At 42.8% G+C, this 288358-nt stretch overlaps 1 protein-coding gene across 6 annotated transcripts; it reads left to right on the top strand.

Moving 5' to 3' along the window:
- Positions 1 to 1385: 1385 nt before the first annotated feature.
- Positions 1386 to 242590, top strand: ETV6 (ETS variant transcription factor 6). Of its 6 annotated transcripts, XM_063786350.1 has the most exons (10): positions 1566 to 1862; positions 104019 to 104148; positions 177226 to 177295; positions 177991 to 179023; positions 190684 to 190848; positions 204662 to 204796; positions 220681 to 221226; positions 235584 to 235726; positions 237066 to 237166; positions 242064 to 242590. In XM_063786350.1, exons 5-10 carry the CDS (start codon positions 190785 to 190787, stop codon positions 242167 to 242169), a joined length of 1095 nt encoding a protein of 364 aa, XP_063642420.1. In that variant the 5' UTR covers positions 1566 to 1862; positions 104019 to 104148; positions 177226 to 177295; positions 177991 to 179023; positions 190684 to 190784; the 3' UTR covers positions 242170 to 242590. The 6 variants fall into 6 exon arrangements, with proteins under 6 accessions (XP_009423140.2, XP_009423141.2, XP_009423142.2 ...); XM_009424865.5 differs by lacking the exons at positions 177226 to 177295; positions 177991 to 179023 and having other exon boundaries at positions 1386 to 1862; XM_009424866.5 differs by lacking the exons at positions 177226 to 177295; positions 177991 to 179023 and having other exon boundaries at positions 1386 to 1862; positions 104022 to 104148.
- Positions 242591 to 288358: the final 45768 nt, after the last annotated feature.

The following is a 288358-nucleotide window of genomic DNA, read 5'->3' on the forward strand; positions in this document are numbered from 1 at the left end:
TTTGATAATGTGAAGAGGTGAAGGAAAGTGGGTAGGAAAAATCTGTAGGGTGGGGAGACTCGGGGAAATGTGTCCTGGTCCAGTGCAGGTAACATATATGGGTATATATGCGTATATACATATTTATACCATATTTAATATATTACTCTATTAAGAAATTATAACAAATTTCCTTTTACATTACACATCCACATATTAAACCCCCAATATGTGCTAACAAGGTTAGAATTTAAGTATAATGATAATGTTCTCAGTTTTTTGTGGTGGACACTTTAAGAGAGTGTAAATAATAATAAAAATAATAGAGTGATCAGATCACTTGTGCTCAGGGCTAGACCCTTCAGCCCCAACGGCCTTAACCCCCCTCAACTGCTTTTCCAACCAAATATTCCTCCCCCTGCAGGATCCCAGGGCCATCTAATCAACCGGCCAATGACGGTTTCAGAGAAGCGGTCCTGGGGAGGGGTATTATCTGCAGGAACACGTCCTGCCAACTTTGTAGTCGAGTCACCTATTTCGGTTGGTAGCGGCCGCTATTTCTTTAAAAGGGCAGTGGATTTCGAAACAGGAGGGGGAGGTCAGGAAAAGGAACTCAGCTGCCTTTGATAACTGCCCTGCAGCCTTCCCTTCCCGGAGCGCGTGCTCGGCTCGGGAAGCGCCCGCGGCCGCCGCATCCCCGAGCGGGCGCGTGGCGCCACCTCTTTCCGGGGCGCCCACCTTCCCCGGGAATCCCCCCGCCCGACGGTCCCCCAGCGTCTGCGGCGCGGCCGCCCCGGCTTTGTCTCCGGCGTCGCGCTCGGGCGCCCGCTCTCCCCACATTTCCCCGTGTGCAGGCTGTAACCCGATCTCCCATTTCCTGGTGGATTCTCTTAAAGAGGCAGCGGTCGAGAAGCAGAACAAAGGCTATTGTTTTATTTCCTCCTTCGGATTCCGCGTCCTAACCGGAATGGCCCTTCATAGATAATTACTTTCGTTGCATCTGCGCTTAGTGAAACGTTTCAAAACCCTTGTGCACATCGATGTATCCAAGAGTCGGAGCCAGGGGAGGTGGGAGGAGTTTAATAAAACCTGTTTTGTGGTGTCTGGGGCCACAGTGTAACGTTTTTTAAAGGTGTCTTCCTTAAGCCCGGAAATTGGCTCGGCCAGCGGGAGGTCTCGCGGCGTGGAGGGCGGGCGCCCGCACCGGGGGCCGGCCTGGGGGGCTGCGCCGCTCGCCCCGCTCGCCGCCGCGGCCCCACGCGGCCCCGCTACCCGGGTTTCCTCCGCCCGCGCCCCCGCGGCCGCCCCTCCCCCGCGCAGCTTTTATTTCCCTGATGCCGGGCTGTAACCCGAGCTTTTATTTCCTGGTGGCTCCTTTAAGAGGCAGAGCTCAGTGCTGGGAATTCACGTCAGTTTCTGCACTGAAACTCTCAAGATCAATGAGCAAAGCGCTTTCTCAGTTCTGCCTTTCAGTTTCTCTCTTCCAGGAAGGAAAACATTCGAGAGAGCGAGGGAGAGCCGCGGGAGGGCGGGGGGCGGGGGCGCCGGCTGCGGGTGGGAGGAGAGACCGGGAGGCCGGCCGGGCTGCGTCCCGGGTCCCCGCGCCGCGACCTGCAGACCCCGCCGCCGCGCTCGGGCCCGGCTCCCACGCCCCCGCCGCCCCGCGCGCCCAACTCCGCCGGCCGCCCCGCCCCGCGCGCTCCAGACCCCCGGGGCGGCTGCCGGGAGAGATGCTGGAAGAAACTTCTTAAATGACCGCGTCTGGCTGGCCGTGGAGCCTTTCTGGGTTGGGGAGAGGAAAGGAAAGTGGAAAAAACCTGAGAACTTCCTGATCTCTCTCGCTGTGAGACATGTCTGAGACTCCTGCTCAGTGTAGCATTAAGGTAAAAATCTTCTCCCCTCCTTCTACGTGGTGGAAACCCTGAGCTGCACCGGCCAGGGCAGTCGTGCTGGGCTCCTCAGAGCGGGCTGTTGCAGTTGCTCTGTTCGCAGGAAATTATTTGGGGCGCGAGGGAAGGAGATGCAGCTCGCGGCGGCTGCTGTACCCTTTAGGGTAACCTTGCTACTCCCCCCTCGCCGAGCCCCTGCCGGCTCCTCGGCCCCCACCCCCTTGCTTTTTGACAATGAAATGCCGGTCACAATTGGTCAGAGCAACCCGGATTGTCTCCAGAACCGTAAAACACCCCCGTAATTAGTGCGCTTAAAAAAAAAAAAAAAAAAAAAAAAAAAAAAACCTGCTCCCTATTCCTACACCCAACATGTGACTGAAATATAACTTTTGTTCCCGAGGGGTGGTCGTCTTAGAAAAAAAGTTCTTCAGTTTCCACTGCGATAGAATCTTTTTATTCTTTTAAAGGACTCTCTGGGTCTGATCAGACAGGATTTTTTTCCCCCTCGTCTGATTGTAATTGCAAGCGCTGTCGGAGAGACAGTCCTGGTGTCAGCTTTTCCTAGGCATTGCACAATGAATTTTTTTTTAAAACCAAGGTGAATAAAGTTGCTGAATAGTTATTTTACTCCGATCCATATGAAAGTTGAGCAATCCCAAAGTAGAAAACTCCTGTGATGGAGGGAGAGGAAGAACTAAGCAACCAGGCAAAATGACCTTCTGTGTTTGACAGTGCAGAGAGGCTATCTAAGCAGCACTCTGTAAATGCAGGGCGGTAGATGTTTGTAAACACACTGCTGGGCTACCCAGTAGTTGTGTGTATGCATGTCTATATATCTGTAAAGACTGTGGTGCTGCGGTTTGTTGCTTCTAAAAAGTTGTTGTAAAGTTTGCCACCATTGGGAGGCAGGATGATTTATCCATCTACCCGTGTTATTTTTCCCATCGCTGCATTTATTGTACACTTTATTCATTTCGCTGTTCCACCAGTACCCAGGTAGAAAGCCTTCCGCTCTTGTGAGAGGCTGAAGCTGCTGAAGTTTGTTTTTGGTTTGGCCTATTTAATGTGTGTTCACTGAATGGACACTACAGCAACAATGAACAAATAACCTGTTTTCTTCGTCTGTGGGGAGTTAGAAAAACCCTTCCTGGTTTAACACTGCCTTTCAATTAGAGTCTGTGTAGGGGAAACGCAGTAGTTCATCATACGTGCTTACTAGGTTTTTTATAATTAGAATCACATTTTGGTGTTTGTTATCAGAAAAGATATTCATGGGTTTGAGGTTAGGCTAATGTGAAATCAAAAGGTGGATTGGGCTTCTTTGTTTTTGCCTCACAAAAATGCCTAATGGAACTTTTAGGCTTTTGTGTTTGTATATAACTGGAGGTAGCAGTATGTCTGTGGGCATGGGGCGTGCCACACTAAAGAACTTAGGGTACTTTGATATTAATACTTCAAAACCAGTTTCTTTTGCGGTATAAATTAGATTCTACACAGAGTTCAGGAAAATCCTGCGGTATAGATAATCTAATTTATTTGACGCTTCATAACATAGAGGTAACTAAATAGTAGGATATTCAATAAATAAATTGTATTTGGCTCAGTGGCAATAAACCCGACATCAGGAAAATCTGGACCAACTACAGATCAGTAACTTTAGGGCAAAAACAACCAAAAACAATGCTTTCTGTGACGTTTCTTGATCCTCTTCTATACTGCATCCCCACCGTTCTGATGGGCTTATGGTGGTGTGCTGGCTGCAGACTGCTACTGAGTGGTTTGTTTCATTGTGCTCCAGTCGGAAAAAGAGTACAACAGTCCCTTGCCTTACTCACATACAGAACCAATCCCAAGCAAAACGCGTTCTTAAATGCAACATGAAAATTGTCTGTAATTTGCATATCATTTTTTTCCTTATTGCTTACAACTCAGTTCTTTCAGGGTGCCTCTTTTCATTACTGTGTACTTCTATGTAATTAAAATAGATTTAATGTTCTTTACCAGAAAGGAAAGAATCACTTTTATTTTGGATTGTTCTTTATGGAACCATTATGTATTTGCTTAGACTGCATGTGTCTAGGTGAACGTATGTGAAGAGTATCTTTCCATGGAGTTTGTTTAATTCAATGTTCCAATAATAAGCACTAGAGATCAAGGACTGGGATTATTCCAGGTCATCTGAAATGTTCTGGTGATGTGTGCTGCGTTTCATTTAGTCCTTGGGATGTGGTACGGTGACTGCATAATAAAAAATGTTTGCTGGTAACCCACAAGCAAGTTGCTTGCTTCTAGAGTCCAGTAAACAATATGCTTTTCTGTGTAGTGAAGAACGAATGTCGGAGGTTTTCAAGGATGAGCTGATGAACCTGATATACCGAACTCCTGTGACACAAAAGGCTCTCACTGTGGAGAGGTTTTTCCCAGTCCTCCTCTCCACTCCTGAAACCGTCCTCACTTGCTTTCATTCCTTACAAGTAGCGGGTCAGCAGGCAGACAGTTCCTCAGCGGCTGGTGAGATGCAGCCACAGAGGGAAGTACTTTGTTTATTTCTGAGCAGTGCCTGCTCTGCTAGAAAAGAGTAGTGTCCGATTTGGGTGGAGTTTCCAAGGTGAAAGTTTCTGAATTGGTCAATCAGTGACGCCTTTGTAAAGATGGTTCATGTGGCCGCTCGCAATGAATGCCTGATAAGGGCTTTTCTGTTTCTTTTGCACTGTATAAGTTTGCTCCCATCACCTGGGGAAGTTAATATCAGACACACACTTTTTACGGTAGAAGAGAGGTTGACTACTCCAAGGGCACTGAAACTCTCACTGAGCCTTATTGTTTCTCTACACGCGACTTGCAGAAAGCAGGAGTGCTCCAGCACTCCTGGGGGGGTCTGTCCCACAACCCTTGAAGGTTGTGGCACTGTTGTCATGGAAGTTCAAATGCTTCATTCCTGACCATTTGGGGTCGTTTAAATGGAAGGAAAGGATCAACTCTCTATAAAAAGTCAAATTATTTTAAAGAGGATTGCATGGCTGACTGTGCTGGTCACAGGAAGAAGGAAGAGGCTGTCTTTTCCATCATCAGCCTTCACCTTCAAGTCACCTCTTCAGTTCTAAGTTTGACCAAGTTGCAGCGGAAGGTGGTTGTGGCCTAGCAGACACGGTCCCTTGTCAGGCTTGGCACAGCTTGTTAGTGGGCCAGGACTAACCAGAATCCAAAAACGAGTCACACAGTGTCTCTAGTCCCCTCCTTCCCTCCTGTCCTTATCAGTCAGCTTTCATAGCAGAAGGAAATCTGGTTTTTAAAATTTTGCTACTAACTGGGAGACTCTTTCGAGCTCCCCTTCTGGACTCTGGGCTCCTTGGGCTTAGTGATGATTATCTTGGTGTCCTAGTAGTTAGCTTGGCAGCTGGCATAGAAATATTTCTCAGTAATGTTTGCTGATGTGAATGAAGTGAGAGGTGGGAGGAGGCCAGCCCCCTTTCCTCTTTCTGTCTGCGTGTAACCTCAGGGTGACGTAACACTTTCATCCACTGGCTTGCTTGCAGAAAGCACTCAATAGGGCCCACTACAGCCGTAAAGAGGGCTAGAGCACTCCTGGGGGGTCTGTCCTCAAATTCTTATTAATAGAATTTTGATACAATAATGTTTTATAATTTTTTTTTGGAGACAGAGTCTCGCTCTGTCGCCAGACCGGAATTCAGTGGTGCGATCTTGGCTCACTGCAACCTCTACCTCCTGGGTTCAAGCAGTTCTCCTGCCTCAGCCTCCCAAGTAGTTGGGATTACAGGCGCCCGCCACCATGCCCGGCTAATTTTTGTGCTTTTGGTAGAGATGGGGGTTTCACCATGTTGGCCAGGCTGGTCTTGAACTCCTGACCTCAAGTGATCTGCCCGCCTCAGCCTCCCAGAGTGCTGAGATTACAGGTGTGAGCCACTGCGTCCAGCGTAATGTTTTATTATTTTGATAAAATTCTCAAAAACTGCTTTTGTGTCAAAAATAACAAAGAAGGAAATGGAGGAAAAGGTACAACAAAGGGGCTTAAGGAATTGCTTTAACAGGTTCAGATTAGCAGGCTTCTAAGTGCCCCCCAGTTTTTCTGACAATAGAATCAGGGAACTTTCAAACATTCAGGGTTGAGAGACCTTAGAGATCCCCTGGGCCAACCTCCTCTATTTTTTACAGGGAGGGGATCCAGAGAGCTAAGGGGTTTGCTTCAACCCATGGGTGAGTGAGCCAGGTTTGGAGGACACAGGCCTACAGGTTCTTAGGCCACTGCATTCTCTGGGTTCATGGTGTGTCCCTATAAAAGGCCAAGGAAACTCGATATAATAGGCTTCACTCTCTCTGGCACTTCCTAGGTTGGTCCATTTTAATCACAAGCCAGCTGGTCTGAGGGCACGGGGGTATGTGCCAAGGAAGATGGTATGTGGGGGTAGAAATGGGCCACTGGGGTCTGGTCAGGTGTGAGAAGAGGAAGTAGTAGGAGGGAGGGGATGAGAGAAGAAGGGCCTGACGGACTTGTATTGGCACCACTATTTGCAGCAATATATATATATATATATATATATATATATTTTTTTTTTTTTTTTTTTTTTACAGTGCACAAAGGCCTGCAAGTTCTGTTTTGGGCTGAAGGCCCCCTATCTGCTGTTAGGACTCCTTTGAGGAATCCTTGGGTGGGCCGTAGGCTCTTTTATCAAGGGTCAGACAATCCTATTTATACTTTAATTTCTGTGTAGTAAGCTCCCTGTTTCAAACAGTCAAAGCTAAAAATGTGGCAGCTGGCCCTAGAGAAGTAGCTATCCTCCTCAGGATAAGTAAGTCAAGGGCAAAAAATACCCCAGATGTGAGCACCAGAGGCAGGTAGAGCTAAGTCACATTCTGCTCCTCTGAGTGCAGCTGTATTTGTGCACACCAGGAAAGAGCTGGGGGCAAGGTGGGGGCACAGGGTTGCTGAGAGGAACTCACACAGCAGTTTCATTTTTTTCACCAATTTTTAAAACTTGCCCTTTGGTGTGGATCTCCCAGCCGAGTGATTCAGTGTCAGATGAAGCCCCGTAGGGTGTGCCATATAGAAATGACATGTTTGTTCTATGTGAATACTACTTTAGAGACAATCCTGGAGCTTGTTTTCAGGTAAGGGTCCACCACTTCCATATTTGTTGTTAGATGTGTGTTGGGAACCAATCTCCGTGTGTATTTGTTGAATAGAATGAGTGTGCATTTACTCAGGGTTCCCACACCAAAAGGGACCCAGCTTAAAGACTGTTCACTGCCAAACCTAGTATGTGGGGACAGAAAGACTGACTAAATTAGTAAAAAGTTAGAATTATAGCCTATTCAAAAACAAACACATTTTTATTGATTTTCCAAACATACAGGAACCAAACTAATAAAAGTGTTGCTTACTGGGGCATCTCAGGGAACGCTCCAATGAATAGGCAAAAATGTGTTCCACATTATCCATTGGGTAGAAACTAGTGCTACCATGTGCTTGGAACTGTTCCTTTAGTGTCAAAATATTACCACACATTTTATTTGCTCTGTTAATTTGTTTGATAACCTTTTCTTCTTAGTAAAAATACAGAGTTCAGCCTGGTCGTTGTCTAAATGATCTGGAATTCCCAGAGTGTGGGCGAGGGGCTTGATTAGAAAAGGTATTGCCCCATGATAAGTGTGGACTCTCAGATGAGCATAACTGCTCACTCAGCCCTATGGATTTCGCTTACAGGAAACTGTAGAATGCTTGCATTTCTGAAACTTTGTAAATTCTCTGTAATTAAAGGTGTTCGTCTGCTGTTTTAGTGGCCGTTGCTCTACAACAACCAGTTGTAGCTTACAGCTATATAGTGATTTATTACAAAACACTTTCTTCTTCTCCTTTTCCTTCTTCCTCCTCCATCATCATCACCGGCATCATTTATTGAATGCTACTGCATGCTGGTCCTTGTGCTGTTTTATATACATTATATACATTATCTCATTTACTCTTCACAGCTCTCTAGGGATGCAGTTTTTCTCTCCATTCTACAAATGAGGAAACTGAAGCCCAGAGAGGTTAAGTGATGTATTGGCCTAAGACCTCGCAGGCTGTAAGTGGCAAAGCTAAGGCCAGAATCTCTACTGTGGGACTCTAATTCCAAAGTATTTTCTATGAGGGCATTCCAAAGTGCAGCCATTTTTGCGAAGAAAATTAGGAAACTTGAAGTGACGGGTGGCTGGTGGATTGTTACATAAGCTGAGATGAGAGGCAGGAATAGAGCTGGCAGAAGTGCTTGCAGAGGTTCTGAATTTCCTCTGCTTCCTGGTCTCTTCTGAAGATGGGTCTTCCTAGCCATTACACAAGTAGCGGGGACAACCAGATGGTCACACAAAGCCACCACCCACTGTGGAATGAACGTCTAAGTTTTCCATATTTACCCCAGTCTCTAATGTCCTCTGGTGAAATTTTGTCTTCTGATGGGTTTCATTTTGGGCCCTTGTTTTTCTCAGATGCCTTTCTTTTCTTTCTGTTTTTCTCTTGCTTCCTCCGGTGCTTAATGGCTTCTTCATGAAGCGGTTGGAAATCTGAGAGATTGTGTCCTCATCCTGCCCGGCCTCGGGCTAGACACCTTCTTTGCCTGCTTTTTACTTCCTGGTCAGTTGCTTCTCCTTATACAACTTTTTTTTTTTTTTCCTTTTAAGGCTTTTCACACAAACCATAAACACAAATTTTTGTTTTTCTTAAACCATCTCTCATGTACATCTTTAATATTATGTGATTTCCAGGAATCTATTTCAGATATTCCCTCATTTTCCCCTATAACAAAAGGAATCATCTTTTTTTGACTCCTATCTCGATGGCTTGACCCAACTCGCCTGTTCTAATTTCCTGGAATGAAGAGAGCATTTCGGCCATCTGACTGTATACATTTCTGATTTTGAACGACTCTAATGAAGAGAGTCTTCAGAGCAAATGTAGGGAAAGAAACAGAGAAAGAGAGAGATGTGTTGTGGAGATAATATGAGGGGATTCAGAGAGCGTTATCCAAATTTGTCATGAAGCAAATGAGGAAACTGAGTCTTGTGGTGTTTAAAGAGCTTGCCTGAGATCACATTCCTAACTGATCAAGCCAGAGTCAGAATCAGCGTTCCATCCTAGGTCCATGTTCCTCTAAGACCATAGCAGAGGAAAAATGAGAAAAAGCAGGCAAGAATTCAGAAAGCATAGCTTCCTTTTGAAGATTCACATGACATATTAGTGTTCATCATTGTGACTTCCAAGTGAAAGACAGAGTTCATGTTATGAGATTTAAGAAGTGAAGAAAGAATGCAATGTATTTTGGAAAGATATCTAACAAAAATGGTTGGCATAAGAATAATGTTAAGTTTTAAAAGGCTAAGCTTCAGTTATGTGGATGAATGATTTATGAAAAGTACTCCCCCATGAAGACACAAAAGAGGTAGCCAATGCATCTGCAAGCTCGTGAGGCCTGATGGCCTCCCTGGGGGTATTTTCCCTTTGTATGTGGGAGTCAGATATACGGAAAACGACTTCATTTCCTGAATGACCCAAAAAGGACGCGTTGCCCTGCTGAGTGCCAGTTGGTGAGTGTGCTCAATGGTGTTAGTGTTGCCACAGTGTAGTCCCAGTCACCACGTCTTTCGATTTTGACTTGCATTTTCTTCTGTCTTATGTTGTTCTTTGGTTCTTACCTGTAAAGCTGACTTCCCTTCAGGAGATTGTAAGGTGCTCAGAAAAGGGCTTTACCTCACTGCCATGCTGTGGATTCTCCTAGGGGAAGAGTACAGACAATGGAGTAGACAGACCCATGAATCCTGGTTCCTGAACTTGAACTTGTTCAAGCTACTTAATCATGAACCTGTTAACTCATCTGAAGTGGTAATAAAAATGTGTCTCTTAGGGTTGTTGGGATATGTACATTGCCCAATGTAGTGCTTTATACTGTTAAAAAGTTAGTTCTCCTCCTCCTTTATACATCCTCCATAACGCATGGATCTGGAAGAGGCTACAGATTTTCTGGTTCTGTGCCCACATTATACAGTTGAGAATACAGAGGCCAGGGGATGGTTTGTTTTTGTTTTTGTTTTTGAGACAGTCTCGCTCTGTCACCCAGGCTGGAGTGCAATGCCGAGATCTCAGCTCACTGCAACCTCTGCCTCCCAGGTTCAAGCAATTCTGCTGCCTCAGCCTCCTGAGTAGCTGGGATTACAGCTGTGCACCACTCACCTGGCTAATTTTTGTATTTTTGGTAGAGACAGGGTTTCACCATGGTGGCCAGGGTGGACTCAAACTCCCAACTTCAATTGATCCTCCCGCCTCGGCCTCTGAAAGTGCTGGGATTACAGGTGTGAGCCACTGTCCCCGGCCCCCGGCCAGGGATGTTAATGGCCTTGCTCAAGCTCGTGTGGCTAGTTGGTGGTGCCATCTGAACTAAAATCTAGGCCTCCCGAGTCAGCTGACTCCCTGCACAGTGCTCTTGTCACTATCCCATTGAGTTGTTCACAGGGCTGGGGTCACTCAGTCAGTGCTCAAAAAAGCTCTTATTTTAACTTTAATTGAATACAAGCCTCAATAATAGGAGAGATGAGCCAAGTGCAATTATATGATAATAGCAAATGCCTTTTGCATCTTACAGCAGAATTTTGAAGGAATAGCTAATGTGGTTCTGAATAAGTTTCCAGAGATGAAAGAAAAGGAAAAAACCTATGTCTGGAAGTAGTGTACAGTGAGTCTAACTAGCATTATTACTCAGCGCTCAAGTATTTGAACCTATTCAGGGATCTGCTCCTTCATACAGTTGCTTATTATTTGTGACTGGGGTGAGACTTGAAAGAGAGCATCAATCCTCCAGTCTGCTTTTGTTTAACAGGCAGTTCCATGTCTGTCTGACCACAGAACAGACACTGTTTGCTGTGGGCTGGTGAATGTTCACTTTCAAGAGCAGGGAGTAGATGGCCCTTCGTGGAAGTTTAATTATACAGAAGAGTTTGAAAAGGCCAAGTTTGTTACTTTGGGGCGTGGGGAAACCTTCCTCTCTAGCAGATGTGAGGGGACCGAAGTGTCTCTTTTCAGCAGTTGTATTCTTCTTGCTGTGGACCTAAATTCGATCCTAAGTCATTCTTTGTATGTACATGGCAAATGGGAAGATGAACTATAGACTGGAAAATAACCCTTTTTTGAGGAATTGTGGAGAAAATGTTACCCACCTGTCCCTCCTACCCCCATGCAATAAGTGTGGGCTACTTAATACTCTTGAAGCAAGAGTTTAGGTTTGGAGAGAAACTGCTCCTCTGATGTCCTCTGGAAACCACAAGTGGAAGTTTGTGATTTTCTTCTCAGCTGCCCTGTCCCCTCTCCCTTGGGTTATGACAGGCCGTGTAACTTTATCTTTCTTAGGACTTATCTCTTTGATGAGGTCAGTAATCCTGCTTCACTTACGTCCCCTATACGTAAGATTGCCATAACCAAAGATGACATGCAGACTCTAAAGCATTTCCTGGAAAAAATGAGCTACAGATAGAAGTAAGGCTCGTAATTTAAAAAATCGAACCCCAGAGAACAGCCTGTCTCTGAAGTTAACCATTCCCCCAATACTTTCTCTTGTTTCCCTGGTGAAAGTGTGAATCTGGGTTGTGGCAGGGGAAGTTCTGGCACTGCTAAGAGGTGAGGAAGGAAGAGGGAGGGCCCAGAGCTGCCCACCTCACTGCAGGTGTGGCCTGGAAGAGTGCCAGGGTCTCTAATGAAGAATCAAGGTCAAGGGATGAAGAGGAGTTGGCGAAGGGGCACAAAAATACAGCTAGATAGAAGGAATGTGTTATAGTATTCATTAGTACAATAGGGAAATTAGAGTTAACAATAATTTATTGTGTATTTCAAAATAACTAGAAGAATTGTACTGTTCCTAACACAAAAGAAAAATGTTTGAGGCAATAGATATGCCAGCTACCCTGATCTGATCATTACCCATCTGCACAGATATCAAAATGTCACATGTACCCCCAAAATATGTACAACTATTATATATCAACAAAAAAAATCAAAGAGACAATTTAGAATAAGTACGGTCTCAAGCCTAGTGACTAATATGTGGACAAGTAGATCTGCACTAGGGTATACAGGAGGAAGTATTATGGAGACTTCATAAAAAGGGAGATGGGGCGGGGCGTGGTGGCTCACGCCTGTAATCCCGGCACTTTGGGAGGCCGAGGCGGGTGAATCACCTGAGGTCAGGAGTTCAAGACCAGCCTGGCCAACATGGTGAAACCCTGTCTCTACTACAAAAATTAGCCGGGTGTGGTGGTAGGTGCCTGTAATCCCAGCTACTCGGGAGGCTGAGGCAGGAGAATCTCTTGAACCTGGAAGGTGGAGGTTGCAGTCGGCTGAGGTTGTGCCACTACACTCCAGCCTGGTCGACAGAGTGAGACTCTGTCTCAAAAAAAAAAAAAAAAAAAAAAAAAAAAGGGAGATGGGGGACATGGTGGGAATTTGCTAAGCTCTTTTGTTAACTGCTTTAAAGAACTCAGACTAGGGAAGGAAACTTCTCTCAAGTTTATTGCTGGTTGTTATTTCCAGACCATTTGTCTTTCCCAAACTGCCCTTGGCCATCAAATCAGACTCCTGCTAGAGTAAGCCTCATGGTAGTGTCTCTTGGCTCACCTCTGTGGTTTTGCTAATTATTTTCATGTATTGACCTGGGATCACAGACCAGGCACCCAAAGGGACAGAGGTGAGTTCTTTTTCTTTGGGCCTCTTTGGATACTCATAACCCAAGTCCCTGTGACAGGTTTTGGAAAAATGGCACATCTGAAGGATTGGATCCGTGGTGCATTTTGTAACTGCTGTATCCTCTTTTCTTTAAGGTCTTGCTGTGTCACCAATGCTGAACTACAGTGGCGTGATCATAGCTCACCGTAACCTCAAAGTCCTGGGCTCAAGTGATCCTCCTGCCTCAGCCTCTGGAGTAGCTAGGACTACAGGTGCACCACCTCACCTGGCTACTTTTTTTAAAAACTTTTTGTGGAGACGAGGTCTTGCTTTGTTGCCCAGGTTGCTCTCAGAACTCCTGGGCTCAAGTGATCCTCCCACCTCGGCCTCCCAAACTGCTAGGATTATAGGCATGAACCACTGCGCCCAGCCATTTTGTCCTCGTTTTGACTTGAGATCTGGGAGATTTTAAAGATCCGTGTCATGAGTTCACTTGACTGGTGCTTTGCACTTTTGAGACCCGTCACTCTCCTGACTAATAGGTCTTGACTGCCACTAATGGCCAGCGATGGCTGGGAACAGCAGGACACTCTCACTTTGCACCTTTTGATCTGGTCTTTATTCAAAGTGGGGTGAACCCAGTGGGAGAGTTGTTGTTTTGGGGATAAAGTCTGGGTGACAGATTCTTCAGGCTGGGTAAGTCTCCTGTTCTCCCCGACTTTGAGACCTGAATGACCTGATTTGGCTGACTACACCTCCAGTCCCCTGGACAGCAGCCAGCTCCTTTGATTTTGTGCCATTTAGTCCTTCCCTTCATCTGCTGACGCTGATACTTTCGGGTGAGGTGGAAGGAGAGAGCATACCTGTTGGTGAGGTAAGAGCGTTTTCCTTCAGAGAACCAAAGAAACAAAGGCTCCCTTTCTGAATTTTGTGTTCTGCCTCTTTGCATCTCTGAGGCTCCTTGCGTCTGGCAGGGCTGTGAGTGAGGAGATGAGGGTGTGCTCCTCTGCAGGCAGAAGTCAGCTGTAGGTCAGATGTGGCTTTGGAACACAATGGAATCCAGGGGGAATGTTGGCGAGCACAGCAAGGCTGGGGTGAAGATCCTCTAATCTTGTGCAGCGTGCTGTAAGAGTATCTTTAACTTTCGCCGAGACAGGCAGGGCAATGAGCAAAAGGACCTCGGTGTTAGGTGACATCTCAAGTAGGGCACCTGGTAGTACACCTGTCTTGCATGTTCCCACCCTTCCCGACGCTTTATCTTTTTGAAGCCACCTACCCTTAGAAAATGAACAAGGAGCCACTGACATAGACAGCAAGTATATTTACTTATCTTTTGGGTGCAAGGCAGTTTGCCCTGCTGGGAGAGATGTGGGATAAGGCCCCAGAGTGGAAAAAACCAAAAAACCTTAAAAATGCAAGAAGGAAGAAAGGTAGGTGAGCCAGCAGGTCCCACTGAAAGGCCTTGTTATTGCAGCAAAGAGGGAAGAGGTGGGCCCAGTGGCACAAGTCACTAACATTCTTCTGAGAGTCACTAGCCAGTTCTTCTGAGAATTTCTGTGTCTTGAAAAACTTGGTAAAATGGCCAAATGGAGCTTCTCCGAACTAGGGGGAATGCCTGTGTGTGCGTTCGTTGTTAGCCATCATGTTGAACAGTCTGATTTAAGGGAAAGTTGGTCTGTGTGCATTTTCATTTCAGCTGTGGTCTTTGAAGGTTCGCCATGGAGGAGGTGTGGGTAGATGAGAATAGAGTCTTCTGCCTCTTGGTTGGCTTATATGTAGGTTATAGGTGAATGTGAGTTCACAACCCCCAGCCTATTTCTTATTTGGGCGCACTTTTGGATGACTTGCAGGGCTGAGTTTGGGAAAACTCAGTTACTCTTCCTTTATGCACATATTTCTGCCAGACTAAATGCCAAATAGATAATTGGAAAGAATTTTCTTCGCAGCCCTGGTCCCCAAATTGGTGTCTGTGATTCTTCCTAGGGTCTCATATTATGAGAGTGCACTCCCTTTAATCTTTTGGGACCTCAAGTGGGGTCTGTGTGGACAAGATTGTGCTTCTTTGAGAAACTTCTTGCTGCACACCGGCCAGGGTAAGGCAAGAGTTAGTCCTGTTGGCTGGGTGGTTCTTGGGCAGTTGAGCATGCTTCGCACTTGAGAGGTTTCTGTTATACCATTTGCCAAAAGGGACATCTCTCAGCTGGTCCTAGTGCCCCAGGGCACAAATGGCAGGCTTTAGGAGAAAATGCACAATTTCAGGTTCAGTCTTTATCTGCATTTGTGTGCATGAATGGACTAATAATTGCAGTGCATTGAACGATTTCTGCATACTCCAACACCTAGAAAGTAGCTTCCTGGGTTAGGGAACGGTTCCTAGGTACAGCTACCAAAGGCTCAAGCTTAAGCACCAACACTGGAGGTTAGAATTAGCACGCTGTAGGGAGGACAGTGAGAGGGTAGCTGACACAATGCCTTTACCGGCTATTTTTAGCTTTAGTCAGACCTATCTGGAGTGGCTTGTGCTTTCTTGGGCACCGTCCTGCATTTATTCCAGGGTTTGTGCTTGTGACTCTGTTTGCATATATGCCACATGTATTGCATGCTCATGGGATGATAAATTGCAGAAATTATGGCATAATCGGTTTTCTAGCCTATAGAGGAAAAGATTACACAAAATCCAGCCTTGTTGTGGCGAAGAAACCTAACATATAGATGTAAAATATATCTCCTTGGAGGCCTGGCTTTGTGATGGGCTATAAACGGATTGTTAAACAGCAATGTGAGGGGCTGTTAACAAGCTGTTTCTAAGAGCATCTCCCTGGTCTGGTCTGAAAAGGTAATGTGTACATATTGTACATTTGAGATAGTTTGCCTGTGGTGTTTATATGTTGGTAGGTTGTGTGTGTGTGTGTGTGTGTGTGTGTGTGTCTTGTCTGTCTTCAGTGGTGAACTGAAAAAATAATTTAAAGTGTTGTTTATGTGCTTCTATGTTAGTGTCTACATTCCAAACTGGGCAATATTTTTTTTTAAGCTGGCTTAAGTGAAGAGGTGTTTGGTCAGCCACAGGGTATGAATCAACCAAACTTCAAAAAGCTTCAGTGTGTTTTTGATAACACTCTTAAGTATTTAATAGCTGCTTTAAGGATTTGTGCCTTAGTGTACTTGGATGAATAGGTAAATCACCTCCCCATCAGCAAACTAGCATTTGGGTTCCCACGTTGGCAAAGCAGGGCTCCTGTTATGTGTCTGGTCGTATTTGAACTCCTTTTCACATTCAGGTGACATAGTTGAACATCAGTCCGTGCCAGTTTCTGCTACTATTGGGTTTTTAATGGAAGAGAACTCTTTCTTGTTACTACGATGCCATGCTTCTGCTGTGTTAGCAGCTGCTGTATTGAAAAACAGGTGTCTCTTATAATCCTCTGACTGGATCAGTTTGCTAGCCTGGCAGAGTCTTATTGTTATTGTTTTTATTTATTTATTTTTGTCCCATATAAGTCAGAAACTGCCAAGAGATGTTGATGAGTGGGATTAATATGAGAGGAGATGGCAGCTTTTCTTGGTGGAGGTTTCTGTTACAAGAATCTAAGAGTCTTATGAAGATAGGGCTAAATAAAACCAGGATACGAATCACAGGGGAGAACCGCCAAAAGAAGGGTAGTAAATGAATGGTTCTCTCAAGTCACCTCTCTGTCATTCTTCTAAGGCCAACTTAAAGCCAGCACTGCCACAAAAGCCATCCAGGACTAAGGTTAGCGAACTGTGACCCCTGTTTGGTCCACGATGCACTAGCAGACTCTTCCACTTGTTGCTTCTTACTGCTACTGGAATGGAAGCTTTGGGAGGGCAGGTGTGCCATCTTTTCCAGCCTGCCAGGCAGTCTGGTGCATACTCGTCTTTCTCCTCCATACCGGCTGTCACTGCCTTCCTTCTGGCCCCAGACCTTTCAGTTGTCTCCTCTCTGATCTTCCTTCCTCCATTTTGTCCCCACCCCCAACACAACTTGGAATGATTCTTTGCAGATAAAAATGTGATCTTGTTACTCTCTGTCTCACACCACAGTACCACAGTGTAGCATGAACCCCAGCTTCTTGTCACCTGCAAGGCCCTTTAGTGCCTACCTTTCTAGTATCATCTCCACCTTATGTTCCAACCACATAATGAACTTTTTTCTCAGGAGGACATGGTCTCGCTCTGTGGCCAAGGCTGGAGTAATCTCAGCTCACTGCAACCTCTGCCTCCTGGGCTCAGGTGATTCTCCCATCTCAGCCTCCCGAGTAGCTGACACCACAGGCACGTACCACCACACTAGGCTAATTTTTGTATTTTCCGTAGAGACAGGGTTTCACCAGGCTGGTCTCAAACTCTTGGGCTCAAGTGATCCGCCCAACTCGGCCTCCCAAAGTGCTGGGATTATAGGCATGAGCCACTATGCCCAGCCCATGTAATGAACATTTATGCCTGGAATCTTCCCTCGATCTTCTTTCTGCCTGGCAGCCAATTTGTCATTGGAAGTCCATTTCTCAAGCCTCCCTGTTGCTGCTGGGCACAGTGTTCCCGTGGCTTATTGAACTTGCTTCTGTTATTGGCAACAATCCAGTTATCCTTGAATTATCATCCACACTGGAGTGAAAGCCCGCTGAGGACAGGAGTCTGATGGGTTCATTTTTATATTTCCAGTGTCCAGCTCAAGGTCTGGCACAGAGGACAGCCAATGGCCATTAATTGAATAGAATTTCTTAATCAGTAGGTATTTATTAAGCTTCTGTTATGGACTTAATTGGTGCCAGGCTCTTTGATATGTAAGATAAAGACCTCACACAGTTGACATCCTGAGCAAATACTCTGTGAGGGTTGAGGAAAGAAGAAAGGTAGAGACCTGTGTTTTGAAACATATCAGGACTCCATGTCAGGGCGAACATACTGCCACCTCCCATACCTAAGGGGCTCCTGTGAGGCGTAAGTACTGATATGTACACACAGGGCACTCACAAATGCTCTCCTTCTCAGTTGCCTACTTTCTAGAGGGGAATATAGACAGCTGGAGAAGAAGCTTGAGAACCTTCAGGCTGGATGTGCCAGAAACAGCAGACACAGCCCAAGATAAATGAATGTATTAACTGATCATCCTTTTTTCTGATGTGGCTCAGGATGCCTCTTGGGTCAGGGAGAGAGAACCAGTGGCTGTTTGTTGTAGCTGTGTGCGGTCTTGGCCATAGCTGGCTGTGGTATCTGGGACCCAGTGGCAGGTCACCACCGTATGGGGCTGCCAGTTGCTCCCCCACCCCATTCCTCTAAGAGCTAGTAGGGAGAGAGAACCCGGAAGAGCAGCACGGCTTGCTGAAACTTCTCTGAGGTCTGTGATTGGCCTTTCCATGTCAAGGGAAGAATCCCTCTCTTACTTGAGTCAGCTCTTTCCAGTCTTCTCTTGTACAGCCCATGTTCTCTCCTACCCTATCTGAGATGAAGATCTCTCTGGAGCTCTCATTTTACTCCTAATAGATTGCCTGGAGGGACTAAACCAGTGAGAATGACTGGGCATACTATGGGACTAGAAAAACAACTCAAAGTTATGCCTTACGGATGGTAGGACAGCCTCAACATTGCTGTTTACAGTGGATAGCCCAGTGACATTTATTTAAAGAGGGCAGTCTTAAGAGAGTGTGTTAGGGTTATGAATCTGATTAAGTGTGATCTGATAAGTGTGAAATGGACCACTTGGGAGAAATCAGGTTACTTTCAGATATAAGCAGACCAAACTGGGCCTTCCACACAAGCCTGAATAGCTCGTTTTCTCCCTATTTCTGTTGCCATTGAGGTACAGCTGGGATTCAGGGCATTAGGATATGTGAAAACTTTTAGCTTCCTGAACCCAACCAGACCCCAGCAAGAGTCCTTTTACAGTTTCCCCGAAACTGTCACAAGTTTTCCTGACCGCCTGCTGGGGGCTTTCTGTTGCAGACCTACACGGCAGCTGCCTGCCAGCCCTGCCAGATTTGACTTCATCTTGGCTGCAGGTGGGTCAGTCTCCACGAGGCTTCTCTTGGCCTGTCTGTCCACTCAGGGCATTTAAGGGTCCTCTTGCTTTGCTCAGATGGGCTCCTCGAGGGCTTGTGCAGTAGGTTGAGAGTTGTTACGGGTGCTGATCTGGACCACTTAGGGAGCAGAAAGCATAGGTCTGTATATGAATGTGAAAATACACATTTAAGAAGCTGCTCAGGTAGGGGCAGCCATGGAAGTTGTGCTCCCTCTTAAACACTCAGCGTACACACCTCATCCTCAGACAATGTGCTGCTTACATTTCCAGTGTCCAGCACGGTGCCTGGCACAGAGGAAGGCCGATGGATAGTAGTTGAACAGAATTTTTTTAATCATCAGGTATTTATTAAGCTTCTATTATGGACTTCAAGTTTCCTCCATGAATGCTACCAGAACCCTTGCTCAATGTCTTCACTGTTGAGGCTGTTGAGTGAGAAGCCATTTCCTTCCCCTTCTACTTCCCCTCCCTTTACAGCCTTACCAGGCCCAGTGTTCAGAGGACACAGGGACCTAGGGCTTGGTGCTCATGAACCTAGGGTTCCTAAGAATTAGTATGTCACAATCTAATCTGGAGACTATCCGCCATTTAGTTCCATGGCAGATTATGGTCTTGGTTCTAGCAACCTGCTGAAGAACAAACCTGGTGGTTTCTTTTCTTTCTTTTTTTTTTTTTAAATGGGGACTTGCCTTGTCTCCCAGGCTTGAGTACGGTGGCATGATCATAGCTCACTGCCTCGACCTCCTGGGCTCCAGCGATCCTCCCACCTCAGCTTCCCAAGTAGCTGAGGCTACAGGTGTGTGCCATGATACCTGGCTAATTTTTTTTTTTTTTTTTTTTTTTGAGATGGAGTCTCACTCGGCCGCCCAGGCTGGAGTATAGTGGCATGGTCTGGGCTTACTGCAGCCTCCGCCTCCCAGGCTCAAGCAGTTCCTTGCCTCAGCCTCCCGTGTAGCTGGGATTACAGGTGCACGCCGCCATGCCCAGCTAAATTTTGTATTTTTAGCAGAGACAGAGTTTCACCATCTTGGCCAGGCTGGTCTTGAACTCCTGACCTCGCGATCCACCCGCTTCGGCCTCCCAAAGTGCTGGGATTACAGCCGTGAGCCACCATGCCCAGCCAATTTTTAAATTTTTTGTGGAGACAAGGTCTCACGATGTTGCCTGGCTGGTCTTGAATTCCTGGACTCAAGTGATCCTCCAGCCTCAGCCTCCCAAATTGCTGGGATCACAGGTGTGAACCGCCACAACCAGCTGAGAACAGACTTTTGAACTACCACAACTATAGGTCTGTTGGACATTGTTTTCAGTTGAAATTGCTTAAAAATTGACCTGCATTGGAGAAAATTTCATGAGCCTTTTCTTAAAGAGTGATTGAAATGCCAATAAGAATGCAATAACAAGTGCCCTGTGTAGATGTGTGGGAGGGACACCCTCCCCTCCCTCCACCCAGCAAAAGCTAACGTACTTTCCAAATTCTAAATTGTGATGTGTGACTTGGTAAAGGACTTTGCACTGTTTTTTTTTAAAAAAATTGATGTGGCAAGCCTTACAAAAGGATATGCCGTTATATTCTAACAAATTATTTCTATCGAAAAGAGTGTCATGTGAGATTAGGGCTGTAGAGGAACAGCCTTTCAACTAGTCTTCCATGTGGCAAAGGTGGCACCCAGTTTCCAAAGACAGCACAGACGCCAAGGGTCTTTTCTGAACATCTTCGATTTTTATGATCCCTGGCTGGGTCGGAGAAGGGCTAGTTAGTATGTTTTTCTTTCTTCTGGATGAAAGTTGCAAGGACACTTAAGCGTTATGCTTCAGGGAGGAATCTGATCGCAAGTTGAGATCAGGAAGAAATTTTCCCCCTGTGGCTTCCTATTGCACAATTGCCCGGCCAGGTGTGCTACCTCTGTTAAACAAAGACACACACAAGTGCACACCTCCTTACTGGCCATCTTCAGAGCAGGACGTTGGACGTTGTGGGCCAGCAGACTGGTTCCTTTGGCACGTCCCTGTGCTCAAAGATGGGAGGCAGCTGCCCGTCTGCTCCTGTACTTGGCTGTCCTCTGGGTGCGCTGTACTGAGCTCAGGGCCACGTCTTCAGATCCCTACAGCTCTTTGCAACTCTTACTTTGTGGGACAATTAAAATTAGGTCTAATTCTGTACACACCCGCGTGCACATGCACACATATCTTTTTAAAAGTTTTCCTTAAACTTGCTTCCCCTTTCCTGGGCTTTGCTTCCCCCTTCCCGGGCTTTACACCACATCAAACCCATATGCATTCCCCAAACATCAAAATACTGTTCACAAATCATAGTAGAACTCTTTAACCATAAGGTGCGCAGTTGCCAATCTCAAGCTTGGATTGTAAGTGACTTCGAAGTCTGATCCAAAAGACTGTGGGAGGAGGGGGAAGGAACATGGATGGACTTCTTTCCTTCCTCCCTCCCTTCCTCCTTTCCTCCCGTCCTCCCGTCCTCCCTTCCTCCTTTCCTTCTTTCCTCCCTTCCTCCCTTCCTTCTTTCCTCCCTTCCTCCTTCCTTTCTTCCTTTCTTCCCTTTCTTTCCTTTCTTTTCTCTCTTTTCTTTCTTTCCTTTCTTCTTTTTGAGGCCCCGGCTGTGCTGCCTCTTGTGCAATAGGATAATTACCAACGATTCCCAGGCTCGCCTGCTTTTCTGCCTTTACATCTCTATCTCCTGTGGCGCAGTACTTCCTTCTGCCTCTATTATTAGCTTACTTAGCTTTACCATTCAGTTCTCCACCTCCTCCCCGGGTCCCTCCCCATCTTCTTCCAGCCTTTCTTTCCCATCACCTCTGTAAAGGTATTTTGGGGAGCTACCATTCATGTTCTATTCATACAGGAACCCTCTTTTCCTTTATTAATATAAAATAATCTTGGTCCTCCCTCATTTTATCATATATTCATTCGTATTCCCAAAATAGAAACTGTCGCCACCAGCACGTAACGTCTGGCCTGTAAACCTTTAAAGCAGGATGTGCCGAAATGAGATCTTCACAAGCAGGTGTGCCTCATCCCCTGACCTGCAGGCCCTTCTTCCCCGGCGGCCATTCACTCATCTTCACACCATCTTCTTGCCCTTCTCTCTGCTTTTTGATGATTCTACCCCAATCACATTCCTTCCCAAAATGACTGTGTTAGTACTTAATTGTTCACCTGGGCTTGTTCATTTTGTAGTTCATCGTTTCCTTTTTTTCTTTAAAATTTTCTTGTTCTTCGGGGATACACTGTATTCTTGCAATTAGAGATTATATCCGTTTTCATGGCCAAAATTTGTCAAGTGGACATAATAGTATTTGGTATCAAGCACGCCTTTCAGGAAGAAGGGAAAAACAGTAGATTTTGGGCAGCTTTTGATTACAATAATTTCAAATTTCTAATAACTAAGAAGTACTTCATGTGATTCTTGTAGAGTAAAAGCTTAAAAATTACCCTTTTCTTTGTAATTGATATGAGTCTTACTTCGTTTGGGTAAGAAACCCAGTTTGAGGCTACCAATTTTTCAAATAGTGGTCTTAGAAACTCATTATTGCTGTAATTTCAATAACTAAGTAGGCATTCCTATTCAAACCTTTACTCAAGTAGTTATATTCTTTAACTATAGTTACTCATTTGTAACATTTTTCACTATAAGGGTAGTGACATCCTGTTTGTAACACACCCTGTCCTGGGACTAAATGGAAGGGATTGAGGAAATTCTGCTGGAGTCTAACCCCACCATAGGGCAGCAGCATTTTAGGAACAAAAGCAGAGAAGCTCACACTCTTCTGAGTATAACTGGGGAGAAGATTTAGGGAGGTGGCTTGTAGGATCAGTTTTAAGACCAGGTCAGACATACATACAAATTCTTTCTTTGTAAATGAGAAGTGGCCTTTAATAGCTTTCATATGGATAGATGGGTAGGTGAAATATTATTCCACCTAAAGCATGACATTTCAGTAAGTACTACACTTTGAAACTTGCCTTGCAGGGTTTTAAAAATATTCTTTTCTGGGTTCTAATCATTTATAATGAAGAGTCACTAGCATTTTATTAAAACTCATATTTTTTGGAGAGGGATATTAAGTGAGCAGGGATTGTGGGTTGTTCTTGCTTTTCCTTAACTGTCCTGCCCCTAAAAAGTGATGGGAATAACCCAAACCTTAAAGGTTCCTGGGGCTTTCTTTTTCCCAAGACAGGGACCTCCTCCTCTCCCCTGCTCTCATCCCACTTGTTCCTGAAAAAGGGTAAGGTTCGGGGGGTGGGGAAGAGAGAAGGAAATTAGGGTTCTAGCTTAAAACTGCTGCTAGAGTGGCTAGTTCTGGGAGCTTTTTGAGAGAGGCCCAAGGTGGCAGCCTTGTCTCTTTTGCCTCTTTCATTAAACCTGGGGTTTGCTGTACAATGCTTTGGGTCTCCTGTCCCAAAAATAAAGGGCTGTGGCAAGTATCATCCTGACATCTATCCAATCAGTTCTGACTGTGAGGCACTTGTAATTCAGAAGATAGTCATTAGATTTGGATAGAAAGAAATGAGATTTGATGTTCAGTAGACCAGTAGGGTGACTATAGTTCATGTTAATCGATTGTACATTTTAAAATTGCTTAAGGAGAATAATTTGAATGTTTCTAGTATAAAGGAAAGAGAAATATTTAAGGCGATGGATATACCAGTTAACTTGATTTGATTATAAATGTATCAAATCATTACATGTACCCTGAAAATATGTACATCTAATATGTATCAATAAAAATAAATAAATTCATTAGAATAACAGAATTTAGACATTTAGAGCTATAGTTTTAAGGAATTTCAGACCAAGGCCCAAAGCTCGGTTAAGTGACCTACTGAAGGTTCCAAGGCTATTATTGCCATATTAGAACTAGAAGTCAGATCTCCTGACTCCCACCAGTGTATATTGACTTTTGACCCAGCAGTTAGTTTTATTTTAGGCTGTATTTTCGAAATAACAGATTGGTTCAAGTCAAAATAATCTTATTCGTGTGAAAAACTCAACCAGGTGAACTGAGTGAATGAACCTACTTTTTAATTGGGCGTTTTTAGGTCATGTGAAAAAAAAAAACAAATCAGAAGGTCCTGTGTGCTTCATGTTTGGATCTGATCCTTTTTTTTTTTTTTTAAGCTGAAAATGAATGAAGGATGGTGGAGTGGGAACTAGGCTGTATGCATAAAACACTTACCTGTCTGCCTTGTCACCTGCACTCCAGTGGGGTGTTTCCAGGGCTCATTGTAAGGTGAGAGGTGACTTCTGGACCCTTGACTACCCTGTTCCTTCTGTCGCAAAATATAATCAGGAGGTTTTTATTTGACAATGTACTCTGAGTATTGGAAGGAACCAACTCCCAACCCAAATCGAATCGCCTCTGAGATCCTATTAAACAGAAAATGCCCTGAACACCAGTATATGAAAATGCTTTGCTAGGATGAGCTCAAAGCATTTCATCCTCCAAATAAAATCTATCTGCTCGCACTTAGATTGTTCAAAGGCAGATGGTAGGCAATTGAAACAGAGAGACAAGCTGGCAAAAGGAAAAATAAAACCACAAATATCTGCACGTGAAGGTGATTTACGCTCTTGCCAGCCCCCCTCCTAACTTCGTTAACACAACGACGTAGCAATTAAGTAGCATGGGAACTCGGGCTCAGATGGCTAATACAGTTGTCCTCCGTTAATGGGGTGAGACAAAGCTTGCGTATAATATACAGTGCTCTTCACCAAAATGCAGAGCTAAAAGAGATTTTAAGAGATAATCAGCAACATAGCCTGTAAATCATGCTGCTCATAACAGACGGCCACCTTACTGAAATCTCACTGACCCCCACCACACGTGTTAACAGCAGGGCCACTGCTATGAAATATTAGCTATTACCGAGTGGCCAAGTCTTAAGAAAGGGACCACTTGGCAGTATTGAACTTCAAAGTGGAAGTAAGATCCCCTCGGGGTGAGGGTAGGAAGGTGGTGAACAGGGTTGATCAGAACGGTGGAAGAGTCCAGAGCAGATGCTTTGTGGGAAACCCTGAATTAGCCAAGAGCAAAAGTTATCGCCATCCTACTGCTCTGGGAAGGCTGCCTGGTGGAGAAAACCCCTGTGTTCCCTTAGCCTTTTCACTGACTGGAGGACTTTCCAGACGAAATCTGGCACTTCTCAGTAACCTTGAACTTGAACATTCAGCGACAGAAGGGAAAGGGAGAGGGTTTCAGCTGCTGGAGCTGGGTAACTGTGCAGGGCTCTCGCAGCGGGCCATTTGTGGCTCTGCTGGTGCCAAGCTGCAGTGTTCTGAGGGTGTGTGAATGAGGGTGTTGATCCTGGCTGCGGAAGGGGCAGCTTTCTGAGCAGGTGGGAGTGGTGAATGAGGAGGGGATTTGGCGGGGCAGGATGTGAGATGAGTTTACTCTGCTGGGAAAGAATTTGGAGATGTCCATGAAGAAGAAAATCTGGATGACTATTGAGGGAGGGCTGATGTTGGAAAGAAGGGCTCATACTACAAACCAGAATAAAATAAAGGATATCTTAGTATCAAGAGGAAAGCACTGTTAAGATACTAAACCTTCTGCTGCCCAAGTATCTGAGGAGAGACCATGGAAGAGTTCTATATGGAACAAATGAAAAAGCAGTAAAGTCAGGTCTAGACCTGGAGTTTTTAGTAATACCAAGTTTACATAGGAAGTGTCTGGGAAGTAGTGATTAGAGGGAAAGTATGTTGGATGAGTGAATCATTCCTTCAGAAATCAATATTTTTTCCTACTAGGCCCTCCGAATGTCATCTTTGTAGTTGCCCAAATACACCAGTTTCTCTCTTATGTAAGAGAGCTTGTCTCATTTTTATTGCTGTAGTCCATTTTCAAGTGTCTTCTTGTGTAATGATCCAGTATTTGATCTTGGCCAGATATTGTCTGTGACTCTTGTTAGAGTGATCCTTTTCCTTTCCCCCGATTTAGTCAAACTGTGTCCGTGGTCTCTAGACTGAGATTTGGCAGTGATTCCATGGCTCTTGTGAGTGGAGTTGACTAACAAAACTCAGGAATGGAATAGCCATATTTTGGAATTTGGTTGAAGCAGGTAAAGTTTTTATTCCTCTACCAATGCAAATCTATCTCAGGGAATTTCTCTTTATTCAGAAAGAATGACCTCCATCCCACCTTTCTCTAAAAGGTACAAATCGTAATGCATATTTGACACATTAGTTGGCTTTTACCTTGGGGACCAGCAGACCACCCCGCAGATACAATGCACGGAATCTAGCAAACAATAAAGAGCAGTGTGCTCGCGTGGCCAGATTGTTCGCTTCCTTCCTTTTTCGCCTTCATTTTTGGGAAGTCCTTGCCTCGTTAGTTCCATAGGCCATGAGACATAGCAATATAAAATGCCAGAGGATGTTCAAATGGGCGTGTGGAAGAAGAGGGAAAGCAGGAATTCTGGGCCAAAGAGCAGATGGCCAGCCAGTGACCTAGGAAGGGAAGCTCAGGCTTTTAAACAATGGCAATGTTTCTTTTATGTGCAGTTTTCATTAAGGAGCACCGAGACTCCAAGTTGGAGGATTCTGAAAGTGGTCATAGAGTCCCTGCCCTCGAGATTTAATATCCAAAGAGGAGACAGTGGTTTTAATATAATGAATATATGCAGAAAACAGCCAGAGACAATAGAAACACTTTGGCACCTTCTGTGGCGCTGCTAAAATGTGCGCTGTAGCTCAAGGCCCATAGGGGTTAATGTAGGGGTTATTTGTGTGTGTGTGTGTGTGTGTGTGTGTGTGTGTGTGTGTGTGTGTGTGTGTTTGGTGTTTTCCCCATCAGGCCCTGGTTGTGCGACCCTGGGTGAGCCAGCTGCTTCCGCTGTTTTCCAGGAAAGCATGAGTGTCCACCACCTAGAGAGATGATGATGTGAGAAGGGGCAGGGAGAGACCTCTCTGGCTGCCACTCTCTCACTGCCCCAGGAGCGGAGGCCCCTGGTGCTCAGGAGGTCTTTGGCTGTGTCCGGATCCACCAATTCCCTGCTTCCCTAAGGATGACAGGGGTAATCTGGTGAGACCCGCTGCCCTCCTAATGTTGGAGGAAAGCTGGAGCCCCTCAGTCAACATTTATGGAAGGCATTTAATGCATCATGGGCTGTGAAGGTACAGCCAGGCCCTCCGTCAGCTCCCTGAGACAGGCCTTGTCTTTTTGCACGCACATATCTGTTAATAGTTGTAGACCTAGCTGTAGCCATGGGGGTAAGCCTAGTCCTCCAGCCCCTGACAGTTTATTACCACAAGGAGTGAGAACACCAGGATGTGTTTTTTTAGATGTTCTTCTGTAACCCCCAAGCACCTGTAGCTCCCAGGTGTTTTTACATTGATCTCAGAATTACCCAGAAAACATTCTTTGAAGACCTTGTAGAGTCTGCCATTTGTACTTCTGCTACAAAGAGCAAAAATAAAGCAAATAAACAAAAAAGCCCCTGGAAATCCTATAGTTATCCTAATACATATTTTAAAGTATTACCTATCACTGAGCAAGTGCATCTATACATTTCAATCCTTTTGGAAAATATACTTTCTCAAACTTCATGTTGTATCCCTCTAAAGTTAGTTAGCACATATTGTACATTCAGAAGAAATGTTCATTTACAGCAAGGCATAGGTTTTTTTTCCTCTAAAAGAAATTTGACCAGGTATGGTGGCTCATGCTTATATTCTCAACATTTTAGGAGGCCAAGGCAGGAGGATCACTTGAAGCCAGGAGTTCTAGACTATCCTGAGCAACAAAGTGAGACCCTGTCTCTATAAAAAAATAAAATAAATTAGCTGGATGTGGTAATGTGTGCCTGTAGTCCCAGTTACCCAGGAGGCTGGGGCAGTAGGATCCCCTGAGTCTAGGAGTTTGAGGCTGCAGTGAGCTATGATCATGCCACTGTACTTCACGCTGGGCAACAGAGTGAGACCTCTGTCTCTAAACAAAAAGGAAGGAAGGAAAGAGGGAAGAAAGGAAGGGAAGAGAGAGAGAAGGAAAGGAAGGGAGAGGGAGAAGGAGGGAAAAGAAAAAGGGAGAGAAATTGATGCAGGAAGAAGAAAGAAAGAAAATAAAAGAAAGGGAAAGAAACTGATGAAGGAGGAACTGGGTACCTTGAAGTGGTTGAATGAAATAATCCTGTAAAGTCATCTAAGGTTCCCATCTCATTCCTTGCCTTTCATTTCTTGCCATCACCTATGGCCACTTCTTGCTTGTTCATGTCACTTTCTTTGTCAGTTTGGAATGGGCCCTGCCTGGCTGATGGCTTTGGAGAGGACAGCAGACAGTCATTAGAGACTAGAAGCTGCCAAGCGAGGCAACGTGACAGAGCACACAGCTTTATGCCTTTTTCTTAGTCTACTCTCAGCTTGGAAATGTAGGAGTTATAGTGACACAGCTCAGTCAGCCTCTTCCTCCCCCGATCCTGGATCATCCGCTCTGCCTCTCCCTCCCCCAGTCCCAGATCATCCTGTTTTCCTAGACCATTCCTTGCCCTGACAAGTTTCTATTACCCTCAGGTTAAAGCCCAACGAACCCTGACCAGGCTGCAAGGCCCTGCGTGATCTGGCCCTGTCCCTTGCTCTTTGTCTTGGACTGCCCTTGCCCACACCAACTCCTTAGCATTCTACAGAGGTGCCATCCTCTTCTCTCCTGGCCTTTGCCCATGCCACTCCCTGGAACACTCCTTCTATCTCTCTTATCCCAGCTGACGGCTCTTTCCTAGGTCTTATCTCCCTGGGGTCTTTTCTTGAACTCCTCAAATCTGGATGAGATGTCCCTCATATGTGCCCTCATGACATCCGTTTTGAAACTTCTATCACATCACCTTGTTTGTATGCATCATTTGTCAATAAGCCCACGAGATCAGAGCCCATCTTGGTTTTGAGCTTATGAACATAGTGTTGGGAGTAGGTTTGGTGCTCCATAAATATCTGTTGATTGAAGGAGTGCGTGGAAAACAGAATTTGGTCTTTGATTTTTTCTGTGTTGGCTCAGTGTCTGATGCTCTCCCGAGCATTCTTATCAGTCCACAGGACTTTGCAGCACTATTAGCAGAGGGTAATGCATATCTGCAATATTGTCAGACATCGCCTGTTGTTAGACGTTTGCTTATGCAGGGAAAACAATAGGGAGTTTTTAATTTTTAGTTGCAAATTCAGAATATTAAGTTACACATAACCTGCAGTGGTTTGGTTTTTAAATTGAGTTTCTGCTTGTTGTTAAACCCAACCCGAATCAACTAAAGGGAGGTCTGTTCTCTCTACAAGGACACTGTGGCTCTCTGGATATTCCTGTAAGACAGGAAAAACGATCACAGATCAATTCTAGTTGCTGCCTCTGAGAAAGAAGAACAAGATAGATGGGTCTGGCTTTGTGAGGAACCTTTCTCTCTCTCCTCCCTCCTCCTGCCTCTCTCTCTGCCAATAATTACAAAGCTGAACTGAACTGCTACTGAGAATCCAAGTTCTTTCCTGGCTCTGACTAAGAGAACATAGATAGCATATGCATCTAGATTCTTTGGCTGTATACGGACATATATACATGCACACACATACACTCTGTCTTTGGCCTGAAATGACGGCACTGCACTAAGACCTGTTGTTTGTTTCTTAAGCAGATGGATGGCTAGATTTTTCTTTATATGAATCTTTCATGATTACTTTTACTAGGACAGAGCTAAAAGAACATGGGATGTGAAGTCCAGTGACTTGGATTGATTGGATGTATGCGTATTGAGCACCTGTTACATGCTGGACATTATCAGAATTATCCGGGTGAAGAAGATGAGGCCTCTGATTGAAGTGGCTTGCTGTGTAATGTGGTTACACTAGTGCCACTTACTCTATAACTTTGGCGGACAAATTACTGGACCTCTTTAAACTTCCCATTGCTTAACCGTAAAATGCGGATAGTAGCACCTACTTTATAGTGTTTCCAAGAGCATCTACCATTATAATGTTTGTAAAATTCACTTGACATACACCTGCTCATCCTTGACATCTCCCAGTGCAGTCACCGGAGCGCCTCCCAGCGTCCTCTGGCACAGGTAGGTGCTTCCCCTCGTGCAGTTCTCTGCTTGGACACTTCACTCCGTGCTGTCAGCACCCTTTGCTTCTGTTCCTGCACTTGTGCCAAACCCTTTGGATGAAGAGCCTCGTTGTGCCCATCTCTGGATTCCTGGTGCCAAGCATGGGGTCCAGCACTTGACACATGGCTGTTGATGAATAAATTAAAGAACAAGGATTATGGATGGCCAGGTACCATGCATATCACATCCTTATTATAAGAACTTTGGGCCAGAAAACAGAACAAAAAGGGAGAGTGCTTTGAGGCCCTGGAGATCAGAGCAAATCTCGGCAATATCACGCTCCAATTTGAAGGCTGTAAATGTGTGCTGCTTTTTAGCATGGATGCTGATCAACTGCCCGAGGTAAAGGAACCTCTTGAGGTCAGGAAGGAGGTCTGTATGTTTAGTCTGGAGGTCAGTCTACATTTTGGTTAGCTACCAAAACTAACAGACCTAGGTGGTTGGCAATTAGAGGTGCATTTTGATTGTTTTATGCCATATACTCTACAACTCACATGGCAGCACTTTCTTCCTCCTGATTTCCTTTCCCTTTGCAGGAAGAAATGTGTTTCTCCTTTTCTTGGAATCTCCTTCTTTTCTGCTCCAATTATATCCCTTTTTTCTACTGTTCATACAATTTCAAGAATTAATATGAGTTATGAGCGTTCTCCAGAGAAGCAGAACCACAAGGAGATAATGTATTTATTTATTATGAGAAATGGGCTCACGTGATTATGGAGACTGAGAAGTCCCATGATCTGCCATCTGCAAGTTGGAGACCCAGGAAAGCCACTGGTGTCATTCAATCAGAGTCCAAAGGCCTGAGAACCAGGGGAATTGATGGTATAAATATATCCCAGTTTGGGGATTGGAGAAGATGAGATGAGATGTCCCAATGTAAGCTGTGAGGCAGGGGAAAAAAAGGGAGTGACTGGTGAATTCTTCCTTCCTCTGCGTCTTGTTCTTGTTCTGTTCAGGCCCATAATGGATTAGATAGTGCCCACCCACATTGGGGAGGGAGACTGCTTTACTGTTCAGGAGCTAATCTCTCCGGAAACACCCTCCTAGACACACCCAGAAATAATGTGTAATCTGGGCACCCCATAATCCGAGTCAAATTGACATATAAAATTAACCATCGCAGATATTAATGTCATTGAGGTTGAAAGGAGAGTGTTCTTGTCCTTAGTGTGTGTTCGTGTAAATACAATTTCTAACACAATCTGAGTGTACAGGAAATAAGGAATAAGCACTTTAGGGGAAAAGATCATGTCTCAAAGGATCATTTTTTTTTTCTTTACCCACCCCTTTGACTTTCAGCATTGAAATCAAAGTAAGGCCCTGAGCAGCTATATAGTAGAAGAAAGAAAGAAAAAAGTAAGACCAGATGGTTGTTTGGAAAGAAACAGCCACTCTTAGCAGTTATGCACAGCATAGGTAGAGTAAGTTCTTAGCGCTCAATAAATGAATCAATGGTTGCATTTTTTAGAAAGACCATTTCTTCTTCGGTAAAGCTTGCTAGTTCTTCTCACAGATTCTCTTTTCATCCGTTCCATAGGTTCTGCAGACTGGTGAAGGGTAGGAACAGAGTGATCTTTTCTTTCCTTCTTGCTGGGTTTGCCACAAAGCATGTTGAATGGTCTTGATGTTTCTCCGGTCTATAAATAAATACTTTTTTAAATGGAGCCATCATGGGATCTGACTCTATTTATTCTTGTCACTCTCTTCTCTCCTCCCACAGGGAAATGGCACATTTAGGAAGAGTTTCCATTATTTGTAACATTTGATGATTTGTGTCTTTCATAGACCATGTATCAGAGGTGGAGAAACAGCTTCTTCACTTTCAGACTTGCTTGTTCTTGACTCCATGAGCCATCTAGGAGAGTTACCCATTTCTGTAGGCATCCATCAGTATTCATCCTCTGTGTTCACACGCTTTCTCATTATATTACTCTTCTCAAGTTTACAAATCTCTTCTCATTGATTTCATTTTAGTTTGGCATCATGGTCTAGTGAGACTAACACTTGGCTGGGAATTGGGACTAGCTGTGTCCTTGGATAAGACTCTTACCATTCTGGGCTTGTAGTTTTTCTCTGTAAAAGTTGAGACATCCAGCTTGATAGTTCTCTGGCTATAAGGGCATTTTGACCTCCGAATACTGAAAGGATGCAGGTAGGGGTTGCAATCTTTCATGCTCTGTACTTTGCAAGAGTAATTTGGTCAGCTATCTGAGGCATTCCCATGAGAACCAAATGGGACTACTCTGGCCCCTTCAGATAGAAACTGTTAGAAATAAAAAGCTTACACTTGTTGGGGGGCAGGCAGTATATTTTACATCTGCTGATGATATGCTAGAACCAAATTGCAAAGTGTACCCATGTATGTTATTTAGTATTTTCATTGTTTACATTTTTCTCATTTCTAAACTATGTTGAATAGTGGAATATTTTGCTTCCTTTGGTTTTGTTTGAGAACCTCTTCTCCCCTTAGTGGTGGTGCTGTAGCTATGTCAGCCCACAAGGTCCATACTACATGTTCAGCTAGGACAAGGACCACATCAGGGCAGGCATCTCATATAATTTGACTCAGCCCTAATACACTGATTTTCTTACAGCCAAGGATTAACTCTCTCCATTAAAGACTCATGTGAGGGGAAGAACAGATAGCAAAGTGTTTGCTAAAGTGATGAACTGTCCCTATTTCACCTTCAGGCAGCAAAATCATCTGCTTCGAAACTAATTAGAGCATTTTCCCCTTGGCGTTGGTGATCTACTTCTACATGTCTATGATCTCTTAGACAGTAGTTGCACCATGTTCAGGAACTGGCCACAAAGCAGCCCTCTCCCTAGCCTGTCTCCCTGTAATAGAAGAAGGCTGAGAGTGGCTCATTCCTTCAGATGAATCTCAGACCTTTTATTTCAGATTCATTTAAGGGCATTTACTTCTCTGCGATGCTCCTTACTTTCTGTTCTTTAAAATCTTCTTTGCTTTTGGATCCCAGGGTAGACAAGGAAAATGTTGCACCATCATATATAGGTAGGTAGGAGACTTTAAGGTGCTCAAAGCCTGGTCGACATTTTCTGGTGGCACAGATGAAGCCATTTTCTATGGAAGCCTCCTAGGCAAGACTCTGTCCTGCATCCCACTGAGTATAGACCTAATTTCTTCCTAATATGGATGGAGGAATAAGCATGGTCATTCATCATGCTGAGGCAGCTGTAAGCCATCTGTATCTGGGTTCCATTGCAATTGGAGCAGTAGCAAATCCATTGGGTTTCTTTGTTTTTCAGGGTAATTTTCTTTCCCTTATAGTGTACTACAGATTTGGGGTCTGTGGTCTTAAGTGAACATTTACATAAAGTTAGCTATTTATGATTTTAAACAAATTTCATGCCCCTTTCTGCTGTGTTGTTGGTATTTTTGGTTTCTATGTATCATAAACCACAGAAGTTCAGTGACTTCCATGGAATGATGCGGAAAATCAGGAAGTAAGACTGAAATTAAGAATGAAAATTTCTGACTATATGTGTCATGCTCATTTTCACCACTGATTAAGGTCTTTCAGACCACAATTTAGTGAATAAATCTATATAGCAAATTTTTTAAATTCTCACATGTTTTATTTATTATTATTATTATTATTTATTATTATACTTTAAGTTCTGGGATACATGTGCAGTATGTGCAGGTTTGTTACATAGGTATACACGTGCCATGGTAGTTTGCTGCACCCATCAGCCTGTCATCTACATTAGGTATTTCTCCTTATGCTATTTCTCTCCTAGCCCCCACCCACTGACAGGCCCCAGTGTGTGATGTTCCCCTCCGTGTCCATGTGTTCTCATGTTCAACTCCCATTTATGAGTGAGAACATGCAGTGTTAGGTTTTCTGTTCCTGTGTTAGTTTGCTGAGAATGATGGTTTCCAGCTTCAACCATGTTCCTGCAAAGGACATGAGCTCATCCTTTTTTATGGCTGCATAGTATTCCGTGGTATATATGTGCCACATTTTCTTTATCCAGTCTATCATTGATGAACATTTGGGTTGGTTCCAAGTCTTTGCTATTGTGAACAGTGTCTCAATAAACATACGTGTGCATGTGTCTTTATAGTAGAATGATTTATTACCCTTTGGGTATATACCTAGTAATGGGATTGCTGGGTCAAATGGTATTTCTGGTTCTAGATCCTTGAGGAATCGCCACACTGTCCACAATGGTTGAACTAATTTACACTCCCACCAACAGTGTAAAAGCGTTCCTATTTCTCCACATCCTCTCCAGCATCTGTTGTTTCCTGACTTTTTAATGATCGCCATTCTAACTGGTGTGAGATGGTATCTCATTGTGGTTTTGATTTGCATTTCTGTAATGACCAGTGACGACCTTTTTTTCGTATGTTTGTTGACTGCATAAATGTCTTCTTTTGAGAAGTGTCTGTTCATATCCTTTGCCTACTTTTAGATGGGGTTGTTTTTTCCTTGTAAATTTGTTTTAAGTTCCTTCTAGATTCTGGATATTAGCCCTTTGTCAGATGGATAGATTGCAAAAATTTTCTCCTGCTCTGTAGGTTGTCTGCTCACTCTAATGATAGTTTCTTTTGCTGAGCAGAAGCTCTTTAGTTTAATTAGATCCCATTTGTCAATTTTGGCTTTTGTTGCCATGCTTTTGGAGTTTTAGTCATAAAGTCTTTGCCCATACCTATGACCTGAATGGTATTGCCTAGGTTTTCTTCAAGGGTTTTTATGGTTTTTATGGACCTAAAACCATAAAAAGTCTTTAATCCATCTTGAGTTAATTTTTGTATAAGGTGTAAGGAAGGGGTTTCAGTTTTCTGCATATGGCTAGCCAGTTTTCCCAACACAACTTATTAAATAGGGAATCCTTTCCCCATTGCTTGTTTTTGTCAGGTTTGTCAAAGATCAGATGGTTCTAGTCGTGTGGTGTTATTTCTGAGGCCTCTGTTCTGTTCATTGTTCTATATATCAGTTTTGGTACCAGTACCATGCTTATACAGCATATTTTTGTTTGCACTTTCATTGTGAATGCTAATTGTTTTTACTTAAAGATTCCGCCTTGAGTAGATTCAATAATTCAAACTGGACATGAACATGTGACTTTTTGAGATGGAATAACTCTCTCGCCCAGGCTTGAATGCAGTGGATTGATCTCTGCTCACTACACCCAGGTTCAAGCAATTCTCTTGCCTCAGCCTCCCAAATAGTGGGGATTACAGGTGCACTCCACCATGCCTGGCTGATTTTTGTATTTTTAGTAGAGATGGGGTTTTGCCATGTTGGCCAGTCTGGTCTTGATCCCCTGACCTCAAGTGATCTGCCAGCCTTGGCCATTCAAAGTGCTGGGGTTACAGGCATGAGCTACTGAGCCAGGCCATGTTTGAATTTTTACAAGGCTAATTGAATTTCACATTTCATAGGTAACACATAGACTTAGCCACATTGTTCATATTGGTGCCTCCATGGTAGATAAGACATTGAAACTATAATGCAACTAAGATCAAATTTTTAAAATGTCAGAAGAACTTTAATAAATAAATTTGCTCATGCTTTTTTGATGGACCCTATGATCAGTTTTTAGCCATGACTGTATCTGCCACTAGACTGTATTATTTTCTCATTTAACATAGCTTCAGGGTACTAGGAATGGAAGGAGGAAAGGGGGCATGAACTTCTCAAGACTGCTTTGTAAGTCTGTTTCTTTCTTTGATTTCCATACCTCAAGGAACTGAGAGCAAACTTTGAGCCTGAGTGTAAAGTTTGTTTTCCTGGAAATGTCACCAGGCTGTAAACTCAGAAACAGATTGCCCCCAAAAAATTCCCTAAAGGGCTCTTTACTTTTTTCTTGTGTTACCTTTTTTTCCTGTGGCATTCTGTCTCATAATATGAACTTCATATAGTTGCCTCCCAAACTTTTCTGTTTAGCTTTTTTTTTTTCCCCAAGAGGAATTTCTTTAAGCACACTATGGAAATGTGCATAAAGATGAAAGCCTGACTTTTCTAAACCCTGTGTTATAAAATTAATTGACAATTAATTCAACAGATGTGTATTGCCACATGGATAGAGGTTAAAGGCAGTCATTTGTCACTGACTTCGACAACTGAGAAAAAAGTGATTCAAGAGAGTTGGCCCTGCATGTAAGGAATTTCAGGAACAATGTGGTCAATTAATTTTACTTAAGACGAATGTAAACATCATGTGTACATGCAGTTCTTTCAATAAATACAAAATAATTGTAAATGATAAAGTGGCAGATAAATCTTAGTGGCAGATAAATCAGTGCCTCTAACAATCCGCTTCTGCCCTGTGGCATTTTTTGAAATGTTACTAATTTGACAGACTAAATGAGCATCCAGTATTATTTAGCTTTTAAAACATATTATTTGTGTTTTTTTCCTTTAATATTTTGCTTAGAAAGTCTTTCTCTACTCTAAGATCAAATAAATGTTCAGTTAAATAGATGGAATATTACCTGTTTCATTTTTACATTCAGGCCTTAAGATTTTATTAGAGAGACTTCCACACATATTCAGAAGTGATGAGAACAGTATAATGAATTATATGTACTCATCACTCGGCTTCAACAGTGATCACTACGTGACTAATCTTGTTTTATCTGTATCCTTACATCCTTCTCACCCTTCCCCTTCTCTATTATTTTGAAGTATAAGTCACTCAGAATTTCTGCTATAAATACTTCAGGTTGTGTCTTTAATAGACTTAAAAACCAAGCAAGCAAAATGTCATTATCACACCTAATAAAGCTAACGGTCATGTTTTCATATTATCTAATTAATACCTAGAGTTCAAATAAAATGCCTAGTATTTTTGGGGCTGAAGATACAACCCATAAAAGTAAAGCCTTGGTGTCATAATACCCAAGAGCCAATATTCTAACCTGAGGAAACAGACAAAATGTAAGTAAAATACGAACAAGATAATTTCTGCTAACAATCAGTGCTCGGAAAGAAACACAGTAGATGACAGAGAGAGTGACGCAGGGCCAGGGGGATCCTATTCCAGGTCGGTGGTCAGGGAAGGCCTAGGAGGTGGCATGAGTGTGAGGACCAGGTGAAGGGCAGGAGCTGGCCCAGGGGACAGTGTCCCAAGTGGAGGGATTTGCCACTGCGTGAAGAGCTTGATGGGCCTGCGGAGTGTCATCTAGCTAGGCACCTTTTTCCCTGTTAATGCTGGCTTTAGTTATAGTCATTTGTAATGTGTAGATTTTCAGTGTCTAACTTTTCAACAGGGTAAATAGGACCATCCAGAGTACACCAATATGGAGCTTTGTGATACCTTTTGGTGGATTTGTTGATCAGTTATGCTTCATTGTCCATGAACATTTCAGAAAAAAAAAAAAAGGAAAAAAAGAAATGGAAAATTCAGGCTACTTAAGTCACGCCTTTGAAACCTAGAAACCCTTAGGGGCACAGACCCTTCTTGTGTAATAACAGAGCTCTATTTTCTGCTGGGAAGTTCCCTATTGAGATTTGGGACACTTCCTAATTTTTTCTGGGTAAAATAAAAGTGACAACTTTTTTTTTGTTATGACTTTTTAATACTTCTTCTTCTCTGAGTAAAAACCAGGAAGTGGGAAGCAAATGTATAAAAACCAGCAATACACACGTGTGTGTGTATTTTCATGTACATATGAATGTGTATGTGGGTGATAGGAAGAAGAGAGGATGCATAGAGAAGATGATCTCGATCAAGTTTGATGTAAATGTAATAGCAAATTAGAGTACATTCTTGTCTTAATCTTTTCTGTAATAAAGATAAAATGGGGCATTATGTTCATATGATTGAACAAAAGTGGATGATTTCAACCTTTTTTCTTCTCAGCCATTAAAAGAAGAATTTGAAAGAAACAGTCTTTGCATACATATACAGAGACTTTGTCAGCCTTTCTTCAAACACAGCCAGCCACAGTCAGGCTAAACATTCGAAGACATTAAATTTAGTCCACAGTGGAAGTATTTGTTGATTCACATATTTTCTTTTTACAAGAAAATCTTCAGGGTTAGTATTCACCCCTGAATTGGACACAAAGTAAAATTCCATTGTGTTATAAGACAGCTTAAAATATCTTTGATTTAATCCAGAAAATTCTATCACTCTTACTCCTGAAAAAGGTGCTGGTATTTTAGGCTTACCAGTCAGCTACATTGAAAGCTGTGGATAGTTTTGCAATTTATGAAATAATTACTCTTCCTCATTTGTCTTCTTGATTTGCCCGACATCAATGCTCTTGTGTTCACCAGGGACTAATGATTGTATTTTTCTTCCCAGTGGGTGGGATAGGATACCAGTAGGTGGGATAGAGAGTTTATGGTAGATTCAGTTTGTCTTTATTTACTCAAGCACTCTTCCAGGGCCTGGAGCTGTCAAAGGTGAAGTAGGAAATTACTGTTTACATCTGTCGGGAATTCACTGTTCTGTCTTTCATGAGCTTTCATGCCCTTTAGAGACCATTTTGCACACCTTGATTGTCAGAAAAGGGTCTGGGATGTTTTTGGAGTGGTACAGAGATGCATACAGCAACTTACACTGTCACGACTTTTTTTTTGAGATGCAGTCTCGTTCTGTTGCCTAGGCTGGAGTGCAGTGGCGTGATCTTGGCTCACTGCAACCTCTGCCTCCCAGGTTCAAGTGATTCTCCTGCCTCAGCCTCCCGAATATATGGGACTACAGGCATGTGCCGCCACACCTGGCTGATTTTTGTATTTTTAGTAGAGATGGGGTTTCACCATGTTGGCCAGGCTGGTCTCGAACCCCTGACCTCAAGTGATTGGCCTCCCACAGTGCTGGTATTAACAGGCGTGAGCCACGGCGCCTGGCCCTGCTATGACTTTCAATGCTCTGTTGTAGTTTTTTCTTAAAATTTAAGTTTGCTTGGCAATACCTTTTTTTTTCTTTCATTTCTATTTTAGACAGAGTCTAACTGTCACCCAGGCTGGAATGCAGTGGCAAAATCTCAGCTTACTACAATCTCCGCCTTCCAGGTTCAAGTGATTCTCCTGCCTCTGCCTCCTGAGTATCTGGGACTACAGGCGCACGCCACTGCACCCAGCTGATTTTTGTATTTTTAGTAGAGACGGGGTTTCACCATGTTGGTGAGGCTGGTCTCAAAACTCCTGACCTCAAATGATCTGCTAGCCTTGGCTTTCCAAAGTGGTAGGATTTAAAGGCATGAGCCACCGCCACCCCACCCCCCGCCCCACCTTTTTTCTGTCTTTTCTGTTCTTTTTTTTTTTTTTTTCCAGCTCACTGCAACCTCCGGCTCCCACCTCCCCACGCCCCCCACCGGGTTCAAACGATTCTCCTGCTTCAGCCTCCCAAGTAGCTGGGATTATGGGCACATGTCACCACGCCCGGCTAATTTTTGTATTTTTAGTAAAGACGAGGTTTCACCATGTTGGCCAGGCTGGTCTCAAAACTCCTGAATTCAGATGATCCACCCACGTCGGCCTCCGCACCCAGCGCCACCCCCCCTTTTTTTCTTAATAAGAAAATGAGTAGACACATCCCTGGGTGCCCATCACTCATTTATCAAGATTGCTGAGTATGAGAAATCAGTAAATTAAGTTAATATGAAGAACTTAAAACACAGTTCTAGCCAAAGTAATGCTTAATAAGTACAGTATTGTGCAATTATTGCTAAATAGCATACATTTATTGTGTTCCTCCATTTAAGACACTTTCAAGCATTGTAGGGAAAGAAAAGCACATAAACTGTAGTCTTTAGCTTTAACGGACTTGTAGCCTAGTTGAGAGAAGCCATATGTGTAAGATGACGAGTAATAGCACAAAGCAGTGTGTGATCAGTGCCAAATGCAAATATGTACTAAAGGGGTTTAAAGCACAGAGAAAGTTTGCTGTGAACTGGAATAATGATAACAATGGTAGCAACAGCAGCCAGCATTTACTGAGTGCTTCCCGTGTGCTAAGTACTGATCAAGTCTCTTACAGGTATTCGCTCATTTAATCTTTATGTCAGCCATATAAGAAAGATGTTTCTATTAGTTTTCCTGCTTTACAGCTCAGAAAACTGAGTGAGGTTAGCTAACAGGCCCAGGGTCCCACACCAGGGAAATGTGGAGTCTGGGCTGCCTGTTAGAGTCTTGGCTGCCTGACTCCAGAGCCCCAATCTTAGGCACGTCAGGGTGGTCTAGGAGAACTGGATCGAAGTAGGTACCTTACGGGCAAAGGAAGCCGACCACCTCGTGGAAGAGTCTGGTGTATACAGGAAAAGAGTGAAAGGTACAATGTTGGGGCATGATTAAAGGGCCTTTAGTCCCCGTTAAAGGCACTTTGACCTGATCCAGAAAGTAGTGGGAGAACCAGCGAATGAACTTAGCAAGAGGAATGTTGGGTGCATTGCAGGGCAGCCACTATGGCTCAAGTTGGGGCTTTCTGATGCTTTCTGCTTCAGTCTCGTGGCTGTCTAGCGGTTTGATTTTCCATTAGCCCTTTCTCCCTTGGCCTTAAGGGATGAATATCTACAAAATCTTAGCTATCAGGCCAAACCTCACTGTCCCACTGGTGATAAGCTGGGCTTCCCAGCACTTCATACGAGGCCTGTGTCCTGCTGTGTAACCTGCCTCAAGACTGCAGAAGGCAGAGTTAGGTGTCCTTCCCCCTCAGGGCCCTCTTTATGCTTCTCTGGATTTGGTGCCAAAGAATCCACAGTTCAGGGCAACCGTAGAAACCCCAGGAGGAGTGTGGTAGCGTGTGGAGACCCTACTAAGATAACCATAGCCTTAGCTGCTCCTTGAGGTCTGGCTCTGGGTCCCAGGGGCTGCTTAGAAGGATCCTTAGTGATCCCCTGGTCAGGACATCATATGTTTAGAGAGCAAGGTTAGAGGAGTTACCACAGTTTTCTTCTACATGCTGATTAATCTAGGATTTAAATACAGGCTCCAAAATAAAGTGTAAGTGGTGGTAGCTCAAGGAAGCAAAGCAAGCTTCACATTAAATGACATGGGCTTCTGAAAATGTGGGAAGGACTAGGAACACAGGCTACTTACTGCATCTGTAACTCTCTTTAGACAAAGAAAATATGTGATTAGGAAATGTTTTGGCAAGATCTCACCAAGATTATTTACTGCAAAGGAGGCCCAGGACTCAGCCTGGCAGGGAAAATGGGGCGGGGGTGTTTGCTGGGAGTATGGAATAGCATTTTAAAGTATGGAAGTAGATTGAACCCCTGTGCTGGGGCTGGGGACAGGGAGTACCATAATACAATTTTATGCTGTTAGGGGATCTCTGCAAAACCTAGAGTAAGTAGAGGAAGGAGTCTGTTTGAAATTAGGAATAGTAGGGTCAGGGTCCAGATGGAGGTGGGGAGGAGTGGGGCTCAGACCTGACCTCTGCTTCTCTAGGCGTCGTTTGAATATTTAAAGACAAAGCACAGTACATTTGCTATTTTATTTTATTTTATTTCATTTCATTTTAAACCATGGCTAACTCTTCTCCAGTCTTCTCCAGGAGAAAAAACTTGATTGTCATCCTGGCACAAAAATGTCCACAGTTAGGCTAACAGGCAAGCTTCCGTGAGCAGATCAAATTTGCTATTCTGGTTCCAACATTTAACTCCCTAGCTTTTTTTAAAAGAAAAAATAAGCTGGCATCAACTGAAATTTCAGGTTAGGGGCTTGGTTTGAGGATGTTTGGAGAAGCGGGAGCTTTCTGCCATGTCTTTTGTGGACATTGGATGTGTTTCCGCGTTCTGGTTGGCCACATTTCCCCCTGGGGCAGATTCTTCAGAATCATTTGTCTCCCACTGGGAGTCTTTTTCCCTCCCCGCCCCCCCCCCACCCCCCTTTGTCTTTTTCTCTGACATCTGCCGCACACTCTCTCCAGGGCATACGGTCCAGACCCTCCTGGGAGAGCTTCATCTGCTTAGTATAACTTCTAGCAGAAGATAGAACTGATGGATTTTCGTGCGCAAATACAGATTCACAAGGGTGTTCGGTGTCACAAGCATGGATTTATGATGCAGTTTGAAAAGGGTCAGAATATTCAGAGATGAGATTAACGCCAGCCCATGAGTGCTTTGTGGTGCTGAGGTAACTGAAGTGCATCTGGTGGTGTCCAGAGCTCAAGTCCCCACTGCAGACGCCAGGAAGAAAGAGGTGGCTCGCAGACTGAGAAGGGGCGTAGGGATGCACCGTTCTTGCCTCCTTCTGCTTGATAATTTAGATAGAGGATGGCAGGTGTAAATCAGTTTGTGGTAGATGCGGTGTGAGCTGTCCTTTCTCCCCCTTCCTCACGTCCTTACAAGACACCTGTCTGCTTTGTATCGATTCCGGCACTGTGTTATGATATTCCTGTAGTTTCATTTTTTTGTTGTTTCTCTTTTGATATTGGACTTTATATGCAAAGAATGGGATTAGTCATAATCTTTACTTCAAAACACATTATCTTCATATTTTTTTGCTGGTTGTGATGGCACACACCTGTAGTCTGAGCTACTCTGGAGACTGAAGTGGGAGAATCACTTGAGCTCAGGAGTTCGAGTCTGCAGTGAGCTATGATTGTACCACCGCACCCTAGCCAGGGCAACGGAACAAGACTCTGTCTCTAAAAAAGATAGAATGGGCTGGGCACGGTGGCTCATGCCTGTAATCCTAGCTCTTTGGGAGTCTGAGGCAGGCAGACCACTTGAGGTGCAGTTCAAGACCAGCCTGGCCAACATGGTGAAACCCCATCTCTACTAAAAATATGAAAATTAGCCGGGTGTGGTGGCAGGCGCCGGTAGTCCCAGCTACTTGGGAGGCTGAGCCAGGAGAATCGCTTGAACCTGGGAGGCAGAGGTTGCAGTAAGCCAAGATTGTGCCACTGCACTCCAGCCTGGGCGACAGAGTGAGACTCTGTCTCTAAATAAATAAATAAATAAAATGATATAAAATAAATAGTGTAATAACCAACTATGTAGTCACTTCAGGCTGCTATAACAAAACACATAAACTGAGCGGCTTATAAACAACAGAATTTGATTCTTTCCGTCTGGAGGCTGGTAATCTGAGGTCAGGGTGCCCAAATGGTCAAATTCTGGTGAGGGCCCTCTCCTGGGTTTCAGGCTGCTGACTTCTCACTGTGTCCTCACATGGCAGAAGGGCGGGGAGCTCTCTAAGGCCTCTTTTATACGGACCTAAATCCCATCCATGAGGGCTCTACCCTCATGACTTAAAACACCTTCTAGAGGCCCCATCTCTAAATACCATCACATTGAGAGTTAGGATTTCAACATACGAATTCTGGGGTAACACAAACCTTGTCTGTAGCAGTGACCATAAACCCATCCCCCCAAACAAATCTAGGACCTGGAGCATAACCTGCATCTGAGCAGATTGCCATCCTTCCCACACCTCCTCTCCCTTCTTTTCTCTACCCAAGGTAACTATTGTCTGAACCCTGTATACATCTGTTTCCTTTTCTGCATACTTTATTTCACTTACATATCGTTCTAAAATGGAACACATAAAAACATAAGACATACACACATAAAAAGTATGTAGCTATATAGATATGTATTTAATTGTTATCACCTTTCAACTTTATAAAAAGGATATCAGACCATATATAATCTTTTGGGACTTACTTTTTTACTTAACGTCTCGACTGCCAGCATTCATGTGTATTGCTATGCATCACGGTAGTTAATTTGCCTTGTCTGCTGTATGATGTTCCATCATGAGCCGATTATACACAGTTTATTCATTCACTCTCTCATTGATGGGCGTTGAAGTTGGTGCTAGGATCTTGGCAATTGCAAACAGGTTTGCCATAAATATATTCATGTATATATAATCAGTTGTCCACGTGCAAAAGAGAGTCGTTTGTGTTCGTGACTCCATTATTTTGAAACCAGCAGTAGTACTGCACACTGCGAGAATGTTTGTGGGAAGCACAATAAAGGTAAGTCCTCAGTACTTTGTATTTCAGTTTGGTGTGAAGAAGTAGCATGCAGACTTCATAGGAGACAAGACACTTCTATGGTTTGAGTATTTGTCTCCTCCAAAATTCATGTTGAAACTTAATGCCTTAGTCCCCGGTATGGCAGTATTGACACATGGGGCCTTTAAGAGGTGGTTGGGTCATGAGGGTTCTGCCCTCATGAATAGATTACCCCATTCATGGGTTAATGGATTAATGGATTAATGGGTTATTATGGGAATGGGACTGGTGGCTTTATAAGAAGAGGAAGAGAGACCTGAGCTAGCATGCTCTGCCCCTTACCTTGTGTTACCCTGCACTGTCCTGGAACTCTGCTGAGTCCCTCCTAGCGTGAAAGCCCTCTCCAGATGGGGCCCCTTGACCTTGGACTCCCTAGCCTCCATAACCGTAAGAAATAAATTTCATTTCTTTGTAAATTACCTAGTTTTAGGGATTTGGTTATAAGCAACAGAAGACAGACTACATATCTTATTTTAATTTTGTTCCTCCCACTAACTTCCCAGCCCCACAGTGCTTGGAGCAACTGTTTCTTCAGTCATGACTTCAGTACAGTTAATGTCTGTTGACTTCATCTTATGTTAAATTCTTTGCAGGTAAAGCCATGTTCCTTATAAGATCAGTCTTTTTTTGTTCCTCTATGTGTCTGATCAGGTCAGTTCTTTGCATTATTTTATTTAGCATCATCTACCAGGAACTAGGCAGGCACTGTCTTAGTAAAGCCTGGTTCTTGCAGTTGGAGAACTTGCTATCTAGTTGGGAGAGGCAGTATGCAAACTAAGATTTAGAATGCGTTATGAGGCCAGGCGCGGTGGTTCACACCTGTAATTGCAGCACTGGGAGACTGAGGCAGATGGATTGCCTGAGCCCAGGAGTTCAAGACCAGCCTGGGCAACATGACGAAGCCATCTCTACAAAAAATTAGCCAGGCATGGTGGCACATGCCTGTGGTCCTAGCTACCCAGGAGGCTAAGGTGGGAGAATCACCTGAGCCCAGGAGGTTGAGGTTGCAGTGAGCTGTGATTGCACCACTGCACTCTAGCCTGGGCGACAGGATGAGACCCTGTTTCAAGAATAGTAATAATAATAAATTTAAAAATAAAATAGAATGCATTATTATATGTACCTTAGAATTTAGGTCTTAGAGAGTGCTTACCTCTCCTTGGGAGAGAAGAACTTATGGTGGTGGGAGACAGTGTTGCATCTGTCAGATAAATTAGGGAAGGCACATGGGGCGGACGATTTCAGAGAAGTTAAAGGCATGGGAGAACATTTGCCACGCAGGCCATGGCAAGTGGTTGGCTTTGACTGTAACATGCAGCGTATGCAGTTCATGGAGGCAGATGAGGGAAGTCATGCAGTACTTGTGTTTCTGTGAGTCTCTTCAGTTTTGGGGTTTGTAGACAGGTCATGTTCACTTACTCCTAACCTGTCTCCCACAATAGTCATCTGGGTCTGTGCTACTTAGTGTCATCCTCTCACTCTTTCCCTTGGTGGCATATCCAGTTGGCTAAGAGGACAGGCCTGACCTTGTGCCCAGAGTAGGGAGAAGATCCCGATCACCTCTGGTCCTTGTCAGGCTGTTTGCTTGGATGGCAGAGTTCACCCAAGTTCGGACTCAGGAATGGCCTGTGGTCATGGAGTAGTTTTTTTCTGTCCAGGGTCTGGACCAAGATAACTCCATCACAGGGGTAGCAACGGTATGTGCTGGGGCAATTCTGCTACCCACTTCTGGTGTCCTTCAGTGCTATCCCTGCACTATCTCTGTCCCCAGCTGCTTCCATCCATTTGCTTTCTAGTGATGAAGCACTGGGGGAAGCTGCAGGGATGGCTGCTGCACCCACATCCATCCCTGCCCATCTGTTCTCAGAGACTCTATGGCTAGCAGAGGGAGTGATGATTTCAGGGAAGAGTACCAGAGAGGGCCAGTGGATAGCAGGAGTCTCTCTTCTTGGAGAAAACAGCTGGTCCTCTGTGACCAATTCTCCCTCAAACTAGAGAGATTATATGGCCACTGCATACACAAACACACATGCTTGCGAAGATAGGATGGAGTTGTACCAAATAAAAAGTTTATTGAAAGGGATGGTGGTAGAGAAACACTGTATCATGCCGTGGCATAACAGGGTATTATATATTGGATGGCTTTTTGGAAATCATTTTAGGCCAACCTTATTAGAGATCTAATTTATTTGTATTCTTGTAGCTACCTAGCACAGTGGTAAGAACACAGACCAACATTTGGTAAACCTTGGTTTGAACTCTACCCCTGCTGCTTCTGACCTCTGTGAGTCTGCATATTATTTAACCCCTGAGGCTCAGTGTCCTCGGTTGAAAAATGGGCCACTAATTTAGTATAAGGGCTATGTAAGATGTAATGCACATGACATGTTTTATAATAGCTTCTTATGGAATTATCTGAATTGGGGACCCATCTGTTGCTTTTATAAAAAGTTCACCCCTTAAGTCAGTCCAATGGCCATGTTTAAACTAAATGTACTGTCTTCTGTAATGCTCAATATATTTTTCATGTCATTGAGTGCAGAGACTAGGTGGGAAGATGATCATATACAGACAGAATGGGCACCACTCTGCCTAAACATGGCTCTCGCTTTCAAAACAGTACTTTAAAATATCTCCTCCCTATTAAACTTTTCCAGTGAAGACTCTTTTTCCACCTGGTTATTGTCTCTGTGTTTGTTACAGCCTTCTCTCTGCTTTCAGATATTCAACTCTGCAAAGTCGTAATCATTTATCCACATGTACTTTTGTGTGTGTTCGTCCCATCTCTCTCTTTAGAAGACATGTTCCTGCTGGTGCTTGGAATAAGATGTTCTTTTCCCTCCCCGTGGAGATGCTATTTTTCCTCTCTTTAAGGAGCTAGGAGAGAATTTGGTTCAACATGTCTTATGTATCAGTTTAGCACTGTGCTTTTCTTCCCTTAGATTGACATGTGATTTAAAAAAACAAAATTTGGAACCGGTCATGTAAAGATGGTGTATGTCACTTAGTATAGGTCATCTCTGTACCCTTTGTATACTGAATTTTGCTGTGACCTGTCAAAGGATACCGAAGACAGGCCCATGCGAAACATTTAATTTCTGGCATTTTCGTGCATGTGAGACTCATCTGATGTGAACTGAAGGTATGTTATCCTTCCTTTTAATGATACCAAATCTGGCCCAAATTCATATGACCCCTTAGAAAATTACTGTGATAGGAACAGATTCTAATGAATTGAAATAGAGATTTCTCTACCTCACATAATTAGGATTTGAGAGTTAAATAAGAAAGTCAGGGATAGGGACAGGGATAGAATGGCATGGAGAAAGTTGGAGCCAAGAACACTGAGGAGAAGAAGGGAGTGACAGCAGCAAGGACCATTGCTGTTAGGAAGGGAATTCTTTCATCAGACACTGGAATTCTCCTGCCAGGCACTGGAGTTTGCCCTAGCTTCTGTCTGCTTTTACTGGATCCTGGGTCCTCCAGCTGAAGTGAGTTGTATTACAATCCCTTCCAGTTTTGCACTTCAGGGAAGTGAAATGGAGCAAATCCTAATGGCACAGGCTGGAGGGAGAAGGACTAGTTTCTTTAATGTGACTCAACACCTGGCAAGGCTGTCTTTTTCTCAACCGGGTTTCATCTGTTAGTTCTGCAACATGCAGAGTCAGATTTTGAGGAGTTTCCAGCTCTCGCCTTCATGGCTGTCCTTGTGTTTGTGTTTGTGTTCTCCAGGCGCCTCCTTCTCATCACTCTTTCTCCAGTGCTGGAGACCCAGGGGTGTGCATCCTGGAGGATTGTGAGGAACCTCAGCTGCTCCCCTCATCCTCTGACCAGGCGGTGGGCTCAGGGAGCTTTGGAGTCTCATGCGGTCAGCAGCACTTAGCATGTTCAGTTGGCTTTTTCCATATCGCCAGTGACATCTTTCTTCTTCCTAATCATCGACTCATGGAATATTAGAATTACCAAGACTCTTGCAGTTCCTGTGGTCTAATTCCTTCATTTTAGAGATGAGGACCCCTAAGGCCTGGGGAGGGGAGATGATAGGTGTAGGGAAAAAAAAAAGAAACTTTTTCCTCTAAATAAGATTAGCAAAACGATAAATTAACAGGAGAAAAATAGAGAGTTTATTAACACGTGCAGCACACATCACACAGGAGAAACCTCAGTGATGAGTAACTCAAAGTTTCAAGGGTTTTTATTTCTTTTTTCTGTATAGCACTTGTCAGTCTCTGATATTGATTTTTACTTGTTTCTTAATGTTTGTTCTCCTTCCACTAGTACGTACACTCCATGGGAACAGTGATTTTCATCTGTTTGTCACTGCTTTATTCCCGGCACATAGAGCTGTGCCTAGAGTGGTAGGCAGATCATTGTTAAAACAATGAATACATGAACTTTGGGCAAGTAACTTAACCATTCTGTACTTCAGTTTTCTTGTGAGTAAAATAGGGATTAAAATAGTGCCTACTTCATGGAGTTGCAATAAAAACTAAGGGAGTTAATCCATCTAAAGTACCAATAACCCACCTGGCCCATAGTAAATGCTCAATAAATAGGTTCCCAGCCAGGCGCAGTGGCTCACACCTGTAATCCCAGCATTTGAGAAGCCGAGGCAAGAGGATCACTTGAGTCAGGAGTTCGATACCAGCCTGGGCAAGTGGTGAAACCCCATCTCAACTAAAGATACAAAAATTAGCTGGGTATGGTAGCAGGGGCCTGTAAACCCAGCTATTCAGGAGGCTGAGGCAGAAGAATTGCTTGAACCCGGGAGATGGAGGTTGCAGTGAGCTGAGATCATGCCACTGCACTTTAGCCTGGGCAACAGAGTAAGACTCTGTCTCAAAAAAAAAATAATAAAAATAAATAAGTTCTCTATTATTATAATTATTAAATATTGTATTTCCTCACTAGAATGCAAACTCCTTGAGGGCAGAGACTATTTCTTACATCATCTTTTTATTTCTAGTAGCAATTTGGCTGACACATGATTGATATTCAGTGTTTGTTGAACAGATAGATAAGTTATAGAAAAATTGTAGGTAATACTTCTGTAAATAATTGTTAAATTTAAATGAATAGATTTCCTTCCTGTCTTTTTCCCTAAGCTGCAATCAGTGAATCTACACGGATTACATAGATTGTGACTACACTGTGCCTTAACTCATCACTTAGGCAGTGGAGTCGATAATTTATTTTGTTGCCATGACTTGGCTGAAATTTCTTGGGGACTGACAGCAATGGCAGAAACTTGATGGGTCCTGAATGTCACCATAGCCTGTAAGCTACACAGGAGCCACCTGAGAACTCCTCCATTCGTGGTTGTAACTTCACAGAAATGCTTCCCAGTCAGAGGAGGTACTTAGCAGAGGCTGCAGGCATCTGAACAGACAGATGCAGGAAAAGTTGAAAGGGAAGGTTAAGGGAGAAACATACTCCTCATCTCCGTTCTCAAGAAACGGCTTAAAGGTTGTAAAAGGATTCTGCTTTTAAGCTTGAGTCACTCATTTGACTTCTGTGGGCCTTGCAATTTCTCTGGTAAAATTAGAGAATATGACCAAGATTATCTCCAAGGACCTGTCTTACTTTTTAAATTTCCTAATTCTGTGAAAAATGCTTAAGAAGGCCTCAGACTGATTAAGAATTTAGGGGTGTAAGTTTAAGTGGGGATACTGATAAAAGGGCAGGGGATGTTACTGTAAGAGCAATGGAAAAGTGTCTGAGTAGCGTAGCATATCCATTTGTGAGAGGAGTAATTAATTAGAAAATGAAGGCAGAATCCACATCTTCACAAAAGTTTCCTATCTCCTGGTTTGGATGAGTATATTTAATGTGAACTAAGTTGCATGTTGGCTGTCTAATCTGGGCATCTGACTTGTGAATCCTTCCCATAACTAAGCCCCGAGAGATTTCCAATCATGCCCATAAGGTAATGCAATTTGGCAAGAGGATTTGGACTTGACGAAATCTCTTGTCCTATTTGGCATCCAGAAAAGGCTGACTTGCCTAATTTGAAAATAAATTGAAAACAAAAAAAATTTAAAAAAACCTCTGGTTGTTCCTTGTTTGATGAAATACCATAGAAAACTATTAATCTTTTTCCATACCTCATTACTATGGAGAATATGTTTTTACCACTGACTCTTCTAAGTATCTGTCCTTAGTTTCCTGTCCTTCCCTGCCACAGGTTCCAGGAAGGCTAAATCACTACAGCATGGTATTAAATCATAGAAATACGTGTGTATTTTGTACCACGTGGGTCTGCTTGCATTCCTAACATCTGCATTAGTATTAGTTTTCTATTGCTGCATAACAAACTGCCACAAATTTAGTGGTTTAAAACAACATTCATTTCTTATCTCAGTTTCTTTGGGTCAAGAATCTGGACACAGTTTACCTGGGTCATCTGCAAAGGGTCTCAGAAGGCTGTAATTAATGTGTTAGGCAGGGCTGTGGTCTGATCTGAGGCTTGACTGAGGAAGAACCCACTTTGTTAGCAGAATTTAGTACCTTGTGGTTGTAGGACAAAGGATTTCAGTTTCTTATTAGCTGTTGGTTGGAGGCTTCCCTCTGTTCCTTACTATGTGGGCCTCCCAACCTAGACACCCACAACATGGCAGCCTGCTCCTTCAACACTAGCAAGGGAGTTTAATGTTTTCCTGTAGCTCATATTTCTTTATAGGTGTGACCTCAATTTTTCCCCGAATACCTTTGTAAGATAGAAGTAGGGAGAACCAAGATAGATCCAAAAAGGCTGAATGAAATGCCTGAGATTGAGCTGGTGGTTGCATTGAACAATATAAATTGATTAATAACAATTTATTAATTGTGCCAGGCGCTGTGCTAAGAGCTTCATGTCAGTACATTCTTGTTTAGTTCTTAGCACAACCCTCTGAGTTAGGTATTACTACTACTAAACTATTTAACAGGTAGGGAAGTTGGGGATTAGAGAGGTTATGTAACCTGCCTAAAGTTCACAGACAGAAAGTGCACAGCCCAGATTTGAACACAGGCAGATTCCAGAACCCACTATCATCGCACTCTGAAGATCTCTCCATTAGAGTACGATGCTGCCATGTTCAGGATTCTTCCTATCTTTTGTTAAATACTTAAGTTCCTGCAATATTGCAAAGGGATAATTGTAATAGGTTGCCCCTTTCAAAGTGCTTTAATAAAATGAAAGGACAACATTCTTTCTTTTCTGCTTGAGCCAGGCTTTCTCATTTTTCTGAAGACATCTAGGATAAATGGAAGGAAACCAGAATTTAGTGGGGTTTGCATGTATTGATAACAGTTTTGCTGAATACACATCCAAGAGCTAAAACATGCAAACTCTTCAAAATTGGTAGAATACAGCTTGCTCATTTTAATTCATTTAAAAATGTTCATTTTAATTAAGCATTGCCCATTTTATTATTCCATAAAACACGAATCATCTGGAAAAGGCAGCATAGGTCTATTTTTTCAGCCTATAAAACTATATGTAGATGGATCTTGATGAGGGATGTACAAGATTTAATTAGAAACTGAAATTTTAGAGTAAAAAAATGCAGGGGTGTGTGTGTTTCTTCTATATTTGTGGAAACCCAGAGAGCTATCCTGCAGGATACTTGAAAATATATATAAATACAGAGGAGAAATAAAGTGCGGAGAAGGTTTGTTGATTATTGAGCTTTTTCATGGGTGATAGAATGGAGCAGCTGTAGGATGGAGGTAAAGAGGATAGGAAAATGCTCTTCTGGGTCAGACCCAGCCCCACATCCCAAAATGTTGTGGCCACCCTCTGTGTTATGTAAAATGTAGGAAGGTCCTCCCAGCTGGAGGACCTTCGAGTATACTGCGTTCCCCCTCCTCATTCACTAGGGAGGATGCAAAGGTGCAAATGGGCCAAGGTCATGCATTGGACTTCCTTCATTAAACTGTTATGAATTTGCCTTCCCTGAGCTCCTGTTGGAAAAATGTCTTGAACTTACTGTTGTCGTTTCTCCTACTGCGTTTGTATTTCTTTTTATAAACCTTAGTCCAAGTCAGCCCAGTGCTGTAGTTATTTGTGTATCTGTGTCATTCTCCCTAGGATGCCCTGGGCCATTTTTAATCAACTTTGATCCCCTTTCAGTGCCTTGCATGAGGCCTGGAACATTGGAGGTACACACTGTGTATTGACTGAATTGAGTGAAAGGTATTTGAATATACAGTTGACTCTTGAGCTACATGGGGCTTAGGTTGCTGACCCCTCACGCAGGAAAAATATCTGTGTATAACTTTTTAAAAAATAAATTTGGGGGTACAAGTGCAGTTTTGTTACATGGATATATTGTGTAGTGGTGAAGTCTGGGCTTTTAGTGTAGCCTTCACCCTCGTAGTGAACATCGTACCCCATAGGTAGTTTTTCAACCTTAACCTGCCTCCTATCTTTTGGAGTCTCCAATATATGTTATTTCCCTCTGTATGTTCCTGTATACCCATTCTTTAGCTCCTGCTTATAAGTGAGAACATGCAATATCTTACTTTCTGTTTCTGAGTTATGTATATAACTTCTGAGTCCCCAAAAACATAACTACTAATAGCCTACTGCTGACTAGAAGCTTTACCGATAACGTAAATGGTTAACACATATTTTGTTTGTTATATGTATTATATACTATATTCTTATAGTACAGTAAGCTAAAGAAAAGAAAATGCTATTAAGAAAATCATAGGAGAAAATATATTTACCGTTCATTAAGTGGAAGTGGAGCATCATAAAGGTCTTCATCTTCATCATCTTCATGTTGAGTAGGCTGAAGAGGGCTTGGTCTTGCTGTCTCAGGGTGGCAGAGGTGGAAGATGCAGAGGAGGCGGGAGGAAAGGCAGGCCACTCAGTGTAAATTTACTGAAAAAAATTCACATATAAGTGGACACATGCAGCTCAAACATGCTGTTCGAGGGTCCACTGTATTTCATCTGTTTGTTTCCTACTGTGGAAGACAGGGCTTCCAGGCTTTAGTTTTAAAACTTCCATTGTAAGGCCTTGAGGAGGATCCTCTCATTCCAGTAATCTGAGAGTTGGTAAACAAATTCAAAGCCACTGTATCACTGTCCTTTATGTCCCTATGTTTTTTTTCTTTTTTACTTTTTTTTGCCATTTCTTTTTTCTTTTGCACTTTAAAAATCGTGGTAATATATACATAATATAAAATTTGCCCTTTTAACCATTTTAAGTATACAATTCAGTAGCATTAGATACATTCACATTGTTGTGCAACCATCAGCGCTCTCCAGAACTTTTACATTGTCCCCAGCTGAAACTCTGTCCCCAGCAAACACTGGCATGCCCTTCTCCCCTCCCCCAGCCCCTGGTAATCAGGGGTCTTCTTCCTGTTTGTGAATTTTGACTACTCCAGGTCTCTCCGTAAGTGGAATCTCATTTGACCTTTTGTGACTGGCTTATTTCACTTAGCATGATGTTAAAAGGTTTATCCATGTTGTAGCATGTGTCAGAATTTCATTCCTTTTTGGCAGCCATTGTCTTAAGACTCAAGAGTTTAAGTGTTTTTAGTCTCTGTAGCCAGAGGTAGATTTTTCTTCCAGCTCTGTGCTTGGGCATTTCCCAAAGCGAAACTTCCAAAGGCACATCCTGTCTTCCTGAGTGGTTTTCTTTGAGGGAGCTGAGTAGCAAAACTGAGGCTATTAATGTTCGCTTAGCAACTGAGCAGCTACTGTGTATCAGGGGCTCTGCCTGTGACCAGGGAGTACACGGTCTTGTAGAAGAGAAAACCGGGTACTCAGCTAACTGTGGTACCATGTGCTAGGTGCCAGAGGAGGAACAGAGGGCCCTGCGTGATCTGCTCAGGACCGCGAGGGAGAGGTAAGAAGAGTTCAAAGGAGAGGTCATATTTCAAACAGACCTTGAAGCTGTTCAAGGCAGAGAAGAAAAGGATGGTGTTCCACGAATGGCCTGAGCTAAGGCAAGTGGAAACCTGAGGTTTGTTGGAAGAATAGCAAGGACAGCCTGATGTTTATAGAAAGTGGAGAGAGTGTGGGGAATGACATTAGGGCATATATGAATGCCATGCTAAGGATTGGGGGACAGGTAACTTGGAGGCCTCATGCAGTTAGACTGACCCCGTTTGATCTGTGGGTTGACAGGGGGGTGTGAATGGATTGGAATGGGAGAGACCACTGTGTGGGGCAAGTGGGAAGGGAGCGTGGTTGCAGCATTTTAGGCCAGAGATGATGAGGGCCTGAAGCAAGGCAGTGAGAGAGAAGAATTTGCTCATGGTCAGGTGCATCAGGCCTGTTGACAGCAGAGTTTGTTGGACTGCTCCCACCTATTGCTTTTTGTCTTCTGAAGTTTTTATAATTTCAATTCCAGTTTAGAGGTCTGTTTTTAGAACATTTCTCCAATCTTATTATACCCATAGTGGCAAGAATGAATTGATTTGTACAAGATAGCTGGACAGGTTCCTACCTTCAGGCTTTCTACCCAATTGGGCACTTGGAAGGATAGTTTTTCATAGTCTTCATGGGCTAAGTGATTGCATGTAATATACAATAGCTGGAGTCTAACTGTAATTAAAACACGTTAGCCAAGCTACAGGAGAAGTATCCCCCCCATCCCTGCCCCCATGGCCCTTCCCCACTGCCTGTAATCTCTTGGTAACAAAAGAAGTCAAACAAAAATTTCATGCAAGGGTATAAACATACTTTGAGTCATCAGAACCTACCTAGTGGTCCATAGAACCTTGGCTCTTCATGAAGGGCTTACCAGGAAGACATAGTCGTTGTTCATATGCAGTTTCTATTCTGAACTGTAAAATGTGAGAGATTACTTTGGAAAATTAGAAGAAAAAATGAATTTAATCAGGATCCTTAAAAGGTTACATTTATCATGCCTGTAATCCCAACAATTTTGGAGGCTGAGCCGGGTAGATCGCTTGAGCCCAGGAGTTTAAGACCAGCCTGGGCAACATGGCAAAACCCTGTCGATACAAAAAATACAAAAATTGGCTGGGCGTGGTGGCACATGCCTGTAGTCCCAGCTACCTGAAAGGCTGAGGTGGGAGGATGACCTGAGTCTGGAGAGGTTGAGGCTGCAGTGAGTCAAGATCGTGCCACTGCACCCCAGCCTGGGTGACAGAGTGAGACCTCCTCTGGAAGAAAACAAAGAAGTGACATTTATAGGAGGGTCCCAAACATACAAATATGGAAAGTGAAAATACTACTTGCTACAGGTACTGAAAGAAAATACTCAGGAGTCATTATTCAACTGAAAGCAGATTGAGGCAAAGGTGCTGAAATATACTAAAAATAATGAGTTTCAAAGAAAATCATCTTTTGTTAACCTTTGCATTAGTCAGTCCTTATTTTTTCGTTTTAGTCACTCCTTTACAACAATGTGTATAAATATAGAAGATGAAGAGAAGTGTGATAAAAATAATTTAAGATTTGGAACATGGGTTTTCAAAGGAAAGGTTAGAGAAATTTGGGGATTAAAATGGACAGACTTTATCATCTTCAATATTAAAAAAAAAAACAGAAGGATATTTACAAGCAAGCCAATGAAATGATATCAAGAAGTTTATAACACATACTCTGCCCTCATGGGGCTTTCGCCTAGCGGCCATGTTTCCATTTTGCAGTTAACTACTCAGTTATTTTTTATTTCCCAAGAGCACTAAGTGAAAGCAAATGCATGTTAAGTCGTGGGGGCTATTCTGAATGATCAATAGAGCCCACCAGAGTCCCTTATAACTAACTACCCATTAGCAGATGTGGAGTTTCCTTCTTGGGGATAGAGGGGACTGAGTCGGGGAGCTTCCTGGATGGGAGTTTGAACCAAATAATCTTAATTATGTAATTCCTTTCAATTTTAAGATTTGAGGGCAACTTTAGAAAGAGATAAGTAATTGACTGACCAACTTTATAAAGAGATCAGTAATTGACCACCCTTGGAGTGTAAGAGTCAACACCTAAATAAATGTATATTTCTAATATTTTGAAAATAGAAGAAAAAGGAAGAAAGGAGGAAAGACAAGTTATCTAGTGGAGACGATGAGTTTTCAGGTCATCCTTCTAGTTTTTATTTTAGACTTGTGTCTTTCGTTGAAATTATTACAACTTGCATGTATTTTGTCTGTTTACTCATTATTTCGTCTGTCTCACCGTTCCAAGGTAAGCACCGTGAAAACGGACTGTGTCTTTTTAGTTCTTTACTGTGTTTCTGCCATCAAGCCCAGTGTTGACACATGGTAGGTACTCAAGACATGCTGGCTGAATGAATCAGTGAGTAGTGAAGGTGGATCATGGGGAGAAGACTGCTGCAAATACCAGAGAGAAGGAGAAGAAGGAAGTGGAGGGGATAGCGGAAGAAGGGGAAGAGGAGTGAGTTTACAAGGCCTTTTTTTCTTTTTTTGACAGAGTCTCACTCTGTTGCCCAGGCTGGAATACAGTGGCGTGATCTCAGCTCACTGCAACCTCTGCCTCCCGGGTTTAAGCGATTCTCCTGTCTCAGCCTCCCGAGCAGCTGGGATTACAGGTGCATGCCACCACAACCGGCTAATTTTTGTATTTTTAGTAGAGATGGGATTTCACCATGTTGGCCAGGCTAGTCTCAAACTCCTAACCTCAAGTGTTCCGCCCACCTTGGCCTCTCCCTTGCTGGGATTACAGGTGTGAGCCACCATGCCCAGCCTCCAAGCCCTTTCTTTTAAAAAATAAATTTTATTGTTTATATTTGAGATTTACAACATGATATTATGGGATACATATAGCTAATAGAATGGGTTGCTATAGTGAGGTAGGCAACCATTCTCACAGGGGTTTGCGTGTGTGTGTGTGTGTGTGTGTGGGACAAGAACAACTAAAATCTACATATTTAACAAAAATTCCTAATAGAATATAGTTTTATTAAGCCTTAAAAAAGGAGATCTTGCCATTTGCTACAACATGGATAGACCTAGAGGACATTATGATAAGTGACATAAGCCAGATACAGAAAGAAACATATTGTATGATCTCACTTTTATCTGAAATATTTATTTTAAAAGCTCAAATACACAGAGACAGAGAATGAAACAGTGGTTAATGCCGGTGGAAATGGGGAGATGTGGGTCAAAGGACACAAAATGGCAAGTGCACAGGATGAGCGTGTCTAGAGACCTAATGTACAACGCAAAGACTAAAGTTAACAAGGCCTTTTGGTTCTGTTGCTGTTGTTGCATTACGTAATAGTGTGCTAAGAACAGGAGACACATAACGTCATCTAAAAAACAGGAGATGAAGTGGGCTGGTGCCCAAACATGCTAGCTCCGGGAAACAATTCAGGATGATTTGCCACTGAGTCAGGTTGGTTAATTTTTTCTACAATAGCCAAAGGCTCTCAAAAAATCAAGGTTTCCTGGTTTATAAATAATCTCTGGAGGGGTGTGTGTGTTTCAGGCATCTGACTCCTTTATTTATATTCTCTGCCCTGGCCTTCAGATGATTTTCGAGCAGCTTTCGATTAGATTATCTGCATTGGGATAATGGAGCAATTTTGCAGCAAACTGCTTTGGACTGTTCGACTCTTCTCGGCCTGAGTAGCCAAAAAATAATAATAACTTGATTTAGTCTGGTCTAGCCTGCTGTAGTCTGACTTAAGGATATAATATCCCAGACCTTAGACACTTGACTTAATACATTAACATATTAACAAAAGGGTAAAACAAAATACTAGAAGAAAACATAATAAAAACAGCACATTATTTTTCGGGCATTTGACTTGAACCACAGGGTGCCCTCATAATGAAAAGAATATTCCAAGGGAAAGATGAGAAGGCACTTGAGACAACCCTAAGCCCCTGTCTGCCCACTCAAACCCTCTGGCCACCACTGTACTCTCTCCACCATGAGAAAGCAGGCCAGGAGTCAGTTCAGCTGCCTGTGTTTAAGTGCTTTTAATATCCATGGAGGCACAGAGAAATGAAAGCAGGAGCCTTGAATCTAGGTTTTTCCAGAATCCTTTTGAGAGACTTATTGTAGCGGCAGGAGCTCCATTTTGGGGGGTCACCCCCTGAACTTTGATGGTTTTCAAATCTTTGGAGGGCCTCGGTCTTAGTGGCTCAGAGGTCCCCTGCCAGGACTTCTTTAGGATGGGGATGATAGGAAGCGAACGTTCCTTCTGTTGAGGTGCATCAGCCTTGCATCTGAGTTCTTGATGTCCTCAGGCCTGGCTTCCCAGTTGGTTAAAGGAATGAAAATAACAACGCCTTTCATTTGCAGTGCAGCTTTAAAAATATTTGCTTTTGCTATCTCATTTTATCCTGATAATAACCGTGTGAGAAAAGCAGGATGGCAGTCTTACTGTCCTTGTACACATGGAGAAATAGATGCACAGAGGTTAAGTTGCCCAGTTTAGTAAAGGGCAGAGCAGGGACTAGACTCCATGTCTCTTCGCTGGAAGAGCCCAACACTATCACATTGCAAGATTGTTTCTTGTAAAACAGTCCTGCATAAAAATAAAAAAGAGTAGAGAGCATGATGTGAATTTCAGCTTTTAGAGGCTGCTGTCTGTTTTTCATAGGTTAAATAGTGAATCAGTGTGCTCTGAGCTTCCATGAGGGGCAGCCCTCCTTACCTGGCAGGTTACTGAGTTTTCTAATGACTTCAGTTTTAGGTGCTAGGAGACAGTAGGGCCATCTGCACTGTTTTGTGAGCAGGACAGATAAGAGGCAAGTGGAGAGGGTGGGAGAGCACTGGCTTGCATCATACACCCCAGCTGCCCTTGCAGGGCCCGACTGTTACAAGCCAGGTATTCTAGGACGATTGCATTCCTAGCCATATCTGTTTTCTTTCAGATGGGGCGTACAATTTACCTTTTGAGTTCTATAAATGGAATCGAGGTGAAATCTTTACTCTGGTGCACATATGACCTGCAGGTTGATGCTGCTTGTTTGGAAAGCCCTCTACTTCACAGCGAACAGTTTGTACTGTCAGGTAGACCTCTCTGCCAGGGGACCAACTCCTGTGTATTTGAAAAGGAAGACAAACCTGTATTTTGTAGAAAGGGTCTATTGTTCCCAGGGGGTGGTTGTGGCCAACTTCTTGGACTCCTTTGGCTGACTCTGAAGAAGGAATTGAAGTCAGAATGCTAATCACTGACTTGCACAGGCCTCAACAATCAAACCTCAGGGAACTCAGAAGAAAGTAAACAAGAGCGCTCAATTGCAGAGTCTTGAAGAAGAGCAGCTGTGTAAAGGAGGCTAGACGTGAAAAAAACGTGTTGGAGAGGAAAAAAAATCACATTCCCTGCTTCTCAAATGGGAAGTCTTAAAAATAATAAAGAATCCTGAGCAGCGGGCTCATTTCCCATGGGCAGGCTTGCTGTGGCAGGCAGGCTCACCTGCTAGAGGTGGTCTCCTGGCTTGGAATGGGAGCACGCCTGTGGGAATCGCAGCGCTTCTCTACCTGAGCTGGATGTAGATTGTTTGAAAATCCTAGTTGTGCACGGCGTTTCCATCGATCCCTTTCATGCTCTCACTTGTTCCCTTTAGTTCCAAATAGCAGGCTGGTGTTGAGAATTCTGTCATCGTGGGGCGTTTTTTTCTAAACGTGAGAAATGTCGGAAGCATGGGTGTTCTCAGATTGCTTTAGCCACTGATGATTTTCCTTTTAGTGTAAGCAAAGAATGATTTTCTTCTCAATTTCTCCCCTCTAACCTCCTGCATGTAGATTTATGGATTCTAATCGGGACCTTTCTTTGATTCAGTGCCAGGTACACAGGCCCCGAGTCGTATGTGGCAAGTGGCCAAGGGGATCGGTCCTGGAGAACGTCATGGCGGACAGGCATTGGCCATGGAGTGGTGATCCCTGGCTCTGGTTCTTCTCTGTCCAGTGACCTGGCATGTCACCTCACAGGGCCATATTTACCTGTTAACTGAGAAACTGAACTAGAACATGGTTATGATAATTTTAATCTCAACTTTCTCTCCTCCTATCTTATGGCAGTAAAGTGACCTTTTAGCAGGATCAATTTATAAGCCGTTTGAAGTCTATCTTTTCTTCCCTTAGCAGTTGTATTTGTGATTTTCTCAGCCTGATTTTAAGTTATTCCGTTATAATTTTGAATGTTCTGTTATGCTTCTCTCCGTGGTGAGCATACATCAAAAGCTGTACATTTCCTTCAGTGTAACCTTTGTTTCCAACAGGAGAGAGCTCTCACTACCACATCCAGCCTTGATCTCTTTAACCTAAATTGGAATAAGCCAGACAGAGCTGGGGTTCATGGGACAGATGGGAGCATCTCAAGTTTAGGGTTGGGGAGTCTCAGTGAGAAAAAAAAAAAGAACAAGAACGTAGACTTGGAATTTGAGAACAGATAAAGCAGTCCTCACTTGTGCTCTGCAAGGGAGTGCTGTTGTCTTCTAAGGTATTGAACAGACTGGGTGGGAAAGCTGCTGAAAGCCTGGAAATTTGGGGACTTAGCAAGAAGTATAATGGTGCCGTAACTGCGTTTTCTTAAGGAAACTTGGAGCTGAGGTGCCACCTCCCTGGGAGGGACTTTTCCACTGGCTTCTTGCAGTCTGGACATCACAGACGGCCCAGACTCCCCCCGTCTTGTGTACATTCCCTTCTACAAGCCTTGCTGTGTTATCACAGGTACCACTTGTAGGCCAGTATAGTGGGGGATGGATATTGTTTCATTCTAGGCACATTCAGGAATCATATATGTACCCTGCCTCGCTTCTGATCTCTCAAGTCAACTTTTGGAGCTGTTAGTGACTTCCAGAAAGCTGACACCCAGTGCCACTCAACCAACCCTGCTTTTCTGCTGGTTTATTTTTGTTATTCCTACCCCCACTCATCTTGCTTTTCAGCCATCAATGAGAATTTATTGAGTTACTCAGACACTCACTCAGACCCTGTGGGAGAGTAGAAAGATGTGTAAGAAACTGTCCCAGAATTTTGAGGGACTTAAAATCCATTTGAAAAGGCAAGGTCTAAGCACATGAAAAGTTACCTAGCAATATCAGCTCATGAATGGAGAGACAGTTGATCAGAGAAAGAGAAATGTCTGTTCAGGAGTGGTCAGGGGAGGCTGCATTGAGGTGATGGACACGCGTGGCCTGAAAGCTTGATTCTTTCCCCACCCCCATTGTATTCTATATGTAATATTTGATATATAAGCAAGAAGCTATGTGAGTTACAAAGCATGATGATACAGTGAACACCTATGAACTCACCACCCAACATAAGAACCAAAATGACTGATATTGATACCCTACCTATATACCTCTACCTTCTTCCTCATTCTACCCCTGCCTTCCTATCCCAGTTAGCCACTGTCTTAAATTTTACAGATTTTATTCCGTTCCTTTTTTTCTTTTTTGAAAGCGTTTGATCTTTTCTTCTCTCCTCTCCTCTCCTCTTCTCTTCTTTCTTTTCAAGATGAGGTCTCGCTATGTTGTGCAGGCTGGTCTGGAACTCCTGAGCTCAAATGATCCTCCCACCTTAACCTCCCAATAGCTGAGAATATAGGCCTGTACCACTGCACCTGGCTAGATCTCATGTTTTCTTTGGAAATCTCGTAATTGTGATATAGGATCTCTGAATGCAGAACACCTAGGGCACAAGTGATGCTTAATTTTATGTGTCAACTTAGATGGGCCACAGTGCTCATATGTGTGATCAGATATTCTTCTGGATGTTTCTGTGAAGGTATTTATGGATGAGACTAACATTTAAATTGGTGGACTTTGAGTAAAGCACATGGCCCTCCATAATGTGGGTAGGCCTCACCCAATCAGTTGAAGGCCTGAATAGAACCGAAGAGGGAATGCCACAGCAGATGGCCTTCAGACTTACACTGCACCACCGGCTCTTCTCTGGGTCTCCAGCCTGCTGGCACATCTTGCAGATTTTGAGCTTGTCTGCCTCTGTAAGCACATAAGCCAGTTCCTTAAAATAAATATCTGTGTGTGTGTATGCATTTATGTATACGCACACCACCCTATTGGTTCACTTTCTCTGGAGAACCCTGACTAATACAGCATATCACACCTCTCTGCATGCCACGTAGGTAGCACTGCAGAATTAATTTGCAGAGTATTCTCACATCGGGAGGTCAGCAGTATATTAGGCACATATCAGAAAGGCATTTGGATGATTCTGGCCTACACCATGGAAGAGAAACCTTGATTTTCTGTAAAAGCAAGGCCAGCTTTTTTTGGAGGACTCTTTTCTCCCTTTTAGTATTCTGTCCCCTCCCAAAGCTCCATGGCTTTCTCTGGTCATTCAGAGACCCTTATTCCCTCCCCAGCACACATGCACACTCATGTCTATGGTTTCCCGTACCTTCTGTGTGGAGCCCTGGTTCTGCCTGTTACAAGGAAAGGCATTTAGTTTCTCTGACCTCCTGTCTCCTCAGATGTCAGTCTGTATTTATTATGTGTCACCATGTACTAGATCCTGATTTAAGTGCTTTGCCTGTTTATTCCATGGTATTTTCACAACAATCCCAGGTGGTAACTACTATCATCTTGTTCATTTTGCAGTGAGAAAATGGCAAGAAAGTCATAGAAATGGGATTTGAGTCCTGGTAGTCCGACTTTAGAGCGCTTGCTTCTGACGCTTCTGAAACACATTATGAACTGGAAATCGCTCTACAAATATACACTACTGTTAGTATCACAATGCTAGTATTATAGTGCGCCTATTGCCTTGGGGCCCTGCGCTCTGCTAGTTGATAGCTAGGGCATTTTTGGAGCTGATGCAGGCTAATGAGGGTCGTTGATAGGAAAGTATTGCTTTTCCTAGAAAGCTCTGGTTCTTTGACAGAAGCCTTCTGGTGGCCACAGTTCCTGAGCCCTAAGAAGAAATCCTGTAGGGTACCTCTAGGACATGATGGTTAGTGGATGTGTAGGGTCATGAGTCTCCTCTCTGGTCATGTCAAGAAAGCTGCCCCCTACTTTGTGTTTAAGCAGATCCTGGAGGCTGCAGGATAGCCCATTGAGACTAAGTGGAGACCAGGCATCAGGTGAGGAAGCCTTAGCTTGGAGGGTCAGAGGCCTCAGCTAGACTTGGTAAATATTTGGCACTTCCTCTCCCTCACAGGACCATAGCAAATGTTAAATAATCACAGCACTCTTTAGTTTGACCACCACTAATTGATTGAGTTGGGCAAATAGCATGGAAGGTCTTTGCCTGTTCTTTGGGAGCTCTGGGTGTCCCCAGAGAATTGAGTCTGTCATTAAGTTTTGCCTCTCCTTTCTCGTTTTCTTTTCCCAGCCATATTTCTCCAGGTTTTCAGCACAAACTCAACCTGTTATTTTTATTTCTTCAGTGTCTTTAACTCTTTCCCTGCCTGTTGAGATGGAGTCTCACTCAGTTGTTTAGTAATGGCAGTACATTGAGAAGACCATCACACAGCAAGAGTTCTAGGAGTTTCTTTGCCTGTGAGGTTAGTTTTCTGTATTTCATTTGTGGAGGGAACAGAAGTAATCCCATTTAAGTGTGGAAACTTTCTTTTGGGAACATTTTCCTTCCTTTTTCTTCGTACATCGTGGTTCCTTCTCTCCTGCACTCTCACATAGACACCAGTATATAGAGATACTGTTTCTAATCCTGAAATTCCTTTTTTGAAGAAAAGAGAACATTGTGTGCCATTGTTTTCTGCGGGAGATCTATGCTGCACTTCTGTTTTCCAAACATTTATCCTTAAAGCATTTTCAGATGTCAGTTAAACAAGGGAACAATGGCCCCTGGGTCCTGTTAGGGACATACTCTTAATGACTGTAAAATGAATAAGGTATAGAGGAATATTCATCTGAAGTCATGATTTGTACGTCATTTCCTTGCTTTCTTCAACATCATTATTTCTGAACCAGAAAGTATTTTGATCAACATTTTGGAGGAAGAATTGTATGGTATTTCCCAACCTTCCCCCCGTGGGTGGAATTGCATCACTGAATCACTTTTCTCTATTTTTTTCCACTTTCTGTCTCCTGTTTTGTCAAGGCTCCAGCAAACTCCAGCCTTTTTTCTGTGTTTTTTAGTCCTAAAATTCTAGCCTGGCATCTGCGATTGTGTTAGTTTCCCATCATTATTTTCTAGCCTAACAAGGAAGCCTCTTGAAAACAAAGCGTTTTGTTTAATCCTCAGGTGGACGTTTGAACCCTCGTAAACATGCTCCCTTCACCCCCCCCATCTTACTTTTTAGCAATCTCAGAGATCAAAAAGACAATCATCTCATCCAGTGTAGACAAAGTGAAGTACATTCCTTTCATTTGCCTTTGCTGTAGTCCCTATTTCATCCATCTAATCCGTTTTAAGGGATAAAATTGCAATTACAAACATTTCATGTGTGGTCAGATTTTTAGTATTTTAATCTGGTCTGAGACGTAAGATGAAACGACAGTTCTAACAGAGGTCCTGTGTGGAAGAAAGGACCTAGGTGCCAGTCTCAGTCCAGTCCCTTCTTAGACGTGTGACTTTGGAAAACCTCTCAGAGACCCATCATCTCGTCGTAGATGGGGATGGTATTACAGGTCGTGCTCATCTGTGTTAATCAGGGTTCTCCAGAGAAACAGAACCAATAGGAGATCCACATCGCTGTTGATATCAATAGATAGATAGGTGTGTATGTAGGGATGGCAGGCTGGAGACCCTGGGAAGAGTTGATGTTGCAGTCAGGAGGCTGAACTTCCTCTTCCTTGGGAGATCCAAGTTTTTTTCTCTTAAGGCCTTCAACTGATTGGTCGAGGCCCACCCATATAATGGAGGGCAATCTGCTTCACTCAGAGTCTACTGACTTAAATGTCCATCTCATCTAAACAGTATCTTCACGGTGTTCAGGCAAATATCGGTGCCACGTCCTAGTCAAGTTGACACCTGAAATCAACCATCCCCCTCCCAGGAGTTTGTGAGCATCAGGTGTGAATGGTCAGGAGCTGCAGGCATGCACGGAGGAGGCCACTGTTATTCATGCTTGAGCCTTTTCTGTCTCTGCCTCGTTTACTTTCCTTCTCTCCCCTCACTGTTACCCTTTTCCTCCTACCTCTGACACCTGCCCTTCACCTCCCACCTGCTATCTGAGATGGGAGCCACACGTGAAGTGAGAAGAAGGGGGAATGACCAGGTGGGTGATGAGTTTAAACTGGAAAGAGAACAGATCCTGATGCCAGTCAGGATAGAGTTGGTCTAGCTCTTATGTGATCATGGGCAAGTGAACATGCCTCAGTGAGCCTCTGATCAGTTTCTGTATGAGGATAATGATATTTGTCCTCTAAAATGAGGATAATTATATTTATCTGATACAGTTCTTCTGCCCTAACACATACGTGTGCATTGCCTTTGCTTTCAAATGTCTGGTAATCACCTTTTTAGATTTAAATCATTACTCAAATTGAACTCTCCTTCAGCCTTTGTGTGTCTAGACTTTCCGTTAAGATTAGATTACTTGTTTTACTATGATTGTAAACCATTGTTTCCATGAAGTCTCATAGCAAATGTTCTTTTGCTTTCCTCTTTTGTTACTAGTCTCTTGTGATTTCTCAAACATATCAAGCGCACTTCTCCCTCAGGGCCTTTGCATGTGCTGTTTCCTCTACATGGAGCTCAGATGACTGCATGTCTTTTTCCTAAACTTCTTTGAGGTGTCTGTTCAAATGTCTTCCACTCAGGGGGGCTTTCCCTGAGCACCTTATAGAAAATAAATAAAATGATATAATATCTGCTCTCACATTCTGTTGCACTTGCCTTGCTTTGTTTTTCTTCATAGTCTTTATCTGGAATATATATTTATTTCTGTCTACATCCTCCCACTAGGACAGTGGTTCTTAACCTTGGATGTTCATTAGAATCACCCTGGGAGTTTTAAAAAATCCTCTCCTGTGTTCTAGAACAATTAAATTCAGTAATGTTAAGGAAGAGACTCAGCATTAGTATTTTGTAAAACTCCCAGGAGATTCCTATGTGCAACCAAGCTTGAGAACCAGTGTTCTAGTCTAGAACCTTACTTCCCAGAGGATGTGGACTGGTGGCATCAGCATCACCTTTATTTGAAAGCTGAGTCCAATTCTTCTCTTTGGCAAGACCCACAGATGATGCATATGACATTAAAGCTTGAGATGCACTGCACTAGAATGCAGGGGCGTCATTTTGCTTGCTGCTGTATCCTTAGTGTCAGAACAGTACTTAGCACATCATAAGCACTCACTAAATATTTATCAAATGAATTAACATTGGAGATGAGAGGAAGGAGGAGGTAATAATGGAAAGAGGACAAAGAAAGAGAGGCAAGGGAAGACAGAAAACAGATTTGGCCTCCCCACATTTTCTGGGCACAGATACAACTGCTCTCTCTTGCTCTTTGCTCCCAATCAAAACTCAACCAGCCTCATGTCCAACATGTCATGGGCTTGCCTCCAGTTCTCTGCACTTTCCAAAGTGATAGCTGACTAATAAAAGATATTGTGATAATGAATTGCCTAACTACGCAGCCTGGCTTCTTCTCTTCTAGCATGTATTTGATTAGGGGCCTGCTGAAACCAATTAAGTAAATAATTCAGTATGACTTTATGAACTACCTGCTACATGCATGGCTTAACACAGGCAGCCTCAAGAGGCTGAGAACCAAAGATGGAAAAAGCACAACTTATAGTCCAGCTATAGAGACAGACTTTTAGGTAAGTAATCATACCTTGAGGTGAAAAAAAAAAAAAAGATCAGTGATGTAAGACACTTACAAACATGTAGACAGGGTGGTGTGGAAGGTCTAGAGTAAGTGACTGTTTCAGATTGAGGGGTGGGAGTAGACTCCTGGTGAGGAGGGCAGGGGCATGTGAGTTGAGTATGTGAGTGGCTGGAACACAAGGTGGGGAGGCATGCTTGTGTGCTTTGGCAATCACAAAGACGGTTAGAAGGCAGTTAAAGGGTTGGAGTATGGTCAGTTCCGTGTTTTGAAGAGATGACTGACAGTCGTGGAAGGTGGATTGGAGAAGGAAGACCATGGGCCCATCACACCCAGTTTGGAGATGATTAAAGATGATACCCACGTTACATGACAAAGCTGTGGCAGGGGCAATAGGATGTAAAATGTGGAGATCGTTTTGAGATTTTTCAAATGTGGAAGACCATGTCTTTTTTGTTTAACCGAAATGAGCAGGGATTCTTGGGGTGACATCAAATTCGATAGTTTTATGAGCATATACACTGAAAACTCTACGATATTATGGAAATATAGGCTATTTCTCTTTCACTGGCCTTTAGATAGACTAGATTAGTGGAGAGTTGAGCATTCGTCTTTTCTTAGAGCCTTGAGTGGAGATGGACCCTAGTGATTATTTATTTTGACTGCTTTATTTTGAAGATGAAGAGAAGGAGGCCAAGGTATGAAATGATTATCAGAACCAGGAATGGAACTTGAGGTCACCATTACTAGATACATAGTGAGTGCCAGGTGGTTTAAATACTCATTATCACCTTCAATCCTCACAACCATTGTATGAAACAGGGATGCTATGTTTATTTTAGGGATGAGAAAACCCAAAACTCAAGGAGGTAACTCACCCAAGGTTTTGCGGCTAGTAAGTGGTACAGCTGGGATCCAAACCCAGGTGTGTCCCAGCTACGCTGTGCCATTTACTCCTCTGCCCTGCTGCTTTCCTAATCAGTACTCCCTGATGCTGCTGATGAAGAGTCGAACTTATAGAGGTCACACATTGTTTTCCTTGTTTTTGGATGCAGTTTTGTTTTCTTTGATAATCATAAATTGAGGATTTATGACAGCCGATTTCTGTTATTTTGGTCACAATTTCACAGTGTGATCTTTGGAAGTAAGGGCTTTGAGTTCCTTAAAATAGCTAAATTGAGAGGATAAAGGAAAACTGACTCAAATCAGAGAATTTGCGTCAGGTTTCTCTAGGTTTCTTATAATAATCAACAAGTATTTAGCAATTCTTTTTTCACATAAATAGAAGAGCCAAGAGAAGAACAGCGTCTTTGACCTGATGGTGTTAAGCCTGCAATCTGGGTAAAAGGGAATTTGCGGAACACTCTGGATCTGATACTGAAAAGTTGAAGAAAGCAACATCTTGCTTATTACCCTTGTGTTTAAGACCATGTGGGGCCAGGCGCGGTGGCTGATGCCTGTAATCCCAACACTTTGGGAGGCCGAGGCGGGCGGATCACGAGGTCGGGAGATCAAGACCATCCTGGCTAACGTGAAAATTAGCCGGGCGTGGTAGTGGGCGCCTGTAGTCCCAGCTACTCGGGAGGCTGAGGCAGGAGAATGGCGTGAATCTGGGAGGCTGAGCTTGCAGTGAGCGGAGATCGTGCCACTGCACTCTAGCCTGGGCGACAGAGCGAGACTCCTTCTCAAAAAAAAAAAAAAAAAAGACCATTCGGAACCAAATATGTGAAGATCAGGGCTGTGATCTGGTGAATTGGGAGTGATTTATGCCACCCAAGTGAGTTGACCTGAACCGCTGGGGTCCATCATCCTGCTTCAGTTTCTGCACTGGCATTTGTGTTAGTATTTGGTGGAAGGTGGTTCACTTTTGGCTGAAGTTGGTGGATGTGGGCAGAGCAGGATTAGTTCCTTTCTTCTGCCCTCTCTTCTAGCAATGCTCCAAGGATGCTTTGGAAGACTCATTATTCAGAGCTGCAGCTGGACTGCCTTAGACATCTGCATTTCTCTATCTCTGAAATAAGGGACTCAAACAAGAGCATCACTCTTTTCCTTTCCAGCTCTAAAATTATATGATTTTTCTTTCACATGGTAAGTGAAATAGTCATCTGAGCTGCTGTAGTAGGTTGAGCTTATTGTACCCCAGATCTGTGTGGTTCAACTCCATGTTCATGCTGCCCAGTTCCAAGAGCACCTCTGTGGCCTTCAAACAGTTGTACACAGTCTGTAAACTGCTCAGCCACTTCTCCCAGTCTTCTAAGCAGGCAAAGACTCCTTATCTCTTAGATCTAAAATCATTAGGTAGATTTTGATTCCAAGGGTCAAAGCACAGCATGGTAGGCAGCAAGCTCTCATCCAAGCCCGTATTTCAGCAGGCAGGCGATGCTGAGGTGCTTTAGGCCTTCAGTGCACACAGATAGATGCTTCCCCTGAGCCTCAGGGAAAGCTTTATTTTGCCCACGTTGTATTCCTTCCTGCATCGTATATGTTAATGTTGCTCTGCCACTCCAAATACAGCAGCGTCTGCTCAGTTCCATTTTCTTCCTTTTGCAAAGAGCAGGCAACCAGCTATGCCTTCCTGAGAGCAGACAAACCTGGAGCCAAGGGGGCCACATTTTCAGCTTCAATGGCAATTGCTGCAGCTCCCTTATTTCATCACCTATTAGGATGCGCAGGTGGCGCTAAGTGACACATAGCCCATAAAACATATCTGCTTCCTGCTGATTTCATGGTTCTGGAGGACAGGCTGTGCACAGGGATTTAGACAGACTGTAGTAACAAGCAGGGGTGCTATGGAATATTCATTTATCCTAAATAAATATCTTTTTGGCAACTGCTTTTCCCCATAGTGTAATACAGTAACGCTGTGGGGCATGTGTACATGTGTGTGCATAAGGAACATCCGTCCATCTCTAGCTGTCATGTCTGAGAACATTAATAAAAGGCTCGACCTCATGCGCCTGCAAGTGATCACAAGACAGTTACTGAAGCATTCAAAGAAGCAATGTCTTTGTCATCTGACTCATTTTGAAAACGCATGAGAATGCTTTCCCAAGGCAATTTCTTACAAAATACACCGTGGGACATTTTTCCTATAGTTTATTGTTGTTGATGATCATCGAGAACTTTGTACCCAGAGACACTCTACACTGTGAGTGTCCCCTGATATTCCCTCCCGCTCGGCCTGATCAGTGGTATCTGACCTCCAACTACTCACTGCAACAACCAGTTCTCTAGCTGAGTGGGCCTGGACTTTGAACAGAGAATTAACAGCCTGGAAGTGGAGTTCTCAATCTCAACAGCCCCTTACCTCGTGCAAATTTATTTTGAGCTGAAAAGAACAAACAAATAGAATGCCACCTTTTAAAACAACCTTCTTCAAAACATGGGGGGAAAGTCAGGTTTTATATAAATCAGAGGGATAGAAATAAGGCCCATAATAAAAACTTGAAATAGATTTGGGAAGTTTCCGAAACTTCCAAAACCTAGTGGTCCAAAGTGGGCAATATTTTTTGTGTGCATTGAGAGGCCCTTCCTGGTTCCTTGGTCCCTGCTGGTGTCTTGCCCTGTTCCAGGAACCGTGGGCTCCCCTGTGCTGAGCAGCCCCCACACCTCAGCCCAAAGCCTCACCCCTTGCCTGACCACACCCCATTTCTTTTGGCACAGCTTCCCAGACTTACAAGATGTCTTGAAGTGACTGAATGGAGTTAGTGTTCGGCAGGACTGGCTATGTAACTACTGGGACTTGGTGCAGAATGTAGATGTAGGGCTCCTTGTTCAAAAATTAGGAAGAATTTCAAGATAGCCACAGCAGAGCATTAAAACAAACCCAGGTTGGCTAGGTGTGGTGGCACACTCCTGAAAGCCTAGCACTTTGGGAGGACGAGGCAGGCGGATCGCTTGAGCTCAGGAGTTTGAGACCAGCCTGCGCAACATGACGAAACCCCATCGCTACTAAAAAAAAAAAAAAAAAAAATTAGTTGGGCATGGTGGTGTGTGCCTGTAGTCCCAGCTACTTGGGAGGCTGAGGTGGGAGGCTTGCTTTTAAGCCTGGGAGGCAGCCTGGGCAACAGAGTGAGACTGTGTCTCAAAAAAATTCTCAGACAAGCACAGGACCTCTGTATGACTACACAGGTCACAGGTCGCACACTCACGAAGCCAGCCCAGTGCGCAATACCGTATTTTAGAATAAGCAGGAATCAGTTTAGGGCTGCCAGACTTGCAGAACAATCACTGTGAGGGCTGATGGCAGATCCCTGATCTGTGATTCAGAAAGAGTCATTCAGAGAGGCATTGCCCAGAGTCGGGGTTCTCTCTCTTCTGAAGTTGTTGAGGCTGTGCAGAATGTATGTGTTTAGTGTTTCATCCAGTCTGTTAGTGTAATCAGTGTGATTTCTCTGGCATCTCCAGGACTGGAAGCAGACCAGATTTAATCAAAGCTGTTGAAGCTGCCCAGGGACTGGCTAAGCTGCCACCCTGTTAGTGAGGCCGCTGGGGAGAGGGAAACTGAAGCCTGCGCCACGGGGAGCCGTATACTGGAGTCTGGAATCCATTTGCTCCACGCAGGAGGCCTGCATCTCAAGTCAGGAGGCACTGCCTGGAAATCTAGCATCATGTTGATACTCTTTGGTGAAGGAAATGTGGTCCTTGCCCCAAGTTATCTCACAGTCTCTTTGGGCAATCTCATGCATATTAAAAATACCGACAAACATAGACCCACGAAAGATCCTGATCTTTTAGGTCTGTCATGCGATAGAGACAGTAAGTGCTCTGTATAGACATCAGGAGATTTTCTTCCCTGAAGGACAAGCTCTTGCAGCATTTTCCTGCACTGAGATGCAGTCACGCTAGCCTGTCTTTCACTCACCAGGGATGGCAAGGAAGGACCAGCTGACACGTAGTAAAGCAAACCAGTTTGTAATTTTACAGGGCTCTGAATAAAGATGCATTTATCTCTGGCCAACACCAAGAGGCCTCGATGTCTGTCACAGGGAGGAACTTGATGGGCTGTGGCGTCTTTTGGGGGTGCTAGGGCAGAGTCAGGCTTGAGTCTGAGAAAGGCAGGTCTGTGCATTAAAATCCAGCACGGGGGTGGGTCTGGGGCAAGGGACAAGAGAGAAGCGGGAATGGAAGGCAGGGATGAGGACTGTTAACAGACCCTCTGCCTGCTTCCTTCCTCTTCCCTCACACTGGCTCTTTCAGCCACTTCCCTCACTGAGATAGGAAGCGGTCCTGTGGTGACGCCAAGGGCACAGGCTTCTGCTGTCTGGGCTCCGGCACAGTCATTGGCTCTGAGTCATCCGGGAAGGAAAGGCATCTTTTACCGCCCCCTCTCCCACCGTGGCCTCAGGCTCCCACCATGCAGGAAATGCCTGGTCTCCCACGAATCAGAAGCTATAAACAGGACTGGTGGCAGTTCATACAGATTTGGCAAAGGACGAGAAGCTGCGGGTTATTGATATCAGTGATTATAGAAGGGGAAAGAGTTGATATCTGAAGATATGAGAAGGGGCTTCTGAGGATGGTGTTAGCATGTTCAGGCACAGCATTAATCCTTAAGAGTCACGAAGAGCCATCAGCACAGTCATCTCCCTAATAAGCCTTGAGAGTGTTGTCAAAGACACTTCTGGATATAAGTAAGAAACCATTGAGACTGAGTTGTATGGTTAAACAGCACAGTTTTTAGGGAGAGGCAAAGGCAACTCTGTGTTCAGCTCTTAGTTCTGACACTTATGAACTCAGATTTAAATTCCCTAAGCCTCAGTTTCCCTGTCTGTAAAATCAGGATAAAAATTTCTTGCTCAAGGCCAACAAAAACAAGCAATGGGGTAAAGGACTCCTTATTCATAAATGGTGCTGGGATAGCTGGCTAGCCATATGCAGAAGAATGAAACCGAACCCTTACCTTTCACCATATACAAAAATTAAGGTGGATTAAATCGAAATCTAAGACCTCAAACTGTAAAAATCCTAGAAGAAAACATAGGAAAAACCCCTCTTGACACTAGCCTTGGCAAAGAATTTTTGGCTAAGTCCCCAAAAGCAATTGCAACAAAAACAAAAAATTGACAAGTGGGAACTAATTAAACTAAAGAGCTTCTGCACGGCAAAAGAATCAACAGAGTAAACAGCAACCTACAGAATGGGAGAAAATATTTGCAAACTGTGCATCCAACAAAGGTCTAATATCCAGAATCTATAAGGAACTTAAATCAAGAGGCAAAAAAACAATAACTCCATTAAAAAATGGGCAAAGGGCATGAACAGACACCTCTTAAAAGAAGACATACAAGCAGCCAACAAACAAGAAAAAATGCTTATTATCACTAATCATCAGAGAAATGCAAATCAAAGCCACGACGAGATACTGTCTCACACCAGTCAGAATGCTATTATCAAAAGTCAAAAAATAACAGATGCTGGTGAGGCTATGGAGAAAAGGGAATGCTTATACACCGGTGGGGGAAATGTAACTTAGTTCAGTCATTGTAGAAAGCAGTTTGGAGATTTCTCAACTTAAAACAGAGCTACCATTCAGCCCATAAATCTCATTACTGGGTGTATATCCAAAGGAAACTAGATCATTATACCAAAAAGACATATACACTTGTGTGTTTACTGCCACGCTATTCACAGTATCAAAGACATGGAATCAACCTAGGTGCACATCAACAGTGGATTTGATTTTGTTTTAATGTGGTACATATACACCATGGAATACTTTGCAGCCATAAAAAGGAATGAAATCATGTCCTTTATAGCAACATGGGTAACCATGTTGGAAGAGCTGGAAACCATAATTCTAAGTGAATGAATGCAGGAACAAAACCAAATACTGCATGTTCTCACTTATAAGTGGGAGCTATACATCGAGCACTCATGAACATAAACATGGGAACAATAAACACTGTGGACTACTAGAGGGAGGAGGGGGAGGGGGTTAATGAGTCAGAAACTACCTCTTGGGTACTGTACTCACTACCTGGATGCAAGATACCCATGTAACAAACCTGCACATGTAAACCTTATGTCTAAAATAAAAGTTGGAAAAGAAAAAATATTTCCTAAATTGTTCTAGAATTAAGCAAGGTAATATTTATAAGACATCCAGCAGAGGGTCTGGCACCCTAGCATATAATAGATGCCTAATGAACATTAGTTTCCTTATTTATGAGAGTAAAATATTAAGATGTACATATTCTGTTAGGTCATAGAAAGTTTGAATGGTGGGAAAAGTCAGCTGTTAAAATGCTGTGGGAATCTCTTTTTGAGCCTTTTCACCTGTGATCAAAGTTGTCCATCACCCTGGCATTTTTGAGAGCCGTAATTTAAGGAAGAAGGTATCATAGGTTACCTCTGTGGAAATTCTAGAATTTGAATATTATGCCCCTGCTTACTTGTAGACTGGGCTGTCACTATAAAGTTAGGCTGACTTGACTGTATCTGATAATTAGGGGCTGGGAGAGCGTGGAAAATTGAAGCCATAGATAATCCCAGTGTCTCGTTTTAGCCAATAATAATTCTTCTCCCACCAAGTCTTTATCAGAACTGCTAACAAGGAGAAAAGTCGACTGGTTTGAGTTTCCTCACCTTTTATTCTCCCCTGGGTATCTTCAGTAGAGGTGCTAATGAACAGTGAAATGGCCAAAAGGTGAGCAGCTCCAGGGAGGAGAAGAAGGAGGCTCAGATAATCCACAAACTGTAATCGCTTTGAATAATTGAGTTAACTCCAGTAAAATGTAGAGATACATTCACCTGCTAGGCATTGTTGGAAGCTAAATTAACACACTGGAAGCAAAGCTTTCTTTTAAGTTTCATTTTTAATCTAATGGTGGACATTTTGGGACACTGCAGCCTATTAAATCTGCTAACTGATGTTCAGACGTTATGAAGGAGTTAAACTATTCTAAGAATATTCAAGGCCTGTTATTCTCTCCTAGGCTTTCTACGTCAAAGAATAAAGTCAGAAAAGCCAAACTGATTTCTCCTAAAATGAAGAGAATTGAAGTTACTCTCCCAAACCCCAGTTGTAGGCCAGGCCCTAAACTGAGAGAAATGGACAACCCAAATATTTTGACCTTTGCCCATTGCCAGGTGAGGCCAGATCCGGGGAGGAAGTGATGTTTTCTTATCTGCCTTAACTTAGCCACTACGTGGAGAAGCACTGTAATATAATTAATGCAGAGGTGCTCAAATTCTGGTGTTCCTCAGAATCACCTCAAGGGCTTTTAGAAACAGTTGCTGGGCCGTTCTCTCAGAGTTTCTGATTTGGTAGGACTGGGGTGGGACAAATAATTTGCAAATCTGAGAAGTTCCCAGTTCCAGGGACCGCACTTTAATAACCACAGGTGAAACCAATGAGAAGCTGAGCTCCGAAGTCAGACTACCTGGGCTTGAATCTCAGATCTCTCACTTGGTAGTTGTGTGACTGGGTAGTTGATAGTTTACAGAATCTCTTTGTACCCTCGTTTTCTCATTTGTAAAATGGGAATCCTAATATCTCATAGGATTGTGAGTATTAAATGAATTAATATGTGATAAGCCCTTGGAACATTCCCTGCTCTATGGCAAGTGTGCATTGTAGGTTAGTATGACACGGTTATAGGCTCTCTGTAACAATGAATATAGTGACTGATATTTTTTGAGCACTTACTATAGGCCAGAGATTGACTCAGTACTTTGCAAGGATTATCACATTTAATACCCACAATGCACTCTCCCTCCTTTCCCATGTCCTGCTTGCCTTCTTTCTTCCACTTTCAGTTATTCCTTTTTCCCTTCCATTCTTTCTTGCTCTTCAAAAGCCATATTGTGACAAAATTAATCCATTCTAAATGAAAAAGAAAATGTACCTTAGTTATAAAGTATGACCTTTATGAGTTTTTTTCAGGACTGTTCACCTGTTCTTTGCCTTTTATTCCAGCGTGGTACCCGGCACATAGTAGGAGTTTGGTGAACATTAATTACTTGAATCTCGTTATCCTTACAAATCAAACAGGGTTTATCTATCAGGGTTCCCTTCTCTTCCTTTGTCCTATCCTGGCCTCTCCTTGACCAACATATTGGTAAATTTGGCCTCTGCTCTTTCTTTTCCCCAACTGCAGGGGCCCACATGTCAAGACAAGGTGGCATCACCAACCATTGAGAAAGCTTTTATTTCACTAGCTTCTACCTGGACCACCCATCAAAAATCTTTAAAACAAGTATTCCTTGGGACAAGGCCGGGTGTCATTGAGAGTCCCCAGGAAGAGCATAGGAGTCCTGGTCTGGGAGGGTCGGACCTACACTCCCAAGGGTGCCCAGAGGAAGAACAGGGCCTTTAAAGTCACCCTATGTTCTCTGACCCAGTGCAATGGCGGCATACTCCCTCCCCCACCCCTGACCTGAGGGTGCTGTGTGTCAGCTCTCCTAACTCTTGGTCTCATTAGGGAAGTTGGTTGTCAAGTACTGCCCAGTTACAGTTGGTTTAAACTCTCAACTAAAGGATCGTAAGCAGGTCAGCTGCCTGAGTCTCCAGTTACTCTTGCAGCTCAGGTTTCCCCTTGACAGGTCCTGATAGGGGCTACTTTTGCACCATTGATGTGGCCAGGGCTTACAGCAAGGTTTAAGGTTTCCATGCGCAGCCTTCTTGGCAGGCAGCTCCCAGAGAAAGGAGTATGGTTTGGGAGAAAGCTGCAAGGCATGTTCGTGGATCCTTAGTATTTTGAGTCGATCACGTGGAGTGGGCCTGTGCCCATCAGTACCAGGAGACTTTATACTTAGGGGAGAATCTGTATGCGATGTGATTTTCAAGGGTCTATTTCCTCATTGTTTCTCTTTGCTTGCCCTATGGCTGAGTATTAAATGAACATTGAGAGTCTACTATATGCCAGTTACTCTGCTAGATACTAGCAGAGATGGAGGGTAGGATACAAAGACAAGTAAGGCCTAGTCTTCAGGAAGCCTTTATTTCTGCTCTGTGTATCAGAAGAGGGTTGAGTTGGTGACAAGAATAAAGAGTTGAGGGGAGTGGGGGACTGAAAAATAATAAGCCTTAGAGAACTAGGAATAAAGTGTTAACTTGGGAAAATTATTGAAACAGTTCCTTAAGATATTTGTAGTAGATATGTCTCTAGATAAGAGGCTTGTCTGGCTGTGAGGTCCTTGCACGAGACCCTTGCAGGTTTCCCAAATCTATTTGGACTGGGTGTCCTGTATGAACATGAAATCGTAGGCAGACCTTGAATAAATCACAACAGAGTTTCGGTTGTGGCTGCTCCAGTGTCCTGGAGTGGTTGCTCCAGACACGTAGGTCTTATCCTCCTGCCCTGAGGTTCTCCAAATTTGCATTTGGGAAGTGTGTAGTTTTATGACTGTTTCTTTTATCGTGAACTTACGGCCACCCCACTTCCCTGCCCACTTCCCCATCAGCTTCACCTTGGGTCGCGGCACATCTGTTCTCCAGAACGTGTTCCCTGCCAGGAATCTGCAGGGAGCTCTTAAGACTTATGTTTCTTTTTAGCTGTTTTTTTTTCTTCCACTCAACTTCTAGGCTAGTGCTGAGTACTTATATGTCATGCTGTGAATATGTGTGTGAATGGATTGGTCAGAATTCCAAATTTTAGTTGTAAGAAAATTCTTTTGTGCAGCGTGCATGGCTCAAAACGAGAGAAAAGACACTGACGAGGACTTGGCAGCCCCGAGCTTTTCCTTGGGATGTTATTTGCTTTAATAAATTTTGACCTATTTTGTAACAGACCAGGTTGGAGTTCCCTTTTTAACCTGCTGTTTCAACAAAGTTAAGTGCATTGAAGGTCTATCTCAAAGGCAATATATATTTTAAAAATTTCAGAATCCTATTCTGAGGCTGAATTATGGCTTTTTCTTTTCCCATAGGATTTACATATACACTCATCTGTATTACTTCAGATGTTGCTGCTGTAGTTTGGATGTTTCTCTCCCCAAACCTCATGTTGAGACCTGATCTCCAGTGTTGGAGGTGGGGCCTAATGCAAGGTGTGTGGGTCATGGAGGTGGATCCCTCTTGAGTAGATTCCTGCCCTCCCTGTGGTGGGGTGAGTGAGTTCTCGCTCTGTTAGTTCTCACAGAAGCAGATTGCTAAAAAGAGCCTGGTACCTCCCCCTGCCTCTTTCTTGCTTCCTCTCTTGCCATGTGATCTCTGCACACGCCGGCTCGCCTCACTTTCCGCCACGAGTGGAAGCAGCCTGAGGTCCTCACCAGAAGCAGATGCTAGGGCCATGCTTCCTGTAGAGCCTGTAGAACTGTAAGCCAAATGAACCTCTTTTCTTTATGAATTCCCCAGCCTCAGATATTCCTTCCTAGCAGTACAACATGACTAAGACAGTTAACTTCCCATCTGACTCCCTCCAGTTGCTTCAAGGGTAGGCAAGAATTGTATATTAGCTATTTCTACATCCAGCTGTGTATCCGCAGTGCCTCTTATATTTGGCCTATAGTACATACTAAAGAAATGTTTATGTACTCTAGAAATGTACTCAAGAAATGACCAAATGAATGGATAACTTAGCTCATGAGAATTCTTAAGGGCATTTGAAATGGCAAGGGGTATGTTTGGAAGAAGGAGTGTGAGGAGCTGAAGGAAAAGAGGGGAGACCAGCTGTGTTCAGAACCCACAGTCATTTCCTCAGGAAACAGTACCAGATATCCTTGGATGTGGGGAAATGATCCACTCTTGCAGTAGCCTAGGCCACAGGTAATTTTGTGTACCCACTGTGCACTTAGCTCATACAGTAGGTTGTAAAAATGAAAATGGCATGATTCCTTCATAATCTAGGTGGGGAGACACTATAAATACACAAATAATTTAAAAGTACAGGGCTGAGCACCGTAGCTCACACCTGTAATCCCAGCACTTTGGGAGGGCAAGGCAGGAGGATCGCTTGCCCCCAGGAGTTCAAGACCAGCCTGGACAACATAGTGAAACCTCATCCCTAGAAAAAACAATTAGCCAGCTGTGGGGCATGCCTAGAGTCCCAGCTACTTGGGAGGCTGAGGTGGGAGGATTGCTTGAGCCCAGGAGTTCAAGGCTGCAGTGAGCCGTGATCACACCACTGCACTCCAGCCTGGGTGACAGAGCCAGACCCTGTCTTAAAAGAAAAGTACAGATTATTTCAGGATTAAGCATATGAGTACTTAGGCTAGAGAGAGGCAGAGAAATGACTCCTGTGTTCCAGCCACTGTCACACTGCAGTGCAAGCCATCGACACACACATACACTTCACTTCATCTGCACAGCCTTTCAAGATAGGTGTTTTTATCTCCAGTTTACAGGTGAGGAAACCGAGCTTTGGGACCAAGTCACTTGTGCAAATCACACAGCTGGGAAATATCATTGCCAGGATTTGAATCTGAGTCTGCAGCAGTTCAGAGAAAGGGCACGCACAGTGGCTTTTGTGTCAGGGAAGAGACATTGTCTGTATTGTGGGGGTAGGTGAACTACGGCTGGAACCCCAGCATGCAGAGGACTTGCCTTTTAGCTCTGAGGAGGTTGCCTGCCCTTGCATATCTTGCATATCTATAAACAACCACCCTGGATTGAGAGCTGTTGAATGGGGAGTTTGTCTGACTCCCAGAAGAGAGCACAGTACAGGAGAAACCTTATATAACGCAGACATGCCCAGCATCCCGCAGGCGGGCGCAAGCCAACCGCACACCTCACAGACCCAGCTTTTGTTGTGTAGGCGCTGTGGTGTAAAAACCATCCTTTAGGGCCCTCTCCCTCGTGGTGGCAGCGTGCCTGGGAGCTTTCTGTTCTATTTGTGGTATCTGTTCCCTTTGATCATTGTGCATTGCTTTGTTCCTCATCTCCCTCTTTGGTGTCACCTGTGAAGTCACTGGAGAGCCATAATCATCCTAAAGAAAGACTCAGAGGAGAAGAAGTAAGACCTAAGAAAACAGACCCTTTAGCCTCCTTGGAGCTGGTTTTCTAGTTAAGAGGCTTGATTAAAAGCGTGGGGGGAATGGATCTGTGACGTACATGGTCATGAAAAGTGAAGCCAGCGTTACAGCACACGTCCGTACAGGCTGCATCACAGGCAGGGAAGAGGCCTAAGGGCCTGGTGGCCCGCAGGTGTGAGCCCCCCCGGTGGCTCCATGACAGGAGGCCCCGCAGAGAAAGTAGCTCCTCTTCCTTTTTAAAATTTTTTTTTATTTTTATTTTTTACTTTGAGACGGAGTCTCGCTTTGTTGCCCAGGCTGGAGTGCAGTGGTGCGATCTCAGCTCACTCCACCCTCCACCTCCCAGGCTCAAGCAGTTCTCCTGCCTCAGCCTCCCGAGTAGCTGGGATTACAGACACGTGCCACCACGCCTGGCTAATTTTTAAAATTTTAGTAGAGACGGGGTTTCACCATGTTGGCCAGGCGGTTCTCGAACTCCTGACCTCAAGTGATCTGCCCGCCTCGGTCTTCCAAAGCGCTGGGATTATAGGCATGAGCCACCGCTCCCCGGCCTCCCCTTCTTATAACACTTGAGGCCTGTGCTTCAGTTCGTGGGCCTTATGTAAAGGCTTCTGTCACCTGTCTACTCCTTCTTCAAGCTGGCTGTTTATTCGGCACAGAGGAGTAAATTACAGGTGGATTATGCAGTGACAAGCACTTTTATACCTCCTGTAAGAACAGTTTATACCAGGGGTCCCCAACCCCCAGACCGCAGACTAGTACTGTCCGTGGCCTTTTAGGAACTGGGCCGCACAGCAGGAGGTGAGTGGCGGGCAAGTGAGCATTACCACCTGAGCTCCGCCTCCTGTCAGATCAGCGGCAGCATTAGATTCTCGTAAGAGCACGAACCCTGTTGTGAATGACACATGTGAGGGATCTAGGTTGTGTGCTTCTTATGAGAATCTAATGATAAATGACATGTGCTTGAATCATCCTGAAAGCATCCCTCTGCCCCCAGTCCGTGGAAAAATGTTCTTCCACCAAACCAGTCCCTGGTGCCAAAAAGGTTGAGGACTGCTTGTCTATGCCTTAAAAAAATTAGGTCCATTTACTTTGCAGTCATAGAGGACGCAGGGCTGGCCTTGAGGAAATCTACCTAGAAATCCCCTTCAGGTTAAGATTTATGACATTAGCTTCACTATTGAATTGGATCATAGACATCTATAATTAAAGGAAACCATTTACACTTTATTGTTCATTAAATGTTTAAACCATCTGAAAAGATTTTTTTCTAATTGAGCCTTTTTGCATAGTTACCAGTTACCCATATCTGACTTCAAGTCTTTAGCCGTATACCTACATGGTTCCATAGTTATCAGTGTTTATTTACAATTTAATATTCTTCTTTAGCATTATTTAATATCAAAATGATAATATGTACTACGGTAGGTTGGGCTTTACAGCTTACAAAAAACACTTTGACATACATTCTCTATTATTTTTGATGGCTCTGTGACATACTGAACTGAAGCAACAGTTTAAGGCTATTTCTAAATTGGGCTCTGCTCAAGTGTGAGAAAGCGTGACAGTCAACATGAACTAGCTTTAGCCTTATCACCGTTTCCTGCTCAGGCAGGTAAGATCTGCTGAAGGAAGGAACCGTTGCCAACTGGCCAGGTGTGCCAGTTCGTGGCCTAGAAGGGGCAGCTGTCAGTTGAACTTTGCCCATGTTTTCAGGATTTTATCTCAACTCCTGAGTAGTCTCATCTGGGTGGGAGCACTAGAATTGAAGGCCTGTTCAAAGGCTTTGTGCCTTTAACTGGAGAATTTTTTGGAAGACCCTTAGAACTGCCAGGCAGCCATGTGGGATCAGGTTGGGGGGATTGGGCTGCTGTGTGGTAGATTTGAGTTCATGTCTCATAAATGGACTCTCCCAGAATCTGAGAGGGGTGCTCCCTAAGTCAACTACTTAATAATTAATGGAAAGGAGATGTGACAGGAATAGCCAATTTCCCTGTCCTGTTTGGTATGACTGTTGGCAATTTGATGATTCCTTCCTTAACCTTGAAGCAATCTCAGTTTGACTGACTCATACTATGGGGAAGATAGTGGCCTTTGAACTCTTGATTCAATACAGTCTTGACCTTGGTTAGATACTACCTTGACCTCTGGATAAAACTGTACAGGGCATTACTATTTTATTGATTGTTCTCTCAACAAAACAACCATATCTGTAAAAAAATTTTTTATCTTACATGTCTGAAGTAGAAGGTCACCTCTTTTGTAGTGAAAAAATAACTATTTTCCCCATGGTGTGCTGAATGCATGGGTTAAAGCAGGTAGACCAGCTGTCCTGGGTTTTATCCCTGTGTGTTTTTTGCTGATTCACAAAGGCATTTAATTTCTCTCTACCACGCTTTCTAGGTCTGCAAAATAGAAAGGGGAGTTCATGACCATCTATGCGTTACTGGGGGATTTTTCTGTGCAAGCGAAAATTATTGATGCAACCAGCGGACTTGCTGCCAGCTTTGAGGGGTGCATTTTACTCCCTCTGTAAAGAGGCTAGCAGTAATGATAGAAACACAGTGCATTTGACTCTGACCTTATATTTGACAACTCTTCCTCTACAATCCTTAAAAAACATACCTCACCATTTAAGAGACCAGCAGCAGGCCTTCAGCAAAGCCCACGGTCTAGGCAGCCTTTGTAGGCCTCTGGGATTGTGGTGAGAAAACCTTATCCCTCTCTTATTTCCTGATAACTTTACATTTTAGAGGTGTCTGGAAAGAAAGGTGGCAGAAAAGCAGCATAACCTGCTTGACAAGTCCTGTACAAACAGAAGTCCAATGAGGCTGCTGCTCTGGGGTTGCCAAGCTCAAGGAAGCCAATTGTAGTGTGCACAAAGGTGTAAGTCACCAAGGCCTCAGAGAGCTCCAAGGAAGCCTGTGCAAAGGCAGGATTTAGAGTTCTAAGGACGGGTTGTCCAGCGCAGCCCAGCAGAGAACCTAGGTCCATAACTGTGGACTCTCCTGTGAGGGAGCCATGTTGCGGGGTGGACATCTGACAGTTGTCCCTGCTCTGTGAACCTGCGACCTCATCCTACAGGTGCAGAGAATGGTTTTGGCAACTCTCTCCACCGCAGAATGTGGGCGGACTTCTGAGCTGGATTTGATTTTCCTCTTTTGCTTTGGAGCGTACAACAATCAACCCTTTAGAGCAGAAGTAGAGGAATGGAAGACTTTCCCATGGCCCAAGACCCCTCAGTGGGTTGCTGTTTGCTCTTCCCTAGAATATTATAATGTTCAATTTATGCAGAAGACCAGAGACACACGTTTCCCAAATGTGGGTACAGGTGGCTTTAAGCTGTTTCTGTGAGTAGAGGCCCAGTGACATGTTCCCCAGTGTAACCCCCTCCTTGGTTTCACATCCCCTCTACCCGATTCTAGGCCAAGCCCCTCCAGTGTAGTTGGTGACCCAGAAAAGGTGAAAGTGAGGCTGCCTTGCGTAGCACTGCTCTTTGTGAATGGGAAGTGCTGCTGGGGAGAAATGATTTTAAGTGTGAGCTTTGCTGTTAGGGGCAGCCCTCTTTCTCCACTGCAATAGGAAGAGTCATGACTAAGTCTAGAAAGGCAGGTTTTGATCTTTAGGATACTGTGATGTATGAAATAAAGGTATGTCCTTCTTATTCGGTGTTGCATTGTCAGCACCTAACACAGTGTTTAATTAAAGCAAAAATTTTTGTATTGAAAATATAACTAGGTGGAGGAGTAAGTCAGTGCTACTTAAGTGTGAGTATTTGTCTTTCCTGATCAGATGGTTTTCTACGTACTCAAAATTTCATGTAGTAAGAATGCAGGATGCTTATGGAGAAAAGTGAGTGTTGTTTGTTTCTCCTTAATATTTATATATAAAAGCAAGAGCTTATTAAACTTTTAGACATCTTTAGAGGTTTGAAATTTCCCACTGTTATTCTTAAGAAGAGAAGAGAGAGAATAATTTTTTTTTTCTGTCTTCTTGGCCTTTAAGGAAAAGCGAATTTCAGAAAAACATGGGACGGTACAGGAAGTGTTTACAGGTTTAGTCATACTTGTTAGGTATGAAAAAGCCCCACTGCCTTCTCATATTGTTTCTTTTATGAACTTAACACTTCCTACTTTGAGAATACCTTCCTCCCCAAGGGCTCAAAGCCCTTCATAGTCATTAATTTGCATCTTGCTAATTTTCTTAAAAAATTAAAATGTTAACTACCATTTAGCTGGTATTCTACCAGCTAAAACTTCCAGCTAAATGCATTTTGTCTGTCTGTATGTATTAGCTCAGTTGAAAATGTGATCCTACTGAAGGCAGTAGGGTAACCGGCTTGTCCCAGTTTCCCTGGGATTTCCGTTTTAGTACTGAAAACCCCACATCCCCGGAACCCCTTCAGTCCCAGCATGGTTGGGTCACCCAAGAAGGCGACCAGTTCAGGTAGCTCTGCATAAAGAGAAGATGTTCCACCCTGCAGTCCTTACCTTAAATCTAGGCAGCTACCTTAAGAATTGACCTAGACAGCAGTGTGTGCATGGCTCAGTGCAAATCTTTAGCATCACCTGGTAGAAGACAACACTGAGCACACAGTCGCAGAACTAGTGCAGTTCGAGGTACGTGGAAATGTCTCTGCAAAGTAATATTTCTGGTTTCTTGTTTTTTTGTCTACCCTTTTTCCCTTTACTGCACTATATGGTGAAAAACGAAAACAAGAACTGCTAACTACCTGATTTCCGAAACAAGAAGTGTGATCTCAAATATTTCTGTTGATCTCAGGTTTTTCATCTGAAAAATGAGGATGCTGGTCTCAATTTCTAAGGCCCCTTCCTGCCCAAACTTACCAGGAGGAAAGAAGCTGGAAGTAGAAAGCAGGAGAGGTTCAAAAAGAAAATGGGATGCATCTCCTTTAGTAAGCTCTACTCTGGAGAAGGACGTTGTCCTTCAAGTACAAACCTTTTCACCGACTTGGGGAGTTTCCCCCCATTGTATCCCACCCCATCTTTTTCTGCCATCGTGCACTGTGTCGTTTGAATGTGCTGCTTTGTCAGGGCTGGGGGCTTCCTTGGTGCTCCAGCTTGGCCACATCCGACACACAGACCACCCCGTCCTCCTTCTGCCTCCAGAGGACCCAGAACAACCCTTGTTCTGAAAGCACCCTGTCCCTGAGCCTGAACACATGACCCTGGATGTCAGAAGATGCTCTTTTCCATTTCAATTGCCCAATTCCAGCTCTGTAATCATTATGTTAAATGATGCAAGTTTCAAAAAATATATATTTCTAATAGACTTTCTATTATCTTCCTTAAATCCACAGTGTCACTTTCATTCTTACTCCTCATTTTGGGGTGAAAGTGTAGAAAGATTGTGGCTTTAGAATCTGACGTACTTTGCTTCAAATTCTAGCACCACTGTGTGACGTTGGGAAGCCCGTTCTTTAACCTCACTCAGACTCTGTTTCTCCATTGATGGAATAGAAACATACAGTATCTTATGTGTCTGGCACATGGAAGGTACTCAGCATATTAATATTAACCACTTTGGGCTGGGCGCAGTGGCTCACGCCTGTAATCGCAGCACTTTGGGAGGCCAAAGCAGGCAGATCATGAGGTCAGGAGATCGAGACTATCCTGGTTAACACGGTGAAACCCTGTCTCTACTAAAAATACAAAAATTTAGCCAGGCATGGTGGCAGGTGCCTGTAGTCCCAGCTGCTCGGGAGGCTGAGACAGGAGAATGGCGTGAATCCGGGAGGCAGAGCTTGCAGTGAGCCCAGATCGCACCACTGCAGTGCAGCCTGGGCGACAGAGCGAGACTCCATCTCAAAAAAAAAAAAAAAAAAAAAAAATTAACCACTTCATTTTTCTTAGCCCTTCAAGCCCCCGCACCGTGTTTTCTGACGTATCATCTTGTTTTCATCCTTTCTCTTCGGTTTAATTCCAGAAGTTACAGAGAAGGTGTAAGTTACAGGTAAAGGAGAGTAAGTGCACTGTGAGTGGGTGCTGATGAAATATCACAACAGGTTCTCATTCTGACAACTCATACTAGGCCATGCTTCCCCGGCATATTTATGGAACTAAGTGGAAAAAAGGATCTTTAGCAAGGATCCAGCAACCTCAATGCAGGGAATGAAATGTGTTTATTATTAGAGCAATCCAGTTTCCATACAGCTACCAATATACACACACCCACATACCCTGTTCAGCCATACTGAAGAGTTTACTTGTAAATCCAGGTGAAGCTGATGCTGACAGGTGGCCCGCTGTACTGATTTTGTAAAACCAGCAGGAAAACCTCTGCTCGGCCGACCACTTGATGTTTTAGTTGTAGCCACTAACATGTTAATCAAAAGAAGCAAATACATGTTTTTCCCTTGAGAAAACATGGATAGTGGTGTAACGGAAATTACCTTGAATTATTCCTCCTCAAGTATCTATCCAATCTAGATAGATGGATTATCTGATTGCACCAGGAGATGCAGATCTGGCAGTGGCTACTTCTATCGCAGCATCTTTAAAGGAATCAGATCTTTGGATTTCCATTTTCCCATTTTTATTCTTATTTTCTCCCTGCTAAAAAAGTTTGCAGAGGCACTTGAAAGTGATATAAACTCCATAGTAGATAATAGTTGTACATGAACATCGTATCTTTTATCATATAGTCACTTATGTAATTAGGTGATAGCTTGAGCCTAGCACAGGTGGAGCTGCTGAGCCATCTCGGAAATGACCACATCTGAACTGGGCACAGTGGTTCATGCCTGTAATCCCCACACTTCGGGAGGCCAAGATGGGTGGATTGCTTGAGCTCAGGAGTTCGAGACCAGCCTGGGCAACATGACGAAACCTCGTCTCTACAAAAAATATAAAAATTAGCTGTGTGTGGTGGTGCTCACCTGTGGTCCCAGCTACCTGGGGGGCTGAGATGAGCAAAAAAAAAAAAAAAAGAAGAAGAAGAAGAAATTACCATATCTGTATGTCTATACATAGGTATGTAGATTTATCACAGTGCTGGTACAAGTACTTTTGTCATTGATGTTTATTAAGCTTTTTATGCTCCAGGCACTATGCTAAATTGTAGTGCATTATCTCCTCTAATCCTCAGAATCTTATGCAGTAGGGCCGGTGTTGCTATTACTCCATTTTATAGATGAGGAAACTTAGGCTTGGGGTGTTTAAGTAACTTCTATGAAGTCACACAATAAGTGCTAGAGCCAAGAGGCAAAGTAAGCCTGGATGCTTCCAAGCCATAGCTCTTAACCACTATGCTATACTGCTCAAAAATATTTTTAGAACTGAATGAAGACATCTAAGGAAAAGGAAAACGTGGTCCCTAATGGTCTTTTGTGATAACAATATGAAACCTTTCGTCTCTAAAATGTCATGGAAGTGAAACTTGAAAGGCTCTGTTCTTCATCTTCTACTTATTAATGGGCAAAATGTCTTGGTAATTTATGGCATGTGTCCCAAAGGTGGCAAGGTGGCCTTTTTTTTTTTCTTTTTTTTTTTTTTTACTAATACTAGGTCCTGCTTCCAAGCCTCCTATTTCTTCACTTCCCTGTGTACCAGGGTTTACCTGCTGCTTAACCCACCCACCCCACTATACGTGTCTGTAGTAGACCCACCAACATTCACATGGCCTCTTCTGCTGAAAGTACCTCCCAGGATAGAACAGGGTCACAGACCCCCAATTGTATAAGCCTTTGGCTTCTTGATGTCTCTGCGAGTTATGGTTATGGGAGTTGGTCTTTGGTGAGATTAGTGGTGAGATCAGTGCGTGGCACCTAGGGTGATTTATTGAATAGTACGAGGTGAGGCTGAAGAGCAAACATCCACGTAAGTGTTGTCTGTTTTGGAGTTTGAAAAGTTGTCACCCTAATAAACAAACTACTTAATTGAACAGCCCTTGCTTGGTGTGATCAAAGAAAAGACCTAGACTTTGCTATCAGTAGGCTCTGGGTTCCAGGCCTGGCTTGTCACTTATGATGATGATGATGATTTTTTTTTTTTTTTGAGATGGAGTTTCACTTTTGTTGCCCAGGCTGGAGTGCAACGGCACAATCTTGGCTCGCCACAACCTCCACCTCCCGGGTTCAAGCGATTCTCGTCTCAGCCTCTTGAGTAGCTGGGATTACAGGCGCCCGCCAGTACGCCTGGCTAATTTTTGGTATTTTTAGTAGAAACGGGGTTTCACCATGTTGCCCAGACTGGTCTCGAACTCCTGACCTCAGGTGATCCACCCGCCTTGGCCTCCCAAAGTGCTGGGGTTACAGGCGTGAACCATCGCGCCCGGCTAGCTCGTCGCTTGTTATGCAAGTTGTATAACATTGCTGAATCCCAAGTTTTTAGTCTTTAAAATGAGAATTTAAATGTTGCCCTTATTTTGATTGCTGGGAAGTTTAAATGAAACAATATATGTGCCTGTCACATAGGAGTTGACAATAAATGATAGTTTCTTTTCCTTTTCCCTTAAGTAAGTTTTTTTTCCCTCTAGCCTGTAAGCTCCTTAAAGAAGATAGAGATTTTCTTTTCTTGCTCATTTCCATATTCTCAGCCCTTAGCAGTGCCAGGCACATATTTGCTGAATGAAAGAAAAATCTTTTACAGAGGTCTTCAGATCATTCATTCACCAGACAATTGTTGAGTATCTGCAGTGTATCAGGCACTGTTCTTGGAGCAGGGCAGTCTTAAAAAACACACACAAACATAGTCTGTGTCCCCTTTTTTAGTCTAACTGGGAGAGAAACATTACATAGATAATTAGAGCAATGAACAACTTTGATCCTTGAGATGGGATTTAAATTTTAAGAGATAGGTGACATTTGGTGTCAAGTCTGTCCAGGTATACTTGATATTGTTTTTGATCAGGTACAAGAAACGGCAATATACTGTTATCTATAACTGGTTCTGAAAGTTCTGAAAGAGGTGTTTCTAAAGTATTTTTGAGGAATGGTGCTGCTTTTGGAATAAGTATAAATACATTGTAAAGTATCTATTTCGAGAGGGAACAGACTTGATGGGATGGGATCATAGTAGGCAAGGTGTTCCAGGAACTTGGAACATACTGGAATAAGGCTTAAACACAAGTCACAGAACTGGGTGATAGGGCGGTGAGCGCATCTACTGGAGAGGAGATGGGGCAGGGCTGGCAGCTTGTAGCAAGATTTTTATGTAGACAGTTAGACTTCAAACTTCATCAGTAAGTCAGTAGATGGCCCTAGGTGGAAACACAGGACAAAAGATGAATTTGTGTTGGCACTAGAAATACTTTGAGCTCATCTAATGAGGCTCATTCATTCATTTGGTAAATACTTCACGAGTGTCCAGTGCAAGCTCTGTTCTAGTCGTAAGGGATATGGCAGTGAACAAGGCAGACAAGGTCCCTGTGCCTGCAGAGTTTTGATGATAACCTTCCCCCCTGGGTGTGTGGGAGGGCCTGGGGCTCCTGTGTGGTTTGGGGGTCTGAGAGGTGGATGAAGGTACAGTAGGCCCACAACCGTGGAAATCAAAGTCCAAGCTCCAGTGAACCATCAACTAAGAAACAAGGTGATTGTGAAGAACAAGACCTAGATCCAGACTCAAGGGAAGGATTTGCTGAGGAGTTCAGGCCAGCATGGGCTGGGGCGACTTGGCCCGGAACTCTCCAACAGGCAGTCCTGAATGGGGCACCTGCAGCTGAGTCCATGGATGGGGAGGGACCTGTGTAAGGCACTGAATTTAGACCCTGCACGCAGTTCTAAGAGGTGTTCTTGACACGTTTGTGCAACTAAAAAGTGTTTATTAACAGTGTTTTGAAACAAGTGGGATTTTTGTTGAGGTTGTAGGATAATTCAGGGTCATATGGAGATTTTTATTCTATCAGTATTTGCCCTGTCATGTAGATGAGACACGTTAGAGGCAAGCCTCTGAAAATTAGATTGATTTATTTTTCTAGTCTGAACCGAGGAAAATAACTACTTGTCTTCTATCTCCCGGTGCTCTAATATATGTAAAATGTTGTCTTACGGTGAGACAATGCATATTAATTTTTTAGGCACTTGATGGAAGGAGTGGATGAGGGAAGCAGCATTGGTCTTTGAACCTGGGTCAGAAAGAAATGGAAGCCATGGCATGAGAATAATGCATCATGGTTTGTATGGCCTTTTTCATGTATTTTAACTCAACTGATTTTCTCAGGGCCTCATCAGTCAGTCAACGCAGTTTTCTCCATCTCATAGCCAAGGAGACTGAGACTCAGATCTGCCCCTGCCCACTTTTTTTGTAGTTTTAGGGGGAAGCATAAATGTGGAGGAAGTAAATGAGTGTGTTTGTTCAGGCTTAGACTTTTGTTATTTTTTAGCCTTGCAGGGAAGGGGAGGAAAGCCAATAACGATGGCTAGAATTGGAGATAGAATGAATGCAAGTTGCATTAAACTGTAAGGTTAGTCTCGGTAAGAGGTTGTTTATATGGTGGTGTCTTGGGTGTATCTTACCATGTAGCATTCTTCTTTTAAGAAGGATTCCTTCCGGTGCAACATCAGTCACAGCATAGAAAGCCTATGCTGCTCTGCTAATTTGCTTGCTTGCTTGCTTTCTCCTTCATTCCTTCCTTCCTTCCTTCCTTCCCTCCCTCCCTCCTTCCCTCCTTCCTTCCTCTCTCTCTCTCTTTCTCTTTCTCTCTCTCTCTGTTTTTTGTTTGTTTTTGCTTTTTTTTTTTTTTTTTAATTTGAGACAGGGTCTTGCTCAGTCAGCCAGGCTGGAGTGCAGTGGCGCAGTCATGGCTCACCAGCCTTGCACTTCTTGGGCTCAAGTGATCCTCCCACCTCAGCCTCCCAAGTAGCTGGAATGTACCACCATGCCCGACTAATTTTTAATTTTTTTTAATGGAGACAGTTTTGCCATGTTGCCCAGACTCATCTCAAACTCCTGGGCTCAAGTGATCCTTCTGCCTCTGCCTCCCAAAGTGCTGAGATTACAAGTGTGACCCACTGCGCCTCTGCCCTGTGCCACTTTTCCACAGCTGCTTTACCTACAGCCTGGGAGTCAGGCCAGCAAATGACGACACCCCAGGCACAGACATGCTCTCAAGGAACTTCGAGTCAGGTATTTCACTTTGTAAAGAACTTCCATTTTAATTCTATTTTCTCCTAGTTAGAGACTCATCTTTCTTCTGAGGGGTGCAAATGATTCTTTGGAGAAGTTTAAACCTGTTTTACGGTTCAAACTCAAGATGGTAGAAACAAGTCATATCCAAAAGAGTGCCCCGAGCTCTAAGAGTTGTGGCTGCGCAACGTTTTTTAGGTGTCTCCGAAGTGTTATGGCCAAGTTCAGGATTGACCCAGATGAGGAGAGGTTGCACTGCATAGTGATGATTTGTGTTGGGGAGGAGAGCTGAAACTTTGCAAAGTGGCATCCTGAACCAACTTGTTTTTCAGCTTCTAGGGAAATTTGTTAGGTAATTTTTAAAAAGAGAGAGAGAGAGAGACAGAGAGAGAAGACTTAATTTGATGGAGCCTAAACTCCACTGTCTTCTTTCTGCTGAGTGCTAAGGGGCTCATGGTCTCTGAGGACAGAGGGCAGGAAAACACCTTCATGCCCTGTGTCCTCTGTAAGGGGCCTCTAGTATGAGGGACTCTGATGACTATTGCTGTTGGGGAAAAGAAGGAAAAGGAACACGGGTCAACTTCTGTCATCATCTCTCCAGAGTTTATGATGTTTCTGAAAGGATGGGGAATAGTGCGTGGCCCCCACTCATCCCTGTGAGGCGCTGCCCAGGTATCCAACCTGCAGTGTACATGCTCGCCACTAGCACTGGGGATGGTGAGTGCAGCAGAGAGATGGGATTCTTAATTTATTCAATTTTAATTAAAAAACACAATTCAGTTGTTAAAAACCTATTTAAGTGTGTTTGGAATAGCTTGGATATGTGAATTTACCTTTTCAACTGTGAATTTTATGAACTCTAAATACAGATCAAGTATTTCCAGCAAAAATTTAGTGTCGGATTTGAAATGTGCTCTAATGGAAACTAGACACCAGATTTCAAAGACTTAGTATGAAAAAAACATAAAATACCTCAGTAATTATCTGTATTGACTGTACACTGAAAGAATATTTTGGCCACATTGAGTTAGGTGTCCTATGTTATTTAGATGCATTTTACCCATCTCTTGTTTTTCATGTAGCTACCAGAAAATGTTAAATTACCTATGGGGCTCCCCTTATATTTCTGTGGGACAGTGCGAGTCTAGACAGTGCCTTACGGGATCCATCAGAAGCATTATTGGACTTTCTAGGGAAAGTTGCTGGACTTCAAAAGTTAGAGTCATAATTTTTCCCGTTGTGTTAACAAGTTGCTTTATATGGATGGGTGTATGACAATTGAGGGTTGGAAAATAGGTTTTAATCAGAGTAAGTTAATTGAGAGGACAGCTTTGCCTCTGTTAATCAGAATGATTTTAAAATGCATTTTCACCCACTCAGAAACCACCGATTCTCATGGGAACAAAAAACTACATTCGTGCGTAGTACGAATTTGTGCCTGCTGGGTCCTTGTACCTTTACACCAGGCAGAAATCTCCGTAATTGTCAGTGTAGATTTCATTTCCTTGTGGCAAGGAATATAAAGTAATACAACCAAAGGGGAATTCCACTGCATGAAAGGAAATATTAGTGCTCGTCTAGCTCCTGTTTCAACCCTATAAGCTCCAAGTGATTTTCAGAGTCCCTCCTTCAACTTTTTTGTTAAACTTTCCAGATTTTCCTATTTATAGATTTCAGTTGTTGGCAGCTACATGTTGGAACCGTTGTTGAAGCCCCTAGTAAGGCTTGATGCTGTAGCACGCTTTCACAGCTTGGTTTGCAAGTTGCTTTCTAAAGATGCAAAGAGAATTACTACCCACTCTAGTAGTTTGAACAACCCAGTGAATTTCAGATATTAAAGCCATATTCATGCCGCTGTTCTCCTAATTCTATCACTGTTTTAGAATTGCATTTTGTCTAAAGGAAGGATAGATAGAATACTAATAATAATATCAAGATGCTCAGAAACTGTTGAGAATTTTTTTTACAGGAAGAACTTAAATTTCCAGAGGCTTTTTAAAAAAATTTTATTAAGGAAGGAGTAAATAAATACGCCAGGTTCTTGAGTAAACTGCTCTTACCCTTCAGAACCACTTTGTACGTAGACTTTATCATGATGGCCAAGAGTTTTTAAAATGCTATAGGCAGAGGGTATACTCTAGAGAAAGAAGACAACATTGGGTTTAGGACTGCTAGCCCCATCCAGAGCAGTTATGTGGTTCATTCAGGGATCTTCTTAGCCCTTCAACCTCAGTTTCTACATCTGTGAAGTAGGTTTTGTGCTAGTTCTGGTGACATGACTCGTGGGTGTATTAGGAGGATATAGCAGCATGTAATTGAAGGGCTTTTATCTTGGAAAAGCCTTAGTAGGCTCAAGGTTTCTAGTTGTTTAGGGTTCTAAGATTTTACTAACAAGTCAGCTGCTTGGAGTTCAAGGCATTTCTTCAGATTATAATGAGTTGATAGTTCAGTGTGCAAAAATAAAGACCGAACCATGGTAAGTAGCAAGGTTACTGCAAGGAAAAAAATGTGTCCCACTGACCACTTTAAAATGGCACAGGTGCATCTCTGTAGCAACCTTGACAGCCATCATGTGGGATCATTCCCCTCACCCAGGGAACAGTGGTTCCCCAATCTCCAATCTCTCCATTCTCCAGCATGAGAAAGTGGTCTGGAGCCTGATCACATGAAGATGGACAGACACAGCCTTTTGGATGCGAGAGAGGGAAGGGAATGCAGGCCAAAAGTGGGGTGGGTTTTCCTTTCCTCTTGCTTGTTTTTTATTAACCTTGTCTTGCTCCTGCCACACACAAGTGCAGCCAGTGCTCAGGACACTGCTCCATGTGGAGCTCCGGAAAGTGAAGCTGAGAAGCCTTCCTTGGGGTGGACATGGGGGGAGCTGCAGAGGCAATAGGGAGAAAATAACAACCATGGCTCAGGCACTGCTTGGAGCAGTTGTTCATATGTAGGTCAGGTAGTCATCATTCAGGAACTTCCTGTATTACACAAATAATCTCTATTTTATGGTTAAAGGTAGGACAGTGATAATTTACTCAGGAGGGAAGGACAATTAGCAAGTTGATTAATAAGGTTTCTAAAACCTATTGTGAAAGAGAATCCTTTAACATATGTCTTGATTTATTCTGCTTATTTATGTCTTGATTTAAGACAGTGATTCGCAACTTTAGCTCTGCATATTGCAATCATCTGGGAGCTTTAACAGCCTTCATGCCTGGCTCCCATCCCTGGAGATTTACTTGGCTATTGGGATTGCGTTTTAAAGTTTCTGCAGGTGATTCTAATACACAGATAATAGCCAGAATGCCTGATTTAAAATGTTTCCTAAATTGTTAGCTGATCTTGAGTGCATATTTTCTATGTACTGTTGCACACTAATAGTTTTAATGAAGGCACAGAATCTTATGTAAAATAAACTGTTGATTGGTCTTAACTACAGGGCTACAAGAGTTTCCTTCTTATTTCAAGCTGCTTAATATTCCGTTAATCACTGTTGTCATGCACACACACTTCTGTATTCCATTCTCATTCATTTACTTTTTAGAATGGTATTAATGCTGATGGCATTTGCAGGGTAGTAGTCACCTTGTCAGTAGAACTTGCTTTAGTAATTAGTTGTCAGAAACAAAACTCCCCAGACTTTCTACCCATGACCACAATGAAGGGAATGATGCCTTTTCTGCGTCCCTATTCCTAAGAATCAGGAAATTTCTATGATATTTGACAAGTATAGGTAGAAATTACTTGCCAAGGTGATTATGACTTCTGGAAAAAAATTTTTTTAAAGGAAACACAGGTGTGTAACACTCCTAATCAGTATATAAGATTGTTTGTGTGTTACTTTTTCGAGTTATAAAAGGAAGAGGATAAATTCTGCCTCCTTCCTCAGTTACTGTCAATCTTCAGTCTTCTTTTGAATTAAGTTAGTTTCCCATTTTACAACATAAAGACAAGTTTAATTCTTAAGGCTTACATAAAAAAGTAATGTTTAATTTGGGATTTCTCAAATTCTTCATCATAATAACACCTTGCATTAGTAGAGAACCTTTGTTGCAAGAAGATCAAAATATTTTGTAAGCTTCATCTCATTTTTCTTTTCTTTCTTTCTTTCTTTTTTTTTTTTTTTTTGGAGACAGCATCTTGCTCTGTCGCCCTGGCTGGAGTGCAGTAGCACAATCACAGCTCACTGTAGCCTCAACCTCCTGGGCTCAAGTGATCCTTCCACCTCAGCCTCCCAAGTAGCTGGAACCACAGGCACATGCCACCATGCCTGGCTAATTTTTCATATTTTTTGTAGAGACGGGGTTTCGCCATGTTGCCCAGGCTGGTCTCGAACTACTGAGCTCGAGGGATCCTCTTGCCCTGGGCCTCCCAAAGTATTGGGATTACAGGTGTGAGCCACCGCGCCAGACCTCTTTTATCTTTGAGATAATACCATGTGACGGCAAAGGCTGGGTATTGTTATCCGACTCTCTCACACAGCAACACTGAGGAGACATTGACTCATTTCTTTTACGTTGCTTTTTAAGTACAGTATTGTTTGGTTTTGTTGAAAATTATTTTGGTAGTAAACATTTTCCAGAGATATAAATCTTTTCCAGACTCATTTGCGCTTGTTACTGTAGGTAGAATTCATGAGGCTTTTCCTATTTCTGTTTATTTCGGAGCCTGAAGTGACCCAGGAATTATGTGATATATGTAGAGCGAGGGAATTTCTTCAGTTTGACTGTGGTCCTGGTTGTAACCCAGCCTTCTTCCTTACAGATGGAGGTGAGGGTTGGGGTATCCCTTAGGGCCTGGTGTGTCCTCATACAAACAACTTTACTGGGGCTGCCTAGAGCCTGGGCCAGCAGTGGGGTAGTATCAAGTACAGGGCATTATTCAGCGGTTCTCCACACTCCCCTCATTTGAATGAGAATATAAATCTTCTCCCCTGGCTCTCATGTCACATCTTTAAAACCTCAAGTTTCTTATTAGGCATGTGTGGTCCATTTAAGCTCTAGACATTTCGAAAAGATAAATCACAGGGCAAAACATCTTTTTAGTTTTGAAGGAGGTCTGAGTTGCAGCTCGCTGGGGTTGTGAGTCTGAGCCGTCGCTTTTCTTTCTCTTCCTTTTACAAGACTTCCAGGATATAGCCGTTAAAGAAGGACACAAAAAAGAGCAAAGCCCTCAGTGATGCTGTGGCACAAAGAAGAAAGCTACTTGAGGAGGAGGTGAAGGGTTTACGAAGAGGCAAAGAATGCAGGTGAAGGGAGGGAGGAGTTAATAGTTAAGGCTCAGGTTCTGAGCCCGTTGGGCTGCCAGTGTCTGCAGGAGCCTGACTTTCATCCTTTCCTTCTGCCCAGATTTTAAGTCTCATGAGTTGCTGGGGAAGCTCCCACCCCAGGTCCACTGTGAGGGACGTACAAGAACAGTCACGTGGCAATAGTACATGCCTGGAAGGTATCTCTCATTTGGGGGGAGATTGAGAAGCGCTGTCTAATGGTGCCCTTGATACAACTAAATAGCAACTCTCTCAGTTCATTACTTGTTAGCCCCAGGCAGGGACAACACAGATTGGCTAATTATAATAGCCAGACCATTAAAGGGAATAGCATTAATGGAGGAGAAAGCAGCTAATAAAGAGCCGAACTTGGCCACTTTGTTGTGCCCAGGATACAAGCTGCTGTTAATTTCAGTACCTGTTTCTTCTGCTGTTAGAACTAGGAAGAAGGGATTTAGTGACCCTCTTTCAAAAGGTGGATCACAAGCTTAGAGGCATTGCTGGATAAATTCAACAGCAAGACTTTATTTCTTCCCCAGAGGTGACGTCTGATGGTTCTGTATAAATAAAGTCACACCACCTTTCTTATGCTGAATTGATGCTGCTGACCTGCTGTTAGTAGGACATGCACTTTTATGGCGTTTCCAGGAGTGGTGATGTGTGTTGCTGAGCTCATCTAATCTCTGCTTTGAGCAAAGGCAATCCTCTATATCATGGCAGGGATTAGAGGTATAGCCTGGGGCTGCAGAATGGTGTGATTTAAATTTTCCCATGCAGGTTCAAAGCTTGTAACTTTGCCTGCATGTACATCCACACTGGGTTCCAGCCACATGAACTGGGCCACCTTCATAGACCTCCCTGGTAACCACAGCCTGACATGACAAGGAATCACAGTTTTACTTTCTGCTTACTATCCATGTTAGAAATATCTAAGGAAATTCAGGAAAAAAAAAAAAAAGAGAGAATTTCATGGCATGTCAAGAGTGGAAAGTATCTTAATTAAAATGTTTTAAAATGGGAACAATAAAGAAGTCGATTTAAGTTTTTTGCTTTGGTGCTTGTCTTAAAGAAATTGTTCCTAATTCTAGAAACTAGTGCTTTTTCTAATTATATTCAGTAGAACCCTAGGATCCTGTGAAGGGGCATAGGGGAGTAATTGATAAAGAAGGGGACTGTGGTGTCCATGTTTTATTTGGAGCCATTCTACCCACACTGTCATTTATAAGCTCTAACTTACCAGGGGAGATAAGATTGTATAGAACCAGCATCTTGCAGTTATAAGGAACCTTTAAGTTCTCCTACTCCAGCTCCTTCCCAGTGCAAGCACCTGTTTTAGAGTAACTGTTCAGCCTCAGCGTTAAGTCAGCTTTAGAAGAACAGTAAATCGCCCATGTATCTGGAGACTTCAGCTGTTTGAAAGGCCTTCCTTCTAGTGCATCGGTATCTGTTGCTGGCTCTGTCCTCTGCTACTACAAGCAAGCCTTGAGTCTCTTTTAGACTTGTCCTTCCTGTATTTGAAGACATCTCCGAGAAGATTTTAAATCTTTTTTCCCCTACAGGCCACATATATCCTTAATGCCTTCATCCATTCCCCTCTTGGGAATGTGCATCTTTGGGCCATTGGAGAGGTCTTGCTTGGACTGCGGCCACTGTGATTTCTGGGGGCAGACTCAGCTCCTTCTTGGTGTAGAGATCTGCCCACTATAGGCACCAAATAGATGTTGGCAGGCTTCTTTCCTCCTTACTGCTTCTATTTATCTCACCTGTACTTTTAGATCTGCTGCTCTTGGGTAAGCAGATAAGAATAAGGGAAATGTCTTCCGTTGTTGTTAAAGACAATGTTAGGATAGAAAGTAATATGTTTGTACTCAAAAATGCCCAGTGAGATTTCTAGCCATGGCCAAGTTATCATTTGCATAAGCAACCTGGAAATGCCCTCTTGGTCCTACTGATTGTGTTCCATGGTTAATGTAGATCCCTGGATAAATTCGAATGGCTACTCCTGCTCAGAGGTCATGCCACGAGAACTTTTCTCATACATCAGATAGAGTCCCCTTCCCTCAGCTGAATGCATTTACCCCTCAGTCTGTGCTACCCATAGGATAAGCAACATGCATAAGAAGGTAGGTGCCTTGGCTTAGGCAGCTCTGTTGAGTCACCCTCAAGAATCCTGCTGGAATTCTGTGAGGAGTGAGGATGCAGAGCAACGAAATATTCGAAGGCTGCTATGATTTTTACAAGCTTGAACCTGTCTCTTGGAATTCCCCATTGTGAAGTCATTGTTGACTGGTTGGCATTATGAAGCAGTTCAGAGAAGTAAAGTTAGATCAGTCTGCACCCAAATACCAGCCACACCATCTCCCGAGCTGGTGACTGGAACTGTGGTTTTCAAGTCAGTTTCCTCATTGCGGAATGGAGATAACGATGCCTTCCTTGCAGGGTCATTGTGAGGCTGAAATAAAATAAAGGCTTCATAGGAACACATACCACGTGCTCACTTAATGCTAGCTCTCTTTCCTGATTGTGGCAGTGACTGTATTTTCCAGCTAAAATTGTGACACGTGTTCTGAGAGGTGTTAAGTATTTATATACAACTACCCATATGTATTTATGGGTAAAAGGACACGGAACTTTAAATATTGAGACCATCCTGGAAATTCTAGGACGTATGATTGCATAATTTGTAATGCCTGCTATAGGCCTAGCCTCATAGTTGACCCTTGATGGTTGCTGAAATATTTCTTAATCATAGGGAGAAAAAAAACTCAATGACCTTTTACAGAGATGTTTGATTGCAGGGCTTATTGCTAATGCTCTCTGTCTCTCTCTCTTTTTTTTTTTTTAATCTCACTATGCAAAGATAATACAGGTCTGGGTAAGAGGAAGACTTAAGATGCTTTGACTTAATTATATCTGTTTGACAGAAGCAATATACTGCCTTCTGATTTTAGGATGTAACCATCCAGAAAGGCAGAAGAAAGGGACAATTTCAGTTCTAAACAGGAATCCGAATATCTCACGTCCTGAACCATCTACATAAACTAGAGAAAGGGCACTCCTTAAGACTGGTGAAGCGGGCTCCTTGGAAGATCCCCACAGCAACATTGAGTTTGGTTTGTCTGGCGCACCCTCTCCCCAAGGGCTGAGTGGGCCATCTGGGTAACCTAGGGAGGAGACTTCAGATGCTAGGAGTATAGTTCCTACCCATCCTCATTTTCACAGGGTACGCTCATTTTTTTTCCCTTGGAAGTACTGATATGTATTCTGCAAGATGAATGTTGAGACCCAAACACCATTTGGCTTGTAAAAATTAATGACTCAGCATCCAGAGGGATGTTGCTTTCAGGGCAGGGGGGACACTGGACACCAAGAAGAAAGCCAGCTTGGGCCCCTATACCATCTTGGATGTCTAAACCGTCTTCTGGTAACTCTCTGGATGAAAAGAAATCATGAACTTCACTTCTGTGATTTGGTGGATGTGGATTTTGCTACATCAAAATTTGTATTTGAGTCTCTGTGGTGTTCTTTCTAGCCGAGATGCTAGGGTATGCTCTTTCTTTCTGGGGAGATTCCAAAAATGTTACTCTCTGTGGCTGTGTGTACAATGTCTATTTAGAAAAGAAGACTGGCATTTGCATCTTCTCTCAAATTCTTTAAGTTTATCTCACTGAATTTTGGAGTGGACAAAATATTCAATAGCTTTTTTCAAGTGAAAAAAATGTCGACTTTCAAGAGTGTATTACTTTAGGTTCTTGTATATATCTGTGCTTTCCTGGTGGCAGAAACCTGGAAAACTCTAGAGCTGAAATTTCAGCGTATTCAATTTTTTGTTAATGTGTCTATAGCTTGTTAATAAAAGCTTACTTAATGAAAGCCAACATCACCACCACTTGAATTATTTTTGCAGCCAGAAGAGTGTACTTAAATAATTGTGTATTCAGACTTCACTTTAATAAATTTCAATAAATAGCTTCCCATAGGAGAGGTTTCTTCTGTTGAATCTGTAGAAGTTGACGACGGTACAAGCATCAGCTTTCTCAGGCAGCTTTTCTAAACACCTGCAGGGTGGAAAAGAGATCCTTCTCTCAAAATACTGAATATTGCTGGCATGACCACTCTTGTCACTGGTGCCTGCTGTTTTCCATCTTATCTGGGTTGCAGGTTTCTTCACAGTGATGGGACACCGAAGTGCAATGGGATGAAAGCATGCCTGTAGCATTTTTACCCTAGCTGTGGGGAAATGACCACCATCCTGTGTCCATGACACTCTTCCTCCTCAGGACTTTCAAACTAGGCTTCAGAAGCCATCACTGGGGGCAGTCCTGGCATTTATAATGGGGATAGGGACAATTTCCAGGAAAAGTTTCTATATCAAGGACATCTCAGTTCTGCAGCAGAGAAATCTTTGAAATTACCTGCAAACCATCTTTTTGCAAGCACAACCAACTTTATTTCTGTTTTAATTAATTCCAAAAATGCTTTATTTCCAGAATGTTAATATTTAGTTAGCAGTAGGCTCTAAGTTTCCCAACCCCTCAGCCTTTTCAGAGGGTATAATAATAAATGTGTAAATGTGCTAGGGGATCCCCGTGATTTATGGAAGCTTTATATTGAATAATTTTGAAGAGGAAAGACCTTTTGGTAATAATATTCATTTTTTGACTCTTCTGTAATATGCAACCTGAGGGTGGGGGTGGGGGAACGTGGAGAAATGCCATTCTCCTACTGAGCACAGACTGTATACGCCTATTTTACAGGGAAGTCACGGGCTCCTAAGCATTCAGTTTAAAAATGAGCAGAATTAGATGGGTACCCTTCATTGGCCCTTCATGGCTAGGGGAGAAATGGGAGAGGGAACGCAGCTCATTTTGGCTTCAGTCCTTGCGCTTTCAAGAGACAACCCTACTCCATACTCCATTATTTTTTTTTAAAGCTTTCTAAAATGGTTGGTGAAATTTACATTTCAACTCTTGCCTACAACAGTTTTCTGCCTTATTTTCTCTTCCCAGCGCTTTGTGCCGCCTCCTTGACAACCTGCTCATAGGTATTACAATTGGCCTCAGAAATTGCAGTGCTTCCCTTTTGTTCAGCTGGTTGGCTTGATAGGTTGTATCTGCAAATTTGAGAGCAGCGTGTTTTATTTTTTACGGCATCTAAACAATAATGTAACCACATCACGGCATTCTGAGTCACATCATTGACCTCCACCAGCAGTTTATCCCCCTACAACACTTGAATACATTAATATCACTGTCTGTAGCATTTTAATTTAATTAGAGCAGCGGTTATAATCCTCTTGGGAAAATCGTTATCCCCCCATACACACACACACACACACACACACACACACACCCCTACTCCCCATAATGTTAAAAGAAAGAAAGCACCTCTGGTTTTCATCTGTCTGACAATTTGCTTTAGAGGTGGGACTCTCACCACCACCCCATCCTTTGTTGGGGTTGCACCAGAGAAGCAGTTGTGAGAGTAAAGAGGTTCCCTTTATTTGGGAAATTAGACGTTAGTGTCCTTAAACTTCTCTGTCTAGATGTCTCCATCTGAGATAGTGGTATTTGCTTAATTTTTCCAATTGCTGATAGTCTGCTGATGTGCCAGGGTAGACGTTAAGTGCGAGGTTATTGCAATAGAGTGAAAAATGAGCACTGCGAGAGTCACCCTAGAGATTCACAAAAAGAGAGACAAAAGGAGTCTCTGTAGTGTGGGATTCCCAAGAGTGTGTTTTGTTCTCCTTGGAACAGAGCCCACTCACTGTACAGCATCCTTTTGGGGTCCCCAAGTGCTCTGCAGCCACCAAGCCCAGAGTTACCTTAGGTGTGCCATGGCTACTAGAAGAGTGCTCGGGGCCCTAGAAGCACATTGTGCATTTGTCCGTCTTGGTCAAGGTAACCTCTCTTGTTGCTGACAAGTCTCTTCATTGAGCCTTTGAAAAAGAGCTTATGGTGTGGAAAACTGTCCTCCAGCTGAGTAGAAACCATCATCAGGAATGTGAGGAGATCAGTGGGCCACAGTCTCTTCATCTCTGGCCTTCCTTTTATAAGTTTTCATCATGAAATAGCAGTTGTCTCCATCTAAAATTGTTTGGACGGGGTTTGCGGGGGATGGCGTCAGATCCCAGAGCAGGTGCAGAAGTGTGGTGTTTCAGCGTAAGGTCCGGGAACCATGTAGAAGTGAAAGCACACCAAGGGGTTACTTTTAAAGAGAGCACAGTTGAAAGGAAGGTCCAAAGCAATGATAATTTAGTAAATTACAGTATATACACTTTCAGGGTAATAGCTAGCCAGACTCTTTTGTCAGCTGGCTGGGGATGGAGTTCCTAAGAAATGAAGTCCAGTCAGCATGGAGGGCTGGGTTTCTCCCAGCTTGCCTTGGTGGAGTTGGGGCAGGCGGGGATGAGGCGGCCTCACTCTCATGGACTAGCCAGAGTGTCTTGTGAGTTTCTCTTTGCTTCAAGGGAAAGAAGAGTCATTGAATTTCGAAATGCTGTCTTGTTTTTTTCTTGCACTCATGAAGCACCATTTGAAGACCCTTTGGCTGCCCGATGTTTTCTTCACCAAGTTTCACTTCTGCAAAAACCCTAACAAAACAGAAAGCTATTTCCGAGAATAAAGTTAACGGTAGATATCTAGACATATAGTGGGATTTGGGGGGTGTCAGACAAGAGTTGAAGAGTATGGAGAATTTGTTAAATTCTAAAAACAGACTGTTTGAAATGCTCAGAAGCCCACCTCACCTTTAAAAACCTCTGAACAGATTTTATGTTTCCTATATGTGTGGGCTTTTTTTTTTTTTTTTTTTTTTTTTTTTTTTTTGCTTTTTTCATCCCAAACCAAACACCAAAAAGTATAACCCATCCTTAAGTTAAAGTTTCTCAAAATACGTGTGATGCCTGCTAAAGTTCAAGAAAAGTGCAGTTGAAAGTTTTGCCTCTGGGTGACTTTTTACAGGACATCTTAATTGACCCAGAAATGAAACCTGGGATATATGTGCCTGCCCTTCATTAAGAAATTCACCAAGAAACCTCAGGATGTATGTTTAAACAGAAATATTCCAACTGCCCTACTTGCTTCTGGTGGGTGCCTTAGGGAAGGTATAGCAATTCCATTCGGAAATTATAACAATATGTATATATTCATTTAAAATCAAAACTTCCTACCACAACTGCCAGACTTTCTAGGCTATGAGCAGAGGAGAAGCTTTAATTTGGTTATAGGCCGAGGACTCCGCCGCTTCCCTTTGCACATTTGATGAGATGTAAAATGTTAAAGAACTATCTTTCCAAAACGTAAACACTGCCTTCCCTTTACTTAAATGTACGATTTTCTTTTGCTCTTGAGTTTTATTTTCATAGTGGCATCTTACTGGTCTTTCCTTTCCACCATATTTTTGGATGTTGTGTGTTCCATTTTACATTGCCCAGTTAAACCACAGACACTCCTGAAGTTATGTTTACATGTGGACTGCAAGTCAACCTAGTTGGCATGTTGATCTAAGCTACAAATTGCACTGCTGTTTTGCCGAACCCAACAGTCGGTTTCTTGCCATTATTTGCGGTATTTTAACTTAAAACTCACGGTAATCCTTCTCACCCCATCTAGTTTGTTTTAATTGATCTAACAAACACTGCTTGTTTGAATTCAAATGGAGGATCCATGGAAGCTCTCCCACCCCACCCTTTGATACTTGATAAGGGGTCAAACAGTACTTCTTTTAAATTCAGATAATTCTTTGAATGAACTATGAAATACTTCAGAGGGAAAGGAAATATCGATTCTGAGATGGAGAGTAAAAGAACAAGGAGATATTCATTACTGTTGCAGATAATTCCTTGCAATGAAGGAAAAAATTAGACATTGGATATTTTTGGTTGTGGTGGTTGTATAGTGAGATAGGTGGACAATAGAAAAATCTTCCTTGTGGATTGAAGTTCTAAATCTAGAACTTATCTTTGAAGCTGTCACTTTACTTGATCAGCTCACTATGGAAGTGAATCTAGAATCATACTTTGATTAGAAGCTGGGGATATTGCTACAGAAGAGAAAACATGGCTTTAATATAGTGATGGCATTAATTATGTGACTTGGGCAAGTCATTTTTTAAAAAGTTGTCTTTAAGCCATTCTCTCGGACATATTTTTTTGTTCCCTTTTGTCCCTCCTTTTTACTTGTACAAACCACAGGGTGTACACCTATTGACATGAGTCCAAAGTAAAGGCTGTTTTCAACGATGGCAGAGTTTTGTTATATAGCCCCAAGGCTAGGCATCTGAAAGACAACTGTATACAGTGTCTCTACGGAGAGAGTAAGCCGGATTGCTTGGGAAGCTGGTACTGCCCATGCCCCGCCTCCCTTTTGCTCCCCACCCCGAGATGGTCTCATACCTCCATTCCAAGCTTTCATTGTCTCTCTCCCCCTCCCCTCTTCCTGCCCTTATTTTTAACAGCAGGAACGAATTTCATATACACCTCCAGAGAGCCCAGTGCCGAGTTACGCTTCCTCGACGCCACTTCATGTTCCAGTGCCTCGAGCGCTCAGGATGGAGGAAGACTCGATCCGCCTGCCTGCGCACCTGCGTGAGTGTTCGTGACCCGAGAGGGACAGAGGATTGATGGCATGGGGCGGGGGTGGCAGGCAGTGGGCTCCAGGCCAGAGAGGGGCAAGCTCTGAGGTGGTTTTCACAGGACTTCGCCACGCTGCTTTGGAATCTTTCACACCCCTCTACCCCCAAATACCTTTGAAAAATTTGAGGTTCCTGTTCCTTGTTTCTCAGTGTATTCATTTCTTCCCTGACTATGACATGTTAAAAAAAAAAACAAGAAACCTGGAAACATGCAGTATATGGCAGAGCCAACTAAATCTCCTAGTAGACAAGATGATTTTTGTGTGTGTGCAAAGTTTATCTGTATTCTCAAATTCACGCTTACTCAACTTTAATATTTTCTTTGGTCCTAAATTTTGCTCAGTTTGTGAGTCAGACTCACTCCTGCTTTGTTTTTAAGCTGTGCGCTCGTCCTTTCTTTCCAGGGCCCTCCCTCCCCTCCCTGTCTGTGCTGGCTACTTTTCTTCCCTTCGTTTTCTAGGCCTGCGTAGGTCCTCTCTCTTGCCTCCTCTTTCCTTCACCTCCACTCTCTCTTGCTTCTCTTGTGCTTGCTTTGCCTCAGCAGCTGCAGTCTGTAGTGGTTCCACCTTTCTCTCCCAAATCATCTCTACCCCTTGGCCTACCACTTCCCCGTCTCAGTCCTCAGCTGCAACTTGGCAGAGGTTTGGGGCCCACACACCTGTGCTGCTGATACTGGCCTCCAAAGCCGTTGACACCTGCTGTGTCCTTTTTGTCTGCCTTTCTCATACTGCCACCCAGCTCAGGTGATAAAACCGGATTGGGGCAGCTGGAGAGACTGAATCACCTGATTCCCACCCTCTTCACAGTGTCCAAGAAAATGCCAGCTTCTCTGCCTTGAATGTTATCCTGAGGGCACAAGACTAGCTTATAGAGGACACTTGAGGTCACCTTGGCCCTTCCAGTGACTTAAATGGTGGCACAGTCTTGTTCACCATCTCTCTCCAGCAGGGTGATGCTCTCCAGTTCTTCTCCTCCTGTTCTACCCTCCTCAGAAGGTTGCTTTCTGAATGCAGAGAACAGGAGACAGAGGATGCAGGTTCTTCCTTTCTCTCTCTGGTAATTCAGGGAATCAGATGACTGTGATATGGGGGCTCCTGGGGGAACACTGCTGGCTTATGCCTTCTGCCCCAGAGGGCAGACGGTTGCTGGGATGTTTGTGAGGAGTTGGGGGCATGAGAATCCTTTCCCTCCTGCAGCTTGCTGCGTCCATCAGTATTTACGAAGTTGCTGCCTGCTATGGTCAAGACATTTCTGCTTCATTTGGGCAGGGAAGTAAAGGACACAGCCCTACTCTACCATCTTTTCCTCTACTTTTAAGGAGGTTCGAACTGTAAAGGTGCCAGGGTCATGGCTGGGAACATCAGTGTTCTTAGGAAACTGGAATGTTACGGCACCATGGGAGCAGACACAACTGGAAAAGAAACAGCAGCCAAGTGATAGGAAATTTTCCTCCAGAAGTCATCCTGTGACCGATATATTCACTTCAGAAATATTCGCCTCAGGATGGAACATACTCATGCCACGCAGGCAGAACACTTCTGCTACCTAATTCATTCATTTATTCATCTCACAAATAGTTATTGATTGCCTCTGCTGTGCCCGGCACTCTTCTGTGTCCTGGGGGTGCAGAAATGAACAAAGCAGAAAAAACTCCCCTGCTCTTGTGGAACTTAAATTCTAGCACAGAGAAAAAAAAAGTATCAAACACTCATCACAAACAGGCTGAGATTTCTTTCATAACGTTTTATTCCTATATATTGCAACATCCCCCAAGGAGGCCCTCGCTCCTGGTTCACTTCTGGATGCCTTGACATATGGAAGCTCCTTAACTATCTTCCACGAGATGTTATCCTGACAAAACGAATAAGAAAGCAAACAAACACACTGAACTGGAGGTCAGGAGATCTTAACTTTTAGCTAGTTCTGCTGTTCGACTATGGGTAATTTAACTCAGTTCTCCTAGCATACAATACTGTGTGTGGACAAGAAAATGTTTAACAGCCTTCCTAACTTTAAAGTACTATGATTCTCATCTGAGGCATCATTCTCCTTGCTTTGAATTGTTTCTTCCATATTAACACTTGAATTTTTTCTTGAGTAGACAGTTTCCTTATTGAGCCGTGTCTGTGCTGCTTACCAGCATTTTGGTAGCGCCTTCTGTGTGCCTAGCACACAACCATAATAGCTAATATTTATCACGGGATTACCCTGTAGCAGGCACTGTGTGAAGTCCTTTACAGGAATTCTTTTAATTCATTCTCACAATACCTGTCAGGTAGGTCTTCTTTCTATCTCCATGTCACACATAAGGGCTTAGACAATTTAAGTAATTTTTCAAGGTCGATCACAGAACCAGTAAGAGATAGAGTCAAGGCTCAAACTCAGTTCTGGCTGACTCCAGAGCCTAGGATCTTATATCCACTATACCACCAAAAAGTGTGTGTTTAGTAAATATTTTTTGGATGGATGGATGGATGGATGAATTCAGGGTTGACACTTAGCCAGTGTTCACTGGTGTGGCCGTAGCATTGGTTTATGGCTGGAATCTATTCTAATTGCTGTTCTGTCTGTTCTATCTGTTGTTGAATGGCTTGCATATCACCCTTCGAAGGATGGATGGGTCCCCACGTAGACAGCTATAAAATATAGAACTGCAGCACATTCCCGGAAACCTTTCCATTTCATCAGTAGTTAGACTATGGATTCAGATTATGGTAATGATTTTGCCTGAATGCCTACTCTATGGCAGTCTAACTTTATATACCTCTCCTTGGTAATCTGCATGAGACCTATTGTGACACCATTGGTTCTGACATCTGTATTGAATCCTCTGGAAGTGGAGGTTCCCAGGCTCTTGCTGTTTGCCCTCAGCTGGGACTTTCCAAATGAGGCTGAGCTTCTGTCCTCCCTCTCCCATTTCAGGGTTCTGCTGCTTGTCATCCTGTTTGAGAGGAGCATATAGCCCCTACGATGACTGAAGCTGTGCCACACACTTAAAGATGCATCCCAGATGAGTTTCCAAACCTAAAAGAAAATAAATATTCTAACCAGGGAATTGGGTTATTGCTGTTTTAATCTGGGATTCCAGACAATTCCCAGTGGAATGCTCATGGAAAGTACGGGGAAGAATCTCAAAGCCAAGACAACAGCGGGACATTTATGGTATTGCTAAGTCCAAGGCACTTGTAGCTGCTTATTTTAAAGAGATACTCATCAGATTGGTATGCCTCAAAGTGGGTTCTTTTCACCATTTTCCATTGATTACCAGATAAATCCTCTCCCTTAATTCTTCCTTTCTCTTCTTTCATTCTTAAATCAACTTATATTCTTGTGGATGGGGGTAAAGAGGAGCAGAGATCATATTATTTAAGGTTCTCATACAGAGAGTTTCTCACCATTTTATTCTGCAAACACAGAGCTATACCCAAACTGAAGACACAGCATGACAAATTAGCAAGTTATTGAGAAGTAGAGAGTGATGCCTTTTCCTTTTATTTGCCAGTGATAAAAGCAAAGTGATAAATGGCGTAAAGTGTTAAGTGCTGATTAGAGAGGACTTGAAAAGGACTGGCAAAGCAGCCTGGGCAGAGTGCAAGAGGAGAGCCCAGGGAAGAAAGGCCAGACCGTGCCATCCTGCTCTGACTCACTGCCCAGATTACCAGGACAGTGCCCTTCAACAGTCCTACAGCAGAACTCCTCTGCTTACCAGGAGAGCAAACACAAGTATGTTTGTTGAGAGGATAGAAAGGGCATCATTTTTTCTCCTTCTTCCTCTTCTTCCATAAAGGGTACTGAACTTTTTTTGAAGCTTGAGGGTAGAAGAGCCGAAGTACAATTACAGTAGACAGGTGGGAAAAACAAAAGTTGCATTCTTTAAAGGAACATAAGCTTTTCATTGTAGCTTGAAAACACTTGAAAGACCAAGGACCCCCAAGGGTGCCCAGGCAAGGTCACTCTTGACTCTACGCAGAGAAGGGCTGTTGCTGGGAGCAAAGGATACCTTTGCCCAGTTCTCACCAGGCGACTTGTAGTCTCGCAAGGGAGGGACGTTTTCTGATTTGTCTACCCAAAGGCCGCCCTTTTTCTAAACTCATGGGGGAGTGGCTGCTGAAGGGGGCAGTTACAGCACCTCACGAGGTGCTGCCAGCCTGCTCATTGGCAGAGGCTTACCTTATGAAACACTGGGCCTCAGACAGTGATGCTCAGGCCCCGCCTTAGGATAACAATATAAGTATAGTTCAGATTGATGGGGCAGAATTTAAATAATTAAATGTCGTTATTTTAAATTTCTTTTAAACATGATCATTTCACATTTAGTTGACATTGCGCCATTTGCCCGCAGACTGTGCATTTTGCAGTGTCCATTTGGCCTTCTAAAATCCCTGTGAATGATATTTAAAAATCGGAACGTAGGACTCATTCATCATATTTAATAGGGTTAGGGTTTATGATGTTGCGGGTTAATAAATAGCCATAATAGCCGCTCGGCGTTTTCTGGAGTCAGAACACCAGAAATAGTCCCTTGGCTCTCTTTCTTTTCCTTGTGAATCTTTCAAAATTCTTACATTACTACTCCTGCTTGTGTGTGTTTAATAATTTAATTTAATGCCTTCCTTTGGAAACGTTACCTCGCTGCTCACCCACTCGGCTGTTTTGCCTTCTCAGCAGAGTAACTGAGTTTAAGACAGCCACGTGACAGGCACAGCTATATTAGAACCAGCATAGTGAGAAGGGATGCAGTGCCTCTCTTTTCTAATTGGGTAGAGCAACAATTTTATATGCTTTCACATTATGTTTGTTCCCAAAAAAAAAAGAGGCAAAATTGGGAGCTGAACGTGATCATCATTATTATTTTATATTTTTATACATAACACTGCGCTCATACTTATTGTCTCACTTAATTGTACAGCAGGCCTTGAAGCAGGTGCTATTGATTCTGTTTGATGAGCTGACCGTGTCTCCGATAGATCAACTGGATTGTCCAGGTTCACACAGCATGTGAAAGGCCGAATGTGATTTCTACTTCTTGAAACCACCTTTCAGCTTTTTTAGGAGAAAACATAATGACATAAAGAGTTTCATGGACTTGAAAGTAGAGGCACTGCTGACCGCTGAAGTCTGGGCAGCCACAGGTGCAGGGACTGGGACCGGTGTGGTTCTAGTGATGCCACCTGATCATGAAGTTGTGCTGAATCCTCAGCAGACTGGCTTCTGCCTCGTAGTAGGATGAGGGAGAGGAATCAGGATAACAGCCTGTCCCTGTGGATAGTTTATTCTGGTTTTGTTCACCAGTCCTGCTGCCTTCCCGTTTGTTCTCTTGCGAGCTCAGGTTAGAGTTGAATTTCTCCCTGCAACCAGAATGCCAGGGCTGGTCCTGTAGGCCCTGATGGGCAAGCTCTGAGAGTGGGCTCAATCCAGTACCCAATTCCCCAGCATTTTGCTAGGGGTGCCCTTCTAGGAGCAAGGTCTCACTGCTTTTGGAAGTCTCCAAATAAAAATCCATGGTAATAGAAAGGGCTTGGGTCTGGATAGACGTGAATGGACTTGAATTTCAGGGTTGGCTCTATTAGAGAGATGATTTAACCTCTCTAAGACTCAAGTTTCTAACGACACCTACTAATGAGGGCTTCTTAGAAGTATCAGAGCTCATTTATGTATAGCACCTGGCATAGTGCCTGGCCTGCAGTGGCCAGGTAGCTCACCAAAGCTCCATTTCTGTTTCCGGTTACGGTGAATAGCCTGTTGAGGAGGTGGCTTCCCCATGCAGGAGCCAAGGGAAGCAGGCATGTCGTTGTCTGTGTGTTTCATTAAAGAAAGGACCTAGGGTTCTGTCTGTGTATTATTGAGACTAATCTTCCTAAGTCACAATGGAAATAAGCTTTGCTTTCAAACGATCCCCTGTGATTTCCGGGGGCTCAGTTTTGCTCTAGGGCACTCCATCCCAGGACCTTTTCCTACCCACATGTCTCTCCCTCAGTCTGGAACTTTCTTCCCGGTCTCGCCTGAATCTGTGAATCTCCTTCTTCAGCCTTCCCCACTCTTCTAATACCTATCAAGTCCTCCCCTGTCCTTTGCTATCACATCAGTGTTCCAAAAATGGCCTCTCCTCACAGCTGCCCGTGACGTGCAGTGATATCACCAGCAGAGTTGAGACAAGGACAAGGAGAAGAGATATAATTCTCTGTCAGTGTCTTACAAAGCAGTAATGACTTCTAACAAAGCCGACCAGCCACTAGCATTTTCTACTTTGTTCCCCCTTAAGCCTTCTTTTGGGTGCCTTCACTTTTTACATCCAAATGCTTGAAGCTTTCTACTTTCCCCGCGGCACATGTGGCTGTACGAAGGCCCTGGTTAGCTGCTTCAAACAGCTTGAAGAGCAAAAACAGCCCACAGCAGAACAGCCAGGATGCTTTGGAAGGGAAATTTCCTTTTTGGGTTTGCTGTCTGAAAGAATTTCCGATGCAGGCAGACGTTAATTCCTAGCTCCATGCTTCCTGATAAGGAAGCAGCTTCAATAAATGCAGCTATTTATAGATGTCTTTTTTTTTTTTAAGAAAAAAAATATATAACCAGAGGTTTACTGACCTTTTCTTTCACTTCACATTTCATGCAGTGAGCTCTGTGTGCATTTAAGGCAGTTCCTCCAGCATCAGCTCTGACAAAGTGGCCCTGGTTTCGCTGTGGGGGATGGGGAGGGGAGGATGAAGATGGCACGGCCCCTCATTAGTGTCACGGGCTCTCCCTTTCCTCAGAGTTCTGAAGTAGACATTTGGAAACTGTTGACAATGGGTTGTCCCTACCTGGTGCTCTGCGTTATTTATGTGAGCCCAGAGGTGCCCAGCTTTATTCTAGACTCAACACTGAAAGGTTATAGCAGACTAAGAGAACCCTTTAAAAAATAAAAGACGATGAGAACCAGTCCATTTTATGAAACTTGAACAGCAACAGGAAATCAGAAACTTTATTTCCATTTCTTCTTTTTTTCTGTCCGTTGCTTCCTCTTGGATTTTCCCAACCCTCAATACGTCTGTGGTCTTTCTCTTGTCTTGATGGATTTCCGCAGATTGAGGAGTTCCTGTCCATGAGCTCCACAGTCACCCTTACATGTATCTACCTAGTACTTTCTGGCAGGTGTGATAAAGGTTCAGTGTGTTGGCTTGAACTGTGCTTCTCTAAGTTACTTCTCACCTCCTCTTATTATCAGAAAGCATTGGTTGAGCTGAGTATATACAAATACAGCAGTTTCCATGCTCAAATAACTGATATTTTCTCCCATTTTGCTTCATGTGTGAGTTACACCACATTAGTAATTCAAACTTTTGGGGTTTCTGGCAGGATGACCTTGACAACTTTATCAGAGGTAAACGTTAGCAGCGATGTTTAGATGTTGCTGCTTTTGCTGTTGCCATGGGTGGATTCTGATTCTCAGTTGCCTGTACCATGTGTGAGTGTTTTGTGGTTCATTTTTCTGATCTCTTCTGAAGGAGGGGTAGAGCAGGACTTGAGAGATTTAAACTGGCCCTGGCTCTGGCCACGTGCTGACTGTAAATTCCCAAGTATAATTAGTCACACTGCCCCAATATTTACTGCCTCCATCTTGGGTGTGTGGACAAAACCCCATTCTTTCAACATTGGTCTCCATTTCTGCTTCCAGCAGATCATGGATACAAGTAGCTCTCAAATGGGGCTGTAAGATTCCAGTAGTAGAAATGCAGATGATGGGTACGGATAATGGATAAAGAACTGTAGATGTGGGGTGGATGACGATTGGATACCTAGAAGGGAAAGTTGACTGCACAGGGCTACGCAGTGAATACCCTATTTTACCAGGTCAGCTGAGGCTAAATTCTCTACTTTTGGGGTGGGGGTACTAACTGAAATGGTTCACTGAGGAGGGTGAAGGTTTGTAAGGGAAGATGTAACAATACTTTTTTAAAAGCACCTAGGACAAGTTTTAGGGTGTCGAATAGCACCATTTAAAAATTATAGGGGTGTCCAGCAATTTATGGAGCTCTGATTGAGAAGTATCATTGTTAGGATTTTATTACCCATTTGTTTTCCAGAAGTAGCTCATCTTTGCAAATGAGCTTTTAGTTTTTTGGTCATTGTACCCTACCTGCCAGCTCACAGGAGCCTGTGTTTCTCCTTAGGAGCCACTCTGAGGTCAACCGTGTTTAAGATCATAAAGCCACTCTAGAGAATCTCTGTGGCATTGTTGTGTGGAAGAAGAAATAATGATCACTACTATTATTATATATATGTATGTGTGTGTGTGTGTGTGTATATATAAAAGTGTGTGTGTGTGTGTATATATGTATATATGTGTGTATATGTATATGCTTCATATATATTATCCTGAATAATAACAAACTCTGCACAGTAGATATTATACCTGAGGCTCAGGTAAACCACTTGCCCGAGGTCACCCAGAGAAAGTGGAGGAGCCCCAATTTGAATCCGTATCTAATTCCAAAACCCAGACTTTTATTTTCCACTTCACCCTATTACTCTTTAAAAGTCTGAGGAGCAAATGAAAGTTGTTTCATTCTATCTATTGGTTAGAAGGAGAACATCCAAGCTAACAGGCTGATTTTTTTTTTCCAATTTTTAAGCATAATATAAATTACTGACAAGAGGGCCCAGATGGATAAAATCAGAGCTATAAACCAAATTATCTTTTGAACTTAAAGGAAGAGAAATTTCCATATCCAATCCTGTATGCACACTGTTATCTGCCAGATAGTCTCAGGTATGTGTATAAATTCTGGAGTGTTAGAAACAAAACTAAATGAAGTAAAAAGAGGTTCCTTGTCTATTATTTTCCATCTTTTTTAAAGAGATGATCTACCTCACAGATGGTTATTAAACAGTAAGAAAGATGCTGTGATTGAATGAAGATTGTGTTACTGAGTTTACACCTTAAAACACTGAACTTCCTGATAATTTGTGTTAAGCCAACACGCTTCAGAAAAATTGCCTGACGTTTGGTGCCTTAGTTTACCCACATGGCATGTGTGCCAGAACACGCTACAACAGGGTAAGAGGGCAGAGAACATGCTTTTGTAGGGGTCAGTTCCTTGAGCTCTGGTTCTACGTGGCTGATTACTTGGGTCATCCCAGCAGTTCATTCCATCTCTCAGGACTGTGGTTTCCACATCTGCAAAGTGAAGTGGCCTGAGTATATGATTCCTAAGTTCTCCCCAACTCAGTCGTCGCATCGTTCTCTTATTCCAGAAGAGAAACACAAGGGGTATCAGCAGTGGAACATTATCTGTAAATGCCAGATTTCATGATCATTCACTTGATTTTTAGGACTCAACATCAAATTTTAGTGCAGATGGTGGTACTTTCATGACACAGGAAATTGTCCTTCGTTTTACCTGTGATTGTTTTGGGAGGAAGCCCTCCTGCAAGGAAATAGGGAAATCCAGCACCCAGCTCTGGTGAGCATTTCCCTACGGTTCCTGTGATTGAAATCGGGTTAATGCTTTTGTGGGATGAGAACTGGTGCCAGCTCCTAGGCCTTGCAGGGCTTCTAAAGACTGTCCCTGCCACTCTTGCCTTATGCTGGTTCCCAGGACCTTACAGCCAGATCACAGGCCTGCTCCCCTGTTCTCATAGCCCCCTTTCTGGCCTGAGAATTGTCTGTGGCTTGGCCCTTTGCCCCATGCAACATGCACAGGTGTGGCTTCTGCTAACTATCTACTTGACCCCAACTGTGTGATTAGCGGGAATCCCCTCTGCAACTCAAGGCGTGTTTGCCTTTTCTGTAACCTGTAAAAAATTTCAGTCTGCGTTTTTCTCCCTCTGGAGATGGTATCCACTGGGTTTTAGGCTTTACAGAGCCAGCTGATCTGCGTGGATGGGCCACACTATCCTCCCTTAGCCGGCTCCGTAGCACATGCACAATTAATACTGCATTAATTAATTATGGGAGAAAAAAAGCACAGTTGGCAAGGGAATGAAGGCTTTCAGCTTCTAAAGTGAAGGCTTTGATGCTGAGCTTGAAAGTACATTTCCATCCGCCTCAGCCAGCAGAGAGAATCTGTGACACTTATACCATCCCCTGGGCATGAAAACTCACACCCAAGGAAAGTATTTCTAAATAGAGGCCCTCAACTAGTTGCTGGAATCATCTACTCATTGCCATGGGCTGTGAAAAGGGGGTGTAAGATTAGGGAGAAAAGACTCGCCCAAAGCAGCAGTGATTCGTGACCAAAGCTGATGAGGGGTTTTATTTTTTCTCCTTAAGTAGCTCTTAAGTCACCAACATCAGGAACTCTTTGTAGAGAAACAAATATGAGTAAGTGATTTGGTGCCAGCCCTCTTGAGGACATAAAATGACTCTTTCTCCTTCCTCCTCCTCCTCGCATGCCTTGCTTCAGGAAGGAACCCTAAGGTGGTGCAGGTTCCCAAACCTGTTATTCGGATGGGTTGGAAGGTTCATCTCTGTTAGGCATGGTTTCCCACTAGATATGAACAAAGTCGGGGAGAAAATGCTTTCCTTTTTCATTCTGATTCCTTCACGCCATTGTTCTTGAACTCCTCAGCTCCCACACTGACTCCTTTCACTTCTCCTATGAGGTGGTAGTGAAGCCACCTCACAAAGTCCCCTCTCTGAACAGACGCAGTTCTCGTTCCCCTATCTACAACTCTGTCAAGCATTTTTCGTGGGGGCTCTTGCTGACCTTAAAATTTGGCCATGATTCAAATATTCACCCAGGTATCTGGGGTTTTATTAAAGGTCTTTTAGGAACACAAAAGTAGGAATTCCCTGAGAGAGGTTTTCTTCACTTGAGACTCATGGGTTATAAACGAAACTACTGGAATGCCCTGACCAAGTGCTGAGAGGAGCTTCAGAGACCCACAAAAACCTAAAAAGATGTGAAATTTGTCTCTGATCAAATAGATTTTGGACCTTATGAAAGAAAATAAGCTTTTCTTTTGATTCTTAGAGAAAAATTTTTGCTTCAGATGAATCCAAGTGTGTGTGCACGCACGTGCTTTCATTGGGATCGTCTCATAGCTGTTATTCCAGATACCTGCTTCACAAAGCTTCTGTGATTATTCCTACTACTGTGACGATTCCTGCCACCCCAGTGATCGGGGAAAAGAACTTGAAATACAACTGGGTATTGTAGCATTGGCACTGTGCAGACGCTGTGTAGCTCTCTCATGTCTGGTACTTCTTTGTTTGCTAAAGGAGTATTGAGATTTAGAAAGTGGCTGCCTTCTAAACCTTTATTGTTCAGATAGCATTACTTTGGACCCAGGACAGAGGGCTTATACTTGACTGTGAACGGGGTGAATGTTATACTTAAGCAGGGAATGTGGTCACCCAGTTGCAATGATTTAGAGTGCTTTGAACATAAATATCTCCCACGATGAATGACCAGGGTGCCTGAAATTCCATTGTTGAGACATTCCTTTTGGATCAGGCATTATTTCCACATAGCTCCACTTTTAAAAGTAAATCATTATGGCAGCAGATAGTTATGGAGAGAGATAATTAATACCTCAAGTCCCTAATATCTTGATGAAAATTAGCTTATCAGATCTCTTGAATCTTTTGAAGTGGAAGGACCGTGGCCAGCACGGAGTGGGTAGAGTTGGAAATAAGCACTATAATTTTGCTTAGGGCTGGCCTTCTCTGTGGATAAGACAGACGGAAAACTAGATGGAAAATCCAGGCCTCCTGATTTAGACAAAACATTGTGAGCCTGGAGCTCTGAGGCCAGGATGAGCAGTCTGCTACTTACTGTGCGTGGCCATTGCTCTCAAGACATTGCCATCATCAGTCTTGGCCAAAGAAGGTCAGGTCTCCTCTAGTACACTGGCGATTTGAGAATGTGCAAGTCATCTGCATTTCTTTGACAGGAGTAGTGAATTTGGGAGTATAAATCTGAATCCTTAAGCCTTTCAACCATTCTCACTAAATGTCTTTACTTCAGGGATGATCATGTTTGATCGTAATGCCAAGATCTTGCAGATGTATAAAGGGCATGGTAATCCAAGTCTTGAGTTGAAGTAAGTGGTCAGGAAAATCTTGACCCTTGGGGAAGGAGCTACCAGAGCTGGGTGGCCTATGTGTGTGTGACAGGGAGGAGGTGTGCAGAATTTGGGGGAAAGATCTTTTGTAGTTCTCCATGTGGAATAATAACTTCCATTTATTGAGTGCTTATGGTAGGCGCTTTTCACATGTATTGTATCATTTAACCCTCTAGGCAGTCCTGTGAACTGGGTTTTATTATCCTCATCTTACTGATGAAGAGTCAAACTTAAAGAGGAAAAGGAACTTGACCAGAGTCACAGAGGTGGTAGGTGGGAGATAGGTCCATCCAATATACACCTTGCCTTCCAACAGAAGCCAAAGCCCTATTGCCTAATCTCTTCACTTTAAGAACATGAAGAATAGTGTTGAGTTCCCCTTTGAGATCTGACTGTGGTTAAAGCTTCACAAATTTCAGAAAAACAGAATAACTCACTAAAATAAAAATTTAAAGCTACCCCACAGAAAACATCTACCACAACCCAAAACTTCAGGGTTTATATATCCAGATTTTAGTGAACTATATGACTCTCCCTAGTCCCTTGCTCTGTCTCCTGGTAAATACTGTCCCTTTCAGAGCCCTGGCACATACATAGTGTAATAAGATCAGACCCCATCCCCCTACCATTCCAATGCAATCTAATTGCAAAGTGAAAATCCAGGGCCGTCTTAGATCCTCATCTATCTACGTCTCTCTTGGTCCCCACCGCTTGATACACAGTCTCAAGTTCAATACCATTCTCTCTTTTTGTGCTTTAGGTCTCTGTATTGTTTCCTTTTCACCACTTTTTTTTTTTTTAATGAAGTGATTTTAAATGGAAAATTAAAAACTTAACTGTGAATCTGGCAGTTTCCTGCTAATGCCTCTTTGCTAAGAAGCTTCATAAAATACTGTATCTTATTCACTTCAGCACAGCTGCTGTGGGCTCTCACCACTTAACCATTCACAATATGTCTGAGAGATTAATTTTTATAAGGCTGTGGCTTGAGATATCTCCCCCTTCCTTGTTTTACTTAAAATCCTCAGTGGGAAAGCGTGCATGGGGAAAAAAAAAACCACCACCACCCTGGATAAAAGGTACTTTGGTAACATACGTGCTTTAGGAACATTAATTTGTCATTTTATTTTCTTGTGCCCTCTTCATTTGAAATGCTGCAGCCTTTCTGCCAGAAGTCTCAAGTTTGTGTATGAGACTGAGGGGGAAACGAGAGTAGGTACCTTGTGCTGAGACTGTCCTGGGACAGTCCCGTGGTGTGTGTGAGCGTCTGTGTGATGCAGGTATGCTTATTTCTTCATGAAAGCCGCAGGTACTGGTTGCCTCTCGCAGGGTTAAAACTCTTGGTGGCTCACAGGAGGTGATGAAGGGCAAGGGCAGGGGAGAATGAAGAAGAAGGAGGAAGGGGTGGGCCAGGGTCGGTTTCGGTGGGGTCCCCACTTGCTGGGTGAAAGCTGAACTGTTTATCCACACATCCCAGCAGCAGCAGAAAGCCAGGGGTGTTTTCAGGACTCAGCTGCCAAAGTTTCTTGAAGCAGCTCTGCTCAAAGGCATATGCTGGGCTCACTTCTGAGGGAAATTTCCTTTTTGGGGAAGTTGAAGCAAAGGAATTTCCTGTGTGGGCAGACAGAGCTTCCTGACTTGAAGGCTTCTTGGAAGGGAAACAGTTTCATAATGAAATGACAAATTAAAGACATACCAGCCGGGTTCACTTCAAAACAGCTATTGAGAGTGCAGGCAAAGCCCTATTATACTCCCTCACAGAACAAAAATAAATCCCATCCTGACAGGTTTCTGTATGCCGGATTATATCCGTCCCCCCACACCTTTCTTCACAGCCTTCTTCATGCTCCCTTCCTCCCACCCCCGCCATTAGCTGCCACCAGCTCCATCTTGAACAGCTCTCGAGAGCAGCCGGCAGCCAGGCCGGGAGCCTGTTTCTTGCTCCCTTGCTTTGTGGCTTTGCCCATCCCTGACCTGCATGGAGGCCTTATAGGTTATGTGACAGCCCTATGCTGCCAAGACACAGAAATGACCTCTTTCCTTCCCCTTTTGACATAAAGCAGTGATTGAAGACGTCTTCAGCAATGGGGTGGGGGCGGGCAGTCAGGGGAGAATGCAGCCATTTCCTCAGGCCGGCCTTTAAAATCTTGAAGGCAATAAATGTAAGTGCTATTCCGGTCTTGGGAGCTGGGTCTGAATTCTTTGCTTTGTTGAAGGAAATAGGGCTCTGTGCTGGGTGGACGATATTCTTGTACCTGAACATGTCATTTTCTTCATTTCCATCAGCCTGCATGTCGTGCTTTGTTTTGTTTCTGAAATTGACATGATGATGCCTTAGGAACTAAATTTTTTTCTTTAATGGAACAGGCTAGGAGAAAGAAGGATGGCGGTATCATTTGGGGCGTGAGAACAGTCATTATTAATTAGGCTTAAGTTAATGAAATAAAAAAGGCACAGGCTTTGAAATCAGTTGTCTAAATTTAAGGGCCAGCTCTAACAATATACAACCAGCAATGTAACCTTGAACAAGTCACTGAACCTCCCAGCCTCAGTTTCCTTATCTCTAAAATGGGTACAGTCATACCTTTTTCACATTGTTGTGAGGAAATTAGATTATGATTTCAGAGGCACTTTGTGAATTCCTATAAGCCTTCATACTTCTTATTAAACCACTATTGGGATCTCTGGAGACTGAAATACAGTATTAGGCTAAGACAGCAGAATTGTAGAATTTGTAGATCAATTTGGCAAATATTTAGTAGAAGTCTTCTATGTGTGCAGCATGGCTCGACTCTGTGGGGGAAAATAAACAAGTGGAAAGTTTCAGGTGGCCACATGGTATAGCAGAAAGAATATTGGACTTGGGGCCAGGAGGCCAGGGTTCAATCCTGGCTGTCAGTCAGTTGCCTGTGACTTGGTATGAACTGTTTAACCTTGATGAGCCTCAGTTGCTCATCTGTAAAACTGGGAGAAATCAAACTCTATGACTTTAATAAACTCTGTCCAACTCTAACATTGTATAATCAGTTTTAAGAGGTTTTTGCCTTTCGCAGCTGTTTATAGGATTTATTCTAAAGAGTAGGGAAGAAATATTCATTGTATAACAGCTTGTCTGATGAAGAAGATTGCATGAAAAAGCTACACTTTTTTAATAAGTATATCTGATGTAAACAGGAAAAATGGGTGCTTGCCAGATATGTCATCTATAGCAACTTGTTTTGAGGGGGCCTCTGAACGCCGACATGAAAATGACTAGGATCATGGGTTGAACATGAGTTTGCTCAAGAGAAGGTTCTCTTGGGGCTTTGGTTTACTTCCTCCCAGCTGCTCCAGGGAACACTCAGGATATTTCCAAATGGCTGCTCACTTAAGCCATTCCCGTTATGGTTCTCCTTGTCCAAATTGGCTTCCATGGTACAGTCCCAGTGTTGACTGGTTCTGCTCATTTGATTTTTTTTTTTTAATGTGCTGATATGTAGTTTTAGGACTGCTGCATTATGGTTCCTCTGTCTTTCCGTTTGTATTAGTAAAGAACTATTAGCAATTTTGCCTCAAACAGTCTTCTAAGCACGCTTTTTGATTGGAGAAAACCAAGGTACCAGAAAACTTAGATACCATGTGGAAAGTCACAGTTTACTGGGTGTGTACTATGTGTTACTAGTGCTTTAATAAATTGCCTCATTAATTTTATTCTCCCAACAAGCCTGGCAGGTAGCTGATAGTATCTTTGCTTTACACATACAGAAACTAGGGCTTAGAGATGGTAAGTAATTGGGTCAAGGCCACAGAACTGGCTGGTAGCAGAGCCGGAATTTGAACTCATGTCTGCCTGCTCCAAAGCCTGTGTTATTTATCCCCTCAGTGCACCCCTACTGTTTTGACTGCTGTTAAATTGACCTTATGCTTAGAACCGAAGTCAAACCCGTACCAGGGCTGCAAAAAGAAACAAAATTAACCTCATAGTCTGCATACTCTCGAAATGGCCAAAAAAAGCCTGCAACTTTCCGTTGTGGAAAATAATATACCCGGGTGATAAACTGAGCCAACATCACCCTTGCCCTTGCCTCTGAAAGAGAGCCTGTTCTAGTTCATCCTGGGGCCAGCTTGGCCTGGAACCCCACTGGCCAGCTCTGTCCACACCTTGCATATTAGGACAGAAATCTGCCTACCACATTCCAGCTACATAAAGAAGGTGGCCAGCACCTGACTGCCTCTTTCTCCTTGTGAAATTCCTTGGAAATATCATTTGTGACTGCTTGGGCTTGTTCTGAAGAAAATTCAAATCTTGTTCTGTTTAACAAGGATTGATTGAAGAACCGGTATGCTCAGTGCTAGTACAAAGATAAGCAAGGAAGGAACTCAGAATAAGAGAGAAGAAACTTGGATAATAATTATCAAAACCAGTATTTATTGAGCACCTACTGTGCCCAGTAGAGTGGTAATTACAGGAGGTAAATATCTAAAACTTACATAGCTCTTCACAGAACATACATCTGTTCTTGCTTCTGTGTTTGATTTTATTAGCTTTCCTCTGTACACATAAGCTTTTAGTGTATGTCCTATTGTTGAAGTCCAGAGTTTTATTATTTTTCACTTATTTGGGCATAGATAGTTCCAGAATTTACTTATCTTCCTTATTCTCATTGTTAATCTCATTTTTCTTCCCTGGAGAATATGGACTTTCAAAACTATTTTTCAATCAAGGCCAAAATATTTCTTAAAATTCACTTCTATTTAAAACACAGATAACATCCAGGAGAAAATCTGAGAAGAAAAAAAAAAACGATTTTGATGGTACCTGATTATAAAAGACTCACAGTACTAAGTTATTCTTTGGCACGTGTAGCAAAATACTATGTAGGTGTCATTTCGAGTTCATAGTAAGGGGAGAAATGGTGTCATTTTTCCTGCAGAGAAATTTAATCTTTCACTTTAATCTTTCATTGGCCTATAGCAGCCAGTGGGGTCTTTTAAAAAATTATTTTCCTTCATATTCCCCGTTTGAGCTTAAGGTACAAAAAAAGAAAATATTCTTGAAATGCTGTGACCAGATCTAGACTGTAACATGCCCCTTCGCTCCTCCGGTGAGGAAGTGCGGGAAGGTGGAAGACATTGAGGGGTTGATTATTTACTTCGTTTGGAAGTAAGAAGGGAGGTAGCTCTTATTTGGAATAAGAGCTGTCTTCAGAACAGGTGTGTGCTCTCCTGAAGCCCAGAGCTGTGACTCCCTGGGTGTGTCTCTTACCTGTGCCCTTGGGTGGCAAGGGAGAAGAATAGGATAAGAGGAGGATGGTACAGACAGAGGAGTCACAGGCTGAACAGGCTGTCACCGGGGCAAGATGACTGACAGGTGGATGGAATTCACCACCCTTTCCTTTCAATCAAAAAAAAAAGTAGAAAGTTGCTCATAAGTAAGTTTGAGTTATATCATCTTCTTCATAGCCTTTGCTCTTCAGACACAGGTGCTGGTAATCAGGAAAATGCAAGGAAACCGCTCTGGGGAAAAGGAACAAGCCTCATTGGCCTTGAGAGCCCCAGTAGACCATCAGGCCTTGCTTTGGATATTGGGAGGTGACAGTGCCTTCTCACATGCCTGACAGTTTCCCTGCACCACCAAGACTCCGTGTGACTGAGGCCGTGGCCTGGGTTTCAGGATGGGCATTCAGAGGAAGGAAGTTCCCCTCCTTCACTTACCTCACGCTTACTAGATGCTGGGTTGCCTATGCCCATGTTAAAGGAAGCCAGATAACTTTCTGTCCCCATGTGATCCAGACCCATCCTGAAGCCTGGGGGTTCTGAACATAAGTATGGCGGTTGCAGCCTTCCTTCTGTGACTTCTGGAATTCCTGACAGAGAGGGTCATATCTAGCCACTGTCAACCGGATGCTAGACTTGTTTTGTTAGGCCCTTCCTCCTTCCCTTCCTCTACTTATCTTCCAATAACCTTAGGATTTGGAGGAAATTAAAATAAACCTTCTTCTGGAAAGGTGTCAGGGACCCATGCACAAATGTAGCCTTTTTGATGCTTGAGAAAGAATGCCTTTTTGACTTCTGTGAATAAAGAATAAGTCATGGCTAATGAGTAAGTAACAGCATGTGCCTGTGGTCCCAGTTATTCAGGAGGCTGAGGCAGGAGGATTGCTTGATCCCATGAGTTCAAGGCTGCAGTGAGCCATGATTGTGCCACTGCCCTCCAGCCTGAACAACAGAGCAAGACCCCATCTCTTAAAAAAAAAAAAGAAAAATGCCTATGCAATGGCTCTGAGGCACCCTCATGGTTGATCCAATGGACTTGCCTAGTGATTTTGACATGCTTTAACTTGTGACCAACATCTAGTCTATTTGTCTCCCATTAGAGACTGGTTGTGACAGCATTGCCATTGACCTGCCATATATAGGAACTCCAGTGTCTGAAAACATAGCAGGACTTTGTAGGTATTAACATTGAGCAGTGCTTCCACATTTTACAGCTTACCGTGATGAGCAAGATATTGTGTAAATAGTGCATTGCAGATATCAGTAAGAGGTAGGGTAGGCAGTGATTTCAGTGGCGTCCCACTCCACACTGTAATTTTGTTTCTTTGGTCAACTAATGTAAGAACTGAGTCTGTAACTCTAACCTAGGGAGCCATTGCTGTGTGTCAACTTTGTTGCTTTAAAATCTTGAGACACCTTTTCAGTATCTCCCACTTTGTCTGAGTAGTCATACTTTTAATGATATTTAAAAGTCAAACTCTAAATACTTTGGAGCTAAATCTCAGCAGAGATAAGCTTCAAACTGGTGGGAGTGGGGGTAGAGAAACCCTTCTGGGAGTCAGAATGAGATACTTGTGTGTCTGGACTGGTGGCAGGTTTGTATGTTACCAGAGTGATCTCCATGGTAACAGATCAACATGGCGCCAATGACAACTCTACACTAAGAGCTTCAGGTTCCCATGAGAAAGTGGATCCTCACAGCAAATAGAGGGGAAGAAATCAAGAAATATGGATCCACACTCCCCTTCCCTGTAGAGTTCTGGCCATGAAGTTTCAGTTCATATAACCAACACCATGTCCTATTTAACCACTTGGGTCCCTCTGAGTAAACCAAGACTCTTCTGAGAATGCAGTGTTCTCTCAGATTTCAACTAAATTCATACAAAGTTTAATCAGACTTGCATAGCAAAGAACTATATTGCAGTGGAGCAAGAATGTAACTTGGAGTCAGGAAGCCTGGCCTCCAGACCCAGCTCTGACACTGTGATATGAGGAAATCACCTCGCAGGTTCTTATTTTCCAGATTCTCAAATTCCCACCAGTGCTGATGGTCAATCATCCAATTATATTGAAAGCCCTTAGTATGATACATTAGCAGTAGGAAAGGTAGATGACCAAATATAATACAGTGTGCCTTTTCCTACACCATCAAAGGTATGATAATGTTGTGATCATGTGTATAAAAACTTTCAGACACCTAAAAAGTAGAAGGTGTGATTCATCTCTATTAAAGATTAATCTCTGAGCATAACAACCAACATCTGGAAGCTAGGCAGCCAACAGAGGGGTTAATTTTTCTGGAACCTTGGTCGCAAAAGGTTATTAGTTTGCAGAAAGACTCAGAGATCACTGTTTATCTTAAACCACAAGAGAATGTTTTTGAATTCAGAAGAACAGTGATATAATTTGGTAATTTCATGAACCTCTTCCCTGGGAAACCTTATGACTCAACAGTCAAAGGTGTCCGAATAGTAAAGATGGTTTTCAGTGATCAGGTCTGTGCCCATGCCTGGCCTTGGATAGACTCTGAAATGAGATTCTTTGTTTGATTGATGGGGTGATGGTTTCTGTTGTGTACATTTAAAGGAAACCAGTTTCCCCACCCAAAATTTCTAAGGAGTTTAATCTTTGGGGTGTAGGGGAGTTAAACCACACTGAGTCAAGGAAGTAATTGATTGCATATTTCCTCTAAAAGTCAGCTATGGACTTGATATTGACTAAAACAAACTAGCAGTTCTCTTCCACCACCAAGTCAGAGCGTCTGTTTACCATTCTGCATGATTAAAAGAACAACTAAGAATGGTAATGCTCCATTTAAACTTTCCTTGTGATTCTCTCTGGTCTACCTTCAATCAACAAAAGCCTAAAATTTTTATTTTAGAATCATGATGTTGGAAGATCTTCAGATTGCTCATACCATAAAGCTGTTTCTAAGATTGGTCTCGGGAAGGTCCAAGATCAGGATTGAAGTATGAAAAATCTTGGCCAGGTGCAGTGGCTCATGCCTGTAATTCCAGCACTTTGGGAGGCCGAGGCAGGTGGATCACAAGGTCAGGAGATCCAGACCATCCTGGCTAACATGGTGAAAGCCCGTCTCTACTAAAAATACAAAAAATTAGCTGGGTGTGGTGGCGGACACCTATAGTCCCAGCTACTCGGGAGGCTGAGGCAGGAGAATGGCGTGAACCCGGGAGGCAGAGCTTGCCGTGAGCCAAGATTGCACCACTACATTCCAGCTTAGTGACAGAGTGAGACTCCATCTCAAAAAAAAAAAAAAAAGAAATCTTGATCTTATTGCCTTGTCACCTTTTTGTCTTAAGTTTACTTTGTTGGTATAAAGAATTTTTTTTAATTCAGCAAGAGCTCAAAGAGCCATATATATATATAAAATTTTTTTTAATTAAAAATCTTTCTGCTCAAGTCTCAACTACACTGAGACTGAATGGAAACTGCAAAAGCTCTTGACATGATGTCGGAATGAACAAGATGGAGAGGTTGAATTTGAGAGCATGGTTTCCTTATTGTGAAATTCCAGTTTCAGAACATTGGCACTGTCTGGTTCAAATATAAATACACATTATTTTATTGTAATCCGCTAGTTTAAATTGTTTATTCTGCTTATAAGGAAGAGATCCATGATAGCTGTGAACCCCTTTGAAGGAGACTTTATCCATGGCTCAGTCCAAGGTGTTTGAAGCACTTTTCTCATGGCCTGGCTGGAAAGACTTTCAGAAATAAGCAGGGTTCTGGTAGGAAAATGAAGGCAGTTGAGGAAAACAGTGCACATATTTGTAAGAGGACTATACTTGGTATCTTGGAAAACATAAACAGACCCTAGACTGTCTACCCCAAGTCTGGGAAGGCAGTCCTCTGAAGCCGAGGTTCTCCTGGAACTCCCTTCCACAGGGCTGCGTTGCAAATGCCATTGTGGAGGCATCACCCGATGTGGTGGACCTGAACATTGGGGAAATGCAGTGCTGCCTGCTGCTGCGCTGGCTGGCATCTGCCCTCCTCCGTCTCCTGGGTGCTGCCACAGAGAAGAGAGAGAGAGTGAAGCGGGCAGAGACTGGCTGTTGCCATCACACAACTGAGGGCGGACCTGGAGCTCAGCCGGCTGAGGGTTTGAGAGACCGTTGGGAGCAAGACCCAACCACAAGGCCCATGGAAGAGGAAGTTGGCAGATCTCAGAAAGGGGAGGAAAAGGAGAGGTGCTTATTTGTTCATCTTGTTTTTGCTTTTAAGGAAAGGAGGAGAGTTAAATGAGAAAGGAGGGTGAGTTGGGAAGGTTCTGAGCAGTTTCAGGTCCACGGTTGAGCAATGTTCTTCCTGGTCAACAAACTGCCTGGATTTCATTTTGGCCTGACAACAGCCCCACCACCTAGGGAACTGCACAGAGATCCTGTGTGTTAACCACGCAAGAGAGTCTGCAGTTAGAATACTGGGGCTTGTGCAGAGAGAAGAATTCAGAAAGTCAAAGGCTGGATGTAGGTGAAGAGACTATGGACTCTGCCTTCATGTCATCAGTTAAAGTGCCCTGCACACCTGCCTGTGCTAGGTCCTGTAGGGATGTGACATAACAAGCATGAGCTGTACCTTAGTGTCTGTGTTCCAAAACTTTGTTGGCACCTGAAGCACCTTTCCCTCCTCCCAAGAGGAATAAACAAATGTAAATAAATGGTGCCCAGGTTTTCATTTGGCTCACAAAAGATTATATAAAACTCATAGTCTGTCTGAAATATATTACCTGTAGACCTGTTTCAGCTAACCACCTTTTCTAGCACAATCAAGCTGGTAAAATACATGCCTGCACGCCAGCCACGGTACTGAGGGCCACATCAAAACTGCTCCTTGAAGGAACTTGGAGAAAATGAACAACCAGCAACTTGTTAACTGGTCTCTGAATGACAGAGGGTACTGCTTTAGGTGCCCCCAGGAATTCTGAGTTTATGCAGCAGAGGACCGTGGCCCCGGGGTCAGGCAGGACAAGGGGATCAGACCTTCCTCTTGCTATGTGTGGATCATTATTCAGCTGAATGTCTCTAGTCAGGAACTCTGGGTATAAAAACACGATCTCTGCAGACTTGTGTGTGGCTAGACGCCCTCTGTGTGCTGTATTTGTAATTCTCTGTCTCTGTATGGTTTCAGCCTTGGAAGAAGCTTTGAACCAGTGATGAGTTTGCTTTCCGCAGTCAAAACTGTGGTTTGAGAATTTCACTGTTAATAATTGGGAGTAAAGGAAAAAGCTGGGCTATTGAAGGGTAAAGCCGATGTCCCTAGGACTGTGGCCTCAGGAAGATGACTGGATGGCGGCAGCAGAACTGATGGCAGAAACCAGGGAAGCTGATGTTGTATTGCAACCTCCCTCACACAGATTCTAATCCTAGAAAGTGGACTGTGGAAAAAAACTTAACTATTCACCACAAACATTTACCAGTCTTATTTAGTGGCAGTCCTTGTGATGAGTGCTGGGGTTAAACCATAAATCAAATACAGACACTGCTGTCTTTATTATTCATTAAAATGTCTTTAGGGTAATTTTGTATTTACATCTTCAGCAAATATTAACTGAGCACCCGTGATCAACCACATAGCTGCTAGGCGCTGTGAATACCGTGGTAGACAAGAACAGACGCTTTTCCTGTTAATTCGTGCAATTTACAATCTAGAGGGGAGACTCCACCTACCCCACCAGATGTGTGCAGAAGGCGTCATCACTGCTTTAGTTTCAGGTCTTTGCTCAGGTCATTGCTCACACTGAGTCCACATTTATAAGTTTTCCTGTCGGGTGAGCTGCCGAAGGGCCAGGGAACATGATAAACCATACAAGCAGCACATCCAAGAAGTGGTTTCTGAGCAGTCACTGAGACAGCGAGGGTTCCCTGCACTGAGCACCAAGTTATTACTATTTTCTATACACGTCAATATGTTATGGATTGCTTCACTGTGCTGATCTGTTTTTGTTTCATGTGGCTCTTTGGGTCTGTCTAACCTGGTATTTTCAGTCTCACCAGCATTTCTAAAGTTCTAGAGACCCATTTCATCCACCTTACACCATGTCTACCACAGCGCCAGGCATCAAGCCTGCTAATTGTGCTTGATGGTGATTATTACCAGCCCCGGATTTGTAAGAGTCACCAGCAGTGGCATTTCAAGATTTAGCCTGGGAGCTCATGGTTATGTGGAAAGAGGGGCTCAAGACTAAGCCCAGGGAGGTTTTGGGGTGATAGAATTGATTCTTTACACTGAACGTGAATCCTCAGTGATGTTTTGATGAGGATGCAGGACAATGTGATATGCTAAAGCCCGTCACAGCAGCATTAAAAATGTCCCAGTATGGCGACCTGACTTACACCTTGGCTCAATCATTAAAATTAAATAACTCACCAAAGAATAAATACCAACAAATACTAGAAATGCTGATTTTTAGAATAATAAAATATCAGTTTTTGTTTTTTGAACTGGCAGGGAATTTTTTTTTTTTTCTTTTTGTAGAGACAGTATCATGCTATGTTTCCCAGGCTGGTCTCCAAGTCCTGGCCTCAAGCCATCCTCCTGCTGTGCCCGCCCAAAGTGCTGGGATAAAAGGCATGAGCCACCACACCCAGCCAGGATTTTTTAAATGTTAATTTTCAATACACATGTAGCTATGAGGAGATGGACACATTCTTTCTATCTGACACACCTGGTCACTCCAAACGTTCAGCACTTCCCATGGGAGGCTACATATGGAAGTGAAATGAAAAATCACCAGCAGCCGCAGAACAAAAATATAATCCAGTGAGCATAACTTTTATGGAAGCACTTCAGCAATATGGGTAAAGGACCTGAAAACACTTTCGCTCTTTGGCTCACTAATTCCTTTTCTAATAACCCATCCCTAGGGAACACTCTCCGATGCTGACAAACCTTCTTACACAGAAGCCACCACCAGCAAGGTTCAATAAATTAAGGCAGGTCATTATGTGGGACTATTATGCACTAATTAAAAATCACATTTTTTAGGCCGGGCGCAGTGGCTCACGCCTGTAATCCCAGCACTTTGGGAGGCCAAGGCGGGTGGATCACAAGGTCAGGAGACTGCGACCATCCTGGCTAACACAGTGAAACCCCGTCTCTGCTAAAAATATTTTAAAAATTAGCCAGGCGTGGTGGCGGGTGCCTGTAGTCCCAGCTACTCGGGAGGCTGAGGCAGGAGAATGGCGTGAACCCGAGAGGCGGAGCGTGCAGTGAGCCGAGATAGCGCCACTGCACTCCAGCCTGGGTGACAGAGTGAGACTGCGTGTCAAAAAAAAAAAAAAAAAAAATCACATTTTTAAAATGCTCTTATAATATAATTGAAAAGGCAGGGTACGAATCTCTCTCTTCAGAGTCATCTCAATTGTTTTTAATCCATAAAAATAAACCAAAAGGCTATGGAGGAAAACAGTTATTGTGGTTATCTCTAGGTAGAAGGATTGTGGGTAGAATTTCTTTCTCTTTACTGTGGAGTTTTTTTGTTTTTTTTTTTCTTCTGGCATTGCCCAGGATTATTTCTGTCCATCAGGGCGTAGTGGGTCACTTCTGTACCCAGCAGCTTGCACCTAGATTTATTGTGTCAAAATGCAAATCTGGGCATGCATTTTCCATTGTCCCCTCCCCACCTGCGCTTAAAACCCCTCCTTGTCTTCCTGCTGTAAGTAGGATAAATGCACCAGCTGTAGTGGGCCTTTCCCATTTCCCATGCTGATCACATTCTCTCGCCTCTTTCTTCTGGCTACAACACACTTCTTCATTCCAAACCCTTCCCCCTGACCCACCTCCACCCCCTACCCTAGCAAGATTAATTCCCTATAATTCTAGTTCATCCTTTTGGCCCCAGTTTAAGCCATTTATTCATGCCAGGCTTTACAGAAGACTCACCAGCACCTCCAATGGGCTTCCAAGGTGCTCTCAACTTTCCTTAACACAGGTTCCCAGTTTATCCTCACCACTGAAGCCCAAGAGCTGGGACTGTGCCAGATTGATCACCAGTGCATTCCCCCAGCACACAGCAGGACTCGGCTCACCCTGGATGGTTCTTAAGCATTTATGAATGGGTGGATCTCACCTACGTGACCTGGAACTTCTCTGTTCTCAGAGCAAGCCATGTCAAATAGCAGAAAATGCACCGGCTTTGGAGCCTACTGCAGGACTAGATGTCTCAGGGTCGCAGTTTCCTCATCCCTAAAAAGGGGAATCACGATGCTTATCTCATGCAGTTATTGTGAGGTTACAAGAGTTACTGCTTATGAAGGGCCCTGTCCAGCATCTGGCACGTGGCAGGTCCTCCGTGAATGACAGCGCCTTCCTGGGCAGCCTGGAGAGCGCACACGCATGTGCGCACACACACACTCCTGTGTTTAATATAGCCCTGTCTGTTGTGAGCCACTTGAGAAGAGGTGTCCCTAGAAGAAACTTTTTTCCCAGAAAATGAGGCCTGGCTGGTGCTCATCCTGAGTTCCTGGAAGGCAGTGTTTTCTTGTAACCATCTTAGATTCCTGGGGCTGGGTATAGTGCCTGATGCTCTCAATATATGTGTGCTGAATCAAACCAGAAGAGGCAGGCTGAGGCACTGAGTGAAAACCTATGTGGATGTCCTGCTGCCTTTTCCTTGTGGGGGGTAGATCATTCCCAACTCTGCCTGAAACTATTTGATGCCTTATTGGAAGAAGAGAAAGATAACTCCCTTGTTGAGCCATAGAGCTCTTAGTTTTTTCTTTCTTAAAAAAAAAAATCACTCTTCTTTCAAACACCATTAAATTAGTCCAGTTATGTACACTGGGCTTGTATTGCATGGTTTATATAAAAGCTAAGTTCTTTCTTTAAGATTGGAGCCCTCCGTGTGAGTGATTTCAGGATAAAAGGCCTTAGAGGATTAGACACATTATTCTTTTATAAAACTGATTGCTCAAGTGATACAGCCCTAGGGCTGCCCCCTTATTGTAGCTTCTTGAACATTGTCAAACTGTCAGACTTGGGTCGGTGGTTATTTTATCTCGCAAACAACCAAAACCAGATTTACATTGTAAGTAGATATTAGTGTGGCTTTTGTCCTTCCTATATCTAGGCCCTGAATACTTCAGAGCCAGATTAAATGCTTTGCTCTATTTTTTCATAGATCTGGGCTTCGACCAAACATACAAGTTGAGCCTATTGACTTCTCTCTTTGTGGATGCACACGTGCGTCTCTGCGTATATTTGTGCATGCTTTCCCGAATAAGTCCTCTTTTAAAACTCAGCCTTTCATCATTTTAGAAATGATTTGCTCTTTTACAGCTTGTACTTTTTATGGTTCTTAGAGGATCACTGCAGCAAATATATTTGGCAGAAATTGAGCACACAAGCCCTTCCCCAGAACTTGGTACTGAATTTGTTCAGTTCCCATCTTAAAAACTTGAAACTCCTTTGACTTTTCCTGTGATGTGCTTATTTCTGATCTGAAACTGTAGTTCAAAGCTAGACTTGGTAATCATTCACATCAAGAAAGGAATGGATTGCTCAAAAAAGAAGTCAGACTCTAAAAATAGCCTCCATACCGAGGCCCACTTTTCTACCTAGGGAATCAAGACAGAAATATTTCCAGGATTGAAATGACATAGTTCAAGTGACGCAACCATTTGGCTGCCTGCTATTTTTCTCTTTTCTGCCAGAAGGAAAATATATAATGTAGAAAAATTCCCCTAGAGTTGTTAAAATAATCACTGAAATAACCTTTGGTGCTTAGTATGATACCCTGGAAAACTTGGATCTCTAGAATGGTTCATTTCAGAGCTTTTCCAGATAGCCAAGTTTTTATTAGAAAATTGGTTGGTATAGACGGTGCTCACTGTGACTGTTCAGTGCATGATGAGAATCCTTCTTTACAGAGATAAAAAGTGTGACGAGAATTGCTGGAAGTAACCATTCATTCCCTTCTGCATTTGCCTAGTGTGCTGTGTAATTAAATGAGCTGATAAAATTTACAAGAAATAAAGCTTTATGCAATTACAAATAGATGACATGACTTTTTAAAAGGTTTTGCCCATATTTTTCACACATGCTCTACCTTTAGCCTTCTCTGCTTTCACACAGATGCTGAAAAACAAAAGAGCTAATTAGAAACCATTCCTTTTCTCTCTTTCTGGTACAGAGAAGGCTTCCACTAAGTATGTGCTGAATAAATGACCCAGTCTGAAAGTTTTAATTTATTACACAGTATATTCATAGAACTGTAACTGTTACAACCTCTAGTTTGATAGATGTAGCTGTTTTTGTTTTTTAAGTTGAGATTATATTAATATCTGTCACTTGGGTTGCCAGCCTTTTAGAAGAAAATTTGGGGTTTATATTAGAATAGGTTTTAGGTTCAGTAGCCTGTATCCTTTTTTACTGCCCTGGGACAACAGCAAATATTCACCTAAATTCATTCTGTGGTGTAACACTTTAGAAGTATACCAGTTCTTCCTTGCAAATAACAACAAAAAGCTCTGAACAACTTAATCACAAAGAAAAAAAAAAGCTTTTATTGGAAGTATATTGGGCAGCTCATTGGCTGATAAGGTAGCAGAAGCAAAAGGATACTTGGCAGCCCGGAGCTTAGCTGAGATGGAGCCATAAGGACAGTTTTATTAGGATGCCACCACAGCTCGGCTGCCAGTGGACACATGAATTCGAGACTAGCACCTCTGCCATAAATAACATCTCACCATCCCTGGGGAATTGGTCACTCCCTTAAGACTCAAAACACTGCGGCAAGTGCATCTAATTGTCTGAGTCCAGGTTATGTTCCAGGGAACAGGGGAGAAAGCTCTGCCAATCTTGGGATTCCCCCAAATGCGGTATGTGGATGCTGAGCAGACAAAAATATAGAAGTCTAGTAGATGATTGTAAGTTACTGTATAGCAGTGTGTTTCATCTTGTTCTTACGTCCTGTGGAAGCTTTCTTCATGGCGAAGTTAAGCAGTTCCACATCTGCATTCCCCCAGATCAGCACACCAAAGGTGAACAGCTTGGGTTTCCCCCTACTTTCAGTTACAGGTACAAGATGTTAGCAAACTATGCAAATCTCAATGAGTTTTGTTTCCTAATTCTGTTTGCATGCTAGGAAACTTGCCTCATGATACAACAGTAAACCCCTGCTTTAAGAAAAGCATGAGGCTGGTTTAATATGTACAGTGTCCAACTCTTAGAAAGTGTTTATTTTTTAATTGCCTTTAATAATTTCTCATAAAGATCGATGAGTCTAAGAATCGTGAAGGACCTCAGAGATGATATATTTCAACTTGTCATCCATGTCACGACTGTCTCTTTAGCATCCCAGAGATAGCAGGACAGTCCTCCCGTGCTTGTGTGTATTCAGTGGGAAGTACGTCCCTGCCCCCTTTTCGTCCCATTCTTGGGTGGCGCTAGATGTGAAAAATAGAGTTGAAATTCACCTCACTGTCACTTTGCTCTTGGTTCTAGTTTTGCCATGTGAAACCAAATAGGGTGTATTCTTTCTACACTAAGTCTAGAGACAGAACTTTGGAATCAGATATGGATTTGATGCTCAGCTTTGCCATTTACCCAAAATGAAACAGTTACTTTATTTTTCAACTAATATGTGCAAACTAATTGCTGAATGGATAGGCAGTTATTTTATTAATGCAACAAAAGGTTATGTTAGCATTTTAATATTTGTATTGTATTCACATTGATCGTTTTTACTTGGACTATAGCCAAAGTCAGAATTCTTCTTTTGTGGATTTTTTAAACTTAAATATATGCCTTTACATTTAACCCTATTACGTTTTATTTAAGTTGGCTGAGGTAATTCTGATCATATGCCTATCATCCCTTCTATAAACTCCTCTTTCCTACTTTATGGCGTCTATATTGGATGAGTACTTTCTCTGTACCTTTATGTTAATTATTTGGAAGGGAAAAAGATTGAATGGGACGGGACCTGTGAAAGATCACTGTGGCATACCGCTAGAGACTACCTTCCAGGTAGGCATAGTTTTAAAACTATAAAGTTAACTTTATAGTTAACAAGTATATTGTGATTATGTTTTCTGGCAAATAAATCTCTTTGCTGCCATATGCCATAAATGACACATTATCATTTTTGCAAATATGCACAATGGTACTACATATCAATTGACTGTCAGCCTAACCCATAAGAAAAAGTCAGGATAGACTGTCAAGTTATTTGCTGAAATCAGATGCACTGCTTGGCTCTCTGTAAAATCTTTACCAAGTACCCTCTTTCACTTTACTCGTCTACTCATGGCGAATCTAAAACCTTCTACTTCAGCTTAGGCAAGACATCTTCTTGGGTCAGTGGTAGATGTGAACAATCTTCGTGGGTCAGTGGTAGTTTAACAGTTTGTTAAACTGTTGTTAATCAATGTATCTACTCTCAGTGATTTTAAGAGAGAAAAGAAGACTTTTTGTTTTTGTCTGAGAGGAGTTTTTAACCTGGAAAGACAGCTGAAACGTTATCTGAAATGTTAAATGTTAAACATTTTGTTATTAAGAGACAGTGTGTTTTTTATTTTACTCACACAGTATGTGTGCATTTGTGTTTTCTGCGATTGGACATTTGTAATAATAGGCTCATATTTTGTTTTTCATTTTAAAATTGGCTTTGTAGGATGTTCACTAATGTGGAAAGACAGAGGGATTGGGGAATCACTGGGAAATGCTTGGAGTCAGTCTGTTATGTAGATGTGCAAGGTATTGACTACAGAGTGAGACACTCTTGCTTGGTTATGTCCTATTTCTCTCTGAATTTTTTAATTCTCAAAAAGTAATTTAGAACTATAACACCTTGGTTTGTATGAGTGTAAAATGATTTATAAGATAACCTCAGGTGTGTTGACAGAAGAAATGCAATTAAATTGTTTCCATGTTTAAGAAAAATATGGGAGGTATATGTATTATAAGTATACACCTATTGACTGGCTAAAGAAGAAAAGATGACTAGGGTATGCCATGCTAAGGAGTTTAGATTTTGTGCTGGAAGTTTAAATAGGGGAGAGAAAGGATGTGTATTCAGAAGGCTTTTGTAGGTAGCAGCTGTAGCAATGATCTAGGTGAGAAAAAAAACCAAGTACAAGCCAAAGCAGTGTCAGAGAGATGGAGTGAAAGAGAAACATTCAAGTGATTAAGCAGATTGATTGGGCAAGGTGAGTGGCAGATCAGATGAGGAGCAAGGGATGGGAAGCAGAAAAGACAAGTCTCCGTGGAGCCCATTATCTAGAGTGGCAAGACAAGAAGGAAGAGCCTATAAGAGGGCTCCCCAGAGAGACAGGAGGGAAATCACAGAGATCAAGGAAGGAGAATTTCAGGAAGGAAAGAGTGATCCTGCCCAATCAGATGCTGCATAGAATTCAGGTAAGATGAGGACTGAAGGTGTCTTTGGCTTTTCCAAGTAGGGAAGTCATCAGTGACCCAGTAAGGACAGTTTCTGTGGTGGGGAGAGGCAGGTGGAAACCTGATTGCTGTGGGTTGAAATGTGGAAGAAAGTGATTATAGATGACTTTCTTACTGGATTGGAATCGAGAGAAAAGATAGGATCTGGAAGGCAACAGCGGGTGAAGGGAGGTTTTTGCTTTTGTTTTGTTTATTTGATGGACGGTATTTAGCCATGTAGAATTGTTGGTAAGAGTCAGAGAGTTGAAAATAAAGGAGAAATATGGGGTGATTTATGGAACAGAGTCCTTGTAGAAGTGAGAAAAAATAAGAGGCAAAGTAAAAATGGAGGTATTATTTCATTTTCAATGGAAAGATGGACACTTGTTACACTGAAATCAGAGGAAAGGTGCATGTGAACATAAGACAGTTGTTTGTATGGGGGCAGGCTTCATAACTTGCGGAAACTCCCACTTCACAGCCTTTTTGTTTGTGGTTGGTTGTTTTTTTGTTTGTTTGTTTTTTTGCCTGAGAAGCCAAAGATACAGGAGGTGGCAGTGAAGGAAATGGGAGAGTGCCTGATTGAGCCAAGCTGGGGTCCCCCCACCGCGTGGCATCGCCTCCCAGTGGGAGGCCTGGAGTTTGTATTGATACTAATTTGTCTGTCTGTGTGGTTTCCCCCTGTGCTGCTCAACATCGTAGTGTAGGAGGGGTGAAAGGAGATGGCGAGACCCATTCTTTCAGGAAATATTAACTGAGCACCTGCTATGTGCCAAGTGTGTTCTATATTATCAAGATACAGGCCAGGCACAGTGGCTCACGCCTGTAATCCCAGCACTTTGGGAGGCCAAGGTGGGCGGATCACTTGAGGTCAGGAGTTCGAGACCAGCCTGGCCAACATGTTGAAACCCCGTCTTCACTAAAAATACAAAATTAGCTGGGCGTGGTGGCACCCGCCTGTAATCCACTACTCAGGAGGCTAAGGCAGGAGAATCACTTGAACCTGGGAGGCTGAGGTGGGAAGATTGCTTGAACCCTGGAGGCGGAGGTTGCAGTGAGCCGAGATCGCGCCACTGCACTCGCGCCTGGGCGACACAGCGAGACTCCGTCTCAAAAAAAAAAAAAAAAAAAAAGATACAGAATTTAACACAGGAGGAGCAAGCCATGTGACTATCTGAGTTCAAAGTATTCCAAGCACAAACAACAATAAAGACCTTGAGGAGGGAAAGCGTTTGATGTATTAAAAGGAACGCGAGGAAGCAAATGTGTCTAAAGTGATTGGCAAGTGAGGAAGAGCGGAGTTCGGAAACAGGAGTGGGGCAAGAGGATTTGGGAGGAGGCTGTAGGCCACTGTAAAGATACTGTGTTTTTTGTCGTTTTCTGAGACAGGGTCTTGCCTCAGCTGGAGTGCAGTGGTGTAATCATAGCTCACTGCAGCCTCAAACTCTTGGGCTCATGATCCTTCCGCCGCAGCCTCCAGAGTATCTGGAACTACAAGTGTGCACCCCGTGCCTTGCTAATTTTTTTTTTTTTTTTTTTTTTTTTTTTTTTTGGTAGAAATGAGGTCTCACTATGTTACCCAGGCTGGTCTCAAACTCCTAGCCTCAAGCAATCCTCCTACCGCAGCCTCCCAAAATGCTAGGGTTACAGGCATGAACCACTGCGCCTGGCCGGGACTTTGGCTTGTATTAATAATTTGCCAATGAGAATTGTAAGCAATGGATTGACATACTCTTTGAATTTTAAGGAATCATTCTAGCTGTTGTGTAGAGGATAGGAAGAGGGAGAGTGGGAGAAAGGAGGGGGAAGTGTGAAAGTAGAGAGGCCTGTTAGGGATCTCTTAATAAGTCTGGCAAGACATGATGGCAGGCCATACCAAGCATGTTCCTACCTCAGGCCTTTGCACTTGCTGACCTCGCTCGCTGGGATGCTCTTCTACCAAATATATACTTGACCCACTCCGTCCCTCCTTCAGAGATACCTGCTGAAATGTGAGGTCTTCATAGTAAACCTCACCCCTTCACTTGTATACCCTTTCCATGACATTTTTTCCTCTATAACATTTATCACCATTTGACACAGTATATATTTTACTTGTTTATTTACTTAGTGCCTGATTTCCTGACTAGGATGTAAGCTCAAGAACAGGGATTTTTCTGTTTCGTTCATTGCTGTGTCCCTGATGCCTAGAACAATGGCTGCAGTGAGGAGGTACTCAATAAGTATTTGTTGAATCAATTAGGGAATGAAGCTCTTCCATCTCCATTATCACCAATACCACCTCTACAGTTATAATTAGTGAGAATTATGGCAGTGCTAATGTTATTTTTTCATTTCCATGTGTGCCTTTTTGGAAAGACTTGCTGCAACAAGCTTCACATATCTTCCTCTGCAGAGTAGAAGTATGTCACTAAGCCATGGAGTTGATTTCTTGGCTCCTTGTATAGCAAGTAGCCTTGCATTTGGTTTGTGTCAGTCTTTGCATCTTTTTTTAGTCATGTTGCTTACACCCTTCACAATCCTCTAGCTTAAACTCTTGAGTAACTCTGGACACTGGCGTTAGCTGGAAACTTGAGAACCAGAGGAATGATACTGCCAATAACATGCCTTATGTGCTTGGCATCTAATTTTGGCACTTGTTTTAGCAGGTTTGATTGCATAATTTAGCCATTGGCTACAAAAAAAATGGCCACATATCCTGGGAGGAAGGGAAGATTTGGAGGTATAAGATGGAATCTGTCCTAGGGATTTGAGGACGGGCTAGGGTTCTTGTTTTTTTTTAAATATTCCTTCATTTTCAATACTCTTGGGATTATTCCAGGCCTTATGCATTGACCATCACTCAATATTACTTCCTTTGGGGAGTATGGTATGATGCCATCATTTCTGGTCTTTTCATATGAAGTCTCCATTTTTATTATATTTTTCTTGCCTGAATCTCATGTTTTGCAATATTTTCTCTATAACAACATCTGTTATCAATTAAGTACAACTTAATTTGGCTTTTTTTTTCACTTTTCCCTAATTAAAGACATATATACGCTAATTCAGAATAAGTATGAAATATAATAACTGGAAATAGGACATGTAATTGACACGATCCCAAAATAAAAACAAATAATTTGTAGATTTAGTCCTCATAGTCTCACTGGATCAATATAGGGTTTCTGATCAAATATGATGCATTTTGAAAACCCTCAGTTCATGTCTAGAGGAGAGTCTTTTATTTTTAATGTATGGGATTTAAGTTGTAAGTGAAGAGGACTGCGTCAAGAGGCAGGATAGTAGTTCTACCCCAAAACAGATGTGTGATGTTGAACAAGTCACTTGGAGAAGGATGCCATGGAGAGTATTGGGCCAGGTGATTTCTAAAGACTCTTCCAGCATTAAAATACATTAATTCTTTGCATACATCCATGCCTTTTGCTTCTTTTGCAGCTTTCAGGGTTAATGAGAGCTGTCAGGAGCAGTATGACCTTAGAGGGAAATGGCTCATATCAAGAGAGCAGATGCCAATCCCTTCTAGTACTCTCCCTGGGCAGATGACCCACTCCCTATTTAAATCCTTGGATTTATTTTTTCTCTGATAAGTGCCTGCATAATTGATACTGTTGCCAGTGATCAAACACTGAAATGACTAAATGATAGAGCTGAAAAAGACCCTAAGGTGTTATCTAGTCCAATTATGCCCCCTAAACCCCAAAGAGTCTGAAAGAGTAATGGGGTCCATGAGCCAAGTTTAGTATTTCAAATGTCTCGTGGTAATTCTATATTTGGAGACAATATTGTAAGGTTAAGCAAGCTGTGGAAGCATGAGGTTGCTCTGCTTATGGCTGGAGTTATAAATGTGAAAATGGATCAGTTATTCCTAGTAACTGCTCTTGAGTAAGCAGAATCTTTCAAAATGTCTATAGCTTTGTTGTCTAATACATAATGGCCACTCACCACATACGGCTTTCAAGCACTTGAATGTGACTGATCCTTACCGAGTTATGCTGTGAGTATAAACCACACATCAGATTTCAAAAACTTAGTATAAAAAAGTGAATATTTCATTAATTTATATTGATTATCTGTTTAAATGATATTTTCAATACATTGGGTTATATAAAATATTTTATTAAAAGTGATGTCGATTGTGTGTTTTTACTTCTCTTTACTGTGGGGACTAAAATATTTTAAATTCCATTATATGGGTAACATTTCTATTGGGAGTACTGCTCTAGAGTAAGAGATTTCTGGGTGTGAAAAGGCTTAGACTCACTCCTCGTTTTGCAGGTGAGTAAAGTGGGTCAGAGAGGTTAGGCCATTTGTTCAAGATCACACAGCAAGTAGGTAGCCAAGTTAGGAGTAGGCCAGCATACTTTCCTTTACCAAAAATGGCCAAAGGGATCATAGTGATTTTTTTACGTGGAGTCTATGACATTGCTGCTTTGGGTCAAAGCCAAAAATATTGTGTAGAATATTAGCAGTTTTCTAAAGCCCTAAGCCCAAGTTGTATCACCCAGTATCAAATCCAATCAAAAATATATTTAAAAGAATACAAGGAAGAAAAGGAAAGAGGAAAAACCTCCCTATAAAAGACCCAGTAAGCAATCTGTTTTCATTCTTGAACAGATTTCTTTCACACCAGTGCCCTGGTATTACTGGAAAAAAGTACATTAATTACGGGAGTAAAGCACAATAAGAAAACATTTACAAGGAGTCCAGCCCTCATCCATCATGCCTTTCCCTCCAACACAGCAAGAATCTCTTTAACAAATACCCATTAAAAGATTAAGCCTAAGAATAAATTGTTTCTTAGTCCCCAGGCAGTTCATTTGACATCATTTCCATAGGATTAGGGACTCCAGCAATATGTGTTTAGCACGGGGCTATATTCACACTACATAGTATTGGTCTAAAACATTCTAAAATATTTTTTTAAATCTTGAACTAATAAGACTTTTATGTGGCTGGTAATTATACTAATATTTCACCCACAAATTGGGCCTTTTTCCCCCTCCACAGTGTGTAACCAAACGCAACAATTCTGCCTTTAAAAAAAACGAACCACCACCTGTTAAAAAGTGGTCTAGGAAGTATAGCAATGTCATGGAGCTCTTGAGGATGTGTATAATTGAATAGAAAGGAAACCTAGCATCTTGCGCACTCAGTTCTCAGTCCCTTTTCCTCTGAGCCATCATTTGTCTTCTGATAACTATATTTGGTTCATATAATTACTGATATTATGATGTGTGGAGTTTAAAGTACCCAACAGTTGTATAAGGCTTGTTACAAACACCTTCAATGTCCCCACTCCCCTCCCTTCACTCTCGATTTCTTTTTGATTTTCAGCTCACCAGGGCAACCACATTCAAATCTTTTAACTGATTCTTTTGTCATTCACCTCCAATTCTTAAATCACGTGCTTGTATTGGTTTTTTTTTTTCATTTCTAAATATTATCTAGCATTATTTCACTGTAGGAAATGACAGTTTGTCCTTTCTTCCCCCTACCCCAACCCCTCCCATAGATGCATCCTCGTAATCATAATTTTGGACAGAACAATTTAGTGTTTACATATTAAGATTATATAAGTGCCATTTGAAGCTGAGTCACCTACTCTCTTATGGTTCTTCTTTTCCAGTCACTTTTCTTTTTCCCTGGAGTTGGTAATGATGCTTTTATAGTATATTTATTGTTTTTGTTATTGTTGCTGCTGTTTTGAGACAGAGTCTCACATTGTCGCCCGGACTGGAGTGCAGTTGTGTGATCTCTGCTCACTGCAACCTCTGCCTCTCAGGTTCAAGCGATTGTCCTGCCTCAGCCTCCCGAGTAGCTGGAATTACAGGCGCCAGCCACCATGCCCAGCTAATTTCTTGTATTTTTAGTAGAGACGGGTTTTCACCATGTTGGCCAGGCTGGTCTCAAACTCCTGACCTCGTGATTCGCCCGCCTCAGCCTCCCAAAGTGCTGGGATTACAGGGGTGAGCCACGGTCGTATTTATTGTTTTAATGTCCTTCTTACTTGGTTTTTTATCTCCTTCACTAATTCATCCGCCCTGCCTCACTCTGCTCTCAGTAGTTCAGATGCCATAGGTGTGATGAGCCTTGAAGCAAGAGCTTCTACCTGCTTCGGTCTGGGCTTCAGCTTGGTGCCCAGCTATGACCTTTCTTCACTTTTCCTCTCCTTCGGGCGTGAGTCCCTTTCCTGAATTCTGGCCTTAATGGAGGACAATTTCCAATAGCTTCCTGAGAAAGGGTAGGGGGGAGGCAAATTTATTGAGACCTTGCGTGTCTGAAGAATGTCTTTCTTCTTTCCTCATACTTGATAGATTATTTGTCTTAGTGTATGATTTTAGACATGGGGTAATTTTCCCCCAGAATTTTGAAGGTAGCACTCCATTGCATTTTTTTTCAGTGCCATTGTTGCGAAGATCATGCCATTCCGATCTTTAATCTTTTGCATAAACCTTTGTTTGTTGACTTATTGTTCTCTAGAAGCATTTTTTATTCCCCAGATTCTGCAGTTTTACAGTAATGTGCCTTAGTCTGGGTCTGTGCTAATCCTGATGCTCTTTCAATCTGGATATTCATTTCCTTTCATTCTGGGAACTGTCCTCCTGTTTTCTTCATTCTTTCTCCAGAACTCCCATTATTAGGATGTAGGTCCAATAATTATCTTTATTTTTCACCTCTTAATATTTTAAGTTCCTCTTGGAGAGATTCCTCAACCTTTTTTGTCAGCACTTCTATTTTTTTTTGTTTCTGATATCATACTTTTAATATTCAAGTACTTTTTTTGTTCGACTTGTTCTTCATTATAGTATCTTGTTTTTGTTTCATAGTTGCAATATCTTATTTCTCTCTGGATGATATTTTTCTTTCCCTGAGTTGTCTGTTTTCCCCACGTTGCCTTTGTCTGGTTTTGGTCTTTGTTTTGCTGTCTGCCTTCTATACTCAAACGTCTGGTGATCCCTGCATGTCTGCCCATTTCTGAGAGTTGATGGACCCCTCAAGCACTGAAGGCAAGTTCTCCGTGCCTGGGTGAACGTGCTCTCTAGGGTGACCTGCCCACACATTTCCTTGGGATGCCATTGGGTAAATATCTCCAGGTCTTTTGTCTTTGGCTGCTTAGATTCCCAAGAGATGGTTGACTCTTCTAGTAGCCATCCTGGAGGGTAGATTCTAGCTGTCAACCTCCTAGGAGCATGGTGGGAGAAGAAGGGGTAGGGGGCACAGTGAGCACAGTGATCAACATATGCATGTTCTTTTAATCTTTCATATATAAACTTTCCGTTAATTCCACCTAGTCATTTTGGTACCAGAGGATAAACTTTTTTTTTTTTTTTTTGAGACAGAGTCTCTGTTGCCCATGCTGGAGGGCAGTAACATAATCTTGGCTCACTGCAACCTTCACCTCCTGGATTCAAGCGATTCTCCTGCCTCAGCCTCCCTAGTAGCTGGGATCACAGGCGCGCGCCACCACACCCGGCTAATTTTTGTATTTTTAGTAGAGACGGGCTTTCACCATGTTGGCCAGCATGTGGGTCTGGAACCCCTGACCTCAAGTGATCTGCCCACCTTGGCCTCCCAAAGTGCTGGGATTGCAGCTGTGAGCCATTGCGCCCGGCCAGAGCTTAAGCTTCTAATCTGCCATGGTAGGGGAGGAGCCGTGACTCGACTGTCCAGATTTTCACATGTAACTAGTGATACCAGTCCCCAATCCTTTCACGGATTCTGCCATGTGAATTTGGTTATATCACATCTTTCCTTACTATGAGTTTAGAATTCCACTTTCTTGGGTTTGCTAAGTAAATTACCACTGGTTCATCTGCTTTCAAGTTTCTGGTTTGTTTTTCTTTCTTTTTCTCCCCTCCCCCCACCCCCTTATCTCTTCTGGTGTCTTTGCCCTTGTAGATTTGTGCCTTCTTAAAAATCTCTTGACTGTTACTTTAGAGGATTTGGGGGAACGAGAACAGAGCTAAAATTAACTTCCTCCTCTGATGAATTTTGACAGTCTTCCTGCCATAGGGATGTTGTCCAAAATACGTGTTCATGTGTATGTCAAACTAGAGCTTCTCAGGAGGAAAGCTCTTTGTCCATTGAAATTGTTGTTACTATTGATGGTCTTTTTACCCTTAGACCAGTACAACTTGAGTCACACGTGTGGCCCATAAAGATTCCTGTAAGGTCCTGCATAAGGGACAAGTAGTTGTAGCTTTGTATTCGTGTCCAATTGATGAAAACAAATTGCTATATCTCCTTTGTTACAAGAAATCTATGGAAGAATCTGGATAGAACCCAGATAGTTATATTTTTGTTTTTACACTGACCCCTTTAATTCAATAAAGACATCAATATGTGAATAATAAACTAGTTAATACATGTCAGGCTCATAGATACGTGACTGACACATACTACTATATAAGTGTTCATTGATATTGTTATTGTTATATGCTGTTTTTTTTTAATAATACTTGTAAATTTTCCAAGAGTTATATCTAATGTTTCTCAAACCCAGCCGCACAACAGATTCACCTGGTGGTCGTTTAAAAAAAAAGATTTCATTTCCCACCTTGGGCCTACTAATCTTCAGGGTGGGTACAGTAACAAAACAGAGCTTCCATTTTCTGGAGAAGAAGTGAGACATTTTGAGAACCCCGTTGGGAGGGTCGTACACATCACTGATGGTCATTTAGAAAGACAGCAAGATGAAGCAAGGAGCCAGCTCTGAGAGCTGCGGCCAAAAGCAAAGCCTATATCCACAGCAAATAGATAAATCAATATACATGTGTAGTATGAATGTATAGAACACCTGGAAACCAAGGCATTATGCCGGGCCCTCCTTCTGTACAGAACACTTAGGCAGTATGTTGCCCCCTTTCTTTATGAAGTTTTGCCCCTTTGTTTCAATCAGATTTTACCTGGATAGGAGGATTAGCAGAAGAGGCTGGTGTGAATGTGCATTTTGTTCCTGCTCTCCCAGTGACAGACACTGAAGTGTTGGCCGGAGCCAGCTAAGAATTTACTTTAGACAAAATCCTGAATAGGACCCACACAACTCTGAGACGGATTACATTTAAAAATTAATCCTCGGCCAGGCGAGGTGGCTCACTCCTGTAATCTCGGCACTTTGGGAGGCCGAGGTGGGCGGATCATGAGGTCAGGAGTTCGAGACCAGTCTGGCCAACATGGTGAAACCCTGTCTCTACTAAAAATACAAAAATTAGCCAGGCGTGGTGGCGCACGCCTGTAATCCCAGGTACTCGGGAGGCTGAGGTGGGAGAATTGCTTGAACCCGGAAGGTGGAGGTTGTAGTGAGCTGAGATTGTGCCACTGCACTCCAGCCTGGGCAACAGAACAAGATTCCATCTCAAAAAAAAAAAAAAAAAAATTAATCCTCTTTCAGCGTCAGGTCCCATTTGCTAATGGGGTTCAATTTTCATTCATCTACTGTAAAACCAAACAATTCTTATTTGCAGCTGAGCTAAGGGGCAGAAAAAGGAGGAAATAAAAAGCATTAAGTTTTATTTCCATGTACGCAACCCAGAAGGTTCTAAATGGTTACTTTATTTGAGCAACTTACTTTATTAATAGCAACTTCTTGTTTAACTAGAACAGTGTTGGAAAAATAATTTAACAGAAATTTTAGGGGGCTACGGGAGAGGTGCGAGATGAAAAACTGAAGAATGACGAAATTCACATCCACTAATGTTTACATTTTTAAAGCTTTAATGTCTGTTTTTAAGGAATAGTTCTTTAATTTAAAAAAAAAAAAACCTTAACATATTCTCTCTATACTCTAGTGTTGGAACAATGGTGACTGATATCAGAGCTTTCAGTTGGTACAGTAATAATAGCTAAAGCTCACCCAGCACTAACTGTGGCAGATATTGTCCTAAGCACTTTACATCTGCTAGCTCATTTTATCCTCACAAGAGCCCTTTGAGAAGTTTCTGTTATTACCTCCAATTTAAGATGAGGAAACTGAGGCACCAACGGCAAGCTTGCTCATGAGTGGTGGAGCTCCCCTGTTCATTTAACCATGTTGCTGTATTGCCTGGTGCTGCTTACCACAGGTGCCTGGCCCGTAGGACTTTATGTCCCGGACTGGGCAAGGTTATAGAAGATGTTTTAGTTATTAGACAAAGAAAGCCATGCTGTTCCTTCCACACACCATCTCATTCAAAACCAATGGTAACTCTGTTTGGGGGCCACTAGGAGAGATGAGGTTCAGAGAACTCCAGTAAATTAAGGTCACAAGGTCACACAGATGAACAGGGGCTACCACCATCAGCTAGGATTCAACCCAGGTCGGACTCTACAGCTGGTGGGATGCCTCCCTTCTCTTAGTATATGTGCTCTGTTTTGCCACTCAGAAGGCAGGAAAGAAAGATCGAGGATGAGTAGGTGCCTGTACTCCTAGTTACCTTGCGTAGTGCTATGTGACTCTTACTTGTATTTCCCAGGCATAAACCTGGCTGCATGGCAAAGAAAGCCAGGAAGGCAGCATTCTCCTTTTTTGTGTAGAAGAAAATAGTCTTGCCTCGGCAGCAGAGAACTGTGTCCACCTACTGTTTATTTTCCTCCCCCTTTTTCTTTTTTCTTCATCAAAAAGATATGAATGCTGAGATCATCCCAGAGAAATCTAGAATAAATACCATGAGAAAATAGTCCCTCTGGAAGGCGTCTTGTACTCCTGCTGTTTGTAAATGTGAAAAGCTCAGCAACCGGGCAGCTGGATGGGTATAAATATAGCCCACAGCACTGACGCCCGCTGAATCCTGCTTTCTTAGAGGCACAATGGGAACCCACGGAAGTCAGAGAAGGAGCAGTAAAGCCCAGTCGATCAATCAGCCTCTCTCTTTCTCTCTCTCCATCCTGGACCTTAGTGTGGGCGTGAGGATAGAAGCAGCTTTAAGAGTGCACTTAAAATAGCTCTTGGAAATGGACATTGGCTAAGCTCAAAGACAAGGAAGATGCTTCCTATGAAACCGACCTCTGCCTGACCCTTACCTGGGGCTATTTTGACCATTCTGGTCCGTGATCTTAGGGCTGTGTTCTTTCTCAGTTCAGCTGCTTGGGCACAAGCAGGTTTTCTAGTGCACGCTCCAGGCGTTTGGCGCCTCTCTGCTGCCTCCGTACTCAGAGATCTTATTCTAACTAGACTCAGCTGTCTGAAGCCTGGGGATTAAAAATAGCCTCGTGGTGCTAGCTGTGGAATCAAGGGAGCGATACTCAGTGAGCAGAGAGGTCAGCTTGACGCAAGACACCTGACTGTCATACCTGTGGGTTTCCTTGCACCTGAGTTTTTTATCTCTTGAGGTATTTTCCTTTTATACTCTATCAGTGCCCATTTTTTATGGCTATGCAAGATAAACCAGTCATTTCAGATTTGTGGGGATTAGGAGAAGTCTGCATTTTGGCAGGAGAAAACCATTATTTTACTTGGTGGTTCCCAGAAATAAAGTCTCTAGTTATCATTCCATGCAGACATCAATGAGATTTGCCATTGAGGCATACATTTATTTGTTTTCTCTTTCTCATTTGGTGGTAAATACTTCAAAGTAAAGAACCATGTCCTCTACTTCCGTTGTAACTGCCCACAAAACTTAATAATTCATCTTACATGTCTTGTTTTGTGACCGTTGAACTGACCGTAACAGCCTTTCTCTGATGTCCATGGCATGCCATTAGTAAGAGGCACAAATACTGTGATACTCGCCTAATCCATTTTTAAAGTCTGTTCAGGGATAGTCTAAGAGTACAAGGCATATGTGCATATTTGCTTTTAGTTGTTTCATTGAATGTAAGCTGGATCTGTGCCTTACTTTTAACTTCTAAGATTGCTTCCTTCAAATTGGACCTCAGCATATAATATTTATAAAAATAAAGAAGGAACTGTTATTCGGTTAAAGCAGAATATACTTAAAATATTAAACTTGGGATAACTTAGAGAAAGCCCTGAAGTTGAAGAGCTTGGGGCTCTGTCAGTCCGCTGGTGGCCGGAGTGCCCCAGCACCGGGCCTTCCTCACAAAACATTCTGCCTCTGATTCCCTATCCTTGGAACTGGTGCCCAGTTAGCAAAGAGCACCAGCTGTTCTGGCCTTGGGGATGATGCATGGAGGAGGGGCACCCTCCAAGGAAACCAGGCCAATAGAGCCAAAGTGAACAATTTCAGTCGTCATTGGGAACCATGATAGATTATGTAGCACTTTAGTGATTGATTTCCTAAAAACCATTCATGCAGTCTTTGGAAGTTCAGCTTGTCACTTACTGGCGTGCCCTCCGGGGCTTCTGTCCACATCGATTTCACCACTGCATCTCCACCCATGGAAGGCATGGGCCAAACCCATTCATATTCCAGAGAACAAGGTGCAGTTTCCGTGGTGTACAGAAAGGTAATATTGTACAGTGGGCAATAACATTCCAGTTCCGGCTCTGCTACTTCCTACTTCTGAGCAACTTGGAAGGTTGCCTAACCTCTCCAAAGACCTAGATAAAATGGGGTTAAGAATAGTGTCCACTTCATAGGGTGGTTCGAAGAAATAAGTGAAAATATAAATGTAAAACACTTAGTACAGTGTCTGTCACACAGCAAGGACTCAGTAAATGTTAGCCAAGAGGGGAGGAAGGAGGCTGCCACCCTTATCTGTTAGCTCAGCTTCAAAAAGCCTAGCAAAATAACATCATGAATTTGATCTGAGTGGTCACAGCAAATCCATTCCCTCACTGATGAAGCTCAAATTACCTTGGCCACATTCCTTAGATTTTTCCCTTTGCCTCTGAATGAAGCATTCACTTGACATAGATAAAATACAGACACCTCAGCCTCCAGTTCAGCCACTGTCCAGTCAAGCAGGAAAGTACATTGTGAGTGAGTCTTAAGTGAAAAAGACTAGTTACGATGCATTTGAGACAAGAAAGTAGATTGAGCTTTAGGCTTTTCCTTTTCTTGCCGGAAAGGAAAAAAACAGCATTGCATTAATCATCATCTGGTCCTCGGCCAAGATTCGTATTTACCTGTTATGTGCCATATTCATACTCACCCTGTAATGTGGCAGCCTCGTGCCATTTATCATTCCAACAGCCCATAACAGATGAGGAGACACAGATGACTTGTCCAGGGTCATCAAGCTTGTCAATGGCAGAGTGAATGTTGGAGCTCAGACCTTCTGACTCTCAACCCAATGAGATACAAATAAAATAGTGGAAACCACCAGCCAGCCCTCCCAAGTGTTTAGGGGCATTAAAGACACTGGCCATCCTAAAGGCACCTCTTACTCTTATACATCATCTACCACTGAAACCAGAGCTCCCGCTGTGCACTGTCCATGCGTGGGGCCGATCAAGGACACCAAGGCTGTGCAATGACAGGTTTCTTCTCTATAAACTTTCCTTGTCTCTTTCTTTTAAGACATTGAATAGCACTAAGGGATAATTTCTTCCTTTTGTGTGTGTGTGTGTGTTTTGATTTTTGACACAGGTTCTCTCTCTGTCACCCAGGCTGGAGTGCAGTGGCATGAACATGGCTCACTGCAGCCTCCACCTCCTGGGCTCAAGCAATCCTCCCACCTGAGCTTCCCATGTATGTGGGACCACAAGCATGCCGCACCATGCTCAGCTAATTTTTAAAATTTTTGTAGACACAAGGTCTCACTATGAGCTACCATGCCTGGCCTAGGGTAATTTCTTAAAGTAGAGCTTTATCTTCTTGTCGAGAGGCATTTAGATGTCCTTTCTTCAATGAAAGATTCTTTTTCTCCTCTAAAGAACCCAGAAATAATTTGTCAGTCCTTTACTATGATGTCCCTAACAGATCTAATCATGCCTCTCCATTTTGAGACCATTCATTCTTTCAAACACCATTATTTTTATTCAGACAGTGTACCTAGCAATAGTCCTGGCACTGGGAACACAGAAATGAAAAGTTACTCTCTTTAAGAAATTCACAGTTCCAAAACCTCGGCTGTACCCACAGAGTCAGGGTCATAGGGAAGTTTCAGTACCAGATAGTGGGAGGAGGGCCAGGGCTGCCAGTCGTTGGTGAATGTGGTAAGGTGGCAGGCTGTTGGCAGTTGAGAGCTGGCATCCAGCATTAACCTTAGAAACAAAGAGCTCAAGGAGCAGAAATCCAGCCACAGAGACTGGGATTCGGTCATAGGACTTCTGTTATTGAGAAGGAGTGGAAGACAGAGCTGGGTAGGAACCAAGATAGGCATCCCATTACAGCAAAGGCTTGTTTTTAGGTGGCAGACAAGGGCACAGAAAAGCCAGCAGGAGTGACTCAATACTGATTCCCTGAACCACTGGTCCCAAGCTTCCTCTTGATAAAGGGTAGGCCTGGTCCCGGAGTCTGGGTGGAGCTGAACTTCAAAGTAAAGGAGGGTTAAGTAAGCCTAACTGGAAAGGTTCTGGGCCGTAGGGGCAGACAGCCAAGCATCTCACTGCAGCTAAAACCCAAGTAAAATAAATAGGACTAATGGTATGCACAAATCTCTCATACCAGAGAAAGTGGACATTCCAAGTTTGTGTGATTTGAAGGAAAAGATTTTAGTTCCGTGGTTCTTGTAGATTGTTACTAGATTGCTAGAATGCTTATAATATAAGATAGTTTTGTGTGATGGGTTTATTTGGGAATGTGATGATAGAAACAAAAGGAAATTCCTTTGTTTTTTATTACCATACAAGGATAAGATTTTGAGATTATCTTTCCAAGGAAAACTTATCAACTATCTATTATGTATCAGGCACAATCCTTTGTACTGGGATTCCAAAGACAAATAAGATAGTTCTTGACCTCAAGGAACTTGTAATTCGTTGGGGAAGACAGATAAGTAACCAACAAATTAGAATGTAGGGTGATTGGAGTGTGTTTCATGTCACTGCGCCACAGAAGAGAAGCAGTTGACTTAGGAGAGGAGAAAGAGTTTAATTTGGGCCATGAAGGAAATTAAAAGTAAAGACCTCCAAATTGGTGGGCAGCCATTGAAGGATTTTAGGAAAGTGATGTGCTGAGGGATGGATTATAAGATCGGGGGCAGAAAGACCAGTTACAAGGGAAAATCATGCTGGTCATGCCCCAGTACTTACATTTTTCTCATACCACCTCTTAGAGCCCCTGGAAGTGTAGACTCCACTATGGAGAAGCAACACAAATGTGAAATACTAGCTTGCGAGCCACGTGGGTAGCTCTTTCCTCTTCAGGAAAGGGGAATGCTAGTGTCTAGAAGTGGGAGAGATTGAAATGATTCTGTAATGAGAAAATAAGTTATGTTAGGGCACATATATAAAGAAACAGCAGAAAAAATGTAAAATCTCAATCACTCTGTAGCCATGACATTTATAAAAATGAAAATTTTACAAGAGTATTTCTAAATGCTTTGAAGTTGGCCCCCAAAAAGCCTGCCTACCTTCACTTTGAGTTACAAATAAAATCCCTAGTGTTGCATAGCTGTGTGAGTGGTATTTACATTCTCACACATTTCAGATCTCTTGAGTCCATTTTGCTAGTATTTGTTTTCCTTGGAGATAGGAGTTAATTCAGTCACACTTTCTTCCCCTGACAATAACTGCATTTTTTTCTCTAAGGTAGCTTTCCCTCCAACCGTTGCTTGTTGTTCTTACCCAAGACCCAGTATCTGCCAAAACAAATGTATGTGAGTGATAAACGCTGAGAGGAATGTCTGTTGGACCACAGGAAATTTCCTGTTCAGGAAGAGATCTTGGGAACTTCCTGTGGAGGAGTGCATTGTGGGACTTTTGGCTGCAGTCCCTTGACCACAGCTGCAATTAACTAAAGGCAGAGGGGGAGGGGAGAGGAAGAAGAGGAGACAGCTACCCACAGACATTCTTATCCATGTAGCCCGAGGAGAGAATGGGCTCATACAGGTTCACAACTTTCCAAGTGAACTAGATGTCTAGTGCAGAACAAGGTCACTGTGCCCAACCTCCTTTACTGCCATCCATCTTTCACAGCCTTCCCGGTGCTTTCCTAGGGCTCCTAAAAACAGTTACTGTCACATTATCCATGTGCATTCCCCAGTCCCTCATAAGCACACATGAAGTATCCATGCCCTCTGTAGCCCCACCAACTGTTTGGAATCTCTTGATTAGCTTCTAGAATCCAGGCATTGGAGTTGGTGATCTTTCTCCATCCCAACTTAAGTATGAAAGAGAGGAGAGGAGAACCCGTGGCTCTTTGACATACCTTCATGTGACCCTAAAAGCATTAGGGAAATGTTATGGAACTGTTATGAAAAAAGAGATTAATAAATCCAATTGATAAGCACAATCAAAACCAACAGGAGAACCATGCATTCTTGTGCTGCAATGCCAGTACGAAATGAAGTCCTCGTTAATACCTCATACTCCCCTTCTTGGTCCCCAAACTGGGCACGTCTACTTTGCATTCAAGTGCCTGATGTGTGTACGTGTGTGTATTTTATTTTTTATTTTTTATTTTTTTGAGACAACCTATTGCCTAGGTTGGAGTACAGTGGCTTGATCACTGCTCACTGCAGCCTCGATGGCCTGGGCTCAAGTGATCCTCCTGCCTTAGCCTCTGGGTCCCTGGGACAGACAGGCGTACCACCATGCCCTGCTAATTTTTAACAATTACTTGTAGAGACAAAGTGTTGCTATGTTGCCCAGGCTCTTGATGTTTCTTTACAGCCTTCACTCAGTGCTTTTATGGAGTCCATCTCTAAAGAGCAGGGCTTATATTTGAGTTTCAAAATCTAAAGTCTCAGCTGCTGGCAATTTACATCTGATAATATATATGACCTTGGAAGTCTCTGGCAGACATAGGAAAGGGGAGTGGACATCCAAGGACTGAAAAATATCCCAGGCCATTTTCTGGGTCATGGAAAAGTAACCTGACCTTCTTATCCCACCTCCTATTCATCATCCATCTCACCTCCCATCCCCATCACATTTTAAATTTTAATTAATTTTCCATTGGCAGATAAAAGTCATATGTTTATGGTATACATACATAAAACATGATATTTTAATGTATGTATACATGTGGACTGGCTAGATCAAGCTAATTAACATAGCCATTAACTCACATACCTGTTTTTTGTGGTGAGAGCATTTAAAATCTACCATCTTCATAATTTTCAAACATACACAGTGTTATTAACCATAATCACCGTGTTATACAACAGATCTCCTGAGCTTATTCCTCCCATCTAACTGACGTTTTGTATCCTTTGACCAACACCTCCCCACCCCCATCCCTTCTTTTACTCTGCTTGAGTTCAACTTTTAGATTCCACATGTAAGCGAGATCATGTAATATATGTCTTTTCATTACTGGCTTATTTCACTTGGCATAATATGCACCAGATTCACCCATGTTGCTGCAGATGGACTTCAAAATGTAAAATATTCTTCATGAGAATGAAGTTACCCCCCAGAAAGGGGGACCAGTTACTCCCCAGAAAGAATTAAAAAGTAGCCAGGCATGGTGGCACACACCTGTAATCCAGCTAATAGGGAGGCTTAGTTGGGGGGATCACTTGAGCCCAGGAGTTTGAGACCAGTCTCACAGTCTCAGCAACATAGCCAGACCCTGTCTCATATTTTTAAAACAAGAATTAAAAAGCAAGAATAGTTTGCAGCAAACATTTTCTGAGAGTTTTCCAGATAATACTAGGTTTAGTCCGCCCTCCAAAGTAGTATAATTACATCATGGTTTTAAAATTAAAAGCAAAAGTATAGGTGAAGCAAAAGTGAGCTTTATTCGTCGAAAATTTGTCCTCACTCATCCCATATGACTTTTTAAAGTGTAATTCTAAGGAGACTCCCAGCATCCGGATGGCAAATACGTGAACAGAGAAACATAAATTAACTGGAAGGGAACAAAATAGACCTCTTAGCTGACCAATTCTTTGTAGCTTTGACATTGGCCTTTAAAAGAACAAGGCAAACTTTTTTAAAGAAAGTTATCTAATTTAATGCAAGAGGTAACTCTCTGGCTATGACTTAGGGTAATTAGGCCTATTTTCTACATTTTGGAAGTGTTTCCTATGGCTGGAATGTAAAAGCTTATTTAATATTGATGTAACCCCAAAATTTAAGTAATTGGAATGCACTATTTCTATCACATTCTATTGAGCTGAAGTATAGGTTGTGCTCTGTTCAATTCAGGTTGTCTTGACAAAGACTGAGAAATAGAATGGCCCTCCAAGGGCATACCTGACTATTCTGCGGATTACACAGTCATGCAGGCATTTGCTATAGTGAAAATACTGTTATGGTTAAGCTAGTGGTATCTTGTATTTACATGATACCTTACGGTTTACCAGTTTTCATGTAATATATTAACCTATCTCATTTAATCATTACAGTGTTCCTTGGTGTACAGATGAGGAATCAAACTCAGATATGAGGAATCAAACTCAGATAGGCTAAGGGTGGAGGTAGACCAGGAGAACCTGCACCCGCATGCATTCTTCTCACTGCAAGTTCAGGCAGGCCAGGAGATGAAAGCCAGCATGAGCCAGTGAATAAGCAATTATCTGACAAACCCAAGGCCAGCAGAAGTAAGATAACATCTTTGTTCCCCTCCATTTCTTCCTATGCCATCCAGCCCTCAACCCCTGCTACCTTCAAGCCCTGTTGATACTCACGCCCTCCTGTCCACATTCCTTCAGTGGGGCACTGAAGTTTTGGTGGAGGGGAGCAGAGCGAGGAACTCTTTGTTTGTGCAGTAAGGACTTCCTTACAGGAAATTTCCTGTGATGGAAACTCTGGGGAAACTTCCTGTTGGTTAGGCCACTGCAGGGGGCTGATAACCTGAACCACTTTAAACCTTCAGGGCTCTGCTGCTGAGAGGATGGGATGGCCCTTCCCTGCTTCTCCAAGTCTGGGAGGGCAAGAAAGTCCAAGCGTACAGAAGCCTCAGGAATCTCCCTGGGGTGGTATTTTCCAGGAGCTAAAAGCTACGGCTCTCATCAGCTGATCTTATTCTAGAAGACCAGCCCTCATGGTTAAATGGACTGCTTAGATTTATAACGAGAGTGGTACCTGCAGCGACATACTAGCTGGATGCATTAATAGGGCTTTGGAAACCATCTCAAAGTTCTGGGTCTGATTCTTCCTACATCATTTTAAAACATATTCCTGTTATATTACTCTCCAATGTTAAGGGTTTATGAGCACTGCAAACATTTATTTTCAGCTCTCACTTATGAACTTGGAATTCTAATTAATCCTTGTCATTGTCAGACATGGTTGACTCTGTATGCTGTGTGGGTCACTTAGCACCAGGTGTAAATCATCTGGGGTATGTCTTGCAGGACGACCAATCTTAAGCCATAGCACAAAATTCTTAAATAGACTTTACAATCATTTCACCTAGTTTGGACTTCTGGTGGATTATTTTGTTCTTTGTCAGCACTCCAGCAAAGATAATTACTCCTAAATCATGCCTTGGATTGAACTCAGCTTTGAATGTCTCCAATGTTGGGAATTCCGTAGGTTCCCATAGCAGCTCTCCTGGCCCAGCTCTTAGTTTGAAAGTTTGGTCTCCTAATTAGCCTGAATTTTCTCTAGTGACCTGTAAGCCCATTATTGTAAGCCCTGTCCTTATTGTGTCATAAAAATAATTGACTCCTTGTCTTCAATCTATTTCATATAGGCAGACAGCTGCCACATCAAGAACGTCTTGTAAGTGCTTGATTTACCAAAGTCCATTTCTCTACAAGTTTCTTAATAGTTGTTTTCCTGGCTTGGGGGTTATTTTAGCCTTCCTTTCTAAAATGACTGGATTTAATGGAGGCCTCTGTCAGTCCCAACTCTCCAAATTTCTGCCCCAGCTCGGTGCTCTTTGCTTTGTTTATAGTAAATAATCATTTCAGCATCAGAATAAATCAGTGAACTGGACATGTCTTTAGGTGGACTTTTGAGATTATATTCCTGGTCCACATTGCAAATTAGGGAAGAATGAAAGAAATTATAATTAACTAGGAAGAAATTTGTCCACTGAGAAGTCTCCCTTGTTAGACTCCTAGAAAATAGAGACCATAATATTTTATAATTTTTTGTCACAGTTTCCATACATATTTGTTGAATGAATCCTAAAAGTCAAAAGGGAGCTGGTTATTGGATTTGAGTTGCTTCTAGAACATGTTAAAAATTATGTGAATTTTCTCAATGTATTTGTAAGAATAAGCTGTCCTCGTGATTGAGTATTGATCTTCAAAATGGAGAATTATCAGTGGCGAGTGATGCTGCATGTAATGTACTTATAAAGGATAGGAAAAATATTTTGTAAAAATGCCTTGGGATAAGCTTTAAATATAAAAATCCAAAATGGTGATTTAGTTTGGGGCACTCAGAGGAAGAATAAGAATAGGGCCTGTTTAAATTTTTTGCAACATGATTACTCCTGGTTTTACATTTGATTTTGTATTATAGAATGAGATTAACTGGAATATGTTATAAATATAGAAAGTCTGTCATTATAAACACTAGTCAGCACCTTTTGTCTACATAAGAATAATTGCTATTTTCAATGCATACTTGCTCTAAAATAGACCATATTGATGTCATAATATGTAGACTGAGCAAAAATATTATTAGTATCATCAACATCATCATCATCTTCTCCTGATCTTCATCAAAGTTGTATTAAAATATTTTGGTATTCTAAATATCATTATCTTTTTTGAAAGCCTACTTAGGGTAATAGAAGGATCAGGAACTTTGGACTCTTTGACCGATTTCTAGTTTTTTCTATTTTTTGCTATTCTGTAAATTCTTTCAAAAGATTTTTATCAGGTGTTTACCGCATACTCTGAGGTGCTGGGATATATCAGTGACCAAAACAGATATGACCCCTGCCTTCATGTTGCTTACAGTTTAATAGGGGAGATAAGTGTCTACCAAGGAATTCACACTAGCCAGAGAGCACATTGCCCACACAGCATCCAGAGTAATTTGTTGTAAGATAAATCAGACTGTCACTTCCCTGTGCCAAAACCTCCACTGGCTTCCAGTTTCATTTGGAAACCTTCTGAGTTCTCAGTATGAACTGCCAGGCCCTGTGTGATCTGAAATTTGTAAATCTCGTCAACCTCTCCACCCTCATCCTCCATCACCTTGTGTTCTGCTAGTTCCTCTTCAGCCACCCTGATCTTTTTGCTATTCTTGGAACACACAAGTTTATGTTCCTACCTCAGGGCATTTGCACTTGCTGCCCTTCTGCCTATGAAACTGTTTCTCCAGATACTCTCATGTTAGAGTCCCTCACCTTATCCAGGCCTCTGCTTAAATATCACCTCCTTAGAGAAGGTTCCCCAACAGCATTATCCAAACGACACCTTCCTTCACTCTCCATCACCTTTATCCTGCACTATTTTTCTTCTTGGCAATTTTCACCACCTGACATGTAATTTTTTAAAAAACTGGATGGTGACCCTTAGGTATTTATTCAAAATGGCCATTCTCGTGCACAGCTGGGGTATGATGCCAGTGGGTCCACCTGTAGGGTAATTGGATGGGCCTGGCTGTCTCATGGGAGACTCCAGAGTCTTTTCTTTGGTGAAGGCAAGTTTGTCCAAAAAGAAATCCTGTGGGCTCCTCCTTAGAAAGAGTCAATATATGATGGCACTTGAGCTTTTACCATGAAGATTTCCACTGAGTTCCCCTATATTCCAGAGCTGCTCACCCTTGCTCCCTCCTGAACTTGGCATTCTCAGATTCTTCCTGATTCCAGCAAGGGAAATGTCCTTTCATCTGCAAGGAGGTGCAGGTTGCTGGGCTGGGGGAGGGTGGAATACAGCCATGCCACAGATGCTTTATTAGTCTTCTCTGTTCCCTGCCTGCCTTCAGAGGCACTTGGAACCCCCAGTTTCTGAGGTTTTATGAAGTTCTGGTAGGAAAACGAGTTTGTTTATTGGTATCTCCCCCTGCAGGCAGATTGAGTTAAACTTTTCTGCTCAGCTGAGTCAGATACCAATTGTCCGTCTTTTCCAGCTCCCAAAATTTCGTGCACCTCCCTCAACTGCCATTGTTTCCTCTCCCATTCTGTTGTCTTGTGGGTTTGTACCTTTTTTATTCCTCTACCTGGTTTAGTGGGACGTCAGACAGGAGCAGGGATAGACAGGATATGTCTCATCAATGTAGTTACACGTGGAGGTAAAAGCATTGATGTAGCAGTACAGGATGCTTTGAAAGCATAAAATACAGAAATCTGGTCTGGTGTGTCGCATACATTTAAGAGGAGACTTGAAAGCTAAGTAGGAGTTAATTGGGCAAAGAAGAAGGTAGGATTATTTCTGGGGAGGGGAACAGAGCCTGTGAAGGCTCTGAGACTGGAAGAGGATTTGTTCTACAGGTAATGGAAAGCCCAGCCCAACTGGCATTCATTGAATTTGCTGTGGAAAAGCAGAGTGACACATTGCTTTGGTGAGGATTGCAGATGGTGAGGTAGAACAAGACAGTCATGTTAAGGATTTTGATCTTTATCCTAAGAGCAACAAGCATCCGTGACTGTGTTACCTCAGTAACCTTGGACCTCGTAAACTCTGGGCTCTTTTATAAACCAGGCACAGTAATATCTACCTCACAGAGCTGTGTGCATTGCATGACATCATATACACACTATATTGACTTAAGACTGTCATATTTGTTTGCTCAACTCACGGATATGAAGGGCAGACTGTATACCTTGTCAGGTACTTTTTTCTTTTTATTGTATCCCATGGGGGAAATGGATGGTAGATTGGTGGAGGTGGCTAGAATTGTAAAGAAAAATATGAAATTCACATGAAGGCTGGAGTTACTCACATGACAACAACAGCTTATGGGGCCCAATTCTATTGCCCTTGCATCTGTCACACAGTTGAGGTTTTGGAATGAACTACATATGCCATCCTTGTTGGACAGTGACAAGTCACTGTAGCCCCCTAGGAGAAGAACAGTATAATCAAGATGTCAGGTTGAGGAATAATCTTTGTGATCAACTGAGTGAAAGGTATAAAGTAAGAAACAATTGAGAGGCATTGCTCTGGGCCCAAAAGTCTAGTAACAGGCAATTAGAGGTTAAAGGATAAGTATTTGATAGTGTTCTAGCTATACTGCAAAATGAATGCTGCATGAAGGCTAACTGAGAAGCTTATCAGTTGGTAGTTGGGAACTAAAGAGGAAGCAGGCACCAAGGAAAGATGGAAAGTTCTACACACCTTTGTTAGTTACACATGGAGGTAAATGCATTGATGATGAATCTGCCATTTTAGGTTTTCATGTTTAAAAAGCTTCCTGACAATGTGTCTAGCAATGTGCTAGACACTGTAGATAATATACAATAAAATATTAAAGAGGCGGCTCGTCCTCAAGGAACTTTCAAGCATTCATACATTTCTGTTTGATTGTAACATATTTATTATTTTAAAGAACTGGCCAGAGAGTTGCATGTTCTGTGTAGGGATAAATAGCAAGTTTCAGGCCCCTGCATTTATTGGCACTTACATACATGGTAGTCATCGCACCTTTGCCGGACAGCACCAAAAATCCTGCGGAGCTCAGCTCTGTGACCTCACCCTTTGAGCCTGGAAATCAGCATGAACTCATGATCTGACAATCCCAAACAAGCTAAGCATTTCTTAAAAGAAAGCAGTGACTTTTAATAGGTCTCACTGATGGTGTTCCACCGATTAAATCAGTCAAACAGAATTGTCACATTGAAGATTATCTTGGGTTTCTAGAATTCATTCTAGGTTTTAAAGATGCAGACAGATTCTGAGGGTCACAAACGTCAGTTTGCCAAGTATGTTTAGGCTGTAAAGTTATCCATGAAAAGACCGTGTGGTTTGCATGAGATTGATTGTGATCGGATGTAACTACATTGCTTTTTACAGCTCAGTAGAAACCACTTTCAATTGCAAATTGTAGCAGAAGCAGGCGTCTACTTAATTTTGATCTTAAAGAATTTCAAAGAGAATAAATGCACACTAAATAGTGGTGGAGTCTGGTAGTATACGCCAACATCACTTTTTATTTAACACATGCAGAAATGTGTACTGGTAGAGAAAATTGGTAGAGTGAATTAAAGTACAGACAGATCCACATTGACTTTAAATGAATACATGCACGGTCAGAAAACGGTAACCCTGGGCAGGAATCTTTTAAGTTTTCAGGGCTCATTAGGCAGTGAGCAGGTGAGGCTCAAGGCTGAGTTTGCAACTGTGCTGTGAAAACTCAAAAATGAAAGTTTTTTTCATTTCTGAGCCTGTTGAAAAGTGGATAAGAAGGGAAAGGGCAGTCTCATAATAAAATACTATGTAAAGGCTAACCAAATAACCCACTTTAGTCTTTACTTACTGGCAGGCAGCAACATATCCTATTTACAGAGGGAGGCTTTACCTAAGTGGTTATATGTAAATGAACCACCTTTTCAATGAAACAGGATGCACCTGTCTAGAGGTGTCTGTTACTAGAGCAATGGATGTTTGATTGGGCTGACAAATTTTATTTCCTTTTTGGAAAAAAGAATGTAGGTGGTATCAAATCACCCTTTCTCCTGGTAACAATAGGAATTACTTCTTGAACTTGAGAAACCAGTAGTTGCTTGACCTATGTTTTTTGCATTTAGCATAGTCTTCTAAAGTAGTAGGAGCACACGTTTTTGTCTTTAATTCCCTGCAGACCCCTTCCCCAATGATCATCAGCAATACATCCACCCATAAATCAATGAAATCATGAAAAAGAAACATAAAATTCACTTGAAAAAGAATACCTACAAGGTATTCCTAGAATTCTCAATGTAAGTCATTTTTTGCCAGCAAAGCTAATTGTTCTCAAATATTTGATAACAAGGATGGCATACGTAGCTCATTCCAAAACCTCAACTGTGTGACAGATGCAAGGGCAATAGAATTGGGCCCCATAAGCTGTTGTTGTCATGTGAGTAACTCCAGCCTTCATGTGAATTTCATATTTTTCTTTACAATTCTAGCCACCTCCACCAATCTACCATCCATTTCCCCCATGGGATACAATAAAAAGAAAAAAGTACCTGACAAGGTATACAGTCTGCCCTTCATATCTGTGAGTTGCACATCCATGATTCATCCAGCCACAGATAGAAAATATTCAGAAAAAAAAAAACAAAAAAACCCCACAAATGCAACAATAAAAAAATACAGACTTTCAGAATAGCGTATAACAACTATTTAGATAGCATTTACATTGTATTCGTTACAAGTAATCTAGAGATGATTTAAAATATACAGGAGGATGTACATAGGTTATATGCAAATATACACCATTTTATATAAGGGATTTGAGGATCCATGGATTTTGGTATCTGGGCGGGGGGTCCTGGAGCCAATCCCTTGTGTATGCAGAGGAATGACTGTACTGGAAAGCAAAGTAAAGCTACACCAAAGAGGGTAATAGCAGGCTATAAAGTACTGAGAGAAACTAAGAGAAGAAAGTGAGGTACCTCTGACAAAGGAGTGCTTGGAAGAGAAAGGATGAATAGAAAAATGGGATTTCAGGGAATTCATTGATGACAGGATGACCTACTTAAAAATGACAAGGGCCACGTGTGGTGGCTCACACCTGTAATCCCAGCACTTTGGGAGGCCAAGGTGGGCAGATCACTTGAGGTCAGGAGTTGGAGACCAGCCTGGCCAACACGGCAAAACCCTATCTCTACAAAAAAATACAAAAATTAGCTGGGTGTGATGGCACGCGCCTGTAGTCCCAGCTTCTTGGGAGGCTTGAGGTGGGAGAGTGACCTGAGCTCAGGAGGTTAAGGCTGTGGTGAGCTGTGATCGTGCCACTGCACTCCAGCCTGGGTGACACAGGGAGACCCTGTGTCAAAAAAAAAAAAAAAAAAGATAGGAAGTGAGCAAAAGAGAGGTCATAGATAATGGCATGATGAAACAGAGGAAAAAAAGGATAAGAAGGAGGAAGAAAAAATGTACAATAAAACAAGAAGCAAGGATGCAAAATGAATATAGGAAAAAGTGAAGAGAGCTGAAGACAAGAGGAAAAAAGGAGATGGTAGAAGGGAGGAATGAAAGTAAGTAAAATAGGAATGAAGTTCAAGATCTGTTTAGCCATAGCTAAAGAAATGTATTATCAACTATTGATTTCCTCTTCTAATAAAGATGAGAATGATATGGATAGTCCAGAATAATGGCTCATTTGCAAAACATTAATGTGTCTTGACTTAAGGTACATGTTTATAATTAGCTCGAACTGTATATTTGTCTTCTTCCATGTGTGGTTTTAAATTATTTTACCAAAATGGGGAAGCCAGGAGATACATACTTGATTCAGTAAAACCAGCTTTTTGTCCGTAGTTTACTTCCTGCTGCATCCTTTTTTCGGCTGAGAGGGATCAATATCTGCAGGTGTCCCTTAATCCATAATTAAACCATATGCACATCTACCCTCCCAGTTTCCCTGCCCACCATAAAACCTTCATCTTGGCTATTGCTTGATTGCTTGGAAATTGGGGAGGGAATAGAGCTTTTGCTTTTTTTTTTTTTTTTTTTTTTTTTTTTTTTTTTTTTTTTTTGGAGAGTCTTGCTCTGTCACCCAGGCTGGAGTGCAGTGGCGTGATCTCAGCTCACTGCAACCTCCGCCTCCCGGGTTCAAGCAATTCTCCTGCCTCAGCCTCCTGAGTAGCTGGGACTACAGGCGCGCACCACCATGCCCAGCTAATTTTTTGTATTTTTAGGAGAGACAGGGTTTCACCATGTTAGCTAGGATGGTCTCAGTCTCCTGACCTCGTGATCTGCCAGCTTCAACCTCCCAAAGTGCTGGGATTACAGGCGTGAGCCACCGCACCTGGCTGGAATGGAGCATTTTACTTGAGACCTCTGTGAGCTGGTCGTGAGTATGAGTAGTGAATTCCAACCCACTTTTCTCCTAATCCCTGTCGTGTCCTAGAGTGAGAATATACAGAGGGGTTGGAAGTGGGTTTATGTTCATGGGCTTTCTAGATGGACTTTCAAGTCCAAGTAGAAGTCCAACTTGAGAGCTCGTGTAGAAGGCCCTTGAATGTAAACCCGTGAAGAAAAGCACTTCCTTATTTCAGAAAGAGCACAAAAGACCAGCAATCCAAAGGCATTTCGAAGACCTTGAAAGAGCTGGGAGTGGCTTAGGTATGGAGGGTGCATGTGTGAGTACAAATGGCCCCTCAGCTCAGAACCAAGCATCTGTGTGCCATGATCCATGGTTCCTAAATATCATGGAGGGCAAAAAGTATAAATGTGAATTAATGCAAGAGAAACCACACTGAAATAAAAAATACCTGTGGTCTCTTGAGATTCGAGTTGGCAAAATCCAATCTAAAAGATGTCTGACTATCACAATTAGTGAAGTCCACAGGTCAGATTTTCCTCTCTGTTCCTGATTAGGATTAACCTGGAAAGGTGGATTGGGTCCATCTTTAATAATAACTACACCTTCTGAAAGATTTGAAACTATTATTATCTCTTTGTTTGCTGCTGCTTTCACAGATTTATGGTAGGACTTGGGGTTAGATGGATGATCCAGGTCACCTATTCCAGCCTCACACTCTGCCTCTATTCCAAATATGACATCACTGAGCGATGGCCACCCACCTTCCCTTGGATACCTCTAACAATGGGAATCTCACTGTTTCACAGGCAGCTCTTTTTTTTTTTAAACACCTCCAATTCCAATTTTTAAACACCTCCAATGTCCAGAAAGTTCTTTAAACTCTTAAATACATGACATTTATTAAAACAAAGCCTCAAACCACTTTCAGAATGGTGGTACAGCAAATAATTGATTCTTTTCAGGGTTTTTCCCCCCTGTGTTTTTTGTCTTCTCTAACTCAAATCATTGCCCGGATATTGCTTATAACAGGAGCTCAGCCTCAACCAGTCTTTCTGCTTTTACCACATGCTCTAGTGGAATCTAGATTACCGGACTCATTTCGAATCTAACTAAAAATGAGAAATGCTCTGTTTATATAAAGCTTGGCAATCAATAGGAAAAGGAAAGGCTGTTTAGCAAAGGCCAGTGATAATTCCAAGAAGCAGTGTCTTTTGGAATATGCTATGGTGACCTGGCCACTGCAGCTATCTGCTTATCTGTCTGGTTTCAGATTTCCAGAAAGGACTCGCTGCCTTCAAAACACTTCCCAGCCCTTCCTTGGGTGCCTGGATTTCTACCATTAGCAGTTTACTCCTTGAGCATGGATTTTTGCAGAAAGACATGTAGACCAGGGAGATGGCTCATTAAGCTCTTGGTGGTCATTTCACCAGAGCATTTAGCATTTTTAAATCCCTTCCTGGATGCTTGTTTTAGTGATGATGGTGGTGGTGAGATGAAGCAGGGATGTGTAGATCATGAAGGGATGGGAAAGGGGATGATTAGGTAGGAACGAAGCAAAATAACATTTCTGAGTGCCTGCTAAGGTCCAGCACTTTTCACACGTAAAATTTTCACAACAATCCCTGTGCGTTGGGATCCAGTTTCTACAGATGAGGAAATGAAGACAGGAGACTAGATGACCTGACCAGGTCCTAGGCCAGTCAGGAACAGAGCTGGGATTTAAACCAGAGCTGCCTGGTCCAAAACCTGTGCTGGTCCTGCTATTTTATGACACCTAGAAGGGAAAAGGGCAGAGAACTGGAAAGCTGAGATGGAATCACCTACTTAAGAATTTTGCAGAAGGCTAACCCTGTCTAAAAGCATCGCTTTGCAATCGAACACATGTGGCAGTAAAAATGTCCCAATGCTAACTCATTTTAAGCCTTGGTTTTAGTCTACCTAAAATTTATAGAACACTGTAAAATATGCTACATGTAATAAGATATTTATTAGGAGTCTTCTTGCACTTGTTCAGAATGCTTTTTATTATGTTTCTGCTCATTATTGTAGATATTCTCCCATTTTGGAGAAATTGACCGCGTGCACACTCTTCACTGAAGTTTTGCACAAATCTTACCAGCAAACTGGTGAACATCAGTCCTGAGGCCCCTTCCGCCTCTAATTCCTTGCAGTATTTTGGCTGTACTATGTGCTGTTACACTAGATCACAATAAGCAGCTGCCAGTTTCCTCACAGGTTCCCTTGGGGAAGGATATGGGAATAATTCTTAGGAACCCCCCACAAATTATAGCAACCAATGCAGTAAAACCCCTTTAGCTCACTCCTCCCCCTGCGCTCACTCACATACTCAAATATATTTAGTGCTTTCCTTCCTCTCACTCCGACACTTTTGGGAGAGCCCTGGGGGTGGTTGGGTACCTTGTCCTTGGGTGGATTTTCTTGTTTTCTGAGACTGGCTGCCATCAGACTTCGGGAGAGGATCTTACCAGAGGCGGGTCTCTTCTTCCCCCCGCTCACCGCCCTCAGTATTCTTTCACAGCCACCACAAAGCCACGCTTTCTCTGCTAAGTACACATTCCTAGGACTATAACAAAAGGCTTCTGTGAGTTTGAAAGCTGCAGGGGAGGCTCCTGCGTGAAGGCCTAAGATTTAAAGGGTTTCATTTCTCCTGTGCTGGGGACTGTATTGAGTGCAGTTTGAAATCTGCTTCACCACCACAAGGGGAAATAGAAATCAGCCCTAAAGCTGCATGGGGACCCCGGCTGGTCTTTATCCTCATAGCTTAGTGATTTCCTGCCACCCAAGAGGCAGTGAGGGGCTCCCTGACATTCCGGAGGCCCCAGGAACCCTGGCTGCGGTGACCCGGTGCTGGGGAGGGAGTGCATGGGGTAGGCTCCTGGTTGTGAGCCTTCAGTTCGCCGGGATGTCTGTGCTGTGCTGTGTGGCTACTTAGCCAAGGCTGTGCATGCCAGCCGGAGCCAACAGCTTCAGCAAACCTGCCCTCCGGGGAGAGTGGATTTCATTGTTTTCGAAGAGATACAGGAAATCAGAATTTTCCATCCTTCCATGGAGAGACTTGGATTGGACTGAGAAGAGAACCAGCATTAAAAAGGAAGTCTCCTTCCCTTTCTTCCCTGCCCCTCCTCACCCCACCCCCAGCCCACCCGCCAGGGGCACACCCTCCCTCTGCCGGCCTTTGGGTGGAAACTTTCCTGCCTGCAGCACAGGCAGTGTGAACTGCGGGGCTGTCTGAGCAACCCAGCTCTTGCCTTTTCAGTAGCAGAGGTAATGTGGCCATGACTCAGAATTATGGGACCCCAGATGCTGAGGAAGTAAACTGACTTCTTTTCAGCTCACAGCAGACGCATAGGCAACAGAGTAAATTTCATGTTCTAATGAAACAGTGTAGAAACTCTGTCCTTGGTGGCTCAGTACTGTGTGGTATGAGCCTCTGCCTCCCTCCCTCCCTCCCTCTTTCCTTCTCTTTTCCTCCCCCACCCCTTCACGGCCTGCCCTTTCCTGATTCTTCAGAACTGACAACTATAAATCCAGCCCAAATTCCTTTAAACAAAGGGTCACCAAGAGCACGACCTTGAAAAGACTTCTTGTGATATGCACTTGCAGAGTTGCATATTGTTCCTTGGATTTAGGACAGGCCAAAGAAATCTTCCACTTTATTTAAGAAGAGCCTGTGTGGTTCGAGGCCAGGGCCGTGGACACGGGATTAACCACAATAATAATACAATGAAGTACACATGCAAAATGAAAACTTAATAATGAAGAACTACTGATTTTTTCCAGGGAGTACCAAGCACTTCCTTGTAAATTCTTACAAGGCATGAATTATTTCCTAGAAATGATTTAGGCTCTTTTGGAAAAATGCATTGATTCTTTTAACATCATAATTCCAGTTACGGTAAAACCTCCATTATCTGATTTTCTGTGAATTGCAAAGCTATTATTAACTGGTACATTTTATATTTTACCAGTACAGTGACAGCTGATATTTATAATGGTGACCCCAAAGTTCTGTAAAATGCTGAATTACCCACTCAGGAATCAAAGAAAGATTAAATTGTGTTCAATAGAGTTTTTCATGTTAAGTGTCTTATTTTATTCAGATCTTGTTTTAGAAAGTCCCAAGTGTACATCCACCATAATTTTCGAGGGCAGTACCAACTTAAAATGTTTTATCTTTTCTTGGCTTTGTAAACAAAACCTTGTAAAAAAAAATTTTTTTTTCAATACTTTGGGTTCAAACTACAGATCATTCGATCTCAAACCTGACAGGTAAACAAATTTTTTTTTCAGAGTAGGTATTGCAGACATGAAAGATCATAAATGTGTTCACCAAAGTGAGTGTGAGACAGATCACCCCAAACACTCTCCACTATTTCTCTATGATCTTAGCCCAGCTGTGTGTGTTGTGAGTCATGCCTGGGTCTGACACCAGCATTCAGAGGCTGGCATAGCTTAGCATCCACATCATAAAGGGCTCAGATCGATGGCTCTCCTTGTCAAGCTCTGCAGCCCTCTCTCAGGCTTTGTGAGATGTGGTTTGCATCATTTTCCTTTAAGGAAATGTTATGCAGAAACATAAATGCAGTATACAACGAGGAGGCTTTCACCAAGAAATTAAAAGGGTACAAATGTCTAGGAATGCAGGGGTTAAGACAAAAATGTACTGCAGGGAAAGAAATGTGAGCAGAATGCCCCTCTTTTCGCCTGCTTCTGCCTTGCATCCAGCCCTTCCCGGGGAGTGTGATGTGAACTGCCATCCAAGGTGGCTGTGGTACAGGGGCAGGGTCTGGGGGCTGCTTCTGCAGCTTCAGCGCAGAAAACCCAGAGCTCAGTCCCAGCAAAAGCCTAAAGGAGAAGGAAACAGAGGCCCTAACACAACAGAAAATGATGCACCCCACTTTCCTGTGGTTCATCAGTTCACATACTTCCCAGGAGAAGTCAAATCACGCCCCAGAATAGGATACCTACTTAGGACTTAGTGATGTTTTATAGTCATGTTGAAGAACCTTCACATCCATGGCCTCATTTGATCTCACAGCAAGATGGGCATGATTAAAAAAAAAGAAGTTACTCCCACTTTCCAGATGAGAAAACAAACTCAAAGACAGTGAGTGCCTTAGCTGAGTCCTATCCAAGCAAGGCAGGGGGCAAAGCCAGGACTAAAGCACGAGGTTCTAATTCCTTCTCCATGATTTCCTGATGCCCATCATACCCTAATAGAATAGGATCACCCTGCAAGGCAACTGGTCCACTTGGAGAGTCCTCTTGGAGGACACCGACCCGTGGTGCCACCTCTGATTTGCAAGTTGGTGCATTAGACAAGCCCTGGAATGACAGCCAGAAGATCTCTATTCTGATCCTGGCCCTCCGTCTACTTGGGCCACTTTGATCAAGCCATTTAGCCCCGTTCCCTTCAGGTGGCTCAGCTGGAAGTAAGAATGATAATGCCCGTGCAGCTGACTCACCTGGTGACTGTGAAGGCCAAATGAGATGATGTGTTTGAAAGCACTTTGCAAACTGTGGAGTATTGCCAGCCATTTCTCCTAATTTGGCTCAGGGCAGAAAGACATCCAGGTGAAGAGCTTGATGTGTGTGATGACTTAGGCTTGGGGATATTTGTGAACAGGACACAACAAATAAATTCATTTGACAGGGGCAGAGGACAGTATGCTGGGTATAGTAGAAACTCTTGGAACCTGCAGTTATTGAAGGGTTTAAAACTCAAAAATGATACAGAAGGCAGTTCTATTACAGTTTCTGCTTTTTTGCTGCTCAACACCTCTGAAGATGGTGCGTTTAATCCTTCCTGGGATGGTAGGTTATGGACGACTTCATGCTGAAAGTGACCCGTAAGGAATATCCGTATATTTTGAAGTGTATGTGGTTCACCAGGCAGAAAACAATCTGCCAAGTCTCTCATCCCAGGCAGAAGGGGTGGCACATGCGAAGGCCAGAGAATGCAGTGCCTCTGAGAACTGTCAGATGTCAGTGTGGCTGGAGCCAGGTCTGCTAGAGGGTGAGGTTGGAAGTTAAGCAGGACTTTAGGAGGCCCTGGGAAGCCTCTGAAAATATTTAAGCAAAAACAGTTAGCTTTATGTTTTTGTTGTTGTTGTTGTTGTTTCAGACGGAGTCTCGCTGTCACCCAGGCTGGAGTGCAATGGTGCCGTCTCGGCTCACTGCAACCTCTGTCTCCCAGGTTCACACCATTCTCCTCCCTCAGCCTCCCAAGTAGCTGGGACTACAGGTGCTCGCCACCACGCCTGGCTAAATTTTTTGTATTTTTGGTAGAGACGGGGGTTTCACCATGTTAGCCAGGATGGTCTCGATCTCCTGACCTCGTGATCCACCCGCCTTGGCCTCCCAAAGTGCTGGGATTACAGGCGTGAGCCACGACGCCCGGCCAGCTTTATGTTTTTAAAAGATCATTGCCTCGTTCTTGGTTCTCAGCTCTCTGATCCTTTTAGTTTTTATTGGATAGAGGAGAGACCTTAACGTATACAGAGACTAAGGAACTTGGAATTGGAAATCTGCCTGGCTCCCTTTCCCTCAACGTGCCTGCAGTCAGCCATCTTTCTCCAGCTAAGCCGAAGGATGGTGGGGGCACCACATAACAGAGAGCTGAGTTAGAAAGGGTGGGAGGGAGGTGGCTGAAGGGTCCCCACTGCAGTTGACAATTTGAAATAAACTCCCACTTTCCTTCAATATTTTCCTATAGCAAATGGAAACTTTGACCAGATACCAGCTTCTTTCCATCCTTCCATTAGACTCACAGCCCAGTTAGGATGTTCACAGTCCCAAGCCAGGGATAGCACATGCCATTACCATAGTGGGGTGGATGGGGGGCAGGAAGCAATGCTTTCCAGCCTTTAGAAGCCTCTGGTGATGTGCTGTCAACATGGTGAGGGAACCCGAACTTTGGAGTCAAACAGGCTGGTCTGCAAACCCCGGTTCCAGCACTCAGCTGGACTCAGGATCTTCCCAAGTTAGTTAACTCCTCTGACCATGTCTGCATTTTCTCATCTGGAAAATGGAAACAGTAATATCCACCCTCCAGAGCTGTTATGAAGATGAAATTGAAAGTGTCTCCAAAGCACCAGGTATATAGTATAATCTCAATTTATGCTTTTGCCCTTAGATGCCAGAAGTTAATATTCTTTCAATACTTATTCTCGTAGAAGCAAAAGAGATCCTGTTTGTGTGATGTTCCTACAGCCTCTGCTGTACTGTATTATGAAAGCTCAAGAAATAGGAGTTAATGATGAGGCACAGCAGGAAGAAAAATGTCTCTAAGATGCCAAACAGGGAAAATTTAGGAAGAAATAAGAACCAAAAAATAAATCATTTGATCAGGGTAAAAAATGTCTTATGCTCTGAACTTATAACTCTATGGAGTAATTTCCACTAATGATCTCAGTGTCTACTTAACTAATCATGTACTTTTCTAGCCAGAAAGACAGTACTTGTAGGGTACGTTCCATTTTAATGCACAAATCATTGTTGCATTTCAAAAAGTCATCTTTTTTTCCCCTGGCCACACACAGCACCCCGAGGCCTGGCCAGCCCCCATGCCAGCTCAAGAGCATGAACTCTTACCGGAATGGGTTCTGTGGGGAGTACAAAGTCAAACATAAGTAGGCTTGCATTCAGAGCTCACTGCCTAGCGGGAAAAAAGACATATGCACTCATAACTCTAATTTAACACGGCGTCCTAGAAATTCCATATCCATCTTCAAAGTTCTCTGGAAGCAAAAAGACAGGAGGAAAGACATTTTTAGAAGGAGGCTTCCTGGAAGGAGTGACTTCAGTTTCAGGCCTTAAAGGAGATGTGGGTTTCCACATGCAAGGAGGGAGGAAAAGCATGTTGCAGACAGACGAAGCAAGTGTGTGAGCAAAGGCCTGCGGGGTGACAGGGAGGGGTGTTGGGAGGTGTGTATCTGGATGAAGGCAGGTATGGAAAGTGCTGGGAAAAAAGGTCTGGGAAAGGGCCTTGGGGGCCAGGTGATAAGGAAGTTGAATGCCTCTTTGAAGAGTGGGGTTTTATTTTATGTGCCTTTGGTGGGGAGTTGTGAAGGTTTTTATTCAAAAGAGCAGCGGGGCTGGGCACAGTGACTCACACCTGTAATCCCAGCACTTTGGGAGGCCAAGGTGAGCAGATCATGTGAGGCCAGGAGTTTAAGACCAGCCTGGCCAACATGGCGAAACCCCATCTCTACTAAAAAATACATAAGTAACAAAAATTAGCTGAGCGTGGTGATGCATGCGTGTAATCCCAGCTATGCAGGAAGTTGAGGCACAACAATCGCTTGAACCTGGGAGGCGGAGGTTGCAATGGCCTGGGATTGTGCCACTGCACCCCAGCCTGGGCGACAGAGCGAGAGAGACTCTGTCTCAAAAAAAAAAAAAAAAAAAGCAATGGGAATGGTTCTTAAGGAAGATTTCTCTGGGCACACTGTATGTTCTCACTGAATATTTGGTGTGGTTTGGGTTTTATACCAGTTATGATATGGGGCTTGGTATCTCCGAGCCTAAAATCTGTGCTTTCCAAGGAGAGTAGAAATGCTAGTGTTCACTTTGCTCGGTACTCTTCCCTCCACTTGGCACTCATGCTGCTTCTCAAGCCTTGGGGTGTCCCTGGTTCTGGAGTCCCTCCTACCCCTGCAGCCCTTTTCTAAGCTATAGTCTCACCCCTCCTCTGCAGGATCCCAGGCAGCCTCACCTCCTCCTGCAGAGGGATCAGCTGTCACCCTGCTCCTCCCTCCTGGCCCTCAGCCTACCCTACCCACATGCATTCACCATCTTACCAGTGGAACAGGCGTCCCTCCCCTGTATACAGAGGTCCCTTCCCCTGAGCTCTTCTGCCTCAGCCTCCCCAGTGGGCTTCTCCCCTCCTTCACAGTCAGCCTCTTTCTCATTTGCACCTAGTTCCATTCCATCTTCAAAGAAGCCCACTTGGATTGCACATCGCTCTTCACTACCACAAATCTGGCTCCTCACAGCCAAGTTCTGGAAAGAGTTCTCCACATGGTGTCCTCCTCACCTCCCATTAGCGCCTCAACCCTCCGTGATCTGGTTTCTACGCCTGCTGCCCCTCTGCCCTGGCTGCAGTCCCCAGATGCCGAATCCATCTGCCATCTGCTGCCCGAAACTCTCCTGGCTTGCAAGATACCACTGTCCTCTGACTTGTCCCCGGACTTGTCCCCTGCTGTTCCCTCCTTTAAGAATACACCTTTTCTAAATTGCCTGCTGCCTAAATGTTTTCCTCTGGAAAACTCACCTACTCCAATGGCTTCAATGATCATCAGTGCGATGGGGACTTCCAAATATTTTTTATCTCTAGCCTGGGCCTTTCTCTTAAATAACAGATGCATGTGTACAACTGCCTACTGGGCCTCTTTACCTAGATGTTGTACAGTTACCTCACATTCAACAAAGCTGAATATATCCCCCGCCAATCCATCCTCTGTGGGATGAGATGGGCGGGCCCCTCTATTCATCTAGTTTCGGGAATCAGGAGCTTGGATTTTGTCATTGACTGCTTCCTCCACATTGAATTAATCTCTTAAGTTCCATCAATTCTACCCCATGGTATCTTCAGCCCATCCTTTCTCCATCCCTTCTGCTTTAGTTCAGGCTAACAATATCTGTCATCTCCATTTCTGCAACAGCCTCTGACTGGCCGCCTTGTACCAGTCTTGCCCTGTTCTAATTCATTCTCTACTCTGCAGCTGGAGTGATCCTTTGAAAACAATATCCGATTATGTTACGCCCTTGTTTAAAATTCTTCAGTGACTCCTTGTAGCCTTAGGATAAAGCCTGAACTCCTTAGTACAGCAGACAAGGCCTTCCAAGGCCTTCCTAATAACAGCTAACACTTAATGAAGTTTGCAATCCATACCCCGCACAGTTCTAAGGTCTTTACACATATGTCGACATACTTAATGCTCATAATTCCTGACGTAGGTCCTGTTACTATCCGAGTTTTACAGTGGAGGAAATTGAGGCACAGAAAGGTAAGGCACCTTGCACCAGGTCACACAGCTAGGAAGTGGGAGAACCAAGATTCAAACCCAGGAAACCTGACTCCAGGCCCACACTCCTTAGCACCATGCTGCACTGTCTCCATCATGTGCCATAGCTTCTCATCCATTCAGAAATATTGAGTACTGAAAATGGGCTAGAAGCTGCTTGAGACACTGGGGATATAGCAGGAAACCAAACAAAGTTCCGTTCACATGCTAGTGAAGAAAATGAGTAAGAAACAGCATGATTAGTAAAATTATTAGGTAGATTAGGGATGAATGCTAAGAGAAAACAAAAATAAGCAAGAAAGAAGACCGGGGGAGTCTGAGAACAGATATGCGATGTTAGAAGGAGTGTCCAGGGAGGACTTGAAGGAAGTGAGGATGTCTAGGAGAAGAATATCAGCTGAAGGAACAGCAAGTCCAAAGGCCCTGAGGTGGGAATAGTTCCTGATAGGTCTGAGGAACAGCAGAGAGGTCAGCGTGGCTGGAGCAGAATGAAGGAGGGAAAGGATGATGGCAGGAAAGGATGGTGGGAGCTGGGTACAGACAGGTCAGGTCATATAGGGCCCAGAAGATCATTGTAAAGACCTTGGCATGAACTGTGAGTGAGAGATAGGAAGCCACTGGGGGATTCTGGGCAGAGTGACATGATGAAACTTACAAACAGAGGAGTGATGTGATTTGAATGAATCTCTGGCAGGTCTGTTGAGGATAGATGCAGGGAAGGAACAGTGGAAGCTGGCAGACCAGTCAGGGACGAGTAACAATGATCCAGGCAAGAGAGGATGGTGGCTGGGACTAATGTAGTGGCAGCAGAGGTGGCAGAAGTGGGCAGAGCTGGATACATTTGGAAGGCAGAGCCAATAACACTTACCAATGGACCAGAAGGGGGTGTAAAAGAAGAAACAAGGGGCTGGGCACGGTGGCTCACGCCTGTAATCCCAGCACTCTGGGAGGCCGAGGTGGGCGGATCACAAAGTCAGGAGAACCAGACCATCCTGGCTAACACGGCGAAACCCCATCTCTACTAAAAATACAAAAAAAAAATTATCTGGGTGTGGTGGTGGGCACCTGTAGTCCCAGCTTCTCGGGAGGCTGAGGCGGGAAAATGGTGTGAACCCGGGAGGCGGAGCTTACAGTGAGCCGAAATGGCGCCACTGCACTCCAGCCTGGGCAACAGAGTGAGACTCAGTCTCAAAAAAATAAAGAAAGAAGAAACAAGGGTGACTGGAAGGTGTGGGGCCTTGGCCACAGAAAGAATGGAGTTTGCCTTCTCTGTGATGGGAAAGATTGGAAACAGCAGATTTAGATGAGTGACATCTGGAGGTTGGTTGGCCTCATTAAGCCTAACGTGCCTATTAAGCATCAAAATGGAGATGTTGACCGGGCACAGTGGCTCATGCCTGTAATCCCAGCACTTTGGGAGTCTGAGGCAGGAGGATTGCTTGAGGCTAGAGTTTGAGACCAGCCTGGGCAACATAGCAAGACCCCATCTCTTAAAAAAAACAAGTTTTTTTGATTAGCCGGGTATGGTGCCTCATTTGTAGTCCTAACCACTTGGAAGGCTGAGGCAAGGGAATCACTTGAAGCCGGGAGTTCGAGGCTGCAGTGAACCATGATCCCACCACCATACAACAACTCTGTTGTCTGGGCAACAGAGGGAGATTCTGTCTCTTAAAAACAAACATGGAGATGCATTGTCACCTCCCACCCTCACCCCCATTTGAACACACACTCACATATATCTCACGTCCTAATCCTACTGAACTACTCAACATTTCCCCAAACTGGTTGTGCTCTTTTCATGTGTCCAGGCCTTGCATCCGCTGTTCCTTTGACTGGAAAGCTGTTAGCCCATCCAGTTGAGAAAGTCTTCCCTGGCCGTGCACGAATGCACTAACTTGTAAATGTCTCTTTACATTCCTTTCTTCCCTTCCAGACCGCAAAATCCAGTCTCATTCACCTTGACATGCCCTGCACCTGATCTGGGACGCGAGGCATAGTGGGCATCTCCTAGGTTAGACGGATGGGTGAGTGGGTGAGTGAACGGAGAGGTGGACAAAATGAGTGCTCAGCAGTTAGACCCAACTGTGTTTTGATGGTAATGATGGGAATTCCCCTGGCACATGGCCAGGTGAGATGATCATTCAGCCTGAAATGAAAGAAACAGCAGATGTCAGGAAGTTTTTGTTAATCCTGCCTTGTGCGTTAGAACTCTCCAGCATACGTCCCCTTTGCCGCACACTCTCTCTACCTTTCTCCCCCATTTCTAGCTCCTGGTCTTATTCATCTGTAGCATCAGTAAACATATACCGTTTACTGTTCACATCCAGGTCTGTAGGGGAAATTTTGGTTATAAAACCGGAAGAGTGTTTAACCTAACGTCCTGCTGCAGGCTTGCTTTCCACGGGCCTCTGGGTCTGCCAAAATGATCAGGCCTCATTATTTAGGAAGCTGCCTCAGCCAGGCATTACTAATTTGGGCATTACTAATTCAGATGCCTATTCAGGCAAATGAGCAATGAATGTAAAGTGCTTTTGTCAGTGAATTGCAAGCGAAGAGAAGAGGGAGTGGGGGAAGTAAAGGGAAAGTGATAGAATGTTTGAGCTTTGCTTCATTTCCAGAAAGGACAGCCATTGCTTCCTGGAAGCTGGGCTTGGCAACAGGCATGGAGGAATGGGAAAGATTTATTTCCCTTTGCCAGAGCTCAATAATTCAGCTTGAGTATTTCAAATCAATACATTTCTTGCAAAGTTTCCAAGGGCTGCATTAAAACAGCCATTTTTAAAAATTATCAGTACATGACAGCATCCTCCGACGAGACTGGCATGTCAGGGATGAGTCGAGTCTTCCAAACAGACAAGACTCCAGTGAGAAAGGAGGCTGCCACAAGCAGGAAAAGCGAAGTTAGAGCTGACAGCAAGACCAACCACACCTGTAGGGCCTCTGGCGTTCACACACCTCATTGGTTTTGTGGGGCTCTTTCTGAGATGAGCAGCTGGATCGCTCCTCCTAAGGGCTTGCATGGGGGAATCTGTGACTATAACTCCGTATTTCCTTGAAGATGCAATTCATCACTGAACTTGGGAAAGACTAACTTGGGGAGGTCTCCACCACGATCTAGGATTGCTAAGATGTCTGACAGGCTGAGTCACTCATACTTTTGTGAACTGTTAAAAATTTCATAGTTCTGACATCTGGACATCTTGACTTTCGGTGATAGGAGATATGGAAAGACAGTAAAAGGCTGTGTCTTTACTGTTGTTTTAATCCCCACTAGAGAGTCCTTTTTTTCCTTTTTTTTTTTTTTTTGAGTTGGAGTCTGGCACTGTCTCCCAGGCTGGAGTGCGGTAGTACGATCTCGGCTCACTGCAACCTCTGCCTCCCAGGTGGAAATGATTCTCTTGCCTCAGCCTTCCAAGTAACTGTGATGACAGGCTCCCATCACTAGGCCAGGCTAATTTTTTGTATTTTCAGTAGAGACGGGGTTTCACTATGTTGGCCAGGCTGGTCTCAGACTCCTGACCTTGTGATCCGCCTGCCTCGGCCTCCCAAAATGCGGGATTACAGGTGTGAGCCACTGCACCCGGCCAGTAATTCCTTCTATTTCGATGTTTCATCTTCACTAGAATCGTTCCTTAGTTCTTTCGGTGGGAGAAGCCATTCAGCCCCCCTTGACTGCCAGTGCCCTTTGAGGCTCTCAGCCATTTGATTCTTCCTGTGTATCCCCTCTGGTTGTTGTCTCTGTTTCTAGAGTGCAGTGGTTCCTGCACTTTGGGCTGTAACCCCCTTTGGTGGGGCCAGAGACCCCTTAGATTAATTATCACATTTCTTTCACTTACTGCCACAAAACCCAGCAGCGATTCACTAGGAGAACCCGAAGACTGGCGCTCTTCTTTATGAGACGCCAAAGGGGCTCTATGTTTCCCAGCATGAAGTCTTCAGTGACAGAGTCTGGGAGGACAGCACAGGCAGCAGCAGTGTAATTCTCAGAATCCCCACGGAAGAGCAGAGCAGCTCAATAGCAAAACCAAAACCCAGTGACGAGACATCCCCAAGTCCCACCTTAATGGGACTTTTGGTAGCCTTTGGAACAGGGAAAACCCAAAAATAGCCAAGAGGTATTCACCAGAAAGCCTGAAAGTGGGAGTGGTTTTGCTCATTCCTATAGTAGTGAGGGCAAGTGGCGTCGAGGAGGTCTGAAAGGTGTAGAGTTCTCTGGTCCCTGTGAACTCTGCCACTAACCAGCCACGCTGATGGCCAGCTTTCAGGATAGCTGTGGAGAAGCTGCTGGGAGTGGAGGCACATTGAAAAGGTTAGGGATGGCCAGGCATGGTGGCTCACGCCTATAATCCCAGTACTTTGGGAGGCCGAAGCAGGTGGATCACCTGAGGTCAGGAGTTCGAGACCAGCCTGGCCAACATGGTGAAACCCTGTCTCTACTAAAAAGACAAAAATTAGCCGGGCGTGGTGATGCATGCCTGTAATCCCAGCTATTCAGGAGACTGAGGCAGGATTGAACCCTGGAGGCGGAAGTTGCTGTGAGCCTAGATCACGCTAATGCACTCCAGCCTGAGCGACAGAGCAAGACTCCATCTCTAAAAAAAAAAAAGAAAAAGAAAAGGATGGGGCAACAGAGACTTAGATGCAAGGTCTCCCAAAGGAAACAGAACCAGGAGATTTCAGAAAGCCAGCCGCCATTTATTTGAATGCTACCTGAAAACAATAGAAGAGAGGGTTTGCTAAGGCTGGAACCTTGCCATTTCATAAAAATTTCGGAAAATTGTCTTCAGATGAAAATGAGCAACAGAAAAGTAGTGAGGTCAAATCCCACACAAAGTTTTTATAAGATAAAGGAACAGAAGGAGCAGAATAGCATCCCTAAAGAAAGCGTGCCAAAACAACATGCCTTTAGAACAATTCAAAACCCTACTTACCTCCAAATGAGCTAAAAGGTGAGAAGAAAAAGATACAAAGCGTAGGGCAAACACAACATCAATCAGAATTAGAAAAACTTCCAAATGAAATGACAGACTCTGGAAAGAATTAAAAGTAAAAGAAAAATCATTTCAGAAATGAAGAGTTAACTAGTAAGAATACAAGATGAATCTTTACAAAAGGTGATTTTTTAAAAGAGAAACACAAGGGGGAAGCAGGAAATTTTTTAAAGAAGAAACAAGAAAGGTTTTAAAAACAACTCAAGAAAAAGTGACAAATATTGAAGAAAGGCAAAGAAATTTCATCACTTGGATAATAGGAGTCTCTGGGAAAAAAACCACAAAGCAAGCTTTCGTCTGCATCGCTCCTGTCTCTGCCCCTGTCTTCACATGGCCATCTCCTCTCCTCTGCGTCTCTCCTCTGTTTCCATATAAGGACACCTGTCATTGAATTTGGGGCCCACCTGCATAATCTTGAGATCCTTAACTTAATGACATCTGCAAAGAGCCATTCTCAAATTAGGTCTTATTCACAGGTTCTGGGGATTAGGACACGGACATTTCTATTTGGCAGCCAGCATTCAGCCCTCTCCAGTCACTGAGCTAGTAAGTGACAAAAACAAGATTTGAATTTCGTTGTTTCATTTTATTATAACGTGGTTAAGAGAGATTTTAAATATTTCCATCAAGATAGCAATTCCTGCCAACAACAGTAGAAAGCATGCCTTTTTTTTTTTTTTTTTTTTTTTTTTTTTAAGTCAGAGCCTCATTCTGTCACCCAGGCTGAAGTGCAGTGGTATAATCATAGCTCACTGCAGCCACTCCTAGGCTGAAGCAATTCTCCCACCTCAACCTTCTGAGTAGCTGGGACTTCAGGCATGCACTACCACACCTGGCTAATTTATTTTGTTTTTCAAGGAGATTGGGGCTCTTGCTATGTTGCCCAGGCTGGTCTCGAACTCCTGGCCTCAAGCAGTCCTCTCACATTGGCTTCCCAAAGTGCTGAGATTACAAGTGTGAGCCACAGGACCTGGCCAACAGCATGCTTTTACAAATAGTAGGGTAGCAGGAGGCCAGCCTGCAGACCACCCAGAGACCTCACCCCATCTTACGCTCTGCCCAATCTCAGGGGAGCATTTTTGCACTTGGTGGATTAGCATTACTTGCTCCATCCATGATGAGCCACTCATGCTCTTCACAGATTTTCCAGACTCCCATGTCAAAGTTAAAAAACAGACATCGGCCTCTTTCCGGAACTCAGAATATTCACATCTATATTGTAACACTCATACCTTTTCCAGCACAGAATGAAAAGCACCTTTGAAGAATCGTAAGCCATGAATGATGACGGGCCGAAGGGAGTGAGGGCTCCTACCTCTTGTCACTCCTACCATCCTGCCTCCAGGACCCCTGCCACCTACTTGGGAGTCTGCCCTTAAAACTCAAGGGTCACCTGACTCATTCCTCCCCACTCATTCATCTGACTGCCCACCAAAGCTAAGTGTGAACAGCCTGTATTGATTTATCATTTTCCTTTTGCCTGCTTCCTCTGGTACAGAGATCTTCATGCTTTCATCCAAACGAATGAATAATGTAAAATCCCAGGTGGGGTGACAGAGCCAAGGAGAAAAGTGTTCTGCAGCAAGGGAGGGCCTCCCAGTATGAGTCTTGGAGTCTCAGATAAGCCCAGGGACAAAGCATGAGACATCCAGTTACATATCTGTGGCCCTGGAAGGGGAGACGGGGTTCGCTTTGTGGTGGTGTTTAGCTTTCCTGACTCCAAGTGACCATCTTAAGCCAGGGGATTAGTAACCTTTACAACTCTAATACTAGGGAATATGTTAATAACTGGTGAGAAAAAAGATTACAGCTTTTTTATTGATAGGTCTATAAAAGCCATTTCCCTATGAATGTCCTCAGAAAGGAGGAATAAGGGGATGAGATAGAATAGAATAGAGAGAAGTCTGTCACACACACACACACACACACACACACACACACGCAACACAATTATCTTTAAATAGAAGTTGCTTCTCCAAGTTTGTTTTTTTTTGTTTGTTTGTTTCATGAGGCGTCAGCAACGCTGTTAAAATGATTTCATCCTGCCTGTGTGTCACAGCAGTCTGCCCCGCGAAATGCTGAATCAGCAGCAGCCCAGACAGCCTTTCGGTGGAGGGTAGATTCGACACCCAAAGGCAACCAACCGGGCCTTTGAAAGCACTTGGAAGCACTCTCCAAAGAGCCAGGGAAGAGGACAAGGAAGAAGGGGGTGCAGTGGAATTCTCCTTAAAAAACAGCATCTTCTAGAAAAGCCATGCTTTGGAGGTGTTGTAGGTCAGATTTGCCTTTGGGGCCCTATGTGTATTTTCTGAGGTCTGTTCATGTAAAAGTTCAACACCTCTTTCGCATTCCCTTCTCCCAGCCCCCGCACCCTGCCCCCACACCTCCTGTCCACCTCCACCTCCTCCTCCTGGAATTCAGTGATTATCAGGACTGTCTCCATCCTGAGAAGAGGCTTTTTAAAATTTCGCAGGAGAATAGAGACACCCGAGAGGGCTGGGAACAGGCACAGCTGAGCCACACAAAGCCAAGCCTCCTCCATGCAAGTGACGGACAGATCAGGTCCCAGTTCAGAATGAGAATGAGTTTTACTCTGGTTACACTTTGCACAGGAATGTTCTGCAGACTGTGCCGGGCACCAGAGATGGTCCGTGTGCGGTTTAAAAGAGCAGGAGGGGAAAGAATTTTCATCCTTCTTTATTCAGGCACCCTCAGGAGAGTATCCATGTTCTGTGAATCATGCAAATCCTGCAGGATCTTTATGTTCTCTTTACCCCATCCATTTCCGCCGAGGATTACAAACATTCTTGCACCAACTTTCCTCCAGCAGTTTCGATTTCTCAATAAATCTGTTTGAGGAACATTTCAACTCTTAATATCTATTTTCCTACTTTTTTTTTCTTCTTAAACTCAGGCTTCTTTGTAAGCATACATATCAGTAAGTTTGATAATAAAAATGACCTTTCTGCCCTGCAGTATAGGAAATGCTGCCTTAATGCCTCTTTGCTTTAGAAACTCATCCTTGTATAGTATCTCTCCTTGCATAGCCAAGTTGCCTCATTGTACATAAATTAAGGTTATTTGCAGTGATTGACCCTAACTACTATGAAGAAAAACTTTCAATATGTTAGCAATGATGTCTATAATAACTGAAGAAGGGACATTCCCTATTTAAGGTCAGGACTGTGCATTTCAAATAAAGAAATGACAGCTCAAACATTTCATTGTACCCCCACTTCTAAGTGAGAAGAGGGCACCCTTCCTGTCTCTCTTTTCTGTTTTTCTCCCTGAAATATCAGGAGAGACATATATCTCTCTTCTCAAACCTGATTTGGTTTTCGCATTACCTCACAGGTACATATTGTCAGAACTATTTGCATACATGAGACTAAAAAAAATACTAAACGGATTCTCCAGGGATCCATGGATAAACTTGAGGTAGTCTATAAGCTTTGAAATCACAAGCAAATATTTGTGTGCATGTGCCTGTGCATTTTGAAGGGGGGTTTATGAACTCTGGCTGAATTCTCAAGGAATCCTGTACCTTCTTCCTAACACTGAGAAGTACTTGCTCTAATCTCTTCCCCACTCCCTTTTTGCTGTCCCCTCCCCATTATCTTTTTTTTTTTTTGATATGGACTTTAATTAAAATGTTGATGCTTACATCACCATACATTTTCTGCATTAATTTTGATTTTTAAAATATTGCATTACATGATCTTGATTACTGAAACTTTTTAAAGGCACCCCTTAAATTTTGCTCCTGGGGCAAATGTCTTACTTGCCTCAGCCTGGCCTGGGGCCTGAGCGGGCACCTCCTTCAGCCTTCTTTCCTCCAACCTCTCCCTGATCCAGGCTGTTTTCCGCAACCCCACCTGAGCCATTTTCCCAGCCTGCACGATGACAATTCAGTCCCCTCCTCGAAGCACTGTACTGGGCCTCATAGCTCCTGCCAGAGCCGTCATGCACCTTCCAAGAATGCTTGCTCCAGCTTCTGCAGCTCCAGGGAGCTGCTGAAAGTATTTTGGTCTTCTGGAGACATGGGACAAAGTACAACTCATCTACTATCCAGTCCTTGTCCTACCCAACCCCCCAAAATGCATTGAGCACTTGCTGTGTACCAGGCACTGTGCAACATCTCTATAGGGATCACCTCATTTCATGCTCACATTTGCCCTAAGAGGTAAGTACTATTCTGGACTCCATCTTACTGCTGGAGAAACAGATTCAGACACGTAACTAACCCAGCGCTAGTAAGTGGTGCGGCCAGTGTTTTAACCCAGGACAATTTGACTCCGAAACCCAAGGTCTGATCTAAAATGCTACATGGCTGTCACCACATTGGGCTTGCTGCCCAGAAGCAAAAATGAGAAGAACTCTTCTAAGTCATGTTTGTGAGGCTGAGCGGCAAGCTCTGGGTCAGTTTTGCTGTCAACAGGTTTTCTGCTAAAAACCCGTTTGTAGCTAAAACTAGATAAAAGTCAGAAAAATCCACAAAATGAAGTTTATAAGAAAAAACATCATTCGAGGCAATTGACTGTGACTTTGGATCTGAACATGAACATAGAGTGTTCTTGTTCTTGGACTTTGGGCTGAAAGACATGAGTATAACTTTCCGACCTCCACTTGGAAACTTAGTGCTGAGATACAGGCTAACCTTGAGGACAGAAGTAGGAAATGTTTTGGAACTTCCAATTCCCTAGTGACAGAATTTGTTTGCAGAAAGCGGCTTTGGTCAGATAGCACATTCAAGGTTAGAGGCAGACCCAGAGGAGTGAGATGTGGAGCTTGTCAGAATGCATCCGAGGCTGGCCTGGGGGTTTTGAGCAGATTTGCAGAGAGCAGGCGGGTGGGGAAGGGAAAAGAGGCAGAAAAGTCTCCGGAAAAGTGCCTCTGGGAAGCAGCTTGAAGGGCTCTGAGGACACTTGGTTTTCTTTTGAAGGGCAGAGTACACAGGGAAGAATTCTAAGTAAACCCTGCCCTCGGCAAGCAGAGGTCAGAAGGTGCTCTGTGGGCACCGAGCAGTATTCGGGATCTGCAGCTAGACCAGGCCTGCCATGAGAAGTTGAGTTTATGGTTTATTATTCCTCATTCCCTTGCATTTTTACAGTGCATTTTAGAGTGCAAGGGGCTTTTACATCCATTATTTCCTTTAACCCAGGGGAAGTTCACTGGGTAATACAGAAAGCCTGGAGCTGGAGTTTTGGTCTTAGGTTCATTGTGACCTTGGGAAAGTCCCTCGATCTCTGAACTTCAGTTTCTTCTGAAAATACAGTTGTGCCAGCTTTAGCTCCCTCGCAGAATAGATGATGGCATGACATGGATGCGGAAGCATCTGGTAATGTTTTGAACTGCACAGAGCTGAGTGTCCTGACCATCAAAACCGGAGCTGGAGTAAGTGATCAGATGTGTCGGGGAGGAGAGGGGTGCCAATCACAGACTGCAGAGCTGGCTCAGATGTGGACTGCCTAGGAATGGAAATCTTTGGCTGTACAGTCTGGCATTACCTGGGGACTGTTATGTGCCAGGCACCGTGTGCAAATCACTGCAAAATCCCCTTCAGCTACATGCATGGACATGTTAACTCTTAACACATGTACCTAACAATTCACAATTTCATCTCCCAGAAGGTGGAAGATGCATTGAGGAGCATTGCTAATTTGCACTCAAATCTGACAAATGAGGAATTGTCTGGAAAAGTAGAAATGATAGCAGAGGGTGAGAATAAAAACATGATTTTAGGATTGGGGAAGGGAAATGAGAGACAAGAACAGATGTGTTTTCTTGACTTAAGGCAAATTTTTAAAATGTAGGGAAAAGTATTTATGATCTCATGATCTGAATGCTGAGACACAACTCAGAGTCATTTGGGCTGCTCTTGAAAATGAAATCCTGACTTATCAACTGCATATGACCCTTATTGGAATAAGAAGGAAGGGAGACAACTAAAGAAACTGATGAGGCGATATTGGGGATATTCTCTGATTAGCTCAATTTTTAAATTGTGTGTGTGTGTGTGTGTGTGTGTGTGTGTTTGTTTTGAAATAGAGTCTCACTCTGTTGCCCAGGCTGGAGTGCAGTGGTGCAATCTCGGCTCACTGCAAACTCCACCTCTTGGGTTCAAGCAATTCTCTTGCCTCAGCTTCCCAAGTAGCTGGCGCCTGCCACCATGCCCAGCTAATTTTTGTATTTTTAGTAGAGACAGTGTTTCACCATGTTGGCCAGGCTGGTCTCAAACTCCTGACCTCAAGCAATCCACCGGCCTTGGCCTCCCAAAGTGCTGGGATTACAGGTGTGAGCCACCACACCCAGCCCTTAAATAGTTTTTTAAATATAAAAGTAAAACATGCTTAATAGAGAATGAGAAATAAGAAAGAAAAAAGGAAAAGGAGACAGGGAATATCACCTACAATTTTACTAAGTGTCAATTCTTTGAATACTGTTATGTTTCATTGTATTTTTCTATGCATTGAGATTATTATATATGTACACATACTATTTTTCAATATGAATACATACTCTTCATCATGTTACTGGCTGCATTAATTTTCTATCATAGATATTGTCAGTAACTATTACTTAACTATTTCCTTATTGCTGTTCCTAGTTTTTCATTATTAAAAATAACACTGCAATAGACATCTTTGTGCATGAAAGATTCTTCCACATACTAAGTTATTTCTTTAAGGTGGATTCTGAGAAGTTAACATTTACAGGGTTCTTAAAATATCACTAAGTTGTTTGCCAGAGAGATGATGCCAATTTATCTTCTCACTGTTTTGTGAGTACCAGTCTAATGAGCTCCGATTTTTAAAAAGATGTATATAATGGATGAAAAAGCAACTTAATGAAAAGAAACATATAAAGGAGAGTTTCTTAGCTCTAGAATTTTAAAACGTAAGTGAGCTGAAAACCATGGAATACACTTAAGAAAACAATAAATGTGGGCAGCAGGATAAGAATAAGCATGATGTCAGCCTGCTGATGGGGTTGGATGGGGTAACATCAGCAAATGGCAAAGAAACCAAAACTGTTCAACTTCTTTCTCTCTTCCATGAAGGAGAATGATTGTCAGACTGAAACAGGTAGTGCAAACATTGACAGAAGGGAATTGAAGCCTGAGATGGGTGAATTGATTGTAAAAGCAAACTAAGTTCTGAATAAATGCAAGGCTCTTGGCCCGGACAAATGACATCACAGGGTTGAGAACTCAGAGGGGTGAAAGATAAGCCACTGGCAGTGATCCTTCAGGGTTGTGGGAAATGGAAGCTGTACTAAAAGAATAGTAACTGTTGGTAACCTGATTTTAGGAAGAGAAGCTGGGGAAAATGTGTGTATGAAATAAAACAGCTAACCTGATGGAACTTCCAGATAAAATTCAGGACAGATTTTCAAACATACATGTTACGAGTGGAAGACATTATCACTTTGGAGCCAGCCATCTGCTCCTCATCCTCTCTCCTCATCTTCTTTAATAAGGTTGCTCTAAGTGTTGTAGTTGCTGTATTTCAGGATATCAGGAAGGCGTTTCATTGAATTTCTGATGTTGCTTTCATGGATGAGCTTGGAAAATGTCCAAAAACCAGAGTATTTAGATGGATTGATCATTGAACAACTCTTCCCAAAAGGAGTCAATAACTTGATCAGTATCCATCTGAAAGGAGGTGACTGGTGTGTCACCAGGGTACTCCCATCTCAGCCCTATACGATCTGCACTTTGTCAGTAACCTGTGGAGGTGACAGATGCTTAGCAAAGCTGCAGATGACGTGAAATTACACAGTATAGATGCTAGAAATCAATGGAAATCTGGAGAGACTGCAGCAGGCTGGGATGATGGTTAAAAATAATAAGATAAAATATAATATCAATTAATATACATTCTTACAGTTGGGTTCCAAGTGCTAGCTATATATGTTCAGGTAGGGTGAGATTATAAAGGTGATTATAATAATAACAGTACAAAAGCAATAGCTAATGTTTATTAAGTGATTGCTCTATGCCAGATATTGGCCTGTGTGTTTCGTATCATCATCATGTGTATAATTTTACTCTACACTAGTTTTATGTCATCTGAAAATTGTATAAGTACATTATCTATGATTCAATGATATTTAATTCACAGGTTGAAAGTTGTCCTCATTTTTCAGTTGACACCAGCAAGACACAGAGAGGTTAAGTAACTTGTACAAGGTCACACAGCTGGGAAATAGAGGTTCCGTGCTTGTGCTCAGTGCCTGCATGCTGAACTACCGTGAAACTTTTTCTTTTTAAAATTTAGTCATAAATTTAATTTGATATCCTGCCAAAACACCAAATAAGCTTAGAGAGTTAGGTAGTTCTTAACGTGGGCTTGGAGCCAGGTCACCTGGATTCAAATGTCAGCTCTTCCATTTCCTGGCTGAGTGACTTTGGGCAAGTCATTTAACTTCCCTGTGTTCTAGTTTTCTCCTCCATAAATGGGGATCATTCCTGTCTTACAGGATTGCTGCAGGGATTAAATGAGTTACATATGCAAAGCATTTAGAATGACTCCTGGCACATAGCAATCACTCGCTTACAAGTAAGTGCATTGCTGTTATTAGGCTACACAAAAAGCACTATGGTGGGGTGTTAAGAGTTGACACTGCAGAGCTAGACCACCTGGATCTCTGTCATGGCACCACCACTTCCATCTCTGTGTGCTACAGTTTTCTCATCTGTAAAAAAAGAATAATAATCATTGCAGTGATAAGATTCAGTGTAAATGTTCAGTAATTGCTAGCTGTTACTATCAATAGAAGTATATTGTCCAGAGAAAGAAAAATGCTAGTCCTGTTCCTACTGCTGCGTTTAGGAATTGAAGCTACATAAGATCTCGGGAGGAGGCAGGCAGATTGGTAAGGGTCTACAAACTGCAGTGGAGGAGTTATCTTTGGACCAATTAAGGACGTTTCATCTGGAGGCAAAATGACTAAGCAAGGACATGATAACTGTCCTCACTGTGTTGAGGGTTACAAAATTGGTGTGGGTCATTGAATCAAGTTATGAGACAACATGGGATGTTGGGAAAAGTCAGGGGATCAGGGGCAGGTTGATCCTGAGTCAGTCTCTTAACTTCCAGGCTTCAGCTTCCATCTTTCACATTTTATGATTCTGTCTCCAGCACGTTAGAACCTAGAGCAAATTCCTGTTTATACAGAAAGTTTGGATAAAGAGTGGTTTTGCTGAATGGCTACTGTAGCAGAAAAGCTTGAACTGAGTGTTGCTCAAATCAATAAAATCACCTGATGACTAAGCCCTGTTTTCTATTAAACTGAAAAGAGAATGCAACAGACTTCACTGGGCTTTTGTGAGAATTACATGAGGTAATATGTATGAAAGCACCTTATCAACTCTGAAGTACTACCCCGATGCAAGCAGTTATGTTGATTATTGCCATAGCTAGATTATAACTTTTCTAAGAATTAGAATATAATGAAACACCCTTAAGCATTAATCTGTCTTCTGTGATTCAGAAGATCCTTCAGGAAGTTACAAAATCTCAGGGTCATGGCCATGGGCATGGAGTAATTCTGTAGAAAAAGATCCTGGCTGTATTTGTATTCTTTGGTTTTTTGGATTCAAATTAAATAGGAGCATATTGACTACATGAAACCCTGAAGGGAATAGAGATCACATACTCTAAGCCCGTCATTGTACAGATGAAGTCACTGAGCCACAGAGAAGCTGAGTGGCCTGCCCAGAATCAAATGTTAATTCATGGCAGATCTGGGAATAAAATCCAGGCTCCTGTCTCCCAACATGTTTGTCATCATTAGTTTAAGAACATCTCAGAAAGTCTGAAACAGGGTCAAAATGTACTGATGAATGTGGCTGCCCATTAAAGCATGGAATTGAAGAAATATTAGAAGTAAGTTTAAGGGCCTGGGTGTGTCACTGAAGGATATGACACAATATACTGGACCTACTCGGGAGAGGGGAGAAGTACAGTAGAATTTTTAGTAACTTTCTTAATCACAGCAGTTCACTTTCTCTGTACAAAATTCTTTTCAAATATTCTCTGAAACTAATTGGCATTAAAAATGCTGATCTTAGTAAATGGCCCTCAAGAGGCACGCTATGTGCACAGGGAATAGTATAATATAGGTGCAGAGTAATGGTCTCTCTCCTTCTCTCCTTTTTTTCCTTTTCCTAATGATCATTAACATCTATATTCTTTGACTTTGTTGAATTAAAGTTGCAAGACATGGCCGTAAATAAAGCAAGTTATGTATGTGCCTCCCTCATTCTGCCCATGCAGCTTCTGTTCCATTTGCAGCTGTGAGCCGTGTAAGACTCTCAAGACCAAGCACCCATGAGTGCCTGGGAGCAAGTAGCCTGTGAAGGGAGGACTTTATTCCTGGTTGCATTAAAAGCAGAGTCCCACCTACACCTCCCTCCTCTTCCCATTTATAAATCTACTTCTCCAGGGATCTACAGATTTTTTGGCTATATTTTTAGTCTGTTGATAATTTGAGAAAGTCTCCAAGGATCTAAGTCTTGGATGGGTAGGAGTCAATTCACTCAGTCTTTTTTGAATCCCTAATGGATGTTCAAAACCAGTCTCAATTCTGGATCTGGATGGGACATGCATGTCGAAGTACAGTGTGATGGATAAGAGCACAGATTCTGGAACCAGATTGCCTGGGTTCAGATCTCCGCTTCTGTCATTACTAGGGTTATGTGACCTTGGGCAAGTCCCTTAAATGCGTTGGGCCTCAGTTTCCTAATCTGAATCCCTATCATAGGGTTGTGTGAGCATGCAGTTGAAGGAGCTAATATCTATTCATATAAAGTGCTTAGAGCAGTACTAGGTGCATAGTAGTGCTTAGTAAATGACTATTAAGTAAATTAAATCAGCCTGATTAGAATTGCCTCCAGGTGCAAGGCTCTATTCCATTTAGACACGCTAACACACAAGGTCTTAAGGGCTTTAGGTTTAAGGAAAAGGGGCTTTTTCCCCCCTCAATTCTACACCACAACCTTTTTATTCTATTGAATTACAAAGGAAATAACAGTGGGACTTGACTTTGAACACCAAAGTTTATCCAGCCTCTTTCCAGCTCGGTGAACGTGTCCACCTACTTCTCTCTTTATGCTAAAGGAAGAGCGGCGACGCTGATAAATGTATTGAGTGGCCTCGAGCAGGTGGCTTGCTCTGTCAGGATCACTTTTGTATGACTGCTGGGATCGCCACAGTCTCCCCTGTAACTTGCTGGGTTCCTCTTGTACATAAGCCCAGGGCATTCGCGTCGGTTCCTGGTGAGGGGGTTTCCACACAGTGGCCCTGGTTGCTTCAGGGGCTGGGCTGTGGGAGACATTAATGGGAAGTGAAAAGAGAAACTGTTGTGCTTAACCGGCAGAGCTGTTTGGAGTGTGACTCTTCTTGTATTTAGGGAAAAGATTACTCATGAGTATTTTCTTCCATAGAATATAAAGAACCTCAAATTACTACTTGCATCCCCCACCCCCTTCTCACCCACCTCCCTCCGTTGCAGCGTGTCCTCTGCAGAAACTTCAGCATTTTACTCTCATTTCCCCTCCCAAGCGGGATTCAGTTCTGTATTTGCTTTGGGGCCCATGTTTCCAATAAACCACCCTGTACTTTTTCCTGTTTCTGCCTGAGCATCTTCTGCTCTCTGGACCTCTCACCTCCAGGCACCTTCCTAGGCCCGAGGAACCAGACCTTCACATGTGTCCCCTAATGGGAACTCCCTGTGTGAAGGAGAGGAAGGTCCATAATAACAAGTCGCAGTGCCATTCTTGTTCAAAGGTGACACCATTGACAGTAAGGAGTTAGGTTTAAGGTTTTTACTGGTTCGAAAACTGAGATTTTGCTGAGTAACCCTCACTGCCACTCCCACCTCCCTGTGATTCTAGATACATGTTTTCAAGGTCATTGGAGAGAGCTGGTACTTCCCATATCCATGGACTGTTTTTAATAGGCATCACTTTCTGGCCAGTCAGGAGTCAAAAACAAAAACCTTTAGTGGCTGTATTTTATTCTAAAGATCATAAAGCAGTAACGCACCATACATCATTATTTGAAATTCTAATTTGTTTCCATGTGAAAAAAAAATTATCCTAAAAACACCAAGAAAAAAACTCTTAAATGCTCATCTCTAATGATTTCTAGTGCCCAGTAGTTCTTTTTTTGGTGCACTACAAAAAAGGGGTTTTGGTTTTGAGGGGACTTCCACAGGTTTAGAGGAAGCCAACTACCATTCCTCAAAACTATACTTTGCAAAGGAGCCACTTGGAAGACAATCATGCCCAGAGGCCCTGGACATTTTCCAGGGCATTTGAGCCGTTTGTTCCCCACTTCAGCAGGTAGGAAGAGCAGCCCCATATAGCAAACCAGATTGTTCTTTGGCATGCCTGGTTTAGGATGAAAGGTAATTTTTTTCAGGATCAAACTGAGGGACACTTTTATAACACACTTGTGAAGTCTTCTTAGCAAGTTTAAGTAACTTATAGTGAGAGACGGAAGGTCCTCTTAGCAACACTGATGCCATTGCTCTGTTTGAACTATTGATTCACACCATGTGATTTTAGAGAATGAAGATCCATTGAACATCTAGCTTCTTCTGACCCAGCAGTTCTTAAATTTGGTCTCATGTCTCCTTTTGATTCTTAAAAATTAATGGAGACCCCAAAGAGCTTTTGCTTATATGGGTTATAGTTATCTGTAGTTACCATATTATTATATAAATTAAACCTGGGTATTTACAAAATATTTATGAATTTAGCAAGTAAAATAGCCAACTCTATATTAATGCAAACATATTTTAAAATATATTTTCCCAAACCAAAATAATTTGTGAGAAGAGTAGCATTGTTACACATTTTTGAAAGTCTCTTAAAATCTGGCTTAATGGAAGATGGCGGGACGCTCATCTCTGTTTCTGCATTCAGTCTGTTGCAAGATCACGTCATATGCCTTCTAGAACATTCCACCTAAGAAAGAATGAGAGCGAAAAAGGCAAATAATTAATATTGTTGTGATAAGATGTTTTACTTCATAGGCACCCTACAAAGGTCTCGGGAACCCTGATGGGTCCCAAGATCACATTTTGAGAACCACTGTTCTAACTTATCAAAGATTTCTCACAGCAGCAAAATAAAATAAAACTATAGACTTACAGTCAGGCTCCCAGAGAGCCAACCTGAGCCAACCTCTCAGGCCCTGCTCTGTAGCCCCCTCCTGCCCACTTGGTTCCTACTCAGAGTTCAAGTACCACCCCACCAGGAAGCTCTAATGTCAGTGAGTAGAATAAAAAGGCAGAAGACCTTTTATCCTTACTTTGCCCTCTTATTGCCAGAGGCCAGCCTGATGGTTTCCCAGAGGCTGAGTGAATTGCTCTTCCTGGAAGAAGTTTCAGGGAACATTTCATTATTTGGCAGCTCTGGAAGGTCAAGCTCAGCTCTGGAACATTCTTTCTTCAGAAGGACGCAGGGCTGCAATCAGATCAGCTCTGAATCTGAGGACCCTCCAACCACACTGACACGTGTCATAGTTCTGAGCCCCTATGGGTGCTGTGGGCACCCTGGAACAGCCCCTGGAACTGGGCAAGGAAGGGCAGGTCTCTAAGACCTACCATCCCTTAAACACATAAAAGATCTTTTTCTCATTTTGCCTCTAAATAAAAAGTTAATCTGACAGCACACCCCAGAGTAGGGTTTGGTGCACAAACTGCTCCCTGGACTCCTCTTGGAGGCTGCTTCTGGGCTTGGAGAAGCCCCCAGTGGGGCGGCTCAAACAAGGGCTGGAGAGGGGACTCAGAGTTGAACATAAGGGCTCTTGAGATGTGGAGACTCATTTTGTTAACTATTCAGAGATCTTCTCCCTTTATTCCAGCTGTCTAACTGACAAGACCTTTCTCTCTTTCTTTCTGCCTCACGCTCTCTCCAACAGGCTTGCAGCCAATTTACTGGAGCAGGGATGACGTAGCCCAGTGGCTCAAGTGGGCTGAAAATGAGTTTTCTTTAAGGCCAATTGACAGCAACACGTTTGAAATGAATGGCAAAGCTCTCCTGCTGCTGACCAAAGAGGACTTCCGCTATCGATCTCCTCATTCAGGTGAGAGTCTGGACTCTTGGCATATGCTCAACTTGGAAAGTCTGTTAGTTAGTGGTTGGTCTTTACCACCCCTCACCCGGCCCAAGAAATCCCAACAGTGAGTCATCACAAGGAAGGGATGACGATGGAAGGAAGTTGAAGGAAGATTATGCTAGCATGAGCCAGTTTGAGGGAAGAAGAGGAAGTGTTTACAGACCAAGGGGGAGAATTTTAAGCTTAGGAGAGGAACCCAGTTTAGTCCTACGTACACTGGAACTTAAGGGCTCTAACTGTGCCACTAAGAAGAAAAAGAAGGCTGGCCATGGTGGCTCCCTCCTATAATCCCAGCACTTTGGGAGGCCGAGGAGGGTGAATTGCTTGAGTCCAGGAGTTTGAGACCAGCCTGGGCAATGTGGCAAAACCTCATCCCTACAGAAATTTTAAAAATGAGCTGAGTGTGGTGGTGTACACCTGTAGTCCCAGCTACTCAAGAGGCTGAGGTGGGAGGATTGCTTGAGCCAAAGAGGTGGAGGCTGCAGTGAGCTGAGATTGCACCACTGCACTCCAGCCCAGGTGACAGAGCGAGAACCTGTCTCAGAAAAAGAAAAAAATGCCATTCTGGCCTTTTGACTCTCTAAAAGAGATAGCTGAGAGTGAATGCAGGCTGTGAACTGCTCAACTGAAAACAAAGAGAGGAAGGAGAAGGACGTAGAAGGGCTAGAAAAGAAAATAGAACTGGGGGAACTGCAGATAAAGACTGGGAAATGGGAGATCCTAGTAGCCAAGGCCAGTTTAGAAAGGCTTCAAGTGGTTTCCCTTAGAAGTAGGACTCGTTTGAGGTAATGCATCTTGTAGCCTGTAGAAATTCTAAAAAATACAAGCAGAGGTCTCCTCGGGCTCATCTGACTCAGAAAGCTTGTCTAATTAAGGGCTCCTGAGAATGCATTAGAAGATTTCAATTCGGTAACAAGCATCTCTACCTGCAGAGTGTATTGCTCATGTGGATAAGGCTTCAAAGATTTGTCTCAGTTTCATTTCCTAAACCCTGTGGATATTTAGAAGGTACCTGTCTGGGAACTACATATGTCAAAGGGGAACTGTGGTCTCAGGTTTATACCTCTTGCGGGATTAATTACTGAAGTACTCAAGGCCCTCCTTTTACTGAATCCCACTGCAGACCTCGACTCTGATATAACTTGACAAAGGGCGAGGATCCTGCAGAAGGTCTTGGCATAGTCCCTAACTACGTTCAACCTTTATTTACTCCTGGAGACCTGCCAGAAGTTAATAAACTAACCGTCATGAGGAAACGTCCCTCATTACAGGAGATGAGATAAAGCCCCAGCACTCGTATCTCCCCTGTTCTTCCCAGTTGCCACAGACCGTTTATATGAAGAAATGCTAAAGAAGTTCCCCAGAAGTAGAGATGTTATTGAAACTTGAAAGTTTATATCTTCAAAATCGAGTAATTTGGAAGGGACACAAACATACCTGAAACATTTTGTCTCATATCATCAATTCTGTATGTAATCTCACAATAAGAAAACTATAAAACAACCATGTAAATAAATCAAACTATCCTAAATAGTTCTTTTGAATTTATTACAAAATACTTCCCTTTTCTATTCCAGTGGAAACTCAGAGATATTATACTCAAAGAGGCAACGTTATATATCTGGAGGAAAAATCCCTACCTCTTTGTGTTCCAATGAAACCATTCATGTAAAGCAAACAAAGGAAAATACAGTGGTGGGTTTTGACTTGATTTGACTTGGACCTTGGGCAAGCTTTCCTCCCAAGTCTCTATAAATTTCCCCTTCATCCTATCTCAGGTGCACCTTTTTATAGCTGGTTTATTTCCCTCCACAGTGACCTCTTAGCATTATTTGTGAAACTGGGTTCTCTCTGCTCAGAGCTATGAACAAAGATACGTGAAAATCTGTCCGCAGTTCCTTGCCACTTTGTCGAGTCTTTGTCGGGTGGGCCATGTGGAAGATGGTGCTGCTCTCAAGGAAGTTACTGTCCAGTTAGAGGCAGGATTGCGTTGATCTAAAGGCCAAAGAAGGCTGGAGGAGGGAGAGAGCAGAGTAGCATGGGTGTCGGGAGAGAAGGAATGGAGTTGGTTTGGACCATGAAGAATGGGTGGGATTGAGTAGGCAGAGGGTAATTGGAACAGCATCACCAAGTATATTTGGGTGATGGTGAGAATGCCCACCTGATGAGTAGAAGAGGCAGAAAAGGCAGGAAGCCCTGATAAGCCTGATGGACTAGAATGGATGTGAGGTGCTATATAGATCAGTTAGGAGGTGGCAATAGAAATTCATTCCATGAGTATTTACCAAGCAACTCTATGCCAGAGGTACACAGGTACAGGCTAAGGGAGTTCAGAGATTAGAGGGGCCATTTCTAGCTGGATTGCCGAACAAACCTCATAGACCTCATAGACAAGGTAATGGAGCCTGACTTTGAAAACTTTGAAAGGCAAACAAGAAGGAGATGAGGAAGCATGTTAAGAAGGAGATATAGGCCGGTGTACATGGAAGAGGAATTCAGAGACAAGACTGCACGTGCTAGACACTCCCTTTGAAACATGGTCGAACATCACTCACCATGCCTCTCCGGCTTGTCTGATTGCCTCCTCACATTTCAAACTGGTGGACTGTCTCCTGGAAGGCTTCTCTTGACTCCCATCCCTACTTCCCTAATTCCATTCCACTTTCCTTTCTCCCATCTTGTTCTACCTCCATCTAGGCTAGGTGCTGTTCCTCCTTTATCTTAGAGCATTCTTTCCCTCTGTCATGGCCCTTGACACAGATACACACACACACACACACACACACACACACACAGTGTTATACATTGTTTGCTGATTGTTTGCTACTCCGGATCCCTCCCCTAGAGTGGAAAGTTCAATGTGGGCAGTGATTGTGTTCTATTAAGCCGCCAAGTCTCCAGTACCTAACACCAGGGCATGGCTTCCAGGTGGCACTCAACAAATGTAGGTTGAATGATGACCCGGTTTGAGAGTACCCAGGTTAAGAAGTTTGGATTTTATTTTACAGGTAATTGGAACCACTGGAAAGTTTTGATCAGGGAAATATGATTGGAGCTCTCTTTTTAAAAAGCAACAGACATTTTCCATCAGTGCGTAGGGTAGATTCATTGGCTTACTTAAAGCAGGAAAGCTAGTTAGAGTGTCCTTGCTGTGATCCTAATGGGAGGCAGTGAAGCCCAGACTGGATCAGTGAGATCAAAATAATACTCAGGCACAAAGTGGCTAGCCAAGATGGGGAGCTGACTTGGAAGTAGTGGTAAGAGTTCATTTTTGAGCAAGCAATGCCAGGATATTCAAGAAGACTTGTCCTGATCTGCAGCTGGACATCTAAAACAACAGGCAGGCCAGGGCTGGGAATAATAGATGTGAGCATCATACATCATCTCCATTATGTAGAATTTTATGAGCTGGGGATAAAGATAAATTTATACTGAAGGTAGTTTAAGTAAGGCACCCGCTAGAAAGCTGTGGACAGAATTTCAAGGTGATGCCTGCCAGCAGGGCCTGTAGGAAAACTTATCACAGAACACAGGAGTATTGCGAATGGGTTTATAAGACAACTAAGTTGGAGTTGAGAAGACCCATATGATGAAGGGGTCACTCAGCAAGAGGAGGAAGGCCACAGGCATTCTCCTTAGGCAGGGGCAAGATCTAGATTGAAAATCCTTTTTATTTTCCAGATGTAACATTTGCCACTGTTTCTTCTGACATGGGCTTTCTCCTTTAGCAGTTTGGTGTAGTGAAAGTCCTCAGGCCTGGCTTCTACACCTGGCCCTTCACAAATCACGTCACTTCCCTTGGCCTTATTTTCCTCATCCACAAAATGCAGTTCTCACCACATGGATCCTAAGCTCCCTTCCATTCTTAACAGTTCAGCCCAACTTCAACACTGAAACAGTGTTAAGTTTCTAGCAAACAATGTGGCTATCTATGCTCTCTATATATGGAAACAACATTCTTTAACACAACTCCTCTCCAGTGTAGAGAGGAGAGCACTGGGCTCAATGAGTTATAATTACCTGGAATACGATTATACCTTAAGTCAAATACAGTAGACTCCCTGAATGCCATATTCTTTGACCAGCTTAACAAATTTATTGCATCGACTTCCAGGACAAGAATCCTCCATTTTCAACCCCTAGGATAAAGCAGGGAACATTTGCAGTGTGCTTTAAATAATTATATGGTCTCTAACCACAAGATTTCAAGGTTGGAGACAAATGGAATATTTTCTTTGGAATAGTCTCCCAGTTGGAGGATATAACAGATGACAAATTTATAACATTTGTAAAGTTAAAGAATAAATGGAAGGGATCCCAATTTTATAAAACGTCACCTGGACAGAATAATTTTACAAAGACCTTGGGCTACTAGATAGTTATCACATTAACTGGTTCTGAAGTGATTTAAATTCAGAGAGGTATTTGATTACCTGACTACTTTGAAACTCTGAGAAAACACATTGACAGGAGGGAACAGACAGGTTGGCATTTATATTAACCCTTACTTAGGGTTATCCATTGCATGACATTCAGGTGGAATGGATTTAGGTACCCATTATTTTCTCCGAACAAGGAAACCCACAAGTTATTATCAATTTAATTCATGTTACACTCACTTGCTATCAATGCTAAAAAAGGGAAAGAAACATATGTTCAGAGTTCCTTCAATTCAGCAAAACTGTATTGGGGATTTGCTAAATATATTGAGGATTTTAGTAGACTAAAATCTGCAGTCTTTTCATATACTAGAGTGTGATTTTGCAAATTGTTTCTTCCCTTTCCAACCCACCAGAACCTTTGTCTTTGGAAATATGCTTTGCTTATATTTTTCAAATATAGTACAATTTTCTTTCAAAGTTAAACTGAAAATACTGGTCTTTACATAGTATTTCTTGAATCAAAATTGGCCTATTAATTTCTATTAAGCAATGGTAGGTTTGCCAGATTGAAGGGCTGTGTCAACTGGCTATTTTAGAATTAAGTCAGAGCATCCAAGGATATAGGTCACAGAAGGGAAATTGCAGCCATGAAATGTGGGAGTTGTAGCAGGCATGACCCTTGTCTGAAGACACCAGAGTTGGCTCTTTCTTTACTGTGTCTTTGAGCAAGCCAAAAAAAAAAAAAAAGTGTATCACACATCAGAGAAATGCTTCGATAGGTCACTTACGTGAAAGTCATTTTATTTCTTTTCTTTTTTTTTTTTAGACAGAGTCTCGCTCTGTCGCCAGGCTGGAGTGCAGTGCCGTGATCTCAGCTCACTGCAACCTCCGCCTCCAGGGTTCAAGCAATTCTCCTGCCTCAGCCTCCTGAGTAGCTGGGACTACAGGCGTGCGCCACAACACCCAGCTAATTTTTGTATTTTAGTAGAGATGAGGTTTCACCATGTTGGCCAGGATGATCTCAATCTCTTGACCTCATGATCTACCCACTTTGGCCTCCCAAAGTGCTAGGATTACAGGCATGAGCTACTGCACCCGGCCATCATTTTATTTCTTAGCTCTTTGCCTGTCCCATTTGTGAAATGGAGGTGGGCACCCACCCTGTTGTCATATACTTGAAAAATGCAAGTTTTAGCAATGTTAGGGTTCTACTTTAAACTTACTAAACTTAAGAAGTTACAAGTTGGAGAGACCTAGGTAGCCTTGCAGATGACGCTAAACATTGGTCATACAAGTTGATGTGATGGTAACGTAGGGAAAACCAACTGCACAGTGCTTCCTTTAAACACATACTTATTTCATAAAGTTCTGTTTTCTCGAGAGCTTATTTTGTTTATCTCACCTTATAGTCCATATCCAGCTGTAATTGTCTTACTGTATCTGTTTTCTAACAGATTTATTCTTGTCTTAAATATGATACTTAAATTTTCCCACAACCTGTTCCTTTTTTCTCAGGGTCTCTGTGTATAAGACATAAATATTAAACCAAATTTCAAATATTTGTTGCTAAGTAAAAGACTAATTTATTTTTGTGGTCACAGAAGGCACTCCAGATTAAATTAAAAGGTTAATTCAATCGGCCTGCAAAAATGCACTGAATGGAATGCTTAGAAACTAGGACCAGGCTGGGTGCAGTGGCTCACACCTGTAATCCCAGCACTTCAGGAGGCCAAGGTGGGCAGATCACGGGGTCAGGAGATCAAGACCATCCTGGCTAATATGGTGAAACCTCATCTCTATCAAAAATGCAAAAAATCAGCCAGGCGTGGTGGCACGCACCTGTATTCCCAGCTACTCAGGAGGCTGAGGCAGGAGAATCGCTTGAACCCAGGAGGCGGAGGTTGCAGTGAGCCGAGATCACGCCATTGCTCTCCAGCCTGGGCAACAGAGTGAGACTCCGTCTCAAAAAAAAAAAAAAAAGAAAAAAGAAACTAGGACCAAGCAGAGTTAGAAAACCAAGCAGTCCCATTACAGGAATGGGCATGTTATGCACTGGTGTTTTCACTGTTGAATTTATTATGTAACTTAAGGGACCGAAGCTTAGGGCTTCATCCTGAACCCATCAAAGGCAGAAAGGGCCCAACAGAGAGAACATTCTGACATATCTAAAAAGTACCTCTCCCACACCAGGCATACTCTTACTTTAAAAAAAAAAAATGGCCAGAGGGAAACTGAAGCCTCTGAATAAAAATCAAAGAGAAGAGAGAGCTGTTTGCAAATTAAAGAATGTGTTACTTAGATAATCTACGTGTAAGGATATGTACATAGCAAATCATCACCTGAAAAATGCAGATTTTAACAATGTTAGGGTTCTACTTTAAACCTGCTGAACTTGAGAAGTTAAAAGTTGCAAAACCCCCTGGGAGAGGCTCTAGGTAGCATTGCAGATGATGCGAAACATTGATTCCAGCCTTCTGAGAACAAGTAGTGTATAATAAGAACTTTTAAACTAATCATACACTTTCACTGATAATTCTATTCCTAAGCAAATAGCCGAAGGAAACCATCCAAGAGTGGGCAAAAAAAAAGATGCCCTTAACAATTCTATTTATAGTAGTTAAAAACTGGAAATTCCCCAACCACCCCCAGTGTGGGACTAGCTAAACAAACTTGGGGAGAGTAAATATCATGGGATACACGGTAGCCTCACAGCCATTCATTCACTCACTCACTGATTATTTTTTCAGTAGATTTTGCAGGGCTCTGCAGGTCATGTTCAGGATTTTACATGTTTGTTTGAAGACAAGTAGAAGCCATTTGTTTTTTGTTGTTTGTTTGTTTTTGTTTGTTTTGTTTTGTTTTGAGATGGAGTCTCGCTCTGTCGCCCAGGCTGGAGTGCAGTGGCGCGATCTCGGCTCACTGCAAGGTCCACCTTCCGGGTTCACGCCATTCTCCTGCCTCAGCCTCCCGAGTAGCTGGGACTACAGGCAGAGGATCGGCATGGCAAGGTGCGGGGGTGAAAAGTGGAGGCGGGGCATCTGTTGGGCTGCAGTCTACGAGCAATAGTTGTGACATTAACTAAGGTGAGGCCCGCTGAGAGACGAGGTGGTTCCAGAAACAGATAAAAGGCAGAGTCTGCAGGTCTTGGTGACCACTTTCATGTGAGATGAGAAGAAGAGAGGACTTAACGATTACTCCCAGGTTTCTGGTCTGATCATCTAAGCATTTGCTGACCTAAGAAACACCATCTCATCTGTAGAGATGTTTGTGTTAGGCACATCAAATGTGTGGTGCCTATATGACCTCCAGGAGGAATTACTTAGGAGATCACGGAATGTGGTTCTGGAGTTCAGAAGAAGTGCCAGGCTGGAGTAGATTTAGCATAGACGAGCCGATTGAAGCCATGGGAGTAGATGAGGTTGCCCAAGAAGAAGGGCTGGTGAGAGACCTGGGGAACCTTACTATTGAAGGGCTGGAGAAGGAGGAAGAGCAGAGAAGTAGGCGGAAAACCAGGATAAGTGGAAATCTCTGAAGACATGGAGTATTCTAAGAGAAGGGAAGTAGAGATTGCTGGTGAGAATGTTGTCGAGAAGTCAGGCAGCTCCCTGAGTACCAACCATTGCCCTTTGGATTTGACAACAGGGAGGTGACCTGAGCAAAAGCAGATTGGAGAAGGGTGGGAGTGGGAACCGGAATGGAAGGTGAGGAAGTGGTAAGAATGGTGTTGGACAGCTCCCCTGGGAAGTTTGGCTGTAAAGGGAGGAGAGAAACAGGAGCAGTACCTAACAGGGAGGATGGGGACAAGGGGCATGTACATGTGGACAGGAAAAAAACTTGAAACTGCTTAAAAGCTAAAGGGAAGAAACCCAATAGAAGAAGTTGGCAATACGACTGCAAATGGGGACTGTAAGAGCTAACTGTAAACTGGAAATGTCTGTATGAAATGATGTCAACTGGGGAAAAAAATTCCATCCATATGAATGTGACTTTGTAAAACTTACGCATGTGCTTTAAATACAAAAGTACTGAAACAAAGAACATTTTTTGCCAGATTTTGTGAGACATGTCTGTTCACGCTTATGACAATTGCAAGAGACACCATCCATTTAGCGTTTATGATGGCAGACGTGGGGCTGGTGCTCTGCACATATCATCTCATTTAATCCTTATAACAGCCCTGCCAAGTCTGTGGCATAGTTCTCATTTTACACACAAAAATATTGAACTAAGCCCTGAACTATGGCTTGGAGAAGAAAAATAGCTTCCCTAAGGGCATACAGCTGACAAACAGAGGAACAAGATTCAAACTTGGGACTCCCTTGCTCCAGAGCCCAAATTCTTTCCTCTAAAATTAAGTAACTTAAATAAATTTAACCCCCCTCAACAGCATCTTGCATGTTCTTGGTCCTCAGACATTAGTAAGATTGATCAGCCAAGTCACAGCAGTATTGTTCACTCGCTGTCTCCTGTCCATTTGGAACACATTACAATACAATAATGGAATTTAGGATTCTCAAAGAACGTGCCTGGCTTTTCATGTAAAGATCACCAATGCAAAACTGTGTTTTGTTTCTGTGTGTGTGTGTGTGTGCGCACGCACGTGCGCATGCACCCAGGAGTATATCTAGATTTTATGGGCCTGAGGCTTACGGTTTGGGCAATATGAATCTTTCTAGAACTCTTCCCAGGGACCTGCGCAAGTGAAGGGCCCCGAAGCTCACTAGCTTCATGGTACATCTGCCTCTGCACATGCGTGTGTTTACATGAACTGTGTATGTATGCGTGAAGATAGATGGAGGAACCAACGAAAACCATGGTTCTTTGACCAGTAGGGCTCAGTTCCATTGAATAGTACAATAGAAATACTAGTTAGTACCAGTCACTGTGTTTCTTTTCTGGGAAGAGAGAGAAGATTTATTAAAAATCAAATGGGTTAAGAATTTTCTGAAAAATGCCCTTTGAATTTCAGCCATTAGCTAAGTTAGATATACAGTGCTGTGGCGCATGCTCTTTATTTTCAGTAGGCAAATAAATATAACATTTTTAAATATATTCTTTATCCCAGAGACTGTTTTGGGGTTGTTTGTTTGTTTGTTTGTTTGAAACAAGGTCTCACTCTCATGCAGGCTGGAGTGCAGTGATGTGATCACAGCTCACTGCAGCCTCGACCTCCTGGGCTCAAGCAATCCTCCCACCTCAGCCTCCCGAGTAGCCGGGACAATAGGCACGCATCACCACGCCCAACTAATTTTTGGTTTTTTTGTAGAGATGGGGATCTCACTATATTACCCAGGCTGGTCTCAAACTCCTGGGCTCAAGTGATCCTCCTGCCTCTGCCTCCCAAAGTGCTGGGATTATAGGTGTGACGCACAGCACCTAGCCAGATTCTTTTGTTAGTAACACCTTTTAGATGTGATCTCCTCCATATATGAAAATTGGAAGAATACATCAAGAGAGCAGGCTGGGTGTCGAGGAATGAAGGGACACTGGAAATGAAAGAAGATGGAGGGCTGTCTTCATTTACTTAGCAACCTGCTATAGACAAGACACATATTCTGTGTTACTTCACAAGCCAAAACTAAGAAGCAAAATACAGGGATTGCAGGGGAAGCCAGATTCCACCTCAGCAGAGAAACTTTCTATCAACTAGAGCTGTCCAAAAATGGTTTGCTTGCGCCGTGACTGGCTGCCCATCACTGGAAGTACCCAGCCAAAGCCACTTCTTTCTGGGAGAAGGGGAGGTGGGAGACTCTTAGTGAGCAAAGTTTGAGTCAATCTAGGAAACCTCTAGAATCCTGTCTAGGTCTAATATTCCAAGTTATTACTGGGACACACTATCGCTGCCAATCATATGCTCACAGTGCATGCACAGCAAGTGGTCCCCGTCCGCATGGTGGTGATGTGTTTTTGCTGAGCCAGCCGCATTCCCTGACCGAGCCCCTAGTTGCTGAGGAAACATGTCTGTGCATGGACTGACTCAGCTAAGGCCACACTCCTGGGTCTTAGAACTAAGTTGTTTCGTGACCCAGTACCCAGGACCTCGGGTCCATGCTCCCACCCGTAGCCGCCTCATGGATAGCATTTAAGATAACTCCCAATACCTTATTAGTCTCCTAATAGGCTTCTGGTCTAGGTAGGAAACTGGCCAAGTTCACTTGACCCGCCCCTCCCCCTGCTTCCTCCTGCACACTCGGGAAGAACCCCTCTGACCCTGCTCCCTTGGCCAGCGTCAGTATGGGAGGCTGAAGCGAGCCCATGCAGAAGCCTGGGAGGTGTGCGGCAGACCACGTGTCAGCCCCCCAGAGGCTTAGCCCACCAGGTCAGGATGAGACGTCCAGAGAACCCAAGACTAGGAGAGTGGCCTCAGTTAACCTTCTTTACCCTTTCTGGAAGGGGAATGTAAAGCTGGCCGTGACCCAGATATTCCTCTATTCTCCATGTGAGACCTCCTTAGAGATCTACACACCTGTCCCAAGCCACTATAATAATATCAGGAATAGTAATGATGGGAGTGTTTGTGGTGGTGGTGGTAGTGGTGGTGGTAGTAAAATCAATGACTAGTGTTTACTGAGCTTTTCCTGTTTGCCTCACGCCATGATGAGCTTGTTACATAGACCATCTTATTGAATCGTTACAACGATCCCACAAGGTAGATGCCATCAACATTGCCATTTTATAGATGAGGAAACTGAGGCCAAGTGACATTAAAGGGCATGCCTGAGGAGGCACCAGTCTGACTCCAGAGCATGGCCTCTTCACCATGCTGCTGTCTTTCCTCAGTTTCTCTCTCATGAAAACACAGAAGGAAAAGTCACCTGCCTGCTCTCCAGCCCTTGTTTGAGCCACCCCACCGGGGGCTTCTCCAAGCCCAGAAGCAGCCACCAAGAGGGGTCCAGGGAGCAGTTTGTGCACCAAACCCTACTCTAGGTGCTTCTTGCCCTTTCCCTCCTTTAACCCTCATAGCAAATCCTGGAGGTCGGTGTTATTATTTGCATTTTGCAGAGAAGTTCAGGGACTTGCTCAAGGTCACCTGGTGTATAGGAGTTGGGACTCCCACCGAGGCAGCCGTGCCCACCTCTGCAGTCAGCACCTCCCACCACCACACCAGCCCGCCTGGTTAAGTGAACCAAGCTGAATACCCTCACAGACACTAAATTTATATTTCCTGGCCTCCCCTTCCAAAATGGATACACTAATTACTGGACCTTTTTTTTTTTAGTAATAGTAATCATCAGGAACACATTTTTCAATGTTTTCATTTTTCTATTCCGCATACTACCAAAAAAACCAGATAAAACCCAGCAAGTGTGAGGCCCTGTAAATTAGCAAAAGTTCAGGAAGTCATTACACGAAACCAAAAGAAACAAAGTGTTGATTAGGGGCTTATTTTTGTATGAGATTAAAATATGAATCATTAAAATAGGACTGTATTTCAGGCTTCTTATCCCCGCCTCATCAGAGACATCACCATGACTACTAGGTTTGGATTCAATGAATTCCGAAGCCGTTCTCAGCTCTCAAATGCAGTCATGTGTGCCATGGTTCTGCCTTATACATAGCAGTTTCAAAAGTCTGGTCCAGGACACCTCTGCATCTTCCTGCTCATCTCCTTTTAATAAAATGCCCAAGTGACATGGTGTCTGCAGCTCTTTGAGGTATTTTGCTTTATTTAGTCATGATGCTAAGTAGTGGCAGAAAGTTATACTAACAGCAACCAAATTTCAAAGGTAGAGGTAGGAACAAAGTCAAGGCAAAAACACAAGGTTCCCTCAGGAATCCCTAAGAATAGGGTATCCGTGGAGCTTTATTTAGTATCAGTGATAGAGGAGCGGGAGTTGGTAGAAAAAAAGAAATTAATATGGAACATTTCTCAGGTCCATGCTGAGCTTGAAAGAAAAAATAATACAGCAATATCTTCAACCCAAAATATGCCTTGAATTTAAGTTGGTAATTAAAATGTTTGTTTAAAAAAAATCTCTAAAATTAGAGACAAAGACCCATTGTTTGTTATTACTGCTGACTGCATATCTGTGTGTGGAGAAGGGTGTGAGGAGACAGTCACAGGCCTGTGATATTGTAAAGATTTATCACCCACCCCCAAAGGGTTTTGAGGCACCCACCTGCATTTTCAGCTTGGATCTAAGTCAAGGGGTGGGACAAGACCATGACAGGTTTTGGGGTTTGTTTGTTTTTTTTTGCTAATTACTCTGTGGACACTTCAAATACCAAATATATCAGAACAGAAAGGCACCCGCTCAACCCAGCCCCTGCCATCCTCTGGCAATGGCCTGACATCTCTAGATGATTTTCTAGAGATTGTGGAGCCTTGGAGCAATGCCTGTGTGCATTTTTAAAGGAGGGAAGCATCCCAGAACATGCCAGTTCCTTATAGAGTATCTTGAATAGTTACCACCTCTAACCGGACTTGTGAATTTTTTTCATGTTTATTCTTTTCCCGTCTAGGATTGAGATTGGTTAAAAAGGCATATTTTTCTCTGTAGGGAAAATTTCTGTGAAGAATCTATGAGTTGTCATTGGAGCATTACAAATGTTCTTAATGACTTCATAATTCTTCGAGTAATCTGAAGTGCAAGCTAAGATAGATGTAAAAAGAACATCCTCACAAAAAATAAGAGCAATAAATTGGAATAGTTTAAATTCCCTGCCATTGTTAGGCAGCTACTGAAGCAGTTCAGTAATGTGGGAAAATGTTCAAAACCTAATGTGGAGGGAAAAGATACTCAACTATTAAAAGCCCGCTTCTAACTATAGAACTATAGATAGTATTAACAGGGCTTCTGTATCTTAGTGATGATGGGATTCTAGGTCATGTTTTGTTTTCTTTCTGATTTTCTGCCTTTTTAAAACATTTTTGGGGCCGCGCACGGTAGCTTACACCTGTAATCCCAGCACTTTGGGTGGCCTAGGCGAGTGGATCACTTGAGCTCAGGAGTTTGAGACCAACCTGAACAGCATGGTGAAACCCTGTCTCTACTGAAAATACAAAAATTAGCTGGGTGTGTTGGTTCGCACCTGTAGTCCCAGCTACTTGGAGGGCTGAGGTGGGAGGATCACTTGAGCCTGGGAGGTGGAGGTTGTAGTGAGCCGAGATCGTGCCTCTGCGCTTCGGCACGGGCAACGGAGCGCAACCCTGTCTCAAAAAAAAAGTATATGATTTTCATAATCAAAAAAGTTTGATTTACAACTTCACATCGCTCTGACCTTTTGAGTTTCAAGTGCTGCATTCTGTGTCCCATGAGCTTGGTGAGGGTAGGAGGTGGCAGGTGCGCTCCAATTGTGTCTTTGGCACCGTGCCAGGCACTTAGCTGCTGCTCCATAGATCGTTGTTGGAAAAACATCTTTCCATTTCTTGATTTCCCTTTCCTTTTTCTTTCCAGGTGATGTGCTCTATGAACTCCTTCAGCATATTCTGAAGCAGAGGAAACCTCGGATTCTTTTTTCACCATTCTTCCACCCTGGAAACTCTATACACACACAGCCGGAGGTCATACTGCATCAGAACCATGAAGAAGGTACTGGAAGAGGTTTCTCTTTTCTTGCCTGAGGTTTAGACAAATCCAAGAAGTTTAATTGTTAACTTGATAAGCTGGTCTTATTCGTGTAAGTTCACTTTTCATTCAGTAGACAATTATTGAGTGCTTACTATGTACAAAATACACTCTTGGTTCCCTGAAGCTCACGATCAAAGCGAAGCAGTGAGATGGATGTACACAGAAGCACAGAAGCGTAACCATATAGTAGGCACTGTAAAGGTGTGGTGGAAGGGTCCATGACAGCCAGGTGCAGGAAGCAGGGTCTGCTCATAAAGGAAGCAACTCTGGAGTATGCCTTAGAGCAGTGCTCCCCACCCTTTTTGGCACCAGGGACCAGTTTTGTGGAAGACAATTTTTCCACCAACAGTGGAGGTGAGGGATGGTTTGGGATGATTCAAGTGCATTACATTTATTCTGCACTTCATTTCTATTATTACATTATAATACATAATGAAATAATTATACAATCCACCATAATGTAGAATCAGTGGGAGCCCTGAGCTTGTTTTCCTGCAACTAGACGTTCCCATCTGGGGGTGATGGGAGACAGTGACGGATCATCAGCCATTAGATTCCCGTAAGGAGTGTGCAACTAGATCCCGCGCATGCACAGTTCATGATAGCGTTTGTGCTTCTATGAGAATCTAATGCCGCTGCTGATCTGACAGGACGTGGGACTCAGGCGGTAATACGAGCAGTGGGGAGCAGCTCTAGATACAGATGAAGCTTCACTCACTTGCCCCCACCGCTCACCTCCTGCTGTGCAGCCCAGTTCCTAACAGGCCATGGACTGGTACCAGTCAGTGACCTGGAGGTTGGGGACCCCGCCTTAGAAATCCAGCAGGATTCTGATAAGCAGGGATGAAGTGAAGAACATTCCAGGCAAAGAAAATGACATAAAGGTGGAGTAAGGCTTTGGAATAGAGAGCAATTAGATGACTTGGATTATAAAGCTTATCTTCTCCCACTCTTTTATTACAAAAAATTTCAAACATACTCCAAATAGAATAAAATACATAAACCCTTCTGAGCCATCACCCTTGCCTTCACAATGATCAGCATTTTGTCATTGCAGAGCTAGTCCAAGGAGCTTAGCTTGGAACCAGAGTATGGAGAACTTTGATTTTTGGAATATGGAGGAAAGAAATGGGAAGTCATTGGAGAGTTTTTTAGCAAGGGGTAATAAAAGTTGGAAGAAGGAAAGAAAAAAAAACCCAAATCTATGAACTCAGTGTTGGGCCAGGGCTTTCTGCATCGGGCACCAAAGGAGGCTGGTTAGAGTGCACTCAGTGGCGGTGTTTATTTCAAGTGTCCCGGTTGTTCTTCTTAATCATTGGTAGAAAGCAAAAGACCAGAATTTAATTTAGGCCCTGGACCTAGTTCCAGAATAGGTGTTGGGACACAGAAATAGAGTATAAAAACCTTACTTGAGGCCAGGCGCGGTGGCTCACGCCTGTAATCCCAGCACTTTGAGAGGCCGAGGCGGGCGGATCACGAGGTCAGGAGATCAAGACCGTCCTGGCTAACATGGTGAAACCCCGTCTCTACTAAAAATACAAAAAAAAAAAAAAAAAATTAGCCGGGCATGGTGGCAGGCGCCTGTAGTCCCAGCTACTTGGGAGGCTGAGGCAAGATAATGGAGTGAACCCGGGAGGTGGAGATTGCAGTGAGCTGAGATCGCGCCACTGCACTCCAGCCTGGGCGACAGAGCGAGACTCTGTCTCAAAAAAACCAAACCAAAGCAAAACGAAACCTTACTTGAGCACCGTTGCATTAAACAGTTGAACAGCTTGAGCACTCAGTGATGGATCGTGCCTCTGAGGGTCATGATCCTCCTGCTAGGATTGGTCAGACCACAGACGTCCAAACGTGCATCAGTTTCTTCATGTGTACTTTTCCTTAGGTGCAGATTACTAGGGACCTCAAACCCTGGTCCCTTGGGGCATTTCCTTAAAATGATTGCTCATCCCCAAGAGCAGGGCTAACAATTTTGTTTTGTTGTTGGCAAACCAAAAAATGAGAAGTTTCTTGTTTTTCCTAATTAACACTTCACAAAAGAGAGCCTGACTCCAGGCGATGACACCACCTCCTTGTGCCAAGCATTTCACAGCAGGGCCCCTCGCTTCCGTGATGGAGAACGAAGAGCATTTCGTGCACGCTCCCTGCCTTCCTCTCATCCTTTCCTCCCCTCACTCTACCCTTGCTAAATTTAGCAGCTGCCCTCCTCCCCCAGTTCAGTTTTTCATTCTTTTGCTCTTCCTGCCATGTGCATTTCCGGCTTGCATAATAGCCACCAGCCACTCCAGAGAAGAGGAGGTGGGTTTACTGAAGCTTGACATTAAGGCAAGAAATATATTACCTAGCCTGCCTTTCAGATACAAAGGGTATGTGATGGGTTTTCTTTCTGTCTCTTAGTCTCTCTTTCTCTCATTATTATTATTTTTTTAATCTCATTTGGAATTTAGCCCCATTTTATTCCTGAGTGTGATTGGAGGCTTATGGTCTCTCCTCCTCACAGATCCTTCCTCTTTTCACCTTGGCCTGATTTGACTCAGCAGTAGGTGTGTTTGTTGTTCTCATTGGCAGGAGCTCAGCAATAGAGAAAGCTGGCTTACTCTGAGAGCTACTCGCAAACCAAGTAAATACAGATGTGCCACCGCATACGCTGTAATGAGCTTTCTCTCAAGTATTATGATGTTGGTGGTTGTGAGCTCGGTAGGTAAGAGGATGGAGCTAATGAGGCCGAGGTCAAGGGTGTCATTGCCCTGCAGACCAGTTAGCTCTGCTTCAGACCCAGCTCTTAAAAGTAGTGCATTTTCAGAGACCATTCCTTAAAGCTGATGGCCAGGAAGCAAGGTCTGAGAGCATGTGTCCCCCTCCTTTGTCTATTCAGACAGGGCGCATGTGCTCCAGTGAACAGGTGCACACAACAAGGAGAGAAGTGTAGGTCTTTATCCGGTGGTATCCAGGGAGAAGAGCTTTCCAAGGCACAGAAGTGATATGAAGAGGTGGCCCTCTCCCTATCCTCCTGCCTTTCAGCTATATGGTGCCCTTGATGACAAAGAGAACAAGTAGAGAGGTGCATGGATCAGTACAAGTTTCCTGCCTCCAGCTACTTCCTCTCTCTTTCCCTTCTCCACTGAAAAGAAAAAAATCCAGCTCAACATAAATTGTTTCCAGAATCAATACTGTTCCATTTAATTATGAAGGATAACAGATGATTGATGTGGGCATATGTTAACATACAGAAAGATCTGGTTCTGAAAAAAAAATCTGTCAAGTGAAATTATACATATCAAATATTACTTCCCCAGTGATTTATTTTACATAACTGGGAATACAGTTCCATATAAAAGTATGTTAACCCAAGATGACACATGTTGCTACCAACTTGGCATAGGTAAGTAGGTAGGTGGGTAGGTAAGTAGGTGGATAGGTGGATAGGAATGACAGAATGGAAAGAGAACAAGGCCCAACTCAGCTGTTAAGCAGCCTGGCACAATGAAGCATGCACGGTCAAGTGCAAACAGAAGGCATCATTCAACCGCCTTGTGATTTCACCTCGTCGTGGCCACAAACTTAACCAGTTCAGACATTCATAATTTCACAATGGGCATTTATATCACAGTACAAATGTGTCTTGCTCAATCTAGCACCAGTTCCCCACATGTATCCTCTATGACTTTCTTACATTGAAATCATGCCTTCGTTAGTAGCCACGTGGCAGTGCTAGAAGCTAGGAAGTTGGTGTTAGCTCAGAGGTTCACCTCCATGCCCTGACAGTACACGAGGATGATCATCATGCTAATTCAAACTCTCTATATGTGAACATTTGTTACCTCTATAATGTACTCCATTCTGAAATCACATCATGGCTTGAGCAAAGCAGTCCTCAGATTACACTTACCTCTAGAAAAACCAGCATTTTCACTCTTTTTCCTTACTTATTGGTTATGGGAAGGGAGGGTGATTTTATATAATTAGGTTAACCTTATAATTTTTCACCCATACCAACACACTTATGACAGTGACACAGGGCTCCATCAATAAGTAAGCCAGGACTACATATCAAATATTCAGGCAAAACCAGAACCAGAACCATCCTCGACAAACAAACTGGGGTGAGTGTGTGGGAGTATGTATGTATATTTTAAAGGATGAGATCTGGAAGCCGGGAAACCAGGTCCTAACCCTTCATTCTGCCAGAACAGATCATAAGGGCTAAGTTTCTCATTTCTCTGGCTCTGTCTCCCCAGTTATAAGAAGGGGGTTAGACTAAATGGTTTCTGCAGTCTCTTACAGCTCTCAAATCCCCACATTACGTCCAAGGAACCTGAGTCTTCCTGGGTGATATGAAGATAAGACATATTCCCTTCCCTCAGGGTCTTGAGCATCTAAAATCTAGAAAATCATAGCAGTGTCCTGCCTGGTGTTGCTGAGAAGTGGGAGAAAATCTCTTCTTTCCTCATTTGTCTCACTTTATTCAGAACTTCAGATAATGTTGCCCCTCTGAGAGTGGCAGCAAGAGTAGCGTCATTCACTTATTTCATCATAAAAAGCTCAGTTTAAGGACATTCTTTTTCCTTGACTGTTGTGACTCATTTTATCTTTGTAATATGAATTAGAATGCAGGTAGGTAGTTATGTAGAAAGGAGGTAAAATAAACAATGATATTACTTCCTTCACAAAAACCAGGAGGCAAAGCATCTTTAGAAATATCAAAGCAGTAAATGACTATAAAATAAATTTATTTTGTCATGTGCAGTTGTGATGATAACTTCTTTTCACACCTTAGGTTCTTTTATTTTGGGTTTTATCCCCTTAAATATATATATATATATTTTTTTAATTGTCATTTGTCCTCTAGTGTTAGAACTACTTGAATATTGGCCCCCAAAAACTCAACGGAAACATAAAATAAGCCTCCCTTCTGGGCTAAAGTCTCTGAATGAGACCAGCTCCGCAGAATCGCCCCATGGGACTGGATATGCAGTCTGTAGGGAGAAGGAGCAAGATCCGGATTTCTCAAACATTCTCATCCCGTCACCCCCTTGGAGCTTGATAATTTCAGCTCTTTAGTTCCATCCTGTCCTCTGCCCCATCAAAGAGATTATGGGGCAGTGATTCTTAATCACTTTAATTTGCAGATATTCACACATGCAGGGCTGAGATTGTTTCTATAGCACTGGATGCAGTTTTAAGGTGGCAGTTCTGCTCTGGGACAGCTCTTTATCACAAGGTAAACATGGAAATCGCAAGTGATGAGGAGAACTTTCAAGCATCGAAGTGCAATTGATCTCAATTTTTCTTACAACTAGCACATGGGAATGGCTCAATAATTGAGAGAAGTCATTTCTTTGTGAAAGATGGAGAGGGTGGCATGTGTTCTGCGATGGCCCACAGAAGTTTTATTTATATGATTGCTTTATTGAAGGGAATCGTACCCCTCCTGCCCCACCACCAAACCCAAGTGCCCAAAGACTGCTTTGGCGGAAGGAAATTGTATACAACTTTAATGAGATAATTAAAGAAGATGAGGTATATGAATCTGCTTCTTTTTTTTTTTTTTTTTTTTTTTTTGAGAAGGAGTCTCGCTCTGTCGCCCAGGCTGGAGTGCAGTGGTGCGATCTCGGTTCACTGCAAGCTCCACCTCCTGGGTTCACTCCATTCTCCTGCCTCAGCCTCCCAAGTAGCTGGGACTACAGGCGCCCGCCACCATGCCTGGCTAATTTTTTGTATTTTTAGTAGAGACGGGGTTTTGCCGTGTTAGCCAGGATGGTCTCGATCTCCTGACCTCATGATCCGCCTGCTCGGCCTCCCAAAGTGCTGAGATTACAAGCATGAGCCACCACACCCGGCCTGAATCTGCTTCTTAATAACAAAATAATAGCTAACATTTATTGGGTCCTTGTTGTGTGCCGGCCCTGTTCTAAGCTCTTGTATCTTTGAATCATTTAATCCTCACCACAACCCTATAAAGAAGGTGATATTATTACCTCCACTTTATAGATGAAGAAATAAAGATAAAGAGCAATAAAGTAACATGCCCCAAAATCAAGTAGCAGCGCTGAGATTTAACCCCAGGTGGGGTTGATGCCAGTGCCTGCATTCAATTCCACTGCGCAGAATGAGGAGACCAAAATACATTTTCGTAAATATTTGTAGTGCAGGCGCCCTGAAAATAGAGCACATGATTGAAAGACGAGTAGCAGTAGTGGAGATGAGAACGCCAAAGCAGTTTTCAGGTCACCTGACTGGGGCTACAGTGTGTGGCAGGTCCTGCTTACGTTACTGCCAAATTTATACTAAAAAATGTCAACGATGACTTCTGGGACTGCAAAGTATGTCTAGTTCATAATATTAAAAACTCATGCTGAGTTGGACCGAATTCACCCTTCTAGGTCATTAACTCCCTTGGGATGGGCCGTCTTAGCATCACGAAAATCTCCCAGCCTGTGAGAACTGTGGGTTCTGAGCCAGGCACCGGCTTCTGAGAGCAGACACACTGGCTGTCACCCACCCCCTGAGGAGCCAGCCCCTCAGTGCAGGTCACGTCTTGAAAGCTGGCCTTTCTCTACAGCGGCTTAGTAGGTAACAGGTAGATGCATTCTTTAGCTGCTCAAGTCACATCCTGTCACTGGTTGTAAACCCACTCGATTCTCTAGTCTTGCTGGAATCGTGTTGATGACTGCAGGGTCAAGGAGGCTGTGGGCTGGGGTTTGACATCTTTGTTACACATATTAACCACGGAATACATGACGGAGCCAGAGAGCATGCCGGCACGTATATGCGTGCACTCTACATCCCCCGACTACCTGGGTTCTAATCCCAGCTCCCCAGTTTACCGGCTGTGTGACTTCAGGCAACTGCCTTGGGTCTCAGGTCTTTCTACCTGTAAAAGAAGGAAAATGACAGGACCTATCTCAAAGGGTTGACGTAAGAAAGAAATGAGGCTCCAGCCTGGGCAACAGAGTGAGACTCTGTCTCAAAAAAAAAAAAAAAAAAAAAAGAAAAAAAAGAAAGAAATGAGTTAATACGGAAAATGCCCTTAGAATAGCCAAGCATTCAGTAAATGTTATTCATTATCATGATTCAATATTTCTGGCTATTATTTGGTTGTTTCCCCCCCACCTCTGTTTGTGTAAATTTTTAATTGGGATAAAATACACAACATTTACAATTTTAACCATTTTTAGGTGTACTTCAGTAGTGGTAAGTCTATTCACAATGTTGTGCAGTTGGTTTTTCCTTCCACTTTTCTTAACCATTCTCAATATCGCTACTGCATGCACTTTGTGCAAACATCAGGTTTGTGCACCTTATACGTAGGGAAGGGCCGTTGCCTCCCTCACTGTTATCCAAGAACACCTTTGAGGATTCATCTGCACTATGATTTCTGTGGGAAAATACATTTAAAGTGCCAGTCTTCATTACTCTCAGAACACGGCCTGTTTGGAAGTAAGCACTGCTTGCATTTTATGTCACCTTGCAGTATCTGGCGAGCGCTGGGTCCTCCGTGACCCCTTTGGAACCTTTGTATTAATCTTCTGGCTGTCTCCTTTAAGAACTACAAGATTAACCTTTTTGCACCCCTTTCTGTTCTGGGATTCTTGAATCTGGCAGCAGGTAACGACAGGTCCCATCAGAAACAGGTCAAGATCTTGACTTCCTGCCCTCCCTGGGAGCAGGGCCCACGAGCACCACTTAACACCTTTTTCCCCTGACCCAGCCTCATTCCAGCCTTCTGCAAGTCCTGCTTTCCTCTCCAGGACCTTTGTTCCTGCTTTGCTTCCTATATTTCAGGGCCTAGGGCAGCATGAACTTTTACCTTCTGACCCTTGCCCCTGCTGCAGCATGTGTTTTGTGACGGAGTGTAGGGACTGGATTGTGCAGAGACCCTCTTTGCATCTGTCTGGGCCCTCGGCCTATTACAGGAGGGACCCCTCACCCTTCCTGCCTGCACCAGGGTCCTCCAACTGGAGGCTGCTTTTAGCCCTAGGGCTAGCGTGCTCTCTTAAGCCAGAAGTTTTAGGGGCAAGAGATCCCTAATATGCATGAATGACTCTCACAAGACAGGCAGGAAGTCTCCAAGAGACTTCCTTTACCCCTAGGGAAATGCCATCTGATCTTTGAGATAAGGGGCTGGGAGCAGTTTGATTTCATCTCCAGAGAAGGAAGCCCTCAGTTAAGGGGTCATCTTGCTCTTTTCCCCACTCCAGGGCCTGTCTGCCTTATCTCTGTGCCGCCTGTGACCCCAGGCCTTATACATGATTGAGAGGATTACCCAAACAGACCTAATTGACTTATTGGAAATCCAATCCTTTGATTTCTTAATTCACTTCTTTTGTGCTGCTTTATGAAGACAAAGGAGACTCCCCTATACTGCCTGTGAAGAGCAAGACAGTCTGCAGCCCCGACTGTGAGGACTGTGAGGCCTCCTGTGTCAGCAGATGTGCATGTACTCTCTGTACTGATCCCCTGGAAAGGTGGCCTGTTTGAAAGCAGTCCTGCCCAGGCCTGCAGTAATGAAGATTAAGCCTCAGAGTACTACAAGTTACCCATTTTGTTTTGTTTAGCCCCTTTCATCAAATGCTTATAAAATTCTAGGAGCTTACCTAGGGTTTATTGTTGATAACCTCAAACATATGTGAATCATCCACTCCAGACTAGGGCAGTTTTCTTCTCAGGCCCTCCAAGGGAGTTCAGTGACATTGGCACATTGTGGGGATGAATAGGCTGAAATGCCAGGTACACAGTTAGTGGAAAGACTCCAAACCAAGCAAAGGTTGAATGTCAGGTAACTGGAGTAGGGGGTGTATTAGTTAGCTAGGGCCGCTGTAACAAAGTACCCCAAACAGGGTGGCTTAAACAACAGATATTTATTATCTCACTTTTCTGGAGGCTACAAGTCCAAGGTCAACGTGTGCCAGAGTTGGTTCCTTCTGAGAGAGCTGTGAGGTAGGATCTGTTCCATGACTCTCTTCTCGTTTCTGGTGGTTTGCTGGCAAGCTTTGGCATTCCTTGCCTTGGAGGTCTCTGCCTTCATCTTCACCTGCATTCTTCCCCTGTGTATGTCTGGAAGTCCAGAGTATACTTTTTATAAAGACACCAGTCATATTGGATGTTTAAAATGACCTCATCCTAACTAATTACATCTGCAAGGACCGTCTTTCCAAATAAGATCACATCCTGAGGGTACTAGGGGTTAGGACTTCAACTTATGAATTTTGGGGGAGAGATAGTCAACCCATAATGGGCATAAGAGACCGGGAGTGGTATATGAAATATAGTTTGAATTCCACCTCAAGACCTTGAGCTTATGACTTCTGTCTAGCTCTGTGTATCATTCATACTTCCCACTAATTTTTAACAAAATGACTGGGAGAGGGAGAAAGTGAAACCCAGTGGACTGAGGCTTGAGTGAGCATTACCTCCTGGGCCTGTTGATTTGCGTCTCCCTGGTGACCTTCTTCTCTGACCAGCATCCGTGGGCTTAGGGAAAGCACAATGGTGGAAATGTGATCCTGGTGTGTGAGATGCAAACTTGATCTTAGCCTTTGCTCTCCCTGGAAACTTACCGGTCAGAACTTTCACTAAAGGCAGTTTTTTGTTTGTTTGTTTAGGTTTACTGGTTATTTATTATTTATAGCATGATTAAATTGGGTCAAATTTTTATGAATTTTAAGTAGAGAAACTTTTCTAATAAGAGGAAAGGATAAGAAATCAGACCTTTTTGTAAAGAAAATTACCCCACTTAAAGTCCTGGTTTATTTTAGGCTGTTTGGCAGTGAGAAGAAGGGATTATTTGTGTCTGACAGAGGTCTACAAGGAAAAAGGTTTGGGATCAGAAAACACTTCCAACCAGAATGACGGTTCCCTGCCAGTCCTTGGTCTTTCTTCCTCCCTTCCTTCTGTGCCCACATGGACTAATTATGTCTGGCTTTCCCTCCCTCTTCCTTGTATATTTCCCTTCCATATCAAGACCTTCAGAATGAGGGCAATGTGGATAATTTCCCAGTTTTCCAGCTGGGCAGCTCACCAAGAACAAACCCAGACATCAAGGCCAGACCAAAAAAATCTTCTTGTTTTAGACAGAAGACTCCTACATCTGGGGGATTTAATGCACCCACTGTCCGCTCAGTGCATTTCCTGTGTCCGGAGCTTCTCTGCCTGCCGGCTCTGGTCTCGTAAGTTTCCATGCCCTGTTGCCAACTTATAATAACAGAGGCGGCAGGCAGCAGGCTGAGAATGTCATAGCCTACTCCATACATGGGCACTGCTTTGCAGACTGAAACAAAGCTTGCAAGGTCTCATTGCAGGCCTCTCAGCCTTGACAGTGGTTGTGCCCAGACCACCAGGAGCCTGGAATTAAATACCCTCGGATCCAGTTCTCTACTGTTAATGTTATCAGCTTCATCAAGTACTTCCTCTTTGAGTGATATCTGTGGAGAAATAAATAAATCAAGCTCCTCCAAGTCCTGTTCCTGCCTGGATCCTGAGTCCAAAGTAAAATCTGAGTTGGATTATCCAAAGCACTATCACCCTCCTGCATTGTTCCCAAGGTCTGGGCAGGAACGGAGAGTGAAATCTCTCCAGGACATTACATCAGTTCCTCCTTTACCCTTGGCATGAAAGTTCTTCCTCTCCTGGTCCTCCCAGACTTCCTAAGGCCTGCCCTGAGTGCACACCCACACACTAAGCCTTGAAGCCCAGGACATCAAAGAAAGCCTGCAGGTAACCAGATTAATGACCAACGCCTGTGACCGTTTTGAAATTTATAAGACGGGAAATGGATTCAGGAAATGGGATTTTTCAATACATGGTCTTCATCATCCTTAAGTATTTTTAAGCCTTAATAAGCTTTTAAGTAAAGAGAGACATTCTGTAAATGGCATTTAGAAGAAAATATAGGAAAGTTCAAACTGGAACTGTCTTCAATAGTTGTTTACAGTGATCATATTCTGTGACAAATGAAAAGTGAACCAGGGACAAAAGATAAATACATTTCTATGGGCAGCAGAATTGACATCCATATTATCTATAAAAGGAAAGTTTGCCTTGTCTACAAAAGATTACAGATCATTTTAGTTGGTGCCCAGTAAGCATTTATATGCATTTGGGTTAAAGTGAGGAAGTTAGTGCTTGTCTTTCCAACCTATATCCTTGCAAGGTTAATTAAGCACTTTAAAAAAAAAGCTTTTTATAACAGGAAATATCAAACCTATACAAAAGTAAAGAGAATTGTGTAATGAATCACCATGTACCCATCACCAGTTTTGATGATCAACTCAAGGCCAGTCATGTCTTCCTCTGTGGTCTACCTCCTCTCTCCTTCACCATCCCAGATTATTTTACAGCAAATCCCAGATATATAATTTCTCTTGTAAATAGTATCAACAGGCTGGGCGCGGTGGCTCATGCCTGTAATGCCAGCACTTTGGGAGGCTGAGGCGGGCGGATCATGAGGTCAGGAGATCGAGACCATCCTGGCTAACATGGTGAAACCCTGTCTTTACTAAAACTACAAAAAATTAGCCAGGCGTGGTGGCGGGCACCTGTAGTCCCAGCTACTCAGGAGGCTGAGGCAGGAGAATGGCGTGAACCCGGGAGGTGGAGCTTGCAGTGAGCAGAGATCATGCCACTGCACTCCAGCCTGGGTGAAAGAGCGAGACTCCGTCTCAAAAAAAAAAAAAAAATAGTGTCAACATAGGTCTCAAAAAAAGACTATAAAATCGTAATAGAACCATCATATCACTTGAAAACTAGTAGTTCCTCAGTATCATCAAATAATCTGCTAGTGTTCACTTTTTGCCAACCATCTCATAAATGTTTTTTACAGTTTGGATCAGAATCCAAACAACATCTATACATTGCAGATGGTTAACGTATCTCTTAAGTTTTTTTCAACCTATAGGTTCCCATCTGCAACCTTCTTGTGTGTGTGTTTGAGCAGTCCCTCTCTTCAGGTTTTTTTAAAGAGGTCAGCCATAATTAGTATATTTGTATATATAATATATTATATATATTAGCGTAGGCTTATATATACTATGTAAGTATATACTTATATAGTATTAGTATATACTATATATCATATATACTATAATCATATATAGTATATATGGTGTGTGTATATATATATATACTATATATCATACTATGCATATATAGTATATTAGTATAATCTCCCCCTGTACATAGTTTCTTTTTTTCCTCTGGTTGCTTTCAAGATTTTCTCTTTATTTTTGGTTTTCAGCAGTTTGACTATGGTGTACCTGGGTGTGGTTTTTATTTTACATATCTTACTTGAGATTCTTGGACCTTCGAATTTACTGTTGTTGATAATGTTGTTACCAAATTTGAGGACAATCTAGCCATTATTTTTTAATTTACTCTACTCTGTTTTTTTCTATATTCTCCTTCTTGGACACCAATTACATGTGTGTTAGACCATGTGATATTGTTCCACAGGTCACTGAGGATTTGTTTTGTTTGGATTTCATTTTTACTGATCTGTCTTCAAATTTTCTAACCCTTTCTTCTCTCATCTCCGTTCTGCTATTAAGTCCATCTAGTCCAGTCTTTCATTTCAGATATTATACTTTTCAGTTATAGAATCTTTATTTTGTCTTTTTTTTAAATTCCATTTCCCTTTTGGCAGCCTGTATGTGTCATCATTTATTACAACCATGATTTTCTTTTAGGGCTTGAACTTATTTATAATAGCTGCTGTAAAGTTTTTCTGTTTGTTTGTGTTAACTCCAACATCTGCGTTATCTCAGGTTCTGTTTCTGTTGATGGCCTTTCCTCCTTATTATGAGTCACATGTTTGTATTTCTTCTCATATCTAGAAAATTGTGACTGGATGCTGAGCACATTGAGACACTGGATTGTGTTCTGTTCCACTGAAGAGTATTGACTTTTGTTCTAGGAGGCAATCAAATTACTGGCCAGTTACTGTGAATCTGTAGAGGCATGGTCCTACGTTTCATTAGGTCCAATCTGTTTCTATTTTGCCTTTTGCCCTTAGCAGATCCCCTTGTCCTAGGGTTTTTACTCCTACATTGTGGCCATTCTGGGGTAACAAACAGCCTGAAGTGTTTACAGAGCCTTTGAACTTGTTGAGACTCAAACTCTGAACTCTGTCTCCACTGCAGTAGCCAGTAGCTGAGATTTCTGCTCATATCTTTTGATTATACAACTGTTGCTTTTCACTGAACTCCAAAGGGTCTCCCTGGCACTTGGGCTATTCGGTAATCAGACAAGAATTTGAGGAAGCTTTTACATGCCAATTTAATCACTCTCCCCTCTGAGGCTCCCACTGTATGGGATTTGTTTCTTCAATTTTCTGCCATTCTGGCAGCTACCTACTCTATCTCAAGCAACTTTCTGTTTATCTTCTAACTGCCCCTGTGCTGCACAGACTGGGGAGGAACATGCAGCATAGGGCAGTTAGGAGATCAACAGAATCAGGGGGAAAGCTGTTTAAATATGGACCTCACTCTGTGCAGTTCCCTTCTTTCAAGAGTGAAATCCTCTCCGGTTTTTGTCTGCCCTTGATACCTTCAAATAGTTTTTTCAATGTATTTAATATGGTTTCTTTCATTTCTATCCGTAAGAAGGTTAGTTTGGTACACGCCACTCTGCTATTGTTGAACTGAAATTGCCCCTTTCCTTGTTTAGATAAGTGGTGGCAGATCATAGATACTTCATCTTGCTTTTCGTATCTAACCATAGATTCTGATGCTAGTCCTTAGCAAAATATCAAGATACTCCTCATTCCTTTTTACTTTTACATAGTACTCCATTTTTTAGAGATATATACTATAATTTATTAAATCAGTCTTCTATTGATAGCTATTCCAATGATGAGGCACTTGAATTTATGGCAGTGGGTTATACAGTAGTCACAAAATAAGCCCTTTGCCTTCAAAGAGATGATCTTTTAATATTGTGAACAATATTTTTGTTCAGTGATCATATGATAGATGAGATCTAGTAGAACTTTCAAAAAAGAAAAAAGTCCGCATTTTCTTCTTAACCCTGTGTAAAACTTAAAACCACGATGTCTGTCTCTGTTTACTGACCCTATCAAATTACTGAATTCACTTTATGTGTTCTTCATATATATATTATCTTAATGGACAAAGGTGATATGTTTGACTTGCTTTACTTAGAACCGTGGACAATTCTTTGACCAGAACAAGGACAGCAAGCATGCACATCCTTTTGGTGAGACTGCCCTGGGAACAGATGTGGCCAGAGAGAGTTCATTGAGTTGGGTGTGGAGTCGTGTAGAAATCCCCATTTTTATGGGCAGATTTCTGTCCTTCTGCACCTTAGCAGGGACTTCTGGAGCCAGGTGTGTGCCGGTCCATTCCCCGACCCAGCCCTCAGAGCTACTTCTCTTGCTGAGCTGTGTACACTTCTGATGTTATCCTCGCTCACATGTCACCAGCTTGCAACTTTGAGTGGGATGAGTTAGAGGTATTGTTAGAGGTGTCCATCCATCCTGTGTCTTCCTTACTTCTGCCTGTCTCTGAGCACTGGTAGGGTCTGTTCACTCAGGAGCAAAGTGCTCCCAAAAATTCTTTCAAGTTCAGTAAGATTGTCATTCTGTAAATTGGGGCCACTGTGCATGCTTAGAGCAGGTTTTGGTGTGACTTTGTGTCATAGTTTCTATGTTGCAGTGACAGATGTTGTCATGAGTAAACAGGTTCTAGAATCTGACTGGAGTCTGGTTCTATAATCTCCTAACTGGCTGTGTGACCTTGGGTAAGTTGTTTAACTTCTTTATGCCTCAGTTTTATCATCTGTAAAATAGGGGTACTAGTGGTATCTCTTGGTTAGGAGTGTCATAAGGTTGGGGTTTTTTTTTCTTTTTTCTTCTTTTTTTTTTTTTGAGACAAAGTTTTGCTCTGTCACCCAGGCTGGAGTGCAATGGTGTGATCTTGGCTCGCTGCAACCTCCACCTCCTGGGTTCAAGTGATTCTCATGTCTCAGCCTCCCGAGTAACTGGGATTACACGCGGGAGCCACCGCACCCAGCCAGGAGTGCTATAAGTTTTAAACAGTGAAATCCAGCATCTAAGATATAGTTATTACTAATAATTATTACTAATATTATTAACATTATCACTAATACTAATAACTCCTAGAGTTAGAGAATATGAAAATTTTAGTTGTGAAAATGTAAGTCAATGAAAGCATCTAGAGAGAAACCCGTAAGAACCCTTCCACCTCTGAAAGCGACGTAGAAGAGTTAAATGATGGCCAAAAGATGGGGCATGGAAGTTTGGCTTTCTTGTGCCTACAGGCCACAGGTAGGTCATTAACGGAGTGCTTGTAGACATCCTTAGGTTGTCTGGCAATAGAAAAATAGTTTCAATATGCACACCTTAAGGCCAGGCGCGGTGGCTCACACCTGTAATCCCAGCACTTTGGGAGGCTGAGGCAGGCAGAGCACGAGGTCAGGAGATCCAGACCATCCTGGCTAACACGGTGAAACCCCATCTCTACTAAAAATAAAAAAAATTAGCCGAGCATGGTGATGGGCGCCTGTAGTCCCAGCTACTCGGGAGGCTGAGGCAGGAGAATGGCGTGAACCCGGGAGGCAGAGCTTGCAGTGAGCCGAGATCGTGCCACTGCACTCCAGCCTGGGCAACAGAGCGAGACTCCATCTCAAACAGAAAAAAAAAATATGCACCCTTCAAATTGTTAAGCAGTGAAAAAGACACTGCATTCTGGGGAGAAAGGTCCTTTACGCATACCTACACGCTCCTCCATTTACCGCCTGTAGAGCCGCAGGGAGTTTCCTGTCCTGCCAACTCACTGGGGTCTGTGATTGTCTTTCCCTCTGCTCGACAGATAACTGTGTCCAGAGGACCCCCAGGCCATCCGTGGATAATGTGCACCATAACCCTCCCACCATTGAACTGTTGCACCGCTCCAGGTCACCTATCACGACAAATCACCGGCCTTCTCCTGACCCCGAGCACCGGCCCCTCCGGTCCCCCCTGGACAACATGATCCGCCGCCTCTCCCCAGCTGAGAGAGCTCAGGGACCCAGGCCGCACCAGGAGAACAACCACCAGGAGTCCTACCCTCTGTCAGTGTCTCCCATGGAGAATAATCACTGCCCAGCGTCCTCCGAGTCCCACCCGAAGCCATCCAGCCCCCGGCAGGAGAGCACACGCGTGATCCAGCTGATGCCCAGCCCCATCATGCACCCTCTGATCCTGAACCCCCGGCACTCCGTGGATTTCAAACAATCCAGGCTCTCCGAGGACGGGCTGCATAGGGAAGGGAAGCCCATCAACCTCTCTCATCGGGAAGACCTGGCTTACATGAACCACATCATGGTCTCTGTCTCCCCGCCTGAAGAGCACGCCATGCCCATTGGGAGAATAGCAGGTGAGTGAGTTCCCCTCTCGCCGCTCCAGCATCATGGAGACCTGACAAAGTCCCACTCTCCCCTGTGATCTTTGCAGCCAGCCTCGCACCATTCCCAATTAGGCGCCCTCCAAGGCTCTGTGAGGGCAAGTGGAGGCTTCTGCTTGGATGAGGCTAAATCCCTAATGGCTTGGTTAATGAGCCGCTGGGATGGAGTAGTTAATGAGCCTCAGAAATGTTAAGAAACAAATGTCCCACGTCCAGCTTACAAGGAGAGTCACATCAGAATCAAGGCTAAGCGAAAACATTTAAAATAAAAGGTTTATGAGCATGCTAATGGCCCTGTCCTGAAGTTTCCAGCAGCTAATTAATGACCAGACACAGCATAAAGAAGCTTTGTCTCAGATTCAGGCCTGTAATTCCATCCTGTGAGCGGTAACACCATGCAGCCTTCACCTTAGGAGCGGGTAGGAGAGGAAAACAGGATTATGGTATTGGAGGCAGGTGTTGCTGGGCCATTTGGACAGAGGAAACCACTCCCAGATTCTCTTTCATTTATTATAAGAGGCCCAAATTTGCTTACTTAAGGGAAGAAACCAGTGGAAACCAGTGGGAAAAATATCTACACGTTGTCTGTTTCCTAGGATGCTCATAATTTACATGAACTCATTCTTCAGAAGCTTAATCCTCTAACCATGTGAAAAGGTTAGCTCTTTTCATAGAGCATTTCTCCATTAGTGAGATATTTGTTGAGCACCTGCTGCGTACAAATAAATGCATTAGGAGTAGGGATACAGAGTTAGTTTAACATGCAATATCTTTTTCCCCAAGGAATTTAGAATATAGTGGGAGAGACAAAGGTGAAAACCACTAAGATATAAGGCAGAATGAAGTAAGCCCCATTTCCCATTCATTTTATGTACCAGCATTCATTGAGCACCTACTGTCTGCCAGAGTAATAAAGCGCTGTAGAAGCAAAGCAGGAGGAAGGTGTGTTTTGACTGGAGGGACCAAGCAAGGTTTTGCAGGGGAGAGAGGCTGATACTGAAGTGACTGTGCTTTCGATAGTGGGAGGGAGGCCTGGAGGCAGGAGAGAATGGACCTGTTCAGGGAAGGGTGAGAAATGCCCCCTCCTCCCTGAGCCCATGACCCGGTGAGAGCTCTAGCTGACCATCAAGGTGCTGCCATGCTGATGGCAATGGAACAACAGGCTCCTACAAGCCTACTTTCCCTCTGCCTTGAGGTACTGTCCCTTTTTTTTTTTTTTTCCACACTCTGTCGCCCAGGCTGGAGTGCAGTGACGGAATCTCGGCTCACTGCAAGCTCCGCCTCCTGGGTTCACGCCATTCTCCTGCCTCAGCCTCCTGAGTAGCTGCGACTACAGGCGCCCGCCACCACGCCCAGCTAATTTTTTTCATATTTTTAGTAGAGACGGGGTTTCACCATGTTAGCCAGGATGGTCTTGATCTCCTGACCTCGTGATCTGCCTGCGTCGGCCTCCTAAAGTGCTAGGATTACAGGCGTGAGCCACCGCGCCTGGCCGGTACTGTCCCTTTTTTATTTAAATCATTTATTTCTAGATTTTTCTCTGGCCCCAAGTGCACCACCGGTGTTGTCTCAGTTTCACTGTTATAAATAATTTACATCAGGGATGTTGAATCCAGAAAATAAAATGGCAAACAAAAATGACTTATATGTTTTAAAAACTATGAAAAAGGAAATGATATGTGTTTGGGATTCCATTCAAAATGATCCTGCAGAGTTAGGGGGTGGGGTGTGGGTGGGGTCTACATAAAACAAGGCTAGCCATCACCAGCTTGTGGTTATATGTCTGGGTGATAGATGCATGGGGGTTAATATTATTGATCTCTCTGCTTTTACCTGTACGTTAGATTGTTTTAATCAGAAAATGAAAAAATAAAACTGGGGAAAAAAAGAATAGTAGATAAAGAAGCAAAGAGCTTGGGCAAAACATGTGAATTTCCCCAAATAATTGGAGAAGGAGGATGAGGTCAGTGTATTGCTGTGAATTCTATAAATGACCCATCTCGTGCTTTCCAGGCAATACCCTTCTTGTCTGTATACCCTCTCGTCTTGTTTCTTGCATGGTGTGTGCAGCAGTACTTGACATTTTGCAGATACCTTGTTTGCTTGTTTATAATTCTCAGGACCGCTCTTTAAGGTAGCTCACGACTGCAGTATTCATCTTATGTGGAAGGGTCATTTGTACAGGGGAAACCACAAAGGAAACTGAGCCCCAGAGAGGCAAAGGCCTTTGCCAAGGTCAGATAGGGGCCCCATGACCGAGGTGTGCAGGACAACCCTTGCTGCCCGTGGCTGCTGTCCATAGTGCTGCCCTCGTGGGCCTGGCTTGCTTCCCAAGATCTCTCCTGTCTACCTCCCAGGTGACACTGCCTTCACCACTTTTTGGGAATCTACCATAAGCCCATGAATCAAGAAAGACACATGGTTTAGACTTGAGGAGTTATTTTTCCCTTATTTAGTAGGTTTGTAAATTTCAAAATATTAGTCTCTTAAAATTATATTACTTTTTTTTTTTTTTTTGAGACAGAGTCTCTGTCACCCAGGCTGGAGTTCAGTGATGCAATCTCAGCTCATTGCAACCTCTGCGTCCTAGGTTCAAGTGATTCTCGTGCCTCAGCCTCCTGAGTAGCAGGGATTACAGGCACACGCCACCATGCCTGGCTAATTTTTTTGTATTTTTAGTAAAGACGGGGTTTCACCGTGTTGGCCAGGCTGGTCTTGAACTCCTGACCTCAAGTGATCTGCCTGCCTTGGCCTCCTAAATTGCTGGGATTACAGGCATAAACCACTGCACCCAGCCTATACTACTATTTTTTTCATCTCATTCCCCAATATCAGTGTTTGATGACGGATGCGGCCTCATCGGTTAGGAAGCTTGGTGGAATACTGCACCCACCAAATGATGAGCCTGGGTGTCTATGGGTGCCCACTCTCTCAAGGGCACACAGAAATAGGCAATATGTGCTTTTCTTGATGGCTCTAGGAAGTCAGAATATTCATGTAAAATAACCCTGGGGCCTAGATCTTTTGGGGGAATGCATTAACTCCTTCAGTATAACACAATGTCCTAAAACTAATTACCAGTGCTATAATGGCATATTCAGAAGTTTTTAAATCTCCCAATATATATTTTAACTAATGCAACCAAATCCAAATTTAACTCATTCCACTGAAAGGCATTGTTTTTCTCCGAAGAAGGTAGGACTGAATCATCCCTAAAGTTCCTTCCAGCTCTGCCAGTCTGTAGTCTGACAGTCTTGATTCTGTAACCGTCCCAAGAAAACACAAGAGTTTTAGGCACCTTTGTTTCTTTGAGGATACCCCTGTGTGTACTCCACTCTTCTGATGTCTTTCTGGACTCCTCGATCCTTGTAAAATTGATTCTGTTTATTGGAGGTGAAATTCATTGGGTGATTCCTGTGTACAATGTAAAAGTTCTGTCATTAACTGAATAGCCATAAAAAGCCTTTAAATCTCCGTAAAGCAGCTGTTAGATGAGAAAACTTAGTTCCTTAAAGCTTTTCAAATGAGCACAGCACAAAAAGAAATGAAGGTGCTGCTGAATGTCAAACTGATGAGTACTATAGCTGGAGGGTATAGATGGAAATAGTACTCATGAATGTGGATCACAAAATGAAGCTAAATTCTTACTATTCAGATGTGATTTGTTCAGGTGCCCTAGAATTTATGCATTTGGACACCTTCTGTGTATAAGGCACTGTTCTGCATTCTTGATGGGGTGGAGACAGCCTCAGAGAGGTATAAGACACAGTCTTTATCATAAAAGAGCTGAGCACAGTTAACTATAAAAGCGAAGCACATGACATGTATCTTAGAAGGGCTCCTGTTAAGTACCACAGGAGGTCAGACTAGGGATGTCAGGGCAAGCTACATGGAGGGCTGGCTTTTAGCTGGGCTTGGATGAATGCTTAGAATGTGGACAAGTGGAGATTAGAGAAAAACAGGTCATTCCAGATGGAGAAAACTTACCAGGAGCAAAGCAAGATAAGGCTCAGTGTATTTTTTCTATTTCAGGTAGAAATGTAAATCTACAAGTTGAGATCTATTGAGGTCATTTAAAAATCTATCATTTTTCAGGCTGGGTACTGTGGCTCACGCCTGTAATCCCAGTACTTTGGAAGGCCAAGGCTGGCAGATCACCTGAGGTCAGGATTTCGAGACCAGCCTGGCCAACATGGTGAAACCCCATCTCTATCAAAAAATACAAAAATTCGTCGGGCATGGTGGTGCACACCTGTAGTCCCAGCTACCTAGGAGGCTGAGTTGGGAGAATCGCTTGAACCTGGGAGGTGGAGGTTGTAATGAGCCAAGATTATGCCACTGCACTCCAGCCTGGGCAACAGAGTGATACTCTGTCTCAAAAAAAAGGAAAAAAAAAGTGTTTATATATATATATATATATATATATATATATATATATATATATATATATGAAATTTTTCATAAATTCTTTTCATTATCTACTATCACTGAAATTCCATCATACCATTAAGATACATGCAGAATTGTTCTCACTCATAGGTGGGAATTGAACAATGAGAACACATGGACACAGAAAGGGGAACATCACACACCGGGGCCTGTTATGGGGTCGGGGGAGGGGGGAGGGATAGCATTAGGAGATATACCTAATGTAAATGACGAGTTAATGGGTGCAGCACACCAACATGGCACATGTATACATATGTAACAAACCTGCACACATGTACCCTAAAACTTAAAGTATAATTAAAAAAAAAAGATACATGCAAATTTATGTCTGTTAGGTATTTACCATATGGAAAAACTAAAATAATCAAGAAAGGAAATTCAGTAGGTGGTTGACAGTTTAAATACAAATCACAAATGACATCTTTTTAAATATAACAAGTAGCTTATTTTTAAAGGTGTCACTTACTTTGCAAAGGATAAGGAGAACTGTTATTAAGAATTTACCAGGTTGGAATGGCTAGTGTTTATGGGAGAGAGTTTAGCACAAGACGGAGTGAGACAAGATTGCTGGGGTCTATTTTGAATCCAGCAGCCAACGCTGTATGGAATAGTGAAAAAGTTTCTTCTTTCTGTGCTTGTTTTCTACTTGGTATCTTTAAGAATGGGCTATTTGGGAGGCTGAGGCAGGAGAATGGCGTGAACCCGGGAGGCGGAGCTTGCAGTGAGCCGAGATCGCGCCACTGCACTCCAGCCTGGGCAACAGAGCGAGACTCCGTCTCAAAAAAAAAAAAAAAAAAAAAAAAAAAAAAAAAAAAAAAAAAGAATGGGCTATTTAGGAGCAAGGAGCCTAGCAGAAAGCATCTGTCAATCTTCTAAAACTTTACCTACAGAAGTTTTACTGGCTTGTGTCCCACCAGTGTGTTTCAAAGCCAGAAAGTATATTGGCCACAAGCACCTGTAGGTGGCTGAGGTGTGACTGTAGTCATCCATGAGTCATGTTTTCAGTATGTATTGAAATTCCTTATTTGGACTTGATTTCAAAGGTAGAAGGGCCTTTTACAGGTGAAGGAACTGAGATTGAGACACATCAAGAGTCTAGCCTCGAGCTTCTGTTCAGTGTTTTTCCCAAAATTATTGTTTCCTTCTGGTCTGGGACTCTAGAGCAAAGATTGAAAACTGTGGCCCAAAGTGTGGCCCAAATCCAGCCACCATGCGTTTTTTTTAATCAAGTTTTCCTGGAAAACAGCCAAACCCATTTATTTGGTATTGCCTATGTCTGCTTCCATGCTGCAGTGGCAGAGTTGAGTAGTTACAACAGAGATTGCATGGCCAGCAACACCTAAAATATTTATTAATTGGCCCTTTACAGAAAACGTTTGATGTTCTCTGCCTTGCAACATTGTGTACGTGGTGGTCAGTGTGCTTGGAATCATAGGTGCAATGTAGGATGCAGACTTAGAAAACAGTGTCCTTGCTCTCAAGGAATTATTTGCACTTTAGATGACAAGGCATGTCTGAGACATGTGAAAGGAACAATAACAAGTTATGTAAGAGAGGAGACAGGTTCTGGACTGCAGGCTATATTTTCAGATCAACCAGAATAGTTACAATAATATCATTAACATAAATAAAATACTAAGTATTTAGCTACGTAAAAGAAACGATTTATTTGCACTTTGGATTATACAGTTCTTCATTCATTGATTCAAAAATTATTGCCAGTCTGCTCATGTGCCAGGCATTGTTCTAGATGATAGGGCACTGCATCTCTAAATGCCAAATTTCGTATCCTTGCTGGTGGAAGGCAATGTCCTCTTGCTTTATGCCATGACACAAACTAAGCTCCTACTTTAACTATAGACAGCTAAATCTTAAACGAACATTTTTCAGTCAATTTAGTTTTCTCTTAAAGTACTTTAATTCCGTTAAAACCTGAGCCACCAGATTTCCTGTCTGCCTGTCTCTTCCTTGGCCTTAATCCAAAACTCTGCTGAGGAAGAAGATTCGTTGGTACACTGACAATTGTTTTATAATCCATTCATTTCATAACCCCTCGTTTGCTACCCAAAAGTGGGGACCTAAATCTGTACAGATTTACGTGTTCAAAGCCCATGGCCTACCCAAATAGAGAATATCTCCTTTCTTGTGTTTCTCTCACAACTTTTGCTGAAGTCTCTCCATCTTTGTGAACATGAACTTCTCGATTTGTGAGGCTATCGCTGGTCAATTCGGTCATTAATCCTACAGCAGGCAAGACACAGAATTTCCTCTCAGCTCAAGATCTCTTCACTCCCAACCCTCTTAGAACACACTTTGCAGCAATCCTTGGAATCTTTAAAGGTAGCCTTTTGTGACTTTAAAAAATACTTTTACTATCTCTCAAGGTTACATCCTTAACAGAAACAAAAAGATTCTAATCAGTGAGACATCAAGTCTCTTGCATTGCTTATTTGTCACCCAACTAAAACAATGTACTTTCTTGATTTGGTTTTATTGACTGGATGAATTATATATACAAAGATTCAATTCGGGAAGCCTCTGAAGTAAGATGAAGAAAAAAGTATGAAACTCCAGAGAAAGCAGTTTGAGGCTTGTCCTCAGGGTCTTCAAGGACTGGGAGAAGTCACTGTATTCCGGCATCTTGCTTCTGTCTCCACTTCCTCCCACAGTGTTTAATGCTGCTGTGAATTTGTTTCAAAGGAAGCCTATAGACTTTTTTTTTTTTTTTTTGTACATGAGCCTCAGGAGCAGCCTTGACAGCTAAAAGACCTCGTAAAAGAGAAGCGTGAAGGGATTGCATGAAAGTGCTGGGGGCAAGTCTCAGCCCTCGGCCTTTGTTGGAAGGTGTGGGGTGTGCAGACACATGTGCACCTTCGCACACATGCATCTGTGCATAAATATCTGTGTTTGCAGGAAAGAAAAGATAGGGTTGTGGGATGTCCCCAGAAGCCACAGGGATTCCAGTGTTTTAGTACCAGGTGAAAGAGCCGCTTCCTCCCACACTGTCTCAGGGGGATGCCCTTCTGTAGACCTCTGTAGCCCAGTACCCTCAAGAGCTCCTGGAGACAGATGGCCCCGAACAGTCCTAGGGAAGCAGTGTGGGCCTGTGGCAAAAGCTTGGATGGCGAAGTCACCATGACTGGAATCCGGTTCTTGACTCCCAAGCAGGTGCATAATGTCCCTGAGCCCTTCTTTCCTTATCTGTAATATTGAGAATAGTAATACCCATTTCTGGGCCCTTTTGACTGTTAATGAGACAACATGTGAATGCATGGCACAAGAAAGTTAATTGCTACGTGTCACTGTCCCCCCCTGCCTCACTGCTGAGCTGCCATCCTGCCCATCTGAGAGGGACTGTGTGGGAGCTGTGGGTACAGCCAGCACGACTGCCTGCAGAGCCACGCAGGGCACTGACAGGGAAGGCCTGTGTGGGGTGCCCTTCAAGGCCACCTCTGTTTTCTTATTTCCTTGGAGATTTACTTTTGTGCTCCTGCTTCCCCTCCCTGAAGCTTTGCCTGCTGTCCATATTTGGAGGGGATGAATAAGATGAGCACTGGGGAGGGGAGGAGCCACCACTCCAGCAGGAATATTCCCAGCGGCTGAGTCACTGCACTTTATTATTTTCAGTGTGAACAACTGAGAAATCAAAGAGCCCTAAAAGAGAAGGAAGTTTCAGGACAATGTTTTTAAAAGATAAAAAACATCAACAGCATGGTGTCTGAATGGACAATAATAGAAGGGGCTTGAGGAGACTGGAAATTCCAGTTTGCGTAAGGGCGCACAGTGCTGTAATACAGAGTCCTACCTCCCTGCAGTCCCTGGATGTGAATTCCCAGGCTGCACCCACACCTGAGCAAAGCGGAGGCTGGGCCTTATTAGGTTCTAACTGCGGGCTGGATCTCAGCTGCAGGGTGTGAGTTTCGCATACCGGTGTTTCCCAGCCTTCTCCACACCTTATGTAATCACAGGTGAAAAGGTCCAGCCTCATTTGCAGCTGTGGTTCTTCTGCCCCAGGAAGCCAGGAAGCCAGGAAGCCAGGAAGCGTAGATTTTTGTATTATTTGCCTCCACTTCTCCCTCCCCCAGCGTGCCACCGTGCACATATGTTTTCTGTTTTCCTAAGCCACGGCAAAGCACAAGCAACTGCCCATTGTAAACACACCTCTGCGTATCAACACACACCTGGCTGCACTGGATTGACCAACTTTCTGCTTCTAGGTAATGGCTGATCTAGAATAGAGGAGGAGGAGGGGGAAAAAAAAAAAAAACAAGCAGCAGATGGCCCCCTGAATGTTGTAAACCGTGTTTCTCTAAGCAGGGTTTCTCAACACTATTGATATTTGGGCCACATAATAATTTGTGGGGTTGCTTAGTATATTGTAAGAGATTGAGCAGCATCACTGGCCTCTACCCACTAGATGCTAGGAGCACCCTGCACCCCAGTGTGACAACCAGAAATGCCTCCAGATATTGCCACATGCCCCCAGTTCAGAACCATATTTGTAAAGCTTAGTAGCAACTTTTTATTTCATATGCTACTTTGCGTGTTTTGTTGCTGAACTGGAAATATATTAATTTTTAGGTAATAAATTTCAAAAAATGTAACAGGGACACTCAGCCTCTCTTCTGGTAATTATGCCCATGGCACTGTCATTTGCAGGCCTTCTTTAAAATTCCACTTGGGCAGTTAAAACAACATAAAATGACTTTCTTAGAAGCTTTCCTGAAATTTAAATTAACCACAATAATTAAACATTCCCTATGTCAATAATTTGACTTTCCTGCTCAAAGTTTTTTAAGGCATCAGTTTTGTCTAGCGTGGTTTTTTTCTTTAGAAACCATGTTGGTTATGTGTGAATTGCCCATCTTTTTACAATCTCTGCTCAATAAGTTTATACAATGAGTCTCTGGTAAGAGACAGACGTGGGAGTGAAAATATTTCTCCTTAACCACAGGAAGGGATTTTTTACAATGCCTTTAGCGGCGGATACCGAGGGTACCTCACCCAGCAGGAAGGAGAGGGAACTGGGCTAAACACTTTCATAAACTACTTCTCATGGAAAAGAAAATCCAAATAGTGGAAATTTCTTTAAAATATCCGTGTGCCTTGAGATAGAAGAAAGCCCTTTCGTTTAAGAAAAATGCACTTAAAATTAATGAATACCTTGTGATCCAAAACCATTTGATACATATACGTTCAAGTGTTGTGAAGTGGAGTGAACGTCTGGTGCGCTTTATTATATAGTATTATGCATTTACATTGATGATCAAAGAACATTGTATCTGTGCAGGCATGGGTTCTGAAAAGGCTGAAAAATTGCAGGTGAGCCGTGGCAACAACCTCTAAAGGATCTAGGAACCTAAAGAGGATCTGCCTTTTATTTAATAGAAATCTTAGAAACAAAAATAACTGACATGACTTGAATGTCAATTGTTTAAAAAAAAAAAGGGGGGTAAAAAATCTATTGTGTGGTCAGGCAGTTATTTTTATCATCTAGGCATAATTTTTACCAAAGAAACAAAACAATCAATAATGTTATAAAAGCCACTTATACTCTGAGCTTGAAACAACTGCTTTATGCCACAAAATTCCTATTGCTGTCTCCGTTAGTGACTAATTCAATATGTCCTGAATGTCAGCATATTTTTATTACTCAGCTAAAGTTGGCTTTGCTGGATTAAATGTCATTTAAAATGATCAATTGGCAGCTTGTTTGGGGTTGTTTTCACATTTATGAAAGGAAAAGTTTGCCGGATACAAATGTTCTTGAAGCTGATAGGGAAACGGTGTTCTCTGGTAAGCCCTGCCCTTCCTTTTGTCATCTGATAAGTAGATAACATTCTAGGTCCTAGTTTGATGCCTCCGAAAAACCAACATGGCAGCCCAGTGCAGGTTAAGCCCTTACATGGAAAAATGGTCTAATGGTCTGGTTCACGTTTCACTGTTTTATGAGAAGTAGAATGTACCATTACAGTAAAAGAGAAGCAACAGAAACATGCAGTGAAAACTCCCATGCTTGTGGTTAGAGAACTGTCCACTTACTTTGTTTTAGCTCTACAGTAGGCTTCTGAGTGGAGTGCCTTCCGCCTAGAGTCAAGAGGGCTGCCATGATGTCACCCACCTTCATATGGGCAAAATGTCTTTATATGAAACTGTAAAAGACAACCAGGTCATTTCTTAATTGCTGAAATTTATTAAAATGAACACACTAGAAAATCACATTCCCAATCCAGAGGAATCCAATGGCGTCGTCAGCCTATTTGCAATGAAAATGATTGTAAACCTATAGGGAGACATAGGAGGGGCTGCACACAAACTGCCTTTGTTCCTCCTGATTTACTGGCTTTTTTTCCCCTACAGATACGGTCTCACTCTGTCACTCTATCACCCAGGCTGAGTGCAGTGGGTTGATCATGGCTCACTGCAGCCCCAAACCCCTGGGCTCAAGCAATTCTCCCACCTCAGCCTCCCAACTAGCTGGGATTACAGGCATGCACCACCACGCCTGGATAATTTTTAAATTTTTTGTAGAGAAGAGGTCTTGTTATGTTGCCTGGGCTGGTCTTGAACTCCCGGACTTTCAAGCAAGTCTACCGCCCCTGCCTCCCAAAACATTGGGATTATAATTATAAGTCACAAACATTGGGATTATAATTATAAGCCACCACACCCAACCCTAATTTACAGGCACTTTATGTGATAATATGTGATTTTGTCAGATGTTTTCCAGTTGGAAGAGATTATGGAAAATTAAAATGTGTCTGCCATTTGATAGTAGGACAAATACTGAAATGTTAAGCCACAGCTGAGTTCTGGCCTTAGTCCTTTTGGGGCTGCTCTGACAAACTGCCGTAGACTGGGTATTTGATACGCAATAGATACGGATTGCTCCACGGTTCTGGGGGCTGGGAAGATCAAGGCCCTGGCAGATGAGGCATCTGGTGAGGGCCCACTTTCTGGTTCATAGACAGCACCTTCTTGCTGTGTCTTCACTTGGTGGAAGGGTGAGGGGTCTCTCTCAGGCCTCTTTTAAAAGGGCACTAATCCCACTCACAAGGGTGGGGCCCCCAAGACCTAATCACCTCCCAAAGGTACCTTGGTAGTTAGTTAGGATTTCAACAGATGAATTTGGGGAGGACATGAAGATTCAGACCACAGCAGGTCTCTATTTTCCCTTTATAGAGAAAGTGACTCAAGACAAGGAGATGCTTACAAGGGAAAAAGACACTTTGCCACTTTTTACTGCTTTGCTTAGAAACTAGAATCATCCTCCTTCAAATGCCTTTAAAATGAGCTAGATTATTCTCAGTCTGCAGTAGGACACTGATTTCTCAAGGTACTTATGATGCTTGGGTTGCTCATCTTCTCCACACCCCCACCTCAGCCCACCCCCTGGCAATACAGAATGCAGCCATGGCAAGACGGGGTGGGCAATAGAAGTGGCTGGACAGCTTCTGTTGTTAGAATGGAGTTCAAACTCCAGGACTATGGTGTCATTGTTTTGGACTATGGTGTCATTCATTGTTTTAAGAAGGAGGCCACTTGTCCTTTTCCAAAACACAATGAGTGACACACCACATTAATGTTTAAACACAGATAATACAGAAGAAAGGATTCTATAAGGGATACTAAGGATTTAGGGCTGCTGTACATTTAATGGTAGTTCCTTGAAAGATTAAGCTTCTGGAAAATGCCACATTTTTCTGCCAGTATCTTCTGCTATTCAAAGAGAATGCTGGAGTTCAGAAAAGATACACTGAGCAGGTGTACTTTGTTCTGGAAAGTCCTGAGATTTTATAAACATACACCCATTAACGAGTTTCTCTGAGACTAGAAATTGCATTGGGAAGTGTGTCATAGCCTGGGTTTTGGGGTCATGCACAGCCAAGAATCCTGTGTGTCATTCATAAGCTGTGTCCTCCTGAGTAAATCATCAAACCCTCTCAGCCCCAGCTTCCTGATCTATAAAATAGGAATAGCAACAGCACCTGCCTCGTAAGGCGGCGTAAGGGTCAGATGTAACCAGGCTTGTCGAAGCCACAGCACAGTACCTACAAATAGCACCCACTAAATACCGTTGTTATTTTTATTACTTTCTCTTCCCTCCCATTATCACTAATATAATAATCCTGTAAAGTAAGTGCTGTTATTCCCACTTCATAAGTGAGGCAACAGAACCTCAGGAAGATTAAGAGGCATGTCCAGGGTGGCCCAGCTGAATTCCCCTTGTAAATATACCCCCAGAGAAGGGTGTATGTTTCTCTGCAATGCGGATGTGTTGGCTGTAATATATTCCAAGTCTCAACTGGACACTCCCCTTTCAAATGTGCCAGGCCCAGGCCTTGCCCAAAGTAAAAAAGGAAGAACATTGTAGTGCAGGAGTCCAGAGTGCAAATCCTTGTGACCTCAGGCAAGTTATTTCAACCTCTCTGAGGATCAGAAATAATACAGGTAAAGTGCCGAGTTCATACTTGTCATTCAGTAGTTGATCTTCCATCACCAGCCATTCTGACAAGTGCCTATAAAAAGTGGGCATTTCCAGAACCATGCAGTGAACACCTGGAAATTGGTGCTGCTCCTCATCTGGAGGCCAGTTAACCTTTAACTCAACCTAGAAGGCACACATCTGTCCCCAGCTACCTCTCCAGGTTCTGCAGGAGGGCAACCACACACCTTCACAGCACACATCCAGAAAGTCATAGAACAAGGGGAAGGTGTACATCATGTCTTCTTCTTCTTTTCTTTTTTTTTTTGAGACTGAGTCTCACTTTGTCACCCAGGCTGGAGGGCAGTGGTGCGATCTCGACTCACTGCAACTTCCACCTCCTGGGTTCAGGTGATTCTCCTGCCTCAGTGTCCTGAGTAGCTGGGATTACAGGCACACGCCACCATGCCTGGCTAAGTTTTTGTATTTTTAGTAGAGACAGGGTTTCGCCATGTTGGTCAGGCTGGTCTCAAACTCCTGGCCTCAAGTGATCCACCTGCCTCAGCTTCCCAAAGTGCTGGGATTACAGGCGTGAGCCACCACGCCCGGCCATGTCTTCTCTTTTAATTTACTAGCCCACAGCCGAAAACCAAGGCCCAACACCATGCCTAGTCCATATTGAATCACTTAACACTTAATAAATATCCATAGCCTGACTAAATGTTCAAACATCAGTTCCGCAAGTGGAGAAAGTGATTTTTGCACTGGGTTCCTTTCTGCCATGATCCACTATATCAAAACATTTTTTAAAGACCTCCAAAATGTGATAGAATGAGAATATCTGTATCTCTTTTTAAAACCATGCTAGCCACAGTTCCCACAGTCAGAGTCACCAAGCCACATAGTTTTTCTTTTCCCACCATTTTTCACTCCTCACTCCTTTTTGCTGTGTTTTAGCCTACCCCAGCCTTCTCATCTTTATCCATCCATCTCCCACCAACACCAGGATAACCTTTTCCCTCCACTATTTTTTACCACACAGCTCTCTCTGTAACCATCAGGACCCTCTTTCCACCCTTTTTTCCTTCCAGCCTGCATTTAACACACATTCAGAGCCCGTTCATTCAGTTAGAACTTGCCTCCCGTCTTTCACATGGGCTCTGCCCAGGTTTAAGTTTGGGTCACGACCGTGGACTTCTGGGTCACTGTATCATCATCTGTGGAGGGAGGCTGTCGCCTGGATCATCTCTGAGGCCTCCAGTGGGTCAAAGGTCACACAACAGGACCTCCCTCCATCTTTCTGGGCCTTCGTTTCTTCCCTGTAAAACAAGGAAGTTAGATAATCAGTCAACCCTAGCTAGGCAGAAGCAGTTGCTGGATTCTTTTTTGATTCTTCTGGTTAGTGCCTCAACAAGAAACATTTTCAAAAGTGTTTTCTTGCCCTTTTCCTCTGTAGACTGTAGACTGCTTTGGGATTACGTCTATCAGTTGCTTTCTGACAGCCGGTACGAAAACTTCATCCGATGGGAGGACAAAGAATCCAAAATATTCCGGATAGTGGATCCCAACGGACTGGCTCGACTGTGGGGAAACCATAAGGTAAAAGGGCAGCAGATATCTGCTCCATAAACTAGTGCCAAAATGAAGTCTTTATCCCTGGATTGGAGGATAATCGTCTGTCTTCTGCTTTTTACGTCTGCCCATACTTATTTAGTTTATTCCTTGCTGGGCAAGCAATTAGGCAGTTGCAAAGGGAAGGAAATAATTAAAGATGCATCTTGCCATTTGTTCCTGAGACCAGGTGCCCATTAACTCACATATCCTGGTTTGCTGGGCTGCATCATGAGTGACTCTTGTTTCCACTCCCCTTGACCTGATCCCGCCACCTCCACTGTTGTTAGGAACTGGGTAAAAGGGAAGTACAGCAAGACTCTCTGACTCACAGGGGACCTTTGGGAAGTGCCACTTCTTTTCTGCTCAGTTAGAAACTCCCATGTTCCCCAAAGCCCATTTCTTTATAGAAAATACTTAGATTCTGACTGTAAAACATCCCCTTTATAAGCAAGCGATGCAAGAAGTTTGCCCCACAATTTTCCAAACTGGGAGGAGGGAATGGAATTGAATAAAGTCTTTTGCAGTAAGGAAGACTGCTCAAGTGTGCAGTTGTAAAAAGCGGGTAACCGTGATCCAGGCCAGTCGATAGGTGGACCTGAAGCAAAGCCTGATGTTGGCATGGTGGCACAACCCCAATCCGCTGAGTGAGTGAAAAGGCAGGGAGGCCCAGCCAGGTGTGCCCAGACCTGCGGCCTTCTAAGAAGGCAGTGGGTAATGCAGACCATGACCAAATATGGCAAGGCCCCACTGACAGACACTTCCATGTGTGAGTCACTGAGAAAAATCCCTCTGCTACTCCCACTGTACCATTGCCTCGGGCCCAGAACCACTGTATTCTTGCTTCCACAACAGGAATTTAAACAAAAGAATTGTCTTCCTTAAAATGACAGACCAGAAACATAAGTTTGAGAAAAGGTCATTGCAACAAAAAAAAAAGAAATGCTGTGTGGGTCAGAAGGTGAAGGGTGACCCAGAGATAGGGGGAACCTGCAGGAAATTCCTCAGGCAGAGCAGAGAGCAGTCTTGGGAAAAGGAAATAAGCGAGGCTGCTATGGGATCTGCTTTATTAGCTAGGGCTCCAGGACTTCGGACAAAGGGTGATTCACCTTAGGAGTAAACCTTGGTGACAGTGAATATAAAAAACTAAAGGGTGGGGACAGATGTGCCTGGAAGGCAGCCGATTAGCAGGTAGCTTCCCAAACTGGCAGGGCCACAGGCAGCAGCTGAAGAGCTTTTATTTTAATAGCTCCCGCAGTGCCTTTTCTGAGGTTCATTTCATTGTGTCTTTGTGCTTTTTTTCTCCCTTCCTCCTTTGAACAAACAGAACAGAACAAACATGACCTATGAGAAAATGTCCAGAGCCCTGCGCCACTACTACAAACTAAACATTATCAGGAAGGAGCCAGGACAAAGGCTTTTGTTCAGGTAGCACTTCCTTTTACTCCTTTCCTTCTTTTGGGAGGATGCTGTTTTCTTTAAATAACGGGGAGTGGGGGGAGACTGTTAAGATCTCTACCTGCCTATCGGATACCCAAAGCCAATCATTGCTACAAACTGGATACCAGGTACTGGTTTGTTAGGATTTAAGGAAAATATTTTTTTAACTTATGTCTGTCCAGTAATAAAGCCAAAACTAAATGAACAGAATCTGACTCACCTTTAAAATAATGCAGTGACCAAATAATATTATGTAGCATTAAAGTCCGGTGTAGTTAAAAGCACAAAGTCAATGGCAAAGCAAGGAATTAAACCTAGACTTCCAGGTTACCATCGCTGTAAGGCAACTTTCTGAACCAGTATTTGTCAAAATGCAGGTAATGACCCACAGTGAGTCATGAAATAGATTGAATGGGTCCATCAGAGCTTTTTTTTTTAATGAAATAAGGATAGGATAGGATAGAGTTGAAAATGCCAGACTGCATCACATGTAGCAAGAATGACAGTTGATTCATGAAAATGTTGTTCCAGGTGTGTATGTACGCGATGAGTCATGATGTAAAATGTATTTCTTATAATGCATCGTAGTCAGAATAAGTCTACAAGCTGCTGCACTAGAACTTTTCTTTCCAGAATTCCTCATAGATAATGAGTTCCAACCAAGTTAGCCTGCCACCACATAGATTGTAATTCCAAGTACTATGCAAGAGAGGAGAAAGAATTGGAAGAAGAAGGAGGGATCTGAAGGACCAATCAGGAGATGTAGAAGTAGACCTCTGGTGCTGGTGGTAGTCATTAGTGGGGTCAACTGCAGGTCAGTAGAAGTGAGATCAACAAACACAACCTTGGGTGATGAGTTTTGGCAGGTGGGACAGAAGAGAGTGGCAGATGGGGCTAGAGATGTAGATTGTGAATTATCTATATACAGGTAGGAAGTGATACCATGTATGAACAGATGAGCTCACTGATATGATTAATTTATTGGAAAGAGCAGAGAATCTGGTCTTTAGCATTGGGAAGGAATGGTAACTTAGGAATAGTAAAAGCAATTAAGATCTTCAAAAGAAACGGGAAAGGCTCTTCAGGAAAGGGAAACAGAATAGAAGGAATAAAAAAAGAACCCTCCATTCTCTGGCTCTACTGATGGCTTTTCTTCATCCTTCAACCTAAACGCAGTCCTTGGCTCCCTTTCTTCCCACTCTATACCTTTTTCGTGGATGAATTGATCCCGACACACAACTTCATTTATCACCTCAGTGGTTAGGCTCTTAAATCTCTATATCCAGCTCTAAAATCTCCCTGAAATTCCAAATTTGAATGCCCAAGAGTTTCCTGTAGGCTGTGTCCCCTTAAATATCACATTTAAGTATTTCAGACATGACATCTTCAAAACAGACACTCGTCTCAGATTAGAAATTCCACCCAGAGGCCGGGCGTGATGGCTCACACCTGTAATCCCAGCACTTTGGGAGGCTGAGGCAGGCGGATCACGAGGTCAAGAGATCAAGACCATCCTGGCCAACATGGTGAAACCCCATCTCTACTAAAAGTACAAAAATTAGCTGAGCGTAGTGGCATGCACCTGTAGTCCCAGCTACTCGGGAGGCTGAAGCAGGAGAATCACTTGAACCCGGGAGGCAGAGGTTGCAGTGAGCCGAGATCGCGCCACTGCACTCCAGCCTGGTGACAGAGCAAGACTCCATCTCAAGAAAAAAAAAAAAAAGAAAAGAAATTCCACCCAGAATTATTGAATTCTTTACTCATCAGGGGCATCACTGCTGTTTGAAGCAACCAACTTTGAAACTAGAGTTCCCTTTGACTCCTCCTGTATCCCGGTCATTGTGCTAGATGGACCATTGGCTCTTCAGCACCATTCCCACTCTATTCTGTGTTGCAGGGGCTAGCAGCCTGGGAACTACATTTCCCAGAAAGGAATGTTGCCAGAAGGTCCCAGGTTGGAGTCTTTCAATGACAAGCAGTTTCATGAGATCTGGGAGACGAGAAAAAAGCAAAGGCTTCCCTGGCAGTGGAAGCTGATGTCTGGACTTCATGATTCACATCAGGATTCGCTCAACAATGTCTTTCTGTCTCTGGTCCACTCTGCTGCCTCCTGAAACCATAATACAAACTGCCAGCTGCCCTACAACACTAATACAGTTCCCTATGCCAGAAATGTATATGACTAAGTTTTGCCTTTTTAATACCTACACCCTCAAGGCTCAACCTCAAATCTATTGCCCTGAATGAGGCCTTCTTCAGCTGCTCCAACACACATAGCTGCCGTCTTCCATCATCACCTGGGTTCCCTGGAGCCCTTAACTACACTACAATTTGCTTTTTCTTTTCTTTTCTTTTTTTTTTTTTTTTTTGAGACAGAGCCTTGTTCTGTCACCCAGGCTACAGTGCAGTGGCACAATCTCGACTCACTGGAACCTCCACCTCCTGAATTTAAGCAATTCTTATAATTATCATGCCTCAGCCTCCCTAGTAGCTGGAATTACAGGTGCCTGCCACCACACCTGACTAATTTTTGTATTTTTAGTGGAGACAGTGTTTCGCCATGTTGGCCACTCTTGTCTCAAACTCCTGGCTTCAAGTGATCTGCCCACCTTGGCCTCCCAAAGTGCTTGAATTACAGATGTGAGCCACTGTGCCTGGCCAACTTGTTTGTTTTTCTAGAGACAGGGTCTCACTCTGTTGCCCAGGCTGGAGTGCAGTGGTGTGGTCATAGCTCACTGAAGCCTCAAACTCTGGGCTCAAGCCATCCTCCTGCCTCAGCCTCCGGAGTAGCTAGAGCGACTACAGGATTTATATTTTGAATACAGGTTGAGTATCCCTCATCTGGAATGCTTGGGACCAGAAGTGTTTCCAGTGTTTGGATTAGGGATGCTCAGCCTGTAGTTTTATGTGTCAAGTCCTTCTCCCCGACAACTAGATTATAAGCTCCTAGAAGGTAGAGGATTCTATTTTTTATCATTCTATATTAAACCTTTCAGTTAATGCTTATTGACAGCCTGGTGTGGAATATCAGAAGCTTAATATGGGAAAGTCATCAAAAGAAGAAAGGGGTGGTTTGGGGGGCCAAGCATAGGACATCTGTGGAGTTGGCTTAGAGGGGCTCTTTATTGACTTCGGATGTGGAGGGAGAAATTTTAGTTAGGGGATAAAAGAGGAGAAAGACTGCAGATGATACAGACATACTGCTGGAGAAGTTTGCCAGTAATGAGCAGGAAAAGCAGTAGTAGCCAGAAGATTGATAGCCTTCCAATAAAAGATTTTCAGTAAGAGAAAGGAATAGTGCTATTAGTGAGGGAGAGATTAGTCCATTTTGAGGAAATGAATGTTAGAAGCCAGACTTGCCACAAAATGAAGGTTTCTTGGTATAAGACCTAGTATGTAATCAAGTGAGGTGTTGAATTGTAGATACTCTTTACAAGATGTTTGAGTGTTGAAGAAGATGGATGTTTAAGTGTTGAAATCATGGACTAGTGCCATTAAGCAGCTCTTTGATGAGGAGACAGAACACAAAGAATGAGTAGGACTCAACTCGTGAGAAGAGTCAGGAGGGCTCCAGATAAGGGAAAAGCTAAAGATACATGGGAGAGCATGCGCCATGATTTATACAAGAGCCAAGACCGCTAGACTGCACTGGGTTCATACTGATGAACAGTGGAAAATAAGAGCTTCCTAGGTAAAGATGGCAGAAAGACCCGATGAGCAGAGCAAAGGATGTACCTTTGACTTGATGAGTGGTCATTTTAGGCTTTTGCATGTGGAGGAATGAGAGAAAATGTAAGTTCTAAGATAGTGGCGCAGGGCAGAGTATATGGGGAGAGAAAGGTGTGCAGGCACAGAAGGGGACTGGAACGGGTGCTCCTACAGTGTAGGCGGAACATCTGCAACCAGGCTGCCTTCCTGAGCCATGTAAATTATGGTCAAAACATGTCATTGATGTCACTTCCAGTTTAACCCATTGAACAGGAAGATGAGGCTTGCTGTACACCCCAGTTGCAAAGGTAGACAGACTAAAGAGGGTTCATTGCTGGCATTTTGGGTGAATCAGTGATAACATTGTAAAAGATTTTTTTTTTTTTTTGCCCTTCCAATTTTCCAGAAGCTCCACTAAGTTGTCCTATTGTCAGCATTTTTCACTTAACATTTAACTATATCCTTTGAAATTTAAGTTTTGAATACCATTCCCTGGGCTCACAGTCTGGAATGGAAGTGGATATACAGCTCTCATGAGTCTGTAAAATCTAATTCTGTAAAAGAAAGAACATATATACATGGTCTGGACCAAGGCCTTCTCGTGTGGTCATGCATTAATGCACCACGTGATCCCAAAGGGTGCTCACTACGTCACAGACATCCTAGACTTTTTTTTTTTTTTTCCAATAATTAGGATTTCACTTTGTCACCCAAGTTAGAGTGCAGTGGCATGATCATAGCTGACTGCAGCCTTAACCTCCTGAGCTTAAGGGATTCTCCCACCTCAGCCTCCCAAGTAGCTAGGACTACAGGTGCACACCACCATACCCAGATTTTTTTTTTTTGGTAGAGGTGGGGTCTCACTATGTTGCCCAAGCTGGTCTCAAACTCCTAGGTTCAAGTTATCTTCCCAACTTGGCCTCCCAAAGCACTAGGATTATATGCATGAGCTACCATGCCTGGCCCTAGTCTTTTTAAATAAGCATTTTGCCACTTTTTAGACAGTCAGAGAAAGGAGTACCTTTTCCTAATTTGCACTAAGCATTAATCTCAGGGTTCAGTAGCTCTCCAGCTGTATAACATGATGAAGTCTTTCTTTATATACAGGCTAGAGTTCAGAGTGAAGACAGCTTTAGGAAAATGGAATCTCTTACCTCCTCCACTTCTTCTTCCAAAGGTTTATGAAAACCCCAGATGAAATCATGAGTGGCCGAACAGACCGTCTGGAGCACCTAGAGTCCCAGGAGCTGGATGAACAAATATACCAAGAAGATGAATGCTGAAGGAACCAACAGTCCACCTCAGCGGGCCAGCAGCCCAGGGAACCCCTGCCCACCAGGATTGCTGGAAGTGTGACAGAGCAGGCGGGCTGAGGAGAGTGGAAAAGGAAGCGACCCAGAAATGGCAGGGACACTTCTCTTGCAGACCAAGAGGGACCCTGGAGCACCTTAGACAAACTACCCAGCACAGGTGGGGCTGGAATTCTGGCGGAGGGCATGAGCCTGGGACTCCATGTCACGTTTCCTTCTGATTTGGAATCTCTCCATCTGTAATTCCTCACCCTCACCCTTCCACCGTTGTTAGTTTCATGGTGTTTTTGTTTTTGTTTTTGTTTTAAGAACCTGCAGTTTGACTCTTCATCGTTCATCTAGGGGAAGACATCTGATGTTGTTTTCCTATGGAAATATATATCTATTATATATATATTTTTTGCAAATCTCACAAAGTGCGGCAAGCCCAGCTGGTCAGGAAAGAGAATACTTGCAGAGGGGTTCAGGTTCCTCTTTTTCCTGCCACGTGGATCAGGTTTGTTCCTGTTACTGTTGGGTCTTGGCTGAAAAAAAAAAAAAATGCTTTTAAAAAAGATAAAATGAAAAGGAGAGCTCTCTTTTTCTCTCTCTTGCTCTGTTCTTCCCTTGGTCCCCTCTGTCCTCTCTCCCTGCCTGCAATTGAGATTCAGATGCCTTCTGACAGAGTTCAGCCTCTTTGGAGAGTCTTGGGGATTGTTGGCACCTAAACAGAATCAGTGACCCGGATGCTTTGTGGCCAGCAGCACAGAATCAAACCCACATCCCAGCATTGGGCCACCCATTTGAGGGAGGCCAAAATCATCACAGATGCTGCTGTGCTGCAGACAGATACATGCTAGTCCAGAGAGCCGCCCCTGAGATGGCTGTGAGAACCATGTGTCTAAGGCGTAAGATAAGGATGGAAGGCTGTCCAAGTTATTTGGAAGGCCTCGGCAGCTTGGGATTAGCTTGGGAGCGCTGCAAAGTGGAAAATATGAAAAGACCACACAGGCCCAGCAGTCCAGAAACTGGGCAAAAATATTCTGCAGTGGGGATTTATTTTTCCAAAGCAGGTAACAGAGGCTAGTGAGAAAAAAAGCTCCTCTCTGCTCCATTCCAAAGGCCATCTTGTGGTCAGTTTCATGCCCTCACCTGATTTTTTTTTTTTTTTTTTTTTTCAATTCCTAACCTTTTTTAAAGTTTCCTGGTCTCCACTGGACACAGAGCTTTGGAGACGGAGGATCCCAGAGGGCAGTCTCAGTTGCAATCAGTGTTTGCCCAGCCTGGGCAGACAGGAAATTCCTCGGATACATTATTTTTTCTTTCTTTCATAGCTGTGTCTCAGAAAGGACCCATTTGTGGCTCTTTTTCACCTCAAAATAAGATCGATGGTATCTTGTAAAATGAGGGTAGTGCCACTTCTTAGTATTTTTGAAAGCTGTTTTAGATTTTTTTTTTTTTTCCTTTTCTAGCCATCTAAATTGACTCTTCCAATATAGGTCTCAGAAATCCAATATTTGGAGTACAATTTCTTTTAATCCAGATTACACCTGCCTTACAAAGCACCCCCTCCTTTTTCCCCTCTGTTTCCTCTACTCAGTTGGGGGAGAAACTCACAGCTCCTCCGGGATACATATGTGCCCTCAGCAGCAGCTCCCAGGTGAAGTTACCAGACCCCTGGGCTTCTCCCCAGCCTTTTCTGAGTTGAGTCAGACATGTAGAGTTTGGGTCACACAGGCAAGAGGAATTTTCCCTCGGCCTTACTGACAAGGACACCAACCTAGGGTGCAAACAGATGGACTATGGTTCAAGGACACTGGAATTGAGGAGCTGATCAAGGCTCTCTTCAGCCTTGCTCTGTCCCTGCCTCTTATCAGAGCACAGGTAGACACACGGGCATAGCCAGCCCACTCCTACTGTCAGTCACAGGCGCCCCACCATTCAACCTTCCGGGAGGTCAGGGACCTTCTATATGAGGCGAGTGGGTCTCAGTCTGCTTGAATGGTGATGAGATTCTGCTGGATCTCAGCACGCTGCAGGTGTCTTTTGAGAGCATTCAGTAGGACATGGTGATCCCTATTTCAGCCTCTAAGATGACTGGTATTCTATCTGAAATGCAGAGATTAAGCCAAATACCTGATGTATTGTGAAAGCCACTGATTTTAAGAATGGAGAGAAACGGATTTTTACTGCATCCCTCTGTATGAATATGAAATCAGAGACCAGGGCATGATGTTGCTAGGATTAGAGCCTCTCAGTCTGGCCTCTTCACCCAAGTGCAAGAACTCAGTCTCTTACTGTTCAAAGAATCTTAACAGTTGAATTATGGAGGGAAATTCCCTTTTGCCCCAAGCATTTCTATATTTAAAGCAATATCCCAGGAGAATATGTTAGACTTAGGATGATACCTTCAGCCGCTTGAAGAAGAAATAGAAGGCGCTCATTCCAATATAGTCTTTATTTCCCATTCAGATACAGGTTGAGCATCCCTAATCTGAACAGTTAAAACCCCCAAATGCCCCAAAATCCAAACCTTCCTGAACGCTATGACACCATGAGTGGAAAATTCCACACCTAACACCTTTGCTTTCTTATGGTTCAATGTACACAAACTGTTTTATATAGAAAATGATTTCAAATATCATAAAATTACCTTCAGGCTATGTGTATAAAGTATATATGAGCCATAAATGAATTTTGTGTTTAGACTTTGTGTCCATCCCCAAGATCTCTCATTATATATATATATATATGTATATACACACATATATATACATATATATATACACATATATATATATACACACATATATATATATACACACATATATATATATATGTGCACATACACAAATATTCCAGGATACAAAAAAAAACATTTAAAACTCCAAGACCCAGAACACTTCTGGTCCCAAGCATTTCAGATAAGGGATATCAATAAGGATTTCGTAATTCCCCTAACTGCAAATGTCCTCTTCATTTGTTCTTTATGAGAAAATCTGGGTAGTGCCAGCACCTGGATACAGTATTTACACCCTGCAGACCCTAAAGATTTCAAATTCAGTTAGCAAACCTTGATGAAGCACCTGCTGGACACTGTGAGGGACCCAAAGCTCAATCAGCCATAATCCCTGCTTTCAGAGTTTATATTGTACCTGCCTAATCCACCCGGCGTGACTCATTTCAACACTAAGTACTAGGGGTGTTGTCAGGAGACAAATCTGAAGTCAGGAGAGGACAATGCAAAGGAGCCCTGCCGTGTGATGGATGTGCATTCTCACTTGGGTCTTGAAGTTCTCATTCCTACATCTCAAGCTAGCCAGGCAGTCTCCTCTGTATCAGAAGAAAGCACTGGTAATTGGCTAGACTGGCTATGTTGAAGGTAACATGAACTCTAAGATCTTGACCCAGGGCGACTTGGTTTTGCTTAAGGTGGCATCACCAATGTTCCAAATCCTTTGGGGAGATGAGGGCATCCCCACAGAAAAAGAGGAATAATAGACCAATGGATTTTCTCCTTTCAACAGTATGTTTGGAACCCTCTGATCCAATGTCTTTTGATACTGATCTCCTGTCCAAATGGGAATGTCGCTTTAGCTGAAATTCAAATGGCTGTGACAATTTACCGAAATGATGAAGTAACCACCATTCCCACCTTTCACTGCCTAGGCTCCAAGTCTGAATACATTTTTGAAATAGGAACTCCCTTTTGCAAAAAAGAAACCTGGGTGTCAGGGAGGTGAAGTGACTTGCCCTAGGAGCAGACAGCATGCCAAGAATGGAATTAGGCTCAGGATCCAGCCTGGGCTCACCCTGTCTGGCTCATTCCCACCCAGGAAACTGAAGATAAAAGATTTGGGAAAACACACCAAGAAAAAGGGGCAGTTTTCTTTGCCCAAGCATTTGGTGCTAGTTAGAGGCTGTTCACTCTCTCCTACTCCTCTTCGGAGTAGAAATAAAGGCTGTGACACAAGGAAGCCAGTGGGGTGGGAGGGAGGCACCATAATCCCTGCCTAAAACCCACAGAAGACTAACCTGATACTCTTTTGACCCAACTGCATCAACACTAAACAGCTGCAGACCCCCTGAATCTTTCACACATGCCAAGTGAACATTCTTGATGATTTCTCTTTGTGACTGCAACCACCTGCAAACCAGAACGAATCTAGAATTTCCTTCCCGCCCCCCCCCCCCCCCTTTTTGTTTAGTTTCTAATCTCTTGTTTATGAGGTGTGGGGTTTATAAGGGACTGAATCAAATGAATGTAACAAAAAAGTAAACAAAAAACAAAAAAAAAATGCCTTTTCTCAGGGCCAGTGAGTTGCAAATAATTTTTAAAGAAAAGCCTATAATTACATCATCTCAATAAATTTTTTATAAAAAAAAACCATGAAGTCCAGAGTCTCTGTTTTTAATAATATGAAATGGAGTCAGACAAGGTGCTCCGATGAGGTAAATCCTGTCTCCACTCAATTATGGTATAAAGGGCAATCATGGTTTTTCTCTGGCAGGAAGTCTCCACTGCAGGGCAGTCTGCAGGCGATCTTTAGACAAGTGGCACCGGAAAGGTCAGAGTGAACCATTCCAAGCTGAGCAGCTGCCACAGGTGTACCAAGAGGAACCGTGATCAGAGATGCTTGGGTCCCATGCTGTGGTGAAGGTTTATTAGCTCACTGAGAACTTAGCAATGCCAGGTCTTCACACAATAGAATTGCCCCTTAAATCTGCTGAGATCAGAGGTCTAAGCCTACCAGGTGATGAAGGCGTAAGGGCTGGGATAGATCCTATTACTAAATACAGGACTGTAATGACCTAGAAGGTCATCACACAGCTCAGAGCCAGCCCACATGCTCAGAATGTCCCAGCCAACCTGACCACCAGAGCCACCCACCAACCAGTGGGCACTTGGGAGTTCAAGATCAAACATTCTGCACTTGACCAGAACTATCTGCCATCAGAAGTGGGTGGAAACAAGGGGAAGAATGGAAAAGGAAGCAAATGCATTGCTGTTGAGCAAATTGGACGTAGGTTCGAAATGTCTAAGAAATCAACAGTCTCAGAAAATGTTGTTAGTTTACTTTTGTCTTTAGGTTAACCCAGTTACTCTGTATCCCCTGAGAATGATTGCTGAAATTTGGCCCTATATTCTGTATGATGAGAGCACAGTATCAAATAAGGGTCTAGATATTTTTTTTGTGGTGCTAAAAATGCATTCGAAGCTACTATTTCTATAATGCAGCATTAGAGAACTGCTAGAAATGCAAATTATCAGTTCCCACCCCATAAACTGAATCAGAAACTTTGGAGCTGGGACCCAGCCGTATGTTTTAACAAGCACTCTGGGTGATTCTGATGCACACAAAAGTTTGAGAGTCACTGCTATCAATTTCTTCATCTTAGTATGAAAGAGCTTGTAGCAATTTAAACAATAAACTCAAAATAATTGATGACAACTAATTTGCATCAATAGTACTCACACACAATAATGCTGCATTTTCCTAATGGTAGATATACTGTGGAATGAGGCTAAGTGGACACAGAATCACATACCAAAGTCATCGTCTTGTTTTCTCCAAACCTTTTAAGCAATCAGTTTGCTGTAAAGATGAGCTGTTTTAAAGGGTAACTCTAACAGCTGACCTGCCCTTGCAAATTAGAGCACAGCAATTTATCCACTTATGCCCACTTATCTGCCTAACCAGCCTGATCTAAAAAGAAAAATAAAAGGATCATTCTCATCTGCTAACTGACCTTGGCTGTCTGTCCCCGGAATTATTAAACAGAGCCTGGATGAGCATTTAGCCAGGGCATTTGCAGAGGACTCTAGAACCACTGGACTAGACCAGTGCTTCTCAAACCTGAAAGTGCTTATGAATCATCAGATCTCAGGGAAAAAAGCAGATTTTGCTTCAGTGGTATCTTGGGAAGTCTGGACAGAAGATCTGTTCTTTTACCCTACTCTCTGGGTGGGGCTTGAGGTGCTGCACTTTTTATTTTATTTTATTTTATTTATTTTTTTTTTTTTTTGAGACACAGTCTCACTCTATCGCGCAGGCTGGAGTGCAGTGGCACGATCTCGGCTCACTGCAAGCTCCGCCTCCCGGGTTCAAGCAATTCTCTGCCTCAGCCTCCCAAGAAGCTGGGATTACAGATGCCTGCCACCACGCCTGGCTAATTTTTTCTATTTTTAGTAGAGACGGGGTTTCACCGTATTAGCCAGGATGGTCTCGATCTCCTGGCCTCGTGATCTGCCCGCCTCAGCCTCCCAAAGTGTTGAGATTACAGGCGTGAGCCACCGCACCTGGCTGAGGTTCTGCACGTCTAAAAAGCTCCAGGTAGTGCTGATGGTGCTGGTCCAGGGACCACACTGAGTAGTGAGAAGACAGTCTCCCTTCAGACCCTGAAATGCTAACTGTAATGCAAAACTGACCGAACCCCTCTCTTTGTTGTTTTCCTCTGCTAATTCCTCACTAGAATGGTCCCTGGGCCCAGTCCTGCTCTGTGAGAAGTTTGCTTGTTCCCTTTCAGGGCAGCATCAAGAGTAAACAACGTGATCAAAAACCTCTTCACCAAGTGAAGGAACAGCTATTCATGTACTGGACCTTCATATAGACATTCATAACCAGATGCCTCATGGTCATCATTCTTATGGGAAGCAATGAAAATTCCAAGCATCACTGCCTCTCAGCCTCTAGAAAGACCAGTCTTGGTCACTGAAAGCAGACAGAACACTAACAATGCCATTCTTGATGTTCTCAATGGCATAGATAGGATGGATGAGCAGATCTCCCATCCAAACAGTCCAAGATGTTGACATTAAAATCAGATAATCCTGTTTTTAGTACTTAACAGATTCACTGTTTTCTTATTTTTTTTAATTAAGGCCTTCAGTCTCTGCCAGATCAAGATGATAGATTTCTGTTAGTAAAAACCACTGAGGAACGTCTGCTTAATCTCTTCTGAGACAATAGAAGACTATTTCCTCTCCCCAAACCCTCTTAGCAGTGGCCTTCTGGAGTCCTCTGAGATGTTCATGCCTTTTCCCTCAACCAGAATTTTGGTCATGAGATCCCATATCAGACCATCCACCTGAGTTGACCTTTGCTTCCTCCAGTGCCTCTGGGAGAGCTAAGTGCTATCTCGGTGCCCCAGCTGCAAGCACTTCTATAAAAGCAACTAAATGCCTCCATGCAGTGAATTGCTCATGTGCCTCTGTCCCCTACTAAAGCTCTCTAAAGGTAGAGTATTTTATGCACATTTTTACTACCAGCCCCTTGCATGGGGCTGGCACAAGGTATATGTTAATAAGTGTTTTAAATGGGAGTGAAGTCAGAGAAACTCTTTGTGACCTTAATTTAGGCAAAGATTTCTTGAATATGACACCAAAAAATCCATAAAAGAAAAAAATGGATAAATTGGACTTCATCAAAATTAGAACTTGCTCCTCAAAACACACCATATTCAGAAAATGAAAAGATAAGTTACAGACTGGGGGAAAATATTTGCAAGTCATTTGATAAAGAACTTGTATCCAGGATAAACTTCCACAACTCAATAAGATGAATAACCTGATTTTAAAATGGTCAAAAGATTTAAACAGACATTTCACCAAAGAATTTATAGAAATGGTTGTTAAGCACACAAAAAGATGCTCAACATTATTAGTCACTAAGGAAAGGTAAATTAAAACCACAGTGAGATAACACAACTCATCCACAAAAGGCTATAATAAAGACTGTCAATACCAAGTGTTGGCTAGGAGGTGGAAAAACTGGAACCCTCATACATTGCTGGTGGGGATGTAAAATGGCACAGCCACTTTGGACAACAGTTTGGCAGCTTCTTAAAAAGTTAAGCATAAATTTGTCTTATCCAAAAAATTTCACTCTGAAGTATCTTCTCAAAGAAATGAAAACACGTCCACACAAAGACTTATACACAAATATTTATAGCAGCATTATTTTACTTTATTTTGAGATAGGGTCTCATTCTGTTGCCCAGGCTGGAATGCACTGATGCAATCACACCTCACTGCAGCCTGAAACTTCTGGGCTCAAGTGATCCTCCCATCTCAGCCCCCTGAGTAGCTGGGACTACAGGTGTGTGCCATGCGCTGGCTAACTTTTTTTTATTTTTTGTAGAAACAGGGTCTCACTATGTTGCCTAGGCTGGTCTTGAACTCCTGGGCTCAAGTGATCCACCTGCCTCAGCTTCCCAAAGTGCTGGGATTACAGGTATGCGCCACTGCACCCGGCCCAGCAGCATTATTCATAATAGATCACTTCTGTAATCCTATCACTTCGAGAGGCTGAGGTGGGATGATCATTTAAGCTTAGGAGTTCAGTGTGGGCAAAATGGTGAAACCCCATCTCTACAAAAAAATTTAAAAATTAGCAGGGTGTGTTGGCACACACCTGTGGTCCCAGCTACTTGGGAAGCTGAGGTGGGAGGATCTCTTGAGCCCAGGAGATTGAGGCTCCAGTGAGAAGTGGTCACACCACTACACTCCAGCCCGGGTGACAGAGGAAGACCCTGTCTCAGGAAAAAAAAAAAAAAAAAGGCCGGGCGTGGTGGCTCACACCTGTAATCCCAGCTACTCGGGAGGCTGAGGCAGGAGAATCACTTGAACAGGGAGATGGAAGTTGCAGTGAGCCAAGATCATGCCACTGCACTCCAGCCTGGGCCACAGAGCGAGACTGTCTCACAAAAAAAAGACAAAAACCAGAAACAATCCACACATCCATCAGCTGGTGAATAGATAAATAAAATGTAGTAGATCCAGGCAATGGAATACTATTTAGCAACAAAAAGGAAACAAACCATTGATACATGCAATAACATGAATGAAACTCAAAAACATATTCAGTTATATAAAATTTCCAGTAAAGGCAAATCCATAAAGACAGGAGGAGATGAGTGTTTACCTGGGGATGGAGGTGGGAGTGGGGATTGAATGGAAACAAGCAAGAGGGAACTTTTGGAGATAATGGAAATGTTCTAAAATTGGATAGTCATGATGGTTGCATAAATCTATACATTTACTAGAACTTATTGAACTGTACCCTTATAAAGAATGTGTTTTAAGGTACATAATTTTACTTCAAAAAAGCTGTTAATACAAAAAAAAAGAAAAAGAAAACAATCTACATAAATTAATTCACACTGGTTGTATGGTAAGTGGGACTGTCTTCAGGAGCTGCACATAGGACTCAAATAAAGGAATTATAGAAAAATATACTAATAATGTAATATACTAATAAAAATGAAACATTAAGAGAAATTATGACAGCAAGAAATCAATTACATTCTGTTCATCAACCAACCTCCCCAGGGCTAGGCCTCTCAACAGTCCAGGAAGTCTGAGTAAACCACGGCTCTCTCAGAAATACTTTAAACTATGGACACCGCAGAAGGAACCCCAGAAACACACAGCCCTTGATGGCCACCCCCTGCCAGCATCAGGTGGCTCCAGGCAGTTGTATAGACAGCGGCCCTAATTTGAACTGGTAGCCTAGGATATTGGAAGACCATTGGATGCTGAGACTCCAAGTCACAGATTCTTAAAGCTACACAGCAACATAAAGGCCATCTGAATCAGCAGGTGTTTGGTTGTGTTATGTGTGGCCCCAGGGCTTCCCAAAGGGGATAAGGAGTAATGGGGGGGAAATGCCTCAAGAATGAATCTGGGAGCCTGAGAAGGACCCAACTGAAATCAGACGATGGGAACACCAAGCAGGGAGATGGTTTAACACACCTGTGGGCTATTATTCTTCAACTATGAAATTAACATCTATTTAGTTGGGGTGAAGAGCAAATTATTTTTCACTCACAAAAATGATGAAACTTTTAGCCAGGTGTGGTGGCTCATGCCTGTAATCCCAGCACATTGGAAGGCCAAGGCAGGTGGATCACAAGTTAGGAGTTTGAGACCAGCCTGGCCAACATGGAGAAACCCCATCTGTCCTAAAAATACAAAAATTAGCTGGACATGGTGGTGCGTGCCTGTAGTCCCAGCTATTTGGGAGGCTGAGGCACGAGAATGGTTTGAACCTGGGAGGCGGAGGTTGCAGTGAGCCGAGATTGCATCACTGCACTTCAGCCTGGGTGACAGAGCAAGACCTTGTCTCAACCACAACAATAAAAAATGATGAGACTTTTATGTACAAAAGAAATGCATTATATGCACTGAAAATATCATTATTTTTACTTAATCTAAAACTATCTCAAAAGATAGTATCTTTCCATTCATAACAGTCATGTATAAAAGATGGAGATATATTCCATGTCTACTATAATGCAAAACATCTTCAAAATGTGTTTTAAAATGATTTCCTCTGTCTGTCATGTTGGTAAAACGTTTTTCACTGTTCTGTAGTTCATATTCCCTCTTCTCTTTCCTTTTATGAATATCTGAACTAGGCAGCCTCTTGGGAAGTGTATGAAAGACTTCTAAAATTAGATAATAAAATAAATCACTCATTCCTGATAAATAGCATTACATAGTCAATCATTTTGTCTCAGAACTTTAGCCTATTGCAACTGTAGGGAAAACATTTTGAGGCCATGGTCTCAGGACCAGGGGAACAGCCTGCATCCTCAGCACGTGCTTTGCTATGTGGGGAGCAAAGCTGTCATCAGAGATAGGGCAGTACTAGAAAGGATGTTGGTTTTGTCCACCTGAGAATTCTGTCTGATGGACAATGTCTGAACGTCAATGTCCAAATTTCATTTTGCCAGTTACATCAGGAATTCTAGACAGAGACTAGAAGTTCATTGGTACCAAGTTTCTGCTTTATTCCCTTCTGATTTAGTGTGCCTGACATAGGCTGGTGCCCAACACAGCTGGCTGGCTGGCCTGAGAGCAACAGCACAGGACACTTACACAGGTGCAGTCTGCAGTCAGAGTGCCCGGATCCAAGTCCCACACCTGCTGTCACTAGCTATGTGACCTCAGGCCATGAACTTAACCACACTGTGCCTCAGTTTCCTCAAATGCAAAATCGGGATGATGATAATGATATTGCCCACCTCAGAAGGAAGGTTGTAGGGATTAAAGGAGGTATTACAGAGAAAGTGCTTAGAAAAGTGCACAGCACATTCCATATTAACTGCTATGACTTCTATAATTTAGTCTGGATCTACTGAGCCACCAACCACTGCTTCACTCAGAGCAGCTCTGCTTTTATCATTTCTACACATTGGGATTCCACCAAAAGACACCTTCTCATAAAAAAGTTTCCATGGTTTTTGTTTTGTTTTGTTTCAGTTTGAACATCATGGAAGGATTACAACCCCCTCACTTTACAAATGAAGGGTCAGAGGCCCAGCGGGATGAGGGGCTACCCCAAGTCCTCCCACACCCTGGGGTTGTCTGAGCCTGGGCCCCCGCCTGGCATCCTCCCTCCCTTCATGGGGCCACAATTCTCAGTCTCGAAGAGCACCTGAGCGCCCAGTGATATTTATTTGTGGCAATGGACTCAACCCAAGGGAAATATTGGCTTGACTCAGGTTTACAGAGAATATTTTGATCTGGTTTTGTTCCAGTTCAATAGCTTTAGGAAATGTGTAGGTTTCGTTCTATTTAAAATCAGTATGCCAAACTCTTTGATTTTGTTTTCTCTTTCTTTTTAAGAAAGTCCTGACTCAGCTACCCTATGCACAAAACAATATTATTTGGGTTCAGTTTTGGGGCTAGGAAATTTGAACACCACTTCAAAAAGGAGCCCTGAATGTGGAGAAGCCACATCACTAGGCCCTAGAAGTCTTGCCGTTTGAGGAACCAGGGGATCAAGCTGTGGGAATCTCCCAACCATCTTGCTCCCTGCTGGACTCTTGCTTTTTTATTTTTTATTTTTTTATTTTTGAGACGGAGTTTCACTCTCGTTGCCCAGGCTGGAGTGCAATGGCACAGTCTTGGCTCACTGCAACCTCCGCCTCCCAGTTTCAAGCGATTCTCCTGCCTCAGCCGCCCGAGTAGCTGGGATTACAGGCACCCGCCACCACGTCCGGCTAATTTTTATATTTTTAGTACTGACGGGGTTTCATCATGTTAACCTGGCTGGTCTCAAACTCCTGAACTCAGGAGATCAGCCCACCTCAGCCTCCCAAAGTTCTAGAATTACAGACGTGAGCCACCGCGCCCAGCCTTTTGCTAGAAAAGGAAAAGGTGCACATGACCAGGTTGAGAATATCCTCTTGTGCAACAGGAAGAACAGCAGCCACACTGTGTCCCATCTAACCACTATCTCAGGCAACTCACCTAAGGTTGGAGCCTCGGTTTCTTGTAGAATTATTTTCCTCAAAGCACCATGGAAATAATTCAATGATGAAAATGGGTAACAATCCTAACCCATACATGATAGTTCCCTTCCCTCTTTCCTGCCTGCTAAATCCTCCCTGCAACCCACATCCATACTGCCCTTCCAGCACTAATTTTCTGTCTTCTAATTCTGTAAAATTATGAATGGGAAAATCACCCAACGACAATTGCCAAGGTATCTTAGACCTTTTGTTTCTAATCAACTGAATTGCCACTTCACTTCTTCAAGCGATGTATAGCCCTCAGTCAAGACCTTGGCCAAAATAAGGTAATTACCTTTTGACACAACCTGGGAAGTCAGAGCATCCTTCCTCCGCCAGTCTCCGCAAAGAGGAGCCTCCCCCAAGACTAGAAATCCACACGCTCTTTTCCCACTCCACCTCTTCCTCCTAGTAAAAGTCTGTGTGTGCCGTTTGCATCGGCTTGGAGCTGGTTAGTCAAATCAGAAGATGAATGCAAATTCTCGAAGAAATTTGAAATCTGCTTTGAGCAATTCAGTTTGGATCTCTTTCGTTTCCTTTCCTTAACAGCCCCCAATACCTGTTCCCTACCTGAGGAAAACCTAGGAGGGCATGGAGATGGCTGTATTCCCAGACCAAAGATTTTCCATTTAAAGGAAATCTGCAGTCTAGTTTGGTCTGTTTCAGTGTCATTAGAGTTTTAAACAATCAAATAAATCTCCCTTGCTAGTAGATACTTCATTCTCTGCCCCTGCTCCCAGGATTCATCACCATAGTTATCTTCAAACATCACCTCGGTGCCGATGACGACATGGCACCTGGCCAGGTGTGAAGGAAAGTCACCTTAAGGACCTTCCCTGTGAAGGGTATAAACTTGGACTCAAATACAACATGAGTAGGGGAAGAGGTGGCCACTTAGGGACTTCTGGGCCAGGCCACCTGGCTGAGAAATTTGCCATGAGGAATACCTAGTTCACCTCTACACGTAGCTATAAGGGCTTCTTCCACTTCAGACATGTGATGTGGCTTACACAACAGTCAAGCAGGAATTACGCCAATATAAAATAATCATGCAGTGTCATGATGTAGCTGCTCCTTTAGTCTCCCCCACTTTATAATTTTCGGTGCCAACCATTGGATGAGCTCAAGCTTGCCAAGGCACATTCCCTTTCCCTCTGGGTGCCCCACAGAGGACCCAGTTATTGGGAGACCACTCAGCCCTCATTGCAGTTCTAACAGGTCTAGCCCAAAGGCCTTCAGGCTAGTCAACTTCAGATTACTTTGGAACATGCTTGCTCTTTGTTTTTTGAGCACATTTTGAAGGAGATCCAGATGCCCGGGGTGGAGTGAGGCTCCTAAGGTGCATCATTAAGCTTTCTCAGGGAAGTAAGATCAGGGTGGTATGGGAAAAAGAGCACCAGCTTTGGAATCAGACAAAGCTGAGTTTGGAACCTGGCTCTACCACCTACAGCAATGCCATCTTGGAAAAAGTGCCCATGATTCTTGAGTAGCCATTTCCTTCTCTAGGATTTGGAAGGGTTTCTTTGAAAAGTAGAGACACTGTATGTAAGTTGCCTGGCACACAATACGCATTCAATAAACAGGACTCATTATATTCATCTGGGTGGGTTCTTTCTCCGGAAAGTGGATGGATAGCCGGATAGGGGAACTTGTATCCAAAAATCTTATTTCCCACTCATCAAATCTTACCAGTTACTCTCTTCACATTTTCTTCTCTTTCCCCTTCATCATTCAAGGAAAAAAAATTGGCAGGGCACAGTGGCTCACACCTGTAATCCCAGCACTTTGGGAGACCAAAGCGAGAGGGTTGCTTGATCCTAGGAGTCTGAGGCCAGCCGGGGCAATATAGTGAAACCCTGTATCTACAAAAATTAAAAATAAAATAGCTGGATGTGATGGCCCATGCCTGTGGTCCCTGCTACTCAGGAGGCTGAGGGAGGAGGATTGCTTGAGCCCAGGAGGCGGAGGCTGCAGTGAGCTATGATCACACCACTGCACTCCAGCCTGGGTGACAGAGTGAGACCCTATATCCTAAAAAAAAAAAAAAAAAAAAAAAAAAAAAAGTTTAAAAAGAAGCAACTTTAGCACAGTGATTATTCTAGACGTCTCTTTTTCCAAATGAACTGGCCTCAAAATCCTTTAACCTTGCACAGTACTTACAAAGAGTGCTTGCTTACACTGTATCTATAACCTCATAACAACCCCATTAAAAATGTTTTCTCTCTCATTTTAAGAAAAAAGAAACTGATACTCAGGACAGGGTAAATTACTTGGTCAAGTTCACATAGATAGAAAGCAGGAAAGCTTGGTTTCAAATCAAGATCCTCTGATTCCTTTTTACATGTTCTGTTATATTATTCAGGAAAGGAAACTCTTTGAACCATTGTCAGCCTTTGATACAGATGTTTCTTGAATTGGTTAGCAGAGAACAGAGCTCTCAAGGAGTGTTCATAGGACAAGTAAGTCTGATTGGAGGAAAGAGTCAGACATGGCAGTGATCTGGAATTTGGAGTCCTGAGAAGTAGGTAGGGGTGCCAGTGGTGTTTCCTAAGAAGGGAAGAGGTAGTATGAGAGCACTCATGTCATGAAATGTGGTGTACCAAAGAAAGGAAACATATCTGAAAGAGATATGGAAGAGTGTGGAAAATACACTTTCCCAAAGTTATAATTTCACCTTAGGCCAGTCCCATCTCTCTACTATATTGACTTCATAAACCTTTCCAACCTTTTCATGTCCTTTTCTCAGGAATCCTGTCACCCACAAGAATGTAGCCCACTTTGTTCATAGACTGGAAATGGCTGGGGACACAGCAGAATGGAAGTCCATGGTTCCAGGTGAGGCCGTCTGGAAAGAGAGAGACTGGTGAAGGGATTAAGGAGGAAAAAAACTCTCTGGTGACCGAGTAGGCACAGGTTAGCACAATGCTAGGGGAGGAGCAGAGGGCTACCAGGTAGCTGAAGTGGGTACAGCCCCCAGATTTCAAGAACATAAACCCTGAGGGTATTTGAAGAGGAAGGATTGTGCAGCTAAATACAGGGTGAGAATCGAAAGATTAACAGAAACAGCATTTAAGAGTGAGGACAATCAAAATCAGAAGTGTCAGAGGATAACAAGAGAGGAGGAGGGTGTTTGTGTATACTTGTGTATGTGTACTTGTGTGTGTGAACAGATGACAATATTACCATAGCAGCTTCAACCCCACTTCCTGTTGAAGAGTGTTTGTATGTCACTAAAGGTAACATTCAAGTGATGGGAACATAGAATGTTAGCACTAGAAGGAACCTTAGATAATTTCACATAAATTAGAACTCTCAGGAATTGAGTGACTGGCCTAAAGTCACACAGCTACTCAGTGGCATTGCTAGCATGCCTCTGTACAGTTCATCGTCTTTGGCACACAGAGTCAGAAAAATACTTCAGCAAAGAATCAGAGGAAAAGAATTAAAAACACTCTTCAAAAGCCACCAACCAACAGCACAAACATGAAGACGGAAAGAAGAGAGGAAAATGTTCCAGAACGCACAAGTTCAGTTACGAAAAGTACCACACAAAAAGACAATTTAGTCTTAGGAAAAACAGACACTCAAAGCAGAAAAGGCATAAAATACTGTCTCAGAAAGAAATGCAAAAAACAAAAAAGATTAATTTTATGGACAGCTTGATGCCAGAGTGTGATAATAAAGTGCATGCCATAAATATTTGATTTTGTATGAAGAAATACAGGGAACTGGTTTGTGTGAGAGGAAGGAGGTTTGGGTGGTCACTGAAATTTAAATCAAAAAAGAAGATGAATAAGCCTAGTTTGTTAGGTGAAAGCCTGCAGTTGGGTGCTCCAAAAAAGGAGCTTTCAGTAGGTTTCTCAGTGATTTATAAATACACGTCGACAGTTTCAGAAACAAAGAATCTACTAGAGCTATAAACTAGGCCTTGGTTTTCACTCTTGCCCCAGAAATGGTTAGAAATGAAATACGTGTTTAACAAGTATTTATTAAGTTCTCATCATGTGCTAATACCTAAAATTGCAAAACTTTAAACAAAATGAGATTAAAGCAAAAGCTGTAACGTTGTAGTGTGGGGTTTATAATACACAGAGATGTAATGCACATGACAACTAACTAATTTGACATCTATATCAAATAGATATAAATGACAGAGGGGTAGGTGATAAACTGAACTGTAAGACTATCAGGTTCTTACATTTTACATGAAGTGATAAAATATTAACTCTATGACTCTAAAAATTTAGGAATATATATTATAATGTCTAAGCAATCACTTAAAATGCAAAAAGACTAACAGATAAATTTTTTAAAATATTACATTAACCCAAAAAGAGGCAGGAAAGCAGTACAGAGAACAATAAGAGATGAGACAAATAGAAAACAAAGAAAAAATATAGACCTAAACGCAATCAAATCAATAATTACATTAAATGTAAAAGGACTAAACATTCCAAATAAAAGACAGAGATTGTCAGAATGGGTAAAGAAGTAAGACCCAAGTATATGCTGCCTATAAAAGACACAGTTTTAATATAGGGACACAGATAGGTTAAAATTAAGAATAGAAAAAAATATACCATACAAACAGTAAGCATAAGAAGACTGAAGTGGCTATATTAATGTTGGATAAAGTAGACTTCAGGGCAAAAAAAAAAAAAAAAAATATTAGTGGAGATAAACAAAATGGGAGCCTCTGGAATTAAGCATTAGTTTTCTGACTACAGAACCTAAATAATTAAAGAAAGCCAAAGTGGGGCCAGGGAGAAATGTAGTATGTACAGCAATTTTCCCAAATTCCCTGTAGTTTATTTTGAAAATAATTTAAGACAACTTGGTTCAATCATACTTAACTTCCTGAGTTCTCACTAGGAAAGATAAAAGGAAAATTTCTGAAGAATAGGCTCTTCAACAAGAAGGGAAACCTGGAAACACTAAGCTGTGTGGACTCTCCAGCTTTATGTATAATTGACATGAATGGGGATGACCAACTATTTGTTTAACAATTATTTATTAAGTTCTCATCATGTGCTAGGCACTGGGTTAAGCATTTGGTGAACAATTCACACCTAGCCCCTTCCCTCATATTGATAAAACAAATAAGCCAACAAGTCACTATACCAGCTATAAACAGTGATAATTACTTTTTCTTAAAATTTTGTTTTCCTTTGATTCTAAGGGTACATGTACAGGTTTGCTACATGGGTATATTCCATACTAGTGGGAACTGGGCTCCTAGGGTACCCGTTACCTAAATAGTGAACACTGTATCTGATGGGTAATTTTTTAACCCTCAACCCCCTCCCAATCCCCCCTCTTTTGGAGTCCTCAGTGTCTATTATTTCCATCTTTATGTACACGTGTACCCACTGTTTAGCTCCCATTTAGAAGTGAGAACATGCAGTATTTGATTTTCTGTTTCTGAGTTAGTTCACTTAGCATAATGACCTTCAGCTCCATCCATGATGCTGCAAAGGACATGATTTCATTCTTTTTTACAGCTGCAAATGGTGATAAATATTATCAGGAAAATACTCATGATGCTGAGATAGAGAATACCAAATGAAAAAGGAAACCTGCCCAGGATAGCATGATCAGAGAAGGGGATCAGAGGAGGTAACATTTAGGAAGAGGCTGCAAACAGAGACAGGGGTGAGGTCAGGGGAACAGTGTGTACAAAGGCATTCAGGGAGGAAAGAGCTCAGGAGTTGCTAAGGAACTGACATATGGCCAGAATAGCTGGAGCTCAGAGTAAGGCAAACAAGGACCAAATCTTGTGGGTGAGTTCTACCAAACCTCCAAGGGACATAAAATCCAACCTTATATAAAATTGTCCAGGGGAGGAGACAAGATGGCTGAATAGAAATAGCTCCGGTCTGCAGTTCCCAGCATGAGCAACTCAGAAGATTTCTGCATTTCCAACTGAGGTACCAGGTTCATCTCACTGGGGAGTGCCAGACAGTAGGTGCAGGACAGTGGGTGCAGCACACCATGTGTGAGCCAAAGCAGGGTGAGGCATTGCCTCACCTGGGAAGCGCAAGCGGTCAGGGAATTCCCTTTCCTAGTCAAAGAAAGCCGACAGATGGTACCTGGAAAATCGGGTCACTCCCACCCTAATACTGCACTTTTCCAACAGGCTTCAAAAATGGCACACACCAGAAGATTATATCCCGCACCTGGCTCGGAGGGTCCTATGCCCACGGAGTCTCACTCATTGCTAGCACAGCAGTCCAAGATCAAACTTCAAGGTGGCAGCGAGGCTCAGGGAGGGGTGCCTGCCATTGCCGAGTTAGTTGTTTGATTAGGTAAACAAAGTGGCCAGGAAGCTCAAACTGGGTGGAGCCCACCACAGCTCAAGGAGGCCTGCCTGCCTCTGTAGGTTCCACCTCTGGGGGCAGGGCATGGACAGACAAAAAGACAGCAGTAACCTCTGCAGACTTAAATGTCCGTCTCTGACAGCTTTGAAGAGAGTAGTGGTTCTCGCAGCACGCAGCTTGAGATCTGAGAACAGGCACACTGCCTCCTCAAGTGGGTCCCTGAATCCCGAGTAGCCTAACTGGGAGGCACCCCTGAGTAGGGGCGGACTGACACTTCACACAGCCAGGTACTCCTCTGAGACAAAACTTTCAGAGGAACCATCAGGCAGCAGCATCTGCGGTTCACCAATATCCGCTGCTCTGCAGCCACCGCTGCTGATACCCAGGCAAACAGGGTCTGGAGTGGACCTCTAGCAAATTCCAAAAGACCTGCAGCTGAGGCTCCTGTCTGTTAGAAGGAAAACCAACAAACAGAAAGGACATCCACACCAAAAACCTATCTGTATGTCACCAGCATCAAAGACCAAAGGTAGATAAAACCACAAAGATGGGGAAAAAACAGAGCAGAAAAACTGGAAACTCTTAAAATCAGAGCACCTCTCCTCCTCCAAAGGAACGCAGCTCCTCACCAGCAACGGAACAAAGCTGGACGGAGAATGACTTTGACGAGTTGAGAGAAGAAGGCTTCAGACGATCAAACTACTCTGAGCTACAGGAGGAAATTCGAACCAATGGCAAAGAAGTTAAAAGCTTTGAAAAAAAATTAGATGAATGGATAACTAGAATAATCAATGCAGAGAAGTCCTTAAAGGACCTGATGGAGCTGAAAACCAAGGCACGAGAGCTACATGACGACTGCAGAAGCCTCAGTAGCCGATGCAATCAATGGGAAGAAAGGGTATCAGTGATGGAAGATGAAATGAATGAAATGAAGAGAGAAGAGAAGTTTAGAGAAAAAAAGAATAAAAAGAAATCAACAAAGCCTCCAAGAAATATGGGACTATGTGAAAAGACCAAATCTACGTCTGATTGGTGTACCTGAAAGTGACGGGGAGAATGGAACTAAGTTGGAAAACACTCTGCAGGATATTATCCAGGAGAACTTCCCCAATCTAGCAAGGCAGGCCAACATTCAAATTCAGGAAATACAGAGAACGCCACAAAGATACTCCTCAAGAAGAGCAACTCCAAGACACATAATTGTCAGATTCACCAAAGTTGAAAAGAAGGAAAAAATGTTAAGGGCAGCCAGAGAGAAAGGTCGGGTTACCCACAAAGGGAAGCCCATCAGACTAACAGCCGATCTCTCGGCAGAAACTCTACAAGCCAGAAGAGAGTGGGGACCAATATTCAACATCCTTAAAGAAAAGAATTTTCAACCCAGAATCTCATATCCAGCCAAACTAAGCTTCATAAGTGAAGGAGAAATAAAATCCTTTACAGACAAGCAAATGCTGAGATTTTGTCACCACCAGGCCTGCCCTAAAAGAGCTCCTGAAGGAAGCACTAAACATGGAAAGGAACAACCAGTACCAGCCACTGCAAAAACATGCCAAATTGTAAAGACCGTCAAGGCTAGGAAGAAACTGCATCAACTAACGAGCAAAATCACCAGCTAACATCATAATGACAGGATCAAATTCACACATAACAATATTAACTTTAAATGTAAATGGGCTAAATGCTCCAATTAAAAGATACAGACTGGCAAATTAGATAAAGAGTCAAGACCCATCAGTGTGCTGTATTCAGGAAACCCATCTCACATGCAGAGACACACATAGGCTCAAAATAAAGGGATGGAGGAAGATCTACCAAGCAAACGGAAAACAAAAAAAGGCAGGGGTTGCAATCCTAGTCTCTGATAAAACAGACTTTAAACCAACAAAGATCAAAAGAGACAAAGAAGGCCATTACATAATGGTAAAGGGATCAATTCAACAAGAAGAGCTAACTATCCTAAATATATATGCACCCAATACAGGAGCACCCAGATTCATAAAGAAAGTCCTTAGAGACCTACAAAGAGACTTAGACTCCCACACAATAATAATGGGAGACTTTAACACCCCACTGTCAACATTAGACAGATCAACAAGACACAAAGTTAACAAGGATACCCAGGAATTGAACTCAGCTCTGCACCAAGTGGACCTAATAGACATCTACAGAACTCTCCACCCCAAATCAACAGAATATACATTGTTTTCAGCACCACACCACACCTACTCCAAAATTGACCACACAGTTGGAAGTAAAGCACTCCTCAGCAAATGTAAAAGAACAGAAATTATAACAAACTGTCTCTCAGACCACAGTGCAATCAAACTAGAACTCAGGATTAAGAAACTCACTCAAAACTGCTCAACTACATGGAAACTGAACAACCTGCTCCTAAATGACTACTGGGTAAATAATGAAATGAAGGCAGAAATAAAGCTGTTCTTTGAAACCAACGAGAACAAAGACACAACATACCAGAATCTCTGGGACACATTCAAAGCAGTGTGTAGAGGGAAATTTATAGCACTAAATGCCCACAAGGGAAAGCAGGAAAGATCTAAAATTGACACCCTAATATCACAATTAAAACAACTAGAAAAGCAAGAGCAAACACATTCAAAAGCTAGCAGAAGGCAAGAAATAACTAACATCAGAGCAGAACTGAAGGAAATAGAGACACAAAAAATCCTTCAAAGAATTAATCAATCCGGGAGCTGGTTTTTTGAAAAGATCAACAAAATTGATAGAGCGCTACCAAGACTAATAAAGAAGAAAAGAGAGAAGAATCAAATAGATGCAATAAAAAATGATAAAGGGGATATCACCACCAATCCCACAGAAATGCAAACTACCATCAGAGAATACTATAAACACCTCTACGCAAATGAACTAGAAAATCTAGAAGAAATGGATACATTCCTCGACACATACATCCTTCCAAGACTAAACCAGGAAGAAGTTGAATCTCTGAATAGACCAACAACAGGCTCCAAAATTGAGGCAATAATCAATAGCTTACCAACCAAAAAAAGTCCAGCACCAGATGGATTCACAGCCGAATTCTACCAGAGGTACAAAGAGGAGCTGGTACCATTCCTTCTGAAACTATTCCAATCAACAGAAAAAGAGGGAATCCTCCCTAACTCATTTTATAAGGCCAGCATCATCCTGATACCAAAGCCTGGCAGAGACACAACCAAAAAAGAGAATTTTAGACCTATATCCTTGATGAACATCGATGCAAAAATCCTCAATAAAATACTGGCAAACCGAATCCAGCAGCACATTGAAAAGCTTATCCACCATGATCAAGTGGGCTTCATCCCTGGGATGCAAGGCTGGTTCACCATATACAAATCAATAAATGTAATCCAACATATAAACAGAACCAAAGACAAAAATCACATGATTATCTCAATAGATGCAGAAAAGGCCTTTGACAAAATTCAACAACCCTTCATGCTAAAAACTCTCAATAAATTAGGTATTGATGGGACGTATCTCAAAATAATAAGAGCTATCTATGACAAACCCACAGCCAATATCATACTGAATGGGCAAAAACTGGAAGCATTCCCTTTGAAAACTGGCACAAGACAGGGATGCCCTCTCTCACCACTCCTATTCAACATAGTGTTGGAAGTTCTGGCCAGGGCAATCAGGCAGGAGAAGGAAATAACAGGTATTCAATTAGGAAAAGAGGAAGTCAAATCGTCCCTGTTTGCAGACGACATGATTGTATATCTAGAAAACCCCATTGTCTCAGCCCAAAATCTCCTCAAGCTGATAAACAACTTCAGCAAAGTCTCAGGATACAAAATCAATGTACAAAAATCACAAGCATTCTTATACACCAATAACAGACAAACAGAGAGCCAAATCATGAGTGAACTCCCATTCACAATTGCTTCAAAGAGAATAAAATACCTAGGAATCCAACTTACAAGGGATGTGAAGGACCTCTTCAAAGAGAACTACAAACCACTGCTCAATGAAATAGAAGAGGATACAAACAAATGGAAGAACATTCCATGCTCATGAGTAGGAAGAATCAATATCATGAAAATGGCCATCCTGCCCAAGGTAATTTATAGATTCAATGCCATCCCTATCAAGCTACCAATGACTTTCTTCACAGAATTGGAAAATACTACTTTAAAGTTCATATGGAACCAAAAAAGAGCCCGCATTGCCAAGTCAATCCTAAGCCAAAAGAACAAAGCTGGAGGCATCACGCTACCTGACTTCAAACTATACTACAAGGCTACAGTAACCAAAACAGCGTGGTACTGGTACCAAAACAGAGATATAGACCAATGGAACAGAACAGAGCCTTCAGAAATAATGCCGCATATCTACAACTATCTGATCTTTGAAAAACCTGACAAAAACAAGCAATGGGGAAAGGATTCCCTATTTAATGAATGGTGCTGAGAAAACTGGATAGCCATATGTAGAAGGCTGAAACTGGATCCCTTCCTTACACCTTATACAAAAATTAAGTCAAGATGCATTAAAGTCTTAAATGTTAGACCTAAAACCATAAAAACCCTAGAAGAAAACCTAGGCAATACCATTCAGGACATAGGCATGGGCAAGGACTTCATGTCTAAAACACCAAAAGCAATGGCAACAAAAGCCAAAATTGACAAATGGGATCTAATTAAACTAAAGAGCTTCTGCGCAGCAAAAGAAACTACCATCAGAGTGAACAGGCAACCTACAGAATGGGAGAAAATTTTTGCAATCTACTCATCTGACAAAGGGCTAATATCCAGAATCTACAATGAACTCAAACAAATTTACGAGAAAAAAACAAACAACCCCATCAACAAGTGGGCGAAGGATATGATCAGACACTTCTCAAAAGAAGACATTTATGCAGCCAAAAAACACATGAAAAAATGCTCATCATCACTGGCCATCAGAGAAATGAAAATCAAAACCACAATGAGATATCATCTCACACCAGTTAAAATGGCGATCATTAAAAAGTCAGGAAACAACAGGTGCTGGGGAGGATGTGGAGAAATAGGAACACTTTTACACTGTTGGTGGGACTGTAAACTAGTTCAACCATTGTGGAAGTCAGTGTGGTGATTCCTCAGGGATCTAGAACTAGAAATACCATTTGACCCAGCCATCCCATTACTGGGTATATTCCCAAAGGACTATAAATCATGCTGCTATAAAGACACATGCACACGTGTGTTTATTGCGGCACTATTCACAATAGCAAAGACTTGGAACCAACCCAAATGTCCAACAACGATAGACTGGATTAAGAAAATGTGGCACATATACACCATGGAATACTATGCAGCCATAAAAAATGATGAATTCATGTCCTCTATAGGGACATGGATGAAACTGGAAACCATCATTCTCAGCAAACTATCACAAGGACAAAAAAGCAAACACCACATGTTCTCACTCATAGGTGGGAATTGAACAATGAGAACACATGGACACAGGAAGGGGAACATCACACACTGGGGACTGTTGTGGGGTGGGGGGAGAGTGGAGGGATAGCATTAGGAGATATACCTAATGTAAATGACGAGTTAATGGGTGCAGCACACCAACATGGCACATGTATACATATGTAACAAACCTGCACGTTGTGCACATGAACCCTAAAACTTAAAGTATAATAATAATAAAATTTTAAAAAATGTCCATATAGTAGAAAAAGAAGTAACACTTTCCTTACTCATTTACAAGGCTAACCTTGTTGCCAAAAACACATGAGGATAATACAAAAAGAAATGGAAAATTATGAGACAATCTCACTCATCAAATAGATATAAAAATTCCAAATCCAACAAATAGTAATATTTACATAGGCCCTGGGAATTATTATGAAAAAGCCCAAAGCACCTTGGAAAACTGGTGTAACAATTCATTGTCGCTTTTCATACTGGAATATGCTTTCATAATGTTTTTCACTGGAAAATGTGTACCTGACTGAGATGCAAACAAGCTTTTAATAGATTGCACTTAGGTCCTGGAAACACTAGATTTCAGATTGTATATTGCAGAAGAGAACTGGCCCTATGCAAATTCGTGGATAGGTAAATTTTGCCTTTAGAACCTAGTCTGCTCCTCTCCCTACCCTCTGCCCACAACTTCACCTTAAATGGTCCTATTACCTTTCCCTCTGGGGAAAGGCTTTGGGGTCAGGGTTGGCCATTTACTAGCTGTGTAATCTCTCTTAAAACAGTGGCAATATCTAATTCCTTCAGCTGTTATATAATGACAAAATAAAATAATACATGGTAGATGTGTAGTACAGCACTTGGGAAGTAGCAGGATCTAAGTCATTTTTTTCTGTTTGTAGAATGAAAGATGTTGCTCTATGTTCTGGGATTGCTGGCCTTTCAGGAGCAGAGAGGTATGATAGAAAATAATGCCTTCAATATAAAATTTTAATGACTTACATACAGAGTAATCCATCAACCAGATTCCAAAACATACTTTGAAGGGCAAGTATCTATCAAAGGCTTAATTTTATTTGTTCCCAGATAGTTTGAATTGCCTTTGACCGTCCTTTTTCTATCATAAAAACAATCTCTTTCTTTTACAAGTCTCAGCTGCTTATATCGAACAAAATAAAGGCATCTCATTAAACCTCAGCCCTCTTTGATGACTCAACAAATATTCATTCATTGAACCTATTAAATGTAAACATATTACTTTTAAAAAACATATCTTCAAGGTCATTCCTTAGTCCATCCAAGTGAGTATCATTAAATCCATACCCAAGCCATCTAACACTTGATATCATAGGAGTACATAATTCAGTCAGAAAGGTGGCCTGCAAAAGCAGAACCAGATTTCCATACTCAAAAAGAGGAGTTCTGGCCCGGTGTGGTGGCTCACGCCTGTAATCCCAGCATTTTGGGAGGCCGAGGAGGGCGGATCACGAGGTCAGGAGATCAAGACCATCCTGGCTAACACAGTGAAACCCCATCTCTACTAAAAAAATACAAAAAAATTAGCCGGGCGTGGTGGTGGGTGCCTGTAGTCCCAGCCACTCGGGAAGCTGAGGCAGGAGAATGGCATGAACCCAGAAGGTGGAGCTTGCAGTGAGTGGAGATCACGCCACTGCACTCCAGCCTGGGAAAAAGAGCGAGACTCCGTCTCAAAAAAAAAAAGAGTTCTGTTTGTCTATTTCACAACTAAATAAAGCATATTGATGCCTTTGTGAACTCCCAATGCCTAGTTTCCCACTTTCAATTCTGTAGTAGAGGGGGAAGTAACAGAGTGATTTGGAGTATATGACATGGCTAAGACATTCGTCATAGATCCATTACTGGGTAGGATGTATATTACAACACAGGAAGCTTTTGCTCAGTTTTTTCCTATAGCTCTTTCCACTGTAGGGCACTCCAGCCATAAAGAGGGAAGACTATCTTCTTCTTTTTTTTTAAGACGGGGTGTCACTCTGTCACCCAGGCTGGAGTGCAGTGGAATGATCACAATCACAGTTCACTGCAGTCTCAATCTCCCATGCTCAGGCAATGATCCCACCTCAGCCTCCTGAGTAGCTGGGACTACAGTCACACGCCACCATGCCTGGCTATTTTTTTCTATTGTTTGTAGAGACGAGATCTCCCTATGTTGTGCAGACTGGTCTCAAACTCCTGGGCTCAAGTGCTCCTCCCCCCCTTGTCTCCCAAAATGCTAGGAATACAGGTGTGAGCCACTGTACCCATCCCTTTTTTTTTTTTTTTTTAACATTCCTAGATACTAAATTTCAAACCACAACTAGCCCACAATTAGCTCTGATAACAAGTGCTTGACTGGATGACTGACTGCTTATTTCTATGGATACTGGTTCTCCATGACAGTTATTTGGATTCTGACATGATGCCTAATTATTAACATACTCCTTGCCTGCTTCCTATCCCAAAACAAATTTCTTAAGCTCCAGGAAGGCAGGACTGTGATTGACTCAGGACATCCATGCTTTACTGTCCTTGCCACTGGGAAAGACTCTCAGGGAAGAGGATCAAGATTTAACTGTCCCTGTGGGAGCTCTGGAGAAACGAACCGAGGATGTAAGGCTGATCTGATCATCTGAATCACCAAGTCTAGACGGGGAATGGCAACCTGGGATCTGAGCTGTGCATAAATCAACAGCCAAGAGTCACACCTGGTGGCCTGGGGGAGTTAATTAAGTAGGGGGTAGAGTTCTTAACGATTTGGGCTCTTCCACATCACCGCAGATGTCTTCTGTGGTCCTATTTCTAAGGCAGGTCTGTCTGGTTGGAGGAAGAGAACAGCCAATAACTTGAGGACATGAAAAACCAAAATCAGACCCCCCAAATAAAGAGATCCTATTAGACCCAAGACTTTCCGTTAATGATTTAATTCATATTCAACAGGCTGAATAGATCAAATGTAAACATATTGCTTTTAAAGGGCACTTTTGTCCTTCCTTGATCCATGTAAGTCGATCTTTCCACTGGCAAGATTCACTGAGAAAAAGAAAGAGTTGACAATGCATTCTAAATAATTTTGACCTCTTCTTGGTTGTACCCCATCCAGTCCAGTTGTCCAGCCACTCATTAGATAAACTAGTTCAGCAATGACTAAAATTGTCCATCAGCCCTGCTACCTAAGTAGACCCTATATCCTCACAGCCATCCTTACTCCTCCTTGTTATAAAACATCTCCTTTTCCTCCCCTTAGAAACAGCGATAGAGTACCAGATGCAAATGCTATGATGAAATCCAGCTCAAGTGGTAGTGATCTGTCCAGTTTTGTAAAGGCAACACCTGTGCATACTAGGACCAGTCTCTGGTTCTGAAACCCACCTACAGCTTTAATTATGTCACCTGCTGGAATCTTCCTTCAGATTCTACCTTGCTCCTCTACTTGCTTCCAGAGTATGAGTCCTTATGACCACAGTCTTCCTCTGAGGTGACCTCCAGCCTCTGCCAAGCTCAACTCTTGCCAATGAGCCAACGTTCTTAGCCCCAACTACACGTAGACTCAGCTCAGATTCTACCCAAGTCCTTAAGCGTGACATTCCCCAGGAAATATAAAAGGTAGAATGCACTGTACCTAAATACAGCCCCTAGGACGTTCATTTCAGTAACATCTTCATGTTGCAATACTCATGAGAGGGCTTTGCTCCTTCACACCAATCGCTAATAAAAAGCTCTCGGCTGGGTGCAGTGGCTCACACCTGTAATCCTAGCACTTTGGGAGGCCAAGGCGGGCGGATCATGAGGTCAGGAGTTCAAGACCAGCTGGACAACATGGTGAAATCCCGTCTCTACCAAAAATACAAAAAATTAGCCAGGCGTGGTGGCAGGCACCTGCAGTCCCAGCTACTCGGGAGGCTGAGGCAGGAGAATGGCGTGAACCCAGGAGGCAGAGCTGGCACTGAGCCGAGATCGTGCCACTGCACTCCAGCCTGGGCGACAGAGCGAGACTCTATCTCAAAAAAAAAAAAAAAAAAAAAATTAGCCAGGCATGGTGGCACATGCCTGTAATCCCAGCTACTCGGGTGGCTGAGGTAGGAGAATTGCTTGAACTCGCAAAGCAGAGGTTGCAGTGATCCGAGATTGTGACACTGCACTACAGCCTGGGCGACAGAGTGAGACTCTGTCTCAAAAAAAAAAAAAAAAAAAAAAAAAATGCTTAGCTCTCTGGGCAGCCAGCCCATTCTCACCTTTACCTAATATAAATCTGTACCAGGGTGAGAATCCAGGAAGCAGAGGGTCCGAAAATGTGCTTCTTTCTTCTAAAAAAGGAAGATACATATTCCCCAGATCAAATTAAAAAAATAAATCCAGGAGAAAATACTTGCTCTTTCCTAACTTATATTCATAAGGTTCTCTTAGTGGACTTCTGTAGCCTTAGTGAAACCCAAACTAGAATGTTTAGCAAAATCCCCAAATGTATCCTATTTTCAATATTTTCAGAACTCAATATTTTCAGAATGTAAAATTGTGTTTTATAAAGAAATAATTCATTTGTCATGTACATTGATGACATGAAATGTACATAAAATTCAGAAAACTGAAATTATCAGTTAACAGGGAGGTTAATAGAATTATTTTTACAGCAATTTAGATTCACAGAATAATTGGGAAGAAGGTACAGAGACTTCCAATATACTCCCTGACCCCACACATGCACAGCCTCCCCTATTGTCAGATCTCCCTATCAGAGTGGTGCTTGTTACAATTAATGAACCTATATTGATACATCATTATCACCTAAAGTCTATCATTTACATTAGGGTTCACTCTTGGTATTGTACACTCTGTGAGTTCTGACAAATGTATAATGGCATGCATCCGCCAATGCAGTATCATATAGAATAGTTTCACTGACCTAACAATCTTGCGCTCCACCTCTTCATGCCTCCTTCCCCCTAATCCCTGGCAACCACTGATCTTTTTACTGCCTGTATAGTTTACCTTTTCCAGAATGGCATACAGCTGGAATCACACAACAAGTAACCTTTTAATATTGGCTTCTTTCAGTTAGTACTAAGCATTTCAGTTTCCTTCATGTCTTTTCATGATTTGACAGCTCATTTCATAATATTCCCTTGCCTGGATGTACCAGTTTATCCATTCACTAACTGGAGGTCATCTTGGCTGCTTTCAAGTTTTTGCAATTCTGAATAAAGTTGCTATAAACATCTGTGCGCAGGTTTTTGTGTAGACATAAGTTTTCAGCTCTTTTGAGTACATTCCAAGGAGTGCAATTGCTGGATCTTATGGTAAGAGTATGTTTACTTTTGTGTGAAACCACCAAACTATCTTCCAAAGTGGCTGAACCATTTTGCATTCCCACCAGCAGTGAACGAGAATTACTGATGCTCCACATCCTCACCAGTATTTGGTGTTGTCAGTGTTCTGGATTTTGATCATTCTAATAAGCATGTAGTGGTATCTCGTTGCTTTGATTTGCATTTCCCTGGTGACATATGATGTGGACTATCTTTTTGTATGCTTTTATGCCAACTATGCATCTTCTTTGGTGAGGTGTCCAAGTTTTTGCCCATTTTTAAATTGTGGTGTTTTTCTTATTGTTGAATTTTAAGAGTTCTTTGCATGTTTTGGGTAACTGTTCTTTATTAGATGTGTATTTCACACACATTTCTCCCAGTCTGTGGCTTGTCAGAGTCCCTTGACATTATCTTTTACCAAGCAGAAGCTTTTAATTTTAATGAAGTTTAGCTTATCCATTTTTTTCATGAATAGTGCCTTTAGCGTTTTATCTAAAAAGTCATCACTGAAGGGTGTTGTGCTTCCGGACAGTGCTGCTGCGTGCTAGTGCCCGGGTCCCTCAAAAAAGAATCTTTTAAAATTTTTTAAATAATAATGTCATCAACTAACCCAAAGTCATCTAGACATTCTCCTATGTTATATTCTGAGAGTTTTATATCTTTGAATTTTACACTGAGGTCTGTGATCCATTTTGATTAGTTTTGATGAGGGTATAAGGTCTATGTCAAAGTTCAACTTTTTGCATGTGGATTCCAGTTGTTCTGGTGTCGATTGTTGAAAAGACTTTTCTTTTCCTACTGTATTGCCTGTGTTGTTTTGTCAAAGATCAGTTGTGTATTTCTGTGTAGGTCTATTTCGGGGCTCTCTAGTCTATTCCACTGATCTATTTGTCTGTTCTTTCACTGATACCACGCTGTCTTGATTACTATAGCTTTATATTAAGTCTTGAGGTTGGACAGTGTCAGACCTCTAACTTTGTTCTTTTCCTTCAATATTGTGTTGGCTGAATGACTTTTTTAAATTAATTAAAACATTTTTGGATAGAAACTTTGCCACTGGTATAATTCCTTGGCTTATGAAACATATATTTATGTATCTTAATTTTTAATGACTCAGAAATGTGTATTATTCTTTGCCATCACATAAAATGACCCCAGATTGTATTATCTTTTAGTGGTTCTACTATTTCTATAACCTATTCCTTTTGTTCTCACCCCTTCAGTTCCTCCAAGCCTCTCTCCTTCATACCATGTAATTAAGTGGGAATCAGTCTAGGTTTCCAGGGGAACCTTATTTTACAGTTAAGTTTAAGATAGCTGCTCTAAGAGTTCCTGAGGAGAATTTTTTGTCTCTTCTGTGGAATGAATTATCCTCAAAAGTTCTAGATTCAGAGGCATAATCCAGGCAGCCATGATACCCAAGAGACTTACGTCAAGTTGTGAGGCACTATTCTGATACAACTGTAATAATGTCAACAGTAATTAGCAGCTAAATATTAAATGCATCACTCTTCAAAAATTCAGCTTCTGGGAAATTTTCCCCTTCCTTTCAGTTTTCCCCCCAGTTCACTTTTAAAAAAATAAGCAACTTGAGCTCCCTCTGAACTTCTAAAACTATTTAATACATGTCACTCTTAACCATCACCCAAACCTGCATCTATCAGTGACACATTCCCCCTCAAATCCCCCACCCAGACACCTGCAGGTTACTTTTCAATGCATCTTTGCATCTCGAAATCTGGGAAGGACTGTAGCTTGGGAAAAATTACACAGTTCAGGGCTTAGAATTGATCTAATGAAAGTTGATAAGACTTATCTGCCTGGGTCATTGATTTGTAGCCAAGCCCACTTCAATGAGTCTAGTTTCTATGTTATCACTTTTCACCTTTCATCAAGAGCAGGCACTGGAGGGACAACTGAATCCACAAAGCCAGTATTGTTGACTGTGATTAAAAAGAGTGTGGGATTCACTTTCTCCAACACAAGGGGGAAACCGAAGCTGACTCAACTAAAAGGAGGGCAAAAGGAGTCCTGGCCAGTGTCACCTCACCTGGAAAGAGGATCCAGAGAAGACTGGGGTTTCCATTGTGCAGTGTCTGGGGAATGCTAGAAGAACAGGGCTCTTACTGTTTCACTTCCAGCACTTAACTACCAAAGATGAGAGCTTCCTTTCTACTTATTACCCAGAGTCCAGAGTCACTGGGAGAGGTAATCAGATCATACTGTAACATCCTTTGAACTCCCTGGAGAGCTTGTGCTACAGTAAAGCATGTGGGATCCTTATCAACTCTAATTCTCTTGGGTCTTCCTCTGCCATCAATTTCACCTGTGCAGAGTCATTCAACCTTGTTCAGTCATTCATTCTTTGCTGCTGCTGTTTGTTTCAAGTCCATTAGAAGCTCATTCCAGGAAGCAGAAACTAACATAGAAACCAGTGTCAGCCTCCTGAGCTCCAAAGCACACCTGACCCAGGGATGGGGGGTGGTTAGTTAGCATGAAGTCAACCTCTTTCCAAATACTAAAGTAATCATAGTACAAACGGATTCTGCAATTAAAACCATCAAGAGATGCCTTGGTCTTCAGTCAGCATTATTGTGCCTACATTAACCTTCCCCACAAGCAAAAACACTACTTTTTCCTCTCTGTTTTCTACATTCTTCTTCATTAACTCCAAATCGAGAGTTTCATTATTTTTCAAATCAAAAAGGAGGGTTTACAAAAGGATCTGCAGATTTGAAAGATGCTGACAAGAAAGCAAACATGAATGGAAACACTACTTTTTAAAAATACATTTCCTTCCAGGAAGAGCTGAGCAGTACAGGCATGTGGCAGAATAGGAGGTCATTTCAAAATATATCATGTTGAGCTTCACTCCCAATTATGAGCAGCAATTCTGTTTGATAATTACCTGGGCAATACAGAAATGGATCCCATTTGCAAGCAAACAAAAATGTGTTTCACTGCAATATGCTCCATTCTGAAAACGTTCCCCCTTTTACCAACTTAATAATCATACCATTCTCTACATAAGATTTCTTTTTCTCACTCACCTCTCCTCTGTACTGCTTAGATTCTCTCCCATCTGGCGAATGAGTCTAAAATGCAGGGACTTATATCTTAATTTCATTTTTCAAAATAAGACTTCGCTCATGCCTGTAATCCCAGCACTTTGGGAGGCCGAGGTGGGCGGATTACTTGAGGTCAGGAGTTCAAAACCAGCCTGGCCATCATGGTGAAACCCCGTCTCTACTAAAAACACAAAAACTAGCCAGGCGTGGTGGCGCAGGCCTGTAATCCCAGCTACTTGGGAGGCTGGGGCAGGACAATCGCTTGAACCTGAGAGGCGGAGATTGCAGTAAGCCGAGATTGCGCCACTGCACTCCAGCCTGGGCAACAGAGCAAGACTCCGCCTCAAAAAAAAAAAAAAAAAAAGCTCAAAAGCTCAAAAAGGTCAAAACCTCTTAACATCATAGGAATAGATGAATACTTTCTTGACGATGTTACATATGAATATACGTACAAACAATATTGCATGTATATAAAACAAAAAACATATATATTTTCTCTGTTAAATTCTTAAATAAAACAAGGCCATCAACTATCACTATTTCTAACTCTGTTTAATATGATTTCGGAAGCATTATTCTAATCAAGTAGATAGGAAGAAAAAATGAGAAGTATAACCCTTGGTGATACTAAAAATTCATTAGAAAATGTATAAATAATAAGAAATTGAAGGTGCCTAGGTACAAAATTAATATTCAAAAATCAAGTATTTGTGTATACAAATAACATCTGCTTAGAACTTATAATGAAAGGAAAGATCCCAATTACAATAGTAACAAAAGATAAAGCACCTAACAGTAACTGAAAAAATACATACAAGAGAATTGTAAAATGCTACTAAAGGTCCGCCGCTCCAAAAAAAAAATCTTTAGCATATGAAAAATAGTATGTGTTCCCAGATAGGAAGGATCAACATCATAAAGACATTAGTAGTTCCTAAATTAATCTAAAATGTATGTCATCCTCATAAAATATTAAATATTATTTGGAACTACATAAAATTATCCTAAAATTCATTTGAAAAATAAATATGCAAGAATTGCCAGGAGAATTCTGGGGGGAAGATAGTGAAAGAAGTCTATTCTACTAAAATTTAGCTAATTAAAACAGTGGGGCACTCATTCATAAAGATGTCAACAGAATAGACTAGAAAATCAAGAAAATTACTTAATTCATACAGGAGTTTTTTTTTAAGATAAAGGTGGAATTTTAAATCAGTGCAGACAAGAGGGATCACTCAATAAACAGTGTTAGACAACTGGGTCTTCATCTCAGGAAAAAGTTGGATTCGTAATCTTAAATAATAAAATAAAATCCAAGTGCATCGAAGATTTAAATGTGAAAAATTAACCATAAAAATATTAGAAGAAAACATGGAAAATTGTTTTTATGAATCTTGTAGTGGGGAAAACCCTTTCTAGTGTCCCAGACACTGTGAGTGGTCTGTTCATTATACCAGTTGTCCACTTTCCTCTTCTTTCCAGAGAAACAGAACCCCAATTCTGTTCAGGGTGAGAATAAGCCTAACCCCAAAAGATGGGTCATACTGGCTGCCATGTTCTCCACTTTCCCACACTCCCTTGCAGCTACAGTGTCTGTGTGGCTTGGTTTGGGTCAATAAGACATAACTGGAAATCTGATGGGAAAATCCTTGCTTTCTCAATAAAAATGGATAGACATGCTGGTGTCCCATCTCCTTTGAAAGGTTAGTTCTGTAGAAATCACCTAGGGATCAGATAAGAGAGGCCAAGAGAGTAGAATAAAAGATATTAGCCCTGACATTGTTGAACAGCTGAACCAGTGCTATCAACCACCTATTCCTGGAATTCTCACTATGAAATTTTAAAAATAAAATCCTATTTACTTAAGCCACTGTGTTTAGAGTTTTAGTTTCTTGCAGTTGTGTGATTCTTGGAATCCTACCTGACACACCATGAATGCCATAAAATTCAGAAACCCTAAAGGAAAAGATTGAGCAATTTGACAACATGAAAAATTTTTTAATTCTTTGAAAATAAAAAGGATTCCAAAAAGGAAAAAAAAACTAATATAAGATCTTTTTCATTTACATTATAGTCCAGAGCTAATATTTTTACTATATAAAGAGCTCACCAAATATAAAGTAAAAGACCATAGTCCAGCAGGAAAATGGGCAAGGGATAGAAACAGTGTTCATCAGGAAGTCCTAACAGAGCAATCAGGTAACAGAAAGATATAAAAGGCATCCAAATAGCAAAAGAAGAAGTCAATTTATCTCTCTTTGCTGATAATATAACTCTATACCTAGAAAATTCTAAAGACTCTGCCAAAAGACTCCTGGAACTGATAAACGACTTCCGTAAACTTTCAGGATACAAAATCAATGCATGAAAATCAGTAGCATTTTTATACACTAAAAACGTTTATGCTGAGAGCCAAATCAAGAATGCAATCCCATTTACAATAGCCACACACACAAAAAAAATAAAATACCTAGGGATACATTTAACCAAGAAGGTGAAAGATCTCTACAATGAGAACTACAAAACACTGCTGAAAGAAATCATAGATGACACAAACAAATGGAACAATACATGCTCATGGACTGGAAGAATCAATATCATTAAAATAGTTATACTTCCCAAAGCAGTCTTCAGGTTCAATGTTATTCCCAAACTACCATGTCATTTTTTTGTATATGTGCTGCCGAAGCGAGCATACCAATGTCATTTTTCACAGAATTAGAAAAACTATTCTAAAATTCATATGGAACAAATAAAGAGCCTGAGTAGACAAAGCAATCCTAAGAAAAAAGAACAAAGCTGGAGGCAATCACTTTACTAAACTTCAAACTATACTATCAGGCTACAGTAACCAAAACAGCATAGTACTGGTACAAAAATAGACATATAGGCCAATAAAAAAGAATAAAGGATCCAGAAATAAAGCTGCACACCTGTAGCCATCTGATTTTTGAGAAAGTCAACAAAAAATAAGCAATGGGGAAAGGGATCCCTGTTCAATAAATGGTGCTGGGATAGCTGGCTAGCCATATGCAGAAGAATGAAACTGGACCCTTACCTTTCATCATATGCAAAAAATTAACTCAAGATGGATTAAATATTTAAACTTACGTGTTCATCAAAAAAGAAATGCAGATGGCTGTTCATCACATGAAAAGATTTTCAACCTCACTCAAAATAAATAATAAAATAATAACAAAACAATTAAAACTATAGGAATATAGCATTCCTATAAATTTGTCTGATAGAGATTTAAAACAAAATACTGTATTTGTGGAGAAACTGATACTCTCAGGCATTTTTGTTAGAGGAGAAAACCAAAATAACTTCCATGGAGAGCAACTTGTCAATGTCACCAAAATTACAGATGCCACCCCAGCAATCACAACCTGTGTATACAATTAAAGGGCTGAAAATAATCTAAGTTTCTGTGAATATAGGGCTTGTTACTTGAATTATAATAATAATTATGCAGCTATAAAAACATGGAGAGGTTCTATACGTATAGATGAAGAACAACCTTCAAGATACATTGTTAAATAAAACAAAAGTCAAAGTCCAGAATGTGTTTGTCATGCAGCCAATTCTTCTAAAAATATATTAAAAGGGAGTGAGCGGAGATCACGCCACTGCACTCCAGCCTGGGCGGCAGAGCAAGGCTCCGTCTAAAAAAAAAAAAAAAAAAAAAAATATATATATATATATATATATATATATATATATATATATATATGTAAAGGGAAAATATATTATTGTACACTTATAAACTTCCTTAATAGAACACACAAGAAGCTGGTAAGGGTGGCTGTCTCTGAGAAGGAGAACTGAAGTGCTGGTGTTCCCATTATCTGTAACTATAATGAACCACCCTGAAGCTTAGTGGCATAAAACCACATACATTTTCTCATGCTCACAGATTCTGTGGGTCAGGAATTTGGACAAGACACAGCAGGGATGGCTTATCTCTGCCCATTGATGTCTGGAGCTCCAGCTGAGAGGAACTGATTGGCAGTGTGTGACTCCAATGGCTTGGGGCTGGAAAAATCTGAAGGTTTCCTCACTCGCATGTCTGGGCTCGGGCTGCGATAACTCAGCGGGCGTTTTTAACCAACGTGCCTACATGCGACCTCGACACGGAGCAGGGGCATCCTCACAGCATGGCAGCCTCAGAGCAGTCAGACCCCTTCCGTGGTGGGCTCTGAGAGCAAGGGTTCCAACGAGAAAGGCAGATCAGCATCTGCCTTTTATGGCTAGCCTCAGAAGTCACAGAGCCTCCCTTCCAGCCTGCTCCGTTGGTTGAAGCAGTCACTAGCCTGCCCAGATTCAGGAAGCAGGGACATAGAAATTGAAGGTCATCAACTTGCTAACAGTTGTTATCCCTACAGAGTGGAATCTGGGGAGATTTTCATTTTCCCCATTGGCCTACATTTATTGCCTAATTTCTCTAAACGAGCAAGTACAAACTGTGTTATAAGTGTTTTGGAAAAATCATAGATCTTGCTTAAGATTCTCTTCCGTGCAACACAGCAAATCTATGTTTCTCATGCATTTTCCTTGTGAGTTCGATACAGCGACAGAGTTCAGAAATACACTGTATATTTTCCATAAACTCTTTCTACACAGCGATGCATGACCTAAGAGGCATCAAGATTACCTGTGACTGCATGAGTGAAAGGACATCTCATTTATCTGCAGAATCAGGGTCTGCAGGCGCAGAAGCACTGCTTCCATTTTCTTCACTTGGGCCTTCTCCAGCAGTGCACAGAGCTCTGTGGGACCCACACCCTGCGTCCTTGTCCTTGTCACATGAGGGTAGTGCAAGCCCAAGAGAACGAGTGGCCGGCCTGTCTTTGTCCTTGAGCCTGGCTGTCCTGCCTTTACTGGAAGCTTCTCTTTCTCTGTCTCTTTTCTCCTCCTTCTACTTTTATTCTTTGCTCTCTGCTCACCCCCTTTACCCTCTCTACATTTTTCGTCTTTCCCCAATTTTCTCTCCAGCTCTCTGTACTCTCTCCTTTCATTCACTCCCTGCAACAATCATACCACCTCCCTAAGCACGATACAAAAACAGGTGAGGGAAGGACTGGACGAAATTAACAAAGCAGGTTTACATGGCTCTGTTGCCTTTTCTCAGCTACCAGTTTGGGTTGGTTGGTTTTTCCATCTCATTCTGTTTCATTTTATCTTTCTCATTCCCTTCTTTTTTCTTGTAATAAAATATACACAACATGAAATAAATCATTTTAACCATTTTGAAGTTCAAAACATTTGTACAGTTCAGGGCACTAAGTACATTCACATTGTCCATCACCACCACCCGTCTCCAGAACTCTTCATCTTCCAAAACAGAAGGCTCTGTGCCCAATACATAACCAGACCCTCACTCTCCACACACCCAGCCCATGGCAGCCACCATTCTACTTTCTGTGTCCATAAATTTGGCTACATTAGGTACCTCGTATAAGTGGAATCTTATGATATTTGTCCTTTTGTGACTGGCTTCTTTCACTAAAATAATATCCTTCAAGCCCATCCATGTGCTAACATGTGTCAGAATTTTCTTCCTTTTTAGGGCTAAACTTTATTATTTATCTATTGTATGGATGTACCCCATTTTGTTTATTTACTCTTCCATCAATGGATACTTGGGTTCTCAGGTACCATTTTTTCTCAAACAAGGTGACATGGGCTTTTTCCCTGCCCTCACCTCAAAGAAGGGGTTCCCTCCCCCTGCTCCTTCATCCCAGCCCACAGGCAGGTCCGCTCTCCACTGCGGGAGCGCCTCAGAATTGGGGCCAGCACCCTCCCCCCACCTCTGTCTACCCTCTTCCTGATTAATGGCATCTATTTCTATGGCCTTTAGTACCCTCCAGGGCTGGTGACGCCAGGCTTCTCTCTCCAAAGACAACTTCTCAGAGTCCCAAACCTCACACCCAACCAGGTATTTCATTGCACCACTTATGACTATCTCATCACATGGTCAAACCCAGAAATCTTGATTTTTCCCACCCATCCACTTGCAGAATAAATGTGACCAGAACCCTTCTGTAAGTCAGACAGGAGACTAGAGGTTTGATCTTCAGGGAAATTGAAGCTTGCTGCTCCAGCTCCAGACACCACGCATAGAGAAGGATGAGAGGGAGATTCAGAGCTGAAAAGAGGGTAATTCATAGAAAGTCTGTATACTCTATGGTAGGAAGCATATCCAGCACTGCTACCAGAAAAATAGGACCAGTCCCCAGGCAAGAACCCCCAGGCAGTTTCGTCACTGGAGAAACTGAGGGGGTCCACAAAAGTGACCTTCAGACATGGCTGTGTGGCCACTTTTCCTCTTGAGAAGCCTCCTGGTAACCAGTGGCAAGGCCGAGCCATGCCTACAAAGCTTTGAGTCATGCAGTAGGGCCTCACTCTTACCTGTAAATAAACAGCCAAGGATCAACAGGCATTTAAGGAAAACAGCAAGGTAAGCAGATTATTTAGAAACTGAGAAATAAATACCAAGAGCAGAGCTAAAGGAGTTGAAGATATTTGCCTCTGGGCAGCAAAGTTGTTGAATGGGAAAGAACTAATATGTTCGATTGTGCATTTTTTAGTGCTGTTTGATTTTTAAATATGTGTGTGTATATATATACACATCTGTAGGCAAAAATAATTTTTTAAGAGACAGGGTCTTGCTCTGTCACCCAGGTTGGAGTGCAATAATGCCATTGTAGCTCACTGTAACCTCAAACTCCTGGGCTCAAGCGATTATCCCACCTCAGCCTCTCAAGTAGCTGAGACTACAGGCACGCACCACCATACCTGGCTAATTTTTAAAAAAAAATTTGTAGAGTTTCGGTCTCACTATGTTGCTAACTCCTGGCTTTAAGAGATCTTCCTATCTCAGCCTCCCAAAATGCTGGGATTACAGGCAAGAGCCACTGGACCTGGCCAGGTAAATATAATTTTAAAAAAAGAAAATATGAGTACCGCCAACAACCCATCTGCTCAAGAATGGACAAATCTGGAAATTATCTCTGATTCTTCCTTTTTTTCTCATCCTACAAAACTAGTCTATCACTAAGATTCACCCATTTAACATCCAAAATATTTCTTGATTCATCCACTTCTTTCCGTCTTTGCCACCACCGTCCTCAAATATGCCACCAGCACCTCTTCCTGGTTATACACAGCCCCGTATTGGTTTCCTTCCTTCCAACCTTACCCCTTCTCAAGGTAATACACTTATTCTTCTCAAGGCAATAAAACTGATCAGCATAAAAGGTAAATCAGGCTGGGCACAGTGGCTCATTCCCGTAATCCAGCATTTGGGGAAGCTGAAGTGGGAGGATCACTTGAGCCCAGGAGTTTGAGAGCAGCCTGGGCAACCTAGTGAGACCCCACCTCTAAAAGAGAAGAAGAAAGGTAAATGAGATCATGTAAAACCCTAAAATGTCTATCACCCTCAAACTGCAACACAAACTCCAATAGTTACCCCTAAGGTCCTGCTGGATCTGACCCCCACCTACCTGTTCAACCCCAGCTTGATTTGCTCCACTCTCTTCCTTGTTCATTAAGCTCCAGCCTCATTATTTTGCTTTCCTCCAATTCCAAAAAAAAAAAAAAAAAAAAGCCAAGATCTTTGCTGCTTCGGGCCTTTATCTATGTCATCTACATGCACGGAAATGTGGCTGCCTTGCTCCTCATCCAACAGCTCCCATCCCATCCGAGTCTCAACAGAAACATCACCTCCCCAGGGAGACCGTCTCCACCAACCTATCAAAAGTAAGTCACTCCTGTGATCGCCTATTTCATCTTACTTGCTTCCTTCGTATCATTTTTCATTGTATTATCTATTCATTTGCTTTATTTTTCTGCTCCTCCAGTAGAAAATTAGCACCATAAAGGCAAGGACCATGCCCTATCTCTAGTATCTGGCACAGCACCTGTTTGAATAAATTACTTTCTACAGTGAATGCAAATATCATTTGCATCTCTCCAGGCAGTTTTCCAGGTTGTACTATTCTTCGGAATAAGCACAACAAACTTGCTTAAGGATTAAAGATGTCTGACAACAGTTGCTTCTTAGTGTGTGACACAGCATCAGCCACTCTCCAAACTGCTAAGTCGTCTCCCTTGTGGGGCTCATGCAACAGTTTATCTATTTATATTGGAGGGAGTAGAGAATAGGAAAAGTACACAGACAAATTGATTCGGGGGTGGGGAAGAATGCTGTTTTTAAAAAGTGATCAATACATCTTCCTTAGGTAGTAGGGAGGAACCCCTATCTTGACAGGCTTTGGGGAGATAGGGTCAAATGCCAATTTCTACTTGAATCACAGCAGTATGGGTGCCATAACGGCCTAGCATTTCATCATTATGATGACTATTAAAATGGTAGTAATGCAAGAGAGCAGGGAACCAGACGATGAAAAGGGATAGGCAGCTAAATACCTCACTGTGTTTTTCAGACATTTTAGTCATAGCTACACCATAATCATTAAAAAGATCTGCAGGACGTTAGAGTAATGCTGGTGATGGGGCATTTGCACTTTCTTTGACCTGAAAAGAACTATCTATTTTGTTACCTTAAAATTTAATCCCTGTCACTTCTTCTTTCTTTTTTTTTTTTTTTTTTTTTGAGACGGAGTTTCGCTTTTGTTGCCCAGGCTGGAGTGCAATGGCACAATCTCGGCTCACTGCAAACTCCGCCTCCCGGGTTCAAGCAATTCTCCTGTCTCAGCCTCCCAAGTAGCTGGGATTACAGATGCATGCCACAAGGCCCGGCTAATTTTTATATTTTTAGTAGAGACAGGATTTCATCATATAGGTCAGGCTGGTCTCGAACTCCTGACCTCAGATGATCCACTCACATCGGCCTCCCAAAGTGCTGGGATTACAGGCATGAGCCACCATGCCCAGCCATCCCTGTCACTTCTATAACCCATCCTGTCCAAAATCATGATGACTTATCTTAAGGACTATTGGACACATATTTGAAAGGAAAGGTGTCCACTGAGATGATGTTGAGATCGGAAATCATACAGTCCTCTCTTCCCTCCCACTTACAATGGAACAGAAACCCAAGTCCTTCCTTGAGGAGAAGGAGGAACCAAATGATTCCTCAACATCCTTTCCAGCTGTAAGATTCAATAACTGGATGATCCATCATTTCCTGAAGGAACTTAGCCTAGGAGATTGGATGGTAGTAAACTGTGGAAATGTCATAAGCCTCATCATATCTGCTAAGCAGTCAAAGCTATACATAAGCATCCTACAAAAAGAAAAGCCCAGAAGAGAGAAAGAGAAAATATAAAATTTTATATCAGCAAACACCAGGAGGATGAAATCACACTCATTATTTATTTGCTCATTAAGCAAATATTCTTTTAGCACTCACTATGTAACTGGCACAGTGCTTGAAACTGGAGGCAGATATGTAAAATAAGGCCCTGGGCTCAAAGAGTAGTGGAGATGGCCTTCAAAATAAATAATTATGCACAGTCTCATGAATGCTGTTGTGGGAGTCAGTACTGCAAAGTTCTGTAGGAATCCAGAAAGGTAAGTAGCTCTACTGAGAGAATAAAGAAAAACTTTATCAAAGAGATGACATTTGAGTTGAACTTTGAAGTATGGATAGGAGTTTCCTGGTAATTTAGGAGAAGGGATTGCAAGAAGAAGGAATGGCATACATAAAGGCTTAAAGACATATTTGGAGTGAGAGGACCAAGGCTGAGTTTCCCTGTCTGCCCTGGTATCAAGGCAGACAAGGAACTGATTTAAAGTGTACTGTACGCCTTGCTGAAACCTTAGATTTTTTTCCTGTAAACAATGGACATAACTGAATGACTTTTACTAAGTGTACTTCATGATCAGATTTCTTTTGTTAAAAAAGAATTCTCTAGTAGAATTGCAGAAAATTAGGAAGGGATAAAGTCAAGGAAACCAGTCAGGGGGCTACTATTAATAATCCAGCCAAGAAATGAGGGTGTGCCTTAGCATATAAAAAGATGTTCAACTTCAGTATAATGAGAGAAATTCAAGCTAAATCCACACTGAGATACAATTTCTCACCTATCAAGATAGTGAAAATTCAAATTCTTGAGAACACATGCAGTTGGTGAGGATTTAGATAACAGGCTTTCTTTTATATTGCTGGTTGGAGTACAAAATAGTACAACTCATATGGGCTGGGCGCGGTGGCTCACTCCTGTAATCTCAGCACTTTGGGAGGCTGAGGTGGGTGGATTGTTTGAGGTCAGGAGTTTGAGACCAGCCTGACCAACATGGTGAAACCCCGTCTCTACTAAAAATACAAAAATTAGCTGGGCGTGGTGGCAGGCACCTGTAATCCCAGCTACTTGGGAGGCTGAGGCACGAGAATCACTTGAACTCAGGAGGCGGAGGTTGCAGTGAGCTGAGATCACATCACTCCACTCCAGCCTGGGCAACAAAGCGAGACTCTGTCTCAAAAAAAAAATTGTAGAACTCATACAGAGGGAATTTGGCAATTTCCAATAAAACAATGTATGCCCATACCCTTTGATCTAACTATCAGATTTTTAGGAATTTACCCTGAAGATACTTCTACAAATACCAAACAATGTATGTATAAGATTATCCAACTGCAGCATTATTTGTATTAACAAAATAATGGAAATACTGCCAAATGCCTATTCAAAGGAGTCTGATTGAATAGATGATGGCAGATTCACACAATAGAATATTATGCAGCTATGAAAAAGAACGTTAAAGATCTCTATAAATTAATATTAAATGATTTCCAGGATATACTATTGAATGAATAAAGCAAGATGCAGAAGATAATATAGAGTATACCAACTTTTGTTCAGGAATGAAAAGAAAATTAAAAATATGACCATACATATTTGCTTATTTTTTTAAAAAAAGAAAAGAAACACAGGAAATACATTTCAGAAATAAGTGAAAATTGTTACCAAGAAAGGATGGGTGAAAATGAGACAGAAGGGATAAGGATAAGAGCAATGGGGATATAGTTTTTTAAGCAAAGCCTAATGTTGAACACAAATATAAAAAGTTGATTGAACTTAGAAATAAGTTAAGCATGTCCCCTCTCTCATCACTGCTTTCAACATTGTACTGAAAGTCCCAGCTAATGAAATAAGACAAAAAAAGTAAGTAAAATGTATAGATTGAGAGGGAAGAAATGAAACTGTCTTGGTTCCCAGATGACATGATCATCTATGCAGAAAATCTGAAAGAGCAATAATAACAACAACAAAAACTCCTGGAACTAATAAGCAATTATAGCATGTTTGCACAAAACAAGGGTAATATACAAAAGTCAATAGCTTTCCTACACACCAACAATAAACAACTGAAATTAGAAATTAAAAAGACATTACCATTTACATTTACATTAGCATCCAAAAATGTGAAACAGGTATAAATCTAACAAAATATGTAAATATCTATATGAGGAAAACTACAAAATGCAGGAAAAATATAAAAGAAGAACTAAATACAAGGATAGATATTTCATGTTGATGAACAGGAACACTCAATATTGTAAAGGTATCAGTTCTTCCAAATTTGACCTACGAAGTCAATGCTATCCCAAACAAAATCCCAGTAAGTTATTTTGTAGGGATTGACAAACTGATTCTAAAGTTTACATACAGAGGCAAAAATCCCAGAATAATCAATAATACAATACTGAAGGAGGAAAACAAAGCCAGAGGCCTGCCACTATCTGACTTTGAGACTTACTCTGAAGCTACAGGAATCAAGACGGTGTGGTATTGTGAAAGAATAGACAAGTGGATGAATAGAACAGAATAGAGACCCCAGAAACAGACATATAGAGAGACATTTTTTACAAAGGAGCAATGATAATACAATACAGCAAAGATAGTCTTTTAAACAAATGGTGCTGGGACAACTGAATATCCACATGCCAAAAAAAAAAAAAAAATCTAGACACAGACTCTGTACCCTTTGCAAAAATTAACTCAAAATGGATCACGGACCAAAATGTAAAACACAAAACTATAAAATTCTTGGAAGATAACGTAGGAGAAAACCTAAATAACCTTGAGTATGTCAACACCTTTTTATACACGTCACCCAAGGCACAATCCATGAGAGAATTCATCAATAAGCTGGACTTTTCTGCTCTGTGAAGGACAATGTCAAGACAATGAGAAGACAAGCTATAGACTCAGAGAATATATTTGCAAAGGAGACATCTGATAAAGGACTGTTATCTAAATACACCAAAAAACCTCTTAAAATTCAACAACATGATTTTTAAAATGGGCAAAGTGGAAGGGGGAAATGAAGAGAGGTGGGTGATTGGGTACAAATTTACAGTTAGATCAAAAAATAAGTTCTAATGTTTGATAGCACACTGGGGCGACTGTAGTTAGCAAAGGTATGTTAAATTGCTGCTATGTAGAAGAGAGGACTTGAAATGTTCCCAACATACAGAAATGATAAACACCCAAGACGATGGATACTCGAAATACCTTGACTTGATCATTCCACATTCTGTGCATGTAAGAAACATTCACAGGTACCCCATCAATATGTAAAAACATTATTTATCAATAGAAGAAAAAATGAATGAGACAGTTTTTACCATACTGTACCCTCTAAATTATTAATAATATTTTTGTGAAAGCAAAAAGTATTTGCTATCATTTAATAATGTAAATAGTTTTAAAATATAATTTCATCTTCATCTCAAACTTTTCAATTTTTAATTTCTGTATGTTTTATATAATAAATAATGTATTAGTAGAGTAATATATTAAAATCTTCATAAGTAAATAAATATGTATATATCTAAAAACTGGGCAAAAGACTTAAATGATACCTGACCAAAGAAGATATGCAGATGGAAAATAAAAATATGAAGAGATATTCCACATCATTTATCATTAGGGAATCGCAAATTAAAACAACAATAAGATAGCACTACACCCCCATTAAAGGAGTCAAAATTCAAAACACCGAAAACACCAAATGCTGGCAAAGATGTAGAGCAACAGGAACTCTCATTCATTGCTGCTAAAATTGCAAAGTGGTATAGCCACTTTGGAAGATAGTTTGATGGTTTCACATACAACTAAACATACTCTCACCATATGATCGAGCAAGTGTGCTCCTTGGTATTTATCCAAATAGATTAAAAACTTATGCCTACACAAAAACCTGCGCATGGATATATATTGCTATAAACTTATGAAGTTTAAAATTAAATTTGAAATTGCTTTATTCATAATTGCCAAAACTTGGAAGCAACAAAGACGTCCTTCACTAGATGAATATATAAGTAAACTGATGCATCCAGACAATAGAATATTATTCAGCCCTAAAAAGAAATGAACTATCAAGCCAATAAAAGACATAGAGGAAACTTAAATGCATTTTACTAAGTAAGAAATACCAATTGGAAAAAGCTACAGATTACATGATTTCAACTATATGACATTCTGGGAAAGGCAAAACTATAGAGCCAATAAAAAGATCAGTGGTTGTCAAAACTATAGAGACAATAAAAACATCAGTGGTTGTCAAGGGTTAGGGTTAAATAGGCAGAGCACAGATTTCTAGGGCAGTGAAACTATTCTGTATGATCCCATAATAGTGAATATGTATCATTATACATTTGTCAAAACTCAGAATGTACCTCACCAACAGTGAACCCTTATGTAAACTCTAGACTTTGGATGATAATGATGTGTCCACGTAGATTGATGGATTATAACAAACGTACC

Source organism: Pan troglodytes, chromosome 10 (assembly GCF_028858775.2).
Source record: "Pan troglodytes isolate AG18354 chromosome 10, NHGRI_mPanTro3-v2.0_pri, whole genome shotgun sequence".
Lineage (NCBI taxonomy): Eukaryota > Metazoa > Chordata > Mammalia > Primates > Hominidae > Pan > Pan troglodytes.

Coding starts and splice junctions, on each gene's coding strand:
- ETV6 (XM_009424865.5), top strand. CDS start 1,830: ATGTCTGAGACTCCTGCTCAGTGTAGCATTAAG. Junction 204,797..220,680: donor GCATCAGAACCATGAAGAAG/GTACTGGAAGAG, acceptor TCTGCTCGACAG/ATAACTGTGTCCAGAGGACC. Junction 235,727..237,065: donor GACTGTGGGGAAACCATAAG/GTAAAAGGGCAG, acceptor TTGAACAAACAG/AACAGAACAAACATGACCTA.